We start from the raw sequence: 213,625 nt of genomic DNA on the forward strand, positions 1-213,625 counted from the left end.
TTTTGACTATTTCCAATATCTTCTTCACCTGGTATTCTACTACTCTTCGTTTTCTCTAGTTACTAAAGAAAAATAAAAAAAATAAAAATAAATAAATAAAATAAAAATTAGTTATTTCATATCTGTTCTTCCTACTGTTATTCATTACCTCTCCTCACCTCTTGCTGACCCTTTGGCTGATGTCCGCTAAGAAGACCGAAGGTCTCCTGGCCGTTAGGGAGAGATCTGCCCGTCAGCGCCTGTTCCCGCCAAAAACCCAGGACTGCACGAATCCTGTAAGGAAAATGGCAGATGTATCAGAGGACCTCGCTGGCGCCAGTAGGCCACAGCGCTCCTCATTGTCGCCAGATACTGGTGAGGAGACTGGGCGCAATTCATGCCACCAGCCATCCACCGTAGCAGGACACAAGCAGCTGCACAAGAAGCGGAGGCATCCTGACAAGGAGGCCCCATTGGTGGGAGAGCTTCCCCTGGCAGCGCAGGCAAAGTAAGCCCGCAAGATTTGGCCTCACTCCCTCCACACACACACACTCACTCCTTTCTCCAACAGTTGGGTGTGCAGGAGGAGGCCTCAGCAAGTACTGGGGCCGCGCTGAAAGGAACGTCAGCAGGAGTGGCCACCCCAGAGCCCGGAGGAATCAGATGGAGAGAACGTGCAGGGCAATGAGGCAGGCAGTGCTGAGCCCGTCAGAGCACCCCGAAGGCCATGAACAACTTCCCTCTGTGAGATCGGAACTTGCTCAGGGGGGTGAGGAGGTGGTCGCAGATGCCCCCTATGTGGCCTCTCCCTCAGGGCCTACTCCTACGGGGAATGTGGCAGTTCCCCCTGATGCTGCCACTGTAAAGGGCTGGATTCAGGAGACTGTTCAAGTCTCACTGGCAGTGGCGCTTAAAGTGCAGAAGCCTGCAAGGCATTGGAAGTGGCAGGCTGTGATCCATATGTCATCCTCAGACTCTCAGGAGGAGATGGTGCCCGCTAAGCAGACCAGGGTGGGTATACGCCAGGACTCTGTGCCCAGGGGTAGGGGGAGGTCTTCAGACTAGTCAGGAGAGGACTGCCCAGATTTATTGTGACCCAGGGGCAGTGGGTCAGAGACATTGCTGGGCGACCCAGACAAGGGGCCCTCCTCGGAAGAGGGGGAGATTATTGAGGACTCTGCAGCAAACTTACACAGTCTGAGGCTCTCTTATGGAGAATTTTCAGCCTCTAATTAACCAGGCTATTGCTGCGCTTGATCTGAAGTCAGTTACAGAGGAACAGGTCTCTCCTGTGTCCAAGGGTTCCTTGGTGCTGCCTAAGGCTAAGGTACCGCAGACTAAATCAGTGATGCCTGAGGGCTTTACTAATACCATCAAGGAGGAATGGGCAGCTATTGCGGCTCCCAAACGTACATCGGCATTGGCTAGAAAATTGTACAACTTTGAGGAGGAGATTCTGGACTTGCTGAAGGTGCTATTTATGGATGCTCCCTTAGGGGCCCTACTAAGTAGCCTAGTGGTACCCAAGAATGGGGACTCCTCTTTTAAGGAGCCAGGAGACAGAAAAGCAGAATCTGCACTGCGCAGGGCCCACGAGGCTTCAGCAATGGCCACCAGAGCTGACACCACTGCGTCCTTGGTGTCTAGAGCATCGGTCTTGTGGATCGACACCCTCCAGCTGATCAATCTAAGATGCAGCGTAAGCTACTTGGTCTGCAGAGGGCAGCTGCCTTTTCAGCTGATGCTACTCTGGACAGTGTTCAATTCTCGGCACATGCGGTCAGTGCAGGTGTCCTGGCAAGATGCAACATATGGCTGAAATATTGGAAAGTTGGGCTAATCTAGGGCTAATTTAGCTGCTGTTCCCTATGCTGAGGGGAAATTTGGGGATGAGGCCCTGAAAGAGGTCCTCATTGAAACTAAGGATAAGCGCAGGGCTCTGCCATCAGCCCCTAGGAAGGAGGACAAGAGTTTTAATCATAGACAGACGCAAACCTTCAGGGTGTTTAGACCTCAGTTTCATCAGAAGGAGCCTTTTAGGCCTTTTCGATCGCAGTGGAACAGATCCAGAGGCCAAGGCAGCCAAGGGTTCAATCAGCAGAACCGTCAGTCTTTCTGAAACCAGCAGCGGGGCCCCAAGCAGCAGTCCTGACTCCCACTCAGGCAAAGTTGGGGCCCGCCTTTTGGACTTTTGGCCCGTTTGGAAAGAATCCATCAACGACAGGTGGGTTCTTTCCATTATCCTACACAGGTACAAAGTGGAGCTGGCCAGCCCCCCAGGAAACAGATTCCTCCTTACCCCAAGATCTAGGTAAGCGGAAAAGCACAAGGGGTTGTCCATGGCCATTCAGCATCTGGTGGCTATAGGGGCCATAGAGGAGGTCTCACCTCTTCAGAGAGGCAAGGGCATCTATTCTGTGATTTTTACGGTGCCAAAAAAGGACGGATCGGCCAGGGCAGTTCTCAACCTACGCCCAGTCAACTGCTTTGTGATAAAGAGGAGATTTAGGATGGAAACCCTTAGTACCATCTCAGAGGCATTGCAGATGAGGGACTGCATGGCTTCAATAGATCTCCAGGATGCCTGTTTGCACATCCCCATTCATCCACTCAGTCGACACATACTCTGCTTCTGCTATATGGGGAGGCATTATCAGTACAGAGCCCTTCTTTTGGGGCTCTCATCAGCCCCCCTAGTTTTTACAAAGGTTCTAGTCCGTTAGTGGCCATACTACACACCGAGGGGGTCCACCTGTATTGTTTCCTCGACGACTTGCTCATCCGTGCGAGTTCGGAAGGGGCAGTTTGGTCGGCTCTGGCCAGAACAATGTCTGTGTTACGTGCCCATGGGTTTTTGATAAATGTGGGCAAGAGTCACCTGACTCCCACACAGAGCCTTCGTCATCTGGGCGTGGTAATGGAACCTCAGTATGTAAACTGTTTCTACCACAGGATCGGATGGAGGTCTAATCGTCACTGGCTCGTGTGATTGCTTTGAGACCGTGGGCCAGCCTTCTCAATCTAGCAAGTTTGTTGGGTCTCATGGTGGCGGCTATGGACTCAGTGCCTTGAGCGAGGTTTCATCTACGCCAGTTACAGTGGGCTCTCCTCCCTAACCAGCACAGGATTGCTCTCAAGCACAACAAGAATATTCCTCTCTCGGTGTCTCTTTGCGAGTCAATTCATTGGTGGACAGCCCAGGGAACCTAGACAAGGGCAAGCTGTTCATAGAACCCGAGAGAGTGATGGTCATGACGAATGCCAGCCTATCTGGCTGGGGGGCTCACTGTCGGAACAGGCCTGCCCAGGGGCTTTGATCGGTGGAGGAGTCGCTCCACAGCATAAACTGGCTCAAGCTGCAGGCTGACTTTCTGGCCCTAAAAGCCTTCACGCCCTTGGTGAAGGGAAGGAACATCTTAGTGTGTACAGACAACATCTCAACCAAGGCACACATAAACAGGCAAGGGGGGACAAGGTCAAGATCTCTTTTCTTTCAGTCTGTGGAGTTGTTGGATTGGGTGGAGAACAACTTAATATCCATTCTGGGCCATCATGTAAGCGGAATTTCCAATGTTCGGGCAGATCGGCTAAGTCAGCAGGAGATCCAGCTGGCAGAATGGGGCCTGCACCCTCAAGTATTTTGGTGGCTGACAGAGCGGCTGGGCGCCCCCAGAAAGACTTGTTCACATATCCTCAGAACGCCAAGATTCCGAGGTTTTACTCACGTTTTCCGATGTTGGGGGCAGAAGAGAAGGATGCGCTATCGGTGCCATGGCCTCCGTGTCTGCTGTATGCATTTCCTCCAGTTCCGCTGCTCTCCCGTTGCCTCAGGAAACTGCAGGGGTCACAGGTATCCCTGATATTGATTGCGCCTTTTTGGCCCAGAGGGTCTTGGTTTTCCGAGATCGTCGACTTGGCCGTAGGTCATCCACTCAGATTGCCAGACTGTCCAGATCTGCTGTGTCAAGGTCCGATTTACCATCCTTGCATCTAGAAAGTGTTCAACCAACAAGATTTACCAATCGACTTGACGTAGTTTTCTGCGTTGGACAGCAAAGCTCTCCCTGCAGCCAGACAAGTGCAGGTTGAGGGAATTACTGGATTTTCTTCAGGACAGCCTTACACTTGGTCTGAAACCCAACACACTTAAATGCCAGGCGGCGTGCTTGATCCAGATGTTGTTTCCTCATCAACGTTTGTTTCAGGCACAGCATCCTCTTCTACACAAGTTCTTGAGGGGGGCAGCTTTGTTGTCTCCACTGGTCTGCCATCGTTTTCCGTCATGGGATTTGCATATTGTTTTGCGGGGTCTGCAGTTTCCGCCATTTGAACCACTTTGATCTGTGTCATTGCAGATTTTGTCCTGGAAGGTGGCCTTTTTAGTAGCTGTAACATAGGCCAGGACGGTTTCTGAATTGCAGGCTCTGTCAGTTAAGAGTAATTTGTGTATTTTCTCTAAGGACTCTGTGAGACTTATCCCAGATCCTTCGTTTATCCCTAACTTAAACTCTCAGTTTCATTGTGAGGCAGACATTTACTTACCTTCTTTTTGTCCAGATGCTCATCACCCTGCGGAGAAGGAGTGGCACCGTCTGGATGTCAGGCAGGCATTGAAGATATATATTGACAGGATGCTGGCTTTTCGTAAGTCAGACGCTCTTTTTGTGGCCTTTAAGGCTTCTAAAATGGGATGCAAGGTCTCTACAACCATTATCGCTCAATGGGTCCGTTCATACATTACGGCGTCGTATGAAGCCCAGAAACTTCCGGTGCCTGGTCAGATTACGGCGCACTCAACTAGATTTGCAGCCACTTCTGCTGCGTTATCTTCACCGGCATCCCTTGAAGAGATTTGCTACTTGGTCGTCACCTTTTACATTTTCAAGGCATTTCAAGTTGGATGAACATGAAGCTGCCAGAGCGTCATTTGGTCGAAGGGTCCTGCAATGGGTCCTTCCGGGTCAATAGCTCCAGCTTGGGTATTTTCCCTCCCATGGTTGGTGCTGTGGTATGTCCCAAGATTGGGTGACCTCCTACACCAGCCGAGAAAGGTACATTGGTACTCACTGTGAAGGTGTCTTCTGGCTGGTGTAGAAGAGGTCACCCAAGGCCCGCCCGTGTTGTCTTAGGCTGGAGCTGATGATCTGGTTGTAGGGGGACAGTTTTTCTGTCTTTCTCTGCATTATTATTCGTATATTGTTGTATTTTCTCTGTTATGTTCTGTGTTCTGTGGTTTTCATTCTGTAGCTTGAGCTGTTTTATGCACTGAGGAGATCCGCCCACATGCACTGGGTTAAGGATCTTCAAGTATGACTACTTCCTGCCTTTTGGAGCATGTGGGGGGCTGTAATCCCAAGCTTGGGTGACCTCTTCTACACCAGCCAGAAGACACCTTCACGGTGAGTACCAATGTACCTTTTTGAGGCGCAAGTGAGCTAACTTGTGAATTGCTTAACTTATCTGAATCAAATTTGCTACAGCTGTAGGGACACATAGGTACACCTCAATGGTGAAGATTGTGATGGTGTCATCTACCCCAGTTCAAGATGGCAGACACATAAACCTTTGAGGCACAAGTGTACTAACTTTTGTGGACAGTCTAACCGATTTGAACCAAATTTGCTACAGCTGTATGGACATATAGGGATGCCCAAATGGTGCAGTGTGTGATGTCATCCACTCTAATTCAAGATGGCAGCTGCGTGAACATCTGAGGCGTAAGAGGGCTAATTTGTGGACAGTCTAACCAATTTGAACCAAATTTGCTGCAGCTGTAGTCAAGCCTCTTCGTTTTATTCAATAAAATATTGAATATTTTAAAATAAAACTAGCTGATTCAGCGCAAAGTATTTGTGCCCCTAGCTCACCACCACATTCTCACCCCACCTCTGCCATTTTTGCCCGCCCGTCCTTGCCCATCTTCTCCCCCCATCTGTCTCCACCTGTCCGCCCACCCCCATCTCTTTTTTTGCGCCACCCGCCCCTACTTTCTGGCTGCTGGCTGGCTGGCCGGCTAGCCAATTGTTGACCACGCCCACCCACCACAGCCGCCCGCCACTATTTTCTTCGGTTGGATGGCCACCACCGCCGCCATATTCTTTCTCTGGACCGTCCCATGGCTATCCGGCAGCTCTCCAAACTCTTGCAAGAGCTGCCACACATGAGATTAGTGACAGGTATGTCTTAGAGAATTATATATAAAGAAGAAGATATATTTTTATTTTGACTTTTAAACCTGTGGCTTAGACTTTCTTGGGAAACTGCCTGTATTATAACCATGCCTACAAAGTGAAAAGCACCCCTCATAACACTATAGGCCCCCAGCCAGTCATGAGCCTAAGCCTCCACCCTGGGACCAACTTGGAAAGTCCCTAACCCTGCACACAGTGACACATAAGCAACAGAAAATGAGCCATTTGAATAATGCACTTTTAAATTAAGAAATAACTGGGTGACCAACTCACTGAAAAGGAAAACCATAGGAAATGTGACAGCAACACAGTTATGTTTAAAAATACGTGTTTCAATTTATAGGTGTTTGGTGGTTTTTTGTTTTGTTTTTTTGCTTTAGAGGTACTTTAATAGTTGCCATTAATGGGTATTAATTGAAAGTCAGTAGGTGGCTTTTCCACTGATTGTCTGCTCATGCTGAGAGGAGGATACAACTCGGTGGGATTTAAATAAATTGTTATTAATGGGAGCAATTTATTAAATGAACAAGGAAGTCTCATTCCTACCACCTCCGGTTTGATACAAGCTTTTAAGGATTTAATCTGCCTCTGTACATACTACAGATATGATGTCTGCTAGGGCAAGAAATTAGGATGCATCTTGGTTGATTAATTTTCAAAACATGTTAGAAACCAAGGCAGGTATTTGAATAATACTTAGCATGCTTACAGTGTTTCAGAGTCCCCAGAGCATGCTTCATATATATTATTTTGATGTAATCCTTAGAAAAATCCTGTAAAGTAGGTCAAAAGTACTCTTCCCATATTACAGATTGAGCAGATTGGTCTAAGACTGGGAGACTAGTTTGCCTAAAACAGAGATTAAATTTCAACCAGGATTCTCCAATTCTTACCTTAGCTTCTTAGGGCTGGAAATGATATGTTAATGACATCATTGTCTCCTGAGCAAATGCTCTTCTTTTTAAAATAGCAAAGGTGGTGAGTCCGATCCAGATCAAGCCTGTGTTGCAGGTGGAGGGGAGCTTTAAACTTTTGCACCTGTGCCATTTTCCTTTTAAGAATCAAGTAGCTAATTTGCCCCAAAGTGCCATTTGCTGCAATGGCACCTTCAGGGGCAAACAGCTGCTTTGGAGCAGAGTGAGCCAGGTCTTCTGCAGCTATTTAAAAAGAAACAAAACATGAAGACTATGATGACATGTTGCACATCCTATCTAGTCTGACTCTTAGCCAGTAAGGTACACCAGCTCTTTTCAAGGTAAAATCTGTGTATGATGAACAGTCTATGGACTGAGCAGGGCATCCTGCTCCTGCCTACCTGCTTTAAAAAACATTAATCTCAAAGAGATTAGCTGCTATTTGAATTCATAAACTTCATAGCAGCTTCCTGCAAGTCTCTAGAAGTTGCCTAGTTTCCATTCTTCATTTTCTGTGTGTTGCAAGATGGCAGGAATCTGAGCCAGTAGCCTCCAATTTTTATTATTATTTCTTGTTTACACAGTCAGACAGGTGTTATTGACTGGTTTGTTTTATCCAGACATCGAGTCCTTCCCAAGGACCTGGGATGCCAGAATTTTATTGTCAATTGTTATAGATATCGTCGCAAAATATAGGCTGTTCCCAGTAAAGCTGCTTTTTGTAATTGGCTGGTGGTGATTTCTGTGGCCCCTATGGTGTTGAGGTGCTCTTCAAGGTCTTTTGGAACTGCACACAGGGCGCCAATGACCACTGGGATTATTTTGGTCTTCTTCTGCCACAGCCTTTCAATTTCAATTTGTAGATCTTTGTATTTGGTGATTTTTTTCTATTTCTTTTTCTTCTATTCTGCTATCCCCTGGTATTGTTATGTCGATTATTTTAACTTGTTTTTCTTTCTTCTCAACTACATTTATATCTGGTGTATTGTGTGGCAGATGTTTGTCTGTTTGTAGTCGGAAGTCCCATAATATTTTTACATCTTCATTTTCTACCACTTTTTCAGTTTTTTGGTCCCACCAATCTTTGGCTACAGGTAGCTTGTATTTTTTGCAGATGTTCCAGTGTATCATTCCTGCTACCTTGTCATGCCTTTGTTTGTAGTCAGTCTGTGCAATCTTTTTACAACAGCTGATTAGGTGGTCCACTGTTTCATCTGCTTCTTTACAAAGGCGGCACTTGCTGTTTGTTGTTGACTTTCCTACTTTTGCTCTTATTGCATTTGTTCTTAGTGCCTGTTCTTGTGCAGCCAGTATTAAACCCTCTGTTGTTGTTGTTGTTGTTGTTATTTTTGCTAAGTGTGCTACAAGAGAAGTCCAGTGTAGGAGACAATGCTACACTAGTATACACTGCAATATTTATTTATTACATTTCTGTCCCACCTTCCTTCCATATTGGATCTTGAAGTGACTTACATTGGTCCTTACATCAAAACACTGACCAGATCTAGTCCTGCTTAGCTTTGGCAAGGTGGCTGTAATGGTAGTTGAGGCCCGTCATTGACCAGGCAAAGTCATTTTGCATAGATTTCACTGCTATGAAAGTTGACAGAATGAAATCCAGGAGGCCCTCTAATACTGCAGGGGTAATGTTCACAGAAACTGTGATATTTGAGTGCTTGACCTAACCCCCACCCCCCCAAATGGGGTTAGGCTCCTTAGCTAAACAATCCACTCTTGCACCAAGTGTGGATGGAACTGCCTGTGCAGGGAGAATGGTCATTTAAACTTTAAACCTCCCTGCACCAGCTGAGAAGCACAGGGAGGCATAAAGTGTAAACAGCCACTCTCCCCACACTTCTGAGCTGACATGCAGGAAGGTTTAAAGAAGCAGCACAGGAGGCGAGAGTGGATGGAGCAACCTGTGTCTCTTGTACTGCTTCTTTCAATCTTCTCGTGCACCAGCTGAGAAGTGGAGAGAGTGGCTATTTAAACTGTATACCAATTAAAGGGGGTAGAACATTGAAATAACCAGAACTACCCCCCCACCCAGCCATAACTAAACTGGTATACAAGAAGGTGGCCCACATATGGTCGAAAGTGCTATTCGAGGATGACCTGTATGTGTCATAGAATGTTTATTAAAGAGTTTGCAAAAGGGAAGTAAAAACAATTTGAAATTTGCAGGATTTCAAATTCAAACATTATTCATTTTATTGAATAACTACCATACATGGTAAATTTTAATAACAGTAAATATGAATATGAGAAAGATCTGCTTCTCCTGGGCATGATGCCATTTTGGAATTATTTATCTATTGAGTGTTAAAAATCTGCTGAGAACAAGGAACTTAAAATATGATTATATTCAGAATTTATTTTAGATTATTAATAATGAATTTAAACCTTTCCTTCAGCATGTGGGGGTGGGGGTGCCAAAATCATACTTTGCCTAGGGCACCAAAAGCACTAGGGCCAGGCCTGCTGGGGAGCAAACAGCAGCACAGCATAGAGAGGTAGTAGGAATGCAGGCCTGACGTTTGGCCAAACACAGGCTCATGGGCCTTCATAGGAACATAGGAAGCTGCCATATACTGAGTCAGACCATTGGTCTGTCTAGCTCAGTATTGTCTTCACAGACTGGCAGCGGCTTCTCCAAGGTTGCAGGCAGGAATCTCTCTCAGCCCTATTTCGGAGAAGCCAGGGAGGGAACTTGGAGCCTAGATGCTCTTCCCAGAGCGGCTCCATCCCCTAAAGGGAATATCTTACAGTGCTTACACATGTAGTCTCCCTTTCAAATGCAACCAGGGCAGACTCTGCTTAGCTAAGGGGACAAGTTATGCTTGCTACCACAAGACCAGCTCTCCTCTTCCTGCTTCTCTCAGGTGTGCCACAATCCCCGGCTGATTGTGCTGTTTATGCCACACCCCTGCTGCGGACTGGCCACCCAGATAATCCCTATGCTGCATTCACTTTTGGAGTCTCGGTGGGTGATGATGAGCTGGGTCACTGCTGCATACAAAATAGATCCATACATTCCAACACTTGCTACTGATTACCAGTTGCTGGGGAGAAAAATCAGAAGAGGGCTATTGCCTTCAGGTGCTGTTTGTGAGCTTCCCAAAGGTATCTAACTACTAACCTATGCTAAATGGTGAGCATAAGAAGCATCTTTTGAAAGTAGTGACTTTCTTATATTTAACCAGATGGCAACTGTCCCTATTCAGCCCAGGATAGAATCTTTCTAGTGGCTATTGCTGGTATCCTGTGTGTTTTAGATTGTGAGTTCTTTTGGGACTGCACTCATTTCTTTTTGCCATGTAAACTGCTTTAAAAACTTTTTGTTGAAAAGCAGTATATAAATGGTTAATAGATGATGATGATGATGATGATGATAAAATAAATCATCATCATCATCTAGTTTGCCACTGTGGGAGGCAGAATGCTGGGCTAGGTGGGCCTTTGATCTGATCCGGCAAAGCACTTCAGGTGTTCTTATTGGTAGCAGAAGTGTTACAGGTCAATCAGGATAACAGCAAAAGAACACACTGTGCAGTCTTATGCATGAGTAACAAAAGCCCGTCTAACTCTGCTCACTTGGGCTTATTCCCAGGTATGTATGCATAAGAGTGCATTAATGACTGCTAAAATATTAATTTAGTCACAACTTTATGTGTATTAGATGGTTTTTAATGTAGTGTTCCTACACATAGTTACACAGAGCTAAATGTATTGTCAAAATAATATCCTAGAAAACAAGGGAATACATACGTAAATATATATTACACACACATACACACACACACAAACAAACACATACACACACAGACACAAAGACACACACACTGTATGCTCCATCTGGCTTTCAAGCAATCAGCACATAAAAGAAGCATACCTATATTGTTAATTATAAACAGGGCAGTCTAGATACTCAAAAACCCCTACAAAAATCTGATTGGTCACTCTTGCTGCCTAAATAAATAAGGTCTAGCTAAAACTTGCTCCTCTGCACATAGTTTGGGGATGAAAGGAGACAAGCTTTAAAACAGATGCTGCTAAAAATAGTATTTTAATAGGAAAAGTTAAACATCTGTCATAGTGAGCCTGTTTTTGCTTAGAGATTCATCTTATAATAAGAGGTTTTTAAAAGTACAGATCTGAAAAAAGAACTTACATGCAAATATGTATGATGTGGATTTATTTATGGGATGTGGATTTATTTATGTTACTTGTCTTTCCTCCAAGGAGCTCAGAGCAGCATTTTAACATCACACCAATCTTGTAGTTTAAACTATGTAGGAGAATCTTAATTGTTACAACCACCTAGCATGCTTCATGGACTAATGGAAATAGTTTTGGCAGCAGAAGACAGAATTTCAATTTGCCATTGCCTTCACAGCCAACTGTTTGAGGAATAGTAAGTTCCTCACCACTGCTAACTGAGCAAAGAGAAATCTTTTAAAGTGGTGATTTGCTTATATTTAGAAGTGAGAGAGCAACTGGCCCTATCCAACCCTAGCACAGCATCCCTCCAGTGGTGGTTGTTGGAACTCTTTGGGGACAGGGAACTATCTTTTAAAAATTTATTTTTCTATGTAAATATAAATATTTATCATAGTCTTAAGTTTATTCCAGTGCTTGCATGTGCTTGATGTTTATTTGTTTAATTGATTTATATACTGCCCCTCCAAAATGGCTCAGGGCAGTTTACAAATAAAAACAGTTTACAAATAAAAACAATTAAAATCAAGTTAATAGTTAAAATCAAAACTAAATCAATTAACAATTAAAATCATTTAAACATTAACATTAAAATCATGTAAAACCAGCATTAAAAATTTAAACCATGAATCTAACTAAAAGCCTGAGTGAATAAATGTGTCTTCAGCACCTTTTTAAAAGTTGCCAGAGATGGGAAGGCTCTTATTTCAACAGGGAGCACATTCCAAAGTCCAGGGGGAGCAACGGAGAAGGCCTGTTCCCGAGTAGCCGCCAAATGAGTTGGCAGCAACTGCAGTCAAACCTCTCTAGATGATCTCAACAGGCAGTGGGGCTCATGGTGAAGAAGACGTTCTCTTAAATAACCTGGGCCTAAGCTGTTTAGGGCTTTATAGGTAATAACGAGCACCGTGTATTTTGCCCGGAAAAGTATTGGCAGCCAGTGTAATTCTTCAACACAGGAGTGATATGGTCTCTCCTAGATGATCCAGAGACCAACCTGGCTACCGCATTCTGGAACAACTACTGCAGTTTCCGGACTACATACAAAGGCAGCCCCACATACAGCACATTGCAGTAGTCCAGCCTAGAGGTTACCAGTATATGTACCACCGTTCTGAGGTCGTTCATCTCAAGAAATGGACATAGCTGGCATATCAGCCGAAGCTGGTAAAAGCACCTCTGGCCACTGTCTCAGCCTGGGACACCAGAGAGACGTTCAGATCCAGAAGCACCCCCAGACTGTGTACATGTTCCTCCTGGGGGAGCGTGACCCCAACTAGAACCAGCAGATCAATATCCTCTCCCGAGTTCTGACCCCGCACAATGAGTACCTCCGTCTTATCTGGATTCAGTCTCAGTTTGTTATCCCTCATCCAGCCCATTACTGCCTTCACGCAGGCATTTAGGGAGGTTATGCCTTCTCCTGATGAGGTTGACATGGAGAAGTAGATTTGGGTGTCATCAGCATACTGATAACACCCTGCACCAAATCTCCTGATGATCTCTCTCAGTGGTTTCATGTAGACGTTAAACAACATCAGAGACAATATGGAGACCTGAGGGACAACATAGGAAAGTTCAGATTTGGAAGTCTCCAAGAGACACCATATGGAATCTGCCTGTGAGGTAGCAGCAGAACCACTGCAAAGCAGTGCCTCCCACCGCTAATCCCCTCAGATGTTCCAGAAAGATACTATGGTTGATAATATCAAAAGCTGCCGAGAGATCCAAAAGGACATAGGAAGCTGCCATATACTGAGTCAGACCACTGGGCTATATAACTCAGTATTGTCTTCACAGACTGGCAGTGACTTCTCTAAGGTTGCAGGCAGGAATCGTGACAGTGTCACATTCCCTCTGTCAATTCCCAATTGGATATCATCCATCAGGCCAACCAAGGCAGTTTCCACCCCATAACCCACCCGAAAGCCAGTTTGAAATGGGTCTAGATAATCAGTTTCCTCCAAGACCACCTGGAGCTGGGAGGCCACCACCGTCTCAATCACCTTGCCTAGCCATGGAAGGTTGGAAACAGGCTTGTAGTTGCTTAACTCTGAGGGATCCAAGGCAGAAGCGGTCTAATGATTGCCTCTTTCACACAAGGGGGCATCCTGCCCTCCCTCAGAGAAGCATTTATAATCTCTACCAGGCCCTCTACAACAGCCTCTCTGCCAGATAGTATAAGCCATGTCAGGCAAGGGTCAAGAGAACAGGTGCCAGGCTGCACCGTTCTGAGCAACTTGTCCACATCCACAGGAGTCACAAACTGAAATTGATCCTGGATCATCACATAATAGGGGCTGCTGGACATCTCGGCATCAGACTCTGTAACAATTGTGGAGTTTGAATCCAGGTCGGCCTGAATATGAGAGATCTTGTTCACAAATAACTCATTTAAAAGGTCATAGCGAGTAATTGTTGGTTCCAAGTAGCAATTCAAGGGGGAAGGGGCACTCATTAGCCCCTTCACAACTCTGAACAACTCCGCTGGACATGAGCTTACAGATGCGATACAGGAGGAAAAGTATTGCTTATTTGCCTGAGCACAGATCTTCAAATGTACTCTATGTAATAATCTGTCGGATTCAATTAGAGTCTTTCTCTACTTGTGCTCTATCTACCTCACCGCTTCAGCCCCCGTAATTATTCTGTATACCAAGGGGCCAGTTTCGAAGCAAGTCAGAGAGGATGCTTAGGAGCAATCATGTCCACTGCCCTGGTGAGTTGATTATTCCAATTCTCTACCAAAGTATCGACAGGATCACCAGCAGAACCAACACTAAATCCCTCTAAGGCTTCTCAGAATCCTATTGAATCCAATAACCTTCTTGGGTGGACCATCCTATTCCCCCCCCCCCACGGAGGTGGAACGTGGTCGTAAGTCTAACCTTAACCAGATGGTGGTCTGTCCATGACAATGGGGAAGTCACAGGAGTCCCCACCCACGGAACACCACTCTGTTCAGAGTAAAAGACCAGATCAAGCATGTGACCAGAAATATGCATCAGTCCTGAGACCACTTGGGATAGGCCCATAGTTGTCATGGCCACTATGAACTCCTGAGCTGCCCCAGACAAATTGGTCCCAAAGTGAATATTGTAGTCACCCAGCACCACAAGCCTGGTAGAGAGAGAGAAGTATATTCGATTACTGACCAGCAAAAATTTACAATAAAACAGTACACATTTTACAAATAATATAACAAAACCTGGCCACACCAGAGATAATGTCATTATCCATATTAGTTAAAAGATAATTTAAATAAAATTCATCAGACCAGGCAGGCAAATTATCTAACATAGGTGAACAAGGTTCACTATAAAAATCACAATGAAGGATAACTTGTGAGGTGGATCCTACAACCCCTTTACCACATGGGCAAAGTCGTAAAGATAGCGGAACTCCTTTGTACCTGCCTTCCAATACTGCTGTGGGAAGAACATTTAATCCCGCTAGAGTGAGAGCGCGTCTAAATTTAGGAACAGACACCACATCAAAATACTTAGCAGGTTTAAGATTGATATCTTGACTCCCTAAATATAAACCATGCTTGATCCATGCAGCATCTTGTTGAACTTACATGTCCCAAACACGTTGCTTAACTAACTTCCTGACCTGCTCAATTCCTGCAGCAAACAGATCCTCTATGGAAAGGCCAAAAAGAGAAAATTTACCCAACACTGCTCATTTCCAACTTGAATTGAAACCATCCCTCAAAACCAAAGAGGCCAAACCCACCTGTCCAAAAACCAATTTCAGCCAGAACCGAAAAATGCAACACCAATATAAAGTTTCCAACCTAATAAGCCCAATTTCTCTTCTGATAACAGCATTAGGAACACAACAAGGTACTTGCAAAATACATCTGATAAACTTGGTTTGGATAGCCTCAAGTGAGGTGAAATTAATTGCAGGTCCCAGTTGGGCTCCATATAGAAGTAAAGGTAATACTTTAGCTGTATAGAGTCTCAATGTAGCAAGTATAAAAGCAGCAACATGTGTAAAATGGTAAGATTTTATTTTATTTATAACCAATTGAGCAGACTGCCTGATGGAATTAAAATGGGCATTTCTAGAACCAACATAATGAAACGTAATTCCTAAATATTTAAAGGAATTAACCTGCTCAATCTTGTGTCCTTGTATAAACCAATTATACCGCCTAGCTCGCTTGCCGAACACTAAGACTTTAGATTTACTGTAGTTTATTTCAATAGTGTTAATGTCCAGGCCTGATTTATATACTAAATATGCTCATTAGCTAGCATATAAAATTAGGCCTGTCTCATAGTGTCACCAAGTGACCAAGTTCTTTTATATAGTGACCATGTAGGATCTGGGCGCAAGGAAGAAAGGAGAGCAAGCTAATCCTAAATGATTCAATGGGCTTTATTGAGTATAAAGGAACAACAACATCAATCTAGCTGAGCAGAAAGCAGAACATTCTATAGCAGTATTTCAACCCTAGCCAGCAACAATATTCACCCAGTATTCCTAACTAACATATGTGTGTTTGTTAAATCTTCCTAAAGCCTAATATAATTCAGATATAGACAGAAAAGGGGGGGGGGGTAAGGAAGGTTAAGGACTGGCATGGTTTGGGGAGATCAGGAATTAGTAGAGGGACGAGGGGAAGGGAGAAGAAGGGGAAAGGATGAAGGGATCCAAGGCAGCATATTATCAGGATCAGAGGCTTGAGAGCGGTGGATCTTTCAGCTGAAGGAATGAGGCTTCTGGCTGGAGACAGGAGCTTTTGGATCAATCTTGCAGTTTGCTCAGAGCACGGCTGAGTCAGAGCATCATGGCTGGGGAAGTCTTGACTTCTCACTGCGCAGTGGAAGTCACAGACAGTTCCTGTCCATGGACAGAGTTCCTGCCTCTAGCCCCGCGGCTTGGGCAGCAAACTCTTGGGCAAGTCTTGCTTGTAGGCAGAAGATTGCATGTAGGCACAAGAGTGCTTGTAGGCAAGAGACTGCTAGTCCTCTGTCCAGTAAGCCTCATTCTTTATAGTTGTATCTTCCTTTGATCTCCGATCATCTTTCCTGGGTCCCAAAAGGTGACAACTTGCTGCTACCTTCTGGATAATGTCTTTTAATTAATCAGGATATTGGCCAGTCCAGAGAGATCTGAATCTCATCTTCTGTAAACTGTGTGCTTAGAAGGGGGGGTGGGGACATTGCCCAAAGCAAATCTGCATCTCTGAGCGGCAAATGGGCATTTGTCCCAGATTTGCTAGCCTCATCCCAAAAAGGTGTTAAAGTGTTAGTAAAGTAAGAATTAAAGTCTATAGGTGTTTTCTTTGTATGCATCTACCTATGTTGAATTTCTATAGAGAGCAATTGAGTCAATCATTGACAAGGATTAACATGGACTTCTTGCAACAGGAGAGGGGAGATCAGCCTCTGGCCTCTTCCACAGACATTATCTGATAGTGAGTCACATTTTAGCATTAGGATTGTTCTGGCCTGGCTTTTGTGCTTCCTTGAGTACCCATTTCACAATACAATGCTGGATCGCCTCTTCCCTCACAGACCAGTTGAGATCTGGGGTGTCAATTCACCCTGAGCCCAGGCATTAATTGAACTCTTAATATAAAATGAAATCAGACACAGGCCTGAATTCCATATACTTCTGGGTTGGTACCTCTGAGTCTATTATGTTGTGGTGCCCATAACAATAGAGTCTTCGTTACAAAACGAGAAGAGTCTTAGGGCACGCTTAAGGCCTACAGGTGTCTGCAACATAATAGCCATGTCATCCGCATATAATAGTATGGAGACATGCCTATTGGCTAGCTTTGGTGGATGAATGGAAAGGGTAGACAAACCAAGTAACCACAGAATTAACATAGATGTTAAATAAAATAGGAGCAAGTATACAGCCCTGGCGTACTCCTCTAAAAGTTGGAATTTCCGATGTTAACTGTCCATTTGGGCCATAACCAACTTTCAAATAAGTTTGCTTATGTAAGCCAACAATGAGCTTGAGTAATCTTTTATCTATACCAAGAGCTTCCAGTTTAGACCAGAGTGTCTCTCTAGAAACTGAATCAAATGCAGCTTTAAGATCTATAAATGTTACATAAAGTCCTGAACCTGGGCACCTAGAGTACTTTTCTGCCAGAAATTGAAGGGTAAAAGCATGTTCCATAGTGGAACAGCCTTCCCAGAAGCCTGCCTGCTCAATAGCTAAGATGTTATTGGCATCAATCCAGTCTAGAAGTTTTGTCAGAAGATGCCTTGCATAAATTTTGCTGATAACATTAAGTAAGCTGATGGGACGATAGTTGGCTGGGTCCTCGCGCCTACCTTTTTTATAAAGGGGAATTATTATAGCTAGGCTCCAGTCACTAAGTATGTTAGCAGTGGTATCTATATAGGTAAATAACAAAGCTAGAACTGTGACCCACCATTTAAGATTCGCTCTGATAACTTCAATAGAAATATTATCACAACCAGGGGCTTTGCCACTACTAAATTTCTGAATAAGTTTTTCAATCTTTGAACAAGAGACTGGGTTCCATCTAAAGGTATCCCCACTTAACTGCTCAGCATTATACGTCCAAGATCATCCTTATTATAAAGCTTTAGAAAATGTTGTTCCCATGCCTGAGAAGGGATCGCAGAAGCTGGAAATATAGATGTTTTCAAGAGAGCAGGTAAGACAAGCTTCCAAAACTTGGACTGATTGTTAGATCTAGCAGCTTCAATTAAATTACACCAGTTTTTGTTAACAGCTTGTGTCTTCTTCTCCCTAAGCAACCTCTTATAGGCAGATTTCATTGAGAGCGCCTTTCGTCTATTCTCCAAAGAAGGTACTGCTCTATAAACTGAAAAGGCCCTAAGTGTATTATCTTTCACAATACAACAATCCCAATCAAACCAAGAACAAGACGACTTGGCATGATTTGGATTTTTGTTTGGATATGCTGAGGTGACAAAAATTGGGTGCAACAATGCTAAAATCGAAGGAAAATGATCTAACGTCGAATGCCCCTGGGTGTCAGTAGATCCTATTACAATTGCTTCCCGTAAACTACACACCTCAGCTGACCCAAGCACATTGCCGACTTGTATAGCGAGTTCCTCAGACCACCTCAGTCTTTGATGATTACTGTTCCCAGGGTCTCCTTCCAACGATCCAGCTGCACCTCTTGAACCCACGCCCAACCAAAGCTTCAAGAGCATAGGGTGAAGATCACTTTCTAGTCTGGGGATAATCTGGAAGCTCAAAACCCTTGACAACACACTGGAGAAAACAGCAACATAATCAATTAAAGATGGTTTGGCCCTTGCCCAATGCATATATTCCGCCAGAAAATCTGAAGGGACTGAGCCATTAAGCAGCCATAAATCCTCCTTCACTCCCAGTAGCAAAAGATTAACCCCCCGAGAATCACACCTAGCATCTTTTGATTGTCTGGCCAGAAGCAGAAAAGGGGTTGGGAGGAGGAGTGGAAAATGATTATATTTCCCAAAAATAGTAGCATCATCTGGACCCACTCGCGCATTAAAGTCCTCCACCAAAATCAGGTAAATATCACTAAAGGTAGTCCAAATATCTGCAATAAATTTCTCCAGCCTCATCCACAAGCTCTTTTTATAAGAACAAGAGCTAACTGGAGGAACATAAACATTTATCAAAATAAAATTAAAATTGTCCATGTTAAAAAGCACAGCCAAGGCCTCTGATTCTAGAGATCCAATTATATTGGCTTTATAATGGAGCATAGAGGATACCAAAACTGCAATACCTCCAACTAATCTAACACCCCCTGGCCCGGAAGTAGCATTCAAAACATAAGAAGAATAACCAGGTAAGTAAATGTCATCCCTCATCCGAGTCTCCTGGAAGGCTAACAAATCAAAGCCCAAGATAAAGGATAAAAAGTCTGGATCTCGAAGTTTGGAATTAAGCATCCCAACATTCCAGACTAACAGAGAAAGGGAAAATGATGACCACATTAGTCAATTTAAGCCAGCAGAAGAAGATGGTCCAGAAAGAGAGGAATGGCAATGAGCATGGACAGTTTCAGAACGAAAGTCATTAGGTAATCCAGCCACCTTGTCCACCAAGACTTGACCACTGTCCCGCAATGCCATCCTACATAGGTCCACCACATCACTGCTAAAACAAGGCCTCTCACATGATTATAGTTTCTAACTCAGATTAGATGTAGAGGCTGAAGCTATATCCTGAAGCAAAAGGGAAGAGTCCAAAAGGCCCAAAAATGGTGATCCGGAAGCTTTACCCACACTCAGATCAACAAGATCATTTGCAGTATCCACATGAGAAACCGAGATAGAATGCAGCTCCTAAATGGACTTTGAAAGTATTTCAGTAAAACCTAGAGAAAATTTAGGCTCAGGAGAATTAGGATTAAGAACTGAAGCAGGATGCGGAAACACTGAATTGCTAGTCAGTCTACCTTGTGATGCAGCCTCAAAAGAGGCATTCAGCCTTTGATCTTGAGAATTATTTGAAGTGAACACTTTCTTAACAGGCACGGAAGAATTTTCAGGGCAACAAGCCTGGGAGACTCCAACACCAAACTCAAGAGCAAGTCCGTCAGCTCAGTTAGGGACTCCGTTGGGCAGTGGGGCGATCAGTACACCAACAGAAGTCCCAGTCTATCCCTGGTCCCCAAACTTAAGTACACACATTCAATATGGTCAGACACTTCAACAGGGATCCTGGCAAGGGAGATATTGTTCTTAAAGACCACAGCCACTCCACCTCCCCACTCATATCCCCTCCCCGCTCCTCAACAGAGTACCTGGGGCCAATGTTGCTGGGGCCAGTGGGAAAACTTCCTGTGTTGTGGACTTTGTTTCTCTAGAATATTTCCATTTGCAAAGTATGCAGAGGTAGGCTATAGCGCTGGGAGGAAAAAACCTACTTGATCACTGTTCAGGAAAATTGTATCATTTAGATTTCTGGTCACTGTAGATTTCTGGATTTGTTGGGGGCTACCAACATATAACACCTATTAACAATATGAAGGTGCCGGCTTGAAATAAGGAGTGCAACTAAATTATTAACTCACTGAGCCCCCTCCCATGGTGTCACTCCTCCATTTAAACTTTCAGGTTCCTTAAACTCCCAAAGTTGATTTTGGTTTAAAAAAAGAAAGATGTTAGGGGTGAAATATCTGGATCTGCCATATATTGATTCAGACTATTAGTCCACCTTACTCAGTATTGTCACTTCAGTTAGCAGCAGCTCTCCAAGGTTCAAGAGAAAGATTTTCCCAGCAATTCTGCCACAGTTCTTTAACTGGAGAGACTGGGGACTTAACTGGAGACCTTCTGCATGAAAAGCATGCATTCTGCCATTGAACAATGACCTCTCCCTTGAACATATGTCTGCATGCTGTATCTCGTTTGGACCTTAGTAGCTCAGAGGTAACACTGGCATATATAGCCAAATTATGTGTGGGTTTCCTAATGCACGTCATGCTTAAGATGGTTTGTATACTGAAACCAAAGAAAAGAAAAGGCTTGGCTTTCAGTAATTATGCAGCAAAGATAACAGTGGCATTGTTTACAACTGACTAAGAGTAGTGTTTAAAAAGCTATTCAAAACACAGACCAAACCTTACTGCAAGAAAAATAGTTTGCAGCACTGTTGGAAAAGTAAAGAAAGCAGAACCTACATCTTGAGATATGATTGGGTTCTCCACCCCCCAGAACATCGTTTTTTCCCAAAACACAGGCTTCTCTGTTCGCTCTATTAAGTCCCCACCCCCACTGTTAGATTTTAAATGCAACCATTGTGATCATGGCTGTGTTGTCCTAAAACAAAAGTCCTGAAAGAACTGAGCTACACATTGTAACCAGAATGCAATTGTGTGGTGTTAAGCGAGGAAAATTATTATTTTTGTTCTTATTAAAGTATGCAATGAACTTTTCTCTTCTGTTTAGTGAATGTTTTCTCAAATGGGCACCAATGCCTGGGAGATGTGCCTCTTTGTCCCATTAAGACTGGGAACTAGGATATACTTACCAGTTTGGGTAAGGCTGGGAAGAGTACTCTACAATGAAGGGAGGGGCAGAAAAGAAAGCAATTTTTAAAGCCAGAATGTACTTAGCAGGTAAAACACATTAGCCTACATACTAATATTGCATGCGTGTAAAAACATTTTGCACATATAAGAGGGGAGAGGCAATTTCTGCCAATCCGCCCTTCCCCCTGCTGCCCCATTCTCTCCTGAAAATGTCCCTGAGAGTTGGGGGGCTCAATTTTCTGAGCACATTGGGGACAGCAGAGGGAAGAGAGGATTGGCGAAAATAATTTCTCCCTGCACCCTTTTGTGCCATGAAGTGTTTTTCCGTAGGCACACGTTAGTATGTGAGGCACTGGATTTCCCAAAGCGCTAATTTGCAAAAGGGAGCCATGGTATGTTGCCAGTGTGGCAGGGGGACTCCAAATGTATCCATTTTGCTTTGGGCCACTGATGTTGTTTTATAGACTAGCCCCGGTCTGCCTAGGTGCCTGTCTGTTCCTCTGCTCAGCAAACTTATTTGTAAACAAACAAACATTACAAAAAGTACCTATTTGTATAAGTAAATAAATATTGCCTCCTGTGCTCTTTCCCCGCAAAAGAAAGTAAATCCAGAAGATCTGCCCTGGAACTCAAAGTGGGGAATGCATAACCCAGTAATACATACCTTTCAAAACCACGTAATTGCTGGGGCCTGAGAGAAAAGGGTAATTATATCAGTGAGACAGACCATCACTCCTTGATAGAGGCATGTATGTTTTTGTGTGACTGTGAGGGGCATATGTTGGGCAGCACCAGTGACATCACTGATAGTAAATGTCATAAGCACTAAGCAATAGGTGGCCATAACATTTAGACAAAAATCATACTTACCTCCAATGCAGGAACACCTGTTGTGATACTGGGTAGAAGTTTTAGCAAGTGCCTTGTGAAGCACTATGAAAACATTAACTATTTTAAATGCAGCACAGCAGCAATCTTAAGATTTTTCAGAACTCAGGGTGCAGGCTACATACCAGCTGCCTTAAAGCTTTATACTGCAAAGGTCATTCCGCAATTATTGTATGGCATACAACTAGGTCCATACTCAAGGTTTGACACTTTGGAATGAAGCCAATCAGGGTTCTTGAGGAATTTATTTGGTACACCAAAATGTACAGCAAATGTGACTTTAAGGACAGAGGCTGGCTTCATAAAAATTGAATCTCAGGCCTGGCTTTTGATTATTTATTTCTGGTTGAAAATACATCTGCGACCAGTTGGTTTAATTCCTGAGTTTCTTTCAGTTAGTCCCCAGCCATTATGGTGTACTACAGTAAGTACGAAGCTCACCTCTCTAGGCTTAGACCCAGCCCAACTGCTGGAATTGGGTCTAGTGAACGCGAAAAGAGTAGTGAAACAACGCTTTGTTGATATTGAGGTCCAAGAAAACTGGGCTGTGCTTCCAGAGTTTGATAGAGCTATAAGAACTAATATGGATCTTTTCCCCGCAAAATATCTGTCGACAATTACTTTCTCTAAGTTTCGATGGATATTCACAAGAGTAAGGGTTAATTCCTTTCCATCCGCACTTCTAGCTGGGAGGTTTCAAGGTGTGCCTTTAGAAGAACGACACTGCCATTGTGGGTCAGGAGATACAGAAACTGTCGCACATATCCTTCTCCACTGTAATCTCCATTTGTATCCCAGGGAACGCCTTATTGCTCCTCTAATATGTAAACTGGCAGATCAATCCAATGCTAACCTTGTAAAACATCTGCTTTCAGACAAAGATGCTTTAATTTCTATTCCTGTAGCTAAGTTTAGTTATATTGCTTTTAAAAGGTATAATGGAATATCACCCCAATCTTAAACTGTATATATGTATATACATATTTTAATGTTTACTGGTTTTTACTCTCTGTTTGGTCAATGGCTGTAAATAAAATTACATTACATTAACTATTTTGCTATTGATGGTAGTGCAATGATTAAAATAATTTATTTATAGACCACTTTAACATCTCTTCTCAAAGCAGTAAACAACAAAACAAAACAAAGCTCTGTCACATTTCTGAAAATGTATTGCCTGTGGAAGCTTCAACATGCTGAGTGTAGGGGACAGGCTGGAATACATCAGGAACTACAGAACTGTACCTGTAGACACAATTTTGAAATACGACAACCGAATGTGCTTTAGTGACCTAGTATAGAAGCACTAATTAGTCCTGAGATCATGGCAACAGAGCAACAGAATAATGAAAATACTTCCTAGCTTTTCTGGCATGCAATAAGAAATTTACTAAAACAGAACTGCCTCCTAGTACAGAACAGGAGATTTAAATCCTTTCTAACGACCTCACTAGTAATTTCCCCCCAGTTTATTTAATCTGTGTACTGTGCATCTGAATTTAAATGTACTAGGTATCTTTTACAGTGACAAAGGAGCTTTGAGCAATCCTCAAGGAAATACTGTAATACGTAATGATATGATTAACTATTGTTTCTGTTCACTTATCTGCACTGTTTTTCCTTTACTGTTGGGAGCTGGCTTTTCAGAAAAGCTTAGTTCCCATTGTACTTAACATATTGGAATTATAACAATTTGGTTGTGTGTGTGTGTGTGTGTGTGTGTTTGTATTACTGATGGTCTACATAGACATTCAGGTTTTTGGTGACTGTCTTTAATATTTTAAAAACTGATCTGATTTCTTTTGAAAACATAAACCTTGATAAAACCATATTACATAAATTGTAGATGTGTCATTTTTCAAAATCAGTTTTACAACCTATTAAAGACAGAAGCCTGACCCATGTAAGAAAATGGAAGTAGTAAGGTTTAAACTAGTGATTAGCAATTAGATTGGCTGGTGGGCTACTCCAGGACAAAGAACTTGAGTGGGGTGCCATGTTTTGGGGGCAGCCTAAAAGTAATCATTTATCTGGCCCATCTCCTTTGACATACTTCAAGGAAGGCAGTATATGCTCTAGTTGACTTATTCACTCACCTCTTCTGTACTGGAAGTGGGAGGGGACAGATCCAGGGCTTGGCAAAGCATAATTGCTTATTTTAGGTACACAGTCTTTTTTCACTGTACACACCTAAACATTTAAGGTGTGTGTATGACAAATGCATATGTTTCAAAAAAGTAGAGGTAAAGTGTACCATCAAGTTGATTTCAACTCCTGGTGCCCACAAAGCACTGTGATTTTCTTTGGTAGAATAGAGGAGGGGTTTACCATTGCCTCCTCCTGCACAGTATGAGATGATGCCTTTCAGCATCTTCCTATATTAGGAAGCCCGGAAGCCCAGCAGAGAGGGAAAGGGAGAGTCCATCTATCTCCCACCCAGTGATGCCTGGAGTGAGAGACCAGGTGGGTGCTGGGGTTCCTTCTGTTGTTGCCTGCCTGCCTTTGCTTCCCCTGTGGGGCTGCAGCCTCAGGTTAACATCTGTGGGAGGCGTGGGCAGGATTGGGACCAGTCCCTGAGTGACTCAGCTGTTCCTCGGGTCACCTGCTCAGTTTTGGGCTTTATAGGAAGGCTCCTTGTGGCGGCGGGGTTGCAACCGAAGGGGCAACACCGAAGGGCGTCGCCCCTTCGGGGGAGCCACTTAGGGGGAGAACGAGGGCAAGGGCTAGAGGACTTCTGTTTAATTAGTTTTAAGCTGTTTTAGACTTGGGTTGAAGTTGCTATAATGTGTTTGGGTTCATCTGGAGATGGGGGGACAGGGGGTGCCTTTGTTGACTATGGGGCAGCTATCCCGGTGGTGGTGGGGAATAGAAGAAGTAACGTTGGCAGGTCAGCGGGCTGTTCCAGGGGAAGGGTAGTCAGAAATTTAATAGCTGTCTCCCCTTCTGGCTGTCCTGCCAGCTCTTTGACCTCGGGGAGCACTGCCAATAACCCACATAGCTTTTCTCTGCTCCTCTGTAATGCCAGGTCAGTCCAAAATAAATCTGAACTCATCCATGATTTGATCATGGCTGAAGGGGCCGACCTGGTATGTATTACCGAGACTTGGTTGGGGAAGGTTAGTGGTCCAGTTTGGTCCCAGCTTCTCCCTCCAAGATATACTGTAGAGGAGCAGATGAGGGGACGTGGGTGAGGAGTTGGGTGGCTGTGGTCTATAGGGATAACATCTCCCTTACCAGGGTCCCTGTCAGGGTATCGGGCCATATTGAATGTGTGTACTTGATTCTGGTGACCAGGGATAGACTGGGACTTCTGTTGGTGTACCGATCGCCCCGCTGCCCAGTGGAATCCCTTACTGAGCTCACGGACTTGGTCGCGGAACTTGCGTTGGAGTCTCCCAGACTCTTGGTGTTGGGGAACTTCAATGTTCATTTCGGGACCAATCTGTCCGGGGTAGCTCGGGAGTTCTTAGCGGCCATGACAACTATGGGCCTATCCCAAGTGGTCTCTGGACCGATGCATATTGTAGGTCACACGCTTGATTTGGTCTTTTACTCTGATCAGGGTGGTGAACCGTGGGTGGGGACTCCTGTGATTTCCCCATTGTCATTGACGGACCACCATATGGTTAAGGTTGGACTTACAACCTCTTCCCACCTCCGCGGGGGCGAGGGGCCCATTAGAATGGTCCACCCGAAGAGGGTATTGGATCCACTAAGATTCCAAGAAGCCTTGGAGGGATTTAATGTTGGCTTTGCTGCTAATCCTGTTGATGCCCTGGTTGAGAATTGGAACAACCTGCTCACCAGGGCAGTAGACACGATTGCTCCCAAGCGTCCCCTCCAACCCGCTTCAAATTTGGCCCCTCGGTATACGGAAGATCTACGGGGGCTGAAGTGGCAAGGTAGGTGACTGGAGCGCAAGTGGAAGAAGACTCGACTTGAAACTGACAGATTGCGACCTATGCTGATCTATGCTCAGACAATACGTGTGGCTCTTTTCTGCTCGTATTGCCTCTGCGAGGTCATGTCCAGCAGAGATGTTCAGGATTGTGAGGGGATTAGTATCTGCCCTCCATCCCTTGAACCAGAATTTGGAGACATTAGTTACCTGCTGTGATGTGTTTAAAGAGTTTTTCACAGATAAAATCTCTTAGATTCAGGCTGACCTAGATGGAGACTCCACAATTAATTTGATGTCTGAGTTGGAGGTGCCCAACAACTCTTCTTATGTGATTCGACTGGATCGGTTTCAGTTTGTGATTCCTGAGGATGTGGACAAGCTGCCTGGAGAGGTGAGGCCTACCACTTGTTCTCTTGACCATTGTCCAACATGGCTTGTTCGATCTAGCAGGAAGGTTGTTGTAGACAGCCTGGTGGAAATCATAAATGCATCTCTGAGGGAGGGCAGGATGCCTCCTTGTCTTAAGGAGGCAATCATTAGACCTCTTCTAAAGAAGCCTACATTAGATCCCTCAGAGTTGAGCAGTTATAGGCCTGTTGATAACCTCCCATGGCTGGGCAAGGTAATTGAGAAGGTGGTGGCCTCTCAGCTCCAGGCAGTCTTGGAGGAAACTGATTATCTAGACCAGGCCTGCTCAACTTAGGCCCCCCAGCTGTTTTTGGACTACAACTCCCATAATTCTCAGCCACAGCAGCCAATAGCCAGGGATTATGGGAATTGTAGGCCAACATCTGCAGGAGGGCCGAAGTTGAGCAGGCCTGATCTAGACCCATTTCAAACTAGTTTTCGGGCGGGCTATGGGGTGGAGACTGCTTTGGTCGGCCTGATGGATGATCTCCAATTGGCAATTGACAGAGGAAGTGTGACTCTGTTGGTCCTTTTGGATCTCTCAGCGGCTTTCAATACTATCGACTATAGTCTGAGGGGGTTGGGACTTCTGGAATGTCTGAGGGGGTTGGGGATGGGAGGCACTGTTCTACAGTGGTTTTGCTCTTACCTCTTGGATAGATTCCAGATGGTGTCAATTGGAGACTGTTGCTCTTCAAAATCTGAGCTTAAGTATGGTGTCCCTCAAGGCTCCGTTCTTTCTCCAATGCTTTTTAACATCTACATGAAACTGCTGGGAGAGATCATCAGGGGATTTGGAGCTGGGTGTTAGCAGTACGCTGATGACACCCAGATCTACCTCTCCATGTCAACTTCTTCAGGAGCTGGCATATCCTCTCTAAATGCCTGCCTGGAAGCAGTAATGGGCTAGATGAGGGAGAATAAACTGAAGCTGAATCCAGATAAGACAGAGGTACTTATTGTGCAGGGTCAGAACTCTAGAGATGATTTTGATCTGCCTGTTCTAGATGGGGTCACACTTCCCCTAAAGGAACAGATTCACAGTCTGGGAGTACTTCTGGATTCACACCTCTCCCTGGTATCTCAGGTTGAGGCGGTGGCCAGGGGTGCTTTCTATCAGCTTTGGCTGATACGCCAGCTGCACCCGTTTCTCGAGATCAATGACCTCAAAACTGTGGTACAACTGTTGGTAACCTCCAGACTAGACTTTTGTAATGCGCTCTACGTGGGGCTACCTTTGTACGTAGTCCGGAAACTTCAATTGGTTCAGAATGCGGCAGCCAGGTTGGTCTCTGGGTCATCTTGGAGAGACCAGGTTACTCCTTTACTGATGGAGTTACACTGGCTGCCAATAGGTTCCCGGACAAAATACAAAGTGCTAGTTATAACTTACAAAGCCCTAAACGGCTTAGGCCCTGGGTATCTAAGAGAGCGTCTACTTCATTATGAGCCCCACCGCCCATTGAGGTCATCAGAGGAGGTCCGTCTCCATTTACCGCCAGCTCGTTTGGTGGCTACACAGAGACGGGCCTTCTCGGTCGCTGCCCTGAGATTCTGGACGCTCCCTGCTGAGATACGATCCTCCCTATCTCTGGCAATTTTCAAAAAACACCTGAAAACCCATCTTTTCACCCAAGCTTTCTCAGCTTCCTAAATTTTGGGGATTTAATACCTGGTTTATTTTAAAATTCAAAACCTGATTTCGGGGTTTTTAATCACTGTAATTGTCTAATTGTTGTTTTAAAATGTTTTTAAATTGTTAATTGTTGTTTTTTAATTTGTTTTAGCTCTTTACTGTTTTAGTGGTTTATTTTAATTGTAAACCGCCCTGAGCCATTTTGGAAGGGCGGTATATAAATCAAATTAATAATAACAACAATAACAACAAATTGCTGCTGCCTGATATTGTACCAGCGGGGATTCGAACCAGTAACCTTCTGCTTGTTAGTCAAACATTTCCCTGCTGTGCCACTTAAGGTGACTTCAAACAAGTACATTAACCAAAAAGCTATGATGGTTCTTCCCTGTAGAGTGAACACCTGGAGACAAAGCTACTTTATTTCCATGAGTGGTGAGAAGTCCAGGTCATTGCTATAAGGTCAGTTTTCCTGCAGATGAAAACACAATGGAGATGTATGTTGCCTTTGCAAAATTTGTTTTATAAACAAATGTACAAACAGGTCCTTGAAGTAGACACCTAGAACAGACCACTACTAGCCTGATCAGATTCCCACAGTGAGAGCCCTGCACTCCTAAACTGCTTCCAGTTTATTATTAATAATAATAATTATTTATTCAATTTTATACCACCCTTCCAAAAATGGCTCAGGGTGGTTTACACAGAGAAATAACAAATAAATGAGATGGATCCCTGTTCCCAAAGGGTTCACAATCTAAAAAGAAACAGAAGATAGACACCAGCAACAGTCTCTGGAGGGATACTTTTCTGGGGGTGGATAGGGTGTTACTCTCCACCTGCTAAATAAAGAGAAGCACCACGTTAAAAAGTGCCTCTTTGCCAAGTTAGCAGGGGGTCTTGGAAATAATATAATTGCATTCAATCAACCCCTAATCATGATTCATGTAAAACTGTAGCTTTTCTACACCAACCTTTCCATCCACACATACATGCATGCTACAGTTTTCTTAACTTCTGAGTATATCAGAAACGTGAGTACATCCAAGCTGGCCAGGCCAATGATATAGATTCAACACAGGATTTTATTTTATTTTTTAAAAAGAAAAGTGAACAGCTGGTTAGCAAGGCTAAAATATCTCATTGGGCCAGGAAGTGAGAAAGAATGCAAAGGGGGGAGGGGGAGGAGTGAAAATTCTGGCTGGTGGCCAATCCAGCTGCCTTGTCTCCCAACAAACCCTGTTAAGCGTGTTCTGCTGCCCCGGGCGTCAAGTTCAGGCTTCCTTCTTGCCCTCGCCTGCAGCTGTCTGCCGGGAGTGAAAAGAGCAGCTCAGGTACCTTTCCTCTCGGGGGAGCCAGCGGCACCGACTCAAAGGCTCTCACCTGGCTCTCGATGAGAAGGAGGCGGGACTAGAGGAACTTCAACCCGTCCAGAAAGTGTGTGCGGAGGGGAAAGAGAGAGCAGCGTGGAAGGAGGAGGAGGAGGAGCAGCAGAGGGCGCCGCCGATGTCGTCGCCTTGGGCGGCTGCAGGAGACAGGGAGGGATTTTTCCAACAAGGAAACAGAAAGTCCGGAAATTGAGCAAGAACTTGCACGAGAGCGGGATGCTCTCGGAGTCCCCCACGCACCGCAGAGGAGCCTTGAGTCTCTTTATGACTTCCCCTCCTCTGTGGTTTGGGGATCGGATTAGGAACCGGCGACTTGGCTAACTCCAGAGGAAGAATCGGCTGCAACTGGCCGTCAGAAAATGCGCTCGACGCCTCCAGAAGTTTCCAGTTTCGCGCGGGGGTGACAGTTCCCTCGCGAAAGGTTTTGTCTTGTGGGAAAGCCCGGACCACCGAGCTGCTCTGTCTTGCTTTGGAGAACTGGCGTCTGGCAGCTGAGCGGAGGGCGGGAGGGCCGGGGGTGCCCTGCCTGCCCTCTCCCCGCCGAGTCCTTCGGGGCCGTTTCTGAAGCGCGTGAGTGGGAGCTACCAACCGGGGCAATTATCTTCTCCCACCCGCCCCCAGGAAAGCAGCCTCGATGGCTCTGAGCAAAGGGCTGCGGCTGCTCTGGAAGCAGGAGCCCAGCCCAAGCGCCCTGCTCGAGGCGCGCGGCCGCCAGGACTGCCTGTTGCTGGAAGCCGGTACAATGGCTACCCTCAGTAAGTGCCTCGCGTGGGGAGGGGGTGGGCGTGGCGGCGGCGGAACTTGGCACCCACCTGCAGCTGTGGCCACGTGCATTGCGGGAGGGGCTGCTGCTGCTTTTCAGAGGGAAGGTGGTCGAAAAGCATTGCGGGAGCCCTGCTGGCTCAAGCCTCCTTGAGTATTTTATTTTATTGTCTATCCCGCTCTTCTTCCAAGGAGCCCAGAGCGTGTACTGTGTACTTAGGTTTCTCCTTACAACAACCCTGTGAAGTAGGTTAGGCTGAGAGAAGTGACTGGCCCAGAGTCACCCAGCAAGTCTCATGGCTGAATGGGGATTTGAACTCGGGTCTCCCTGGTCCCAGTCCAGCACTCTAACCACAACACCACGCTGTGTAGTAGCCTAATTCCCCCCACGAGGCTAAAAGAACAAGAAAGGAAACTTCAAAGCCTCTTAAAAATTGGTTTTTGGAAACACTGTTTTTGGGCCCAATGCCTTTCGAGTAGATATCCTTCTGGAGGGGCATTAATAACACAAAGCTGCCTTCTGCTCCCGCCCCCAGCATTCAGAATGGCACACTTCTTCTGAATCTGACAGTTCCATTTAGCTGCTGTAGCGTAATAGCTGCTCTTGGTAGAGCTGTCCTCCCTGAGTTATGTCATTACTCTTCTAAAGCCACCTGAACTAGTGCCCATCACATATCTTCTTGTGGATTCCATCGTGTGGCGTTAGATGCTGGGCTTTGGTATAGGACAGTGGTTCCCCACCTGGATTCCTCCAGACGTTGCTGAACTACAACACCCATCATTCCCAGCTACAATTTATTGTAGTTCAGCAACATCTGGAGGAACTCAGGTGGGGAACCACTGGTATAGGAGAAGGTAGAGGTGTGGATTTGGTGTGGCACTGTGCTTGGCTTTCCGAGGCTCATTTCTGTTATTCCTGTTGTCAATTTCTGAAAAGCTAAGAGAGAGGCTGTTCCTCCTGATTTCACTGGCTCCACCTCCTATGATCACCTGCCATTCTCAGCTGAAAATGAAGTTAATACAGTAGGTCTGAAGAATTTGTGAAAGCTGAGTGCAGCCAGGTGCTTGACAACCCATCCCCCACCCAATGCCTGAAGCAAAACTGGGAGCGTTAATGAGTCATTTTATTGAGTCATCATATATGGCTGGAGGACTCTGTGACTTGGTAGATCACAAGTTTTCCAGGCTAACAGTAAAGAAAACCAGGTTAGGTATTTTGATGAGTGTTTCTGAGAAGCAGGCAAAAACCAAACATTAACACGTCTCTCTATGCAAAACTGCAGAGATTGGTATATCAAAAGTATCCTGGGATGACCTCTGTACATGTATGTTTTGTTCAAATTGTACATCAGCAGGATCTTGTTGGCCTATTTATAGTATCAGTAAACTATATAATATATATTTGATTGGTATTTTAGGATTGTCCCTTTTTTCTTCCTTGCATCTCTTAGTTATAGTCCCAGCCATGCTTCAATAGTCCCATTTATGTTTCAAATCACTGTTAGCTGTCCTGAATCCTTGGGGTGTAGTTACCATATACATCAAAATATCTGGGAAATTTCAGTCTTGGTATAATGTCAATTGTACTATATATATATATATATATACACACACACACACACCCCATACAGACTGCTAAACTCGTGAATTTTCAGATTTAGATATTTAGAGTTACCATATATCTGACATTATACTTTAGAATGCTATCATAAAGGGTACTACATGGAAGAAGCTCCCACTGATTTCACCATCATTTGCTTCCAAATAATCTTGAAGTACTTTAGTATCTACTAGTAGACATTAGGCCTGTTACATTAACGGGTGCTAGAAGAGTTGTGTTAGAAGAGCGCTAGAAGAGTTGCGCTAGAAGAGTTGCCCACGGCTCCGGCCGGGCCCACCACCCGCTGCCGCCCGCGGCTCCGGCCGGGCCCGCTGCCGCCGCCCCGGCTGGACCCGCTGCCGCCCGCCGCTCGCATGTGCACACAAACTGCACATAGGGAAGAGAGCTGGTCTTGTGGTAGCAAGCATGACTTGTCCCCTTATATTAAGCAGGATCTGCCCTGGTTGCATACGAAAGGGAGACTAGAAGTATGAGCGCTGTAAGATATTCCCCTTAGGGGATGGAGCCGCTCTGGGAAAAGCATCTAGGCTCCAAGTCCCTTCCCTGGCATCTCCAAGATAGGGCTGGGAGAGATTCCTGCCTTCAACCTTGGAGAAGCCGCTGCCAGTCTATGTAGACAATACTGAGTGAGATGGACCTATGGTCTGACTCAGTATATGGCAGCTTCCTATGTTCCTATGCCTTGATACTGCTTCCCAGAACAAATTCATTCTGCATACAGATGGAAAAAAAATAGAGAACACTGATCCTCAGCCATTGTGGCCAATAGTCAGAGATGATGGAGTTGTAGTACAACATCTGTAGGAGGGCTGAAGTTGTGCAGCCCTGATGTAAGTAACTGATAACAACGATGAAGTGTCGTGGGCCCAGGACAGAACTGTGTGGGACCCCATTGAAATGTCCCTTCATTTTGATGAGGAACCATTGCTGAACACCCCTAGAGTATGAATCAAGGGGATTCAGTTTGTGAATCCACTTGATGGTGTTCTCATCTAGCCTATATTTGACTAGTTTCCAAACCAAAATATCATGGGGAACTTTGTCAAATGTTTTGCTAAAATAAAGATAAATTATGTCCATCGTATCCCCATATTTGACACAGCAGACACCTGTATGTAGAGTCGAATTCACACAAATCATGTGCATCCCAGTCAAAAATTGGTAAAAATTGTACATTATTGCGCCTTATACAGATTGGACTCTACATGCAAACACACTGGTTACATTTTATGACCAAGATGTAGCAGCCAGTAAGGTGGGGTGGAATAGGGAGGGAAGGCTCTCTACAGTCCTGTTGCCCACAGCACGTTGAATGCACCAATTTCACCTAATATGTGAATGGGGCTAAATCTTCAAAGTCTGCAACCCACACAACTTGGTATGGGTTGGTTCTGCTGGTGAGTTCCAGGCTGCAGAGGCTTACACAGTGAATACATAGTCTCTCCTTGAAATATTTCCTAAACAATCTCTATCTTAGTTGAGCCAAGAATTCTTACTGCATTTCTCTGTGCTAGGGGTACTTGAACTCTTCTTATTTTTTTGAGAGTCACTTCACATTGGGGAAAATTACCCTGGCTGAAGGTTAAACTGCATGCTTGTCAGCCCTCAGGTCTGGAGACAAAAAACTTGAGGGCCAAGGGAGGAAGCAGGAGCATATGAGACCAAAAATATTGTAAGGTTTGTAGGAAGGGGACTCTCCAATGCAGAAAGCTCATGAAAAATAAAGGCATCTGCCATTATTTATTATTTATTTATTTATTACATGTATAAACCATTCCATCCAGAAGCTCTGGGTGGTGTACAACAACTTTTAAAAAGACATAAAAACACACAGTGTTAAAAACAATATAAAAACAATTCAAAAACAATTAAAACCAATTAAAATACCTTTAAAAAACAACAACACTTACAAGCCTTGGAAGGCCCCGCCTGTCAGACATCACAACAAACAGTGGAAGGAAACATGATTTGCAGAGCTTTTGCCTCCTGACTAAATAAAAATATGAACATAATGCAAGGCCAGAGAAGGAATTAGGAAGGACTGGCAAAAAACAAACAAACAAACAAAAAAAACACCTGCTCCTCCTCAAAGGAGCCAGACTCATATTTGGAAAAACATGAGTCTGAACTGTTCCTTGCATGACATTATGCACATCATAATTCTGAATAGCATCATTACTCAGGTAAAATACAAAGTTGTGGTTATTTCCTATAAAGCCCTTAACCAGGCCGTTAAGAGAACGCCTCCATTGTAATGAACCCTGCCGCCTGTTACGATCTTCCAGAGAGGCCCAGTTATAATTGCCACCAGCTCGTTTGGTGGCAACTCAGGACCAGGCTTTCTCTGTGGCTGCCCTGGGGCTTCGGAATATGCTCCCTACTGAAATGAGAGCATCACCTTCTCTGTTTGTTTTCAGGAAGACCCTCAAGACTCCTGTTCTCACAAGCTTTTAATTATAATTAATTTTAATAATTGTTTGTTTTATATTTTTTATTGTGTCGTGTATTTTAATCTGTGTTTTTTAAATTTTGTACACCACCTAGAGATGTACATATCAGGCGGTATAAAAATATGATAAATAAAATTATGCACATTAACTAATGATGCAAAGTAATTGTAGGTGTCTATTTTCAATTTTTCCTTGTAAAAAATTAATTTCCATATGATCTTCCAAGGTTTTACTAGTTTGAATATTGGCTGCTCCCTTCTTGGTACTCCCAGGCCTTTAAGCATTTCATGCTAATCAAGGACAAACCTTGGCGTAAGAGATTTGTTTGTTACCATAATTGACATGCTATTGTAAACATTATTCTGATTCAAACAAGGGAATGAACTCTGTGGTTTTACCCCTCTTTTCTTCTGTGAAGCGTGATTTATATGGCAAAGTTCAAGCATTGCTAGCATTCTTAAAACTTGTTTCTATTTTGAAATGTCAAGTCATTCATTTTGTTTTATACTTTTACTGTGATCTATTGCCACAGTGATTCTTTTGCCCAATGAAGTGTGAAATGTCCCAATCCAGTGGCTCCAGTGTAGCTTAACTGAGTGAACAGATTCAAATGTGAAGCTCTGCAGGAGGGCTGGTTCTCTTCAAGGAGGCTGAGAAAGGTCCAGGACCATGATGGGAATTCCGAACAGTGTGCACAGAGAATTCCCTGCCATTATTTCTCCGCCATCACCACATGAGCATAGAGGTGATTTCAGAGTAATGGCTGTCTGTGGCTTCCAGCTGCATCTGGTGGGCCACTGGTGTGAAACAGGATGCTGGACTAGATGGGCCTCCTTGGGCCTGATCCAGCAGGGCTGTTCTTATGTTCTTGTGTTAGATATCAGCAGTGAGCCCTTCTGAGGCTTCTGGGTCCTTAGCAGCTGCCCTTTGATGCTGATCACTAGTTTTCATCCTGATTTCAGGTTATATTGTCTACATGCCTGAAGTTTTAAATGCAATAAGTTATCATCTTGGCACTTAAAACTATATCCCTTTATATCTCTTGGTGCTATGATTGTATTATCTCATTTCCAAAATACTGATATTTTCAGAATTTCACCCATTAAGTTTACATTAGCAAATATGTGTCTTTTAGAGTCTTGAAAACAAATTGTTCCAGCCTCTTTCTAAAAGAGCTAATATTGTACCAGCAAGTTGTTTGGTATTGGGTGTCAGTGCAAGAAAGATAAGAAATATTGTGTAAGTAATGTAGAAAAGTTACAGTTTGAAGATTGCTGTGCTCAAGGGTGCAGTGCTCCAAACGTTCTCCAGATTGCAGTCTCGCAGTCCCATGCAGTTTGCACCCAAAACACATAACCAATGTTAGAAGTTTTAATTCCTCTTTCATACACAGTGCTAAGCCTCATATCTTAATCATATTTACTTAGTCATGTCTCAGATTCCTGTTGAGCCTCTGGATACACTGCAAATTTTGGTTTGAGCTTTTCTTAACATAAAGAAAAGTAGAGTCTCCCCAGTTTTATAATGCTTTAAGCTGAACAGCTAAACAAAAATTGTTGCCTTTTTTTGATGTGATTTTCTCAGCTCCTGAAGAAAAGGAAGAAATTAAAGGGCAGTATGAAAAGCTCATGGATGCATATGGATGTTTAGGAGAGCTCCAGTTAAAATCTGGTAAGTAGCTAGTAAAAGTAATGTCATTGCAGAATCATCAAATAAACAATGTGTGAATTAATCCATGTGAGGAGAATATTCCTTAGTTAGCCAAAAAAAATCATCTGTATATTGATTGGTTAAAAAGTGGTCTGTTTTATGCTTTATTGAATTAAAAGGAAATTCTTAAGTAACGACTATGTTTAGGGTTTCTTTCTTCCTGTTGTTTAGTAATAGCTTCTTTATAAGTTTGAAAACAAGTTCTGTTTCTTTCACCAAATTTGTTATGGTCTTTATTTGTCTTGGCAGAGGAAGGAAGCATCTAGCTAGTGAACGAAGGGCTTCCTGGCTGGGAGAGGGTGATAGGTGGTGTGTCTATGCCCCAACGCCAGCCTCACCCCCTGATGCTAGCACAAAGGCATGGCTGGCATCGGAACACAGACACACCACCCATTTCCCTCTCCCAGCCGGAAACAGTAGATAAAACCTCTCAAATTGTTTCACTGCAGCAATAGGGAAAAACAATACTTCCTGAACTTCTCTCTGACTAGCTATGTAAGGCAGAGGTAGAGTTGCCACTTTCCTTCTGGACAGAGGCTGTCTGCTTTTAACAGCTGCATGACGGAAAGGAATGCAAATGGCGATTTATTTATTTATTTATTTATTTATTTATTTATTTATTTCTGTCCTAGAGAAAATGTTTCTGTTTTGGGAGCAGCTGCACCCATTTCCAGATCTGGTACAACCCCTGGTGTCTGAGACGGCACAGTGAGCCGCCACTCTGTCGCATGATGTGCTCCACACACCAGGCTCTCCATAGCCTCTGCTACCCCAATCTCTCTCACACACATACTGCCCCGCGCCCCCCACCCCACCCGGTGTAGAGTGCAGAAGCTCCCTTTAGCTGGTGATGGCAGCCACCACTGCTGTTACCACCGTCCCTACACTTACTGCCCTGCCTCTTCAAAAGGCAGAGGGCAGGGAATGGAGTGGTAGAAAGTGTGCAGGGTGGGACAAATGGGGGAGAGGAGCAGCAGGAGCCCAGCAAGATGCTGTGCTGCTATCTCTGCTAGGTAGGGGAAGGGCAGTCAGTAGTGAGTCCACTGGCAGAGATGGGTGTGAGGCAACTGCCTGTTGCCACCTTGCCAATCACTGTGCCTCATTAGTGGGCCAGCCCAGCCTGTTGTGCATCTGCGAAAAGCACAGAGTTACTGTCCATAAAAAGGATGACCCTAGTGAGAAGCATCCCCCCCTTTAAGGCCAAGCCTTCCTTACTACTTTGTATTATGAATGGCTAGTTTTCTTAATGGTAGCTCATAATTAATGAAGATTCCAACCCGCAGTTAGCGATTTTCTCTCATTTATTTTGGTGACCTAATTTGTGTTACCTGAACTCACAGCCTTTTCAGCACAATGAGCACTGTTCCCTCCTTGGGTTTCATGTGGCATCCATCTTTTGTGGCTAGGGTTGCCAGGTCTTCATCTAGTGCCTGTCCCTTCACAAGTGCTGAGGCACTGAGAGAGGCTACAGCTACTATACCTCCTACCCTGTGATAGTTCTTTTATAACCTACTTCCTCTCCTGCCTATTGCAGGCAATAGAGGCAGGTGGGTGAAGAGGCAGGGCCAACAATCAGGCGGATGGTGCAGTAGCTTCTTTGTCTCTCGGTGCTGTGAAGATTTTAAAGGAACAGTCATATCACTGGGTGAAGGGCCAGACTTGGCAGCCCTGGTGTAGACAGCATGGAGTGTTTAAAACTACGCAAAGTACAAAAAGAAAACAAGTAGAGCTTATTTGCTGGCTGATATGTGGTTTTTCTGCACATAAAAGCATGTGGAGGATTTTCTTTTCTCTTTATTTTTTCCCTCCCTCAACCCCCTTTCCTTTCCTTTTTGGTGGCATGTGGGCAGCTGAGCACAAGATCAGATGGGCACAAAGTCTAGCTTCCAACACACAATCACAACAGGGACAAGGTTGGGGTCTGTAACAAAAAGTGCTCTGTTCATATTTAGCCAAGAGTTGTGAGTGCATGTATGAGGCTGTGGTGGAGATGAGAGCTAATGCAGCCATGGCTGATGCATAATTCTGTTAGTATCCATGATTGTGTCAGAGTTGGTTTTGACCTGCAATACCTTGGCAGCCATGATACGGAAAGGCTGTGACTGCATGCATTTAGATGAGGTTTAATGAGCCATTCACTTTTATTTTCTAATTGTGTGCTTTATCTAAAAACAAAACAAAACACTTCTGGTGTATAGAAAGTGCTGACTCCTTTAATACATGACTTTGAAATAGTCTGCTTCTTGCTACAAGCGCTATGTGTTTGGTTCTGGTTTGGAGTGGGGGTGGGGTTAACTGAAAAAAAATATGGAAAGATTGAAAGTCATTGAATATGTCCAGGTTTCCCAGAATGTCTGATGATAAAGGATCATTCTAGCAGTGGCAGCAATATACCAACTCAATCATCAGGCAGAAAACCTACAAATCTTGTGAAATATGTATTAGTCATAGTGTGAATACTAGACAAGCTTAAATCCAAATATTTGATCTTGCTGGCTTGTAAAGCAGACAAAAAGGGAGCATGAGTGATCTGGCTGTGGCTAATCAGGCAGGAAGCATGATATAATTCAGAGCTTTAGAATAGCTAATGATATTGTTTTATCAAACTAGCTTCTCATCACTAGAGATGTGCTGTAAAGGGAGAATATAATCCCCTTCATCAAGGGATGAACTCTGTATACAACTTTAATAGGAACATTTTTCCTCTTGTCATTAAGTAAAACTTTTGTGCCAATCTCCGGTTAAGAATTCCTTTAATTATTCTGAGGCTGCTAAAGTTGAACAGCTACAGCCCACCCTATTTCCTGTGCAATACAATGACTCGAGGCTTTCTCTGTTGCTCTGCATTTGCACTGGAAGGCTTGTGGATTTTGTTAAGATTAACGTTTCTCAAAAACCAGTGTATTCTCTTATATTCTGTCTGCTCAGCTAGGCTGACTCACTTGAGCTCACTGTCTTCCTTTGTTGGGAGGGGCTGAAGCATAACTAACAGTCAAGTTTGTTCCAAGCTATGCCTCAAATGTGCTTCATCATATTAGATGATACAAATTTATTGTGTGAATTCTATTCTCTGTTTGTCAGGATATACTGTATCATGGTATGTAGTGATAGAGTGGATGAGAAGCATGTATATAATAGCATTATATACATTATAGAGCCCCTGGTGGCGCAGTGGTAAAAACTGCCGCCCTGTAACCAGACGGTTGCAAGTTCAATCCTGACCAAGGGCTCAAGGTTGACTCAGCCTTCCATCCTTACGAGGTCGGTAAAATGAGTACCCAGAATGTTGGGGACCAATATGCTAAATCATTGTAAACCGCTTAGAGAGCTTCCAGCTATAGAGCGGTATATAAATGTAAGTGCTATTGCTATCAGTATTTGGATTGCTTTATAGGATTTTTCCTCCAGAGAAAACCAGTTCAGTTTCTAAGATCACGTTATGAAGCATGTAGCTTTAAATTTATGTATCCTTTCAGTGCGCACAACTTTAGACTTAGACTCAGTAGTTGTGTGTTGTAGCACACACCTATGTCCCTGATGATCAGTACTTTTGAAGAAATATCTTGTAGTGCAGGGAGAGGTGTGACCTGTGCTAGAGGAGGGTACGATCCCAGTGATCCTGATCAAAATACAGAACAGTGTCCAAGGTTACCACCTTCTCTCCAACTAGTCCAGCTTTTGTTGTCACTCACAAATGGACTGCAATACATCAAATGTAACATAGGTTTATATAAACAACCTACTAATCACATTAAGCAATGAGCAGGGGTATAGATAGGGTGGAGATAAGGGATAAGATTTGTTTGGGATAAGACTTGGGATAAGATTTGTTTCCTTAACAGTTTTATTCAAATTTTTCATGTTATAACAAAGTAGTTATTACAAAAAGGTGTGGATATGAGACAAAAACAGGAACAAATAGAAAACAGGAGGAGGGGAGGATGAAGGGGTTAACATAGTTATTGATTTGAAATAAACAGAGGAAATTATGCAAATAACTCTAAATAGTCCTTCCAAATCCTGGTATGAGAGTCCCCTTTCAGCATAAAACAGTATGTTGTCAGTTCGAAAGTTGCCAGATTAGAGAGGTCTTCTATCCACTGATAAACTGAGGGAATGAAATGGTCTTTCCAACCCTGTAAAATAATATGCTTGGTGACTAGTAGTGCAGAGGTGGACCCTGCCTGGTAGCTGCCCCCACTGCTGCTGCCTCTGGGCAGTACCTGTCTGTTGGAGCTGAGTGCCACGCTTGGCCTCAATACTATGCTGGTACGCCCTTTATGCTGGCATCAGAAGCACACTGATGCAGGGGTAGTGGCCAGCATCATGACATGAATATGATCCCATTGCTTTCTTCCAGCTGGCAAGCGCATGGTTTGCTTACTGGCTGGGAGAAGGTGATAGGTGGTGTGTCCATGCCCCAACGCCAGCCCCACCCCCTGATTCAGCATGCTTCTGATGCTAGCACAAGGGCATAGCCGGCATCGGAACACAAACACACCACCCATTTCCCTCTCCCAGCCAGAAAGCCTTTCCTTTGCTGGTGGGGGAAGGGGCCCTGAGATGTCCCCTGGACGCCGGCCATTGGAGGACTTTTGTCCTCTCCACTTCAATGGTGGCTACGCCATTGGCAATGAGTAAAAAACCCGAACATGTAACATCACAGTGAAAAAGTATTTTCATAGAAAGGCTGGAGTTTGTTAATATAAATCCTGTAGTCACCATGATTGCATCAGTTGGTCAGGGAACTGAGAACTATAGAAAGAGGCTTTCCCTCAATCTTCCATCCTACATTCCCTCAATCTTCCATCCTACAGGACCAGGTACTGAGCTTAAATACCTGTTGAGAAATGCAGACCCGACACAAATTCAGATAGAACCTCCCTTTCCTACAGCCTCAGTCCAGACACTGAGTTTAAGTACTTGTTGGGAAAGGCATACCACACACAAATTCAGATAGACAGCTGAAACATCTCTCCCCCCTCATCTCTCTCCCCCTACCCCCACCAAATAAAAGACTAGGCACATGGCAAAGGCATCTAAGAGAAAAAGTCTGTCTTGGAGGTCAGGCTTCCAAGTTCCAGTACAAAAGAAAGAGGGATGGAAGAATGGGAGACATTAAGGTCGAGCGCACGACCTCACCGGGGAGGGTAGGAGCTTGGCTGCCTTCCCTGGCAGACAAGTGGCCAACACTTCCTCTGCTGCTTGCCCACATAAGTGGTGCCATGATGAAGATAAACAATGGGGGAGAAAGGACTCCCTCCCCCTCCCCCCACATCCCAGGGTGCCCCAGTGTATGAGTGCAGTGGCTGCTCTTGTTAGAGCAGCCACTGTGTTGAGCGCAGCCGCTCCTTCCCCCGCTTAACCTGGCAGCAGTCACCCAAATGATCACCAGCCAAGGTTAAGCGAACCACAGGTTCGCTTAACCTTAGCTAAATGCTGGGTTTCAAAGTGGGGCTTGGTGCGGGTGCAGTGCCGAGTGTGACCTAGCTCCCGGCGCGTCACATGCGCAGCCTAACCCAGGCTGGGCTGCCCTAGCCTGGGTTAGGCTGCACGTGTGAATACCCGTATTGTCAGAGGCTGGTGAATGGAGGACATCATTTGAGAAATCACAGGAGATTTGAAGCGTAAGGCTCATTATGGTAGCCTGTTCTACGATTCTCTTTTTCTTTGTTATTGGGAAGCAGTGGAGGCTACATCAGCTGAGCAAAAGGGCTGCTTGTGTGGATTAAGATAGAGTGCCAAGAGGAACAAGATCTTTAGTGTGGGGGACCTTCAAACATCTAAGTCTCTGAAGACTGGATAATCACAGGAGACAAATCTTCTTCCTTAATGCATCTGGAGATCACCTCTCTACCCCGTGTTCTGCTATGCATGCAGTGTTCTGCTATGCTTATAGTGAACACACCAGTAATTTTGGGATTATGTGTACACGAATGAAGGATATTGTACAGACTACACAGTGTAAAGTGGGTACTATAATAATAGTCCCATAAATTTAGTGCACATAAACAGGATAAACATATGAATGCACAGATGTGTTGAAATACTGGGTCAGTGGATAGGCCTTGTTTTAAACATTGCTCTAGAATGTTGCTCTAGAAAAAGTATTAAAACTACTGACTGTAACTCCGGGGCTACAATTGGAAACTTGTGGTCTGGGGCTGGGGTCTTAATTAGTGAGGTACCTGGGGCTGTGAGCATTCAGTCCTCTTTACTTTTGGCTCAAAGGGAGAGAGGAATATGCACCATTGGCCCAGTGATGCAATATGAATTCTCTATTTTGGCCAGGTCTGGCATGAATAGTGGGAGCCTGGTTTGTTGTCCTTGCCTGGTTTCTTCTTGCCACACCTCAAGCTCCCAGGTCCCAAGAGTAAAGTCAGGGGGACTACCTTAGATGTAGTTTTGTACACAACCACCTGTGACCCTAGCTTGGTTGCAGCAATATCACTTTGGCCTCCCTGACAATTCCTGTGTCGTCCAACTTCTCATCACACTTCTTAATGTTCAGGGTGATCTTAGATATGACCCTAATGTTCAAGCTTCTCGTTACCACTGGAAAATACCTGATTCTCACATGTGGTGTTGATGATTGTCTAGTTTTGCTTGTAGCTGATTAGACATTAGGCTGGTGCCATTAGATCTGTGCCTCCTCCCCTTGCTTCTACCTGTGAGGGGCTCCTCAGTGCTGTTGAGATGGTTAGTTGCGTTTTCCTGTGCTGTATTAATGCAGGCATCACTTTCAAAAGGAAAAAATTGAAGGAGTTTTCAGATTTAAGGTATCCATGGTAATGAAGGGCACTGTGAATACAGAACCAACTACTTGTTTTGGCTGTGTTGCATAACAGGAATGTTGAAAACTCTCAATATAATGTGATGAGAGGAGAAGTCTTCTTACATTTATTCTTAGTGATATTATCTATCATATTATGCTTCTCAGAGCTTTGTTCAAGGAAGTGACCTACAGGCTAGGTGAAAAGAATGTATAAAAACTAGTTTACTCCTGTTGATCAGCATGCTCTTCTCCCCTTATCTCCCTTGCACACAAGAAAGCTTAAGTGTTCTATTCTCTGTGAACCACTTGGGTATCTCCTCTACACCAAAAACTGTCTTGAAAGTCAACTAAAGTTCTGCAGATATTAGGCATAGAAGTTTGCCTGGATTAAGAAGACAATAGATGTTCTGTTATAGCACATCTATATCTATTGTGGCTGACATTCTAACCAACGAAGTACATTACATGTGTTGGGAGGCTCTGTGGGGACACAACAGAAGCCCGTGCACAGCTCTCCTCAGTCCTCTTACATGTGTACTGTTGTGCCAGAGGGCAAAGAATTCCCAAAGCTGGCCATGTTCTGGAAGTGCTCTGCAAGAGAGGAAATGTAGCCCTGAACACAGGCATTCATGTGTGGGCTCCTATAGTGTCCTACAGAGCCTCCTAAGGATGTAAGCCAGCATTTCTTAGTGTCTTTGAATGCAAGTAAAATGCATTCAGTTTGCATTTTGAAATACCAATGGTAAAGAATAAAATAAATCAGGCTTTGCTAGCATGCCAAAAGTTGTTTTTCTAAAAACACCTGTAGATCAATATGTTTCTGGAGTTAGTTGCTTCATTGCTCTACTGTTGCCTCTGATTCACACAGTAAAGGTAAAGTGTGCCGTCAAGCCGATTTCAACTCCTGGTGCCCACAGAGCCCTGTGGTTGTCTTGGGTAGAATACAGGAGGGGTTTACCATTGCCTCCTCCCACACAGTATGAGATAATGCCTTTCAGCATCTTCCTATATCGCTGCTACCCAATTTAGTACCAGTGGGGATTCAAACCGGCAACCTTCTGCTTGTTAGTCAAGCATTTCCCTGCTGCGCCACTTAAGGTGACGGTACTTGTAAGCTAATATGTTGAATTGGAATCTGAGCCTCCTTCAAGGTTTCATTTTTTCCGGTTGCTTTTAAATAATTCTTTCCTGTTAGACTTTGTAGACTTTGCAGCTGTTTGTTATATGTGCAGTTTTGAAACATAATTCTTTCTCAAGGAAGATACTATAAAGTAAACGTTTATCACAATTCTCTCCATCCTTCCTTGTTTGCATTTCTTTCTCACCTGAGAGCTATATGTTTTTGCAAGCCAGCATCAGACTCTGACTTTCCCTACTCAAGTTTGCAAGAGAGTAATATTTGAAGCAGCACCGATGATTAAAGCCAACAATAATTTATAAAGTGTTTAGAATAACTTTGTAAACTGTTAAAAAGTACTTAAAATGTGCCTTAACAACGTAAAAGAGTAACAGGGAAAAACTTTTTGAAGATCCTGAGATTTAGCTCTGGAATCTGTTTTTACTCCAATGTGTCTATATGTCCATAGCAACAATGCGCCTAGTGAAGGACACAATATGCAAAGGGTCAGAAACTTTGTCCCTCCTAGAAGAAGGCTCAAAGGACTGCCTTTGCTAGAGCAATGTCTGTGGTTTCCTGTCTTGAATCTTAATCCAAGTCTGTCTGCAAAAGTTCTGGTATGCTTCCATTTACAAATGTGCTGGATATGCATGGACTGGGCAGTATGCTTAAGGTGGTGGTGATAGTGATGACCCAGAAAAGTTCAAAGGGCTAAGCCGGGGAAGACAGTAGCAAACACTAGGCTGTACAGCTAGTCTGGGATTTAGGGTAGTGAATTCCCAGTTCCCACCCCCTATGAACAGGTCTCGTATTTGCATTCCTTCAGTCTTTTGTCCCTACAATTGAACTGCTGCCCTTTTTGTTGTCCCTCCAACACTTTATACGCATTTAATTGATATGGGAATGGTTATGTTGTGGCAACTGAAAATTTTGCTGGGAGTTGTATAGCTTAATTAATAGGCCTAGATGGCTGGTGGTTTCTAGCCGTTAGAATTTGTGACACACCTACCAGCTAGGGTGCATAATGTGGCTTCCTCTACTGTTTGTAGGTTTGTGACAAGAGAAGAACAATTTGGTACTCTGCCTTCTACACCAAAGAGTACTGTACAAAAAGCTTTCCATTAAACTTCTTACCACTTGGGGAAGTGGATGGTATGAAATGCAATCTGTAGTCCGTTTAAAATAGCGTGACAATACTGGGGCCAAGAATTGTCCTCACAGGCACAGAACTGTCTACAGACTCTGGAACTAACTGGTGAAGGTACAACAAAGCAAGAAGTATGAGTTCTGTCACTGAAATGTGAGTTCTGAGTGACAGGATTTGAGAAGCGGGACTTGAAATTGTATTAAAAAGCACTTCAAGAAGGGGCTATTGCAAAAAGGAAGAGATGGAAGTAACATTCTATATGCTGCAGACTAGGAGGTGCCTAATTATGACATAAATATTCAAAATAACATATCTAGTAGGGAGCAAGCAATGGGCTCATTGACTGAATCTGAATGTGCATTTCTATCCATTTCCACTGGATTTTAACCTGCTCCTCTTGTTGATTTTGAAGCCATATCTCGTTGATTTCTGTTTCCTCTATTGATTTCTGTTTAGCCCCAATTTGTCCTAGTATCGGGAGAAAATAGCTGGTGCAGGCACATCTTTACACTGGATGTTTCTCCTTTATAACAATTAAGGTGGTTGAGTTGGAGGTTGTAGCAATATTTATGTTTAGACCCATACATTGTTGCAAAGAAATGTTCTGCTTTCCAAAGATTTATGTAATCGTACCAATATAGGTTTTCTGCTATATTGACAGAGAGTCTCAGATGCAACAGTTCAGCTGTGTGTTGAATGAACTTCAGTCCTAGCCTCTTGTAAACTCATAGCATAGACAAGGCCTTATTTGTCATCTTCTGAAACACAAAATATAGATCACTAAAGAAGACTGACAGAGTTCCTTAATGGCATAACTGTTTGTATTCTGTGTAACTGTAATGTACCTATCACTTTCTAGGCAACACCATTCTGCATTTTCTGGTCTTCGTGACAGGCTGTACATCAGTGGGGAAAATCCTTGATTCTGAAGTTTACAGAATGACAGCAACAGAATTCTGCCCCCTCCAGGAAGAAACTAAAGAAGATGATCGCCTTGCTGTCTTAAAGAAAATTCTGAATTCAGGGATGTTCTATTTCTCTTGGCCAAATTCAGGATCAAACTTTGATCTCACTCTCCGGGCCCAGAAGCAGGGTGATAACAGTTATGGAACTGGGAACTCATTCTTCTGGTTAGTATTGCATTTTGCATCCTAATTCTAGCCAGTCCTTGGTTTATCTGCCTTTCCAGACTGGATACTTTGTAGATGTAAAACATACCTATGGAAAGCTGCATAAATGTTATAACTGGAGATTCTGCTTTTGTGGGAGGGAAAATGTCTTTATAAAAGTTAGTTTTTACTCTCGTGCACATCTTATAGGGAAGTAAATCCTATTGAATTGATTGGGATTTACATTGGATTGGGTTGCAGCATTTATAATAATACTAGAGCTGGTTCACACATAGCCCAGGTGTACAGGTTATACAAGTATCAGGATGTGGGAGTGAGCTTCAGATTTGCGTTCTGTACGCAGACCTTTAATGCAAACCAGAGTTTGCAAGCCTGAGGCTCGCTCCTGTGCCCCACTGTGTGCATGAACCAGAACATTAAAAACATCTGTGATGCATCTGAATGTTTGTATTTCATCTAGGCAAATCCTATGTTTAACTTGTATGATATATGTACATATACAGTATTATTAATTTTAAAGACAAAATATACATTGAAATACATCTTAGAATCCATAACAATAAAAGACCATATCTCTCCCAATATTTAACATAAGCATAGAATGTTTAATTTTAAAATAATGTATCAATCAAGCTTCCATACAGAAAAAAGAGAGATGACATATGGGGCAGGACTATTCGTCCTACTTGGTTTTCATTTCCTCTTGCCTAGATGGTGACTATCTTTAAAGTAACCATATAATTATTTCTTATGCTATTGACAATATCGTTTTGCTCAAATTTTCTTGACTGTACTTATTATTCCAGAACCTTCTAAACTTATTCCACTCACTTTCAAATATAGTCATAGCTTTAAATTTCCCATTTTTTAATTTTAATGAGTGCATTTATTTTCTCCATAAGCATAACCTACCATATCTTCCTATGCCATTCCTCAGTGCTTGGCAATATACTTGACTTCCAGTATTTGGCTATCAATAGTTTTGCTGCTACCAAACAGTTACCCACCAGCCTTCTATTTACCTTTTTTACTGAGCTTCTCAAATCCAGTAAAAGTAAAACATGGGGTTTTACCAATGTTTTGATAACAACGTTGGTAAAAAATGTAAAAGTAAACATTGGGGTTTATAGTCCAAACAATCTCCTGTTATTTCAAATATACTTTGTATTACATTTAATACTTAGTATTAATTTTTTTTTGCTGCCGTGCAGTCCCACCATATATGAAGAAATCCTGCCTGATGTGATTGGCATCTGCAACAAACATCTGATGCTGTCTGGTACATAAGATTTATCCTAATTGGTGTATAATACTACTGAAGCAACATTTTAAAGTGGCTTTCTTTAATAGCAATATTTTTGAAATCTCAATACCGAATTGGTACATATATTTCCATTGGTCTATTGGAAGTGCTCCATTAAGTTCTACTTCCCTTTTTCGTCTGTGTAGATCAGATGCTTTAGTACCCTCTTTTAAGAATTCATACATTTTGATAAAATCCCTAAGCATACATTCCTAGATATTATTATTGTAAAATTGGATTTACTGCAACCTAAATCAGTTCTCTCTGCCACTCTTAAAAAATGGATTCATACTTGCAAGTACTGAAACCAAGTTACCTTTAGCTGGCGGGCGGGGTGCAGAGGCACTTGCCTTAACTAAAGGAAGTCCAAGAATCCTCCTCTACTCCAGAGTTTTTCATATGTAACATATTGCATTTGTTCCCAATTAGAAAAGTCAGATACCTGTTTGGCCACAGCAAAATCCTTGTGATTAAAAAAATGATGCAATAATGGATTGCCCTGGAATGAGATGCTTTGTATTTGTCACATATATGTTCTACAGAATTTCTTACTATATTTGGTCTTTTGACATATTGAGTTTGCTCTGCTTTATTCAATAAGATCCATTCTTTTAAAGGCATATTTATACTTTTTACAGGAGCATGATCTTCATAGATTTTAGGAGCTATATTAACTGACTTTAGCTCTGCTATTTTACTTTCAGATATAAAGATGTAGTCAGTTCTGGTGTAGTTATTAATAATAATAATAATAATAATTATTATTATTATTAATTCAATTTCTATACCGCCCTTCCAGAATGGCTCAGGGCGGTTTATACAGAGAAATAATAAATAAATAAGATGGCTCCCTGTCCCCAAAGGGTTCACATTCTAAAATATGTATGTGTTCTGTCTTCCAGAATAAAAAGTGTAGTCTATTCTTTTCTCCCCAGGCATCTTTCAACCCTATATCTTGTAACCATTTATACCTATTTATTTATTTATTTATTTATTTATTTAGACCACCATCCCCAGTTGTACTGAATGATTTATCCAATTTGATATCCATAATTCCATTACAATCTCCCATAAGTATTATTATTATTTACATTTATATCCCGCTCTTCCTCAGAGCGGTGTACTACACACTTAAGTTTCTTCTCACAACAACCTTGTGATGTTGGTTAGGCTGAGAGAGAAATGACTGGCCCAGAGTCACCCAGCAAGTCTCATGGCTAAATGGGGATTTGAACTCGGGTCTCCCCGGTCCTAGTCCAGCACTCTAACCACTACACCACACTGGCTTATTATTATTATTATTATTATTATTATTATTATTATTATTTCTTGTTTACACAGTCAGACGGGTGTTATTGACTGGTTTGTTTTATCCAGACATCGAGTCCTTCCCAAGGACCTGGGATAGCTGAATTTTATTGTCAATTGTTATAGATATCGTCGCAGAATATAGGCTGTTCCCAGTAAAGCTGCTTTTTGTAATTGGCTGATGGTGATTTCAGTGACCCCTATGGTGTTGAGGTGCTCTTCAAGGTCTTTTGGAACTGCACCCAGGGTGCCAATTACCACTGGGATTATTTTGGTCTTTTTCTGCCACAGCCTTTCAATTTCAATTTGTAGATCTTTGTATTTGGTGATTTTTTTCGATTTCTTTTTCTTCTATTCTGCTATCCCCTGGTATTGCTATGTCAATTATTTTGACTTGTTTTTCTTTCTTCTCAACTACAGTGATATCTGGTGTATTGTGTGGCAGATGTTTGTCTGTTTGTAGTCGGAAGTCCCATAATATTTTTACATCTTCATTTTCTTCAACTTTTTCAGTTTTATGGTCCCACCAATTTTTGGCTACAGGTAGCTTGTATTTTTTGCAGATGTTCCAGTGTATCATCTCTGCTACTTTGTCATGCCTTTGTTTGTAATCAGTCTGTGCGATCTTTTTACAACAACTGATTAGGTGGTCCACTGTTTCATCTGCTTCTTTACAAAGGCGGCACTTGCTGTTTGTGGTTGATTTTTCGACTTTTGCTCTTATTGCATTTGTTCTTAGTGCCTGTTCTTGTGCAGCCAGTATTAAACCCTCTGTTTCATTCTTCAAGTTGCCATTCTTAAGCCATTGCCAGGTCTTGGTGATGTCTGATTTTCCACTTATATTGTGCAAATATTGACCATGCAGGGGCTTATTTCTCCATTTTTCTGCTCGGTTCTTGACTTGTTCTTTCTTGTAGGCCTGCTTTGTTTCATTGGTGTTGAATAGTTTCACATTATTGACCATTTGAAGTGCATCTTCTTCACTGTCCTTGATATATTCTTCAAGGCCTCTTTTCTCCTCTTCTACTGTTTGATGGACTTGCAGCATTCCTCTTTCACCTGAGCCGCGAGGGAGGTATAGCCTATCGACATCACTGCGGGGTGCAGAGCATGATTGATGGTCATGATTTTCCTGGTCTTACGATCTAGCGTCTCTAGCTCTGCCTGGGTCCAGTCTATTATTCCTGCAGTGTATCTGATAACAGGTATAGCCCAGGTGTTTATGGCTTGTATGGTGTTCCTACCATTGAGTTTGGACTTGGGGATTTTTCTAACTCTCCTGATGTATTCACTTCCAATTTTTCTTTTAACATCAGTGTGTGCAATGTTATCAGCCTGGAGAATGCCCAGGTATATGTAAGGTTCTTTCTTTCCGGGTTCTTGATCTTGCTTCCATTGGGCAGTTCGATTCCTTCTGTTTTTCTTATTTTTCCTCTGTTCATTATGAATGCAGCACACTTGTCTAGTCCAAACTCCATTGCTGTATCGCTACTGAATATACGGACAGTGTTTAGCAGTGATTCGATTTCTGACTGGGACTTTCCATACAATTTCAGATCATCCATGTACAGCAGATGGTTGATTTGACTTGATGTTTTAGATGTTTGGTATCTGAGGCCTGTTTTGTTTAGTATTTGTGAAAGTGGAGTCATGGCGATTACAAACAACAGAGGGGATAGTGAGTCCCCTTGGAAAATGCCTCTTCCAATGCTAACCTGTCCAAGTGTCTCTCCATTGATTGTTAACTGTGTACTCCACATGCTCATTGCTTTTAAAATAAATATCTGAATGTTTTTGCTGACACCAGTTGTTTCTAAACATTTTAGTATCCATGTGTGAGGCAATGAATCAAAGGCTTTCTTGTAGTCAATCCATGCTACACTTAGATTGGTTTTTCTTCTCTTGCCATTTTCTAAAATCATTTTGTCAATCAGCAGCTGGTCTTTTGTGCCTCTAGTGTTTGGGCAATTTCCTTTCTGTTCAACTGGGAGCTGTTTGTTATTTAATAAGTGTTGCATCACTTCATCTGCTATTATTCCAGTTAATAATTTGAACATGGTTGGCAGACAGGTTATCGGTCTATAATTACTTGGAACTGCACCTTTTGCTGGGTCTTTCATGATGAGATGAGTTTTCCCAGTTGTTAGCCATTGTTCAATATCACCTCCTTGCAAAATGTGATTGAACTGTTTTGATAGTTGTTTATGAAGGCTTGTTAGGTGTTTAAGCCAAAAGCCATACAGTTCATCATCACCTGGAGCAGTCCAATTTTTAATTTTCTTTGCTCTTTCACTTATTAATTCTGGTGTTGTTATTAGATCTTGCATTTGTTGGTTACATTTTTTGACCTCTTTCATCCAGCCTGCTTTTTTATTATAATCTATTGGATTGTCCCATAATTCCCCCCACAATTGCACTGTTTCTTCTTTATTTGGTGTTTCTATGTTTCTTGCAGTTTCTCCTTCCATGCTTTGGTAGAAACGTCTCTGATTCGACTGGAATTGGAGATTGTGCCTGTGTTGTGTAGTTCTGGCTTCATATCTGCTAATCTAGTCCAGCACTCTAACCACTACGCCACGCTGTCTTCTTCTTCTTCTTCTTCTTATTAATTAAATTTATTTATTTATTTATTTATTTCTCCATTTGAATACTCATCCAATATCTGTATTATTTCATCATAAAATTGACCTTGTGCTGTATTTGGTGCATATATTATTGCTGTGGTTCTTTCCTGATTTTCCAGACTCGCTCGTAATATTAGATACTGAATGTCTGTACTTTTTAAATCCTTTATAAAGGGAGATGGGAGATGTTTAGCTATTCCTATCATAACCTCTTTGGTCTTGGTTTTTGTTGGTACATTATATATTGATCCTTTCCAAATAGTCTTCAAATATTTCTCCTCTGTATTTCATAAATGAGTTTCTTGCATGCATGCATATTATTGGCATGCATATTATTTCTAATTGCTCTGATCTCAGCAACCTAGCCACACATCTTCTCTTAAGAGGATTGTTTAGGCCTGCCACATTAAGTGTCATAATGCTTATACTAGTTGCCATAGATTGATTTTTTTTAAAATTGAGAAGTACAGTACAGTAGTGTAGTGATAGTAAGGATTGCAGGGAGGACATTCATTCATTCAATTTCTATACCACCTTTCATTAAAACAATCTCAAGGCAGTTCAAACCAAAGTTAAAAACAAGACTATAAAAATTATACAATTAAAATATTAAGCTAGAATATAAAAATACAGATCTGATTAAAAAGATTTTAAGCACAGTATAACCATAAAAAAACAAAGCAGCAGCAGTAGAGCCAACCATTTATATAAGCCTTGGTAAAAAGCCAAGATTTTACTTTTTCTAAAAACTGTGATGGAGACTGAGGAGTGGATGGCCTCTCTGAAAGCATTCCAGAGTTTGGGAGCAGCAACATGACAATTGAACCTCCCTCATTGTTGGCACCCAGAGCAAAGCCCCTCAGATGACCTTGTCAAGCAGGGAGCAACCCTTGGGAGCAGGAAGTCCCTCAGATATCCAGGGCCCAAACTGTTAAGAGCTTTACAAATAAAAACCAGCACCTTCAATTGGACCCAGAAACAAAGAGCAGCCAGTGCAGCTCTTTCAAAATGGGTGTGATGTGATCCTAGCAAGCATCTCCATATAAAATCCTAGCTGCCACATTTCCGAATATTCTGCAAGGGCAGCCCCATGTAGAGCGCATTACAGTAATCCAGTCCTGATGTGACTAAGGCGTGTGTAATTGCGGCCAAATCTGCCTTCTCAAGAAAGGGATGCAGCTGGCGCACTAGCCAAAGCCGTGCAAAGGCACCGCAGGCCACCGCCTCCACCTGAGCTTCCAAAAGCAGAACCAGGTTGAGTAATACCCCCAAGCTGTGCACTTGCTCTTTCAAGGGGAGTGCAACCCCATCCAGAACCAGTAGAATCTCCTCATTCCGATTGGCTCTCCTACTGGCCAACAGTACATCCATCTTGCCTGGATTCAATCTCAGTTTGTTAGCCCACATCCAACTTATCACTGCCTCCAGCCCCCAATTCAGGACGTCCACTTCCGCCCTAGGATCAGGTGACAAGGAGAGAGATTGCTGAGTGTCATCAGCATATTGCTGACAACTCAGTCAAAGTCCCCAGATGATCTCTCACAGCAGTTTCATGTAGATGTTGAACTAGGCCTCACTTAGAGCAACTGCTGGGAGGGTGAGCCTTTCCTAAAAAGAGAAAAAGCCCGGGAAGTTCAAATCAAAGGGACCAATCCAGAGGACTGGGTGGGGTTTCTGGCTCAGCCACCAGCAGAAGCTTTGGCTTATTAGTTAGTCTGTCCCAGGAGGGCCCTGAGGAAGAAGCAGGCTGAGAGCTGCTGGGGAGATGGGAAGGCCACAGCCTGTAAGTACTGTAAGTAATAATTTAGGACCAAGTCAATTAAATGCATCTGGGAAGATTTATTTATTTATTTATCTATCTATCTATCAATCAAACATATTTTTATACTGCCCCAAACTTACTTCTCTGGGTGGTCTACAACAAGCAAACAGACAAACAAAAAAGTTAAAACAGTAGTTAAAACAAAATAAATGATATAGTAAAAGTTAAAACTTTATTTATTCGTTCATTCATTCATCACATTTATATACCGCCCAAACTTTCGTCTCTGGGCGGTTAACATAAAACAATTAAAACACATATAAAAAGTTAAAACATTACAATTATTTAAATTTTAAAATGATATTAAAACTGTTAAAACAATATTTAATTAAAAGTCTGGGTGAATAGATGCATCTGTAAAGACTTTTTAAAAGTTGTCAGAGATGGAGAGGTTCTTATTTCATCAGGGAGTGGGTTCCAAAGCTTTGGGGCAGCAGCAGAGAAGGCCCATCCCTGAGTAGCCACCAGACGAGCCAGTGGCAACTGCAGATGGACCTCTCCTGATGATATCAATGGGTGGTGGGGTTCATAATGAAGAAGACATTCTCTTAAATACCCAGGGCTCAAGCTGTTTAGGGCTTTATAGGTTGTAACCAGCACCTTGTATTTGCTGGGAAACTTATAGGCAGCCAGTTTAGATCTTTCAATAGGGAGTGAAATGGTCTCTCTGAGATGACCCAGTGACCAACCTGGCTCCACATTCTGAACCAGCAGTAGTTTCCAGACTACACACGAGGGCAGCTCCACATAGAGCGCATTGCAGCAATCCAGTCTGGAGGTTACCAGCATATGTACCACTGTTCTGAGATTGTTTAGCTCAAGAAACTAACGCAGCTGGCGTATCAGCCAAAGCTGATAGAAGGCACTTCTGGCCACTGCCTCAACCTGGGACACCAGGGATCCAGAAGCACCCCCAGAATGTGTACCCGTTCCTTCCAGGGAAGTGTGGCCCCATCCAGAACTGGTGGCCCAAACTCATCTCCTGAGTTTCGACCCCACACAATGAGTACTTAGGTCTTATTTGGATTCAGTCTCAGTTTGTTATCCCTCATCCAGCCCATTACCACCTCCAAGCAGGCATTTAGGGAGATTATGCCCTCTCCCGATGATGTTGACCAAATGGAGAAGTAGAAATCTCTTGATGATCTCTCCCAGCGGTTTCATGTAGATTTTAAACAACATTGAAGACAATACGGAGCCCTGAGGGACACCATAGGAAAGTTCAGATTTGGAAGAACAACAGTCTCCAAGGGATACCATCTCGAACCTGCCCATGAGGTAGGAGCAGAACCATCACAAAGCAGTGCCTCCCACTCCCAACCCCCTCAAACACCCCCTCAGAAGGATACTATGGTCGATAGTATCGAAAGCTGCCGAGAGGTCCAAAAGGACCAACACCGTCACACTTTCTCTGTCAATTCCCAATTGGAGATCATCCATCAGGCCGACCAAGGCAGTCTCCACCCCAAAGCCAGTTTGAAATGCATCTAGATTATCAGTTTCCTTCAAGACTGCCTGGAGCTTGGGAGGCCACCACCCTCTCAATTACCTTGCCCAGCCACGGAAGTTTGGAGAGAGGCCTGTAGTTGCTCAACTCTGAGGTATCCAAGGTTGGCTTCTTCAAAAGTGGTCTAATAATTGCCTCCTTAAGAGAAGGAGGCAACCTGCCTTCCCTCAGAGACACATTTATAATCTCTACCAGGCCTTCTGCAACAACCTCCCTGCCAGATAGTATAAGCCATGTCAAGCAAGGATCAAGAGAACAGGTGGGAGGTCGCACCATTCCAATCAGCTCATCCACATCCTCAGGAATCACAAACTGGAACTGATCCAACTTAACCACACAAGAGGAGTCGCTGGACACTTCCACATCAGACTCTGAAGTAATTGTGGAGATGGAGTCTAAGCCCAATAAGCAATATTTTTACCACAAAGAACTCAGTAAGCATGTCACGACAGGTAATCAATGGTTCCAGATTCTAATTCAAAGGAGGAGGGGAGCATACTAGCCCTCTCACAACCCTGAACAACTCCGCTGGACATGAACTTGTAGAAGCAATATGGGCAGAAAAGAATCGCTTCTTTGCCACATGTATCGCCTGAGCATAGATCTTCAAATGTATTCTATGTTTCAATCCGTCGGATTCGATTCGGTTCTTTCTCCACTTGCACTCTAGTCATCTACCTCACCGCTTCAGCCCCCATAGTTCTTCCGTATACCAAGGGGCCAATTCTGAAGCAGGTCAGAGAGGACGCTTAGGAGAGATCATGTCTACTTCACTGATTGCTTGGAATCTGCATTGCCAGGTTAATGAAAACTCTCTCTTACAATCTATTTTATGAAAAGACAATTGTTCTTATTGCATACCTTTTTTCTTTTAATGTGATAATCCTTGTTGTTGAAGTGTGCTAATCTTCATTTTGGAGTCTGCCTTTGGAGGCCTAGGACTGCTCAGTCCTTTTTGGGAGGGTTTTGCCACTTTACCCCACCGCCGCACCTTATATGGAGAGTGGGTTTTCTCATATCAAAATAAAGTGGATGGTGGCAGCCTACTGCAACTCCCTTACAAACAAGGATTCAACCCCAATGAACTCTGGTAGGCCCCTCCTCCTGTGGCTCCTCCTCTCAATGTGTACTTGTCTGTACACATGACAAGTATAGTTTATTTAAAGTAAGGAATGGAAACTACAAAATGTATGTACTGATAATAATATCACTACATACATTATGCTAAGTATGTATGTAGATTATAAATACATACCCAGCTGCTTCTGTGCATTAAATTCCTCTTAAAGCCTACTGGAGATAAATATTAATGGCAAAGCTAATTGAAGAGGGGTGGTAAGTCTGTGTCAATAGTTTATCTAAACAATTTTTAAATGCCCTGGCAGCAAGCTATTTTGATAAACGTGGGGTTTGTTTGTTTTGTTCTTGCTGTATATAGAGACAATACTGTGCTTTGTGGATGTAAGCATTGGCTAATATCCTTACTATGCTACCTGGAAAATAAATAAATATATATATACACACACACACACACACACACACACACACACACACACACACACATTTTATATCCCGCTCTTCCTCCAAGGAGCCCAGAGTGGTGTACTACATACTTAAGTTTCTCCTCACAACAACCCCCTGAAGTAGGTTAGGCTGAGAGAGAAGTGACTGGCCCAGAGTCACCCAGCAAGTTTCATGGCTGAATGGGGATTTGAACTTGGGTCTCCCCGGTCCTAGTCCAGCACTCTAACCATTACACCACGCTGGCTCACCTAATATGTCTCTAAGGGCTACACAGGGGTGGCACAGAGTGCTTCCTGGGGAAGGGGAGGTAATCAAAATTACCTCCCAACTCCATGTGAGCATTGGTGGTGGTATTATGGAAGCATTGTTGTTCTGATTCTTTCACTGCACCAATGCTTCCTTATTGAGGATGTCAGCTACCATCAACGTTGGAGTGTGTTTGGTTTATTTGATTATTTGTGTATTTTTCTTGCTTACTTTTCTCTAACACACAGTCCCAACATGAGTAATAGATAAGCTAAGTTAATCTTGGTGGGTCACAAGTTATGCATAGGATAATGCTTCTGTGATTGCAGTCAAGTGAAACAATATGTTTAATTTGCAAATTTATTGTCAACAGAGGATTTCATGACAAAAAATAATGAAACACATACTGTAAACTTTAGGTCACAACATGCATGATAAAATCATGCCATTGAAATTTCCCTACTTGTATGAATTTTTGCTACTATAAAGGAATCATTCTTAAGTTTATCTTTTCTGTATTATTGGCAGGTTATAGATACACTTAAAATATCTGGAGCTTGGTTGCTTGAGCTCCTAGAATTTTGAAAACTTTGCAGAGGGATAACACCACGCTAACTTTAGCTGTCTACCATAAAATAGTCTCCATAGATGTAGTGAGTATGCATTATTGAATCTTGCAGGAACCAGCTGTTGCATGTGCCCTTTAAACACTACCAGGTGAATTGCTCTGACTGGCTATTAAAAGTGATCTGCGGTGTGGTGGACATTCGCACTCTTTACGCCTCTCACAAGAAGGCAAAAGCCTGTCTCATCTCCCGGATCAGCTGTGAACGAGCTGGTGCTCGGTTTCATGTACGAGGAATCGGTGATGATGGGCATGTTTCTAACTTTGTTGAGACGGAGCAGGTAGGTGGCTGGAATGGATCCCATGTCTCTAAATAATTAATTACATCTGTGCAAACTGGGGTGGAGAGGCATCTTCTGTAGCTGCAAGAAAGAAGAGAGAAACTTAGCAAATGCTAAGTGAAGTCATGTTTAACAACCCACGATAAATTCAGTAACTCTGCATTTTTTGCCCATTACACATTCCTGCAATAACACACCCACTGCATACCCTCCTCTTCAGTTAGTTTGGGTGGATTCTTGAAGGTTTTTTGTTTTTTTTTTAATTTATTAAGGCTTTCATTTACAGTTAAGAAGCTTTTCAGCTTCACAAGTGAGATTTTCAGTATAGGACTTTGTAAAAATCCATTTTCTGAGCGGAGAGTAACACAATTTCTACAAAACTAATCAATTGATCATACACCTTTCAAAAAGAGGTAGTAGTAGGCTGGACGAGTAGTAGGTCATGACTCAGGCCACGCAGAGGCCCATTGTGCATGTGTAGCAGCCTCCAAAATGGCCATCGTGAGTGGGGAAGGGCTGGAATGGGCCGAAGATTGCCCGAACTGGGTGCTTCTTGACATAAGAAAGGCTGGCTGGGAGAGGGGAAACCTCCATGGACACCCCTTCTCCAACGGCCTTGGAGAAGCCACTGGAGGAGGTAAGCACTATTTTAAAAAAAAAGTTCGAGAACTCACACCCCCGAATGGGGAGGAGGGTGTTTGATAGGGAGCAATACCAAACTGGCCCAGTTCAATTCGGACTCAAACCGGGCCAGCCAGTTTTGAGCACACCCCTAGGCAGAGCTCTAGGAGGAGGCAATGTCTGGATGTTGAATAGAGAGCAACATAATTGTATTTATATCCCCGCCAAAAATGATGCTGTCATGTTCTGTTTATACAGCTGCTGTCTTAAGGAAAACTGAAAAAGAGAATGGACATTCATCAGTTTAATTAAAGAAGTTGCTTAGAAGAAATTAATCAGATTGCATGTATACTTTTTGGGATTGTGGCCTATGAAAGCCTTACAACAAATAGTGAAAGAAAGTATAACAAAAGCAACAAGGGAGACAAGACTGATCCCTGTGGGATCAGGTATTGGCAGTACAGTTACCATTTATTTGCTGTGGTCAGGAAATGAGAAATAATCTTTTTCTTGGTTTGGTGGAAGAGGAGCTAACATGTAGCTTTACATTTCTCTCTGCCAAAAAGGAGAAGCAGCAAATTGTAATGGCAGCTGGTGCTGATTGCACAGAACCCAGTGGTAAAAAAAGAAGAAGCAAATACAGCTTTTCAACCAAACATATTGTAAGGGATCGAAAGTATCCATACAAAATCCCTAAGTCATATAGCACATTTAATCATTTTGAAGAAAACAAAGGAGCATGAGGAAGCTTGCACTGTGAAGTGCTTGGCATATGGTTTGCAGGCCATATGAAGTTTAAAAGGCATTTTATCATTTCTAAGACCGTCTTGATAACATAAGCGATCTCAGCATTTTTCTTTTCTCTTTGTTTAATGATGGAGTTAGCCATTGTGTGCATAGAAACATCTGCGAGTATGATTACCTCAGTACATGCCAGTGCTAAAAAGCATGTCAAATAAAGATTCTGATTTTTTTTTTAAAAGTTGTGAATAGTATTCAGATTAATGATCCTTTTGTGCAAAAATGTTGTGTAACATTTGGCTGCTCATAATGGCTGCTCATGTGCAGCAAATTTTGTAAAGCCCTCCCCTTCCCTCTGTTGCCTTTGAAACCTCCCACAAAATATGTCCCAAAGGGCTGCTGGACCCTCAGGAACATATATTGAGGCATCAAAGGGAAAGAGGACTCAACAAAACTGATGCATGTGGGCAACATTGTGACACAAGGGCAACATTAGTCTGGATAGCGCTCAGTGATTTTAAGATAATTTGAGAATTGAGGGGCAGGGTAGGGTGAAGAAGGCTGACATTTTCAGTATTAAAGATTCCTGTTGCCTGGAATACAATGGCTGAAATACAATTTGTGTACTGCCACGTCCCACACTATTAGCAAATTTCAAGAACTTGTATACTACTCTGAGGGCTAATAATTTTGTAGAAATAGATTTCTTAGAAAAGGCTTGGTGAAAGCACAGTTGAGAAGTAGGGAGCAGGTTGCTTCTCTCCCCTGTTTAACTTTTGGTGGCTGAATCTTATTTTTTACTTGGTTGGGCTCTTCCTCTCTGGTTATTAGGGTGAGTTTTACATTTTGTGCTTTCCACTTTGGGGAGGTTGAAGGCTTATTGAGCAATCTTTTTGGATCTGACTGCTAATATTGGTTGTGGGGTATGCATTTGGGAAAGTGAGTCCCATGGGGATCAGTCTTGTCTCCCTTGTTGCTTTTACATCTTTATGAAACCACTGGGGAAGATAATCCAAATTTTTGTACTGCAGTGTCATCGAAATGCAGATGATACCCACCTCTGTCTCACTAGGTCATCTGATCCCAGGGAAGTGCAGGAGGTACTGAACCAGGGTTTGGAGGCCATGATAGGCTGGATATGGGCTAACAAGCTGAAACTTAATCCAGACAAGATGGCAGTAGCGGCCGATGAGGGTGCAGCTGGAGGGGTGGTGAGAGGCACCTTTAAGAGTAAATGAATTGGTGCTTACCTCCACTCTTGCCACACCTGAACGCTGCTCGGAGAAGCAGCACGCTGGCCAGCACCCCCTGCAGTAGGGAATCATCTCCACCACTCACCTGGCCTCTGCGGAGCCAATCCCCCGCCAGCAGCCAGGTGAATGGTGGAGGCAATCCGCTGCTGCAGGGGATGCTGGGTGGCGTGCTGCTTCTCTGAGCAGCGTTCAGGTGTGGCAAGAGTGGAGGTGCCTTTCACCGCCCCTCCAGCTGCGCCCTCACCGGCCGCCACTGCAAGATGGTGGTTAGTAGAAAGGCCAGTCATAATAGGGGGTTTGAGCTGGTCCTAGGTGTGGTTCCACTCCTTCAGAAGGGGCAGATTTGTAGCTTGGGGATCCTTCTGGATCTGGAGCTGTTTCTAGACAATCAGGTACCAACAGTAGCCAGAAATGCTTTTGTACAGCTTTTGCCAGTTCACCAGTTGCGCCCCTTGCTTGAGAAGGTTGATCTGGCTTCCGTCATTCCTGCTTTAGTTGCCTTGTGTTTGGTTTATTGCAATGTGCTGTACTTGGGGCTGCCTTTGAAAAGTATTCAGAAACTACAGATGTTGCAGAATGTGGCATCTAGACTGACATCTGGAACCACCCACAGTGCACAGATTACATCGACTTTGAAGACATTGCACTGGCTGCCAATCTGTTTCTAGGTACAATTCAAGGTGCTGGTTATTACCTTTAAAACCCTAAACAACTTGGGGCCTCAGGTACTTTAAGGGCTGCCTGCTCCAGATGCCGACACCTGCTGAAACCTGTTTGTTAAGCATGTGGGGCAGGGCCTTCTTGGTGATTTCTCCCAGGCTGTGGAACTTGCTCTCAGGTGAGATCCACATCTCTCACTCCCGTTTTTTTTGGAGGAGACTGCTCCAGGCCTTTGGCCAATTATTAGCTGGCCTCTGGTTTCCTTTTAGTTGATTGTAGCTGTCTTATCCCAGTTGTTACATCATTTCAGGCAAACACGGAACAATTCCCATTTACTCTTTGGATGGGATCAGATGACCAAATATTACATGGTTTCTTCAGTCATGAATGTGACCTGAACCCAATTCCTCCCAGCTCCCCTTACTTTACTACTATACACTGCTTGATGACAAAAAATTCTCAGTGTATGTACTCACATTTAGACTTGGCCTCATGTTTCCTAGTATTGAACACAGGCTAGTCTGTGATGGTTCTTCCACTTTTTGTAGATGGACACCACATTTTCTGTTTTCCAGTCTTCTAGGACTTCTCCCTGTTTGCTTGATATCTTGGAGGTGCTTGATAACTGCAGAACCTTTTAATCAGGCAGACATCTGGGAGCTGTGGTCCTGAGCTACTGCTCCTGAGTGGCCTGTGGCTAATCCTTACTGTAGTTGGGCATGTCTATATTGTTTTCAGCTTTCCCTGTGCTTGGACAGTAGTGAATTCCCTTGTCCTTTACTGGGCTCTTGTTAGTCATATATCCACATTATTTTGGAAATCAAATAGGGGAATCCTGGATAACAGAACTTCTACCATTGACCTGTTACGGCAGATCTTCTCCCTGCAGAAGGAGCAAAACAGCTAGATTGTGTGCCAAATGAAAGATGCTGTTCTACAACAAGGGTCGACAACCATTCAGAAATGGTGTGCCAAGTCTTCATGGGTAGCTTGAGAAGGGATACACTCAGCTTGAAGTAAAGCTGGCATCCCTGCTTCACTCCCCATGCCATTGGCCTTATGTCCCCAGCTGCTGGACTCACTGCTGGCCTAGAAGCCCCACACTGATTGTGCCCCCCACTCTTCCTCCTGGTAGTGTGCATCGCTTTTCTTCAGTTGGCATTAAGTATTACCAGCTGGTCTGTCTCTCTGCCATTCAGCAAGCTCTAGTGCTTTGTCTCCTCCAGTACAGAAGTCAGTTGCTGGAGAGGAGAGAGCGCAAGCATGCAGCGAAGACTGGCCACCACCATGTGTGCTACCTGCCTCCAGCTGGCATGACACCGCTTGCTGTAGTAGACATTCAGGATTGGTGGTGGCAGTATATCTTGCTGTGCTATCTAACTGGCTCCCGCTTGCACACATGTGTTTAAGAGAAGAGATCCAGCCCTGCCAGCGCAGCCAGAGACCTCCACCACTAATCGTGGAGTTCACTACCTGTTAAAGCAAGCAGTGACATGCCGGCTGGAGGCTGGCAGCAGGCATCATAGCAGTCAGTTTTCCTAGCAGTGTGGGTGCCTCTCAGAATCATTTAGTGTGCCATTTTTGGCATGCATGCCACCAGTTGCTGACACCCGTTCTACAGCTTCGAACTAGAGTGAGGACTGAAAGTAAGGCTTTGAGATGGTCAGATTTGCAGTGTCTTCTCTTGGTAGTCTAATCATCATTCCTCTCTTTTGTTACATTTCAAAATGTCATTTTTAAAATAGATTAACCTAGGCTGCTGCAAGTAACCATGCAAGCAATTCTGAACAACAATGAAACACAGAGCTTACCATTTTCATGGCAAACGAGATGGTTTCAGCTCCTGATGGATTAACAAAATGTCAATTGATTGCTGGCTCGTGAACATGATTGTAAAGTAATTTATTCTTTTCTATTCACCAGGTAGTAGTCTAAAATTAGAGGAGAATTTTGTAACCGGAAAGCATAGCAGGAAGAAAAACAAATACCATATTTTATGGACTATAAGACTCACTTTTTTCCTCGAAAAATATCCGCCAAAATTCAGGAGCGTCTTATGTTTTAACAGTTTAATATGTTAAAACTCTGAAAAACTGGATTAAAATTAAGGTGCGTCTTATAGTCCGTAGCGTCTTATAGTCCGTAAAATATGGTAGAGACTCTGCCACTGCTGTCTAGTATGCTTGAGTAGATAAGAGTGCTATGTTTTTGTGTTGTGGTATTTGTTTTTTTCATTAGAAATAATCTGGCATATAAATTTCTTTTTAGAAATAGCAATGAGCACTACTTCTTGCCTGAATGACTGCCACAGGAGTTATTATGATTACAATTTTGGAGAAAACAAGGATTTGAGTCTCCAGTTTCTGAGGAATGGATCATGTGAATATTGGTCTCAGACTATCAGCACATTTAGGTGTGACCTACATTATAATTGGCTTCACTTCCCTGTCTTGGCTATCTAGTAGTGTCTGGGCTCACAGCAGGAAGTATGGAGGGCTACTATGCGCAAAGAAGAAGAAAGCTGTATGTGGAGCTTTTGTTTGGCATACAGAAGGTCCCAAGTTCAGTCCCTGGCATCTGTAGGTAGGGTTCTGAAAGATCCTTGTCTGAGACCTGGGAGAGTCACTGCCATTCAGATTAGACTATAATGAGCTAAATGCTTCAGTGGTGTAGCTTGGTATGTTTGCAGTGTTGTATGCTGTCGTGCATGGGTGAAAAAAGCTGCTGCTGCTGCTATTGTAACTACTACAAATATTTATTTACTGCTTTTCAACCCAAGTTCTCAAAGTAGTTTACTTAGAAAAATAGACAATAAGCAAGATGGTTCCATCTTCCAAAAGGCCCCACAATCTAAAAGGAAATAAGGTAGACATCAGCAGCAGCCACTGAAAATATGCTGTGCTGTGGTTGGATATGGCCAGTTGCTCTCACCTTGTTTAAGATAAAGAGAATCATCACTTTGAAAGATGCCTCTTGAATCATGGTTCTGAAGGCTTGGTGACTGTGCTCAGGGGTCAGCACATACCTGTACCTTACTCTGGTTTTGAAACTTTTCTCCCCTTCCCGAAGGTCAACAAGTACCTGAAAAATCCCATCTCTCTCTCTCTCTCTCTCTCTCTCTCTCTCTCTCTCTCTCTCTCTCTCTCTCTCTCTCTAAAAAACAGCCATCTAGCTCTGGGCACTTGCTAGTCTTGGCACATGCATTCAGCGTACTCAAAGAAGCTCAGAATGCCATCACGTTTGTGGAAGGATTGGAGCAGTTTGGTGTCTATAGCGGTTCTCATGGGGGAGGGTGGAGTGGTGCTGCTCTGGCCTGCCCTCTCTTGCTCTGTCGGCTATTCCAGCTTCCTCAATTCTAACTCTCTTTCCAGAGTAATAATTTGGGTGTGCGTATTACTTTTCTCCATTTTTTCAACTGCTTGTCTGGTGCATTGGGCTTCCATCTGTGCACACCAATATCCTTCATTTCTTGTTGGCTCTGAACTCATGGGCTCACTTTCTCAGTCTGTCTCCATGCTACCATCTTCTTCCTGGACCTGGTTGACTTTGACCAAAAGATGTGTGCTTTTGCAAAATAAAAACTCATCCACCTTTCCCTTTGGTTCCAAATCGTATATCTGTGTGTGCTCTTAGAGAACTCGGTTCGGATCCACAGCACTGCCAGCCATGTACGGAAACCCATTGGAGTTTGGGCAGTCTAATTCACTCACCCCCCACCCCCAGTAGTCGCTGCCACCACTCTCTGCTTCCAGAGAGAACTCAAGTTTGAGTGTGAACCAACGTTTGGAGGATTCCCTCTGTCTCTGCAGAGCAGAAGCCTGGCTTAGTTCGCTCCTTCAGTTAAATTTCACTTTAAGTAGTTCAACCAAGGTTTCAAGTTCCCTCCCTGGCTTCTCCAAGATAGGGCTGAGAGAGATTCCTGCCTGCAACCTTGGAGAAGCCACTGTCAGTCGGTGAAGACAGTACTTAGCTAGATAGACCAATGGTCTGATTCAGTATATGGCAGTTTCCTATGTTCCTAAGTGGTCAGCTTGTGGGGAAACGCAACTCCAGAGTCTCTGAACTACACATAAGAGGTGAGATCATTCTCTCTAAAATAATACTTTATTCGTCTACAGGAACCAAGGAGGGTTGGGGAGCAGATAGGTGCTGGGGAAAAATAAAGCAAAAGTTATTTTTAAATCCTAACTAAAGTCTAATGCAAAGCACTTACATACCTTGATGAAGGATGGTTCAGCCAGTAGATGGAAAAATAGCTGACACTTATCAGAGGAAATACACAACTTTTAAAAAGAGTTTCTTAGGCAAAGTTCCTGGAAGGGCAATGAGCCCCTTCCACCATTCATGATGCCATGAGGGCTCCGGTTGACAGTTCCTTGGCCAATGAGGAGGTGAGATGCCTTGGTGAGTAGAGGCACCTATGGGACTGATACCTGTCCATAGTTCAAAGATTTTCCAGTCACCGTCTCTGCAGGGTAGGTGAGGTGTGAAGTGTCTATTTCTCCTGTGCTAGACAGGATTAGGTGATTGGTAAATGGCAGGTCTGGCGGATGCTGTGGATGTGATCTCACTTGAAAATGATGGAGGCTTCAAAATGATGGAACCATCATGCACATGGTTCCTTGACAGGCAGTCTCTCAGTTAAGCTGGAAGCGGATTCAGTGCTGAGCTCAATAGAGCACACATCCTTTCATGCTCAATAGAGCACACATCCTTTCATGCTCAGCAACTGTCTTGATCAAATAAAATGGCACTTCAGAATGGCTGCAATCCAATTCAGTTTGGAGCATAGAAGCTCAGGAGGAAAATCCCTCCCTCTTCCTTAGTAGACTACTAGACAGTCAGCAATGAAGTAATAATTTGGCTGCTAATAATTCAGTGGAAAAAATGGTTTCCACTTGCTTCGTAATGATACGCTGGTTCTGCTCTTTCATGAATAAATGACACCCCAGGATTCTAGAAGCCAGGGGAAGGCTCTCTGACCCTTTTACATTGCATTCGTTCTGACATTTTTTACTGGTTTGAGGAGAGCAAGAAACAATTAGCTTTATCTCCAGGCAGCTCTTTTATGCATAAATGGTATTCCTTTGTCTCCCACTGAGTTAGCCTTCTGGCATTTCTGCTTTGCTGTGAGTCATCTTTAAAAAAAAATTTTTTTTTTGGTGGGCTTGCTTAGCAGTAGTGACTCATTACACAGGCAAAGAAAACAAGTCAATCTCTACGTCTTCTTTTCCTTTATAAACTGAAGCCAGCAGTCAGCCTTTTAACTTACTTAGTCATTTTAGTTTGACCTCTTTAGAGGAAATATGAAACCAGCAGGAGCAGGAAAAGCAGCAAACAGTGAGAAGAACTGAAAGAGGGAAGCCTGACAGTCAATATATGAAAATATATGTGGGGAGCATTTTCCTACTCATTGTGCTGCAAATGCTGTGGCAGAGGTTTTCGTGTCTTCTTCATATCCCCAGAAAGAGTCTAAGTGACACATTTTCATTCTGTCATATCCCAAGAGAAAAAAGAACCTCCTGTTTTTCTTTGGGATTTCTACTGGAAAAATTAAAAGTTAATTCAGTTTTTTCTCCCTTACCATGTGCTTAAAGCATTCCATTAATTCTTCCTCGCTGATAGGAATGTGAATTATTCCCCTGTTTGATTTGTGTGCCTGCAGAAGCATTTTATTCAGCAACTCTACTCTTCGCATGGTTAGAAAAACAAGTATTAAATATCCAAAAGTGGGTTTGTTTCTTTTTATAAGCTGGGAGGATTCCCACAAAACAAGTTGGTAGTTTTGGTTATTTTTTGCTCTATTTATAGCTACAGAATGATAGGGGTTAAAACCAAGTGAATAAAAAACAAGAAGTGGTGTGGATAATTCATTTGCCATTGTATTAAAAAAAAATTACATTGAATCAGTATTTTCCTTTTAGGGCAGCAGTTGCATCCAGTGTAGGCACTGAAGTGATGAACTGAATGAAGCACTTAAGTGAGCGCCTCAGGGTGGTCTACTAGGGCAACTCCACATATTATGATTGCTATGGGAAGTAGTGATGTTCCTTGCAGCAAATAAATATCATGTGGATGTTGTACATAAGTGTACAAGCATCTTTAAACATCAGTGTACACGTGTCTGGCAAACATTGCCCAGTCAAGTTTCCCAGAGACATGTGTTTAAAGATGTATGTTGTGTTTGCATGTTGTGTATTTGCTTTGGGAAATATCAGTGTAATTGTAGCAATTTCTGCAGTTGCCATTAGGTGGTCAGAACAAAACGTTAAACCTAGATATGGTCAAGGGGGTTGCCACAAATAGACCTGAAATGTCTCTTTTGCAAAGTCCATTGAAATAAAGGATAGAACCCGTGCCACTTGTTTCTGGCTAATGTAAAAGTTTCATTACAGCCCTTAAAACCACATATTCAGTTTTTGCTAGAAAGTTGATAATTAATGTGTCAGTTAGGAATGAGTAACCTAACATATGCCCTTTAGCTGTTCAAATACTAAAGTTTTGTAAGTAAATAAAAGATATTGAGGCTTAGGAGTGAGCCCAAACCGGTTCGGAAGCCATGCTGGAGGCCTCCAAACGGGTCTGGTTCCGAGCTGGCCCGGCGGCTTGGCACGGAGGGTGGTTGTAGCTTTAAGGGTGGGGGGGTAGTACTTATCCCCCCCCACCGCTCTTCCCCCTCTGGTGCTGTGGTTTTTAAAAAAGTTTCTGGGGCGGCAGCGTTCCTCCCTGCCGCCCCTGGCCCCGTCGTTAGCCTTCCAGTGCTCAAATACGCTACACGCATGCGCCCGTTCCGGCGCGCGTGCGCACTCGCCACCGCCGCCTGCGCGCTCCGTACACGTCACATGTCAATGTGTGACATGTACGGAGTGCGCATGGCAGTGGCAAGTGCGCACGTGCGCCGGAACGGGCGCATGCGTGTAGCGTATTTGAGCACTGGAAGGCTAACGACGGGGCCAGGGGCGGCAGGGAGGAACGCTGCCGCCCCAGAAACTTTTTTAAAAAACACAGCACCAGAGGGGGAAGAGCGGTGGGGGGGATAAGTACTACCCCCCCGCCCTTAAAGCTACAACCACCCCCTGTGCCCATCCGGACCGGTTTGGAGGCATGCACATCCCTATTGAGGCTGTTTTCACAAGCAGCCTGACCCAGCCTGTGGTTAGGCTGGACATTTCATATCATTACAGAATCATACTGATTGATGACATACAGTGTAAATAGTGTGAGTGAGGTTTTTGGACATGTCCAGCCAGCTTGGACATATAGTGCATTTCTAAAGAAATAAAAATAAAAAGCACAACACATGCTTCACAGTTCTCTCTCAGACCTTCTGGGTTGCAAATCAACTTGAGCATAGTGTGTGTGTGCGCGCGCATGCGCGCGCGCGCACACACACACACACACACACACTTGTTTGTGCCAGAGATTTTTGTAATTTTCTGCCATGAAACAAGCCACTTATAGGACTTTTTGATGGGGTTTTTAAATTCAAAAAAATGTTTAAAAAGCCAACAATTTGTCCAGTCCACTTCAATTTAAATATACATATTCCTCCCACCCTGCCCTACATCTCTGCTCAATACCAAAGCCCTATGGCAAGCCAATCCCTAAATATTCAAGAGGGGGGGGAATAACCACAAAAAGGAAATCACATCATATCTCCATTATTAAGGCTGGTCTGGGCTGTGCAGAGGGTGTGCAGAGAGCTGTGGTGGGCAAGGGCAGCCAGCACTAGACACTCTGCCTGCCTCCTTCCTTCCTTCCTGAGCTTCAGGCTTCAGCGAGGCCTGGATGGAGACTATTCACACACGCATGCAAAACCGGGCTAAGAAAGCCCAGCCTGGTTTTGTGCGCATGTATGTAGCACTGGGATCGGACTGATTCCCACAGCAAACCCACTTGTGGAGCCTCCATCCAAAATGAGATTAGGAGAGCAAGCACTCTCTAAACCTCATTTTTGGGGTCATTTGTCCGCCACGGTTGACACACTGTGGTGCTCTTGGGGAGGGAGGATCCCCATAACACACCGCACAACGAGCTCCAGGCGGGCGGAGCCAATGCAGGGTGATGCGCCCTGGCAACCTGACTCTTGGAGCTACTGGCAGCAGCCAGTGCTCATCTGGGCAGGCAATCTGCCTGTCCAAGGGAAGAAAACTGATCGTCTGTCGGAAGGTGAGCTCTTCAGGGCTTCTTCCCCGCAAGCCCTATTGTCATTTCTTATTGCTTGTGAGAAACTGCTCACAGTTTGTGTTTTTAGAAATTCACCTAAAAAGGTAATGTGTTAAATGGACCTATAGGATTACAGGCTATAAAACTGAAAATGTAGAGATCGTTAGTGGAAAGGAACCAACAGGTCTCATGGTTTTTATATTAATGTCATGTTTTCCAAATCTGTCTCAGCATTTTAAATGAGGGGCTTTAAACATGTTTGCTGTTTTGAGATTATCCACAGTAAGATTTCTGACTAAATGGAAGATGAACTTGGTGAGATGGGGCTTGCCCATAATGAGTAGCCACATTAATAAGGTCCCTTAACTAAGTGCAAATAGAATATGCAAATTAGCTGTGGTCTCCGGGTTCACATTTCCTTTCCAATGTGGTGCTGAACAAGTTACCTGACCATGTGCTGAGCGATACAGCATGGTTATAAAAGAAAGTTCTTGGATGACTTCTCTGATACCTTTTCTGTGTTGGATTCTGGGAAGTTCATTATGCTGAACAATGACACCAGTATAATGTATCACAGGTGGAAATGGGCCAGGATTTCATTGCTAAATATAGGCCAGCACAGTAAGTTTGCCTTTGTCCTGTGGCTTCCAGGGTCATGTCATATATTTAGGCTTAGGTGGCCTGAATTAGGATATAGGTGTTGGAAAAGCAAACTGCCTTTAGATTTTTAATTTATAAGCAGCAGTGCCCGTTACAAAATATATTTTTCTATTCATGTTTACAAATGTAAAAGACGTGCTCAGGAAAGGAACAAAATAGTGAAAAAGTGTCTTGGGAAAGAACATCAAGTTATTAATCTCAACTGAAGTCACAGTAATAGACCTCAGACATTTTATTACAGAACACAGTGCCAAGCCACAATATGTGATCAAAGAAAATAATGGATGTTGTGTTTGTAGCTGATCCATTCAGCTGGTATTGTCACTGGTCACAAGATGTGATAAAATCTCCAGTAGCTAAACAGTATGAGAGTATCCGTACATGTATGTACACCAGGAATAGCTATCCTTTCAACACTGACTCCTGTGTCATTAATAGTTGCATGAAAGAGGGAATTGTTGCAAGTGCAGCTTCTCATGTCACAGTTTGTCAAATTTGAAAAGTTGTGGGAACTCCCTCATCTACATGACTATTAAATCTACACAAGTCCTAATTTTGAAAGGTGGACCATCCCCAGACTACATTCTGCCAGTACCAATTCAACAGCAAGTGAGTTGCTAGATCTGTTTAGCTGTGTACATATAACACATCATCTTAACTGTGACTCTAATATTCTATCGTATCGGGGAATGCAATTAATTATCATGTTGTTTTTGCCTACATCTCTCAGCTGGACCCACCAGTATTCTCAATACAGCACCAGCACAGACTTGTAGGCTGGGGAGCAAGTTGCTGTAGTCTGTATAGACTTCCTCTACAGGACCCCTGTCTGTTTTGGGTTTGAGTTCTGAGGGTTTGCACATGGTGCAGGGCAATAGGGGCAGACTGGAGTTCCCATTCGTTCACCAACCATCAAGCTCCCCAATAATCTCATTGCCTAAGCTGATGGAAGTGGTCTCAGATATGGTATTGAGGACCTCACTTTTTGTTGAGGTCCTTCCACATTTTGCTGAGGGACTTCCACATTCAAGTTAAGGCTGCCTTATCTGGGTGGCTCAGGAGTTAATGACCACTGTGACAACCATGAGGCTGTCCCAATATGCTATCAGTCCAACATATGTAGTGGCCTACATTCTTGATTATTTGAACGTTGTCATTCTTTAGCAGAGGAATTTCAAAGTAAAACTAGCGTGACACAGCTTTATTAAAATTTATCAAGGCATGTCATTGGATTTGCATGAGACTGAATCAGAATTATGTGTTCCTATCACATTACAGTTCTAATTAACTTAGGCTAAGTTAGAAGAATGTTGTTAACAATTGCCCCAAATGTGAATTGTCACCATGCTTAGCTTATTTACATAGAATTGTCAGACTGTATCTCTTATATTTCATGATCATTTGCCTTCACTGTTGACCTCCCCTCCCCCCACACCTATGTGTTTATATATGCATACACGCACATACAAACAAATCTACCAAATAAGGATAAGGGATGTGCATGAACTGGTTCGTGCACTCCCGGGAGTTGGGGGGAGGGCCTTTAAGGGGCAGGGAGGGTGCCCTTACCTGTCCCACTGCTTTCCCCCCACTGGTGCTCTCCCCAAAAGCATTGGCATGGGGCTGCAGTGTACCCCCCTACAGCCCTGGTCAGCGTTGTACCAGAAATGGCTGACGTGTGCGCGCGCACATTGGCCATTTTCAATTTGACGCTGACCGGGGCTGCAGGGGGGTACACTGCAGCCCAGCGCCAATGCTTTTGAGGAGAGCACCAGCGGGGGGGGGGGGAGCGGGGGGGGTAAGGGCACCCTCCTTGCCCCTTAAAGGACCGGCTCCCCCGCCTCCGAACCAGCTTGAATGCCAGACTTTCAAACCAGTTTGGCACTCCAGAAAAGGAGCGCTGAACCAGTTTGTGCGCATCCCTATTAAGGATAACATTTCATGCATCTGATGACATGGACTGTAGGCCTTTAAAGCTTATGCTTCAGTAAATTGTCTTTAAGGTGCGACAAGACTGCTCTTTTTGTTTGTTTGTTTGTTTGTTTGTTTGTTTGTTTGTTTGTTTGTTTTTTAGCTCTTGGCTTGGTATTCTTAATTGGGCAAGAACAGAACATACTTTATTTCAGTCATTGACCAGAAACTAATTGGGCAAGAAGATGGCCAGGATTAGGGACTTCTCTTCAATTTCCTTGTCGTGGCCAGACTGGTGATAAACTTTAAACTTACAGTGACTATTCCCCTCCTCAGGGATGGTGGTCCTCTTAGTGTTCCCTCTAAGGCATGCACTCACACACTTCTTTATGTCCACTCAGTTAATTTTAGATTCTACTCCAGGTTTAATTAGGAAGGTCCCACTCTGAATGCATGTGCGCTGACGCTACCTTGATACTGCCGCCCAGAAGAAAACTCATTCCACACACAGATGAAAAAAATTAGAGAGAGCACTGGATGGTGGACCTATTAGAATGGTCTGCCACAGAGGTTAATGGATTTCTGAGTGTGCTTGGGGAGTTTCCAGCTGGCATTGTTGGCACTCCTGTCAGAGCTCTAATTGCTCTGGGAAATGGAGATGACTCAGTAGAGGACCTAGTTGCTCCTAAACTCCCTCTTCCAGTAAGCAGAGCACAGTTGGCCCCCTGGTTTACTTGGGAAGCTGGGGTTATGAATTAGGTAGGGAGATGAGAATATCAGTAGGGCAAAATATGTTGGCTGGCATCCAGACTAACAAAGTGCGGGTGCTACATGTGGCATACCGGTGTTGCAAATGGTTTTGAATAACACAGCACAAGCGTGCAAGGGTATTTGTTAATTTCAACTACTTCCCCTTTCCTTGGAAGTGCTCTGTGCCACCCAAAAATATGTTCTTGAGGATTACGGTGTCAAAATTCTGCCCCTGTCCCTTGCATGGTTGTCAATATTGTGTTAGCAATTTAGCAGCAGCACCAGCGCTTCTCACAAAGCTTTGTTAATCTGGCTCACTTGTTGGCCAATGTGAATCTAACCAAACACCATTTAGAACTCATTATCAAGTCTACTGTGTGGCAGCGATAGAGCCATAAGAAACATTTTGCCGTTGTTACATTTGCACAGTGCTCTGCAGTGGGGAAATGATTTGATTTTCAAGCCAGAGGTTGCCGGTTCGAATCCCTGCTGGTATGTTTCCCAGACTATGGGAAATACCTATATAGGGCAGCAGCGAGATAGAAAGATGCTGAAAGGCATAATCTCATACTGTGCAGGAGGAGGCATTGGTAAACCCCTCCTGTATTCTACCAAAGAAAAACCACAGGGCTCTGTGGCCGCCAGGAGTCGAAACTGACTCAATGGCACACTTTACCTTTACCCTGACTGAGCTCTTTCAAGTGATTCAGAGACTTTTGCAACTTGACCCACAAGCAAATGTGAAAGAACCCTCAGAGGCCTGCGGGGACATAGCATTTTTAGAATAAAATTCTTTGAATTATTTATCTTGATTTAGGATGCTATCAGTCCTTCAGTTCAGTCTAGGAATGTGGCCAGAACACTGCCTAGTCCTGTGTTGGATGAATTTAAGTCTGAGGGACATGGACAAGGTGCTTGGAGAAGTGTAATCAGCCATATTTGCTTCACCCTCATCCCTTTTGGCTGAAAACATTTGGTAGAAGGAGGTTGATTGGTTAGGTCCATGAGGGTAATCTTTGCGAGAGAGGGAGAGAGACAGACAGAGAAGGAGACCCAGCTACCTTGAAGGAGGCAGTTGTGAAACCATTCATGAAGAATCCGCTTGATCCTGAGGAATGTACTTACAATCTGCCAGTTGCAAACATCCCCTTCTTCGGTAAGGTGCTTGAACAGGCAGGTGTCATACAATTTCAGACACTCCTGAAAGCAGGGCTGTCCTTAGAGTGCCCTGGCGGGGCCCAGAGCAAATCAGCCGGTGTGGGGCCCCCTTCCAGTTAATTCTAATGGGGGTTAAAAGAGCAGGGCCTGGGGCAGTCGCCCTGCTTGCCATGCCTTAAGGACAGCCCTGCCTGAAAGAGACTGATTATCTGGATCAATTTTTATCTGGTTTGGGGTCTGGTTTTGGCACATAAACTGCTTTGGTTTCTACTTGCATGTCTCTTCAGTTCCAAGCAAATATCTTTTTCTTTTCCCAGACTTTTAAAACTCTTCTAATTCAGATACTTTTTCAAAACTCTTCTAATTCAGACCTAACAGCTTTAGGCTGTTATTGTGCTACCTGCTGTTTTTATTCTTAGTGTTATTGTGATGATAACTGTTGGATGCCCTGTTAATATTTATATTGAAAGGCAGGGCAGAAAATTGTTAAATAAATGAAGAGAAATATCTGTGAATTTGGCAATAGTTTACAGTCAACTTTTAAACTGATGTCTAGTCTATGTCTTAAAGCCATTTAGTAAGTCATGTGGTTAAGAAATTCTAATAAATTGCATTAATCTGATGATACATTATTTCCTTATTTCTGCAGACAATCTATTTGGACACTGATATCTCTTCCTTTGTTCAAATCAGAGGTTCAGTTCCATTGTTTTGGGAGCAACCTGGTCTTCAGGTAAATAATCTAAAGCAGAAATGGGTACGAGGTCTAGTGCTCTGCTAAGGTCTCTAGTACACTTAAATAAGGCAGTATTTAATAACTTAATAATTCAAAGTTCTTCGGTTACAATCCTTAACATATTTGCTAGAATACTGCTCATCAAAGAAAATGGGACTTACTTCCAAGTAAACATACATAGAATTGTACTGCTAGGGCCAAACTGGACATAACGGGCCAACATCCTGATGATGCACATGCACAGCACTAGCAATTCTGCTACTGAGCTTTGTGGCCCTCAGGGACCTATTTCCAGGTTGCACTGAGTGCTTCCAGAGGAGGGGGAATTGGTGAACATCACTCCGCTGTGTGAGCATCTTCTCTTCAGAAGTCCGGTTGGTAGCACTGCATGCACAGTTTTTAACTGCACTTTTTTGTGTACTCTTTTTGGCTGTAGTGTTGGGATGTCAGCTATTGTTTGCTTATTTTTTATTTTATTTGATTCCACAGGTGATTCCACAGGTGGCTCAGGGCGGTTTACATTAAAATCAGAAATACAAACAATTAAAATAAAAAAACCCAATTTAAAATATATTAAAACCAGGCTAAAAAGATGGGTCTTTAAGGTTCCCCTGAAGGCCTCCAATGAAGACAGTCCTCTTATATCCACAGGGTGCGTGTTCCACAACCTAAGGTTGACAACAGAGAAGGCCCTCTCCTGGGTTGCAATGAGATGAAACAGTGGCACCCAAAGACAGACCTCTCCTGATGATCTCAGTGAGCAGTGGGATCATCAGGAGGGGTCCATCTTTGTGTGCCACCGGTTTGCCCTTCTATTCCCCCTGCCCCCGCTTTAATATAGTGTCTGCAGGGCTCCCCTGATCTGGATTGGGACTGGAATAGGAAGATGGGACAGTGGGTGTTAATCCTTTCCCCTTGTGCAGTGGTCCGGAAGACAATTGCTCCCTTCTAAAGCTGCTATGGGAAGGAAACTTCCATGGGCATTACACATTACAGTTGGGAAACACTGGTGTTCCCTTTAGCAAATTTGTAAGGTAGTCTGCATTCACAGGTGGCTCAAACAATTTGCCTCATGTGTTTGTGGAGAATCACTTTGGGAGCCTCTGGGAGGCTACAGTTGGCTACAAAAAGGAGTGAAAGCATTATGAATGTGTGTTCACTTGTCAGTGTTGTTTGCTAATAAAATCTGTATTTTATGTTCTGAGTACGTATGTGGGTGCTAAGTGATAATAAAGGAATGTTTCCTTTGAAAAAGGGAGACATCTAGTGATTCGTGTTAAAAGCATTGTTTCCTTTTATTGTCCTTATTATCCACTTAGGTTGGCTCCCGTCACTTGAAACTTTCCAGAGGCTTGGAAGCTAATGCTCCTGCTTTTGACAAGTATGTTTAATTACAATACCACTGCAAACTTGATAAAGTTAAATGTCACTGCTTCATCTTAGGTATCCCAGAACACCCACATGGTTCCACATCGTTCTTTCTTCAAGTCCCTCCTCGAAAGCAATCTTTTATGTAAAGCCTTTTGCTTAATCTCTTATGATTAGTGCAGCCATAGCCTTTGACCATGGCTAAGAGATCAAAGTTGGACTCTGGAATCACCCTCCATCCCTCTCCTCTTGTACATTAACTCTGCTGCAGGTCATTATGTCTGCCCCTGGCTTTGGAGCAAGGAGAAGTGGTGGAGAAGACTCCATGTGTCATCACCAGCACTTCTGATAGGGAATGAGAAGCAGAAGAAACAGCCATCTACATTGTGGCTATTATACCATATGAAGATTGTAGGGTTCCTAGGTTTCCTGAGAGGATTGTTTTTAACCAGAGTTTAGGGGTCTACTCGTGATGGCCCCAATTCAATAGCATGATAGATATAGATATAAGTTTATTTGGTCATTGACCAGCAAACATTTACAATAAACCAGTACATATTTTACAAATAATGTAACAAAATCTGGCCATAACAGAAATATCAGTGTCCACATTAGTTAAAAGAAAATTTAAATAAAATTCATCAGACCGGCCAGGCAAATTATCTAACACAGGAGATATAAGTCTTAAACGGGGTTCACTATAAAAATCACAATAAAGAATAACATGTGAGGTGGATTCTATAACCCCTTTGCCACATGGGCAAAGTCGTAAAATAGCGGAACTCCCTTAAACCTGCCATCCAATACTGCTGTAGGAAGAACATTTAAACGCGCTAAAGTGAAGGCTCGTCTAAATTTAGGGACAAGCACCACATCAAAGTACTTAGCTGATTTAAGATTAATAGCTTGACTCCCTAAGTATAAACCCTGCTTGAGCCATGCATCTTCTTGTTGAACTTCTATATCCAGGACACGTTGCTTAACTAACTTCCTGGCTTGCTCAATTCCAACAGTATGCAAATCCTCTACGGAGAGGCCAAAAAACGAAAATTTACTCAACACAGCTCGTTTCCAGCTCGAATTAAAACCATCATTCATAGCCAAAGAGGCTAAAATCGCCTGTCCAAAACTCAATTTTAACCAAAATAAAAAAATGCAGCGCCAGTATAAGGATTCCAACCTATTAAGCCCAACTTCTCTTCTGATGACAGCATTCGGAGCACAACACGGTACTCGCAAAATGCATCTAATAAATTTAGTCTGGATAGCCTCCAATAGGGCAAAATTGCTTGCAGGTCCCAGTTGGGCTCCATAGAAGAGCTAATAATAATAATAATAATGCCTATATTCTGCGACAATATCTATAACAACAGCAACAACACTGACAATAAAATTCAGCCATCCCAGGTCCTTGGGAAGGACTCGATGTCTGGATAAAACAAACCAGTCAGTAACACCTGTCTGACTCTGTAAAATAAAATAATAATTTGATTTCTAGACGGCCCTTCCAAAAATGGCTCAGGGTGGTTTACATAGAGAAATAATAATTAAATAAATAATATGGATCCCTGTCCCCAAAGGGCTCACAATCTAAAAAGAAACATAAGAGAGACACCAGCAACAGTCACTGGAGGTACTGTGCTGGGGGGTGGAGAGGGCCAGTTACTCTCCCCCTGCTAAATAAAGAGAATCACCACATTAAAAGGTGCCTCTTTGCCAAGTTAGCAGGGGGCAAAGGCAGTACTTTAGCTGTAATAAAGTCTCACTGTCGCAGGTATAAAAGCAGCACCATGTGTAAAATGATAAGATTTGATCTTATTTACAACCAATTGAGCAGACTGCCTGATGGAGTTAAAATGGGCATTTCTAGAGCCAACAGAGTGAAATGTAATTCCTAAATATTTAAAGGAATTAACCTGCTCAATCTTGTGTCCTTGTATGGACCAATTATAACGCCTAGCTCGCTTGGCGAACACTAAGACTTTAGTCTTACTATAGTTTATTTCAATAGATTCTTGGTTACAAAATAATGAGAAGAGTCTTAGGGCACGCTTTAAGGCCTACAGGTGTCTGCGACATAATAGCCATGTCATCCGCATATAATAATATGGAGACGTGCCTATCAGCTAACTTTGGTGAATGAATAGAAAGGGTGGACAAACAAGTAACCACAGAATTAACATAGATGTTGAACAAAGTAGGAGCAAGTATACAGCCCTGACGTACTCCTCTAAAAGTTTGCATGTTCTTTCAATAAAATTTGAAGTATTGATATGGGGGAAGTGAGTTAGTTTTGCTGCTAAAGTTTACCACTTTATTTTAGTGGTAGTGCAAGGGAGGACTCAGCTTCTAAAGAAGTAAAAAATAAAACTCAATAACAGATCACAAAATGGCTCTGGAATGGTGAGAGAAAGAATTGCATGTCGCTAGTAATGCCACAGACACTGTCCAATAGGTGCCCCGACATTTGTGCAACCACATTTCAGGCAATGCTTGGAAGAGCAGTAGATGCATCAGCTGAGGGAAGAATGACATTTCTAGCAAAAAACAAACCCAAATAAACCCACATGAGAGAGTTCTTGAGTTAGCACCAGTGCTGCAGGCTATCTTAAACAAAGATGTCTGAATTCCCCCAACAAAAGAGTACCAAACTGCACATTTATTCCAAATGCACCACAGGAAATTTGTTACACCAAAGAAACTTTGTCCATCTGTACTGGGCACTGTTCTTTCCTTTCATTCACTCACTTAACCTTTTAGGAACTTTTGAAGCCAGGGAAGTGCCAGAAGACTGTGTGCAAGTTGATTGGGTTATTGGAGTAGCTGAAGATGCCACAGACAGAGCAACTTCTAGAAGAGGGTCAGGCTGCTCTAAGGGTGTCCAAAGAAATGTGGTGTAATTTACAAGGCAGCCACTAGCCTTTCTTTCATGCATTTAAAGTGGAATTCTAGTGTGAACCTAATATGTATTAAACCAAAGCAACCTGTTGCTACTTTTGCAGGCATATGATGCTTCTGAAAGAACAATATGGCAAGCAAGTGATAGTTAATCTCTTAGGAAGCAAAGGAGGAGAGGATGTCCTCAACAGGGCTTTCAAGGTAAAAACAAAGAGCAAAACCATTTTGCTAACTTCCTCTGTGCTCAGAGTCTTGCGCATCATGGCAAGAACAAATCTCTCTTCATCGGAATTTAGGCATCTGGCCAGCAGAGATCAGAGAGACCTTTTATTTTTTTAAATCATTAGTGTTATAATAGTGTTTCTTGTAACTGAGAGGCATAGGCTGTAATCCTGTGTAAACTTACCTGGGAATAAGCGCCGTTGAACACAGTGTGCACTGTTTGCGAATCTTGTGCAAATAAACTCTTAGTAGCTTGCTAAAAACAGCAAGTGCCTGTTCTGGTGAAGTTTTAACAATTATAATCACAATTCCAATTAATATTATTATTAATGAATGGCAGTCTTACCATTTCCTTGAGGTTGATCAAAGCTTCCCAGGGAAGGATTCTTCCACTGAAAGCATCAATTACTAGATTGTACTCCAGATATTTTAAAGAGGTTTTTTTAAAAAAAGCCTTTGGATTTCCACTCATGTTTGTCACAGAAAAAAGAAATTAAGTCTTTTCATCTCTCAATAATATCTATAATTTTTGTCAGAGAGAATAATTTGTAATTTCTTTGTGGTGTTAACAATTAACGCAGCTGCAGAACTGGGTACAATGCTTTGAACAATGACTCCCACTGAGATAGTAATGGTTTAGTCTGATGTAATTTTGAAGTACGCTACCAAGTGCAGCTGTCTGTAAATAGACGCTGAAGTGTGGGTAGTTACCAAAGAAACCGATCTGACGGCAGTAACAAAACAAGGATGCATGCTTCTCACCCAGTCATATTATATGCAGCCTTTACATAGTCAGTGCTAAAGCACCTATTCTTTTGAATTTATTTTGGAACTTGCCCATTGAACTATGAAACGAGTCTGACGATAGTGCTAATGCAAGTGAAGAAAACAATATGATTGTTCCTCAAAGGACAGGCAGAATTGCAGTAATAAGTCTAACATTTCTGTCCTCAACGTTTCCACCAGTGTTGTTTGCCTGTAGCACCCATTTATCATAGTGCTTTGTGATGTGCTGGTGGAATGTCAGCATGACTTTCTTTACAGACAAGAGCATTGTTGGGTTGTGTGCCTGTGGAGTGTCTGTCATGTGATGTCACATAAAAGATTGATAGTTGTGTGCCCTTGTGATGCAGCTGAACAGCAATCTGTGTTTTGTACTTACAAAACACATTCCCTTATAACTGCCTCTTATATGGGCTGTGCGATAGAGAAAAAATTAAATGAAAATTGCAAAGGCAATGAAATATGCAAATATTTATAATATAAAAAACAAACGGTTGATCTATCTTGCTGTACCAGCTCAAAAGTACTTTTAAAAGGGTATTTCTGTTTCTTGGGGGGAAATGTTTTGGACAAAAGAATGAAATGAATTATATTTAATAATAATCAGTGGATTCATTGCTAACATCGCGACTATGGAGCTACCTTGCACTAAACCCATCTGTGTCAGTATTGTCTATTCTGATAGCAGTTCTCCGGGATTTCTGGCAGCGATCTTTTCCAGTTGGAAATACCAGGGATTTCACCAGCAGTTCAATGAATATTGTCACAATGTTTCTGTGGATGAATGAACAAAAGAGGAATTTTATCTCTTTTTTTTTTTATTATTTTGGAAACAGAAATTGCTATGGGCATCATCCCATGCAGCAGACACCCCTATGATTAATTTTGATTACCACCAGTTTGCTAAAGGTGGGAAAATGGAGAAGCTGGAGAATTTACTGGGCCCCCAGCTAAAGTTGCACTGGGAAGAATTCGGGGTCTTCACAAGGGGCAGGAATGCAAGTCCCCGGTGAGTGCTGCAGCCCCTTGACCCCAGGCTTATGCTTTGCTTTCCTTTGTCAAGTTTCTCATGTTCAGTTATGGGTTGCTTGCTTGTTGTATGACTTGCTTGCAAACTAATTGATATGCTGACGACTCTTGAGGTTATTTGAGCTGGCAAGGTTTCACTTTTACATATGGGATAATTAATTCAAAATGGAAAAAGGCTGAGAAGACGTGATTGGGAGGCCTTAATTAGATTGGCTCCACCATAGACTCTTTTAGTAGCTTTAGGTGAGTCACTGTCTCAGCCTCATTTCCCCATTTGTATAAGAATGATTGACATGGCATTATCTTCATTAAGGCATTACTCTTTGTTGTATATTAATAATCTCTTGCAGTCAGATCCTATGCATATTTACTCAGAAGAAAGTTGGTTTAAATTGGACTTATTCCCAAATAGGTGTGCACAGCCATAGAGTGCAAAGTGCTTCCACAATATAACTTCAGCCTTAAAAGTATCATCTGGATAAGAATTATTCCTGCTTTACAACTGGGGAACTAAGGCTGAGAAACAGGGAGATTATCCAAGGCTACTCAGTGGCTAAAAGGCTGAGCAGGCTTGTTATGAGGATCATAGATGAAATATCATAAAGCTTGTTGCATATTAAAAGTGTTATGCACCTAGACCCCAATCTAGGTCTAGTTGCAGCCCACTAATTGCACAGAACAACTAATGGTCTGGGTAGGGAGGCACATCCTCATGTGTCCTGTTGATAGGGGCATAGGAAGCTGCCTTCTACTGAGTCAGACCACTGGTCCATCTAGCTCAGCATTGTCTACACAGACTGACAGTGGCTTCTCCAAAGTTGCAGGCAGGAATCTTCTCAGCCCTATCTTGGAGATGCCAAGAAGGGAACTTGGAACCTTCTGCATGCAAGCATGCAGGTTCTCTCCCCAGAGCAGCCCCATCCTCTAAGGGGAACATCTTGCAATGTTCACACATGTAGTCTCCCTTTCAAATGCAAATCAGGGTTTTAGCAAAGGGGACAATTCATGGGCTTAGCAAAGGGGGCTTAGCAAAGGAGACAATTCATGCTTGCTACCACAAGACCAGCTGTCCTTGCTAGGTTGCACCTAGGTTTGTGCCTAGATCCTAGGTGCACATCAAAATGTATATCTGTATTGACTGTGCAAATGTCTTTGGTACATGGATCTCCTTTGTTGGACTGGGACAAGTTCATCTAACAATAAATAATCTAGTCTTCTACATACTCGTGTCTTTGCGTCTTTTATGTACTTTTTACTGTGGATGTAATGTAGTAGTTTGTGAGATGGCTTCTGACATTCAGTGTTAAATTTTATAGTTATTTGATTTGATTTTTGAAGGCTACAGATGGGTACCTTGCGAACAAATTGCCTGGATTGTCTGGATCGAACGAACACCGTCCAGTCCTTCATAGCATTTGAGGTGAGTGATCCAACATTAGATATCTTTCATCAATGTTCTCCACGCCACCCCACCCAGCATTTCTTGAGTCTTGGGGAAAGACCAAACATTCCGTCTGAGATTTGTTACTGTGAGCAAAATTCCTAAATTAGGAAACAGCAACAAGTGATGGGAGGAGGAGACTTCTGTATTTCATATTCCTTTTTCTTTTTTCTTTCATTCTCTAATCTAGGTTCTGTTAACTCAGCTAGAGAGTTTGGGATTGAATTCAAAGCCTATAGTCGAACGTTTTCTGGAGTCCTATAAGGCAATGTGGATCATCAATGGACACACACTAAGTAGGATTTTTAGGGGCAGCCGTGCTTTGGAAGGAAAAGCTAAGGTATTTGAGAGTGTGAGATTAACCTATTCTTGCAATTTAGTACTGTGAGTTAATTGAGTTATGCAAATCTTTTTGCTATACAGGTGGGGAAACTCAAGGATGGTGCCCGTTCAAAGACTATTCAGTCAAACATTTTTGATGGTGTGAAACAGGAAGCCATTGATTTACTGCTTATGGGTGATTTCTACAATGATGAGTATGCTGATAAAGAGAGGATGCTCATGGACAACATGGCATCATTGGGTAGGCAAGATACAGTTATTTCTTATTTCCCTGGTCTGCATGCATGCAATTATCATGCATGCAATTATCATGCATTTTTTTTAAAGTCTCAAGAGAATTGGCTGACTTCATAGGCTGCTTCAGGGGCTATGTTATGAACATACATTAAGTTTAACTATATTTTAATTCCAGTATAGAACTTCACAAACCTGCCTATATGTGTCTGCTCTGGGAGAATGTAAGGCTTGAACTTTACAGATGCCAAGGTGCTTACACCACCATCCTTCTAAGTAGCACGTGTCTTTTATTTCAAAGGCTTGGCAAGCGCCTCACATCATCTTGGGATGTTTTTGTCTCTGCCTGTGTGTGCTGCACTCCTACCCTTAAAGCGCATGAATAGAATTAGACAATATGGAGAGCTCATGACTGCCACCAAAAGCAGCAGCCCTGTCTCTTTCCCCACATGTAGTAAAATAAAAAATGCAACATCCTCATAACTTTGAGAGTTCCCTTGCACAGTGAGGCAGTGAGTAACATAAGAGCAGCCCTGCTGGATCAGGCCCAAGGCCTTTCTAGTCTAGCATCCTGTTTCCCACAGTGACCCACCAGATGCCTCTAGGATGCCCACAGGCAAGAGATGAAGGCATGCCCCTTCTCCTGCTGATGCTCCCCTGCAACTGGTATTTTCTATCATGTCTCCTCCTAGCCACCCTTTTTTCCTGAACTAAAAAGTCCCAGATGTAGCCTAGCCTCATAAGGAATGTGTTCCAGGCCCCTGATCATCTTGGTTGCCCTCTGACCTTTTCCAGTTCTATAATGTCTTGTCTATAATGTTTCCTTGCAAGTGGTAGTGAGGATGAGGAAGCTGTCCACATGATGACATCACATCATGCATTCTGTTTTATTGAATAATACCAAAAGAAATGGGAGGAGGAGACATGAGGCTGCTATTTGCAGTGCCAGCTTAGCATTCCTAGTATTGTCTAGTTTTGCCCTTAAAGCTTGGGAGAACAATATGTACAGATGTTGTTCTTATGTAGCATAATCCCATAATACTGTTTCAGGCTGGAACTCACTAGATTGGCCACCCACGATGTATTTACAATCTCTATCCTGGGCAATCCTCATCCCAGGCAAATGGCTACTTTCAAGGCTGATCTAAGATTCTAATCGGGCATGCTGAAAATATTGAACCATATTCTTCTTCCTGCATTTGAGAACAACTTGTTAATGAAACTGTTCCGGGATTATGCTGGCTAAGCACTCCAATTGGGCTTTTGGGCTAACGTGGAGAATTGATGTGACTATATGGAACAGTTCATTGCAGTATCAATTTTTGCAAAGTGTTGGTCTGGAAATGAGGTGGAAACAGGAATATGGTACAATCAGATTTATATAGGACAAGTGAATTTTAGCCCGTTGAAAAACGGGTGCTAGTAATGCTTTCGCCCCCGCCGCCGAACCTCCCAGCTGCCCGATCCCACCATTTGTACAGGAAAGAGGAGCTCGCCAGCAGAGCTCCTCTTTCTGCAAAGGCTCTTCTCAAACTGGCGCTTTGAGCGGAAAGGACGCCCTTTCCGCTCAAAGCGCCAGTTTGAGAAGAGCCTTTGCAGAAAGAGGAGCTCTGCTAGCGAGCTCCTCTTTCCTGTACAAATGGTGGGATCGGGCAGCTGGGAGGGCGGTTCGGCGGCGGCATTTTTCAGGGCCAATTTGGCCCTTAGTAATTTGGCGGGGAGACGGGAATGGTGGGATCGGGCCCCAAGGTTTCCCCCGCCCGCCCGGCTTTACTGGCAGCGCCAGGCCTCGGCGGCGGCTCCGCTGCCACCTCGGCCAGCTTCCCCGCCGCCTCTTCCCCCGGCGCCTCTCTCCTTTATTTGCGGCGGCCGCTTCTGGCCCTGCCGCCGCCTCACCCGCACTCCCGCCGCCAGTTGCCCCGTCGCGGCCACCGCCACCTCTGGCCGTGGCCACGGCTGCGCCGCCGCCTCTCCCGCACTCTCCTCCTGGCGTAGGCGGCGGCCACTTCTCCTTCTCCCGGCCCCAACATGGCCGCCGGGTCCTGCCGTTCGTGCCTCCCTTGCCCTGTTCTGGGCATGCCCAGAACAGGCCAGGCACGAACGCACGCTTGGTGTCCGTCCACGGACGGACACCAAGTGTTTTATTAGAGAGGATAACTGGGGTACAGGAAGAGGAAAAGGTGATTAGGCAAGGTGAGGAGGTAATAAAATCTTAACTAATAGTAATAACTAGAATCTGAAATAGAGGTGTTTTAGCTTAAGGTCCAAATTGTTAATGAATCAGCTTCAAGCTTTGCTTTAGAGAGAGAACCCAGATGTAAACTTGAGGAGGAGAAAGAAGGGAACGAGGAGATTTAAAGGAATAGACAGTTACTATTAATGGTCCCAATCTGGTGGTGCATCGGGTGCACTGGTAGATTGGCTGCCGAGTAGCTCTCCTCACGGGTGGAAGGCAGCAGAAAAGCAGGAAGAAGAAGAAGAAGGAGTGAGGAGCAAAGAGCTACCACTTGAACCCTTGAGAACCAGCTGGGCAAAGATCCATGTGGAGTCTGATTCCAGTTTTGATCCCAAAGCTATGAGATTGGGCAGGGGTATTTGTACTCTGAAACATATCCTGAGGCAATGTATAGGTCAAGTGCCCTGACTGCGGGGGCTGAAGCTTGCATGTAACAAAGAAGTTCATGTTTGCATGAACCAATCAAGTGGGTGTTATCTTTAACAAACAAAAGATGGAATGGCCGGTTGAGAAGTGTGTGTAGAGTACTGAATGGGTGAACTCAAAAGCTATATCTGAGACTGGGATGTCACTTCCTGGGGGAGAGAGAGAGCTTTCTTTTCTGTTAACCGTCCTTCTTCTGGGTCTTTGCAAGTCACATGTGAAGTGAGTGTGTGTGTATCAGCGAGGGGCCCATTTTAAAATTTGGTCTCTGGGCCCACTCCAGCCTCGTTACGCCCCTGCCTGCCTGTAGGCTCCCAGCAGCATCTGGTGGGCAACTGTGTGAAACAGGATGCTGGACTAGATGGGCCTTGGGCCTGATCTAGCAGGGTTGTTCTTATGTGTGCCATGCTTATCTGGGTAGTTGTGAAAGTGATTAGCAAGGCTAATCCCATTGCCAAGGGGATTAGCTATTTCTCTTTTGAAGATCTCTTTGACCCTGGTCTGCTTGCTAGTTCTTCCCTTTTTGCAAGCCCTGGGCCCCTTCAGTCGTTTGTTCTTCTGAGCTTGGGCAGAGTTGCCCCATGTTTGCTTGTGCCAAGCAACCAAATTTCGTAGTTTGCCAAATATGGGCATGTGCAGAGTTCATGATCTTGTGAGCTCAGGTATCCAAGATGGAAGTTGCAAGCCTGCAATTTCAAATCACATAGGGCGGTGCTGTTTGCAACCTCAAGGCAAGCTCTTTCAGTAACAAATGTCCAGAGTGTATCTTCCATAGCACTTTCAGGCACTCATGCATTTAAATTTGAATAATTAATATACCTGCCCTGCTGTATGAGTGTGTCTGTGATTTTATAACCATATTAATCATTTCTTTGAAATGCTGGCTGTATATTGATTGTGCAACCAAACAAAAAATTGTGTAGGATTGGTTTGGATTTTAAGTCAGCAAAGTGTCCATAATCGGGTCAGCATCTGCACATGCTTGACATCGCCTCAAAGACTGTCTGATCACTTCCTGTCTGTTCCTAGGACTGCATATGAACCATATTCAGTGAGGAAGAACATCTCTGTGTGGGCTGCAGTGCAGTTTGAATTGCTCATTCCTTTTTCATATCATAGGGAGAAGTGATTAAAGGACATGCTGAAAAAAGTTGTTAGGAAAAAACTGGTACTAGTTCAAATGATTCATGTTATCCTTTTCATTTCATAGCAGAACACATTCCCCCCCACCCCACTTTTCCCCTCATCTCTCCATCAGTGACTCCCAGCATTTTGAAAGCCATGTCAGCCCGTCAGTTTGAATTCACAAACTTCAAGAGAATTTGTGTTGCCATGGGGACGTGGAATGTAAACGGAGGCAAACAGTTTAAGAGCAATATCCTCGGTACCAGTGAGTTAACAGACTGGTTACTGGATTCCCCTAAGCTCTCGGGTGTTTCAGAGTTTCAAGGTAAGGAAGAGCACCAGACATGCAACAGAACAGGCATCTTTATTTTTATTCATTCATTCATTCATTCATTCATTCATTCAAAATGTTTATATCCCACCTACATTCAATGTGGCTAAGAACAACAGCTAAAAATATACAAATCAAAACTTAGAACATCACCATCAAAAAAGGCAAGGCAACAGAAGATAAAATTTCATTAAAATCTGGAAATTGTCTCACAACAGGTTTAAAATCACAACAGGAATTTTTCAGGAGATGGTGGAGGCGAGAAATGGTGGGGATGAGTCCGGTCTTCCAGGGCAGTGAGTTCTATAATCTGAGCACTTGTATATGTGCTTGCACAGATGTGTTGGCTGACACTATCACAGAGGTGTCAACATGTTTGTGGTATTTTCACACCCCCTAGAAAGCTGCAGTGTTATACATACATAGTGCAAGACACCCTGATTAATTGAAAAAGTTTGAAAAAGGGACATTTCTACTACAGGAAATGTCCAGGAAGGGACATCCAGAAAGCTAAAACTTGATACGTAGCCAAGATATGTTGATTAGCAGAACAGTTCTCAAAGAGGGACATTTGATATCTAACCGCCAAAACCTAGGATATGAACAACAAAATGCGCAGCATTCCAGTTCAGCACAGGCCAAGCTATACATGGGACAGAATGCCTATTGGGCTATGGCAGTCCCTTTGCCTCTTCATATGCTCAAATAATGCTTGGAGGGTCAGGGGAAGGGGCACTTAGTTGAAACTAGGAACTTGCATCTGTGCTTGTAGAATGTGAGCTTTCATTTATTTATTGTATTTATTTAGCACCCCATCCAAAGGCTCTGGGCAGTGCACAGCAAGTTAAAAACAAAAACAAATGGCTTAAAACAATATAAAAACAAATTTAAAACAGTTCTGGGACATTTAAAACCAATTAAAAATATGTAAGAACAATTTAAAAACCTTCGAAGGCCAGGCCAAACAAATAGGTTTTTAATTTTATGTACTATACTGCTCACACACACACAGACAATGCCCAACATACTGAAAAAATGTTGCATATGGGGAATGTTTCTGCATATGCATTGAAGGGAAGGACAATTTTTAGCCATCTCTCTTCCCTCTGCAGCAGCCTATGCTTCCCAAAAATATATCCATGAGGGTCCAGCAACCCTCAGGGACATATTTTTCAGAGGCATTGGAAGATAGATGAAAATCACCCTCCCCTCTGTCTATACACAGAAGTGTTCCCTGCATGCAACTCTTACTCAGTTTCTATCTATCTACCTGTCATATTTATATACTACCTGACATGTACATCCCTAGGCAGTGTACATGAGTTAAAATAAACAAATATAAAACAAGATAAAATGAGTAAAACAATGTTATGTCAGTATGTCAAGGCATTATTTATAGAACCTGATAGTGAACCGTTTAAATCATGGCACCATTGTTTCCTTTGCATTTGCATTAAGAAATGAAATTATTTGACAAAATATCAAAATTTTTACATTGGTTTGTTTTCCCCTGTTACCATATAGATGACCATTGTCCTGCTGATATCTTTGCTGTGGGATTTGAAGAAATGGTGGAATTAAATGCTGGGAATATTATGAGTGCTAGGTATGCTGAACCTGAGTTGAACTGCATACTTCATACCACATTGACATATTCCAACTCTGCATATTCTTATTGTAGCAATATATATATACAATTAATAAACACTAATGACTGTTGCATACATGCCTCGTCCATCACTCGTTGATTGTTGCATGAATGGACTATCAGAGGTTAACCACCTCAGACAGATTTTTATATCACCTGATATCAACAATACATTTCAGTGGAAGTAGTTCACACATTTGGCTGAATGTCATTGAGTGTAATCAAGGGATGTTTCATACACAAATGAAAAGACTGCTGGTAGAGTAGGGCTCATCTTCTGAGGAATCATTTGCATCTTTGGAAAAGTAAGCTCCAGACTTCCTGCATCACTAAAGCTGCTTTTCTTCCTGTGGAGCTCCAGGTCTCTGTTTGTGAGGGCAAATATGTCTGGAAACCCATGGCGGGGGGAGGGTGGGGAAGTAGCTGGTGGATAATTTGGAGTGGGGAAAGAGTTGGAACATCCCCTCTGCCCCACTGATTCTTCACTGTAAATCACTTTCTCCCACAGCTGCCTTTTCATTAGCAAAATGGCTGTCAGGCTTAACATCACATGTTTGTATGCAACAACTAGTTTATCCCTGAATCAATTTGCCATCTGAAGTTCAGTTTTCAGGTGGGAAACAGCAATTCTGATGAAAAGACAGAAGCTGCTGTACATGTGAATTGGGATTAGTTGTGGCTTAGAGCCCCTTCACTGATGCTTTTCAGATGTTTGACCAGTCACATGGAAGCCACATCTGTGAGCTTCTGCGGCACAGCTGGGAGAATGTTTAAATTATCCAATCATGTGAGTCATTTCCATGGAATCAGTTTACTCCTCTCCAAGCGCAATGCTGATTCCATGGAAAATACTTATGCAGTTGGCCACTGACCACATGGTTAGATAATATGCATGTTCTCCCAGCTGCCAGAGAGGAGTTCATAGATAAACAGCATTGGTATAGCTGGGAGAATATCTAAAGGGCATCACATGGCAACCGTGTGGCTCTGGTTGTACCTGTGTTCCTTTGCTATTTGCTTAGTTGGCTGCATTAAGCTGAAAGGGATTTGTGGCTTTTCAAACACTTGAGGTTACGGTTGGGCACAACTGCATGCAGGGACTCTCTAGCACTGTTCTATCCAGTGTTCTGTCCAGTAAGACATGTCTCCCTTATGCACTCTATGCATGTACTGCAGCAAGCACTACTGTAATACCTGTGTAGACAGTGAAAACATGTTGCACCCCCAGGCCCCAATAAACACAAGATACGTATAGTTGGATGAACTTGGGCCACTTTTATTAATTTAGATAACACAAATCCTGCACCGAGGCATGACAATTCAGAATGTGGTTACCCCAATGAAGGGTCAGTCTCATAAAGAGGACCGCCAAACACCAGGCCACAGACTGGGTGTTAGTTCCACCTGGATGGAATCCGAGGGCTGTTCCTCAACTTGCCCACTCGCCTTAAACGGGTCTCCAGTCAAACACTGATTAATAGACTTAAATTAACCCACACTCATTGGCAAGTGTCCAATCAAAAGGTGACAACCCTAAATCAGGTTCAGTGAGAAGTAGGTGGAAAAAAGGCCACACCAAGGCCAATCAGGTGTGACCCAAAAAATTTCTATTTGGCCCTGAATGGCGACTGGACTTCCCTCACTGGAATGGGTGGGAGGGAGGGCTGCTCAGTCCAAGCAACTGAGAAGGAGCTCTATGGAGCCAGCATCTTAAAACGCCACTCCTAGCATCTGATTGGCTGACCCGTGTCACGTGACGAACACCAACATGTTGGTCTCTGTGCTTGCCTCAAGGGGGCCGAGAACACAACCCCGCCCCGCACAGTCGCATGAGAGCGGCGGGGAGAGGGAATACTTACACCAAGTGTGATGCTGCAAACTCAAATGCATTCTTCAAGTAATGCTTTATTTATTTATTTTCTTATTTATTTTAGCACAACTAATAGGAAGATGTGGGGTGAACAGCTTCAGAAAGCTCTTTCCAGGACACATCGGTACATTCTGTTGACATCAGTGCAGCTTGTTGGAGTTTGCCTTTTCATCTTTGTACGACCTTATCATGTCTCTTTCATCAGGTATACCTTGTGTTTAAAAATGACATCACTGCAGTTGGATTGGGTACAAGTAGAGGCCTCTCACACTGTGTCTTTTCTTTTCAATGAATTAATTTCCAGTTCCCTCAAAGTCACTACCTCACATTTATTTTTACAATGATTTTTTTAGAGTAGCAGGAGTCTACCCTTTTACTAGCCTTACATCATCCTGAATGGGGAATGCAACTAGCTACTAAGTAATAAAGTTATGCATCCATCTAATGAAACAGGTTTGTCTGTGATAGGTCGTTCTATAATGAATTAAGTTTACAGTGGTACCAGACCCTTTACTCTTCTTCTTTGCTACAACAGACTAGTCTGGTGGAATTGATCATTCTAGAAGTTTTTATATTCTTATCATAGAGGTTCCTTTTGAAACATAGTTTGAAAATGTAATGCTTTTAATCGACAAAGTATAGGTGAAATAATGTTCTAATTTAATTTGACAGAGTTGATTCTGTAAGCAGCTGGAACAGAAGCTCTTTCTGTTAGCAAGCTATGTGATACAGAGCTGACAATAGAGGATGCATATTGCTTGTATATCTTCATTCCATACACCCAGGAATTTGTGCAAGGCAGGAACCTGGATGATGCATGATTCCTCTTTTACATGAGATGACAATGGCATGGAAGAAAGATGCATGAGTAACTCATTCATGCTTTGTTGTTGCTTCAGTATCTTGTGTTAAGCCATCTTTTAACTTGCACTAAGCTACTAAGCACAGCTCTTGTGGCAAGTTCTGTTCATTTTCCAAGAACATGTGCAGGAATTGTGCTTGATGAATTGCTTCCTTTGAATTGAATTCTGCTTCAGTGATTCACGTAGTACAACCGGTGAGTCTTGAAATGTTTATTGACATATCTTGAAATAGAACATGCCCTCCATTAGGAAACTGAATTTCAGGATACAGTTAATGGCATTCAACTTGACAACAGCTGGCTGCATTGACTGATGTAGGCAGAGTGAAGAATGGAGTGTTGCAAACATACATTCATTCATTTATTTATTTATTTATTTATTTATTTATTTATTTAAAATGTTTCAAAAAAGGTGGTTCAAACTAAGCTTTAGAAAAGTAAAAAAACAAAAAATCCCGTAAGTTCAGAAGTGCTAATATGACAAACATGATTTCCAGTTTTGAACTGATTACAAACAACATCATTAAGGGGCAATGTTACTTCTTTTAGCTGATCTTTCCAATTAGAATATGGTATGACTGCAAGTAGTAGTTTAGTGCCATCACATAAAGGTAGTTCAGTGCCATCGCATTAAGATTGCTCAATTGTCTGTGAGTTAAATCTGCTTGGAGCATCTCTTTTCTAAACCCCATTGCAAACAGTTGGAACTACCTTGGTTGAGCTATGCTGAGCCCTCCACCTTCATTCATTTCAATAGGATTTGCACAGGATAATTCCTGGAACATTATGCTGATCAAGTTCGATATAATGCTCTAAATAAGTGCATTATCTCTTCAGTATCCTAGTAGAGATTATTTGTGGGTTTTGGTCTTATCTCTTCCTGCCCAGGGATGTCGCAGTGGACACAGTGAAGACAGGAATGGGAGGGAAAGCTGGAAATAAAGGAGCAGTTGCCATCCGTTTCCAGTTTCACAGCACCAGCTTATGCTTTATATGCAGTCACTTGACAGCTGGTCAGTCTCAGGTGAAAGAACGGAATGAGGATTATAAAGAGATCACACAAAAACTGAGCTTTCCAATGGTAAGGACTTTTAAATGTATTTTTAGAGTTGTGCTGAATTTTCATCTATATGTTTTTAGCCTACTTTCCAGTAGGCTTATGAGATCACCCGGCATTCCGTGTGTGTGTGTCCCATCAACTTTGCAATGCCTGGACCAATATGAACCAAATCAGGTACAGTTATAGGGACACCTCAGTGGCATAGTTTGTAATGATGTCATCCACCCTGATTCAAGATGGTGGATGCATAAACTTTTGAGGTGCAAGTGAGCTAACTTGTGAACTGCCTAACCAATTTGAACCAAATTTGCTACAGCTGTAGGAACACATAGGGATGCACCAATGGTGTAGCTTGTGATGATGTCATCCACCCCAATCCAAGATGGCAGACACATGAATGTTTGAGGCACAAGTGCACTAACCTGAGGACTGTGTGATTTGAACCAATTTTAGTACAGTTGTAGAGATAGTGAAAGGAAAGTAGGCGGATTAGTTCTTACTAGAACAAGTTGTTTTCCATGCAATCATGCAGAGCAAAAGGATATTCAGAGTGTATGTGAAAAGTTTCTTTTGAAAACCCCTTTGCTTAGTTTTTCACGTGCCATTTGCTACTTGTTGCAGTTTCTTTTCCCTGATCAGCATCATTGTCATCATAATTTTATGTATAAAACACCTAAAAGTTGCTAGATGCTGTACGATAACCTTTAGGAAGAGAATTCCCTCAGACTCTCAGCATACAATTAGTTTGATACAAGAGGGAAGTTAGGGGGATGGAACCAAATGGAAATACGAAGAAAAAATTGAAACCAAGAACTTTAAGAGTTTCCTTCCTTTATAGAAGAAAGTGCCATGTGGTACAAGTTGTCTAGCTGTGAGATGCTAGAGCAGGGATTCTCAACATTGGGTCCCCAGATGTTATTGGGCTTCAACTCCCATAATCCCCACCCCCGGGGCCTATGGTTGGGGATTATGGGAGTTGAAGTCCAGTGACATCTGGGGACCCAACATTGAGAATCCCTGTGCTAGAGGGCACTATTTTGTCTCCTGTGCTTTTTAATAACTATTTGAGACTGCTGTGGGAGATCATCAGAGGATTTTGAATGCAGTATGCTAATAGTGGTTAGTTATATTACTCCATGGGTGAAATCCTTGAGCTGTTGCTTAAGATCAGTTTTGGATTGGAAGATTTCTAATAAACTGAAGTCAGTTCAGTTAAGATGGAGTTGATGGCAGTAGGTGGGTTCTTAGATCACTGAGTGGGTGAATGGCTTATTCTGAATGGGGTGGCATGCCTCAAACAGGAAGTAAAAGGGTGCTGACAACCGATATATCACGCATGATTTATCTTCACTGGGGTCTAAGAGTTTCCTTTATGGCTACTAGGTAGGGTTTTATGGCTATTTTGATAACTTAGGTGGATTCAAGGAAACAAGAACCAGTCTGTGGAATGTGCAGTGCAAGGTCTAGTATTTAGGAGAAATTGAGTAATAGTTAACTCCTTCTTGTTTCCAGGGTTTAGACCATATAGCATATTATGTTCCTGCAGATTTTGAAGGCTTAAAAAGATGTTCTGAATGTCTGCAAAACAATTATAACTGGCTTTACCATCTGTAGTCCATTAACTATCTTATTTCCTGTACATTTGCTAATGCTATCTGTTCCTATAATATACCCATATTAAGAGTGCCCTCTAGTGCTGCTGTAGCTACACTAGATTTCTTTTCTTTTCTTTTTGGGGGGTATAATGTCTGCAGAAGTATAGCACTTTTATATTATCATTACATATGGTATGTGTGTTTGATTGTATCCTGTCCTGGATTTGTAGGGATGGAAGGCACTTCTACCCAAGTGGGAAGAGATATTTGCTAATTCCCCTCTCTCCCTAAGCAGTTCCCTATGCTGCATGCCAGCCTGCTCCAGAAGTCACCCAACTATCAGGAGTCAGTTTTCAGGGGCTGGGGCTGCTGTGTGGGTGAAGAAGCTACATGGAGGGAGCTTCCTTCCATGCACCCTAAGATTAGGATATAACTCACTATATTTAGGTTTAGAACAATGTTATTTAAATTCAGACTGGAAAAAATGCAGTGGATTTTAAACAATGTACAGGAATACATTTTTATAACCATTGGTATTAATTTGTATTCAGAATAGTTTGATGCTACAAAGTTAAGGGAGCATTTTCATTTTCATTTAATCCTATCACTCTTTTAGTAGAAAAATTTGTTAATTGAAATATTATTTGTGTCTTCACTTGAGATATCTTTTGATATCAATTGTGTCAGATTATCAGATCACTTGACTTCTTATGTTCTTATATTGAATGTTAAAATGGTGATCCATCCTAAGACTGAGCGTCAAAATTCAAGTTGGATAGCCCTATCAAGAAATGTAGTGTCCCCACCTTCCATTTTTATATAAACAGACTGTACTTGAATTTGCTGAAGAAATGTCTAATACAACACTCAGAGTAAATAATACATTTATTTCCAAAAGTAAATGCAAAAACTTTTATTTAATATATTCTTCAATATATTAATTCTGTGTCTACTGAACAGGGGAAAAGTTTGTTTTCCCATGATTATGTGTTCTGGTGTGGTGACTTTAACTATCGCATCGACCTAAGCTATGAAGAAGTATTTTATTTTCTCAAACGACAAGATTGGAAGAAACTCCTGGAATTTGATCAACTACAGCAGCAGAAATCCAGTGGAAAAGTAAGAGTGATGGTGCTGTTTGCTTTTACTTTAAAATGGTCATTTATCCAAGAGATCTTGACTTATCTGAGGCAAGGGCCAGCAATTCAGATATCCAGCATGCACAACTAGATGCCCTAGTTTAAACATGTTTATTTAAACTGTTTATTTATATCCTCCTGAAGTAAACTCAAAGCTGGTTACTTAACATTTGAATGAGAACCTAATAAAATAATAAGCCAGAAATATTTGTATTTTAATACAAATGTGTGCTCCTGACAGCCCCTTAAGGAACAGCAAAAAAAAACCCACATTTTAAATCTGAGAGTAGACAAATGTAAATAAAAAAATGTTTGGCCGAATGAATAAAACCTCAATTGTTTGATGATCCCATGGTCTAATGGAATCAGGGGTGCTTTCTGTGTTTGCATCTATATACCCATGAAAAAGTGTAACAACAAAAAAGGAGACAATGGCTGACATGTTACACAAGCTTATCTGGCATTTCCAATAAGCCTGCGCTGATGTAGTTGGAGTGCTTTTGTGCCAGTACTTTCAACTAGCCTGCATGTACTTCATGAGCACAACTTACATAGTTTCCAGTGTAAGTTATGCTCCTGAAGTGCATGCATATTGGTTTAAGTATTTGTGCAAGAGTGCTATTGCACAAGACCACCAACATTCCTTTAGACATGTGCAGCAGCATGGTCTAATTGGAACTGCCAATGTAAGCCTGTTTAACATGACAGCCAGTTTGTGGATGGCACCATGCTAAATTGCTAGTTAAAAAATCAGTAATTTCTTTCATAGATTTTTAAGGATTTTCATGAAGGAACTATTAATTTTGGTCCAACATACAAATACGACGTTGGCTCAGAGGCTTATGATACAAGTGATAAATGCAGAACTCCAGCCTGGACTGACAGAGTTCTTTGGTGGAGGAAGAAACTTCCTAATGATAAAACAGGTAGGTAGGATCCTTATTCATTTCTAAAGTTTTTTTAAAAAGAGAAAATTATTATGTGGCTCAAAAGATCTAAATGAAGAAGTGTATTTACTGGTTTAGTTGTAGCCAGAAGTCTTCATTTCCAGCTTTTGGAAACCAGTGACTGTGGATAGAGTTAGACATGATATTTGATGCTGGGAGTCTAGCATTGAAGGACGTTGAAAGGTGTTGCCCCAAAACAGAACCCCAAAACTGAGTTCCTTCCCTTTGCACATGATGTTAAAGCAGACGTAACCATGTCTTGATGATATCCTGTTTGTGCCTTTCCCTGTCCCCATGCAGTTTAATTTGCTGTCAGTGATAGAGGTGGAGAAATACAGGGAATCCAAACAGTCTGCCTAAACATTAAGGAAGAACCTTACTTCCTTAAGAAGTAAGAAGCTACTATTTTCAGGAGCAGCTCTAATGTGGGCATCATGCCTAGTTCTGTCCTGAGTCTCCTTGCAATCGTTAGTGCTGTTTTGGAAAGCCACTTTGGAAAAGTAGTTTGGCTGATGAGCCTGAATGTGAGAAATTCCCACTTAGGTATGAAGCTCAGTGTTCAGCCTTGGCAGGTCTCTGTCTCTCAGCCTTGCCTATCTCACAGGGTTGTTGTGAGATGAAGAACTTGGTGCACACATCCTTGCATACACAGTTACTCTGACATTGAAGTAAATAGGGCAGGCCCTGCTTGCTTGGGAGTTTGTGCATCATAAATGCAAAAGTTGGAGATTCTACCATTGTATTAGAACCTGAAGTTATAGATTTTCCTATTAAAGGTGGCCATTGTTCTGTGTCAAAGTGGCATCATACGTTCACTAGATTTACTTACTTAATTAAATAGGTTCAAGTTTAGCACCTCCTGTTCTCCTTAACACCAATGAATGATCTGTAAAAGGCCTTTTACTAAATTTGTGGGCTTACATAACAGTTTGGAAAAGTCCTTTTGTCTCAGTTTCCACCTACATGGAACAAAAAATGACCATACTTACATCTTGAGTCATTCCATTTAACTAAGGACATAAAGAATTTCTTGTTATGTATCATAATTGTATTGCCTTTTATAAACTGTACTATACTATTGTGTATTATAATAACATTAATATTTAATATTCTTTCTGACTCTTCATGCCCTTCCTGATAAATTATGAGCCATCATATCAGCTAAGTGACTGAGAAATCAATGTTTTGGTGAAAATTTGTCCTTAATTATTACTAGATTTTAAATATGAACTCTGTTATTCTTTTCTAAAGCTGGAGAGATCAATCTTCTAGACACTGATTTTGGTGCAGAAACGACAGTCAGACCTATTTGGTCTCCTGGTGCCTTGATGTATTATGGAAGAGCTGAGCTTCAGGCAAGCGATCACAGGTAACATATCAACTGGAGCATGACCCCTTCTGAAATGGCAGTGGTGTTATCATCTTCTTCACTATCACCATACTTTTCTGCACTGTATTGCAGACAGAGAGGGGTCCATAGCTTACTGATAAAGCACATGCCTTGCTTGCATATGATCCTAGGTTTAACCCTTATCATCTCCAGTTAAAAGGTTCTCCAGATGCAAAGATGACAGGAAACTTGTGCCTCAAACAGCTTCTGCTGTTAATGCTACACTGTCAATGTGGTCTTATGGACCTATTCCTACAAAACGTTTTATTATTGTTACTGGATCACCAAATCGTGGGCACTGGCAATAATGATCATATGACACCACTTGTCCTGAATCTGCAGTGATGTAATTGCTTTCCTTGTTCTTGTTTGCATTTATAATTAACCCCTCCTACAAGGAGCTTAGGCCAGCATACATGGGATAACCCCTCCTTTTTGTCCTCACAACAGTTCTGTAAGATTGGCTAGACTTAGAAAGAGTGAATGGCCAAAGCTCACTCAGTGAGCTTTATGGGCTGAGTGGGGATTTGAGCCCAGGACTCCTCCCAGTATGATCAGCTGTGATTACTCCTCCATCCCAGCCCTTGGGATTTTAATTGTTTCTGCCACATCCTATGGCTTCATTATGAAGATCAGTTCTGTCCATTGGTGCTTAGGTAAAAACACAGTCAGTTTGTCATCTTTAGTGGCAAATTAATTGAGTATCTCAAGGCTAAAAAAAGAAGCATCCTTTACTTTATTTAAAAAATATGAAAAAAGAGAGAGCTAAATTTGTTTGTTTTTTAAAGAGGAAAAAACTAATTCTACAATTATTTATTTCCTTCATAAAATAATTTGAATACAAATAGCTTTTGCTGAGTTTTTAATTCTTCCACTTGACTTCCACTAATAAATATTGGCATTGCAAGTAACTTTGATAATTCAAAATGCATTCTATAAAGATAATGTCACTGCCTTAGTTCTCTCGGCAGTGTTAACCAAAATACAATATCTACCCCTTCTGACTCCTTTGCTAGTACTCCAACAGACTTCTTGGGTTTTTCTGGCACAGAAAACCACACAGTTCATGATACACACTGCAATAGGATATTATTCATTCTTTGCAAGGATCAGAAATGTCAGGTTTCTGAGTCCATTGAGTCAAAGAATAAGGTCTCAAGTGTCAAAGGTCCATTATTGGTTTTCTGACACTTCCATTTTGCTTCATTGGAGAGGTGTCTGTAATGTGTAAACTTGAATGTTCCAAGAATATTTCTACCCAGTAGAAATAAGGCTTTAATTTCCTACAGAAGTACATTTAATGAGACATCACTCTAGGGATCTTCCTTCTCCCCTATTGGCCTTTTATGTACTACTAGCCTTTTAACCAAAGTAGGTGCTAATTTGAGACACACATCATGTGCTTCTGACTTGCACCTGAAACATCTAGGAATCTGTGAAGGGATACATTTCCCTGACAGAACGAAAATGTTTGTAGATCAGAAATTCTTCCTGCTGGACATCATGGCTGTCGTGTGGGCAGATAGTAACTGTTCCTTGCACACACGCATGCTTGTGCGTGTGCGCACCTACACACACACTCACTTTGATTACCCTGCCATAAGACTGCTGTCAGAGATTGCTAATATTGAACAGGTATTTGCCTACACTGAGCCAGTGTGGTGTAGTGGTTAGAGTCCTGGACTAGTACCGGGGAGATCCGAGTTCAAATCTCCATTCAGCCGTAATACCAGTCACTTCTCTCTCAGCCTAACCTACTCCACAGGGTTGTTGTGAGGAGAAACTTAAGTATGTAGTACACCGTTCTGGGCTCCTTGGAGGAAGAGCGGCATATAAAATGTAATACATACTGTACATACATACACTGGAGAAGGAAATCTTGCCTATATTTCATAGGGCCGGTTTCAACAATACTTCACCTGCTGATTCCACATGATAAGGAAATGAATACTCTTTGACCATGCACATCCTTCCCCTTTTCCATTCTCAAATCATGTGGGGTATGTCTGAGCCTCCTCTCTGTGCGCAGTGCAAATACTACTTTGAAATACTGTTTGCAGCACATGTAGAGGAAGAGTTTGGATGAATCACACCTCCACGAAGTTACAGAACTGTGCCTCGGTGCTCCCGGAGAGGGGAAAGACATGCATGCTCATGGACCATTTGCTTCCTTGTCATGCCAGGCTAAGCTGACAGATGAGTATTGTCTGAACTAGTTCACAAAGTTGCACTACCGGTATGGAGACCTTGTGCCTCTAAACCTTCCATTCCCTTCAACTGGTTATTTGTAGTCTTTTCCTCAGCTGGCCAAATATTTCTATAAATACTTGAGGATTGTGCTAACAGAGAGCTTAGGAGACCATGCAGCAAAAACTATGTGTTTTATAGACCTGACTGATTTCAAATAGATCGTGTTGTGCAAGGTATTTTTTAATAACATGTCAACATATTTTCTCTTTGTTACTTCTCTGTTTCCATTGTTATCACTACTTCTGTGTTTCTCTTACCTCCCTTACTATTTTCTGCCTATCTACTCCTGAGTAAAATATAGGCCTGTTTTGGCTATTGTGGAAGTAGAAGTCCAAGAAATTGATGTAGCTGCCCGGGAGATTGTTTTCCAGGAGGTGTCCTCCTTCCAGGGGCCTCTGGACGCAACAGTAGTGGTGACTTTGTTGACACCATCTCCTGAAGAGAGAGATGAATTTCCTGAGGATTTACGTACTGAACTAATGCAAATCTTTGAGAGTTATGGCATTGTTGTGCTTGTCAGGTAAAATATTTTTCTAATTACAAAACAAAAAATGTCACATGATTAAATGAGAGTTAAATGTTGATAGCATTAATTATTAGAAAATATGTCAATGTGACAGTAGCGCAGTCATAATTATTAGAAGATATTGGAAGTACCATAATTGTGTGTGCATGATATTTTTTGTCACCATGCATAAGAAATATTTGGTCAGATTTCTTGGATGAAATGACCCATGAGGGCAAGAGGTCTTCCCCAGAGATTTCATAAGACAAGTCTGACAGATTGCCCTGAAGTGGTACTTTAGGGCAAACCAAAGCATCCCTTGTCAGTTTAAAAATGCACACACATCTTATATTCTGGATATGTTTCTGAATTATTAATGTTAAATGGACTTAACCCTAGTTCAAGGGAGGGAAGCCAGAACATTGTGTTCTCAACTCAGACAAAAACCTCTAATGACATTCTTTGATATAATATTATAGATGGGGTTGTGTGTTTTTCCTGTTTACATGACTTGTACAACTTTGGATTTTTGATATGGCCCTATATCTGTAGAATGAATATGTATTTACATTATCCAAGTCATGTAATGAATTTGCATATACAGTGGTCCCTCGTAGGGGTGTGCAATTCGGGATTTCGGGTGATTCGGCTCGGACCCGAACCGAATCACCCCTGTTCTGTTTTGTGCCCGAATCTGGGTCACCCGAATCACCCTTGATTCGGTTCGGATTCGGATTTAATCCGAATCCAAATCCAAATCGATACGGGGGGTAAAAAGGGGCCCAGGGGCAAAATTTTGGGGTGGGGTGGTAGTGCCCAATGAGTAGAGTCTACCACCCCAATTTCAGGGGGATTGGGCAAAATCCTGATTTTTGGTGAATTTTTAAAGTTTTAGTGACTTTGGGGCAGTTCGGGGGCATAGCATGGTATCTGGGCAAAAGGAGTGGTGTGGGGTGGTAGTGCCTAATGGGTGCAGGCTACCACCCCAATTTCAGGGGGATTGGGCAAAGGGCTGATTTTTGGTAAATTTCTGAAAATTTCATGTCTTTGGGGCAGATTGGGGCATATTGGGGCAGAAAGTGGGGCCTGGGGCAGAATAGTGGGGTGGGGTGGTAGTGCCTAATGGGTGGAGGCTACCACCCCAATTTCAGGGGGTTTGGACAAAGGGCTGATTTTTTGAGAATTTTTGAAGTTTTAGTGACTTTGGGGCAGTTTGGGGGCAGAAAGTGGATCTGCCCCAAAAGAGTGGGGTGGGATGGTAGTGCCTAATGGGTGGAGGTGTGAAACTTCTGAGGTGTGAATTCTCATTCTATCATAGCAAATGAGATTTTTTTCAATTAAACAACTCTCATGACCCCACTTTCACTTTTTCACACTTTCCTTTACTATGAATAATATGAGGAAGTAATCAGTTTAGCACACTTCACCTTATGAAGACAAACCTCATACAAATAAATTCACCATAATTCACCCCTCTGCCCAATCACTCTTAGATTGGGGATGGGTGGTAGCCTCCAGCCATTAGGCACTATCTACCAGCCCACCCCACTCCTTTGGGGCAGATCCACTTTCTGCCCCCAATCTGCCCCAAAGACACCCAAACTTCAAAAATTCTCAAAAAATCAGCCCTCTGCCCAATCCCCCTGAAATTGGGGTGGTAGCCTCCACCCATTAGGCACTACCATCCCACCCCACTCTTTTGGGGCAGATCCACTTTCTGCCCCCAAACTGCCCCAAAGTCACTAAAACTTCAAAAATTCTCAAAAAATCAGCCCTTTATCCAAACCCCCTGAAATTGGGGTGGTAGCCTCCACCCATTAGGCACTACCACCCCACCCCACTATTCTGCCCCAGGCCCCACTTTCTGCCCCAATATGCCCCAATCTGCCCCAAAGACATGAAATTTTCAGAAATTTACCAAAAATCAGCCCTTTGCCCAATCCCCCTGAAATTGGGGTGGTAGCCTGCACCCATTAGGCACTACCACCCCACCCCACTCCTTTTGCCCAGATCCCATGCTATGCCCCCGAACTGCCCCAAAGTCACTAAAACTTTAAAAAATCGCCAAAAATCAACCGTGAATCGAATCACCCAAATTTTTTGTGCCCGAAATTCGGGTGATTCGGCTCGTGCCCGAAAAATATCGGGAGACATCGGGGGTGATTCGGTTCAGCCCCGAATCACCCGAAATTGTTCATTTCGGGCACAGATCGTTCTGTGCCCGAAATTTTTTGCACATCCCTAGTCCCTCGACTTACGAAGATAATCCGTTCCGAACGCACGTTCGTAGGTCGGAATTTTCGTAAGTCGAAAAGCGCATCCACGGAGGTCCGGAAACATTCGTAGGTCGAGGAAACCGCATCTAAAAATTCGTAGGTCGAGGAAGCCGCATCTAAACCGGCAACGACTTCCGGTATTTTTTGTCGTTTGTATGTCGAAATCTTCGGATGTCAAGTACTTCGTAAGTCGAGGGACCACTGCAGTTATCTCGCATACACAAGGCAGCACTGTTGTGTTCTGTGTAACTTGTTCCAGAATGTTTGCCACCATCTTGTTCCTTATAATTGAGCTGGTTTGGACAATGCATCCGAGTTGCATGTGGTTAGAGACATGTACAGGCACATCCCACTCCCACTTCTGGCATACTGCTCCTGTGTGTGTGTGTGAGAGAGAGAGAGAGAGAGAGAGAGATGTCCAAACTGCCCCTTCATGTGCAATCTAAGTAGCACATTAAATTGCATGTGAGGGGGCAATTCAAGCAACCCCTCCTGTTAGTTAGGAGAAGGGGAATGATGTGCCCAGGATGGGAGCAAGACATGCTTGTGCATATTGCTGTTCACATGTAGCATGGGCCAGTTTGTCCAAGTCCATCCATACCAGCTCACTGCCATCAGTATGGGTTAGTATCCCAACTTCAGCCAGGCTGCGCTGAAGGGATGGAGCAACATGCCCTTTTGCCACTCTTTAGTCATCCTGATACAGGTTCAGAAATCATGTTAGGATTCTGGCTTCTATGTTCTGGAAAGATAAGGGGACTACTGGAAGAAACAAATAAATTTTGATTTGTCACCACCTTTGGGAAACCTCAGTATGTCTGAGGACACTGTTGACTTTTACAGAATTACTTCTTTGCTTACACAAAGTAAACTGATCAGTGAGTAGGAGGGAACTGAGAGTGCTGGCAAACATAAATTAGAAGAGGACAAAGAAGAAGAATCTGTGTGTGTGTGTTTCCTGTGTAGTGTCATCTACAGTGAGATGCATAAGCTGTATCCATACAAGGTATACACATCTCACAGTTCAGGAGATGTATAAGTTCTCAATCTGAACCTTGCATGGGGAACATTAAAAGAGGAAGCCTGAGGCCCTCTTCCCCCCCACTTCCATATTTTTGCATGACAGCTGATTCTATCCTTCCTTAAGTGAGGAGAATGAAAATATGAAGAGGTTGAAACAGTATATTGGAGGTTGTTTCAGTGTTTCAATTAATCTGGGTAGTGATTCCACAACAGTCTTAATGATTGGGTTCTGCGCCTGTGCAGACCAGCTTTGGATAGGATTTGTTAGCTCCTTGCGATGCCTGCAACCACCTCCTGCACGTGCCTGCAGGACCTCATAGCGGCAGTTAAACGTCTCTCTGTTCAGTTTCTTGCTGACCACCTTAGCGATCAGACCCTTCGTAAACTTTCGGCTCCTCAGTTAACTCAAATTAGTCTCTTTTCAACTTCTTTGATTTACCTACCTGAAAACTGGCATGGATTTAGACTATTCTATGGATCACCCTCAAAACCTGATGATTTTAGTGGCTATTAGACTTTGATTTCGGACCAGACTATGACCTCCCTTTGCTTTCCCCACAGACTTGACCAATTGATCAGATTACTTGGACGATGACTCTGGCTCGCCAACAGTATTTCTAACGTGCACCAGATTAAAAGTAGAGGAAATTCTGAATCAATATACCCTGTTCCACGTACTCTTCTCATGAGTGAGAAGAGGGTCAGAGTCAGGGAGAAAGCCACCTTTAAGAGGTGTGTGGGCTGCTGGGGAAAACTCCCTTCCACAGACTGGCACGATCTTTGCCTCTTCTGCCTGGGCGAGGCTCACAACACTGCCAGCTGCCCTGTCTGTGTCACATTTTCGAAACAGATGCTGAAAAATCGGGCAGCCTGCTTAAAGGTGTCACTGATGGAGCATGCTCTCCTCCCAAGTCACCTGGTGCAAGCCTCTACATCTCCTTCTGTAGCAAGACCTGTGCAAAACAGCAGTCTAAACTTTTGGCTACGATGCCCAAGGCCTCGACATCAATAGCTTCAACCTCGGGTGGCAAGGCCCCTTTTAAGAAGCCAGGAGAGCAGCTGGCTAGCCCTAAGAGAAAGGGCAAGGCTTCGGTGGTGGAACCGTCGGCAACGAAACTTAAGGGCCATAAGAAAAGGCACCGGAGGACACACCCTCCCCCACTGGGCTGCAGAGCTATGAAAGCCCACGACATCCGGCTATCTCTCTCTTGCCAGCTCTGACACCGCACCAGTCGCCCTCGACACTACACTCTAGACTGACTTCGATGTCGAGAGGAAGCCCCAGAAAAACAGGCACTCTTTGCCATAAATTACCGGCACCGAAGAGAATCAAGAAAAGACTTTCACTGGCATTGACATTTGCATCGATGAGCCAAACAACTGCTTGCACACCACAGAAGACATCGACATTGTTGCCTTCGAGACCTATGCAAGTAGTGACACAGGCATTGACCTTGATGTCGATGTTGACCTCGAAGATGAAAGCCATGGAACAGATATCTATCACTGAGCTCACTTTAATACACGACACCGAGCTCGATGACGTTCAGGACCTAGATGTCGAACAAGACCCAGAGATAGACATTGGACTTCAGGATCTCTCTGTCTCAAACCTCTCAAGACTGCTACACTTGGAGGAGAGTACTCCGTCGTCTGCTACGTTCCGAGGCTTTCATACCCACAGTCTCAATATTGAAGAACAACCTCCGATACCAAAGACACCTTCAATGACCTCAAGAACAACCCCAGTTGTGGGGCTGCTGCTACATGGCGGATGGAGCGATACCGTCACCATTTCCCCAGAGGAATATTCCCTATTTAAGGAGTGGCAACAAGATAGAGAGCAGGCACGCACTGCTATATTAAAATAAACATCTCATCCTACACAAAGTGTCAGGGAGACCTTTGTACACACCCACTGTGCACCAACAGAGCACATGACAGTCTCCATTCAAGCCAGCTTTCTACAGTTGCCAACGTTGCCTCCACATCACATGCTTCAACATTCAACAACACAAACAAACCAGATGTACAACCAAGCACCTACATACATACCTGCTACCGCTGATACCCAGGATAACTCACCTCCACCCTCCTCATCAGACTAGGTGAAAGCTATGCATCTGATTCCTCTGAGCCAGATGCCGAGGAACCCGCTCTTCCTGATCCTAGCCCAGAAGTGGCCACATTACCATCCACCTCACCCACAGAAGAGATGAAGGGTTACCATCAACAAATTGCAGAAATGGCAGAAGTGTTGGGGTTGGACCTCAAACAAAAGACGGCAGACTTTGATGACCCCGTCTACAATTTTATGAAGAGAATGACTGGTTTGCAACCAGTATACTTACCAATGTTGCCTGTCATCTCCAAGGTGACTAAGACAGCATGGGACGTGGTCCCAACTTCTACTCTGATGTCCAAGCATCTCGAGGCTCTCTACAGAATACAGGAAGAAAATAATGAATACTTGATGCGTCACCCCTCACCAGATTTGCTTGTCATTGACTGCACTTCAACATCTAAGGCGGGGCGACACCATACAACAATAACACCTGCCGATAGGGAGGGCCGCAAGCTGTATGTACTGGGCAGGCAAACATATTCAACAGCATGTCTTTCAGTTAAGGTCACGAACTACATTGCCTGCTTGGCCAAATTTATCCATTCATTATGGGAGAAGCTCTATGACCAATGCACAACCTTAAATCCAGCTAACTTCATTAAAAAGTTTGAATCTACTTTCGTGAGAACTACAATAGCAACATGGCAGCAGCTCGCGAATGCAAAACATCTGGTAGAGTCCAAGTCTCACATGCTGACCTCGGCCATATTACTAAGGAGGCATGCTTGGTTGTGAGCTACCAACTTGCAGCAGGACATGAGGGATCACATTGAAGCACTGCCTTTCAATGGCAAAGGGCTCTTCTCTGAAGAGACGGACAACAAGATGGAGCAGTGGAAGAAGTCCAGAAACACTGCATGCTCCTTCACAAACCAGAAATATTCCACCACCAGATATCAACCTTATCAAAGGAGGCAAAATTATTACCGCCAAGGCAAGCACAAAGAATACAGGTGCCCATACCAACAATACAATAAAAGATCATACCAACCACGAAATAGGGCCAATCAGTCCAGTCGCAACGAGGCGCCACAGCAGTCTAAGCAGCAGCTTTGATGTGGGTCTGGGCCCACTTGCACACCACAACTTACTTGCATGCAACAAGCCTCTTCACCACAAAAAACATCAACAACTTAAACATCTGCACAAAGAAAACCATCTCCTTGACGCCAGCCAGGATCACCTTCAAATTGGCAAGCCATGCCCAAGCATGGCACTGTATAACATCAGTCCAGTGGGTCCTACGCATAATCACAACGGGTTATGCAATGGAGTTCAAAGAGAAGCCACCCTTTACAGGTGTGAAATGCACTCCAGAGACTCCAATACTGATGGAGGAGGTGCAGCAGTTGTTGGAGGAAGCGATATCACCAGTGCATTGGGCTCACGGCCAGACGGGATTTTATTCCTGATACTTTCATATCCCCAAATGGGACGGGGGCATACGCCCAATAATGGACTTGCAGTGGCTGAACCTATACATTGAAGTACAAAAATTCTGCATGACGACGTTGCAAGCGATCCTTCCACTTTTGCACGGGGAGCAATGGATTGCAACTCTCGACCTCAAAGATGTGTACTTTCATATAGGCATACAAGAGAGCCACCGCAAATATCTCCGCTTTACGGTGGGCTCAATGATTTACTAGTACAGTGTGTTATCCTTCGGACTGGTGACTGCCCCGAGGGTATTCACAAAGTGCATGGCCATAATTGTGGCCTACCTCAGAGTTCAGGGTCTGTCCGTCTTCCTCTACTTAGACGACTGGCTCCTCACAGCCAAAATGGAACAGCTGAACTCCCACATAGGCATGGTGACATCACTTCTCAATGACTTGGGAATCCAGATCAACTGGGGAAAAATTGTTCCTACAACTGACCAGACGCCTACAGTATATCGGAGCTCTACTAGATCTGACAGCCCAAAGGGCTTATTTGCCGGAGGAGCGGTCACAGCACATGCATGTGTTAGTGGACGCATTCCACGCAGCACCCTTACAAAAGGCCAGGACAGTGCAGGTACTGTTAGGTCTTATGGCCTCATGCACCACCACGGTGCCCTACACAAAGCTGAGAATGAGAAAGCTACAGCTATGGTTTCTCAGGTTGTTCCATCCCAACGCTGACCCACAAATCAAGCGTCTACTGATGTTGGGAAAAGTACTGATCTCCATGCACTGGTGGACCAAGGATACATATCTCCTAAAAGGGGTACCATTCAGAACACCAATGCCCACTCTGATGGTGACGTCCGATGACTCCATGCGGGGTTGGGGTGCCCACCTAGAAGAGCAGAGGGCACAGGTCCTCTGGTCTCTGAAGGAGACACGTTTACATATCAGCTTCCTGGAACTCTTAGCAGTCTACAAAGCCCTCCAAGCCTTTCAAGACTGCATCACCGGCCGCATCATCCAGCTCCAGATGGAGAACACGACAGCCATCGCCTATGTAAACAATCAAGGCGGTGTGGTTTTGAGCTCTCTTTGCCATCTCAGTCTCCAATTATGGAACTGGTGCATTCCAAGGGGAATCCATGTGATAGCCATTCACATAAAGGGGACCCAGAATTCACTGATAGACTCATTGAGCAGAGACTTGGTGCTACAACAGCACGAATGGGAGATGAACCAGAAAGACCTAGATCAGCTGTTCACCTCCTGGGGCAAGCCAGACGTAGACCCTTTGCTACGGCTACAAGAAATGTGCCCAAATATTGCTCTAGGATGGGTCTGAGAACGCTATCCAAGGGTGATGCCTTTCAATTTCAATGGACACGGAGCACATTCTACTTGTATACGCCAGTCCCTCTGATTACCAGGGTAGTGGCCAAACCCCTGCAGGATTAGACAAGGGCTATTGTAATTGCTCCTTGGTGCCCAAGACAGCCTTGGTACACGCAGCTACTCAGACTGTCCAGGGGGGGATTCAAGAGACTCCCCCTATTGCCGAGCCAGATATCTCAAAATCACAGCCGGATACTGCATCTGAACCTCTCAGTACTGAATTTAAGAGCATGGAGGATAGGCTATTGAAGAAGATCCTCTTCAACACTCGAAAGCCAACGACTAGGAGGAACTACAGAGTGAAATGGCATAGATTTGTGCCTATGCGGCTATGTATCGATTCAAGCCCCAGGAAGCAACCCTAAAAAATGTACTCCTGTATCTCACATCCTTGAACAGGAAAGGCCTGGCCAATGTCTCCGTAGAGGTACATATGGCAGCAATCTCAGCATGCCATAGTGGATGGGACGGCAAGACGGTCTTCACCCACCTGAAGGGCATTAACAATTTGTACCCACCAGTTAGACCACCTATGGAAAAATGGAGCCTGTCTCTGGTGCTCACAGCACTTACGGAGAAACTGTTCGGACCAATGGCGACAGCATCGTTAGAACTAGTAGCTCTGAAAACACTGTTCCTGGTTGCAATAACCACGGCCAAGTGGGTCAGCGAACTGTGAGCGCTACGCATTGGTGAACCCTATACCAAATTCTACCCAGATAGGCTGATCATGCACTTAGATCCAGAGTTCAGGCCAAAGATTATATCGGACTTCCATTTAAACACAGATATTGTACTGCCTACCTCTGCATCACCATTGGACTGGGCGATGCATTCCTTTGACTACTGCACTATCTCAAGGCGACCCTGCACATGAGAAAAACAAACATATTTTTGTTTGTGAAAGGGAAGACACAAGGGACTGACACTTACTTGCCAAAGACTGTCTTACTGGCTGGTCGAACTCATTAAGATGGCATATGACCTACAGAAAGTTACCCCAGCAACTTCAATAAGGGCCCATTCCACTAGGGTGTACGCCTCTTCAGCTGTGCGCTTGGCTGGCATCAAATTCCCGCACGGCCACCATGTGGGAAACCCATCAGTCATTCATCAAACACTATGTCTTGGATATTCGCACAGCAGCTGCCGCCGAGTTTGATCAGACGGTCCTTAAACGGATGTTACAGTAGCTTGTAGCACCGCCACCAACTGGGTAGCTCATAATTCACCCAATAATTATGACGTGGAATCACTACCCAGATAAACATGTTGCTTACCTGCAACAGATGATCTGGTGGTGATTCCATGACATTCATAAAACCCGCCTGTCCATCCCCGCTGCATGATGCAAGCTACTTTAACATGAGCAAGTTCTACGATAATCTGTTCAACCATACCTAGTGCTAGGCCAAATGGAGTTGTGACAGTTGGCCATCAAGAAACTGAACAGAGAGATGCCTAACTACCGCTATGAGGTACTGCAGGCACATGCAGGAGGCGGTTGCAGGCGTGGCAAGGAGCTAATGAATCCTATCCGAAGCTGGTCTGTGCAGGCGCAGAACCCAATCATTATGAATGTCGTGGAATCATCACCGGATCATCTGCTACAGGTAAGCAACCTGTTTTTTAGTGAACTATAGATGCAGAAGCACTTACTATGAAGGAGCATGATGAGAAATGTAGTACCATCTACTCTGAAAACAACTGCACTTGGAGGCAGTTATGCTTGTATTTGCATGGCTAAATACAGAATGTAAGAGGCATGCATACAGGTGATTTACTGTCATGTCTTTGTCTCTATTCTTGTTAGGATCAATGGAGGTCAAATGCTGGTAACATTTTCAGAAAGCAGGTCTGCTCTTCATGTTCTTGATGTAGATGGTGTCAAGGTAAGTGTGTGTGTGTGTGTGTGTGTGTGTGTGTGTGTACAGGTGGCCCTCCTCTGTGGGGTTCTGTTCTTGGCTACAAGTGCAGATAACAAGACCTTGAGGCAATGGGAATTGGGGGGCGGGGGTAGGTTCATGGAGGCTAAAAATGGAAGAAATAAACTGCACCAATACCCTCCCAAACCCCCAATTTCGGCAATTTCCCACAAAAAATCATGGGCAATTTATTTATTTATTTATTTTTACAAAAGTGCCTCAAAATGCCTCCTCTCAGCAAAATGGTGGCCGGAAATTACCTTGGAGGTCATTTCCAGCCATCTAGGAACTGCAGATAGGCGGATTTTGACCCTTTTAGAAACCATGTACAATGGGGTTGGGTCTCCATTGCCCAACCGTGGATGTGCGAAACCGTGGGTGTCGGGACTGCAAGTAATGAGGCCCATCTGTACTGCACTGACTTAGACATCTGCGTGCATAGGTAGCATCTAATGATAACTGGATTGTTAGCAAAAGCTGACATCCATTGATTCCCTTGTATTGTAGAACCTTTGACAAACATTATCTGTAATATGGAGAACAGCATATTTGTACCTTTCAGGTTGACCACTTTTTGTTTTTAATGTCAGCTGCTAAAAAGGATTCCAGCTGTGCCAATTCAGACAAGACTTCTGTGACACCCTAAAGACTTAACACATTTTTTGTGCCATTAATTTGTTTACACAAGAACCCTCTTCAGATATTTACACCACTGTAAAATGTGTTAGTCTTTAAGATGTAGGACTCTTTTTGCTACCACACAGATTTCTTTTCTAAAATTTGCCCCTGTGATTGGTTAGGAAAGAGGCAATTTGGATTTTATAGGGTAAAAAGCATCTATTCCAGATAATAATGCCTACTTGGATTTTTAAAAGTATGTCAAGTTATTTCATATATTTCAAAAATATGAAATATTTTCACAAAAATTCTCAACCCCTAAAAGTGATCATTTTTAGGTATTTGGCTGATTAGGGGACGATATAAGGTAAGTAGAAATGATCCGTTTTCTCAGAGAGATTGGAATCCAATACTGAAGAATCAGTAATGGATCCTGTTGGTTTGAATATATTCATTATCAGCCCACTAAAGGTCATGAACAATGATGTGGCAACATTTGCAGATCTGTATTAGACTTTGCTAGTAAACACTGGCTGATACTTGTCTGATTATGACTCTGATGAGTTGTAGTCCCTCTGCCAGATCCATAACTCTTGGAGAGTGAGCAACATAATGGCAGGTGCAATTCAGGATATGAAAGTGCAAAGTAATTCCTGCTGGTACTAGCTGACATCTATCGTCTATCTTCTATCTATCTATTTCTCTTAGGCGTACCCGTCGCTAATCCCATGTGTGGCAGCTCTCGTGAGAGTTCGCAAGCGAGCTGCCAGCAGGGGAAGAGGAAAGTGGTGGCGGGTGGGCGGAGAAAATGGCGGCGGAGGGAGGGAGGGAGAAAACAACAGCAACCGGTGGGCGGGGGGAGGGAGAAAACGGCAGGCAGACGGGCAAAGAAAATGGTGGCAGCGGGCAGGTGGGGAGAAAACTGTGTCTGCGGTGGGTGGGGAGAACTAGAGGCACAGATGATCTGAGCCCAGCCCAGCTAGTTATATTTAACATCTGGGACTATTTCCCCAAGTGGGAGTCACTATGACTGGCCTCAAAAGAAACGATGGCTTTCCCCCCGCCCCCTGCCAAAAGCCTTCAAAATAAATTGTCATTGTTTCCTGAAGTGAAATTACTATGACTAGCCCTCAAAATACTCATGCTTCAGCCATCAAAAAGACAAGCAGAATGTTGGGGAATATGAGAGAGAGAGAAATGTAATTGTGCCTCCTTATAAAGTACCGTAAGTGAGGCATCCACACCTTGAGTATTGTGTGTAGTTTCAAATACAGATGACAACTAAGATAATGTAGACTGGAAAAGAGGTAGGGAGTTGCTTCAGATGCTGATACATGCAAATGCAGGAAGCACAATTAGCTTGCCTTTTTCATATTCTCCATATGATTCATATCTGAAACCACTCTGAAGAACAACAAAAATGCAGGGTATGTGGACTGTCTTCCATACAGGGAAGCTTAAAAATTAGATTTGTTTAGCTGAGAAGAGAAACATGCACAAAGGATGTGGCACACAGTTTTAGAAGTGGCATTGAAAAGGTGAACAGAGGAACGTTTTTATTCCCACATAATAATAGAACTAGAGGGAACTTGGCAAAATCAACATAGCAGGTTTAGTGTTGTTGTTGTTTTAAAGTTTTCTCTACCAGCACAGAGTGGACCTGCATACCCTTCTACTATTGTTAGTAGTGATTGAATAGAAAAAGAATCAATAATGAATAGAATCAATAATCATTGAGTAGAAAAAGGATCAATGATGGAAGGCTGCATAGAGAGAACATCTTTTAAATGCTTAGAATTTTCCTGACTCGTGAACAGCTGAAGTTCAGGAACTGTTTAGGGAATGGGGCACTGTACTAGTGCCCTGTACTGTACTAGCATCTTCAAGCACTGGAGCTTATCTGCTGTCAAAAACAGGGTACAGAACTGGGTGCACAAGTCAATGGAGTTCTACTTATAATATAATGATGCATGCCTAATATTGTATCATCAGTTTCAAAAAATAAAATAAAAAAGTTATTGTAATGCTTGGCAATTGAGTTTCATCTCCTCTCTCTGAGCAATGCACTTCAAATGTTGTCCTTAGTTTGCTGAACAGAATGTCATCTTACTTTCTACTTATGCCTGAGTCTTGTTTATGTACAGTGATTTGTTGATCCAAGGGAGAAATAATTTTGACTTTCTAATGGTGCAGATTAAAGGCAGAACAGTGAAGATTTGGCCTAAAACCAAAGACTGGTTGAAGGGCCTTCAGGAAGAAATTGCTAGGAAACGAGATAGCATCGCTCCTATGTCGCCCACAGCAAATTCCTGTCTATTGGAGGAAAATTTTGATTTCTCAAGTTTAGATTATGAATTGGAAGGTATGTCGCATATGCTGGGATCAAGCCGTGAGCTTTCAATTTCTTGCCAAAAACTATCTCTTTGATTGGTATCTTTGGAATCAGGAAAGTGAGCAATGAGACCTTGTTAAGTTTTGTAACACTTAACCTTCAGTGTGACTATCAGTCATTTCAAATATTAAGAGTTTTAATATTTCTATAAGAGTTCTATAAGAAGTGCCCTACTTCTTATAGAGAGAGATGCTACCACGGTTGGCCACAGCCCAAATAATTCATTAGGCATGTTGACTGGGGCTTCCTTAGTGCTGCTTTTTCTGGCTGCAGCTCTTCTCGGTGCTTTTGAAGTTGCCCTGATTTAGAAGAACCTTCCTTAGCACCACGGTGAGGTTGCATTCACAAAAGGGGAGCCTTGGAAGTCTGATGTCCATGTGGAAGCTCCCTGCACACAGCCCTTTGCATCTTGACCGAAGTGGCTAGCCAATCCCTTAAGCTGTGAACAGTTTCCTTTCCTTTTAGCAGAAAGTATAACCAGGGTGAAAGAGAGAAATCTTTCTCGTTTTCCATTTATTCACCAATATTTTCAGGGCTAGTGTCAGGGTTCAGCCAAACTGGTCCTGACTTAGGGCAGGTCCACAGTTGACACTTGAGACTCAAAGGCTGATATGGGGATGCTAGAAGAGACAGTGGGTCTATGAATCTCACACTCCTGCTGTCTCCTCTTTCCCTGCCGCAGCAAAGGGGCTTCCTCCCAGAGACCCCTGTAGTGACGCTGCTTGTCTGCTGTCCCCCTCTGCTCCCCTATTCAGGGAGGCTGCAGGGGATATGCTAGTAGTGAGGTGGGCAAAACACGCTGAGGAGTGGAAGCCCCAAAGGTCCCATGTAGAGCTTTGCCCCAGGGCCCCCAGCCACTTGGTTCGACTCCTGAAGATTTATTTTATTTTATCTTCTGATTTAGGTGATATTCTAGATGAGGACGATGATCTTTTGGATGAAATGCTGCCTCAGTTGCCTCTAACAACAGAAATGGCATTAGCAGTAGATGATTTACTGGATGAGCCTGAATATTTGATGGTGGCATCCATGGTGCATGCCGACAAATCTCCTCACTTTCCTGGAAGAAAACTGCAGCTGTATAAAGGTAAATTGGCTTACTGCTTTACCAGATGATGGACAAGGATAACCAAATCTATAAGAAGTTGCCTCTTCAAAACATAGTGCTCACATCTGGTGCTGAATCCTTCTGACAGAGCTTGGCCAATTGCAAGCTCTGTCAGTAGTTTGCGCAGCCAGCTTGCTATCAGTTGGCAGTGGGTAGGCTGGCTGGCTGACTCAGAGTGGCCTGAAGCATACCATGTGTGTTTGTGTTGTGAATGTTTGCTGCCACTACTTTTCTTCAAAGCTCCTTGTCCTCACCAAGGCTCCTTGCTCTTCCTTGTCTCTGTGCCATCCTCTGCTGTCTTCCTTTTCTCTTCTCCTGCATGTGCGTGCGTGCGTGCTTCCTCGCCGCCACTGCTACTCCTTTTCAAGGTGCCTTGCCTCTTCAAGGCTTTCTCATTCTTATGTCCTCTCTGCGCCCTCCTCTGCCAACTTCCTCCTTGTCTCCTTTCCCTCCACTTCTTGTTGAAAAGTGGTATGCAAATGTTCATAAATTAGTAGTCTTTGGTTGTGGGTGGGTGGAGGGTAATCTTGGTTGGGGAAGCCTTCGGTAAGACCCTTGATACAAACAGAAAGTATTGATTGTGGCTGTGTTCTTTTATGGGGTGGGGGGAGTGGCTATCACCCTAACTGTAACATTTAAATTTGCGTGCACACACACACACATGCATGCACAAAAGGTCTCCAAGGGGGGTACCTGAGCTGAAGGTCTGCAGCAGAAGTGGTACACTTGTTTAAAAGAAAAAAGAAAAAAGGTTGGGAACCCCATACTATGGGATTTATATGTACATTTAATATGCACCAAATCCTTTTCAGATGTGTCTGTATTATTGTGCCCTCAGAGCAAGCCATGTGACCTAAATGGCATACTGTAAAAAAGCTGTTTTGCAAGCTAGTGAATTTTGGGAATATCTGTCTGGTGCTTAAGGTATTAACCCTTTAAAGCCCTAAATGGCTTAGGACTATGGTACCTCAAGGACATCCATCTCCCAAATGAGTTTACCCAGTTTTGAGAACTTGAGACAGTTCTCAATGGGTAAGCTCATTTGGGAGATGGATATCCTTGAGGTACCATGAGGCCATTTGTTTGGGACCACCCCACCACCATCTGAGGTGAGGGACAAGGTGACCTGTGATCAGGCCTATCTGTCTTTGTGCTCCTGCTTTGCCATGCTCTGCTCAAGGAGACTCACCTGGCACCAGGTATGTTACCTTGTTCACCCAAGCCTTTTAGTGTGTTCAGCTTTCATTTATTGTTTTAGTGTGTTTTTTATTCTCCTTGCTGCTCTATTCTAGTGCTTTTATTGTATGTCTATTGTTTTAAATTTATGTAAATTACTCTGAAGATCTTTGTCTTGAAGAGTGGCATAAAAAAAAACCTAATTAAATAAGAGGACATGCTGCTTTATTTGCTGACAGGACTTCCTTGTAACTAGCTTTTCCTCTTTAGGTAGGGATCAATGACCAAGGCAGCTGATTAAACTTCTGTTGTTTACTGTTTAACTGAGAGGGTGACAGAATACTGAGGAAGTTTCCTCGTGAGGAGAGCACATGCTTATAACTTATATATTAATTTACTGTTGCCCTTCTTTCGTTGATACTTAGAACATAAGAACAGCCCTGCTGGATTGGGCCCAAGGCCCATCTAGTCCAGCATCCTGTTTCACACAGTGGCCCACCAGATGCCACTGGAAGCCTACAGAAGGAGTTGAGGGCATGCCCTCTGTCCGGCTGTTACTCTCCTTAATTTTGCTGATACTTAATCATGGCCAAACATTGCATTAATAACATGCAGAGCCCTGATGTGCTTAGTTTTTCTTTGCTTAATAACAGCCATGTGGCAGTGGGGAGAGAGATGGCTGAGGACCATGGTGGGAGCAAAGGATTAAAGCTCTCCTCCCTCTACAACCCCTGCTCCTCCACCCATGGCAGCTCTTGAGTAAATAGTATATCAGGACCAAACACATTATTATTAACTTGTTTGACCTCGATGACTGTCAGCCACCTTGTGGGGTCCCTTCTTACAGCCTAACATTGGATTTTAAATACCTGGAAATATATAAACATAAATGTTTGTTTGGCTCCTAGTTTTTGTATTGTTCTGTTTTTTTATTTTAATTCTTTTGACATATTCCTCAGATGATGCAGACCTGTCTGAACTAAAACAAGAGCTAGAAGGAAGTGGGGAGTTTCGCCACTGTTCCCCAAGCAGATCCCTTTCTGTCCCTGGTAGACCTCGGCAGCCTCAGCCTCCACAGCGACCTCCTCCTCCAGGTGGGAGCCCTTATTCATTCTAAAGATCCTCTTTTGTGCTGAAAACAGTATATGGATTTCTGAAGCAATGAAGCCTTTAAAATGCAGCCCTAAATAAATTTGCTTGGAAGCAGAGATGCGGGTTTTCTGGAAATTTTTGAATCGGACAGTTTTCCTGTGCAAATTTCCCAATCCTTGGCATAAAATTTGCATTAACCTTTTTCTTTTAAAAAAAAAAAAAAAGCAAAGCAGTAATATAAATTTCCTTGCTGCCCTAAATAGATTGTGATCTGATTTGGTACATTATTTGACCAATTGGTATAGTTAAAAAACAAAAACTTTCCACCATATTAATTTCTTCTCATTATTTATCAAATGTTTTTCAAGTAGCCAAATAGTTACTTGAAAAGGAAGAACTTAGACAAGGAAAATTTTGCTCAGAAAAATAAGTGTGTGTGTGTGGGGGGGGATTTCCATCCCACATCGCTGGAAGTCATCAGGGTTCGATGTACTCTATATAAAAATAATTTGGCACCCAGGCAATCTGAATTTTGTGTCAAGAAAAGCTCAGTAGGGGTGTGCACAAATGGTTCGATAGTGAACCAGTCCACCGCAAACTGGGCCAGTTTGATCGTGAACCAGACCAGCCTTCAGGAAAGGCGGACTAGTCTGAGATCAAACCGAATTTGGCCCAGCTCACGGAGAACGGTTCATGATAATGTGCTGGCAGCTTACCGGTCAGGTACTGTTCCCCGAAGCTGTAGCTGCAATGGTAGTATGCTGTGGAGGCCAGGTGAGTGAGTGAGTGCCGGGCCAGGAGCCGCGCCAGTCCTGCACCACTGGGCTGCTGGGGGGAGCACCGTTGCCGGTGCATCTTAGAGGAGCAGTACCAGACATGTAAGCTGCCAGCATGTTCTCATTTACTCTTAAAGGTGCCTCACTCTTGCCGCACACACCCCCCCACACCGTCTGCCCTCACCAGCCACCCTAAGCTTTTTATCCCCTTTATTACAAGCAATTTTAAACATACAAATAGCTGCATGAACCAGTTGGACCTGCTGACTAGTCGGTTTGACCGAACCGGTTCGTGGACCAATGGGTTGGTCTGAATTTGGTTTGAATTCTGACCGAACTGTGGAAAATGGTCTGTGCACACCCCTAAAGCTTAGCTCCACATCTGTCTATACAAATTATTAAAATGGAGTACATTTTCCATAATATTTCTCTTTTCTATAATTCAGCTTCCCCCTGCCCCCATTCTGATCATTTGTTCTTGATTTGTAAGTCATGGAAAGAGGCAGGGAACAATGCAGATCTCTGAAGCCTTGGCTCTTGACCACTGGAAAACTAGGTTGGCCAACCCTTGTTCTTCTGAGATTTGAACAGGCATTATCAACACACTTTTCAAGCATACATTTACATCCAAAAGGGTTGGAAGTTTTTTATCTGGATCGTGATCTGTTGCTCTTCATAAGGATTGGGTTCTGCACCTGCGCAAGGACCTCACGGAAGGATTAGCTAGCTCCTCGCAGCACCCTTTCTGCCCTGCATGTGGTCTGTGCTTCTGTTGGTATCGGCAGTCTGGACACCATTTTTCTCAGTTCCTTTCTGACCGCCAAGGTGTCAGTACCTTGTTGCAGAGCTTCTTGGAGTTAGTTTGGAACTATTAAAAGAAGTTAGCAGAAAAGATTTATTACTTGGTTATTGGACTTCAGGCTGCATTTGGACTTTGTTCTGGTTTGAGAATAGACTTCGGACTGGCCTTGATTACTCTTTGTCTAATGAATGATGGCAATGGAAAAGAAGAAGACTTTCAAGCGCTGTACCCAGTGTAAAGTGACCTTACCATCTACAGCAGGCCTGCACAACTCAAATGACCTGGTGGGCCGAAACTGACCGTGACATGGCTCATGAGGGCCAAAGTCAATTTTTAGGGTACTGATTATTAAATTAACACCTAATATGAATCAATTAATTAAATCAAATTAAACTGAAATTAATTTAAATGAATTTAATTAAAATTTAACTTTTGAAGTTCTGGCAGAGCAAGAATTAATTTAAATTAAAATAAAATTAAATTGAATTTAAAATTCTAATAAAATACATACAATGCAATCTGTACAAAATACATAATAAAATGCATTGTACTTCCTTTCCACCTCTCCCAAAATGGGGCAGTCTTGGGGAGAGAAAGCGAGAGAATGGAGCAGTCTTGGGGGGGGGGTAGAGAGAGAGAGAGATTGGAGCAGTCTTGGAGGGAGAGAGAGAGAATGGAGCAGTCTTGGAGAGAGAGAGCGAGCGAGCTAATGGAGCAGTCTTGGAGAGGGGGAGAGAGAGAGAGAATGAATGGAGCAGTCTGGGTGAGAGAGAGAGAATGAGCAGTCTGGGAGAGAGAGAGAGAATGAAAAAGAGAGAGAGAGAATGAATCGAGCAGTCTTGGGGAGAGGGGGAGAGAGAGAGAGAATAAATGAATGAATCGAGCAGTCTTAGGGGGGAGAGAATGAATGAATGGCGCAGTCTTGGGGGGGAGAGAGAATGAATGGTGCAGTCTTGGGGGGGAGAGAGAGAATGAATGGCGCAGTCTTGCGGGGGAGAGAGAGAATGAATGGAGCAGTCAGTGTGAGAGAGAGTCCGTTCCCCATCATTCCGGAGGTCCCTGTCCTCCTTCCACCACTGACAGGTTTCCCTCCCCATCCCTCGGCAACGCTTTCTCTCCCCGCCGGGCTCCCGCGCGTAATCCCCCCTGCTGTGGAGGACGTTTTTAAGTGCCATATAAATATGGCCAGAGAGGAGAGACCTAAGGAATGAAAGAAAAGGAGATTGGATGAAGAGGGGTCGACACCGCCTCCAAAAAAGCACAAATTGAAGATGAATTCAGTGTTGAGGGAAATAACACCCTCCCCTTTGGGGCTACAGTCCCCTTGTCGGTCCTCTCCAATAACGATAGAGGACTCTATGTCAGAGCCTGCAGTTTCAGGGCCCACCATTGTGACTAAGGTGGTGGTGTCGATGGTTTTGAGGTCCCCTTTCCAGGTTGTACATCCACATTGGCCCCTACAATTTTCGCCTGTGTGCATACCACTGTGATATCCCTCGATGCTGAGGGGAAAAACACCTTGTCAACCTGATTCCAAGGGACTCGTTGACTTCAAAACTGAGCACATATTGGAGGATGAGTCGTCCCTGGATCCCAATACCACAAGCACACTATTCTTGATGTTGGAGTCGACGTCAAGCACCCCGTTGTGGTTAATGTTTCATGGTTTCCTCAGTAGCAGTCTCGACATCGAGCCCAATGTCGAGGAGATTCCTACACCAATACTGAAATCGCCATCAATGTCACTGGTGTCACTTCACCTTACAGCAGGCTTTGGTACCGAGGACAGAATTAGTGTTTACCATTGGCATTGGTATCAACAACATCCTATGCCCCATTGACCTGGAGGTCGCCATTACAGTATATTAATACACAAGGCCTATTAGGCCAGAGGGAAATGACACATACATGTGGATTTCTATATGAGTCAGCTGCGACTCTACCGGATGATTATACCAGGTTCAAGCTATGGAAAGCACAGAGAGCTGCTCAGCAGGTGCAGGTGCATCAGTCGCCTCACGTGGCACTGACCACCTCTGCTGGCAAACAATTGTTAAACCCGCAGCCACAAATTGTTACAGCACAACAGCAACTTCCAGAGACTCAGCTGCCCAGCACTTCCACCAGCTATCATGACACATCATGTTTTGCCTACTATGACAATGACGAAATCCACTCAGGATGAACTTCCAACTGCACCCAGGAAGGCAGTTGCAAAGTCTAACGTGACCCCACAGAAAAAGCCAAAAGAGAGCTTGGTCCCAATTGTGCCATTGTTAGGAGAAGGGGACACCGTGGACTCTGAGGTGGAATCGACAATGACATTTGACCCCTCTGATCCATCACATGTTCTGACCAGGCCTTCTATTTCACGCTTTGAGGAAATGAAGGCCTACCACATACATCTGACTGAGATGGCAGAGGCACTGAGCCTGGAAATCAAGCTCCCCAACACAGAGGTCAAGGACCTGTTTATAGCATGGTGGCTACAGCAAAGTCATCTCAGCCTGTGGCTCTTCCAATTTTACCAATAATCTCTCATGCTGCTCAATCAGCATGGGAGGTGCTGCAGATGTCCACCCTAACAGTATGCCAGGAGGATCTGTACAAATCCAGGAAGAAAATTTCTTGCTGCTCAAGCACCCATCGCCAAACTCATTGGTAATAGATTGTGCGTCATCTTCGAAGTCGGATTGCAGGCATACGATTCCAACTGAGAAAGAGGGCAGAAAATTAGATGTGCCAGGTAGAAAAATATATTCCATGGCCAGCTTAGCAATCAGGATTGCCAGCTACACTGCTTGTAGAGCGAAATACAACCACTCGTTTACTCTTCTACAGGACTCCTCCAAGCTGGCACCTGAACAACTTCTTTCAAGACACTTATGTGAAGTCAGTAGCCATCACTAGATGGCAGCTGAACACATTCAAACACTCGGTGGAGATGGAATTCTGTGCAATGGCTACAGCAGTTGCTCTTTAGCAGCATGCTTGGCTGTGGCTGATCACTTTGCAGCATGATATGAAAGAGAATATAGAAGCCCTGGGATTTGATAGAAAAGGCCTGCTTAGCAAAAATACAGATTTGGTGATGGAATCTTTAAAGAAGTCAAAATATATTGCCAAAACTTTCACCAGTGCCTCTACATCCACCTACTCAACGTCACAAAATAGATCATTTAGCCGCCAATATAGTACTTACAAGCATCAAGACAAACAGGATTTCAGGTGTCTATACAAGCCTTACCAAAGACCAAGAGGGGTTGGACAGAAGCAGAAGAACCAAGGTGGGCACATACCCCGAAAGAATCTTCCAAGCAGTCTCTTTGATTGTGTGCTTTGCCTACTGTGAAAGTATCAGAAACAGAACCAATTAACATCTACATTCTGTAGCAAATGCCATCTGCTTTGAAGTTGCAAATACCATCAAACTGGCAAGCCATGTTGAAGCATGGCACAACATAACTTCGGACCAGTGGGTACTCTGGATCATATCCACTGGTTATGCCATAGAATTCAAAGTTATGTCTCCATTCTCAGGCATGAAATTTACCCCAGCAACTTCGATTTTGCAGGAGGAAGTACAGGTTCTGCTGGAGAAAGGAGCTATTGCTCTGGTGCAGTAGGCACAGAGGATGCAGGGCTTTCCATTTTTTTCCAAATCCTGAAGAGGGATGGCAGAATAAGGGCAACTATGGGTCTTAGGAACCTGAATCTCTTTATAGACGTATTCGAATTTAGGATGACAACATTGCAGAGCATACTGCCCCTCCTAACCAAGGAGGGGTGGTTGGCAGATTTAAAAGATGCATACTTCCATATTGGGATCCAGAAAAACCAGTGGAAGTACCTGCGATTCACAGTCTGAGACCAGATATTCCAATACAAAGTGCTCCCCTTTGGATTAGCCATGGCCCTGAGAGTCTTCATAAAATGTATGGCAGTGATTATTGCCCATCTTCGAACTAAGGGCCTGGTGGTGTTCCTGTTTCTGGATGACTGGCTCCTGTCAGGACAAACCAGAGAAGAGTTATTTTTACAAGTCACGATGTGTTGGGCCTACTGCAGAAACTTGCCATGTTGGTCAACATAGATAAATCTTACATGCAGCCCAGAAAGCATACATTGGGTCAGTGCTGGATGTTCAAACCAAATGGGCATTCTTGCCAATAGAAAGGTATCTGCATATCAGTGCCCATACTCAATTTTTGGCCAACCCAGTTCAGAGAGCATATTGCATTTAAAGACTGATGGGCTTGATGGCCTCCCACAATACAACTATAACCTGTGTGCAACTGAGGATGCGCAAACTACAGATGTGGTATCTTGGGACTTTTAATCCCAATGTGGACAGTCAAAATATGCAGCTGATGATTCCAGAACCTGTTCTCCACTCTCTCCTCTGGTGGATGCTAGAGAGGAATCTTCTAGGAGGGATATCCTTGCCCACTGAGGGGGGCATCAAGTCCAGGGAGTGTGGACCCACCATCAGCAGACATTACATATCAATTTCCTGAAGTTGCTGACAGTGTTTCTGGCTCTGAAGGCTTTTCAACCTCTTCTGCAGGGCAGAGCTGTTCAATTTCAGCTTGAAAATACAACTGCCATGGCGTATGTCAACAAGCAGGGGGGAACTGTCTCCAGATTATTGTGTGCGCTAAGCATATAGATATGGAACTGGTGCACAAAATATACCCCTTGGCCATACATGTAAGGGGAAGGAACAATGTGCAGGGAGATTGTCTCAGTCGCAACAAACTCCCGAACTACCATCATGAATGGGAGTTCAACCATCGGTACCAGACTCCAGTGTTCAGATTTTGGGGACAACCAGATGTGGATATGTTTGCAACAGCAAAAAATAGGAAGTGCCCTCACTATTGCTCACAGGCAGGGACAGGGAAGGCCTCTCTGGGGGATGCCTTTCAATGCAGTTGGGGGAAAGGCCTCCTGTACATGTACCCACCACAACCATTGATCAGCAGGGTACTGACACAATTGATACAGGATGGAGCAACAGCAATCCTAATCACACCATGGTGGCCCTGCCAACCAAGGTTTGCAACTCTACTCAGACTGTCTCAATTGACTTTTTATCGTTTTCCCCAGCACCCAGACCTACTGTTGAGAGACGAAGGAGCTGTTCTCCATCCCAACCCACATACCCTCAGGCTGACAGCCTGGAGAGTTGGTTACTAAGAAAGATAATGCTGAACAATAGGAAGCCTTCCACTTGTAAGAACGATAACAGAAAGTGGAAGTTTTTCAGACTTATGCCAAGACACATGGTTTCTTACCGAAGCAGGCAACTTTAAATCAAGTGCTACTATATATGACATTGTAGTGATCAGCCCTAAAGAGTTAACTTGAAATGAACCCTGTCCTGACTGGCAGGCGGGTAAGCTCCAGGGCTCAGCCAATCAGCACACCAGGGAGTGGGACCTAGAGAGCCGTGGGGAGGAAGGAGAGTTTCTTTGTAGGAAGAAACAGGCTGGGAGTTAGAGCACAACATGTGGCCATGAAGTATGGCTGCAGAAGGATGGCTGCATATCTTGGGAGATAGGACTGCAGGGGCTTGCGTTCCCATCCAGGATTTGGTGAGTTCAAGACAAAGGAAGCCAGGGCTTTGGCTTCAAGAAGTTTAGTCTAGGGAAAGTTTGTTTAGTCAGATTTTGCACTAGACTTTCTGTTTCTTTTGTGCATGCTTTGTATATCACTGATTCTGGTCTATTATTGTTTACCTATAATGTAACTAAACTCTGGAAGTTTTAATTGTGCTTTTGTGTTTTCCTACATACCTGTTCCTTGCAACTGGGTAATCACAATTTTTAAAGTGTGCCACCCCAACATCACTCGGGGTGCTTTGTGAAGTAATCTTGTAGCCTACTGAGCATTTTTACCTCTAACTAAAAGCCGAGAAAGCCTCAGGCGGAAGCAGTCTGTAGCATTTGAATAACCTTTTTATTTATTTATTTTATTTTATTTTACAAGCCTCTCTGAGTGGATTTCTAACTAAGGAGAAAGTGGGGCTGAAAGGGGACTTTTTCTTATGCTTCAGGAGCTCAGTAGCTATTAGTTTTCTCACCATATGTAGGTTTGTACATGGAAGATGTTTGTATTTTTTCCATTAACAAAAGAGAGTTTTCCCTGGGAATTCCACCCCAAGCCTAGGGAGGTTCAAGCTTTGTAACAGAGCGAGGTGGCAAATATTGTGTGAAAGGCAGCAGCAGCTATTTACTTAGTGCACATGTTTGAAAAGTTTAGCTTCCCCATACGCATGAAAGATCCAGGTTATTAAGCACAACCCCAACTCACCATTTAATATGTGACAGATTTCTGGGTACTGTGTGTGTTTTTTCTGCATCCACCTCATCGATGGGTTCTTGTAAGCCAAGGGAGACAGGCTTGTCATTGGAGAAGCAACATGGCAATTTGGTGGCAGCAGCTTCAGTTGGGGAGCTGATTATACATCAACCACAGTTCCTTTGTCCTACAATAGAATCCCAAGCATAGACTCAGCCCACTATGTTTGTTAGCAGCAGCCATAGGAGCAAACAGAAGGCTATTCCTCTTAACTTGTTTCCTGCTTGTGTCCACCTGCTCCTGACCTGCCCACCTATCAACATTTTTGTAAGAAAAATTGGCAGCCCTACCAATACTGGACTGTAGCATTATCACTGTTGCCTGTATTTATAGACGGAGATACAGAGACATGGACAGAGAGACACAGACACTCTGCTTAACAATAATGACTTTAATTCTTGGCTTCCTCCTAACAATAGATCCTTGACATGATCCCAGTGGATTCACACCACTGAGATCCATGCCTGCGCAGGAGCCCATTGGGGAATATTCCAAAGCTTCGTGCAGCGCTCCTGACTCTGCCCATGGCACACATGCATCCATCAGAAAGGCAGGCAGAGCACCGCTTTCCTCAGTTCCTTTCCGACCATCGACGCCTCGGAAGGTTCTTCTGCTTGGCTGGCATTCGCCGCCTCAGTCATTCGGATAAGTGAGAGAAAATTTGTATTATATATCTTTCTTGAGAGATAATATCGTTGTTTTCTTGTTGGACAGTTTCCATGATAGACAAATCAAAATACCTTTAAGAGGTGTGGAAAATGTAACACTGCTTTCCCCTCTTCAGATCAGCATTTCTTGTGTCCTCTCTGTCTAGGAGAAGAACATAATACATACAACTGTAAAACCTGTGAAGAGTTTTCTTAGCAAACTCAAAAAATTAGACTTTTGATGTTAAAAGGCACCCTTTATATTTGGCACTAAAACCTCAACTCTCGATTTCGAGTTCTTCGGCCACTCCATTGTCGAAGCTGGCTGCTCCTTTGACGTCATAGGCAACAACTCCGTCTGCGAAGTCCTCTAAAGATAAGACAAAGTCAACAGCGACCCCTACTCGGAATACCCCAAGTCCCATTTCCAGACCCCTTTCAACTCTGATGCCAGCGCCAAAGGGAAAAGTGCCAAAGCGCTCTTCCACAACTTTGAAAGAAGTCAAACCGGGAAAGGCTAAATCTGATATGAAACGTCATGCTGACTCTTCATCTTTGACGTCTACTGCCCCCAAGAAGACAAAGTTGGATTCTACATCAATGCCCTCGTCAGGAAAATCCTCAACATTGAAGCAGTCGGCACCAGGGAAATCTTCAAAATCCAAGCACCCGAAACTCACACTGTTGACATTGAGTCCTTCACTACTGAAAGAAATACCAAAATTGAGCAAGTCGTCGTCAGGAAACATGTTGCCATCTTCAGTACCAAAATTTATGATACCGAAGCTGAAAATTGTGCCTATAAAAGAACCATGACATGAAGGGATGCTCTAGACTCCATAACAACCAGCCACTCGCTATTGGTAATGACTGAAGTCCCCTTGGGTAATATCTTGGCTCTACCTTCAAAGGCAAATGTGGCCCTGTCTGAGTGTCTATCCCTTTTCTCCATCCTGTCCCAATATCATTGACCTCAGCGATACCAATAATGTTGTTGAAGTCCTGAGGATCCCATTTTTTTCTCCTGTCACTCATAGCCATCTGATGGAAGATGAGAGACATAATTTGATTAAGTGGAAAACTGAGAAGCCCTGGAGTGCACACTCATATCGTTCTATGCATCCTACTTCATCACAATGGCACCACCAAGGAGGAGGCAACTGTGCCTATCAGGGCAAGTCTTATCAGCCTTTTCCTTTGACACTCTGTCCATCCTTTGAGGGGTTTACATATACTGATTGTTATGCTCAACCTCTATGTGTAATGCCACACAATGACCTCATAAGGAATGAGGGCATCTTTTTACACCCCCAAGAATTTAATCATTCCAGGAAGGTGACACATACAGTCAGCTCGGACTCGACATCATTCCTTACAACTCAAGCTAACTTTCCCCTGCTAACTTGGCAAAGAGGCACCTTTTAATGTGGTGATTGTCTTTATTTAGCAGGGAGAGAGTAACTGGCCCTATCCACCCCCAGCACAGTACCTCCAAGGACTGTTGCTGGAGTCTATCTGATGTTTCTTTTTAGATTGTGAGCCCTTTGGGGACAGGGATCCATCTTACTTATTTTTTATTTCTCTGTGCAAACCGCCCTGAGCCATTTTTGGAAAGGCGTTATAGAAATCAAATAAATAAAGCTACGATGTTGACACAGACCGACCCAAAGTCTCCTCTTGCACCGACCACTCGGTTGGATCCACCGCGTCCAGTGACACCAATACTTCCACCTGTATAACCTGTTTTGCTAGTTGAACCACAAAGTCTGACTTCAGTATCCCCAGAAAATACACCACAAGGTACACCGTCCTCTGGTGAACCCTCCCCTGTCTCTGAGGACCCTACACCAGATTTGGGCACTGACTCACAAACCACTGAGGCCCCATCAGACCCATCCGTGGATGATGAGGTGCTTAAAAAGGCCTCTGATTCACTTAAGGAGGAACATACAAACTATCACATCTTGATCTCAGAAATGGCCAAGACCTTGGGCCTTAGCCTTAAACAGGTCACTGAGAACATTGAAGATCCTGTTTATAAGGTCTTGCAAACTGCAAAAAACTTCACAACCGACCACCTTACCTTTGCTGCTGGTACTTTTACAGGCTTCCAAGCAAACCTGGAAGAAACCATCTACTATGGCCCCCACACCAAGATGACTTGAAAATATGTGCTACCCGCAGTCTCATTGGTAGTAAACTACTCATCTTTTCATTCCAGAAGGCAATATGGAGCCCCAATTGACAAATAAGGTTGTAAGTTGGACTCCCTTGGGAGATGTCTCTATTCGACCAGCACACTTGCAATGCATATTGCTAATTACACTGCATGCATGTTATCAGCACTCCTTATGGGAGAAGCTTGCTGAGACCAGTCCAGAGGACATGCAGGCCTAAAGCCAAGGAACTCCGAGCTGGTCTTGTGGTAGCAGGCATGACTTGCCCCCATAGCTAAGCAGGGTCTGCCCTGGTTGCATATGAAAGGGAGACTAGAAGTGTGAGCACTGCAAGATATTCCCCTCAGGGGATGAAGCCGCTCTGGGAAGAGCAGAAGGTTTCAAGTTCCCTCCCTGGCTTCTCCAAGATAGGGCTTAGAGAGATTCCTGCCTGCAACCTTGGAGAAGCCACTGCCAGTCTGTGAAGACAATACTGAGCTAGATAGACCAATGGTCTGACTCAGTATATGGCAGTTTCCTATGTTCCTGTGGTATCACCAGACAGCAGATTAGCATGGCCCGCCACCTGATGGACTGTGAGTTGAAAAATATGGCAGGTTCGATAGCCTTGCGTCGTCATGCCTGGCTTTGCTCCTCCATCTTGCAGTATGAGACCAGGGACAAAATTGAGGATCTCCCCTTTTGAGGGTGAAGGTCTCTTCAGCTCCGAAACTAATCACACCTTAGAAAAGTTTTGAAAAATCAAAGTTGACTGCATTTGCAGTCTTGACTCCTCAGACTGGCTATCAATCTAAGCCAAAGCAGTTCTATGCGCCTAATGCTGCCTATGGGAAATATTGGTCTCAATACAAACCCACCGATAAGTGCGACATCAAGAAGTCTTCAAGACCCTCCGCTAAACCTAACCAGCCTAGGGGGAAATCCAATACTCAATGCCCCAAACAGGGCGAGAACTCAAAACAGGGTCTTTGATAACTTGAACACTCCTGCACAAGTACCCATGATATCTCATCATCTGGACAATTGGAAACTCATAACTATGGACAAATGGGTGCTTTCCATAGTCCAATTGGGCTATGCCATACAATTTCATACCCTCCCCTGGTTCATGGGTTTACGATCCACCACTCCTGCCCCCGCTCTACAAGTGGAGGTGGTCAGTTTTGGAGACATGGGATAAACCCATCCCCCCCAGTCATCCAGGAGGGCGGGTTCTATTCCAGATATTTTCAAGTGCCAAAGGAAAACGGAGGAATTGGTCCTATTCTGGACCTCTGGGCACTCCACTAATTCATACAGACAACAAAATTCCGCATTATCTCCATTGCATCCATAATTCAGTTTCTGGTGGGAGACAGATGGTTGGTCGCCATCAATTTAAAAGATGCTTACTTTCATGTCTGGATCCATCCAAAACACAGGAAATACCTTCATTTCATGGTTGGCCCTCGTGTCTACCAATACAAAGTCCTACCCTTTGGGCTTTCCACCACCCCGAGGGTGTTTACCAAAGTGATGGCTGTGGTGATCGTTCATCTCTGTCACCATGTCTGGAGGTATACCCGTACTTGGACAACTGGCTTTTGATAGCCCAGTCCAAGGACAAACTGGAGCAGGATTTAAAGATCCCTTCTGCTCACCCTCGAAAGGCATCTATGTGAACTACAAAAAGTCAAAGATGACTCCTGCAAGGTCCATCGTGCTTATAGGAGCCTTGTTGGTTGCAACCGAACAGAAGGTTTTCCTTCCGAAGGAACGAATGCTCAAGCTGCTGCATCACGTAAGCTTGGCCCTCTCAACCCCTACGAGGACTGCGCACCACATACAAATTTTACTAGGCGTCATGGCCTCTTGTACCAGTGCAGTTGCCCATGCAAAATTGGATACGTGCCCCTTGCAACTTTGGTTTTTGAGGAATTTCAATCTCCTTTACAGCTACCCGAAACAACTTATACATATATCACAAGTGGTGGTCCTTTTGGTAAAACCTGAACCTGAAATTCCCTTCCAACCACATTTTCCACAGATGATTGTGACTTCGGATGCTTCCAACAAAAAGTGGGGATCCAATTGCCAAACTTACAAAATGAACGGGTCTTGGACTGGCACTTAGTGATGTGCCCAGACCGGTTCGGAGGCCATTCTACAGGCCTCCAGACCGGTCCGGACACGGGGCGGTCCGGTTCGGAAGGATTGGGGTGGGGGGTTCCATTAAGGGCGGGGGAGGTTTTACTTACCCCTCCCGCAGTTTCCCCACTCCGGCGCCGTATTTACTTTACAAATCGGGCGGCAGGATACCTCCCTGCCGCCCCTTTCCCTGCTGGCTCCTTGTTCTTTTCAAATCGGGTGGCAGGATACCTCCCGGCCGCCCCTTTCCAGGCTTGGCTGCAAAAGGCTTTAAGAAGCCTTTTGCAGCCAATCAGGGAAAGGGGCGGCAGGGAAGTATCCTGCCTCCTGATTTTGGAAAGGAGCCCAGCGGAAAAGGGGCGGCCAGGACCTCCCGGCCGCCCCCTTCCCCTTTGGGCTCCTTTTAAGAAGTCTTTTGCAGCCAAGCAGGGAAAGGGGTGGCAGGGAAGTATCCTGCCGCCCGATTTTGGAAAGGAGCCCAGCGGAAAAGGGGCGGCCGGGACCTCCCTGCCGCCCCCTTCCCCGCTGGGCTCCTTTTAGAAATCAGGCGGCAGGATACTTCTCTGCTGCCCCTTTCCCTGCTTGGCTGCAAAAGGCTTCTTAAAGCCTTTTGCAGCTAAGCCTGGAAAGGGGTGGCAGGGAGGTATCCTGCCACCTGATTAGAAAAGAACAAGGAGCCAGCGGGGAAAGGGGCGGCAGGGAGGTATCCTGCCACCCGATTTGTAAAGTAAATACTGCACCAGAGTGGGGAAAGAGCGGGAGGGGTAAGTAAACCCTCTCCCACCCTTAATGGAACCCCCCACCCCAGTGCCGGACCGCAGTTCTGCAGTTCCGTGCACACCCCTACTGGCACTCAGAAGCTGCTCCACATAAATGTGCTAACGCTTTGGGGGTGCTTCCTGAGTTTGAAGGCCTTCAGGCCTATGTTACAGGGCAAAGTAGTCCAACGTGTAATGGACAACACGTCAGCCATTGCATAGATGAACAACCGGGGGGCACGATTTCACACCCCCTATGCGGCTTGGCATTGAAGCTCTGGGACTGGTGCATCCAGCACAAAATTCACCTCGTTGCTATCCACATCAAAGGTGTCAACAATGTGGAAGCTGATTCGTTGAGCCACACACTGCATCATACGGATGTTTATGAATGGAGTGTGTCCATGACCTACTTGTTACCCATCTTCCACACATTGGAGTTCCCACAAGTGGACTTATTCACATCTGAGGAGAATGTGAGATACGATCTGTTCTGTTCAGGGGCAGCCATAGGTGCCAACTCGATGGGGGATGCCTTCCTCGTTCCGTGGAATGAGACCCGATATGATCTATTTCCTCCCCTTCCCTTGATCCCACGTGTCCTCAACAGGATCATCCATCAGGGGATGGATTGCATTCTGATCACCCTAGATTGGCCATGTCAAGCATGGTATTCTACTGTGTTGAGACTTTCCAGAGGCAGATCCCGACCCCAACCAGTCACTCCGGACCTGCTGTCCATGCATCGCGGACAGGTGTTACACCCCAACATCAAGATGCTAAAACTCACTGCATGGAGAATCAAGCCACTGAACCCAGCAACCGACTGTTAGAGGAGATCCTCTTTAACAAAAATAAACCTTCTACAAGGAAAATGTATGCTGCAAAGTGGAAACGTTTCACATTATAATTGGCAGCACACTTCTTTTTGTCTACAAGGGCTACCATACTGCAAGTACAATATTTATTTTTTACATTTGTATTCCGCTCTTCCTCCAAGGAGCCCAGAGCACAGTACATAGTTAAGTTTCTCCTCACAATAACCCAGTGAGGTAGCCTGAAATCTCTCTAGCCTGAAATTGGCTGGTCTCTCTAATACATCTATTGCCGCCATCTCTAGTTGTCATATGGGGATGGATACCTCTACTGTCTCTTCCCACCCCCTTTCCAAAAAAATTTCTTAAGGGTCTGGAGAAGATGTATCCACATGTGCAGGCCCCAGCACCACAATGGTCTCTTTCTCTAGTCCTAACAGATCTCATGAACAGTCCGTTCGAACCTATGGCTTCTGTTCCTCTTTGTTTTCTGTCTATTAAAACAGCTTTTCTCATAGCCATCACCTAGGCCAAAACGGTAGGGGAACTGTGTGCTCTGAGGTCTGATTCTTCTTATGTCAGATGTCACAAAGACAAAGTAGTTATGTGTATAGACTTGTCCTTCATTCCTAAAATAAACACCAGTTTTCACATTAAACAAGACGTAATCCTGTCGGCGTTCTTCCGTGACCTGCAGTCTGATTTGGAATGCTTACTCCACATGCTGGATGTTTGTAGAGCTCTGGCCTTCTACCTCAACAGAACTCACCCTAACCAACAACTTGGCAAGGACCCGCCCAAGGGCGTTAAGGCCCACTCTACAAGAGTGGTAGCTTCCTCAGCCGCCAACCTATTAGGTGTTTCCATGACGGAGATCCGGAGAGCTGCAAGCTGGTCTTTGGACTACCCCTTCATTAAACACTACATGCTAGACCTGAGGTCCTCCAAGGATGAGCGTTTTGGGAGGGAAGTCTTGAAGCAAGTTCTCTTCTAACAGCAGATGAGTTAAGTCCAAGAAACCCTCCTCCTGTAGGAGGTTGCTAATCACCCAGTGGTGTGAATACGCTGGGATCATGTCAAGGATAAACAGGTTGCTTACCTGTAACAGATGATCCTTGAGTGATCCTAGATATTTTCACATCCCACCCCAACTCCCCTCTTTCTTGGAGATCGTGCTCTGGGAAACATCTATGTTTTACTTACCTGTTCTCTCACTTACCTTCTGTAGTTCCACTTACAATGGTCGCTGAAGTCCGGCGGTCGTCCAGGAATCAAGGAGAGCAGCGCTCTGCTCGCCTTTCTGACAGACACATGTGTGCCATGGGTGGAGTTGGGAGTGCCATGCAAAACTTTGGAATCTTCCCAAATGGTCTCCTGTGCAGGTGTGTATCCCAGTGGTGTGAATACCTAGGATCACTCAAGGATCATCTGTTACAGGTAAGCAACCTGTTTTTCTCTGGACAGCTCACAAAATAAAACAACTTCCCCCCACAAAGTAAAACAATTGAATAAAACCTAATTTAAAGCACTCGAAAAGAAAAATTATAATTATTTTAATTTTTTTTAAAAAAAAGTTTAATCCATGTGCCTCTTCTGCAGCCGGAATAGCTGTTAAAAAATCTCCATCAGATGGCGCCATTTCTTCAGGAGGCCATTCTCTGTCCTCCATACTGCAGACGGCAAAGCTTCTTCCAGGAGCACCACAACAACCAGTGAGTAGTTCGGCAGAATTGTTCAAAGTATATTTAGTGAAAAGAAGGAGTGGTATGCCAAATTTTAAATTCATTTACCCAGTGTAGTATTTCGTTATCAGCAGTGAGCTAAAAACTTCTTATGAGGTGCTGTAATTCAGCAACCATTATCTGAAGGATGAGGGTATTAAAGGGGTGCGTACATGGCCGACAGATAGGCACACACATGCTTTTTGGAATTTTATGAGCGCCTATCAACTTGATCTTCTTGCCAATGTGTGGTGATGATGATAAATCCAAGAAGCAAATTTTGGGGGACAGAGATGGAAAGAGTAAAAGCAATAAGGGTGTAATGATGAGCAGTACAACCCTATCCCTGCATCCCTAACAATTCCAGTGAGCTCTGTGTATCAATAGAAAGGTTAAGGTCCTAGGGCTCAGTTTTGTCCTTGGACAAAGTTACTCTCTGAACCATCTGTCCAAGTTGAGGCATGTTGGTAGGCTCATGTGGGGGCCATTGGATATGATGCATTGAATATTGGCTTTAGACCCAGGCCTGCCCCACAGGATCATTGTGAAAATAGTGAGATGAGAATTGTAAAAATGATAAATACAAATTTCTTCATGGGTTTGATACCTTTACAAAACAGAATTGGTAATCGGAAGCAATTGCTACTAAAGTGGGTACCTTTTGTGGTAACTATTGCTATAAGCACCCTAAATTAGAGAGGCATTATATGTTTGATAACATTTTATTTTATAAGATTTAAAAATATTTTAATGATAAATTTTAATATTCTAGAACCAATCCTTAAAAACCATACACTATAAGCCAGCAACCAAGAACCATAATCTGTGTTCACCCAGAGCAATCCAGTTTCTCCACCATCCAGGGAAAGAGCCGTCTTTAAAAGCTGTCTTTCCCTGTTTCCTAAATGACAGAAGAGAGGTGGTCATATGAACTTAACTGGGCATAGAACTCCAGAGCTATAGTGCCACTACAGGACTTTGTCACCCTCTGCCAAATCTCCATGGTGGCAGCACTCTAAACAGGGCCCTTCTCGAAAATCTGTGTATACGTGTGGAGGGTTGTTCTTGCACATCAAGGATTTGTTTGCATTCGTTCATGAGCAGTAACAATGACCTGTGGAAATATTGTCTGCTATCATCTGTGCACCCTGCTTTCATCAGTGGCATATTACCCCTGTTCTCTGTATGACTTTCTTCTGTGCTGACTCTTGTATTTAACTTTTTTTCCTTTCTGTTTTATTCTTGAAAGCCAAAATCACGGACTGGAATTAGTAAGCCCTATAATGTCAAACAGATCAAAACCACGACCACTCAGGAAGCAGAGGAAGCCATTCGCTGCCTGATGCAAGCAAGAGGAGGTAAAGTGACCCCTGCTTTCTCTTTCTGTGATATCTTCTGATAAATAAGAAACTTACATTAGGAATGCATCTTCCCTCATCAAATTTTATTACTGCCGTTTTCATGTCCTGTACAATGTAACATGGAAAGCATACATAGGAACATAGGAAACGGCCATATACTGAGTCAGACCATTGGTCTATCTAGCTCAGTATTGTCTTCACAGACTGGCAGCGGCTTCTCCAAGGTTGCAGGCAGGAATCTCTCTCAGCCCTATCTTGGAGATGCTGCCAGGGAGGGAACTTGAAACCTTTTGCTCTTCCCGGAGTGGCTTCATCCCCTGAGGGGAATATCTTGCAGTGCTCACACATCAAGTCTCCCATTCATATGCAACCAGGGCAGACCCTGCTTAGCTATGGGGACAAGTCATGCTTGCTACCACAAGACTTTTTGTTTCAAACTGTGTTTATTTTCCCCTTTTTAAACAGACCTCATTAAGTCAACACATATGGTTTTAAAGGAGTCCATTGAAGTCTCTTACGTGAATGGTACACTGAAGCTATAGAAACAGTAATGTTCTAAGTGAAAATAGTTCCCGTAATTGAAATGGACTGTTGTGTTTTAGTGTGAAGTCAGCCTCAATTTGCTCTATTTGCAGAAGTGCTCCCTTGCCACAGCGATTCTTAGTGGCTTAATTGTTAAAGTGGTCAACAGTGGCTGATATACAATGCAATGTTATGTGTGCCTTGCCGTGTAACGTTTGTACACTTGCACAAGAGCACTGTTGCTCTAAATGCAAGAATTGCATTAGTTGCACAGTTGATGGCCATTGGAAATCATGGCTGTCAACTGCACAGCTGTGTTTGTGCAATTCTTGCATTTTGCACACCTGCACAAATGTTAGTTAATGTTGCGCAGTATGCCAACCATCATTTTCAAGTGGTCTGTGAGACTTCAGTTAATTCCTTCTGCATTCTGACACATTTGTACTGAGGATTGGAGCAAAGGAAAAAGGGAACTGTTGCAAGTTTCTGCATTTCCTTGTCACTGAGGCATTTGCCAAACAATAAAAGCACTACTATTCAGAGCCATTTCTTAGATTGCTGCTTCCAAATGAGAGGCCACTCGAAAGTTTGGTGGCCACTCCAAATGGCAGCTGTAACATGCAAGAAATGCTAGCTATGCGGCCACCAGCTGCCTATATCTGATGTGCTCTGGGGACTCTTTACAAAATAGAAGCATTGCTGGCCACTGAATGGTTTGTAGGCACCTGATACTGTAGCATCGTTGAAGTAGTTGTGGACCAGCTTGGGACATCACCAAGAGCCCTGTGTAAGTCACCTTGAGCTTTCCAAAGGAAGAGCAGGAATATGTGCAATAAAAGAACTATAGTAAGCAACTCTCACACATTACGATAGCTGTCTGGAACATTGTCAGGTGGTATAGCAATAATATTAAAAAACAGACAGCATGTGGTGGTCTTTAAAAAAAAAAAAACACAACCCTAGAAGGAAACCAGACTAGTGCTCCACATTGCAACAAAGTTTAAGCCTTTTGTATCTCAAATGTAGTCGCCTGCAAAAGTAATTGAGCTCTGGAAAGGTGGGATTGATTCTTTCCATCCACAACTCGTCAACAGAGCTATTATCCAAATGTGGCTTCAGCTTTCCCTCCTGTACAATAATTATACAATCTACCATATTGTGGAACCCACAAGAAACTTAAGTTTTCTGAAAGCATCCAGCACATTCCTTGGCCACCATATGAATATCTGAACTGGTGTATGTTGTGGCTGAGGCTAGGGCTGCCATATGGAAAAGAATACAGTTCTCCTGTATCTTTAAGAGATACACAGAAAAAGGAATTTCAGCAGGTGCAGTCTTTCTTCTCCCTGCATAACATACAAACAGCCCTGCTGGACCAGACACATACACTTCACTTGGCTTAAGTCAGAAAAAACATCCTGTTTCATACAGTGGCCCACCAGATGCCTCTGGGGAGCCCACAGGCAATGCCCTCTGTCCTGCTGTTGCTCCCCTGCAAATGGTATTGAGAGCAGGAATGTGCAAATCAATTTGGGTAGAAATCGATTTGTACCAATCTAGCTGATTCGGGTGACTTGGAGACAGAACAAATCACTCCTGTAGTCCATTGGCTAGATTTGGGTCCAAATCAAATGGCACCAGATTCGAATCGATTCGAGATTTGGATTCCTCCTATTAATTTCCCCAGATTCCCAGATTCCTTTAAAAAAAAAAAAAAAAAAGCTAAGCTCTAGCCCTTGTAGAAGTGGAGTTATGGAGCAAAATATGTGGTCACTATTTTTCAAGTGTTGGGACAATTTGGTGTACAATAACATTTCCTCAATGAATCCTTATGAGGATTCATTACAAACCTTCATTTCTTCTATTCATTTTGACTATCTTTGGACAGTGCCAACTGTCAACTACCATGTGCCAACTATACCCCCCTCCCACCCTCAAGGCAATGGGGTACTACTCAGCATGGTGTGGTGATTAGAGTGTTGGACTTAGGACCGGCAACACCCAAGTTCAAATCCCCATTCAGCCATGAAACTCACTGGTTGACTCTGGGCCAGTCTTGTATCTCTCAGCCTAACCTACCTCACAGGGTTGTTGTGAGGGTACACATAACCATGTATACTGCTCTGGGCTCCTTGGAGGAAGAGCGGGATTGAAATATAAAATAAATAAAAATAAAAGTTTCTAGGAAGTGTTTGGATTTTTTGTTGTCTAATTACCTTTCCTCGTCACTTTTATTTATTTATTTAAACTGCTTTGGGGGATTTTGTTGAAAAGCGGTATATAAATATTCATCGTATTCGTATAATGAAACCCTATGCAGATTCATTGCACACAGAAGAGTTCAAACACCTCAGAAATTCTGAAAATATAAACTGAGTACCCAGTGGCTTGTGGATGGGCGGGGTGTGTGTGTAAATTGGCATATGGGATGCCACTAATTCCCCACCCCACCCACAAAGCAATGGGTCAAAATGAACAAAAGAAATGAAGGTGTGTAATGAAGACACCAAAGAATCTAAACACTTCAAAAATTTCTAAAAAAATTATGAGCACCCCAGTGTGTGGGGTGTGTGTGTGTAATTGACATATGGCAGTTGACAGTTGGCACTGTCCAATGACAGTCAAAATGAACAGAAAAAATGAGGGTATATATACAATGAATCCTCATAGGGATTCATTATGAGGAAAAGTTATTATACACCAAAGAATCTAAACACTTGGAAAATAGTGACTACACATTTTGTACTCTAAATCCACTTCTACAAAGGCTAGAGCTTACCTTTCCCTCACTTTTAATTAAAGTTGCGGATCCATGTTAGGGTTAGGATAGAGTGACTTCAAATCCCCATTATTGCTATGGTGGAAATAATGGGGATTCAAAATCACCCCATCCTAATCCTAGCATGAATATTCAAAATCAGTAAAAAATGATATACAAAATCTAATATACAAAATCAGTAAAAACTAAATAAAATCATTAAAAATCAACCAAGTGCCCCACTGCCTTGAAATCTGGCTGGTAGGTGGCTCCCATGGAGACCTACCCACCACTCAAAAGTGGTGCCCCTAGGACCTTTATAAGTGGTCCAAATCGTTCCAAATCAAATCAGATTCAGGGGATAGATTCAGACACAAAACAAATTGGGTGCTCCGATTCAGGCACAAATCGAATCTAAAAAATGGATTCGTGCGCATCCCTAATTGAGAGGCATCTTGCCTCTGAGGCTGGAGGTGGCCTATAGCCCTCAGACTAGTAGCCATTGATAGACCTGTCCTCCATGAATTTATCTAAACCCTGCTTAAAGTCCTGATCATGCAAATGGATGGAGGCCATTTTAGTGACATCCACGCCTGCATAGAGGCCTGAACTGGCCCAGGCTACTCGGTTCGAGGCCAGTGGGGGTGGGGAGCGATGGCACTTTTAAGGTATTTTTTTACTTTCTCCCCCGCCTGCTCTACTTTTAGGGAAGCCCCCCTGCCCCCTTTTTTACTGGTAAAGGGGAATGCTCACCAGATTCCTTCAAATTGGGCCCAGTTCAGTTCGAATTCAGACCAGCCAGGGCCGGTCCAGGTCAACCCTGAACCCTACAGGCCGAGCCGGCTTGACACTGAGCCAGCTCACTCCTGTTTGAAGATACAAGAGACCTGTCCTCTTTTCTATATGGCAGGCCTAGCTGTGGCATTGGATCATTTGCCAAGGCTGAATTTCACTTGGTTGTTCATTTCAAACTAAGTAATTGTGCAGTGAGAAAATGAACATGCACACACAGAGTTTCATGAACAGCAAAAGCTCGCCACAACTGGGAATGAACTATTAGATAGGGTAGATGTATGCATCAAGGAGATTTTGCCGCAGGTCCCCGTCCCCCCCGCCTCCATGCTTGGGATCTCACTAGCAGCCAAAGGAGATAGTAAGTACAATTTTCTTACAGGTCAGACTGCATGGTGGATTTTCTTTTTGCTTACTGCTGTAGTATGTTGCCTGGTTTGCTTAGCTTAACCATTCAGGAGTGTGTTACTGAATGCATCCCTTATTCTGCAGGCCTCTCTGGCATTACATGCTTTTCTTGCTTCTGCTGCCTGCTGGTGGCAAACTAATATGCTACAGTAATAGGGGCACTAGATGACTTTGAGGTACCTTCCCGACCTATAGTTGCATGACTTACGTAGGGTGAGCTGTAAAGGAAGTACACTGCCTGATTCTTTGGGCTGGTTAAGTCAGCAGAGTTCACAGTACTAATTTAAGAACTGAGCCAAAATAAACTGTGTAACAGAGTGGAAACTGAGGCATGTTAAGTTTATTGAACAACGTTACTAAGGTTTATTTCCTAGCTATTATCAAATTATAAACAGTCCTACTCAGAGTGAATGAGCGTCCTAACAGAAAAGTAAGTCCCAAGCATCCAGGAAGAAATACAAGCTGACCAATCAATCTATAGAACGGATGATTGACACGAACATTCTAAACTCTACCCCAAACCTATCCACAGATATACATGCAGTCCCTCAGTGGCAAGAACAAAGACCATGTATACCCACATAAATCCCAACCATCTGGACTCATGCGGAGACATAATAATTTGTTTCCACATCCTCATTTTCAGAGCAAGAAATCTAGTTTTTGCCTTAGTGTTGTGGATTGTTTCTTTTTTGCTTTATATTTAACCTGAATGAAACAAGAGAAGCCAATTTTGTTTTAGGGTTGTTTCAGTCAGTCAATATGTTTGTTCAATCAGATAATTACAGAACTATGGTTTTAAAAATCCTTTAGCATTTTCACTGACTCTAGACTCGTTTTCACAAACGTTACTATGTTAGGTTGGTGACATTCTTCTCTGGTATCTATTTTCAGCCCACACAGTGCTTATGTTAGTACAGCCTTGGGTCAGCCTTGGGTCTCCAGATGTTGTTGGGCTACATCTCCCACCATCCCCCACCACAGTGGCCTTTGTCATTGTGGCTGGAGCTTGATGGGAGCTGTAGTCCAACATCATCTGTGGATCCATGGTTGGGAACCCCTGTGTTAATGGGAAATAACGTTGTTTCTAATAAGACAGGTTGGCAAAAGTGTACTTTTGAGTTTATCTGGCATAAAGAATAAAACGGTTTGCTCCCTTTTTGGATTTCAGTAACACCAGAGGAAGCCGTGACGCCCATTGCAGCAAAACCCCAAACCAGACCTGAAACATTTCCCAGTGTTCCAAAGCCGGCAGCACCGCTTCACAGCCTGCAGCCAGCCCCAGTGTTCATACCTCACCGCCCTCCACCAAAAATCCCAGTTGCAAAGAAACCGGTACCCTTGCAAAGGATGGGAGGGAAGCAAGGACATGTGAGTGTTGCCATAGATTCTGCCTTCTAGTACACAGAGAGATTGCAGGCTGTTAATATTCAGGTGTCGTGTCTGGCGTTTGTATGTGCTAATACTGGATAAGTGCGAAATTGCATACTTTTCAACCCAACACTCGGTTGTGGCAGAACTGAGTTAATAGGTATTCAGCCTTTTAATCTCCCATGTAGCACTCATCTGCTAGCTGTGGTTAAGAGATGCTAGCATTTACATCTGCTCTAGAGTTATATGTAGAAACAAGGGTGCAACATCTAATAAAATCTAAGCTATACACACCTATTGTGTAAGCTATCTATCCCCATGGCAGCAAATGGTGGCACATTTAAGATGTGCTTAAAAATGTTAATTCCTGATTTCAAAAGCAACCCTGCTCATGCCTTTCACTTTCAGTTTGCTTCGATGAGAGTTGTTCAAGGAGGCCCGACTTCTGTGTCGTCATGAAAATGTTTTACACTCAGAATTATGCAGATCAGTAAAGTGCCTTTTGTTGCATCCACTTGCACATTTTGTGAGCAGCTTGTATAGAGGCTGGAGTCTAGAAGACTAGAAGTGGCCTGACTTCAGGGAATAGGAATAAGTAGCCACAGAAAGCAGGTTCTTTTAAACACTGAAGCTTTTTGAACATTTTAACTTGGATTTCCTCAAGCCTAAGAACTAGATTTTTAAAAAATAAATAAATAAATAAATGCAAGTGGAGGTTATTATCAAAATAAATTTGATAACAGAGTATGGAAAATTGCATATGTAGATTGTCAGATGGCTAACAGTTGCCATATATCTGTTAATAGTCTTCAATTTGTTTTTACTGGCTTAAGCCAAGTGAAGAGTGTGTGTGTGTGTGTGTGTGTGTGTGTGTGTGTGTGTGTGTGTTTTCAGCCACTAAGTTGAAGGGTTAGTGGAATGGCTGTTGATTGAGATTATCTTTTTCTCATCCGTAGTCTCCAGAAGAGCCATTTGAACAGACCGTGGGCCACTTCTCCTTTTTGCCAGAGCCTTGCCTTGAAGCCAGATCCATTACTAGCCCTACAAGGGCAGCCCCTGTTCCTAAACCAAGAACAATGCATCCTGGCAAAATCCTTGAGAGGAGGAGGAGCAGCAGCAGCAGCAGTGAGAGGCAGCCGGCTGCATTGCATCTTTTAGAGGAAACTTCCATTCTTCCTTCTCAGAATTCTAACTATGCCCCAAGAGTTCCACCAAGGAGAAAGAAGTCTGCTCCCCCTGATTTCCATCTGCAAGTACTCCAGAGCAATGACAACCTTTTTCTTAAGGGGTTGACATTCAATTCCAACAATAACAACAATCCATCAGAATACAGTTCTGTGGTTCAGAATTCTGGCACTCTCCCACTATCGCCTAGTGAGTCCTATTTTCCTGCAACACCCGCCATTGCCAGCCTAGTAGATGATGGCTCTAAGCTCTTGAGGCCGACTGATTCGGAGTTAATTGCTGGTCTGAAAGTTCCTCCTCCACTGAACACCCAGCAGCAGTTCTTCAGCAATGATTTTCTAATGGAAAGTACCAGTCTCTTAGACCTGGAGGCAGAATTTTCTGTTCATCGCTCAGTAACTCCACCATTGCCTATCAGCCCAACACACGCCCCCAAAGACTTGAAACTTTCCAGTCCAAGAGGTTTCAGTCACTGGGTTACATTTGGTGAAGATGGCAACAATGGCACTATATCTCAAGAACCTAATTAAATGCTTGTCCTCAGTCAGAACCAAAATATCTGTGTAGACTCTGGCTCCAGTTTAAAATGATGAGCCTACATTTTCTTGTTTTTTCTTTCAGCAAATACAATAGTGAATCCCCCCCCCCCCCAAAAAAAAAACCCAACAACCCCTTGAAGCTCTACAACAGGAAAGGCCAAGTTCAACAAGTTACTTATGGTACTTCACACTCCTCTCTTCCCCCAGTTAATTTTGATTTAACTCCTATGGATCATTCATTGTTTCATGAAACATAATTGCAACAATTCCTGGTACAATTACTCCTCATTTCTACTGATTACTCACTTCCTGTATTTTGTGCTGGGAATAGTTGTCCCATACACCCTTGCAGGGAATATGACAGGATGGAAGATTCTACATCTTATAAGGAGTTTCTCTCTGTTTCTTGTTTGGGTAGTTAGAGTAATTACCTTTGAGACTGAAATCCTTACCACATTTATTAGGGAGAGTGTCTCATTGAAACCAGTGGGACATTTCTGAGTCAGCACTTTTTGGATTGCAGTTCATATCCTCAAACTGTCTATCTCTTTGCTTTTTAATGTTTATTAACATCTGTGAGAAGGCCAGTTTAAAACAAATAGTCTCAATTCAGCAAGTTCATTTCACTGAGGCCTACAAAAGAGAAAAGATTCTGCCTAGTGATAGCAGCATGTAATAATGTGGAATTGATTGTAGTGGTAGATATAAAGGTCATCTCCACAGCTCCTTTGAAATGATGCAGCAGTGAAGCGTGTTAGTAGTAGTATAGATTGCCTTCCATGTAGAAAGCCTGAGTAATGATGCCACTAATATACTTGAATATACAGAGCAGGAGGTTGGATGAGAAGACCGCCAAGGTCCCCTTCAGCGCTTCAGTTCTATGGTACTTTGGAAAACAAGGGCTATAATTAGATCAGGCACTAGAACATCTGCCTTGAGCTGTGTGGCTACAGTCCTTGTCAGACCTGAATTACAGCCTGAGGTGGCGAGTACTGTGGAGTTGCTCACACACAGCTCTCCTAGTATCTAGCTTGGTTGCCATTTTCTGTTACAGCCATTGACCCAGGCTCTGTTCAGGTCAACTAAGCCAGTATGATCAGGACCACTTTACCTTAGAGTAAATGAGGAAGAGACCCACATGAAAATCATACAAGGGCACACAAGGTACGCCCTATACTAAAGGCTCCCTAGTGTTCATCCTTTTGGGGTACAATTCTCAGAATGAAAGTACCCTCAGCATAACACAGAGTTAATAATGGTACTATTGGAAAGAACTCATGAGTTGACATAGTGTAGTTATAAAAAGCAAAGGGAAATTTTATTTGTAATAACTGATAGTAGAACATATACAAGTTCTGCCTCTAGGAATTATACAATTAAGTTACAGTGGACCCTCAACTTACGAAGTTAATCCGTTCCGAATGCACGTTCGTAGGTCGAAATTTTCGTAAGTCAAAAAGCGCACCCACGGAGGTCTGGAAACATTCGTAAGTCGAGGAAACCGCATCTAAAAATTCGTAAGTCGAGGAAGCCGCATCTAAACCGGCAACGACTTCCGGTCATTTTTGCCGTTTGTAAGTCAAAAACTACGGATGTCGAGTAGTTCGTAAGTCGAGGGTCCACTGTACATAATCCAATGTTGGTGCAATGCTGGTAATTTATTAGTGGCAGAACTTGGTTATTTTTAATGAAGAAGTGTAAAGCTGGTGATTCTCTTTTTAACTGGTCCTAAATAGTAAAGATGGGAAAACCTGTATCATGTATTTTTGGAGCATCCTTTTTTATTGAAGTTGTAAATAATAACATTAAATTTCTTTTTTAAGAAACAGAACTTAGCTTATTTCTTCCTAGGTTACCTCCAAAGATGAAATGTCAAATGTTTTACTTGATGCCTCTGACTTCTATTAATCATAAGCTAAATAGGTAAAAAAATAAGTTATTCTGGTAAGAACTAATCTGCCTGCTTTCCTTTCACTATTCCTACAACTAGACCAAATTTGGTCCAAATTGGTTAGGCAGTCCAAAAATTAGCCCACTTGTGCCTCAAATGTTCATGTATCCGCCATATTGAATCAGAGTGGAGAACATCATTGCAAACTACACCATTGAGGTGTCCCTGTGTCACTCACTACAACTGTACCAAATTTGGTTCAAATCAGTTACAGTTCTCAAATTAGCCCACTTGCTCCTCAAACTTTTGTGTCTGCCATCTTGAATTGGGGTAGATGGCATCATCACAAACTACACCACTGAGGTGTCCCCATGTGTCCCTATAACTGTACTCAATTTGGTTCAGTAGGCTAAAAAAAGTGAGATCAGATATGTAGAATGGTAAAATGTGTTCATGTATACTCCCCATGACTTTAGCTTCCTTGGAACTTTTGTACAACTGGAGAGGTAGGAAATAAAAATAAGTAGCTAGAGAGCCCTCATAATGTTTTATGCACCTCACCACAGCCTATCAAGAGAACCTTGCTAGATCAGACCTGTGGTCCATCTAGCCAGGCTTTCTCTTACAATGGACAGCCAGAAGTTTCTGGGAAGGTTACAACCTGAGCCAGCAATAGTATCTTTGCTGTTAATTATACTGGCCCCCATACTGCGCAGCAAGCTGCCAATCCAAGCAAGAGACACGCTCACTGCTTCCGAGCCACTCTACACTGCATATGCTGTTAAGGCAGGGCTACTCTGTGGCGCACTGAGCACAGGAGTAACAGTGCAAGTGCATTAATGCATGCCACAGAGCAGCCCCATAAACAGGTGAAAATGGGGTGCAATAGATGAGGTGAAGAGTGGCTCAGAAGCAGAAAGCAGCCTCTCCCTGCAGCATGTGGGCCACTATTAATTATTATATAATTATAGTATATACATTATTATAGGAGTAAAGTTGTATGGGTTTGCTTTCATTTAAGCACCAATGACTGACACTGTCAAAGCTGACAGCACCAGCCAAATGTTAGGCAGCTAGGTAGTTCTCTGCTTGCTACATATTTCTGGTTTGTGGCTTTGTATAGAAATTCTTCAGCTTTCAAGTGCCCCACTTTGCTACTTTCCCCATTACCTTTTTCATTCTCACTACTAGCAAGATTTGGAGGGCTATTTTATGCATTCAGAGCAAATGAAAGATAACATAGGAATGGCATTCTACTGCTTGCCAAATATACTGCAAAGCCCTAACTCTTCCCCCTTAATAAAGAAATCAAAACTGTCATTGGATATTTATGGTTTCATCTCTACATAAAATGAGAAGGGTTATTATTAAGAAAGAGGAGCATAGTTTATTGTTAATGCCAATATTCTCTGCAACAAAGATAATTTAACAGCTTTGTGGCAGCTCATTTGCATGATAATAAAAGCTTTGGCAAGGAAGCCAAATTAAGTGGATTTATAAATTGCAAATGAAAGTTATTTTTATTACTCCAGTTGAAGAAGTAAAGTATCTGGTCTTCGGCAGTATATCCTATAGCTGGCTGACTGGCGAGTTGCCTCATTAAAACTTTTCAGTAGTGTGCAGTCAATCTCAGTTCACACCACTCACCATGAACAGATCAAGGTCACAAGACAGAATGTACAATAAAGGATCGTCTGCCCCAAGTGGCTTATCTGCTTTTTAGATGTTTGATGGTTAATCAGAACTTCAAGTTCCAATATGATAGCAGTGCCTATGATGCAAAACTAGAAACACAAAAAATGCTGTCAATATATATATTTATACTTGTTGCATCATATAAGCATGCATATAATCACTCAGTGTGGGAAGGAGAGAAAGACTCAATTAACTGTGATGGTGCTTATATACTGTTTTTCGTGCCATTTCTCATCCAGGCACCTTGTAAACTATCTTGGCTTAGGACCAGTTTGCTAATGTATGTTTCTTAGTCAAAATCTGTAGCATCAAGTGACTCATGTGTGAATGCCCTATCACAAATTAATTACATGATGTCAACTTAGCCACACAAATCTTCACACATTTGATATAAAATATTCCGCACAATAGTTCTCATGCAACAATTTGAGGTTTTAATTGTTTTTAATAGTGTTAACATTTTAAATTTTAATTGTTGTGATGTTTTAATATTTTTCTCTGTTTTTATTGTTTTGCCCAGAGACTTACGTTTTGGGTGGTATATAAATGTTTTAAATAAATAAATAATTTACATGTGCAACTATAGGTCACCAAGTATTGAGTAATCAAGCAAGGAAAGATCAGATGCTTCAGATGTGTGAACTAGCCTTTCAAGAATTTTAGCAGGACTGCCAGAAGGGCTAAGAAGCAAGCAGAGGAGTGATTACAGTTTATCTTGCTTAGCTCCTTTGGCCAATCAACTTCTTTCAAAGAGGAGGCTCCAGTACAACTCTTCCCCAAGGATACTGGTCTTCATGAAACACGTGAGCTTAATGCAAAGCAGGGCTGGACTGATTAACAGTTTACGTTTTCCTTCCCAGAGCTGCAAGATGTTATGTTGCTCACAGGGATGCGCTCCTCCAATAACTGAAAATAGTTGCCCTAAGCCATCACAACTCACTATTTGTCAGCAGTTGGTTAACTACCATTATACATTATGCTCATGGAGATCGACTTCTGTGAGTCAAAAGCAACCCAAGATCTTGTGTGAACTGGGTCAAACTCTATTCTGCCATCTTGTTCATACAGATTTTACATAATAGAAGGGAGGGATGGACCAATATCGATTACTATTTGACTCAGGAAAGTAGCTGATTCTTCTTTATACTGACGAAAGTAGAATAGTCATTTTCAATAGGGCTGACAACCCAGCTGCCAGCTCCACCTTGTGCTGATCGTGGAGGCATGCGGAAAGCTATGCTATGATTACTTGTTATATCTGTCTCACTCTTCCTCTCAGATGGCCCTCAGGTCTGATCCAGTAAGGCTCTTCTTTTAACCAAAATGACAGACATGGGGATCCTAGGCAGTGCAGTTATTGGACCTTTTCCAAGATGAAACTACATCAGATATCTTCAGACGGATACTCAAGCTTAGCACAGAATGTTCAAGATCTTATACTGCACATACGTAGCTGGGGATGATGGAAGGTATAGTTCAGCAACATATAGAGGACCCCACCCAGGTTGGGAACCACTGCCTTAAGGTATATTACTCTAGAGTAGGCAGCAAGCAATATTTTACAATCAATCAAATAAACTGACTTTTAAGCCTATGAAATTGCACCTCACAGTGGTTTCTCTGCAATAAGACTTTTCTGGTTTTATTTGAAAATGATATATACAACACTATTTAGTTCATCATTGCACAAATATTACAATATAAATCAGACCAGAGTTGCTAACCTTACATGCTTTGCCCATGTTGGGAGCACAGTGGAATTACCTGCTTCAGACAGTGCCAACAATTAAACAAATCTTTGCTGTATATGGCAGTACACTAGCTCATTATAGTAGCATTGTTGAGTTCCCATTTTGGCTGCAAAAGGCAAATGAACTGTGGATTTGTTTTTCTTCCATTTTATTGAGTTTATATTGGCCTTAAATTGAAGGCTTGCGATTCAGAATATTTTAGGTGGTGACTACTACTATATTCTAAACTATCACAATGATGGTAAAGGTTTAAGAAGGTTCTCTGCTTTTATTCTGCAGTCTTTTCATGCAGGATAAATTAGCAAAGCTTCATTCCTCCACTCAACATTTTGACTGAAGATGAATGCAGAAAATCAGTCACCATGGGAGTAATACATTGAACCAGAATCCTTTAGAGAACAACCCTGTTTGCCTACTTCCTAGTGAACACAAGCAGCAACACAATCTACAAGTGGAGGCACTTGTTTGTAAAGTTTGAACCTGCAGGTTCAATTGTCACTGTAGAAACAGCATCAGACCTTTTGTCACATTTGCCTGTTTGTTTTAAGGCAGCTCTTATCATAAGATAGTGTAGTACTTTTGGTCTCAAATGTGAAAGGACATAACCCCATGGCTCCTACGGTGGGAGGCCAGATGCTTCATTCCAGTGCATTTGATCCCTACAGCACTCCCTTGCATGAAGTTCCAGCCTGTGCTTATCTAATATCCACTCTCCCCACCAATGCATGGGGCTGGCCAAGATTTTGTTATAGACTGAGTGCAGCGTGAGTGTTCTTGGGCACAGTGGCATCCAAATAGGAAAAAAAGACTCCTGGGGTAAAAAAGATATTTGCTAGGTTTTGGATGATAACTTTCCTGTGCTACATTTGCAGGCAAGCGTAAACAAAACCATTAAGGAAAACAAAGGTATCGTGGCATTGGCATATGAAATCTATGTACTGTGCTTTATGAAGTTTCCTCTCTTAAGTATATTGCAAAAATCTGCCAGCAACACCACTTGATGTGCCTTAGCACCCCTGTAAGCCCAGCAGTTTCAACACAAGTTTGCTGGAATTGCATCAGGAGCTGTTCTTCAGTTCCCCAGATCTTTTGCTAAAGTATCTTGAATAAACTTCAGGGTATGCTGGTAGAGGAAAGAGTCCTTGTTTTTTGGTTTGCAAATATTCAGGTGGCTAACTTCTACTGGAATGAGTTCTCCAATGCCTAAATCTGTAAAAAGAAAAAAATCCAAGCTACATTAAAATGTCAAGGAAAGGACAAATATCAATATACTATGCTGCACCTGGCCACATCTTACACAGTTTCCTAAATATACATTGCTGCATGTGTGTAAGCTGTGTTGAGGCTGTTGCAGAACACAGCAGTTCCGCTCCAATGTAAAGTTGTGTAAACACAGTTGTGCAATATGATGCCTATTGCAAAAAGTGAGTGTCATGCTACCGCGTTTGTGCAGCTTTGCACTGGAGCAGAAATGCTACGTTCTGCAATAGCCCCGAAAGAGCTTTAACACACACACACACACAGGGTCCTGCACCACCTGTGTCTTACTGTGCAGTCTGAAAGAGTAGATAGTAGATACACTGGAATAAAATAAAAATCTACTGAAAGAGATCTTGCTATATTTTCTACAAATTCTAAGAACAGACTGGGTACTGGTGGGTATTTGCATTGATTGGGCAAAGAGACACCTGTTAAAGTGAGGGTTCTTATATTTATAGAAGAGGCATAGCAGCTAACCCTGTATTCAACCCAGAATACAATAATCTCCCTCCAGTAGCTACTGCTAGTGTTTCTCCAAAATGGTGCTCTTTTGGCCTCTGCGCACAGGCGGCAGCCATTTGCGTGGTGGTACTGACCATGCAAATGGCTGCCATGCACACACATTGGCCAGAAGAACATTTAGGAGTCCAAAATGGCATTCAGAATGTTTCGAACGTTCTGACGCAGAACGGGGTCATTCCGTCTCGAGCTCAGAACACTCAAAACAGCCTGGTTTGTGGTCAGAATGTTCTAACCGTGAACTGTTCTGCACATCCATAGTACATCTAGCTTCCCACCCCAGATTCTCTAGGACTCTATTTAATGATATCTGGAAATTGTGTACTACTACATTTTTATGGTGCTAGTGAAAATTTAAAGTGCTCAAATTTTAACAATCTTTAATAAGCAGGGAAGGAGAGAATTGAGCGACTGGCTTATTTAGATGCTGGACTACAAAGGCCGTTCATCCATCTCTCTGTCAGACAGAAGTCAATTTTAAAGGTTTATTTTTCATACCACATTTTCTACCTATTTCTGGGTCTTTATATCACAAAACACCCATGGCTAGATCTTACTAGATCATGGGTGCTAGCAAATTTTTTAAGAGAGGAAGACTGAGGATGTCAGACCTGCAGATTCCACAGGTACAATATGGATTCTCAACATTCTACCAACTTGCGTTGGCAGTGTTTCTGCAAAACTCAAAACAGGAAAGTTCTTGTCCTTAGCAAATGAGACGAAGTCGTCATTCAGTGCTTTAAGGGCTGGAGAATCTAGAGGAAGAAGGAAAAAACCCTTAAATATATATTTTGGACCATATAAACTATAAATTATTCCAGCACACAAGACTTTGCCTATAGTATATATGAAAGATATACCTTAGAAAAATTATTTCAAGTTCAGAAAGACACTTCCTCTATAAAGTCTTACTTCAGAGAGATTAATGTTAGTCTCGTACATGCAACACTTGGTTTATCATCTAATCCTTGATCACCTGATATTTACATACATGTGCTTCACTGAAGTTAGAGACATCCATACTCTCTTGAAGTGCAAGATCTTGGTTGAACACATTTTCACATTACTGAAACCAAAGTGGCCCACCAGAGTTTTGCTACAGATTAACAGCTATTTCATCTCCCCAGAGAACTACATGTGAGAGGAGGGCTTAGGATCTTTAGAGGAGAATTCTCAGCTCCCTCATTATTTGGCAGAAACCATGACAAACTGTTGAAAGGTAAAGTGTACCATTGAGTTGGTGTCGACTCCTGGTGACCACAGAACCCTGTAGTTGTCTTTCGGTAGAATACAGGAGGGGTTTACCATTGCCATCTCCCACACAGTATGAGATGATGCCCGATATAGGTGTTTCCCATAGCCTGGGAAACATACCAGCGAGGATTCAAGCCGGCAACTTCTGGCTTGCTAGTCAAGTCATTTCTCCACTGGGCCATTAGGTGGCTCAACTGTTGAAACCAATATACTTTTATAATGTAGATATGCCAAAACATGACTGCAAATTACTGCAAACAAAACATACCTTTGCTGAGTTCCTTCACTTCCACAGAAGGAAAGAACAGAAATCTAACGTTTACTGAGTATTCAGCCAATCGTGAGCCATGATGAGGGACACTGTAGAAGACTATTCCTCGGGTGTTGTTTACAATGGAGTCCATTTCAGGGTCCTTGGAAGCATCTAGCAGCATCTTTTTAACTAAAAGACCTGTCAAGAAATGTATTCATGAACTAAAATTGGATCCGTGCAACAGGACTGTTTGTAAAATGATGCACAGAACAATCACATCCCTCTATCACCAATTAATGTGCAATTTCCATTTCGTCTCGTTGGTCTTACCTTACATACTGGGACTAAAATCTCACCACTGGAAATATTTTGGGGAAAGATTAGGTAAGTATCCAGTGATGGAATCAGATGGTAAAAAAATGAACCAACTCCAGGTTTATACTTTTAAAAACTATGTACCATCCCTCAAAATAGCTATAAGGTAACTTATTTTTGTTCAAGACAAACAGAGCTCTACATCAGCCACATTCAAGTATCAAAAAACATAGCTGTGGTGACAGCTTTAACACAGCAGCTATTCCCTGCTATTACTTTTTAGTGTAGCCTATAGTAGTTTTTCAGTACCTTGAAATGGAGCCATGGTTTCACCCTCAGCCCTTTTTTCTTTTTAACGGAGTTAACCAAATGCTTCTTTTTAAAGTAAATAAGTGGACTTGCCTCCCATGCTGTGTGACAGCCATATGAGAGGTCTGTCTCCAACACCAGCAGCTTTTAGTTTCTTGAGAAGCTCAGTACTCCTGTAGGCAATTGACTCCCTGCAGATGAATGAAAGAGAGGGAAGCAGGAGATGCAAATACGAATGTTCCAGTACTGCTTGTGAATGTTTACTGACACTTTCTGCTAAGGTGGCAACATATCCCATACAATCTGCTATCGTTAGGAAGGATTTTGTAGATTTCAGTCTGTTCAGCTGTAAGGGCAACAAATTGGCTTGATTCAGTGTGCATCATATTTTTAGTAAAGTAAAGTGTGCCACGAGTCGGTGTTGACTCCTGGCAACCATAGAGCCCTGTGGTTGTCTTTGGTAGAATACAGGAGGGGTTTACCATTGCCTCCTCCTGCACAGTATGAGATTATTGATTGATTGATTTCTATACCACCCTTCCAAAAATGGCTCAGGGCGGTTTACACAGAGGAATAATAAATAAATAAACAAATAAATAAGATGGATCCCTGTCTCCAGAGGGCTCACAATCTAAAAAGAAACATAAGGCAGACACCAGCAACAGTCACTGGAGGTACTGTGCTGAGGGTAGACAGGGCCAGTTACTCTCCCCCTGCTAAATAAAGGGAATCACCACATTAAAAGGTGCCTCTTTGCCAAGTTAGCAGGGGTTATGCCTTTCAGTATCTTCCTATGTTGCTGCTGCCCGATATAGGTGTTTCCCATTGTCTGGGAAACATACCAGCGGGGATTTGAACCGGCAAAGTCTGGGTTGCTAGTCAAGTCATTTCCCCATTGCCCCATTAGGTGGCTTCATCAGACTTTTACTGTCCTTTTAATAAATGTGTTTGGTTGCATTTTGTAACATGGCATTAGTCATAGAATAAAATTTGGTTGACTGAATCTATGCTGACACTATTCTTGAGGAGTCTCTCTTTACATCTTTCTCCAGGCCAAGGAATATCTGGGTTACAGTCAGACAATCTGTTGAAAAGTAATGTTACAATTTATTTATAAGGAAAGAGAATTCAGAAATAGACGTTTCTTCTATTCATTATTTTAATCAGTGGCGGGATAGAGTGGCAGAGAAATAAGGAATTTGGTTAATGGGATATTTTTCTAAAAATAGGTAACTGTAGCATCTTCCAATGGAATGATGCCTTTAACTTCCCAGATATCATTATGTAAGAAGAGCTGGATGAAAAACAAGAATCATGTCTCAGATGGTTGTAATTCTCCTGTAACTTTTATCTGTGCGAATATGTTGATCCAAAGCCCCAAATCCACAGGCTCAAATTCTAGTGCTGGCCTTAAACATTTCTGGACTAGAGTTAATTTTAAGGGTGACTTCAGATTATTAGTTACAGATGGCAGGTCCAAAACCGTAAGTAGGGCTGGAGAAGCCAGTGTTGACTTATTGTGTCCATCCACCAGAAGTAGGGCTCGCCACCAAACTCTGGGAACCAAAGATTCAGCTTTTATCAAGCCTGAATTAGGGATGTGCACGGAACCACAGAAGCATGGTCTGGCACTGGGAGGAGTGTGTCTTTAAGCGGGGGGTGGGGTGGTAGTACTTATCCCCACCCCCCGCCGCTCTTCCCCCTCCGGCGCTGGAGTTGGCAAAAACGTTCTTGGGGCGGCAGAGTTCCTCCCTGCTGCCCCTGCCCCCATCGTCGTCTCTGTAAGGGTTAAACTAGAAAGAGCTGGTGGCGCGCATGCGCCCTTTGCGGCGTGCACGCCCATGTGTGGCGCACGCGCGCCAGCAGCAAAAACAAGTGCGCGTGCCAAGAAGGGCACATGCGTGCCGCCAGCTCTTTCTAATTTAACCCTTACAGAGACAACAACGGGGTCAGGGGCGGCAGGGAGGAACTCTGCCGCCCCAAGAACGTTTTTGCCAACTCCAGCACCGGAGGGGGGAGAGAGGCGGGGGTAGAGAGGCGGGGGGAAAGTACTACCGCCCCCCCTTAAAGACACAATCCCCCGCCCTGCCGAACCGCCGGAATTCTGGACCGGTCCGGAGGCCTTTTCTAAGGCCCCGGACCGGTCCGTGCACATCACTAGTCTGAATCACCTTCTAAAAATGATAGGGAGAGAAATCAGGGTTGGTATGGAGAGAAAGCATTCCTTCTGGAATCTGCCACCTAACGCCACTGCTTCATATTGTTTCATAGAAAGATACTGGGAGAGACCACAGCTCAGTGGTAGATCATATACTTTGGATTTAGAAGGATTAGGCTCAATCGCTGGCACTTCCAATTTAAAAAGATCTCAGTCACTGACTGTTGGAATAAAGCTTCTTCGTCTAAACAGACCAACAGTGTGACTCAAGATAAAGCCGCTTCATATATTCAGAAAGCTGGACCTGACCCATCCTGCAAAGGCTCTCTTAAAGCTGAGTATCAAAACATGACTGGTCAATTATTTTGATCAAGTGCAGATGTGGATTTATGTTGCTTACAACATTTTAAAGTTTGGTATCACTATGCCATATCAATACAAGATTATTTGCAAAACAGAAAGAGCAAATCCCACCCTCCTCTGAAGAGCTGCGTGATCTTCACATGGTTTCTCTTTTCTTTTCCAAGTCGCGCTTAGAGTGCATTTGTTACCTGTAGCTCTCCACAGGACATTTTGTCTTCCAGTCACTCAGATGGGTGTCATATTCCACAGATATAATTCTAAGCACAGGGCAGTCGGACGCTAACCATGTCTGAATGTAGAAGTCATGAAAACAAGACAGAAAACAACTGAATTCACAAAAGAATGTTCAGGTTTCAGGCATTATAATCCGGAATAGCAATCTATAATGAAAGAGTAAAATTACAGGACACACAATTTTGAAACTGAAACTTCTTTCTGAAGAAGTTAAAAAGTTAAACCCTTTTAACAAGTTTAAAAATTTGTTTAAAGGTTGTGTGCCATCTTATTTAGAATTATTCAGTGTGAGTATACAAGGCATCCCAAGAAAATATATGAGAAAAACAGGTTGCTTACCTGTAACTTATGATCTGGAGGTGCTCCGTTGTCAGTCATGAGAAATGGGTAACTGCGCCTGTGCAGAGACCTTCCGGAGGGATTAATTAGCTTCTCTCTGGTGCCCCTCCCTGCCGTACACATGCTCAGTGCCTTCCTTTTATTGGTAGTCAGGAACCATCTTGATTCAGTTCCTTGCAGACTGCCTGTAGTTCAAATGATCCTCAACTGTTCAAGTCAACTGTCCAAACAGGTATATTTCTGTTTTTGTGTCCGTGTCTTCCATAATGCTGCAGCGGGGAGGTACGGACGGGTCTCATTACTGACAACGGATCACCTCCAGATCACATTACCTGTAAGCAACCTATTTATCTGGAAGTGATCCATAGTCATCATGAGGAATGGGTGAGAAACCAGCTTTCTCCACCTCACTGGCAGAGGGTGCAGCCATTCCACCCACTATTCCATTAATCTTTTCAGTACCTCTCTTCCAAATGTTACTTCCTCAGCCATTCACAAATTTATGGCATAGTGTTTTATAAATGCCAGATGTGTAGTCCAAGTTGCAGCTGCACACAAGTCTTTGAAATGCAGTCCAGACAAATGTGCAGCAGAAGTAGAGTACGCCCTGGTAGAGTGTGCCTTCACCACCCTCTGAGGTCAATGTCTCTGTAACTTGTACGCTAAGAAAATTAACTCCACCAATCAATGGGATAGTCATTGCCTTGAAACAGGTTGTCCCTTATTCTTGCCCTTAAGAACAATACAAAAAGCATTTTCGTACGCCGTACACTTCGTGTTTTTTGTAAATAATACAGAAGGCATCTCCCGACATCCAATGAATGCAACGCCTTCTCCAGCCATGTTGCAGGCTCTTGAAAAAATGGTGGCAGTATGATGTTCTGATTCAAGTGGAAGTTGGTCACCACTTTCGTAAGAAACTTGGATCAGTATGCATAACCACCTTGTTAGGGTAGAACTGTGTGTACGGTGTGTCCGCTCTCAAAGCGGTAAGCTCACTCACTCAACAGGCAGTAGTAATAGCAATCAGGAATACAGTTTTCAGTGTCAAATGACGCAGGCTTGTTGTATGAAGCGGCTCAAATGGTGGTTCCATCAACAACGCCAACACCAGTGACAAACTCCACTGTTCCACTGGATGGCACACCAGAGGATAGAGCTTACGGAGTCCTCTTAAGAACTTTTTGCAGTGCAGATGCAAAAATACAGTACAACCTAGCCAGCCTTTGTGCTTTGCTGAAATTGCAGCAAGGTGCACCCTCAATGACACTTTTGCTAAACCAGAATCCTTCAAGCTGGTAAAGTACAACAGAACTTGATTCAACGTAGCCGAGAAAGGATTAAAGGCACGATCCTTAGCATAAATAGCAAAGCGCTTCCATTTGCTAGCATAACTTTTCCTCATTGAAGGTTTACAACTGTTCAACAAAATCTTCCTTAAAAGCCGACCCTCCAAGCCATCAACTGTAGTACCTGAAGGGCCAGGTACAATACTTTCCCAGGGTCTCTTGTCAGAAGATCGGAATCCAGAGGCAGATGGTAATAAGTGTTGCATATCAGTCTGAGTAATGACGCAAACCATGACTGGTGTGGCCACCGTGGCGTCACCAATATTGTCTTGCTCAACAGGGTAGTGGAGGGAACATATACAATAGGCCTTTGCCCCTGTGTTGCTGAAAGGCATCCCCAAGAGATGCTTGCCCAATACCTGCACTCGAACAAAACTGTGGATATTTTTTGTTTTTAGCCGTAGCAAACATATCCACCTGCAGCATGCTCCAAAGAGCGGTCAAGTGGTCCAAACAAACTCATTTCAGTTCCCATTCGTGATGTCCTTGGTTCACAAACATCCTGCTCAAGTCGTCTTCTAGGGCATTCTCCATGTCCTTGATATGGATGGCAATCAGGAAAACATCCCGGGATATGCACCAGCTCCAGAGCTGTGCGCTTAGAGCACAAAGTGAACAAGAGATTGTTCCTCCTTGACAACTGACATAGGCAATCACTGTTGTGTTGTCCATTTGTAACTGTAATCTGCACCAATGGTGCAAAAGATTTTAGCACCAGATATGCTGCCATGAGCTCCAGGAAACTGATGTGCATCCTTCGTTGGCTCAATGGCCATAAGACTTGAGCCTGGTGTTCTCCACAATGTGCTCCACACCCCGACAGAGAGGCATTTGTGGTTACCCACCATGTCGGGGTTGGTGCTTCAAAAGAAGTTGGTGCCCTGAAGAAGATTGTCCCTCACTTTCCACCACCTCAAAGATTTCAGAACGGGGTGGGGGGATCCAGCAACATTTGTTGACTGTCAACGTTTGGCGGGAAGGACTGCAGAAACTACAGTTGCAGTTGATACATCCTCAGCTGAGCATATAGAACCGTCGCCTTCCTTCCTTATCTGATGGCATTGTATGGCTGTGACCTGATTTCGAAGAAGAGGCACAGTCTATTACCAATTAGTTTGGAATGGATGCTTTAAGAGGTAAGAGTTATCCTCTTCCTGTATTCAATACAAACTCTCTAGACATTTTGATGTTGGAGTAGAGGTTTGTAAGATCTCCCATGCCGTTTTAGCAGCCTTCGTAATAAATGGTAGCATTGGCAACACAGCAGGTTGCATGGATTGCACAAATGACATCATTTTATAGACAGGGTCCTCAAGGTCAGTAGCAGGTTGTTTTATCTCCAGACCCAACACTTCCACCATGTGCTGTATCATTTTAGTATAAGACTTCAGTTCTTCATTTGGCGAAGTGGATGGCTTTGGTGGCACGCCTTATGGCAGGTCAGAAGGATACCCCAGCACCCTCGCACCAACATTTGAATCAGTATCTGATTAATCATAGGAGTCATAAGAATCATCCAACGTTTCAGGTGGCTGCTCTGGCACTGGCACAGGCTCTGCTGCTGGTGGGGGCGGTGGATGAGACTGGGTATCCCCTACAGGAGTCAATGGCGGATGCCGAGGGCAATCTACCTCCAAAGGCACAGGAGGAACCACAGGCACTGGAACAGCAGCAGGAACTGTTTGAATGTCCTGGTTAACACAGGGGCAGCGGACGCAGCTTGAGGCCTTGACCTGGAAGATAATACTGGGGGTGCCTGATGTTGAACAATTTGCGATGGCTGTACTGCGGAATGTCCTTGCAGCAACCACCACACCTTCCATAACTGGAACTCTGCAAAATCCAATTGCATTGCCAGAGACATAGTGTGTCTGAAGCCATATGTGTGCAAGGGGTCCCTCTGTGGTACAAACTGCTGTGGTGGTACAAACATGGAACTTGGCTTCCACAGTGTTGAGGCACTGGTTGTCAACAGAGTGACAAATGTTGTAGCTGGTTGTATTGGTTGAAATGAGGGTAACACAGGCCTTGTCAAATAAACTCCAAAAGGTGACATAGATGGAGTCTTAGGAACAGTGTCATCCTCAACATCCACATCAATGTCCAGACCTCCACTCAGAAACCCTTGGAAGGTTGAGCCAGAGGGAATATTAGTGGAGGAGTCCAACATGTTCATAAGGAACCTCACAGTTCCTTGATCCAAAAAAGGTCCATCTGCACTGCCAAATAGCAGCAGGGGAGATTTGACTGGCATCCTTGCTGGAGTCAAAGACAATGGTCTATAAGAATGTGGTGTTACAGTTGCTAATGGTGAATTTGGGATATTCCTGTTCAAATTTCCAGATTTGGTATCGACCGCCGATGTCAAAGCTCCCAGCATCATAAACGGTACCGTTGACATCATAGCTCTCAGCACTGACAACGGCATCAGTGTAGGAACTGTTGTCATTGGCAAGACTGTCAGTGTCGATGGTCGAAGTGCAGATTTAGTTGACACCATCACGTCCTTCAATGCCATGGCTCTCAGCGTCAACAAGCCCATTGACGACGAGGCATCCCGAATGAACTGAAGTTAGCGAGGGAGTCCTTCATTCTGATGGTCTCGGTGGTTTTGATTTGTGCTTTTTTGGTGGTGGGGAGTCGGCATCCTACAAAACACGATGTCTCTTGTGCTTTTTATGTCCACTTTCTGCACTTTTCAGCTTCTTGAAAACGATCTCCTCTGGAGTCTCGGTCAGGGTTTTAGACTGCACAGGCGCAGACCCTGAGCCCGGTATCAAAACCATCAACATCAATATTGAACCCATCGCCTCTGTTCATTGTGCCAACAACGGCTTCGGCGTCAGTGGATGCAGCGTGTCTCCATACAATGTCGCTCTGAAGCGTAACGAGCGATTCTTTAGAGTTTGCTTGGAAAAGGATTTACAAATCCTACACACTGCCGGAACATGTTCCCCAGACAGAGCAAACAATTCTCATGTTCATCAGTGGAAGGCAATTTAGCTCTACACTAAGAGCAGCATTCAAAAGTAGTCTCTTCTCTCTCCTTCCCCATTTCCATGGCAGAGCCGAAGGAATCCAAATAACCAAATCCAATGTCCAGAAACCAAAGAATAATACACTCACAGTCCGCAGTCCAGATAAACGATAAATTCAGTCCTAATAACTGAGGAGCAACAACCTACAGGTCTTGACACAACAGTGGTAGAAAAGAAATTGAATCAAAATGGCACCTGGCTGCAGATAAAAGGAAGGCGCTGAGCATGTGCACGGCAGGGAATGGCGCCAGAGAGGAGCTAATTAATCCATCTCGAAGGTCTCTGCACAGGCGCAGTAACCCATTTCTCAAGATGACAATGGATCACTTCCAGAACAGTTTCACTTGACTCCACCAGACCACATGCCTGTTGTCAGTTAGTTAGATTCATCATTGAATCAGTGTCTGCATCCTAATCTGGTCTGCCAGCTTTGATTTTGGTAGGGCTCCTGAGGCTTTAACAGCTGCACACGGATTAGAAATTTGGCAGATGATGCTTTTCCCAGCTTCCTTGATGAGTTCATTCTTGTACAGCCCTTAAGGCTGTTAAATCCCTGTTATAGCAAATTTAGCAATCCTAAAGAAAATACTTGAGAGAAAATCTTATGCTAATGAAGAAGGTTGCTAGTGAGACCCAAAGGTGGTGCCACATTACACAGAAATGGCCTTCAAGTCTTCTTACACTTATCATCTCTCAAGGCTGAACATAGCAGGAAAGACTTTTGGTTCAAATGCAGGGCAATATCATGCATTAGGGCAGGGCTTGCTACAGAGGCATGATGTTTAAGACCCTTCCCATGTCCTCTCCTTCTGCAGTAAAAAGACTTGTTACCATGTTTAAGCATGTCATCTAGGATAATAGTAACCACAGTTACAACTAACCAGGGTTCCCCTATACCAGGATCTGAAACCATTGCTGTCTCTCTGATCCAGAGCCCAAGATTCTATCCACTTCTTCATCCTGGCTCAAGGTTAACAAACCAACTAAGTGGAAGGTAGATGAAAGGAAAGCTTTTGATTTTAGCCTATTTATTAGTGAATGCATCCATACCTTTGGCCAACATTCACTGTAATCTTCTTCTGCATCTACTTCCTTTTCAGCTGCAGACTGCTCAATATCCTGTTGCCGCCATGTTTTAAATGCTGCTCCCAAAAGGCCATGAACGAAAAGGACATCGGCTTTAATGGGCTGACTGATAATGGAGAGAAGTTAGAAATAGGGGGAAGTATATATTACTAGAAGCCTGCCCTACATGAAATCAGTGAAATTTTAGCCATCCCTCTCAATGCCTTGTGGTCCTTGCTGCACACTTAGGGTTGCCAGGTCACACTACTGCAGTGACAGCAGAAGCCAGAACTCACAGAATTCTTCTGTTAAAGTCTAGACTCTGGACCTACCAACCACTTCTTTTAGTCACATTTATCTCTCTCTCATCCTCTACAGTAGGGCTGCACAACTTTGGCCCTCCAGCTGTTTGACTACAGCTCCCATAATTCTCAGCAGGAGGGCCAAAGTTGTGCAGCCCTGCTCTACAGCGTTCAATCTCTGTTGACCTGCATTTTCTTCAAAGTTCCCTCTATCCTATCTTGCCTCAGTTCTGTCTCCTTTACCCTTTTCCTTAAGCCACCTTCCCCTCCTTAAGATATCTCTTTCTCAAGGCAGTGTCTACTCTTCAGCCTCCTTGCCTCTGAGTTCTCTGTTCTTTAGCTCCCTAAAACCTAAGACCTCAACTGTGTTAAGAACATAAGAACAGCCCTGCTGGATCAGGCCCAAGGCCTATCTAGTCAGCATCCTGTTTCACACAGTGGCCCAACAGATGCCTCTGGGGAGCCCACAGGCAAGAGGCACGTGCATGCCCTCTCTCCTGTGGTTGCTCCCCTGCAAAAGGTATTGAGAGGCATCGTGCCTCCAAGGCTGGAGATGGTCCACAACCACCAGACTAGTAGACATTGATAGACCTATCCTCCTCTCAGCCTGCCCTGTGTGAGATTTGAATCTCAGTCAAACTGACAACTTTCCCATCCCTCATGGAAACTAGATTACAAAGCTGTTACTTCCCAAAGCAACTGAACATTCCATGTCAACATACCAGCTCAGCCAAGCAGAATCAGAACTTTGCCACCACAAGAACAATACAACAGAGACTGCAGTTAGTCATAGCTTACTGTTTTATAATTTTCTTTTGCCCTGGAAGTTTGACTATAATACTTTAAGTGGCATGACATTAAGGTGTACTCACCTTAAGTGGCGCAATGGGAAAATGCCTAACAAGCAGAAGGTTGGCGGTTCAAATCCCCGCAGGCAGCAGCAACATAGGATGATGTTGAAAGGCATCATCTCATAATGCGCAGGAGGAGGAAATGGTAAGCCCCTCCTGTATTCTACCAAAAGAAAACTACAGGGCTCTGTGGGCGCCAGGAGTTGAAATCAACTTGACGGCACACTTTACCTTTACTCCATGTATACATCTCTGTTTATACTACTCCAAAAAAGTAAATCACTTGCCCTGTGAGCCAACAGTACAAATCCAGAGAAAGCTAGGTATGGAGATAAACCCCTGAACTCAAGAGGAGTCATGTAGGCCATTAAGATGTTAATCCTACTGAGCTAATGAGCACTTAAACTTTCTCTAGTTTTGCACCTCCAACTAAGCCAAGAGACTGTAGTGCCTGCCTTTTCAATACAACATGACTTCATATCAATACATGGGAAGGCATGGTACTATGGGGAATACTTCATGTTATCACAGGGAACAACTTAGGAGAGGAGAGTTGGTCTTGTGGTAGCAAGCATGACCTGTCCCCTTAGCTAAGCAGGGTCCACCCTGGTTGCATATGAAAGGGAGACTAGAAGTGTGAGCACTGCAAGATATTCCCCTCAGGAGATGGAGCCACTCTGGGAAGAGCAGAAGGTTCCAAGTTCCCTCCCTGGCTTCTCCAAGATAGAGCTGAGAGAGATTCCTGCCTACAACCTTGGAGAAGCCGCTGCCAGTCTGTGAAGACAATACTGAGCTAGATAGACCAATGGTCTTTCTCAGTATGTGGCAGCTTCCTATGTGTTTATGTGTTAGCTATTTATGCATTTAGACTCCTATTGCACCCTATTGTTCACTGAGTCCCATCCACTAGAGGCTCAATGGGAAATAAATTGAACAGGCCAGTCATATAGGGAGACCAATTATTTCTAAGCCCTTTGAAGTTGCATTTTACATGTGTATTCCTAGAATTTTACATGTGCATACCAACTGGGAGGATCAATGGGACAGGGTCAAATAAGTATTGGCACAGCAACTTTCTCTGCACACCATTTTCCTGAGGTATCTTTGACACATGAATGTATCAGCTGATCGCTCAACAATCTGCAGATAAATGTGTGAACCAAGTCCACAGAAAAACGTCTGATGTGTGGCAATAAGGAAGCCCTGTGATGGCTCATTCGTACACACTAGTTATGAAAACACATGCGAGATCCAGTCTTTAGGGGAGTCTGTCCACAGGGAAAGCTCCACATTTCAGAAAGACACTTAGGGTGGAGAGCCTTATTGTGACTAATGAAGTGGCAAGAATATGACATTCCCTTCTTACTTGGTTCGATGTTGGGGGTGTAAGAGATATACTCCATCAGGATACTTCTCCGGCACTGTTTCCCTATCTAGATTGGCCAAGGCTCTTGCTGCATGGGAGGATTCCATGACACGCGGCGACTTCATCATTTCAGCTAGTACAGAAACCCAGCCTAAGGTTGAATCAGATTAAGCAGATTCTGTCATTGGTTGCCACTAGCTAACATGGCATATACCTTTCAAACACCACGAGCTACATTACGGTAGGAAAGGGATACACACAACGTAGCGTGTTTTCTGTAGAATCATCTCCTACAGTTTCTAACTGACTGGCTGACTTGCAGCTTGTTCATTTCTTGATTTGTAACCGACAACAGAGGACTGCTAAACTTGGATTTTCATATTCCTATTTTTAAAAGTGCAGTGCAGGTATTCCTTTAGAACAATGTCCAATAGGTCAGAGGCTGATGGGGCACTTTATACATGCAGCAGAATAAAGCTGTCATGGTTTTGCATCACTTCAGGCTATGGGGGTGGGTTGTATGGTCAAACACTCTCCTACAACAACAAGGGAACAAAACCCTAGCAGCTTCCACATCTAAAGCTAGCACATCATGGAGAAGAGTTCAACTGCGTGTTCTTCGAAACACGCAGTCTCTATGTGCAGAGAGCATCCCAACAGGCAACCCCCTACCTGCAGCTAAGGTGGTGCAGTACAAACCTTACCTTTAAGAAAGTGTATTGACTTAATTGATTCATTCATTTTCCCACCACTCTCACTCTTGAAAATAAACTGCAAGTGGGGAAGCTCATTTCTTACAGAAGCACTGTGATATGGTATGATGCATGAAGGGAGCAGAGCAAGCTCCCATATCCTGTTCCAAAGATCACTTTAACTAGCTTAGCCTGTGCAGAGCATCCACACACTAGTAACTGATTTCCCCCCTCACTCTCTGCCACAGCCCCCTTCACCTCAGAGATTTCTCCACCCTCACCTGAGCCGCACTCCTGGTCCTCCTCCTCCATCCCACTGCTTCCACCCCCCTCACCCCTCTCTGTTGCGGCTGCAGCATTGCTGGTGCCTATTGGCCAAGCTGCAGCCTCCTATCCCCAGAGACCTCCCCACCCTCACCTGAGCCCTGCTCCTGCTCCTCCCCACAGGAGCAGGAGCAGCAGCAGCGGTTGATCAGGCCCTTCCTCACTGCTGTCACCACCATGGCCACTTGTTCAATTCAGGCCGCTGACAGGCCCAGGCCCAGGCCCAGGCCCATCCCTTGCCTGCCTGCTTGCCTCCACCAATGGCCTCGGTAGCCCCAAACAGCAGCAGTGGTTGACTGGGCCGTTCCTTGCTGCTGCCGCTGTCACCATGGCCGCTCATTCTCCTCAGGCCACTGACAGGTTCAGGCCCATCCCTCGCCCTTCTTTCTCTCTCTTTCTCTCTCCTTCACTCGTTCTTCCCCTCTCTTCCTTCCTGAGTTAACAGATCTTGCTCATCTTGTTTCCTCATCTAATTCACACAACGGCAGCCTTCCTTCTCCTGAAGGGGCTCTTTCCTCCCTCACGACCCCTTGCAGACTCCTGCCCACTATCATTCATACACACACACACACACACACACACACACACACACACACACACACACACACACCTCGCTCCCCTACAATCAAGAACATCTTCTGACCAGTAACAGTTGCATTCCAACTGACCTTAACCATCACAGGCTCCTCCCCACTATCTGCATTTGGAATCCCCACTGCCCAATCAGGTGCTTCTGCTTGTGAACTCTCATGAGAGCTGCCACACACAGGATCCACAGGTACGCCTTAGAGAATTATATAGATAGATTGATATGCAACTCTTGAACTGAAGCACAGACAGACTCCTGCTGACTATATAGGTAGACCCAGGGTGTTAGCAGTGGAAAGATTTGTCACCTACAAGTGATAGGTGTACTTAATCCATAATAATACATAATGATTTTCTTCTACTAAAGGTATATTTCCAATTCCAACAATTCTCTCTCTTTTTTCACCCAGCTATTTACTCTTGGACCACTTACTGAACCTTAGATACACTTTATTCTCTGAATAACATATCTACAACCCATGAATTTTAAATTATTGCATAGCATGCTGACTAAAAGGCTAAAATAGTATTTTAAAAGTCCTACAGAAGGATGTTACAAAGAAAAACCACCGAACTCAATTTCCCCCAATTTTAATTCCCTATTGCAATCTTTAGCAGAGGACAAGAGATGTTGCTATTACCTGCGCGTGATATAGAGGAGTGAAGCCGTTCATCCAGTGCCATGTTCCCAATTATATGAATGATGCTCCTTTGTATTTTTGCAGAGTCTTTACGAAGCTGATATAATTTCTGTAGTAGTTGAAGCCCTCCATGGGATTCAATTTGGTCACTATGATTAGGAACCTGCAATCATACCAGAAGTACAGTAATAAATGTTGGATATGTGAACATCTGAACTTGTAGACATCTACTGGAAAGTTATATGACACAAAAAGGAGCAATATGTTCATCAACGAAAGTAACTCTGGAAATAGCTGAAAAACGTACTACACATTCAGTGATATTCAAATTCTGAATTAGCAAACACATACTATAAAAAAACTCTTAACATCTCTTCAAACCAAGTGCAGAAACAATGGCATTTTTTTAAAAAAAATGAATGCGAGTTCCTTTTTGTTTTAGGAACAAAAATCATGTTTCAAACTTTTAGCTATAAGAGTGAGAAACTGTGGGTAGTTTCTTTGCCGAAAGACTCAGAAGTCTCAAGACTCTAGGGTTACACAGAAGCCTATTAGCAAGAACACGTAATTGGGATATGTTTATTTTAATACAGATTGTCAATATAGGAATGCTATACACCAAAGGTGTGATCAAGCTAAAGATAATCATGACTAAGGCCTACCAATTGTGACTAACTTCATCCTTTGGTTTCAGTAAGAACTAGTCATGAATAATTTTAGATGGATTTGAATGATCGCCTGTGTGGACACATTTATTCTGAGAAAAGATCTTGAAGTTCTGTCTCATATCCAGATTTTGCACCAATATTATATATGCACATTTTTTGAAATTTTAGAGTGGTTTCTGTGGATGAGACCTTCTTTTGCAGAGCTTTAAGATTGGAGTTCTCAGCTGAATTACCTTGGAATGTTCCACTAAAGCTTGCAAAGAGAAGAGTTCTACAGTCTTTGCAGGGACAATGCTGAGACTTTCACAATAAGGAAGCCCATTTCCACCAAAACACCATAAGCCTCCCTGCAAAAAAAAAGTAACCAGAAATTAACTTCACTTCCTTCACACAAGTGAAGTAAACAACAGGCTTGCATAACGCGCATTTAAGAGTTTACAAGATGTTCTCTTGGCAGCTTTGATGGGATAAAGAGGAAAAGACCTAAACTCCCAGTCCCACTAGAGGAGTTACAACTTCTCATTCCTTCCTGTTTCCATTAGCTAGGATGAGTAAGCAAGGTGCCCTCTACCCAATAGAGAGAGTACCAAGACACCAGAAGCAGCAGGTGTGGGGGCTTCCCAATCCCTGCTATTAAAACTGTCTCCCAGACTGCCAGTATTTTAGTATCCATTAAAATAATCAATGAAGGTATGAAACATTTGATGATCTATCTTTAAAAAGCAATCGTTGCCTTTAAAAGAAGAAGGGTCTTGCAGCACCTTAAAGACTAACAGATGGTATAGAGCTTTTGTGTGCCAGAGCCAACTTCATCAGATGCATAAAGAAGTGCATTAAGTGCTATCTTGTGTATATCTGAGCTTTGCAAAGAAATGTCACAGACGGTGCCTTTCGGCTCCACAACTCTCATTTCTCCTCTCAATCTCCTTCTCCCAGCCCCCCATATATCTGCCAGCCGAGGAGCACACTTCATGCTTCTGATTGTGTGGGCTCCATGAACGTTTAAGCCACAATGAATCTGATAGTCTTGAAGATTTACAAGACTCTTTATTGCTGCAACAGATTAGCAGGGCTACCTCTCTGGAATTTGTCCGTTTTTATTTTATGGCATTTTATTTTATTTTATTTTATGTATTTGCATGTGACAGAAACAGTGACGTAGAACGATGACTCCAAGGAACTCTCACGTCTGGAGCACATAGACAATGGAAATAAGCAAATACGTGACCGGGAATTAGTGTGGCAAACCAATATCACTACTCCTGTTGGCATGGCAGAGTCCACAACAATTAGGACTGGCAAAATGGGTTTTGAATGTTAATCCAGGTTATTTGGATAACAATAGTGCAGGTAAAAACAGCAACAATTATTGTATTAAATGGTGCAGCTTCCAACTTCTTCTAGCTTACTGTGAATAATGTTTCACTTTTGTCCATCTATTGGGATGTCAGAACACACCTTTTGTGCAGCGATGGTCTGACTGCTTTCTCTTAAAGCCAAAGATGTGAAATACTGTACAGATTGGTCAAGACCTGTCTGAGGTAAAGCTGCCAGCAGCAGTCGAAGTTCCTCTTCCAAACAACATCCCTATGTCATAAACAAACAAAAACACTTCTCTCAGCATCTCTTGCTATACCAGCCACCATTCAATTATGTGAACACACTGAACAATGTGGAACAATAGACTTGAAATTCTTGGGCGTTATAGAAGCCAAGAGGCTAGGCCTGAATGGTGCTTTTTGCCTGCTGGGAACTGATGAACTCTCAGTCAAGGCACAGCGCTTGGCCTAAAAAAGCCTAAGTTTTACATCTCTTAGAGAGTGCTTCCCTCTATGCCATCGTGACTGCCTGAAAATAGGTACTACTACTACTATGATGGATATGTATATACTGCTTTTCAACCATAGTTCTCCAAGCACACAGAAAAACACATAAATAAGATGGTCCCCTGTCCCCAAAGGGCTCGCAATCTAAAAAGAAACATAATGTAAACACTAGCGACAGCCACTGGAGGGATGATGTGCTGAGGCTGGATAGGGCCAGTTGCTCCCCCCTTGCTAAATATAAGAGAATCACCACTTTATAAAGGTGCCTCTTTGCTCAGTTAGCAGATAGGTAGGAAGATCACTGACCAATAATGGTAATTCAGAGCAAATATGTGCCCATATGCATCTTGTGATACATGGATGGGTGTTTTTCTGGACCTCCCTGTCCACTGCTAGCCACATGACTTGTCACATCTGCCCCTTGAACCTTTCTTGTGTCGGCTTTACACCTCCTGTCTAGGAGCAAGACACCAAAGGACAATTTCCTAAGTGTTGTAGGACCTGGTGCAATCCCCATCCCCTGACATCCCTTATGAAAGGTAAGGGCAGCAAGATATGCACCAGCCAGTCTGGAGGATGGATCTGCTGTGCGCTCCTGTCATACCCTAAGTGTCATATTACCTCTTGGGTAGAAATACTTCTGTGACAGTTTGCAGACTCCGAGCCTGAGCAGCAGCTTTCAGCTGGTCCTTGAGCCGGCTGACTCTTTACCTTCTTGGAAGCAGGCATCCTCCTCACATTCCCACTGCTACTCCTCGTCTGTGTCTGCCTCCTGTGCTTCCCATTCCTGCCTCTGGGTGGTTTGGCTAGAGAGCTCAGCTCACTCCTGACTGCACCCCTGCCTCTCCATGCTGATAGATTCCATGTCTGCTTACTTTTGCATATTCTTCACCCCATCTTCACTTCTCACTTTCAGAAGTGACTACTCATCCCTCACTCCTACTTTTAGAGCCAGCATGGTGTCGTGATTAGAGTGTTGGACTAGGACCGGGGAGACCAGAGTTCAAATCTCCAGTCAGCCATGAAACTCACTGGGTGACTCTGGGACAGTCACGTATCTCTCAGCCTAACCTATCTGACAGGGTTGTTGTGAGGATAAAGATAACCATGTACGCCACTCTGGGCTCCTTGGGGGAAGAGCAGGATATAAAATGTAAATATATATAAATATATATGAATGTAAAAGTAAAATAAATAAATCGCTTTAATAAAATCATCATCATCTAAGACCTAATTCTGTAATTACCAACAGCTGATTAAATAAAAGAGGCCACCTACAACCTACTGTGAAAAGAAGCTGCTGGCTATGTGGAGGCCTGTATTATACTTACATCCTTTGGTTTGGGTGCAAGATGGGGTGGCAGGAAAAATCGCAGGTCAACATCTTTACTTCGAGCTAAACCAATAGTAGTTCTCTGATCGCTGGTTTGAGCAGCTGTCCTATATTGGTAATCTGCATGAATGTAAACATATGGTTAGGACTCCAACTTACTTTGAAGATTTCAGATAACGTTTGGGCTTTTTAAATAAGCAAAGCATAAATTTGTGCAATTAAGAAATTCAAGTGTACACACATAATTCCCAGTGGATGGTCAGGGAAGGAGGAGTATTTCCACCCTCTGTTTGGAAGGGGTTGTCTGGCGGTGGAATGATAGAGGCAATCCCCAAGAGATATAAGCCACCCATTTTGCAGTGTGAGGTGGGAAATCCAGCTGCTAGCAGCACCAACACTACAAGAATGAGTGGGCCCCAGCTGTAGGCTCATATACCGCCCAGAGATTTTATATGGAGTGGTATAAATGTGACAAATAAATAAAATAAAAACATCTTCCCATTTTTTCCTCATCTTGAGCATGGAGATTAGTCATTTCTGATTCTGGTTTGAAAGAAAGTATACTTTGCCACTTCAACCAAACTATGGTTGAAGAAAGAAACTTTCTTTCTGCCTGTAAACCAGAGTTTGCTTGTTCAGATGAAACAGCAAACAATGATTTGCCACAATCAAGGATCGGAAGTAACCAGTTGTGGCATGCAGTGGGTGGAAGGAGGGAGCACACAGGCCAAAAGCTACTCAGAGCCGGTTCTTGCAATGCCAACCTACGGTTCAGTGTTGTTTCCAAATGTAGCCATAGTATCTGCATTTAGTAAATTTTAAAATAGAACTTGTCAAATTAATTTTTAAGAAAATTTAGATGCCAGATGCTCACATGTATGACGATATAGTTCTTAGAGCGCTGGCGTATAACTGGTGAGAGTTGTAACTAGAGCAGAGCTGAACTTTTGCGAGTTTCAGTGTTGGCATAATCACTCTCAATATACAATTGAGAATACATGTGACTCTCAATAGCCCTTCCTAGCCACCTCTCAGCCCCTGTCAGAACTGTAGGGAGGGCTGAGAGATGGCCAGGGAGAGGCTTTTTAGAGTCACTGGGCTGAGGAAGAACTTGCAGGATGAGGTACTTCTCGAGCTTAGCTAGACAAGCTCAGCCAGGGAGTACCCAGACCCTGTGCTCCTTGAACTGTGCCCTACTTCAGAGCTACAGAGGTCTGTGGAGCCTTAAAATCCAAATTTGGGGGACTTTTGCATACTTCCTTCTAATCCAGAACAAAAAAAGGATGAAATTAAGAGCGGGACAGCTGAAAACGTGCTGGAAAATGGAGGGTTTTGTTTTGTTTTGTTGTTTTAACAAAAGCCAAAGTGTAAATGAAATGAAAAAGAGACCATTTCAACTCAGTGCTAGCCACAGCCGGGTATGCCCAGAATTAAGATGGCCTGCTCCAGCAGCACCATCCTTTTCTTTTCTTTTTCTTTTTTAATTGTTTACAATTTTAAGAGAAGAAGGGGGGAAATAACAAGAAAGAAAAGAAAAACAGGAAGGTAAAAGGAGAAAGACTGGCACAACAGCTAAAAAAATGAAAAGTGGGCCCCATACTTCAGAGTGAAGTTAAAGGGAATGCTAGATATAAAAAGAATGTAAATTATTGTCTTAAAGTATTCATGAACAGTAAATGGTCTCAAACTATGGCCATAATCTGGATTTTCCCTTATAAGATTCCAGTTAAGCAAATTTGTACATAAAAACAAAGCTGGGCTGAATTTTAAAGGAAAAGTTAGAACTCAATCCATCAGGAAGTTTGTGCCCATTTAATGGGGGCCAAGCAGAAGAACCTCCCCATAGATTATGCCCCACCTCCCCTCGGCCAGAAGATACTTTTCATAGCAGAATTTGCGAGCTAGTAGCCAGGAGTTAAAACTTGACTGCCACCATAATAGAATACATTACCGCGCCAGTAACGATTGGAGGCCAGTTCCTGTACAGCTTGTATTCGGACCATCTTATCTTTCGACTGGCTTCTTTTCAGAAGGAGCCACAAGGCAGACTCATGTTCTTCTGCATCGAAGGAACTGAAACGGTCTTTACCCACAAAATAATTATATTGAGCAAATGAGGATAGCTGCTTTGTTACACTCTGTTATCAGCGAAATTGAGAAACAGTGGCTTGCCATCAGTCAATTGACCAAGAAACAGTGGCCAACTATTGAGTTCATGGCAGAAGGAAGATTTGAACTGGGGGCTTCCTGGTTCACAGCCCAACCTCTATAATGTAATAGCTCTCAACATGCAATCTTGAAAGATCATTATTCAGAGGCAGACAGAGCTGAGGGCAGAACTGAAAGCCATCTCTTGCTTGAAGGGACAACCCTACATACTCAGCTGTCAAGAACTGAATATGTTATTTTAGTTAGCATTTATTCTACTGAAAAACAGCACGCAGATGCACTGATGATCAGATGCTCTGATGCTTCAAGGATCAGAGTCTAATCCTTGAAGTATAAGCTCCCCTGCCAATGAACAAGGCTTGTCACCACACACAGATTACAGGGCAAAAGCAAGTGGGGTTACACTTAAGTATCTGGGGGTCAGTTTTACACCCCAGTACTAAACCTGCCTGAGACAGCAATTTCAGTAGGGGGTACTTCCAAGTAAAAAGGCTTAGGACCCACAGCCTCCACCTCTAAAAAGGAAACTTACAACGTATCTGATGGCGACGGTGATCTGGGCATAATAGAGAATTAACTACAGTATTGACTGGAATATCCAGAGGCTAGTCCAATAACAGCAGTCACAGGACCACTTTATGAGTGCTCAGAGCTCTGTAGGACTGGGATCACTGTACATTTTATCAGGCTTCGATAGAGTTGGCACCTTTATTCCTGACAAGAGACTCTGCACCTTTTGTAATCAGTATGGATGGGCCTAGTCCTCTGCTCTTCTGACCCCTACTCCTCTGTTCATGATGGATTGGCGCAGAAATAAACAAAGTTATTTCCCCCAAACACTAGAAGCAGGTAGCCTTATTTTCCCAAGCCATTCTGAATGTACCTCATCTGCCCCAAACTCCCTTCCCTTTAACACTCTCTAGGGCAGGGAAAGGTGGCATCTGCAAACAGAGTAGGAGGGAGACCATTTCCCCTTCTGGCATTCTACTAGCACACCATAACAACAATTCCCACTCTTGTCTTTGACAAATTTTGTTGGAGTCCATCTTCCCCCTGCAGCTTTCCACCATTTGCTGTCCTATTCTGTTCCTGACTTTTCAGAAGGTGCAGGAGGCTGCAGTGGGGAGGAGGGAGTTGGAAAGTCCCCTTTCATGAGCTTTCTTCCACTTGCACTTCTTTAAATACAACCTATTATTCTTAACATTTAGCAATTTTGATAAAACCTACCATCAAATGGTCTTCGGAAAATTTTAGCATTTGTTTCTAGTATTTTTCTTGCTGCTCTATGAAGTTCCTTTCTCACTTGATAAGTAATTCCTATTAAAAACATTGTAGATTTAGTTAAGGTCATACAATAAATACATTTCCTGTCATACTAAGCATACTTCTTAATGTGTATCATAAGGAGAATGTCATATACATCCTTTTTCACATTGCTGCCTCCCTTGTACCTATAATATAAAAGGCGCTTGAGCCTCTCTGACTGACTGACATGAAACTCCGAGACCAAACCAGAAGAGGTAAAAACATGCCACTTTTCCAGGTAGGTTCCAGGTCTTGCCCAGACTATGAAAAAAAAAAATCCAAAACCCCAGCAAAATTAATTACTTTCCTGGAAAATCCGGAAAAACACTCCCATTGGAAAGCATGGGGAATGAGACCTCACGGAGGTAGGAAAACATTAGTCACAGCAACATAAAACATTAATATGCTTTCAAATGGCAAGCTGTTTAACTAGTCTTCTATATATATAATACATTAAGATCATGTGTGGCAAGCCCTGCCCACACAGTGCTTTACCAATAGGAAATAACAGAACAGAAGCATTGTGGTGATTGGGCAGTAGGGATGCGCACGAATCTGTTCTGAGGCCCTTTTACGGGCCTCCGAATAGGTTCGCACACTGGCTGGTTCGAACGTTTGACGGTGGGGCGATGATTGGACTTTAAGGGTGGGGGAGGGTGCACTTACCCCTCCCCACCGCCGGCGCTCACTTCCTGTAAAATTCTTCAGGGTGGCAACATACCTCCCTGCCGCTAAGAACGTGCACAAACCTGTTCAGAGGCCCTTTTATGGGCCTCCGAACAGGTTTTAACACCGGGAGGGGGTTGAAGTTCAAAGCCGGGGGGGGGTACACTGCCACCCCAAAGGCTTTTACAGAAACCAAGTGCCAGCTATGGGAAGGCAGGGGAAAGCAAGGGGAGGGGTAAGTGCACCCTCCCCTGCCCTAAAAGTGACAACTCCCACCCCCACACAGTTCCGTGCACATCCCTACCTACCGCCCCTTCCCCTCTTCGGCCAGAAGTGGCTGGAAGTACCTGGTGCGAGTGCGCATGCTGGGCTCGTGTGCACACACATTGCACTTGCGCTCGAGAACATCAGACGGGCCAGCGATTGCGACATGCACACACACCAGGTACTTCCAGCCATTTCCTGCTGAACAGGGGATCAGCAGGGAGGTATGCTGCTCTCCCTGAGGATTTTACAGGAACCGAGCACTGGCGGGGGGAAAGCAGGGGAGGGGTAAGTGCACCCTCCCTCACCCTTAAAGTCCAACCCCTCACCCCTTCGAACCATCCTGCCCAGTTCCATGCACATCCCTATTGGGCAGTGGGGATTCCATATGCAGATAGGGAAGAGAAGCGGGTAGGGGGCAAGCAGGTGTGCAGCAAGGCGGGGGTGAGTGAGTGGATGGGCGGCAGGGAGGGGGCAGGTGAGCGGGCGGGCGGGCGGCAGGGAGGGGGCGAGCGGGCAAGCAGGAGGGAGCAACTGACAGTGGGTGGCTTACACTCAGCAAATAAATTTATTAATAATAATAATAATTAAATAATAAAAATATAATAATTATAATTATAATTATAATTATAATTAATAAATATTATATTATAATAAAATAAAAAATAAAATAATAAAAGCAGGGGCTATGGTGGGGGGCATGGAGAGCAACAAAGTCCTAATGCACAGATGCTCTGTGCGGGTTCAACTAGTATATATCTAAAATAGTTGGATCCTGCCCATCACAAAATCTTTTAGCCAGAAATAAGGCATTATTGACATTATTATTACATAACCAGTAGGTGTATGATCTGTGGTGGTTAGCTCCCAGATAAGCCTGAAGTTTGCTAGGGCTTGACTGCTTGTCTAAGGGTTAAAGTAGATGATATTTCAATTGTGGTATTAGGGTTTGCTAGTTGTTGTTTAAATGTAAAAAGCAGTCACACAGGGCCCCAGTTGAGATTGGGACTACAAGGGAAGAGGAGGGGCTTTAACTATTTAACTTTTTAGCAGTCGTAGGCTCCCAATCCAGATTGTAACTGCAGCAGAGACGGGTTAAAGTCCCCACACCCACCACTGCGGTCCCCATCTGGATCAGGCTCCATGTGGCTGCTATTTACATTAAAACAAAAACAAAAACAGGTATGTAGGCCCCAGTCATGCAATAGGTAGTTTGTCTAGTTTGGGGCTCAGCTTATGGGAGGGTAAGATCAGCAGAGCACTTTCAATGGTTACACCAAAAGACCCCATTTAATATTTCCAATTAGAAGAGAGTTTTAATGAGTTCTTCAATTGAATTTATAAGCAATAACACAAGTCCAATGGAATAAATTACTCTAGGAATCTCAGCAGTTTAATATCTTTTCTTTAAGATCCAGAACATCTATGTTATTTTTCCAGTTTTCTTTTATCCTACATGTTTCCCACAATTCTTTCTGATTAAATAAATATCCCTATATTTCTTACCTTGATATTCACTTGGATCTAAAGAAACTGTTTGCAAATAAATGTAGGACTTTAATTTTTCTTGCTGTACCACTTGGGTGTCAAAAGAAAGTAACTTCTTTAAAGTCAGTAGTTCATATGTAGCAAAGAGACAACCCCTTTAAAAAGAAATATATCAGTGCTCATATTAATGAAAAGTTATCTTCCACAAGCAAGAATTAGTATGTTTTTCTTAATTCTAAACACATTTATTCACCATTAAAACAAAAGAGTTTACTTTAGGGTTTACAAGTATTTAGAACACTAAACAATAACATTGTGTTAGTTCATTTTGCTTGTTCAATACAGTACTAGACAGACACACACACACAACATACATATACGCTATATAAAATGCAATATAATATAACACAATACAATATAATACAATACACACATGTATGTATTTATGTATGGGTGGGTGTGTATGTGTGCACGTGCGTGCGTGTGTGTGTGTGTGTGTATAAATATAAACAAACAAACATCTTAATGGTCAGACATGGATTGAGATCCAATGAATGAGTGCCCCAAGTGAAGCTGGGAAACTACTGGCTAGGCTTATGTGATTTTATTTCTATGCCCTCTAAGGCATGCGCACATGCATGCGCTCACACATTATTTGATGTCTCCTCAGTTAATTTTAGATCCCACTCAGGTTGAATCAGGAAGGTCCCACTCTGAATACATGTGCGCACACACTGCCTTGATACTGCCACCCAGAACAAAATTCAGTCTGCACACAGATGAAAAAAATTAGAGAGAACACTGCTGTGGAGGTCACTTCCAGCCACCATTTTGTCTAGAGGAGTCAGGAGCCATTTGTGACTCATTTCTTTTAAAACACACGAACACTTTTCCCCATGAATTTGTGTAGTTTCGGGGCATTTTGCAAATGGCGGGGCATTCCTGATCACATGGGCTAACGATACAGTAAGCAGTTATAATTATTGTCATGTTTTTTCCACTTTTTTGGTCCGTTCTGGAACCTAACCCCCCTTTCCCCACAGGCATAATGCCTTGTTACTTACGGTTTTGTTACTCGTGGTAGTAAGCGATGAACAGCACCCAACAAATAATGAGGTTTGCCTGTATATTTCTGAATTATTTATGTTCTGTCAAATAATCAAGTGGCAGAGAAATCTATACTTATTTCCCAAAAACCTATAGATGAACCTCGTTATCTATGAGGGTTCCGTTCGCACCGAATTTCACAGATAACAGAACTGCAGATAACAGGCCACTGAAGCAATGGGAATTGGGAGGTTAGGTTCCACAGGGCAAAAAACAGCAGAAAAAACACACAAAATGGCAGAAATAAGAAAATTATAGTGTCATACTGTGCTCCACAGGTCTCTAGCTGTCCAATGATGCCCCCACCCCCACAATGCTCAATTTCAAAGATTTTCCATGAAAAATTACAGTTACAGTAACAAAACAAAACAACAAAAACAGAAGAGCCACAAAATGGCTCCTTTAAGCAAAATGGTGGCTGGAAATGACCTCGGAGGGAATTTCTGGGCAACTTGGAAGAGCAGGCATTCGGATATTAACCCTTTGTTTTATTGTGTATATCGAGGTCAGGTTGGGCTGCGGATGACAAAGTCCATCTGTATGTTGAAAATGTGAAATGGTGGTATTTAAAATTATAACATGCACACACAGATTAATTGCCTTCTTTTAGATGGAAACATGTGACTGTGTTACTCAGGAATAAGTACTATTAAAGCGAACTATACTTGCTCACAAGTATGTAGATTAAGGCTGGGGGCTTCAGCAATCACATTGGTAATAACAGAGAATTAACTAGATAGCTAGAAAGCATCTAGCAGCCTGGCTCTAACACCAACAGAGCAACAAAGCCCATATGCACCACACAAAGCTGGTGCTTTAAACAGTGGTACTGAATGCAAAGTACACAAGCACTCCATTTTGGTATGGGAAGGTAAATCTGAGCTACTGCACCAAAGCTTTTCTTAGCATCAAAATGTTGCACCTATGCAGGGCCATGCATGTGCTCAGGTGAGAGGGATGTTCCAGCTACCAGTGTCTCATCTATCACAACGCTACTTGTACAAGACATGTGACTAATGCAGTTCCGTTGCAAGGTGACCTTTGTCATTGCAAAGCAACAGGGTGCATGGCAGAGTTCCCCAAACTTCTGACAGCTAAGCACATTTTTCCCTACATTAAAATGAGAGGATCACTTCACTCTTAAACCCCAAACAGTTTACCTGTGTGAAACAGTAAGAATTATTGCTCTTAGAGGAGCCCATTCTCTGCACTTCGGCATGAGTCGGTGCTGCTCTGAGCATGCTTCCTGTTTGGAAGGAGGAAAAGCCCAGAAGACTGACTCATGCAGAGACAAAACCAGCTTCTTCTGAGGGCAGGTAACTCTGCCATGTCCTTGTAATGGAAATAGTTGAATGATCAAACCTGATTCACCTGTGAGGAAGAAGATATGTAGCACAAATTCCGGTCCCCAGTGGAAGCTGATTGGAAGGAGGCAAAGTTGGAGCAGTGAAGCATGCAGAGATGCAGCAGGCACCTTCTCTGCGAATGGGTACTTCCGGTGTACAGGACTCTGTGGCTAATTTATTTACCTTGGCGGGGGCACATCTGCAGTTCTCTCATTGCATGCAGATTGGGAATTATTAATGTATGGTCTCCAGCATACATTAAAACACAGGTGACAAACATCTGCATTAGCACCAATGAAGACAGGAGCAACACAGCAGAAGACAAGCCACCACCCAAACACTGGTCATTTCCCCCCAACTGTTCCCAAGTGAAGGGAACAGTTCACATTCCCGTGTGAAGCTGCAGCATCAGGGCCTCTAGCGACAGCAACCCTAGTTTCACACTGCCAAACATGGAGGCAAAGGGATAGCTGCAAAGCTAAAAGCACTTCTGGGACACCTCATGCCACACGGTACTTTGGCACGGTGTCATCACTCTACATTGGGGTGGGCAGCACACAGCTTACACACTCTTGACATAAGCATGGAAAGTCAATCTTGTATCCCCACCCCCAATGTCAGCTTTGAAGCTGGGAAAGAATGAGGGGGAAAGCAGGAAGTCAAAGTACATTCAGCAAGATGGAGGCAACCTCAGTGGTTTCAAGTTGAAGAATACCAATTTCCCAATTATACATGTAGATAAATGCAATTCTTAAAAGCAGTATTGCTTGCACTCTCTCTCTCTATACACACACACACACACTTCCTCAAAACATATTTCTTTGGTGCTGAGGAAGTTGCCCACCCTTGCTTTATAACAAGGTGACACTCGTACACTCACTGTGACAGTTTAAAAATCAATATATCCCACACCTAGCTGTTCACCAATACTATTTTCAGGTTATGAAGAAAACATTCAGAGCACTTCAGTTTTAACTCTATAAATTCTTGCTAATTAAAACTTACCCTAGAATAATTGAGCCAGTTAACTTTGCAATTTTCCCTTAAAAATGAAAAACTCAGTGTCACATCAACTGTACATGCAAAAAAGCAAGTGTTAATACAAAAAACATTAAAGCATTTCATTACAGAAGAAATACTAATGCTCTTAAAAGTCATACTCTAGACATCAACAATGCAATCCATGCACGTACCTGGAAGAAAGTCCCTTGGAACCCAGTAATACTTCTGAGAAAATATGATTCAGAGCAAATTGCACAGCTACAGTCCTATGCACAGTTAGCTCTGGAATAAAGCCCCCTGAAAGTGGGGTTTACTTCACAGTAAACTTGCACAGAACTGGACAGCACAGGCCATTCTTGTTCTTTGTCGCAGAGCTACTTCATGCTTCCCCCCCACATAGATGCTCTTCCTAACACCACCCTGAAAAGCTTTCAATTATTAATTGTGGCTCTCAGATCTTCCACCCCAAGCCATTTTCACGTAAATAGCATAACCAAAGTACTTTAAGGATCAAGCTGTATTAAGTGGTTTAACTTTTGCGAGTGACACTATTAAATATCGCTGTGGGTTCAACAGCATGGGATACAAGGTAAGCTTGTTCATCACTAGTATCAGCTTTCGGCAGTAGAGAACAATATTTAAGTTCTGTTTGTTTTAATAGCACTGCCCGACATGACAGGCATCTCTATCAATCAATTTTTTTAAATTACAGCCATAGGCCATACAAAAGACATTAAAAAGCATTAAAACAAAATATTATACATAGTAAACAGAATAAAGCAGAATAAAACAGTAGCTCCTATAAATTAGACCTTAAACAAGATCTTACTCTAATAGCAACATAAAAGAATTTCGCCACCACTTTAGTGACTTCATTATTTTGGTCCTCCGGGCAGAAGTTCAAATAAAAGGGGTCGGCTCTTCCTGGAAATTGCTCTAACAAAAGGGGATATACGTTCTTTCCTGGTATCACAGTAAAAAGAGCAGTATAACAACACACGCGAAACTGTTTCAGGGAGGCCTGCACCACAAGGGCATAAGCCAGAATCTGGCAATCCCTTATCAAATCTTTTCTCCAAAAGGGCTGCGGGCAGGCAACACATTCATACGGGCCCTAGTAAATGCTATCCTAAACTTTGAAAAGTGTAGGGAAGCTAGATAACTAGCACCTCTATTCCCCGAAGGGGACATGATCGCCAAAAATAAAGGAGAACAGGTCCTGTTTTCCCAAGAAACAGGATTCTGATGCTCAATGTCATGGAGACATTGTATAAGCATATCCTTTGGACAGGCATCTCTAGTAGAGACCCACCAGGACTGCTGCTGCATGACTTAAAAGGCAGCCTTGACGGTGTAGTGTAATGGGGCTGCTGTGGAATGATATAAAGCCACCTCCAGGCAGTAGTGCAGCACTTTCCATCTTGCTGATATCACATCGGCCCCTGTTTAGTTCAAGCATTCAAAAAGTATGCCACAGTATTCACCAGATCATGACAACAGATACGGAAAACAACTTAAGAGCTTGCCGATAGCAAACCAGAAAATAATGAAGACCAATACTGGTCAGGGTGGAACCAAACAACAGAGCCTGGCCAAAAGCAAAGATTTCCCCCTTCTCCCTTTGCAGCATATGCAGTGGAAAATATCCACGCACACTACAGCATGACAAGGAAACACTCCTTGCAGTCATTTCTGGTATTTCCTATTCTATGAACATTTCCAGTTTCATAAAGCTGAAAATATTGCCGTGAAAGCAGAACCACTTGATTGCAACTAATGTATTAACTGTTTACAGTTTTAGGCAAGGATTGCAATTACTCTTCCTCCCTACATTTGTACTGAAAATTAAAGCAGTATTTTTCTGCATCAAATGATGATGTCCATGCAACCTTGTCAAGTACTCTATAACCACTATACAAGGAAGACATAATACAAACTCTACAGGGCATCATTGTTATACACCAGTTATGGAGCACTTGGTAGCTCTGCTCATATATAGCAATATATGCATCACCTTGATATGGGAAATCTATGGCCTATTGCCACTACCTTTCGTAAACAACACTGCTCAATCTGCAGTCTACTGGGATGCCGCCTGCACTGCACAGAAACTGACTATCATGCCTACAAGGGAAATTAGAATTCCGGGCTTCATGTGAGCAGATGATGCCTTCCTAACATCCATAAGAAGAGAATATAAGACACCGCCTTTGGATCAGTTCAAAGGTCTGTCTAGTCCAGCAATATATTCCCCAAAAATGGACAGCTTGCTTTCATGAAGTCTATAAGAACATAAAGGCAATAGCCCTCTTGTGCTGTTGCCCCCCTGAAGATGGAATCCTATTTAGCCATCATGCCTGCTTGATGCTGATCCTCCAGGACTTTTTCTAATCCCCTAGTCTACCTCTGCATAGTGACAATACTAAGCCCACTGGACAATGTTAGTCTCAGATCATTCTACCTTGTAGAATCCCCAAGAATCTGAAGGGTTTAGCAACCCTGTGAAATGTGGATAGAAAGTCTTCTAAGAAAATATCCCCTGGGCTGACCCAACCAGTGGTATCTCAAGGCCTCTGTGGGCCTGAGACAGGGTGCCGTACCCCTTGTGTGCAGCCTCCTTCCCCCTTTTTATAAAAGCAGTGGGTCAGAAAGCCATCTATTTAAGAGAACGTCTTCTTCGCTATGAACCACACTGCCCATTGAGATCAACCTTGGAGAAGCTGCTGCCAGTCTGTGAAGACAATACTGAGCTAGATAGACCAATGGTCTGACTCAGTATATGGCAGCTTCCTATGTTCCTATCATCTGGAGAGGTTCATCTGCAGTTGCCACCGGCTCATCTGGGGGCTACTCAGAGATGGGCCTTCTCCATTGCTGCCCCAAGACTTTGAAACACACTTCCTGCTGAAATAAGAGCCTCCACATCTCTTACAACTTTTTAAAAGGCAGTCAAGATGCATTTGTTCACCCGGGCTTTTAATAAGATCTTGTTTTAATTGTGTTTTTAATAGTTTTAACATTTTAAATCTTAATTGTTGTAATGTTTTAATCTTTTTATCTGTTGTTTTTAATTGTTTTGTTGTAAACCGCCCAGAGACTTGCATTTTGGGTGGTATACAAATGTGTTAAATAAATAAATAAATAAATCTTGCCATGTTGCTGGTGCCCCAATAATCAGTTGCCTGAGGCACCTGCCTCACTGGTACCAACCATCTCTTGTGTAAGGAAAGGCATCATCCTGCAGCATCTCTAGATAAGCAAAAAAGGAAAGGAAAGGAAAAGAAAAGACCTGCAACCAAATTCCAACTAATCTGGGAAACAACTCATCAGAGCAAATACTCACTGATCTGTCCCTCTTTAGGCTATTACTTACTGTACTTACTGATATCTTTCCATGACTGGTCAGGTTTCCGGGATAAGCCAAAAGTTCCCATCTTTCTACAGCAACTCCCACAATAAGCAGCCAGTGATATTCTGTAAAAGTACAAAATGATAATTAACAGGTCGATCCACAAACAGCCTTTTCTTATATCCAAATCCTATTGATTGCGCTAGACCAGGGATTCTCAAACTTGAGCCCCAATGGTTCACCATTTCACTGCTAGCATGATAGTCAGCCTGCACACAGATGGTGCACAAAACAGAGATTCTCTTCTCATGAGCTGCACTATAGTTTTGCTTATTTATTTCTAATTTGTTTATTATTTGCAGAGTTGGAGATCCTAATCCCAAACAAGTTTACACAGAAGAAGGTGCCATTCATTTCTGTAGTACCTATATATTAAGTAAGCATACTTGCTGCCAGAAGCTCCAGTTTTGTCATTAAAAGCCAGACTGGAATTTGCTAAAATGCATATTGACAAGCCACAATGCTTCTGGGAGAATGTCCTTTGGACAGATGAGACAAAACTGGAGTTTTTTGGCAAGTCACATCAGCTCTATGACCATAGACGCAAAATTGAAGCTTTCAAAGAAAAGAATACCATACCTATTGTGAAACATGGAGGAGGCTTGGCTATGTTTTGGGGCTGCTTTGCTGCATCTGGCATGGGGTGCCTTGAGTCTGTGTAGGGAACAGTGAAATCTCAAGACTATCAAGACATTCTGGAGCGAAACACTGCCCAGTGTCAGAAAGCTCTGTCTCAGTCACAGGTCATGGATCCTCCAACAGGATAATGACCCAAAAGACACAGCTAAAAGCACCCAAGAATGGCTAAGAACAAAACATTGGACTATTCTGAAATGGCCTTCTATGAGCCCTGATTTGAATCCTATTGAACATCTATGGAAAGAACTGAAACATGCAGTCTGGAGAAGGCACCCTTCAAACCTGACACAGCTGGAGCAGTTTGCTCAGGAAGAGTGGGCCAAACTACCTGTTGACAGTTGCAGAAGTCTCATTGAGAGCTACAGAAATTGCTTGTTTGCAGTGATTGCCTCTAAAGGTTGTGCAACAAAATATTAGGTTAAGGGTCCCATCATTTTTGTCCATGCCATTTTCATTTGTGTTATTATTTGAAATATTCTGTTGCATCAAAACTCTAAAGCAAAGTCTGATTTTTGTTAAATGCGGAATAAACAATGATGGGTGCCAATTACGTTTGTCAGTTTCAAGTTATTTCAGAGACAATTGTGGTTTCTTCTTTTTTCGTGGAGGCGTAGTGTCAGCAACCTAGCCACCCTACAGAGGAGCCTAGGGTGTAGCTCACAAGAGACCAGTCTGAGTCACAGGCTAATGCATGGCTTGGAATCTCTCTGGCTCAGGCTGGAGGCTGTCGATGCTCCACGAATGTCGTCCGTTGTCTTCCAGCGTCTGACTGCAAGCTGCAGACGTGATTTATAGTTCAAGCTGATAACTTTCAGCTGGCAGGGATTCAAGGTTTATCAGCCTTCTGCAAGAGGCATTTACTTTTCCTGATGGATTCCAGCTGCTGGTACCGCCTCGTGACTCTTCTCTGCTGCTGAGTCAATGGGGGTTGCCTGCACAGCTCATCTTCCGGTTCGTCAGTCCCTATCTCTGCTGTCTCAGACTGCCGTGCCTGCTCTGAAACATCAGCCGGACCTGCCTCAGCTGTCTCTTGGGAACTGACAGCCAGGCGCTGCCCCTCAGGCACCCCTGCATCGGCTGGAGGGCTGTCAGCATCCCCTTCCTCCTCACTATCTGAGACCGGGGGCGTGACACGTACCAACACATTTGTCCATGTGTGTACCTATAGGCTATAAAACTGGATTCGCTACCTGAACATTTCCACAAGTAACTCTAAGAACCGTGGAGTCTGGCATGTATCATGTACAATTGTTGTATGTAAAACAGACAGCAGAAGAGATCTCTCTAAAATCAATGCTCCAATGTACGTTTTTCACACCCAGTACATTTACAGAAAATCACTAAAAAATAACACTCCACTTGTGTGAAAATGGCCTTTCATTTCAAAATCTGCCTAAGCATAAGCACATAAACTCCATTTTGCAGTGGCTAGTGAGCCACCTAATGGCGCAGCAGGGAAACGACCTGACTAGCAAGCCAGAGGCAGCCAGTTCGAATCCCCACTCGTATGTTTCTCAGACTATGGGAAAGACCTATATCGGGCAGCAGCGATATAGGAAGATGCTGAAAGGCATCATCTCATACTGCGTGGGAGATGGCAATGGTAAACCCCTCCTGTATTCTACCAAAGATAACCACATGGCTCTGTGGTCACCAGGAGTTGACACCGACTTGATGACACACTTTACCTTTAGTAAATCAAAATCAGCCTTGCAAACCAGATTAACTGCTCTGAAGCAGAAGTTCCTGAGAACACATCCAAAAGTGTGGGAGTGGTGACTGATCCCAAGTCTTGTTTAGTGACTTGTAGGAGGCCACAAAAGGCTGAGGAACAAGAAACATCATTGCTGATGCACGTTGGATAATTGAGAAAGAATACCAGAAAGAAGTCAATATGTGCTTTATTGACTACAGAAAAGCCTTCGATTGCGTCAGCCATGTCAAATTGTGGAATATTCTTAGGAAAATGAGTTTCCCAGAACATCTCATTGTTCTCATGAGAAACCTATACACAGGACTGGAAGCCACGGTTCAGACGGATCTTGGTGAAACAGGCTGGTTCCAGGTCGGCAAAGGAGTAAGACAAGGCTGTACACTTTCTCTTTCTTTATTCAGTTTATATGCTGAACATATACTGAGAGAAGCTGGATTGGAAAAAGATGAGTGTGGTTTTAAAGTTGGAGGAAGAAACATCAATAACCTGCCCTACGTTGATTACACCACTCTGATAGCTGAGAATGTGGATGATCTGCAAGCTCTAGTAATGAAAGTCAAGGAGCACAGTGAAAAAAAGGGACTACAACTAAATGTAAGGAAGACTAAGCTAATTTTCACAGAAGGGCACTGAGTGACACAGAGCGGGCGGTTTCAGGCCTCGGCGCGCCCACGTGCAGAGGCCTGAAATCGCCCGCTCTGTGTCATTTGCGAGTAAGCCGGGCTTGAGTGTGGAGCTCTTTTGCCACCATCCTCCAGTGCCCGGCCTCACCTCTTGTGATGGTTTAGGAGGCAGACGGAGCCTCTGCTGCTACACAGCGGCATTTTGAAAGGTAAAAAACAGAATTATGTTTCCCTCCCCCCGCAAACCCCCTGGGGCGGCAAATCTTTGGCTGCCTATAAACGGCAAAAAGATTAATCCGCCTCTGCTTCGGACACATTATGTAAAGATCCAGCTCCCTTGAGAAGTCCATAATGCTGGGGAAAGATGAAGGAAAGAGAAGAAGAGGATGACCAACAGCAAGGTGGATGGACTCAATTACAACAGCAATGAATGCACCACTGAAAGTCCTTAAAGGCCAAGTTGAAGACAGATCATCCTGGAGAGAATCTATCTATGTGGTTGCTAAGAGACGACTCCGACATGACAGCACTTAATCAATCAGGAGACCACTCACTAGAAGATAAGATTCAATTTAGGGTAGCAGAGAGGGATCTCTCTAAGGAATAATCTCACACAGTGCAATCCTACGCATGTTTTGTCATGAATTAAAAGTAACCCTATTTACTCAGTGGGTCTCATGCTCTATACGTGCAGAGGATTGCAGCTTCTGACGGACCAGAATCACCCCTGCTTTACGTATACCAGGCTGTACAGGGAATCAATCAGGCCCGTAACTGCTCTATGTGCAAGAGAGACAGATGACTGTCCACGTAACACAACAATTTCCTTTCCCACATGCTTGGCTTGGCTTGCCCTTCCCTGCCTTCACCACCGTTCGCAGGTCAGGACTGGCCAGTATCTGCTACCTCCTCGCCCTCTCCCCCACGCCGCCTTTCCCTTGCCCCCTCCCCCTACCTGTCCATCTCCGCTCCGTCCCCGTTCCAGTTTTCAGCAACAACGCCGCCGGGCGGCGCCTACCTCAAACCTAGCTACGCGTGCGCAGTTGTCCGGCTCCAGCCAATCCGAGAGCGAGTTGACAGCGCGTGTGATGTTGCGGAGGCTGATTGGAGGCTCTGTGGTCAGTTCGCGCCCGCTGCTTCCGGTTACCGGAGAGAAGTAGTGCAAGGTTTTTCCTTTCGGGACAACGGCTGTACTAGCGGGTAGTGTGAGGAGGGGGAGTTTGGCGTGTGTCTCGCTGCCGCTACGATCACACTTCCACCCACCCTCAGCCGGACAGAGCAGCCGCTGGTACTTCTAATGATGTCTCCGTTTTTTTCTGCACGATTATCTGCTGCGTATCGTTTCCACCAGCGCCTCTTGCTGGCGTCACCGGTTGTGTCCGTAGAGAAACGCTTGGCATTTTAGCAGATGCTGAACGTTGAAAATGTTCTAGGCCAACAAGGGGAGAAGGGCTGAAGGGAGCTGACGGGCGCCCTGTAGATGCATAAAGCTCTGTCTATGCTCATTCTTTGCCGTGCACTTTTCTGCATGCATCTTGGCATCCAATAGTGTGAGATCTATCTACCTACCAACCACAGAGGACTCTGTGTGTGTTTGCTGCAGTAAACGCAAACAATAGTCTTATGGTATCGAGAGGATTAATAGCTTTATTACAGCATAAGGTTTCTTCTGTGCATCTGATGAAGTGAGCTGTGGTTTATGAAAGTTTATGCCATAATCTGTTTTAAAAACGAGTTCTGTGACAGCTTAAAGATAAATAATGCCATAGTGGCATAGACTTATGCCAAATTGCATTTGTTAGTCTTTCAGGTGTGACAGAGACTCTGGATTGGTTTGAGATGCTGGCCACAACACACAGTCAGGACAGGGTTGTGCTGAAAGAGCAGCCACCCTGATGTCACTGGAGGATGTCCCAACATGCTGCGGGGGGTGTCCCTTAATCGTGTGTGTGTGAATCTGAATTGCCCCTCTACATTGAATTGCCCCTCTACATTGAATTGCATGTAGAGGGGCAATTCAGATGAATATGCACACACACACACACCCCATGTAGATAAGGGGCACCCCGACAGCACATCACACTTCCTCCAGTGATGTCAGGGTGGGTGCACTCTCACTGTGACCCTATCCTGATCACATGTTGAGGTTGGGGTCTCATCCAAACTGGCCCACTGCAATTTTTACTACCTCATACCAGCATGGCTGCCCCTCTGCATTTTGTCAGTCTTACTCCAGAGTCTTCAATTCATTTCTTTCCCTAGATCTTGTTTATTCCTGTGTTGTAGTCAGGGAAGCAAGGCCACTCAGTGAGTATTTGTTGTTCTGGGATTTTTGGAAGTGACCTTGTAGATTCAAGTCCAGAGTTAGCATCAGGGAATAAATGGCTAGACATGTGGGACCCCAGATCTTGAGCAATAAATATAACTGCCAGCTGTTTCCTTGCTTCAAAAAAAAAATCTTTTAAAAATTACCTATTGAGCACTGAAGCTACATGTTATAGCCACCTTGCTGAAGTTAAGCAGGATGGGTGACCACATGGGAGCTAAATTTTGGTATGGCTTCAGAATTGTATTTATTTTTAACATATCTGACTTACTAATTATAAGGCAATTTAAAACTACCAGCAGTGAAATCTGCTTAGCTTTGTTCCATTTAAAATGGTTGTGACTTGTTTTTGTTCTGCATTTTCCCATCTAATGGTTTCCTTATCTATTGTTTCAGAGATCTGACATTGTTGAGAAGATGGTGAATGTTTTGAAAGGAATTCTGATAGAATGGTAAGTAACAGCATGTTTATGGTTCTCTTTTATTTCAGACACACAGTACGTCTACTGCAAGAAGTAGATTGGTCAAATGGTAATCTTATTATTGTTTAAAAAAATGGTTACCCCAAGAATAGGCTATAGTTGTTTTTATATTGTCCTTTTTAAAGTAGTTGTTTGCACTTAAAGTAATGTCATGATTTCCTCTGACTATGCATGGGTATTCATAGACATATAATTTCTAACAGCTCTGCATAGGAGAGCTCTTCTTCTCATAGGAACCCACTTTGGACACAAAACTTTTAAATAGCATTTTGGAAGTAAACAACATGTGTTAATTTGTTAATCAGAAGGCTTCACTATGGTCTAAAGGTAAAGTGTGCCATCAAATCATTTTTGACTCCTAGCGCCCACAGAGCCCTGTGGTTTTCTTTGATAGGATACAGGATGGATTTACCATTGTCTCCTCCCACGCAGTATGAGATGATGCCTTTCAGCATTTTCCTATATCGCTGCTGCCTGATATGGTACCAGCGGGGATGTGAACCGGCAACCTTCTGCTTGTTAGTCAAGCATTTCCCCACTGTGCCTAGAATATCATTATTCTCCTCCAGAAGCTTTCTCCTTATCTGAAACAAAATTGTGTTTAAACAATGAACAAGAAGCTTCAATTGTCTCAGCCCACATTAGATAAAAACTAAATGGGAGCCTTTCTCTATAATATTTGTATGGATAAGACTATAAAAGTCTATTGTGAGAGGCAGATGGTCACTTTCAAGTTATTTTACCACTACTTTTTAAAGATACTACATACCTGAATAACAATAGATGCTCTATAACACTGCTTCTCTTAAAAGATACAAACCTGTTGTCCCTTTGAATCTCCTGGTCCTCTTTTATTGTATATTTTAAGACTATATTTGAGAATAACTTAGAGTGGCCTTATACCTACTTTACTGATTGCATTATCCATACTTGTCTTTGGAGAAAGATGCTCAGGGTATCTAACGGTCCTAATTTTTCCAATAATAACAATGTCATCCCTGGCTTTGTTGGAATATGTTTCAAATATTCCACCTAAATTAAGAACTCTTGTATCAGGTTTGTTGACTCCTGCAAAATTAATAATTGCAAGATACTGGAAAGATTCTAGAGCTCTTCCTGTTATTAAATGGTAGGAAAGGTTTGGGATATGACCCAAATGTTTAAATTAACAAAATTTATACGATTAAAAGAAGAGAAGCAGATGAGACCAACCTTTTGTACTCCGTGGAGTCCACTTGTCAACCTCTAAGGAAAAAGGCTTAATGTTGATTTTAATGTTTATAGGAGTATAGTTCAATGAAACAACTGACTCTTTTATTGTTGCATTTCCCCTTCTTTTTTGCTTTTATAATTTCATATTTTGTTTGAACACCTGACTGTGTAAATGGCATGTCCTTAGTATTTATTTATTAAAATTATGTTCTCTACACTTATGCTTTGATTTTCATAAGTTATTCTATTTATATGGAAAATATTGTTTCAAAAAAATTGTCAATAGCAAGTTGTAAATATTAAAATGGGTTGTGGTTTTTTTGAAGAAAATAATAACAATGCCATTCCTTCCTAAAGAATTAATTGCTCACAGATGCAGCTGGAGACATTGGGTTCACCTCACCCAGCCTTTTCAGTTGTAAATTAAAGATTTCCAAATTTTTGAACAATTCTTCTTGACTGGGATATAAACACTTTATGCAAATTAACTTAGTATCTTGGCCAGTCTGTCAACCAGCTGGAATTAAATAGTAAGTGGTCTCCAACTCTTGTGCTTCAATTGATGGCTGATATATAGACTAACCCTCAGGGGCATATTTTTGGATGGCACAGAGCACTTCCAGGGGAAGAAGGAGTTGTCAAAATTCCCCTTCCTAAAGCTTTATGGGTGGTGGACCTGAATTTATTAATTTTAAAAAAAAATTATTGTTAGATTTATATACCACCTTTCATTAAAACAGCCCCCAATTCAGGACATCTGCCTCCAGCCCCTGATTCAGGACATTCACTGAACAAAAGATCAAATCAAGTTGAACTCTTCTTTAGTCTAGATGTCAGCCACTGTTCAGCTCTGTGGATATAGCCAACCCTGATCTACTCTTCTCTTTGTATGTGGACCTCATTACTGGGTTAGAAAATTTAGTCACTGGTTTTCCTTAGTCCAGGTATCCAGTAACCCACTAAAAGTCACTGTTCTGGGTGACTTCAGTATCCATTGTGAGGCTGACTTGTCTGCTGCGGCTCAGTTCATAGCGGCCATGGCAACGATGGGCCTATCCCAACTAGTTTCAGGACCAACTCATGTTGCCGGCCACACACTTGATTTGGTCTTTTGTTCAGATCGGGGGTGTTCCATGGGTGTGGGATCCTGTGGTTTCCCTATTGTCATGGACAGACCACTACCTGGTTAAGACTGGTTTCACAGCCACAACCCAGCCCTGCAGGGTTGTAGGACCTATTAAGATGGTCCACCTGAGGCAGCTGTTGGACCCAGTAAGATTCCAAAAAGCCTTGGAGGGTTTTGGTGTTGGTCCTGCCAGTGATTCTGTTGATGCACTGGTGGGAACCTGGAATAGGGAACTCACCAGGGCAGTAGACACGATCGCTCCTAAGCGTGCGTTCTGATCTGCTTTAAAAGTGGCCCCTTGGTATAAAGAGGAGTTACGAGGTCTGAAGCAGCAAGATAGGTGACTGGAGTGCAAGTGGAGGAGAACTCTGTTTGAATGTGACAGGACACAACATAGAGCCCATTTGAAGGTTTTTGCGGAGGCGGTGCATGCAGTACAAAACAGTTCTGGTCTGCACGCATTGCTTCTGTGGGTTCACATCCAGCAGAGCTGTCCCAGGTTGTGAGGAGTTGGATTCAGGCTCCTTCCAATACAAACCAATCCCCGGGGACTTTGTTCTGCTGCGATGCTTTTAATGGGTTCTCTGTGGACAAAATCTCCTGTATTCAGGCTGACTTGGACTCCATTGTTTCTGCAGAGTCTATTAAGGTGGTATCCAGCAATCCCTCTTGCAGTATTAGACTGGATCCGTTTCAATCGGTGATGTCTGATGACGTGGACAATCTGCTTGAGGCGGTGCGGCCTACCACTTGTTCTCTGGATCCTTGCCCAACATGGCTGCTTCTATCTCACAGGGAGATTGTTGGGGATGGCTTAGTTAATATCATTAACTCATCACTGAGGGAGAGTAGGATGCCTCCTTGTTTGAAGAAGGCAATGATTAGACCACTTCTTAAGAAGCCTTCCCTAGATCCTTCAGTGATGGATAGTTATAGGCCGGTCACCAATCTCCCATGGTTGGGCAAGGTGATTGAGAGAACGGTGGCTAACCAGCTCCAGGTGGTTTTGGAGGAAACCGATTATCTAGACCCATTTCAAACTGGCTTTAGAACAGGCTGTGGGATTGACTCTGCCTTAGTCGGCTTGATGGATGACCTTTACTGGGGAATCGACGGAGTATAACTCTGTTGGTTCTTTTGGATCTCTTTGCAGCGTTCGATACCATCGCCATGCTATCTTTTTGGATCGCCTGGGGAAATTGGGGATATGAGGCACTGCTTTGCAGTGGTTCCGCTCCTATCTCTCAGGCAGTTTACAGATGGTGGAGCTTGGTGACAGTTCCTCTTTAAAACAGGAGCTATTATATGGAGTCCCTCAGGGCTCCATTCTGTCACCAATGCTTTTTAATATTTGCATGAAACCACTGGGTGAGGTCATCAGGAGATTTGATGCAGGTTAGGGTTTCTTAACCTTTGGGCCCCCAGATGTTGTCGTCCAACAACATCTAGTCCAACTCCCAGAATCCCCAGACATGGCCTTTGTGGCTGGGGATTCTGGGAGTTGTAGTCCAACAACATCTGGGTGCCCAAGGTTAAAAAACCCTGGTGCAGGCTGTTACCAGTATGCTGATGACACCCAAATCTATTTCTCCTTATCATCATCATCAGGAAATGGCATTCACTCCCTAAATGCCTGCCTACAGGCAGTGCTGGATGGGGTTACACTTCCCCAGAAGGTACAGGTGCTTGGGAGTGCTCTTGGATCCAGGCTTCACCATGGTATCTCAGGTTGAGGCTATGGCCAGGAGCCCTTTCTATCAGCTTTGGCTGATTCAACAGCTACGTCAATTCCTTGAAGAGAAATATCTCAAAACAGTGGTGCATCAGCTGGTAACACTCCAGGCTCGACTACTGCAACGTGCTCTGCATGGGGCTGCCTTTGTACGTAGTTCAGAAACTTCAGTTAGTTCAAAATGCAGCAGCCAGCTTGGTCTCTGGGGTAACCCGAAGAGACCATATTATGCCTGTCTTAAAACTGGCTGCCTATATGTTTCCGGGCAAAATACAAAGTGCTGGTTATTACCTTTAAAGCTCTGAAAGGCTTGGGTCTGGGCTACCTTAGAGAGTGCTTTCTTCGGTATGATCCCCATCACTCGTTGAGGTCATCTGGAGAGATCCGTCTCCAGTTACCACCGGGTACATCTGGTGGCGACTCAGAATTGGCCTTTTCTGTAGCTGCTCCTTGTCTATGGAATGAACTCCCAGCAGATATCCGCAGTTTAGGCTCGCTGTCGGCCTTTAAGAGAGCCCTAAAAACTTATTTGTTTGGCCTGGTCTTCCAAGGCTTGTAAAGTGGTGTTGTTTTTTAAAAGTATTTTAATTGCTTTTAAATGGTTTTAATTGTTTTTGAATTGTTTTTATATTGTGTTTAGCATGGTGTTTTTTAATGTCTTTTAAAAGTTGTTCTACACTGCCCAAAGCCTCTGGATGGGGCAGTTTATAAATGTAATAAATAAAATAATAATAATAAAATGAAGTTGGGAGATAGATTCCTAAAAAACTTTTGCCCATCAACTTGTTGCACCATCCTATAATATTCTGTGTTATAATTTACTTGGATCTATCACATTTTCAGTTTTCTTATGTTAAACCACAAGTATTTAGCTGTACCATAATTAGTGGTGTATAACTAACAAGTCTACTGGAGCACTTAGGCCTATGATCCTTTGTATTTCCAGCTCTACCTATATGGAGATTTGATGTTTGTTCCATAAACTGGCTAAATTTTAATTATATTTTAATAGGTTAAGGGAGAAGGGTCACCCAGATATCTGTAAGGATCAGATTGATCCCTACTTGTCAATAGTGGTTTTAACCACTGCCCGGATACCCTTTTGTGGAGGAGAGACACATACATTTTCTAAATAAAATAAACTGCAGAGTTCTGCACTTCATAGTGATACTTAAGTAAGGAAAATAATGACAGATATATTGAGCAGCCATTCGGTGCTGTTGTGGAACTGCGTCCCTGTGCAGTGAGACTACTCTGAACTTACCCAAAGGATTTTGGAGCTAGGGGAATGCTAATTTTGCTAATTTCCCCTCTCCTTCCAGTAGAGCTCTTTGTCTTCCAGAAATATGTCCCAGAGGACTGTGTAGCCCTCAGGGACATATTTCTAGAAGACAAAGAGCATTAATGGCGGCAGAGGGAAATTAGCATGTGTGCCTTCTGAAGACTTTGGCTGAGCTCAAAGCAGCCTCACTGTACAGCTTCATTACAGCACTGTAGAGCTGCTCAACATGTCAGCCATCTTCTTTTTCCAGATTTCCCTAGCCATTTAATAGACTTTACAGTTCCTAGGGATATTTTTTTTTTAAGAAACAAACTGCTCCTGAAAAAGAAGTCCTCTTGAGCTGTCTTGCACTTCAGTTACTCAAAAGATTTGTAAATTTAATGCACAGATGTGACTATAATTTTATTCATCTGATGTGACCATAATTTTATTCATGTCTCTGCAGCGACCCAGCCATGAAACAGTTTCTGCTATACTTGGATGAGTCAAATGCCTTGGGGAAGAAATTCATCATACAGGACTTGGATGAAACACATGTCTTTGTGTTAGCTGAGATGGTTAACTTTCTGCAGGAGAGAGTGGGAGAGTTAATGGACCAGAACTCTTTCCCCATTACACAGAAATAGAAAGTGGAACTGGAATTGTCTGTGTCAAACTGCAATCAATGGCTGTGGAAGCTAAAGTCTCTGACTCTTTGTTTTCCTTATGGCTGACTTGGAGGGGTTGGATAGACATGTTTACTGTAATACATGGACTGTTTATTTAGAGTAAATGTTTATGAAATTCATTTGGATTGTTCTCAGAGTAAGAGATAGTGACTATGAAAAGTAGTTTTGATGATAGCCAACAAAGGGGCTGCTACCAAAACTAATTTCAGGGTTTGTTAGCTTGAGTTTATTAGGGTTTCCCTTTATCGGCGGGGAATGGGTTCATTCTGTTACTTTTGGTTGTAGTTGTCTTTTTATAGATAAGATGACCTTAAAGCATGTAGGACATTTTTTAGTAGATTGGGATTGGGGGTTTTTGTTTCTTCACATTTCTAGGGGAAAGCACCAAATTTCACGTGATGAATTTTGATAAGTGTATTTTAGTAATTTGAATAATCATTTAAAAACTTTTGTAGCCTAATTTCATGCATGTTTACTCAGAAGTAAGTTCATCAGTTCAATGGAGTTTGTTTCCAATAAATGTCTAGGAGTGCAGCCTTAGTCAGGAAAACAGTGTAATCTACATGTTTCACGTATGTTCAGTAGTATATGGCTTATATTACCAGTCAGGGGGGTTGTTATAGAAGGCCTGATAGAGTTTATAAATGCTTCTCTGAAGGAGGGTAGGATGCCTCCTTGCCTTAAGGAGGAAATCATTAGACCTCTTCTGAAGAAGCCTGCATTGGATCCCTCAGAGTTAAGCAACTGTAGGCCCGTCTCCAACCTTCTGTGGCTGGGCAAAGTAATTGAGAGGGTGGTGGCCTCCCAGCTTCAGGCAGTCTTGGAGGAAACTGATTATCTAGACCCATTTCAAACTGACTTTCAAGCGGGCTATGGGATGGAGACTGCCTTGGTCAGACTGATGGGTGGTCTCAAATTAGGAATTGATGGAGTATGACTCTTTTGGTCTTTTTGGATCTCTCGGCGGCTTTCAATGCTATCAACCATGGTATCCTTCTGGAGCCTCTGGGGGCGGGGTTGGTGAGGGAGGCACTGCTTTGCAGTGGCTCCGTTCTTACCTCTCAGGCAGATTCCAGATAGTGTCCCTTGGAGACTGTTGCTCTTGAAAATCTGAACTTTTATATGGTGTCCCTCTGGGCTTCATATTTTCTCCAATGCCTTTTAACAACTATATGAAACCACTGGGAGAGATCATCAGGAGATTTGGTGCATGTCAGCATCTATTTCTCCAGTCAGCATCATCAGGAGAAGGCATAACCTCCCTAAATGCCTGCCTGGAGATGGTGATGGGCTGGATGAGGGATAACAAACTGGGATTGAATCCAGGTAAGATGGAGGTACTTGTTGTGTGGGGTCGGAACTTGGGAGACTATTTTAATCTGCCAGTTCTGGATGGAGTCGCACTTCCCCAGAAGGAATAGGTATGCAGTCTGGGGGTGCTTCTGGATCCAAACCTCTCCCTAGTGTCCCAGGTTGAGGTGGTCGCCAGAGGTGCTTTCTATCAGCTTTGGCTGCTACACCAGCTGCATCTGTTTCTTAAGGTAAATTACCTCAGAACAGTGATACATGTTTGTTTTTTATTTTTTTATTTATCATATTTTTATATTGCCTGATACGTATATCTCTAGGTGGTGTACAAAATTTAAAATATTTTAAAGTCACAAATTAGAATACATGACAACAAAAACAATAGAATTAAATTATTAAAATCAGTTTTTTTAAAAATTAACATTACAGTGGTCCCTCGACTTACGAACTTAATCCGTTCCGAATGCATACTCGTAGGTCGAAAAGTTCGTAAGTCGAAAAGCGGTTTCCCATAGGAATGCATTGGAAACGGATTAATTTGTTCCAGAGCGAAAAGGGGGGGGGCTTTACTCACCCCTTCCATGAAAGTAAGGCACTGTACTGTACTGTATTCCTTGTAGTAATCGGGCGGCAGGGTGCCGCCCGCTTCAATCTCCCTCGGCGCGGGCTCCCGCTTCTCGTAGCCATAATCGGGGCGGCAGGATCGCTCCCAGTCCCTGCCGCCCCCTTCAAGCTCAGTCCCCCTCGGCTGGCGGCCGCCCCTGAAGCTCCCCAGAGGTCCCCCGCCGCCCCCTTGTTTCCAAATCTAGCCCCATTTAAGAGGACGGCAGGAGAACTCCCTGCCGTCCCCTTCCCCCTTGCCGGCTGGGCTGCAACTGGCTTCTAGGAAGCCTTTCGCGCGCCTGTGCAAAAGGCTTCCTAGAAGCCAGTTGCAGCCCAGCCGGCAAGGGGGAAGGGGACGGCAGGGAGTTCTCCTGCCGTCCTCTTAAATGGGGCTAGATTTGGAAACAAGGGGGCGGCGGGGGACCTCTGGGGAGCTTCAGGGGCGGCCGCCAGCCGAGGGGGACTGAGCTTGAAGGGGGCGGCAGGGACTGGGAGCGATCCTGCCGCCCCGATTATGGCTACGAGAAGCGGGAGCCCGCGCCGAGGGAGATTGAAGCGGGCGGCACCCTGCCGCCCGATTACTACAAGGAATACAGTACAGTACAGTGCCTTACTTTCATGGAAGGGGTGAGTAAAGCCCCCCCTTTTTAAGTGGAACCCCCCACCCCAGTGCCGTTCGGATGTCGAAAAATTTGTAAGCGTGCAGCACTTTTTTCCGTTCGTAAGTCGAAAATTTCGGATGTCAAGTAGTTCGTAAGTCGAGGGACCACTGTATTAAAATTAATTCTAATTAAATGCCTGAGAGAACAGGAGGGATGCAACTGACGTATCAACTGAAACTGATGAAAAGCGCTCCTGGCCACCGCCTCCACTTGAGAAACCAGGGAGAGCTTGATGACCTCCTGACTTGAATACTGCAGTGCACTCTTCATGGGGCTGCCTTTGTACATAGTCTGGAAACTGCAGTTGGTACAGAATGCAGTAGGCAGGTTGTTCTCTGTGTCATCTTGGAGAGACCTTATTACTCCTGTATTGAAAGCTACACTGACTACCAATAAATTTCCAGGCAAAATTCAAGGTGCTAGTTATAACCTATAAAGACCTAAACAGCTTAGGCCCTAGGTATTTAAGATAACATGGTCTTTGCCATGAGCCCCACCGCCCATTGAGATCATTTGGAGAGGTTTGTCTGCAGTTGCCACCAGCCTGTTGAAGGGATGGGCCTTCTCTGTTGCTGCTGCAGGACTTTGGAATGCACTCCCAGCTGAAATAAGAGCTTCCCCATCTCTGCTCTTTTAAGAAGGCAGTTAAGACACATTTGTTCACCCAGGCTTTTAATGAGACTTACAGTTTTTAACATTATGTTGCATTTTAAATTATTTTAATATTCTAACATTTTAATTTTCTTTTAATTTGTACTGTTCTGCTGTGAACTGCCCAGAGATGTTGGTCTTTGGTGGTATATAAATAGATTAGATAGATAGATTTATTTACAGATAAGTCTACATAAATTTGCAGCCTAAGTGTTCCTGTGTGTTCAATTGGGCTTGAGTTTTAAAGCCTCTTCAATCATTACCTCTCCTGATTGTTTGCTATTATCGTGAGTGAGCTCTATTAAATTAGAAACTTTTATTCAAATTTTTAAAAGTAAACATACGCAAAGCTGACCTGTTCATCATATCTAAATGCTTACAAATGGTAGAGAAATAGAACCACCATGTGAAAAGGAAACTAGCCTCTTCAATTTAAACCATTATCCAAAAGTATATATTTTTGTGTGGTATTGGTATATACACTGGATACAGAGAATAAGCATTCTGTCCCTTAAGCCAGGGGTTCCCAACAAGGTTACTAGTACTCCTAGGGGTACTTGAATAGCTCCCAGGGGGTACACGGAGAACTGCCTCCCCACGCTGCAGCCACTTTATTTGTTCCCCATCCGAGAATTGCTGGCTTGAAGCTGACACATCCTCAGTGATGTCTGCTGCAGAAGGGGAAAGAGGAGGGTGAATCTCCTCCTTCTTTGCTCCTGATTGACTGAATATGTACTGAAGCTTGGTGTACTCCACCCCTCAGCCTGACTGCTGCAGAGAATTAGCACTGAGTACTCCCTTTGAAATAAACTAAATTACTTATGAGTCGAAATGAATATGACCAGTAATCTTGCCCCATTAATTGAAACTAGCCGACCCCGCACAGAGCATCTGCGCGCTCTTTGGGGCCGGCGGTTACCTCTTTCTCCCCCACCTTCTGCCCCAGTCTCTGCTTCTGGGCCTGGCCACCTCTCCTCCCCTCTGCCACTTCTGCCCACTTTCTTTCCCCTTCCTGGGCCTTGTCTCCGCAGCCGGGCCTGCCACTTCTGGCCTCCGCAGCCGGGCCACCACCGCGGCAACCAATCCTCCTGGCTGCGCCTCAGCCAATCAGGCGCATCCGCCGCCCAGCCAATCAGCTGGGCTCTGGGACGCACATTCCAAGGCACACTCAGGCGAATTAATATAATAGATAAGACTGCTTATGAGCAAGTTAATCTGAATGTAAGCCAGTGACTGTAGTAGCCTGTCTTATAACGAACACTTAAATTTCGTGTGTGTGCACGCACGCACACATACACGTTACAGTTATGAGATGGGCTACTCCAGTCACTGGCTTACATTCAGCTTAAATTGCTCATAAGCAGTCTCACTGAAATTATTGGGACAAATTTACTTGTCCTGTTCATTTCAGTGGGAGTACTCATGAGTACCTTAATCTGGATATATGTCAGTGATTGGACTAGTCTGTCTCATAACTATAATATTAAAATTTATGTGTGCATGTGCGCGCACACATTTACTAAACATCTCTAGAAGGTACATAAGTGGAAAGTTTGTGACAGAAGGGGTACACTTGATTTTTTTTAAAGGGGAAAGAGGTTGGAATCCTGCCTTAAACTATTGATGCAGATATAGTACATAGTATAGTATACTATGCATAATATACCTGGACTTCCAAAAAGCTTCCAACAAAGTTCCTCACCAAAGACTCCTGAGAAAACTTAGCAGTCATGGGATAAGGGTACAAGTACATGTGTGGATTGCTAACTGGTTGAAAGACAGGAAACAGAGGGTAGGGATCAATGGAGGGAAGTAAGAAGTGGGGTCCCCCAGGGATCTGTACTGGGACTGGGACTTTTTAACTTATTCATAAATGATCTAGAGGTAGGGGTAAGCAGTGAAGTTGCCAAATTTGCAGATGATACCAAACTCTTCCAAGTAGTGAAATCCAAAACTGATTGTGAGGAACTCCAAAAGGATCTCTCCAAACTGGGTGAGTGGGCAACAAAATGGCAAATGCGGTTCAAGGTTGGCAAGTGTAAAGTGATGCACATTGGGACAAAAAACCCTAACTTCAAGTATATGTTGATGGGATCTGAGCTGTCAGTGACTGACCAGGAGAGGGATCTTGGGGTCATGGTGGACAGTTAGTTGAAAGTGTCAACTCAATGTGCGGCAGCTGTGGAAAAGACCAATTCTATGCAAGGGATCATTAGGAAGGGGATTGAAAATAAAACAGCTAATATTATAATGCCCTGATACAAAACTATTGTGTGGCCACACCTGGAGTACTGTGTACAATTCTGGTCACCATACCTAAAAAAGGACATCGTAGAACTGGAAAAGGTGCAGAAAAGGGCAACCAAGATGATCAGGAGCCTAGAGCACCTTTCTTATGAGGCAAGGCTACAACACCTGGGGTTATTTAGTTTAGAAAAAAGACAACTGTGGGGAGACATGATAGAGGTCTATAAAATCATGCATGGTGTGGAGAAAGTGGATAGAGAGAAATTCTTCTTCCTCTCCCATAACACTAGAACCAGGGGTCATCCCATGAAATTGATTGTCGGGAAATTTAGGACCAGCAAACTGAAGTATTTTTTCACACAATGCATAATCAACTTGTGGAATTCTCTGCCACAAGATGTGGTGACAGCCAACAGCCTGGATAGCTTTAAGAGGGGTTTGGATAACTTCATGGAGGAGAGGTCTATCAATGGCTACTAATCAGAGGGCTATAGGCCACCTCCAGCCTCAAAGGCAGGATGCCTCTGAGTACCAATTGCCGGGGAGTAACAGCAGGAGAGAGGGTATGCCATCAACTCTTGCCTGTAGGCTCCCAGAGGCATCTGGTGGGCCACTGTGTGAAACAGGATGCTGGACTAGATGGGCTTTGGGCCTGATCAAGCTGGGATGTTCTTATGTTCCTAGATAGGAGCACACCAAATATTCTGTGACTTGTCAGTGGGTCTGATTATACTCTCTGCCAAGAAGACATGCCTGTTGAATCAAAACATAATAAGTCATATAATGTAAATGTAATCCCAGCGTTGTGCATGGATGTGTAGCAAATAATAGCCTTCCTACTAGTAAGAAAAATCTCTGTAATATAGTAAAAAGCAATGTGCAGCATAGACATTGCCCCTTGATTCTTCTTCTGCTTGCCTTTATTCTTACTGAAGAATATATATTATGGGAATGAGGAGTGGCTAAATTTGTATTATCCACTGATGTGTGGAGACCAGTCAGACAACCACTTGGCCTCATGACCTTACTCCTTTTCAAGTCAGGAGAAGCTGTGTCCTGTTAGACACTGGAGTTGTCAAGTTCAGTGAATGCTAGATGTAAAGAGCTTTAAAGATATAGTTGGACCTTGTTTTATATAAAGGTATACAGGGTCAGAGGATTCTTCTGGAGAAACACTGCTTCTACTGTCTTTCTTTTCATAGACATCAGTTCTCTTTAAAGGTGTTCTTGATCCAGAATAATATAATATTCACAACAAGGTTATAAATGCCTGCTTGTCAGGGAACCACTTTGGTGTTTAGCGTAGTTTGGATTGAATAAAATAAAATCCAATCAGTATATTTGAAAATTTGCATATGATCATATTCTAGATCTACTTGGGGGCTTTGCCTTTGCCATTCCATCCTGGTGTGTTAGTTATCGGCATGGCTACATGGATTTGCTGCCAAGCAAATGTCGAAGTCCCAAGAAAGGCAGCTTTACTACTAAATGCTAATTAGAGGAAGACTTTTCTTTGATTTCACAAAGAGACTTGACCCCATTTGTTCACGCTAGTTAGCTCACTTGGCTCTTGGTTTTCCCCTTTAAGAGCTTCTGAGCCACAGAGCTGGTCTTATTTCATGGAAGTGGCTGATAGCTTTCCAGATGTTTTAGATAAATCAAAATGAATGTTCAAAATGGTTGTATCATCCCTGTGTTTAATCATGATCCCATTATTGCTTTAATCAGTCAAGAGCATCTTCTTGGTAGTTCTCTCAATACATCAAATAAAGAACAGCCAGGAACATTTCCAGATGGGGCTTTTAGCTTGGAGTGGAGGGTGTGCATCCACACATTGACCGGATTAGCGCCGCAGTCCATGTGAGATATTGGGGAGCACTTCATACACAATTCAGGTTTTTCATTGTGTGTTAGAGCCTAGCCTGATTTATGTCCCGAGTAAAAAAATAAATAAATAAATCCACTTTTTATGTCCTTTTTTTTTTTTTTAAACAAATTCAAACTCGCAGTAAACCCACGGTAAAGCCTGCTGTCTGGAAAAGCTTCAGGGAATGTAAATCTTACTGCCTGTTCTCCAGATCTCGACACATCTTATTCTAGATTCCTGCCAAATTAAAGTTTGGGCATAATCTAGAAGTTATATAAGACCTTTGATCAGAGGCGTATCTAGGGAAAATAGCACCTAGGGCAAGCACTGAAATTGTGCCCCCTGTCCAAACATCTGACACCCATCTTTCAGATAACCTTACCATAATATCAGCTAAAAAATACAAGTCAATCTCGTTAATCTTTTAATGTTTCAAAAACTATTTAGCAGTGGACGTAGACCACTGACCAAAAAATGCTGGAGGTGTACTTGGAAAACTAAACAGAAGTGCCTGTCTAATTCTCTACTATGCATTGTAGCATCACTATTACATAAGTTTTAAAAATAAATGGAGAATTTGACTTTTTCCAGATACTCTGAAAATAATTAAAGGATATGCAGAGTCAACTGTATCACTGCTTGGAATGTTGTTGTTGTTTGTTGTTGTTGTTGTTGTTACATTTATATCACGCTCTTCCTCCAAGGAGCCAAGAGCGGTGTACTGCATACTTGAGTTTCTCCTCACAACAACCCTGTGAAGTAGGTTAGCCTGAGAGAGAAGTGACTGGCCAGAGTCACCCAGCTAGTATCATGGCTGAATGGGGATTTGAACTCAGGTCTCCCCGGTCCTAGTCCAGCACTCTAACCACTATACCATGCTGGCTAGAATATATTCTAGTATTTCAAAAAGACAGTTAAAATGAGAGAAAGAGAGCAAGAAACTCCCAGTGGGCCTTAATACTAAGGATTTCACACTGATTCAAAGACAAACTCACCATTAATAGCCATATTATTAAGACACCACATTTAACTCACTTATCATACATAGTGCCAAACTGAATATGTGTACAGTGACATATTATATTAAATTATTATGTTTTTAACCTGTGGCCCCTTCAGGGCGCTTCCTATAGGCCATGGGGGGGGTGTCTGCAAAAGTTACCCTTCCCACTGCTGGCTTTTAGGGCCTCGCAGAGACCATCTGAGCATGTGCAGTGGCCATTTTTTAAAATAATTGGGGTTTTTTTTTAATGGCTGCTGGAAACAAAATGGCTACCGCACATGCTCAAATGGCCTCTGCGAGGCCTGGCATGGCCGAGGGCCTCTCAGAGGCCATTTGAGCATGTGCAGTGGCCGTTTTGTTTTTGGTGGCCTTTTTAAAAAAATTAATTTTAAGAATTTGTGCGCCCCCTTCAAGTTGTGTCCAGGGCACGTGGCGTGCCTGCCCTACCTTAGGTACGCCCCTGCCTTTGATTGATTGACCGATTGATAAACTGACTGATAGAAAATATCTCCAGGCTGTTTTATTTTATAGAATAAAATTAAAAAGCCAACAATTAAAACAGTTAAATGCAATTAAAACACACTCTCCTTCTCCCTCTCTCCACTCACTCACTAGTAGGTGAAGCCTATCATTGACTGGGCAAAGTCATTTTGCGTAGATCACACTGATAAAGAAATTAAACACATGTAATATAATTCTTTATTAACATGCTTGCAAAATTGAAGTAACAGTTTGACATCTATAGGATTTCAACTTCAAACATTCATTTAATTGAATAATTACCATAGATAGTAAATTTGAATCTAAGAAAGATCTGCTCTTGGGCATGTTTTTGAATTACTGATCTGGGTGAGTGTTAAAAATCTGGTGAGAACCATAACAGTTTAAAATCTGATGATTATATTCAGAATTTCTTCTTTTTAAAGTATTTAAATAGTTCAGCGAGCATATTCCAGTGTAAACAATAGTGCATTCAGCTAATTTCAGTGGCAGGACTGTATATGCAAAATTTGGTATCTGTGGGTCATCGGGAAGTATGAATTTATTTTGCACAAAATAAATTCTTTTACACCCCAGAGATGGGGAAGCTCTTATTCTCACAGGGACTGCATTCCAAAGTCCCAGGGTAGCTATGGAGAATGCCCAGTTCTGAGTTGCTCCCAAACGGGCCAGTGGCAACTGCAACCAGACCTCTCTAGTGATCTCTGTAGGCGACAAGGTTCATGACAAAGGAGGCGCCTGGGTTCAAGCCATTCAGGATTTTACATGCGATGACCAGCACTTTGTATTTGGCCCGGAAACACGCTGGTCGCCATTTAAGTTCTTTTAGAATAGGAGCAATATGGTATCTTTGGGTTGCTCCAGAGATCAACCCAGCTGCTGTATTCTGCACCAGTTGCAGTTTCCAGACTATGGGACTATGTACAAAGGTAGCCCAATACAGAGTGTATTGTAGTAGTTAAGCCTGGACATTACCAGCATATGGACTACTGTCTGAGTAGCATATGGACTACTGTCTGAGTAGCATATGGACTACTGTCTGAGGTTTTAGGAGATTAGGGAATAGCTATGGAGGTATTCTTGCTATGGATTCTTATCTGACTCTTCCGCATGTCTAGTGTGATTACCATAACTTTCTGTCTGAACTTAAGGAGCATGACAGGCTCATAATTCAACACATAAATGTATAAGTTAATTGATTATGGTAGGCATAGCTTCTCCACTGTGTATAGTTTGCTATCAGATCAAACTGAACTAAGCAAGTGCCACAAACCTGTTTAGTTCTTACTCTGAAATATTTCCTGGTTTACCAGTAAAGGATAGGTAAACTGTTTGCTCTTGTTCTTGCTATGCATTTTTCACTCTTGGCTTTACTTAATATTGTCCACTTCATGAGCATTTAAGGAATGGTCTTTCTAGGGTTGTTTCTCTTGCATAGAGAAAAACGGTCTGTGCTGCATTGGGGAGAAAAGCCCCTTAAATATATATGTCCCAACCTCCAACCCAAAGTGTAGGCATGGGCACTCACATCTGTACATAATCCATTGTACAAGTGAGTCGTTGGATTCATTATTACATAAAGAATTTTATAGTTAATTCTGAAATCTAAAACATGGGAGAAAATCACAAAACAAGCTCTTGTTATCTTGCTTCCAAGGAAGTTGGTATGCATTTCTTGCACTACCCTTCCACTGAGCCAAATGTTTTCCCATTAATTTAAGAGCGTGTCACTTGCTAAGTGGGTATCATGGTGATGCAGCACAAGTATTATAATGGGTAAAGCCCTTTTAATGTGCTTTGCCATCTCTATTAAGAACAAAAAGCCTTGTGTGATAGATCACTGTTGTTCCATTGTGTATATATGGGAAACTAAGACGCTTAAGGCCACCTAGTCAATCTGTGACTGGAATGACATTTGAACTCATGTCCGAGTTCAGCATTCTCATTATGTGAATCACATTAACTCCCCACTTTACCTTTTTTCTTCCTTAAAACATCTTTGTTTCCTGAAACTGTTTCTTAACAGAGGTGAGAAAAATCAGAACATGAATCTTAGGGATACAGCAAGCTTTTTCTTCTCGGGCACTTGCTAAATAGCACAAATAATTTGCTAAGAAGATTCTGTTTTACTTTGCTTTAAATCAAACATACTCACACTTGCCTGAAAGACTTATCAGTGATAAGAATATGCCAGTAAGGGGAGCTCTTACCAAATTTTATAATAAAGTTGTAGGCTGCCACAGTACAAAAGCTGACTTGTATATTCCTACTCCCTGTCCCCAAATCTGCTAATTTATACCTATGAAAATAAGGAGGAAATTATCATTGTTTTGAGCACAGATAACTTGAGACATTAGGATTTGCTACTTCTTGTTTTTCTATCCTGGTGCATTTTGCTTTTGATCTGCAGGGTAAGCTATTATTTTGAAAACATAAAATAATTAGATATGGAGAAAGAATCCTGTTTCCTGACTAGGGGAGTAGTCTAGAACAGGGATGGACACATATCAGCTCATGAACAGTATCTGACCTGTGAGAGATTATTTTGTCCAGGACTACTAATAAGGGTGCAGCATTCATTCTGTTTTTTGGGCTATAATTTTGTTCAGCTGTTCTCATTCCCCCCCCTTGCACCATTTCCCCCCCTGGCTTGCTCTTTGTGATGTATTGAATGCCATGACAGTCCTATTTTGCAGAATAGACAAATGAACCCATCTCTAAGCCCATAGGCAGAAAAACAGTCTCCGTGGCGTGTATGTTAGACCTCACCTATGTACTCTTTGTTTCTAAGTACGACTGGCAAGCCCCTGGAAACTCCTTTGCATGACCCACATCTTCCCTTGAATCTTGTTTCCAACATTGCATTTGCATATTTCTTTGTATAAGGTGCTTTCACTCACAGTAAACAAAAAAAACCCACTACTGTACTACTTAAGTGGCACAGTGGGGAAATGCATGACTAACAAGCAGAAGGTTGCTGGTTCGAATCCCTCCTGGTACTATATGGGGCAGCAGCAATATAGGAAGATGCTGAAAAGCATCATCTCATACTGTGCGGGAGGAGGCAATAGTAAACCCCTCCTGTATTCTACCAAAGAAAACTGCAGGGCTTGTGGGTGCCAGGAGTCAAAATCGACATGATGGTACACTTTACCTTTGCCATGAAGAGCCACTATATCTATCATTATAGTAACCACTGGTATTAGACTTTTGCTTTCTCACTGTACAGTAGGGGTGTGCACGGAACCGGCTGGACCGGTTCAGTTCGAGTCTGAACTGGACTCGAACCAGACTGGCCAAGTTTGGTCCAGCCCCCATCGAACCTGCCCCGGTCCGGTCTGGGGTGTGTGTCTCCACAATTTTTTAAAAAATTTTAAAAATAGAATTCAAATACCTGTAGCCCCTTCAGGGGGCTTCCTGTAGGCCGTGGGTGTGTGTTTGTCCACGAGGGTTCCCCCTCCCCTTGCCAACCTCTCAAATCACTGCCGCAGCTGGGTAAATGGAGTATGTTCAGCCCTTTTGGGCCTCCGTAACAGTGCATGGTGGCCATTTTGGCCACTGCACATGCATACGTGGCCTCTGCGAGGCCTGGCATGGCCTACGACATCGCAGAGATAACTTGCACATGCATAGTGGCCATTTTGTTTTTCCCAAAATGGCCGCTGGGCATGTGCAAATGACTTCTGTGATGCCGTAGGCCATGCCAGGCTTTGCAGAGGCCGTGCACACATGTGCGGCAGTGGCCAAAATGGCCGCCGTGAGCCGTTATGTAGGCCCAAAAGGGCCGCACATACTCCATTTACCCAGCCACGGTGGTGATTTGAGAGCAGGGGCAGATCTAGGGTGGGGCAGGCAGGGCATGTGCCCTGCGCGCCACTTGAAGGGGGCGCCATTTCTTAATATATATATATTTTTTTAAAATGGCCACCAAAAACAAAATAGCCACTGGGCATGCTCAAATGGCTTCTGTGAGGCCCTAGGCCATGCCAGGCCCGCAGAGGCCATTTGAGCATGTGTGGTGGCCATTTTTTTTCCATCAGCCATTAAAAAAAATTATTTTTAATGACCACCGCACATGCTCAAATGGTCCCTGCGAGGCCCTAGAGGCCAGAAGGGGGAGAGGGGAACCTTTGCAGACCCTGCCCCCCCCACGGCCTTTAGGAAGTCCCCTGAAGGGGCTACAGGTAATATTTTTTTTATTTTTTAAAAATATAATATAAGTCACTGTACACATTCAGACTGGCACTATGTACAGAGAATCAGGCTTGTGAATACTGAGCTGAGGCTTATGAGCTAGGTTGTATTCATTTGCTCTTACTTTGCTTCTTGTGATAAGTGAGTTAAATGTGATGTCTTAATAATATGGCTATTAATGGTGAGTTTGTCTTTGAATCAGTGTGAAATCCTTAGTATTAAGGCCCATTGGGAGTTTCTTGCTCTTTCTCTTGTTTTAACTGTCTTTCTGAAATACTAGAATATAGTCCAAGCAGTGACACAGTTTACTCTGCATATCCTTCAATTATTTTCAGAGTATCTGGGAAAAGTCAAATTCTCCATTTATTTTTAAAACTTATGCAATCGTGATGCTACAATGCATAGTAGAGAATTAGAAAGGCACTTCTATTTAGTTTTTCCAAGTACACCTCCACATAATATTTGGATATTTCATGAGCCCTAGCATACTGAAATTTGTAGTTTTCCAGCATTTTTTTTTGTTTGGCTACATCCACTGCTAAATAGTTTTTGAAATATTAAAAGATTAACGAGCTTGATTTGTATTTTTCAGCTGATATTATGGTAAAGTTATCTGAAAGATGGGTGTCAGATGTTTGGACAGGGGGCGCAATTTCAGTGCTTGCCCTAGGGGGCACTATTTCCCCTAGATACGCCTCTGTTTGAGAGGCCAGCAGGGGGAGGGGGAACCTTTGTGGACCCCCCCATGGCCTACAGGAAGCCCCCCGAAGGGGCTGCAGGTATTTTAATTCTATTTTTAAAAAATAAATAAATAAATTGTGGATCTGTCCAGAGGTTCATTTCCGGTCTGGACAGAACTGGAGTGGGGTGGGGTTCGGTTTTATCCCAGACCCCTGGACCTCCGGACCAGTCTGCACATCCCTACTGTACAGTTGGAATTGGCTAATGAGTAAGTGTTTCTGTTTGGAGTCTCTGAAGAATCAGCCTTGATACAGTGAGGGATTCTGTTGTTCTCAAACTACAACTTTTAATTGGGCAGACAAGCAAAATGACAAAGATATAGAAGGCTGAGGAGCAATGCGTTTAGGAATGTGTCTGTTTGGATTTGATAGGCAATGTGATAATTAAACATAGCAGAATTAAGTTCATCTGGTTAAACCAATCTTATCCTAGTTTTTAGGGCTTTCAGGATACTAACAAATAATAAAATAGTCAAAACAATCAATTTAAGTTAATGGTTGACATCCAGACTAGGAGTTGTTTGCAGGGAACAATTCCACTTGTGCACTGAGCAGAGAGGCATTTTTCAGCAATTCCCCCTTTTCTCTGCACCCACCTGCCCCTCTCCCCCCCCTCCTCCATGCCCCTGAGATTCCCCCCAATCCTTATGGACATGTTTTTGGGAGGCATAGGCAGCTGCAGAGAAAAGGGGGAATTGCTGAAATCCACTCCCTTCTCTGTGTGTGGAAGTATTCCTCATGCACAACGCCTAGTTTGCATGTAAGCCACTGCCTTTTTAACTGTCATTATGATATCATAAAAAGGCTGCCTTAGACCAAGTCAGATCATTGATCTTCTGCCTCAGAATTGTCGACTCTGGTTGGCAGCCGCTTTCCAGGATTTCAGACAGGAATCTTTCCCAGCCCTACCTGGAGATGTCAGGGATTGAACTGGGACTTTCTTCAGGCAAAGCAGATGCTCTGCCACTGAGCTGTATTCCCACCCCCCTTTGAACACTTAACAGTTACTCTCTTATGCCTTCAATTCAGATACTCTTTCTAAATTGTTGTATTAATCTGAGTATTCTCTCAATTGCAGTTCAGGCAAACAAATCACAAGGTGTGGTCACTTAAATTATTAATGATTTTATGAGCTCTATGGCTACCGTGGGCTTATCTCAGATCATTTGGGGCCCGACCCATGTGGGTGGGCACATCCTGGACCTGGTCTTTCGGGGCAGTGGCAGGCGGATCTGGTCATGGGAGACATTGTCATCTCTCCCTTGCCATGGTCCGATCATTTTTTGGTTAGTATGCAGATTGTAGCGGCCTCCTGTCTCCATCAGGACAGTAGTACAACACAGATGGTCCACCTCAGGTGTCTTATGGATCCTACTGGATTCCAGGAGGCTCTTGGGGATATCCACAGCAATTTAGTGGGCGTTTCTCCGGTGCAGCTCGTGGAAGCCTGCAAAATCAAGGCCACGAGAGTGCTGGATGAAATCACTCCTAAGCGTCCTCTTAAGGTTCGTGGATCCTGGCTCCCTTGGTTTTCTGCAAAGCTTAGGGAGATGAAGCAGACAAAAAGACACCTGGAACGACATTGGAGGAAAACTGGTGCTGAAGGCGACCAAACACGATTGCTTGTCCATATTCGGGAATATTCTATTATCATATTAGATCATATTCTATTATAATATATTATCTATTATCTCATTGTTTCTCCACTCTTATTACATCAGCTGACTCTTGTCCAGCGGTCTTATTCTTGATTACCCGCTCCCTTCTCAGGGGTGTGGATCCGGTAAGTGTTTCATCTGGCCGCTGTGATCAATTTGCTCGATTCTTTGCTGATAAAGTTGCCCACCTTCAACTAAATTTGGACTCTACCGCTATAGGACCTGATCAGACAGAGGAGACTTTGCTTTCTGATGTTATATGGAACACCTTTGAGTTTGTTGAGGATATAGATACAATTCTTTTGGGTATGGGAGCTGCAACATGTTGCTTGGACCCTTGCCCTTCTTGGATGGTTAGAGTAGCCAGTGGGAATGTAAATTCTTGGCTACGGGAGTTGGTTAACTCCTCGTTATGTGAGGGTTTTGCAGCCCTTAAAGAGGCAGTAGCTCGCCCTCACTTGAAGAAACCCTCCCGGGACCCTGAAACCCTCCCTGGACAACTATAGGCTGATCTCCAACCTCCCTTTTTTAGCGAAGGTGTTCGAGAGGGTTGTGTGTCCTGCTGAAGAGGGTTTTGGAGGAAACCAATTACCTTAACTCTTATCAGTAGGGTTTCAGGCCTTGGCATAGCACGGAGACAGCAGTGGTCGCTCTGGTAGATATACCTTCTTTGGGACCTTGACAAGGGTAGTGTCCCTTTCTTGGTCCTTTTAGATCTCTCAGCGGCTTTTGACACTATTGATCATGCTATCCTTCTCAACCGCCTGTGTGGGTTGGGTATTGGGGGCACTGTTTTACAGTGGTTCTGTTCGTACCTTAGTGGGCAGGTCCAGTCGGTATGCATTGAGGACAGGTGTTCTGACCCATGGCCACTTCTTTATGGAGTTCCCCAGGGTTCAGTTCTTGCCCCTACCCTTCTATATGAAGCCGCTGGGTCAGGACATTTGCCAGTTTGGGGTGAGATTCCATCAATATGCTGATGGTACTCAGCTGTACATTGCCATCCCAGACCATGCTGGGGATGCTGTTTCTGTGCTTGCTCGAGGTCTGGAAGCTGTTAAGATCTGGATGACTCAAAATAAGCTCAGACTAAACCCCACTAAGACTGAGCTGCTCTTACTCAGCCTTCATACCGGCCAACAGTTGTATCCAAACTTTTTTTTTTTGATGGGGTGGCGCTGCCCCCCAAAGGAGCTTGTCCGTGACTTGGGGCTTTTTTTGGACTCGTGCCTCCTGCTTGAATAACAGGTGGCGGCTGCAGCTAGAAGTGCATTTGCCCAGCTTCACCTGGTTCGCCAATCAGCCTTATCTTGATCAGCAGGCACTAATGACAGTGACTCATGCCCTTGTCATCTCTTGCTTAGTTAGATTACTGTCACGCGTTTTACCTGGGGCTACCTTTGAAGACGATTGGGAAGCTTCAGCGGGTCCAGAATGCAGCAGCTCGCCTATTTATGGGTGCCAAAAGATATGATAGGGTAACACCTCTCCTGCAGTCGCTGCACTGGTTACCCATTCACTTCTGAATTCAATTCAAAGTCCTGGTTCTTACCTTCAAAGCCTTGTGGGGCTTGGCGCCTGTTTACATACAGAATCGCCTCTCCCATCCAGTTACATCCTGTCCTGTTAGATCATTTCAGATGGCCCTTTTGTCGGTCCCTGATTTTCGACAGGTTCGGAGTTCTAGGACCCATGAAAGGGCTTTTTCGGTTGCTGCCCCACTTCTTTGGAATTCTCTTCCCCTTCTGATTCATCTAGCCCCCTCCCTACCGGTCTTTAAATCCTTACTGAAGACCTTTCTTTTCTGCCAGGCATTTACTTTAAACTGTAAACTGTAGTTTACTTTATTTTCTTTCCATTGTCTATTTTAGTTTGTATTTTAATGTAATTTTTGATTGTAATTTTTAATGTTACCTTATTTACATGTCATTGCACACCGCCTGGAGTCTTTGGTGGTATATTTAATGCTTCAAATAAATAAATAAATAAATGATCCACACTTGCTTTCATGGTGAAAAAAATTCTACAAAATCTAAGTACAGCATAGCTGGGGAGGATTTAAGCCAGGGTGATGGTTTTTGGCTTAGCCATTACTACTAATATGACTATTTATATACTGTACTGCTTTTCAACAAAAATGCTCAAACTTGTTTATACAGGCGGTGGGGGGGAGATAAACAAATGAGATGGTTCCCTGTCCCAAAGGGGCTCACAGTCTAAACAGATGTGAGATACACACCAAAAACAACCACTGGAGATCATCTGTCCTGGGGTTTCATAGGAACAGTTGCTCTCCCCCTACTAAATATAAGAGAATTTCTTCAACTTTTTCAATTTGATGGTCCCACCAATTCTTGGCTACAGGTAGCTTGTATTTTTTGCAGATGTTCCAGTGTATCATCCCTGCTACCTTGTCGTGCCTTTGTTTGTAGTCTGTGCGATCTTTTTACAACAGCTGATTAGGTGGTCCACTGTTTCATCTGCTTCTTTACAAAGGCGGCACTTGCTGTTTGTGGTTGATTTTTCAACTTTTGCTCTTATTGCATTTGTTCTTAGTGCCTGTTCTTGTGCAGCCAGTATTAAACCCTCTGTTTCTTTCTTCAAGTTGCCATTCTTAAGCCATTGCCAGGTCTTGGTGATGTCTGATTTTCCACTTATATTGTGCAAATATTGACCATGCAGGGGCTTATTTTTCCATTTTTCTGCTCGGTTCTTGACTTGTTCTTTCTTGCAGGCCTGCTTTGTTTCATTGGTGTTGAATAGTTTCACATTATTGACCATTTGAAGTGCATCTTCTTCACTGTCCTTGATATATTTTTCAAGGCCTCTTTTCTCTTCCTCTACTGTTTGATGGACTTGCAGCATTCCTCTTCCACCTGAGCTGCGAGGGAGGTAGAGCTTATCGACATCACTGCGGGGGTGCAGAGCATGATTGATGGTCATTATTTTCCTGGTCTTACGATCTAGCGTCTCTAGATGTGCCTGGGTCCAGTCTATTATTCCTGCAGTGTATCTGATAACAGGTATAGCCCAGGTGTTGATGGCTTGTATGGTGTTCCCGCCATTGAGTTTGGACTTGAGGATTTTTCTAACTCTCCTGATGTATTCACTTCCAATTTTTCTTTTAACTTCAGTGTGTGCGATGTTATCAGCCTGGAGAATGCCCATGTATTTATAATGTTCTTTCTCTTCCAGGTTCTTGATCTTGCTTCCATTGGGCAGTTCTATTCCTTCTGTTTTTGTTATTTTTCCTCTTTTCATTATTAATGCAGCACACTTGTCTAGTCCAAACTCCATTGCTATATCGCTACTGAATATATGGACAGTGTTTAGCAGTGCTTCGATTTCTGACTGGGACTTTCCATACAACTTCAGATCGTCCATGTACAGCAGATGGTTGATTTTACTTGATGTTTTAGATGTTTGGTATCCGAGGCCTGTTTTGTTTAGTATTTCTGAAAGTGGGGTCATGGCGATTACAAACAACAGAGGGGATAGTGAGTCCCCTTGGAAAATGCCTCTTCTAATGCTAACCTGTCCAAGTGTCTCGCCATTGATTGTTAACTGTGTACTCCACATGCTCATTGCTTTTTAAATAAATATCTGAGTGTTTTTGCTGACACCAGTTGTTTCTAAACAGTCTAGTATCCATGTGTGAGGCAATGAATCGAAGGCTTTCTTGTAGTCAATCCATGCAACACTTAGATTTGTTTTTCTTCTCTTCCAATTTTCTAAAATCATTTTGTCAATCAGCAGCTGGTCTTCTGTTCCTCTGGTGTTCAGGCAATTTCCTTTCTGTTCAACTGGAAGCTGTTTGTTAATAAGTGTTGCATCACTTCATCTGCTATTACTCCAGTTAATAATTTGAACCTGGTTGGCAGGCAGGTTATCGGTCTATAATTACTTGGAACTGCACCTTTTGCTGGGTCTTTCATGATGAGATGAGTTTTCCCAGTTGTTAGCCATTGTTCAATATCACCTCCTTGCAAAATGTGATTGAACTGCTTTGATAGTTGTTTATGAAGGCTTGTTAGGTGTTTAAGCCAAAAGCCACGCAGTTCATTGTTGCCTGGAGCAGTCCAATTTTTAATTTTCTTTGCTCTTTCACTTATTAATTCTGGTGTTATTATTAGATCTTTTATTTGTTGGTTACATTTTTTGACCTCTTTCATCCAGCCTGCTTTTTTATTATAATCTATTGGATTGTCCCATAATTTCCCCCAGAATTGCACTGTTTCTTCTCTATTTGGTTTCTATGTTTCTTGCAGTTTCTCGTTCTATGCTTTGGTAGAAACGTCTCTGATTCGACTGGAATTTGAGATTCTGCCTGTGTTGTGTAATTCTGGCTTCATATCTGCTAATCTTCTTTGACTGCTGTTATTTGCTGCTTTATTATTTCCAGGACTTCTCTAATTTTCCTTGAATCTAGGTGGTATTTTTGGATCAGATACTGTTTGGTGTTTTCATTCTTCAGCTTCTTGTCTTTCATATCTTTCAATTTACTAGCATCTGATCTAAGCCTGGAGATTTTATTTTCTAATCTAATCTTCCACTTAGGTGATTTACTACTTTCTTTTTTTACAGGTCCATTGATCTTATATCCAAGCTCTTGTGTTGTTGTTGTTGTTGCACTGTGCATTAGTTGGTTTGTTTCTTGCAAATTATTGGTTGTTATTTCTGTAAGTGCAGCATTGACATCTTTTAATGCCTGAGCGAGTTGTTTTTTGGCAACTGTTTTTAGAGCTGGAAGTCGAACCCTGTTGGTTGTTTCATGTGCTCAGTTATTTTTTGCTTTAGTTCTGGTTGCTTTTCTGTTAAACGAACGGCATTTGGGTTTTTGAGGTGAAGGCAAAGGGGAGGTTGCCTGGTTTTGATTTTGAAACAGTTCAGCAACAGTGGCATCCTCTATTTCCAACACCTCCTCCACCTGCACCTGAGCAACTTCTTCAGTTGGTGGTAATTCTTCTTCCATATCTTGAGCCTGTGTTGCTCTTTGCAGTTCTTCCAGCTCAACTCCTGTGAATACTTTATTTCTTATTATGGATCTTCTCTGGTCTGCTAGCCTTTGTTCTGTTATTTCTGTATCTGGATGCTTCTCTTTCCAAATTTGGTACATTCTTTTTAAATAACCTTTTCTAGTTGGACTAGACTAGTAATAGCAGATCATTATTTCCTTGTTGGCATTTTTCGTATTTTTTTGTTGTTAAACGACGTTTCTTCCAGTAACTTTGCTGTCTCCAGCCCTGGTTGCTCAACTGAAGATCCTGAGTCCTGTTGCCCAATTGCAACCAGATGTCCAGGGACTCCAGCACCTGGCGCGGTCCTTGTTGACCCGGGCGACGACCTATCCGGTATAGATTTATTAAAGTTACGTCTCACCATATTGTTGATGGGAAAGGCACTCTTTGTCTGGCTCCTCTGGTGAGACCTGTCCAGTATGGTTGGACCTCTGGCATAGCTCTCACCTTCCTCAGAGCACGCAAGCCCCACAACCACGCCAAGGTAGTGCCTCACTGGGGGCACTATTATATTGTTGTTGTTGTTGTTGTTATTATTAATTGCTATTTCAGCATTGCATTGGGGTCCAATGTCTCATATGCAGATCACAGCCAATATAATGGAAGAAACTACATATGTCTGAAATGTGAAATATTTAAAAAACTGGCAGTAATACATGTAAATAAAAAGAATATCATCGGGCAGTAAGAAGCAAATGTATGATGGTGGTACATTCCCTATTCTTTAGGAGAAGAAGTTAATATAGAAGAAAAT

The 213,625-nt window shown here is 43.3% G+C and overlaps 3 protein-coding genes across 7 annotated transcripts; 2 read left to right on the forward strand and 1 right to left on the reverse strand.

Annotated features, from left to right (window-relative positions):
- The first annotated feature begins 10,639 nt into the window (after nucleotides 1–10,639).
- On the forward strand, nucleotides 10,640–143,306 carry SYNJ2 (synaptojanin 2). 2 transcript variants are annotated; one of them, XM_053294060.1, is made up of 28 exons: nucleotides 10,640–10,694; nucleotides 34,895–35,107; nucleotides 35,947–36,033; nucleotides 45,971–46,241; nucleotides 57,256–57,481; nucleotides 74,051–74,134; nucleotides 75,457–75,518; nucleotides 78,508–78,604; nucleotides 80,245–80,417; nucleotides 81,776–81,857; nucleotides 82,069–82,218; nucleotides 82,302–82,461; nucleotides 86,372–86,563; nucleotides 88,094–88,175; nucleotides 90,152–90,292; nucleotides 91,838–92,030; nucleotides 94,565–94,723; nucleotides 95,513–95,669; nucleotides 96,942–97,059; nucleotides 99,632–99,850; nucleotides 109,856–109,934; nucleotides 112,779–112,947; nucleotides 113,882–114,064; nucleotides 116,221–116,355; nucleotides 132,418–132,530; nucleotides 133,789–133,897; nucleotides 139,552–139,751; nucleotides 140,708–143,306. In XM_053294060.1, exons 2-28 carry the CDS (start codon nucleotides 35,032–35,034, stop codon nucleotides 141,464–141,466), a joined length of 4,476 nt encoding a protein of 1,491 aa, XP_053150035.1. In that variant the 5' UTR covers nucleotides 10,640–10,694; nucleotides 34,895–35,031; the 3' UTR covers nucleotides 141,467–143,306. The 2 variants fall into 2 exon arrangements, with proteins under 2 accessions (XP_053150035.1, XP_053150026.1); XM_053294051.1 differs by lacking the exons at nucleotides 10,640–10,694; nucleotides 34,895–35,107 and adding an exon at nucleotides 29,338–30,284.
- Nucleotides 143,307–145,256: 1,950 nt separating this feature from the next.
- On the reverse strand, nucleotides 145,257–184,646 carry SERAC1 (serine active site containing 1). 4 transcript variants are annotated; one of them, XM_053294074.1, is made up of 17 exons: nucleotides 184,257–184,488; nucleotides 180,589–180,680; nucleotides 177,210–177,246; nucleotides 173,770–173,906; nucleotides 171,256–171,345; nucleotides 169,811–169,942; nucleotides 167,858–167,979; nucleotides 166,159–166,287; nucleotides 164,934–165,047; nucleotides 164,033–164,195; nucleotides 161,788–161,938; nucleotides 159,254–159,395; nucleotides 153,432–153,532; nucleotides 150,816–150,913; nucleotides 150,114–150,296; nucleotides 149,203–149,346; nucleotides 145,257–148,021 (listed from the first exon to the last, which is right to left on the reverse strand). In XM_053294074.1, the coding sequence occupies exons 1-17, from the start codon at nucleotides 184,268–184,270 to the stop codon at nucleotides 147,885–147,887; spliced, it is 1,986 nt and encodes a 661-aa protein (XP_053150049.1). In that variant the 5' UTR covers nucleotides 184,271–184,488; the 3' UTR covers nucleotides 145,257–147,884. The 4 variants fall into 4 exon arrangements, with proteins under 4 accessions (XP_053150049.1, XP_053150080.1, XP_053150070.1 ...); XM_053294095.1 differs by lacking the exon at nucleotides 184,257–184,488 and adding an exon at nucleotides 184,610–184,644 and having other exon boundaries at nucleotides 145,258–148,021; XM_053294085.1 differs by lacking the exon at nucleotides 184,257–184,488 and adding an exon at nucleotides 184,547–184,646 and having other exon boundaries at nucleotides 145,259–148,021.
- A 43-nt stretch (nucleotides 184,647–184,689) lies between these two features.
- GTF2H5 (general transcription factor IIH subunit 5) lies at nucleotides 184,690–192,959 on the forward strand. The gene is made up of 3 exons (XM_053294120.1): nucleotides 184,690–184,879; nucleotides 186,314–186,369; nucleotides 192,197–192,959. The coding sequence occupies exons 2-3, from the start codon at nucleotides 186,335–186,337 to the stop codon at nucleotides 192,375–192,377; spliced, it is 216 nt and encodes a 71-aa protein (XP_053150095.1). The 5' UTR covers nucleotides 184,690–184,879; nucleotides 186,314–186,334; the 3' UTR covers nucleotides 192,378–192,959.
- The last annotated feature ends 20,666 nt before the right edge of the window (nucleotides 192,960–213,625 follow it).

Source organism: Hemicordylus capensis, chromosome 1 (assembly GCF_027244095.1).
Source record: "Hemicordylus capensis ecotype Gifberg chromosome 1, rHemCap1.1.pri, whole genome shotgun sequence".
NCBI lineage: Eukaryota > Metazoa > Chordata > Lepidosauria > Squamata > Cordylidae > Hemicordylus > Hemicordylus capensis.

What these genes read in the sequence shown, in the direction of transcription:
- SYNJ2 (XM_053294051.1), top strand. Translation starts at nt 30,164, where the DNA reads ATGGCTCTGAGCAAAGGGCTGCGGCTGCTCTGGAAGCAGGAGCCCAGC. An exon ending in AGAGCTCCAGTTAAAATCTG is followed by an intron (nt 36,034 to 45,970) that starts GTAAGTAGCTAG and finishes ATCACTTTCTAG; the next exon opens with GCAACACCATTCTGCATTTT. An exon ending in ACTGGGAACTCATTCTTCTG is followed by an intron (nt 46,242 to 57,255) that starts GTTAGTATTGCA and finishes TGAATCTTGCAG; the next exon opens with GAACCAGCTGTTGCATGTGC.
- SERAC1 (XM_053294074.1), bottom strand. An exon ending in CCAGTCATGGAAAGATATCA is followed by an intron (nt 177,247 to 180,588) that starts GTAAGTACAGTA and finishes TTCATTTTTAAG; the next exon opens with GGAAAATTGCAAAGTTAACT. An exon ending in AGATCCAAGTGAATATCAAG is followed by an intron (nt 171,346 to 173,769) that starts GTAAGAAATATA and finishes TGTTTTTAATAG; the next exon opens with GAATTACTTATCAAGTGAGA.
- GTF2H5 (XM_053294120.1), top strand. Translation starts at nt 186,335, where the DNA reads ATGGTGAATGTTTTGAAAGGAATTCTGATAGAATG. An exon ending in AAAGGAATTCTGATAGAATG is followed by an intron (nt 186,370 to 192,196) that starts GTAAGTAACAGC and finishes ATGTCTCTGCAG; the next exon opens with CGACCCAGCCATGAAACAGT.